We start from the raw sequence: 253829 nt of genomic DNA on the forward strand, positions 1-253829 counted from the left end.
GGGGTGGGAGGGGCAGATATATTTTCTTTAAAAAGTCTGCCTAAACTCTATTTAAGGGTAGTAAAGGCTGAAGTAAAATTTCTCATAAAGAAAGGAATTAAGAAACGAAAGTTATTATTTCTTAGTGACATCAGTGTATGGGAGCGCCAAAGAGAGAACATAGATGGGTTACAAAAAAATAAAAGCCACCAATCTGAGATCTGGTTGTAATATTTAAATGGTATAAAGAATAGGTCTTCACATCTATTTTTATGAAATTTATTCCCAGTTTGAAGTGGCAGTGAATACAAAGATGACAGAGCTTGTGATGTTTTACAGAAATGTTTACTACAACATGCACATTATGAAGTGTTTCAAACATACACATATTAAGTTTCATGCTGAATAAATAATCCCCCCAAATTAATTTTTATTTTTACATAAAAATATAATATTGCACTCTTAACAAGACCAGTTATTTTGCATATTTTCTTTTTAAATAAATGATGAAATTCAGCCTTGAAGAAGACCGAGTAGCAACCCTATTCTAATAGGGGACTAACTTAAAGTTCTTGGTAGAAAAAATGAAAGCCAGACAATAGCTGCAATTTTTTTTTTTTTTTTTTTTTTAAACAAAGCAAGATCACTTCAACGTGAATAGGAATAATCTCGTCTCTGCACCTTCTGGACCTCAGAATGCAGACCTGGTCTGTGCAAACCGTGATCTAAATGCAGTCTGTGAGCGTGTCCGGTGAATAACAAGCATACGTGGCCGCTTGTCTCCTGCATCTATGGTGACAGCAGAGACGTTTGAATTGTATTTTATACAGTTTTTAAGCAGAATGTTTTAGAAAGTCTGGAAGTTACAAAAGTAGTTCTGTAAACACCATATGAATTAGATTTCCATAACAAACACGCAAGTTATTCTTAGGCAGGAACACATATTTTTATCCCGTGGTGACATATTACTGAGCTTATTGTACAGTGTTTTCAAAGCCAATAAAGCAGCACCCCAAGTAAAAATAGAGCCGGAATATCTGGTAGAGCTAGACCATCCCGAGATTTGTAGGAATTCTGGTTTATGGTGTGCCAGTTTTCTGAGGTGTATACCTAGATTTTTCTACTGCTTCTAGAATTCTCAGGTAGCGTTGGTTAGTAGAAACAGTGGAAACCGTTTCCTGTAAGAATTACTCTCTGTCCTGTTGGAAACAAAGTAAGCAGTCTCCTTTTCTTTTGAAATTGTTTTGTGGAAGAAGACACTCCCTGCACATTAAATGTCTTACCTAGAATATATTATTGATATCTGTGCCATCTTTTTGCATAGTGAAGGCTTTCTATTGCAAATTGTTAGGTATTCAGTGCTCGGTAAATGGCAGATATTAAGATAATTATCATTGTGTTTAAATCTTAGTGACTCACCAGTATCTAGTGTTCTGGATTTTAAGGAGTTTTACGAAGAAACAGAATGTGTCTGAAATCAAAGATACTTGTGTTCTTGTTTGTGGCCATCAAAAAATTCTGGTTCTACTTTGAGCTAAGAAGGCAACTGGAAAAAAAGTGCTTAACATTGAGATTCATTAGTGGTTTGTTTTAGTATTCACATGTTCCACAGAGTGTTCGCTGCCCAGACACCGACCGAGTGATTTACTTCTCAAAGAAAGCACTTATCAAGTTCACGATTCTTATCCCTTTCATTAATTTTCATTTTTCCTTCCTTCCTTCCTTCCTTCCTTCCTTCCTTCCTTCCTTCCTTCCCTCCCCTCCCTCCCTCCCTCCCTCCCTTCCTTCCTTCCTTCCTTTTCTCAGGGGGAGGGTGGATTATCTTGGCATAAAACTTTTTAAATATAATTTTTAGAGTATTTTATATAAACAATTAGGCTAACCACTTGACATTCTACTGGCCCTTTTGGAATAACAGAAAAAGCAGAGACCCTAATCCTTTCTTTAGATTATGCTTATGGGTAAAAACTTTAAAGATATGATTTTAATTTATCGTGTAAGACTTGAATCTTGTTGCTTGGGACATACTGACACAGCCCTCTGGATTATCACTAAATTAGAACAAAACTGTTCTCTTAGGACCTTGGGAGGCTGCAGAATATTGTGCAGGTGAAGAGGGCTGATCGTTATTTGGATGATTTGTTTCGTCATCCGTTTCTTCAAGTTCAACCTCCCCAAAACCGGGAAGGTCTACAAATCGAGTTTGGAGCTAAAGTGCTTTGGAGGAGCGAGGTTCTCTCTCATTCAGCCAGCTGCGTAGCTGCTGAGGAAGGAATAGAACATGGGCTGTTTGAAGCGCTGCTGGTCCTTCCGGCACCAGGCGATCACGGTCCCGTCACTGTTCGCGGTGTACAGATGGTGGCCGTCACAGGAAAACGTGAGGCTGTCAGAAAGAAATCCCGTCTGTATGTTATGTCTTAAAATTGCATTTGCAGACTGGTGATCACACAGGAATCAGTGTAAAGAAGCTAAGATATCTTTACCGGAGCAGAGAGCCCAACGAAATGCCTGCTTACAACCCACCGGTTTCCAGTGTAATCCTAATACAGTTTAATTGCCCTGCTGACAACTTTGTGAAGCTCATCCTGATGAGGTGATACGGAAGAAAATCAGGATCAAGGAGGGCAGTGCATTCTGTTCCTTCTTTGCATATTTTCTCTTATCGCCTTGTTTATGCTTTATTACTTAAACAACAAATACTTGAGTATAGGAAAGTTTACAAAAGATAACAGTGCCACATGTTCTCTTTATAGAAACAAGTGGTGATTATTTTAGGGAGATATTTTACTTCCCTGAAAAAGGAAAAGGTAAATGTAGTGCACTGAAAATAAACTAACGTAATAACGTAGAATTTGAATGACTGATTTCCAGTTGATTTTTTAAGGTAAAGTGTGTTCGTACAACAAAGGGTAACTGGTTGTTTATCAATATTACCAAGTATCCTCCTGCAGCTATCAGTCATCCTTACGGTATTTTCAATAAGAAAGGGAAAGGATATCATTTCTACAATTCAAAAGCTTCCCTGGGCACTCTCCCAGCATGTCTGCTGTCAGACTGGAGCTCCCAACTCAGATTTGAAGCCCTACGAAGATGTGGACTGTGTCTCCTCTTGTAAAAGGTCTTGGTCAGCTTGGTGTTTGATAAATGGTCAGCTGTTTATGACTGTCATCACATATTTCACATCAGTGTGCTTTAACAACTCTCTAACAAAAATACAGTCACAAAGTATATCATGAAGAATGGTGGGGGGGGGGCGGTTACCTTACAATCGGCTTATTTGATTTAGGAAATGTGATTTCTCGCACAGGCTTTAGGTCCCATGTACTCCATAACCTAGAGAGGGAAGAAGTCATCATCTAATTATGCAAACTAAAATTTCCTTCACTAAAAAGTCCTAAATATTTGTTTATTTGTTAAAAATCATCTGGAAGGAAACACAATAAACAATTAACTGTAGTTCCTTCTGGGAAGTTTGCAGGGGGTGTATGTGGGAGTAAGAAAACTTGGTAAATTTTCACAGATAATACACAATTTCAAAACTACATTACAGCTAAGTTTGTTATTTAAAAATAAAACAGGAATATGGGGCACCTGGGTGGCTCAGTCGGTTGAGTGTCCGACTCTTGGTTTTGGCTCAGGTCATAATCTCACGGTTTGTGAGTTCGAGCCCTGCATTCGGCTCTGCTGACAGCTCAGAGCCTGGAGCCTGCTTTGGATTCTGTGTCTCCCTCTCTCTCTGCCCCTCCCCCACTCATGCTCTGTCTCTCAAAAATAAACAAACAGTAAGAAAATGTACAAATAAATAAAATAGGAATAAGCAAAGAACCTATATCTGAAGGTGATTTTAAATCTCTAAATATTAAATATTAACATGCCTAGATATGATCTCACAGTTTGTGGGTTCGAGCCCCGCATTGAGCTCTGTGCTGACAGCTCAGAGCCTGGAGCCTGCTTCGGATTCTGTGTCTCCCCTTCTCTCTGCCCCTCCCCTGCTCACACACACTCTCTCTCTGTCTCTGTCTCTCTCTTAAAAGTAAACATTAAAAATTTAAAAAAACCAAAAACCTAATTTTTGAAACTGATGTGTCCTTATGAACAAGAGCAAACAAAGAGAACGAAAACTCCTCTTACCTTACAATTCCGTTTTCTAATCCCCCGGCAATCACATTGATAGATACTCCCTCTGGCTGGTTAGAGAAAGCAACAGAACAAATGATCTCTCTGCAGTGGACATGTCCAACGAGGTCCCCATTCACTGTCCAGAGTCTGAGGTCACTGCCTCCACCAGCTAGAACACCAAAATCGTTCGGCAGGTCACCAGAGTGTGGGTGTGTCCAGGACCCCGCACCCTGGGTCCCAGAGGGCTGACTACCCCTACCCCCCCCACCCCCACTGTGCAACAGGCTTGTTTGTTTCAGTGATAAAATTTACAGGGAAGTCATGACTGAAGTCTGTATAAATAAAATTACTACATTATAAGTCACACAGAGCTCTGTGTATTTACCTAGTGACAATGACCGGTGGGAAAATAAAAATATTAATGTATAATAGAGAGCAACAGGTAAGTTAATCATGTATCTGTGTGTAATTGTAATATTTTAGTATACGAACTGCCAAGTCTGAATTTGACAGTACCTAGAGAGTTAAACAATCTCCAAAAACAAATGAAAATATTCTGTGGAACCATCTATAAGAAGTGACTTATGTGAATTTGAAGAGAAAAAAAAGTTACAATAAAACTTAGCTGAGTCAAAAACTACTTCTTAAAGAAAAAAAAAAGAAATCTAATTCTCACAATGAATCTTGTAAATCAATGACTTATTAAACTAATTCTCCCTGTTCAAAGACCATGAGTAACAAAACTTTCTGTAGTTTTCGAGAGGGGATCAGTGCTCCCCACCCTCTAGAAAAATGGGGCTGCAGGTTTGGGGCCTCAGGATGATGAGCCCAGCCTTCTTGGGAGAAATATTCTCAAGCTGATCAAGACAGAGGTTAAGAGGCTTGATAAAGTTTGGATGCCATAGGGTTACTACACTTGATTTTATCTCTCCATTAGAACTAGCAAAAAAAGTACAGAATTTAACTTTCTCCTTTATTAAGGCAATGACAAGATTTCATAGACTTCATATTTTACAGCAAAGAAACAAACTGTGCAAATACTTCTTTATGTAAAGATACGCTGAAGACCTTCAAATACCACAAACCCAACGCCTTCCGTGCCACGGCACTGTTCACAACCGCCGAGCAGTGGACACAGCCCAACTCCCGCGCACAGATGAACGGACACACCGAATGTGGTAGGTGCACACACAGCAACATTGCTTGGCCATGAAAGTGATGAGGTTCTGATACATGTTACAACATGGATGAGCCTCAACATCAGGCTAAGTGAAATAAAGGACATAAACAAGACGAAGAAGGACAAATGGCGTATGATTCCACTTACATAAAGTGTCTAGAATGGACAAATTCCTAGTGATAGAAAGGAGGGTGGTCACCAGAAGCTGTGGGGCAAGGAGGAACACTTATGGTTACAGAGTTTCTGTTTGGGGTGACGAAAAGGTTTTTGAAGTAGACAGTGGTGACAGCTGCTCTACACTGTGGATGCGATAATGCCACCAAATTATATATTTTTAAATGACTTAAATAGCAGTTATCATGTTAAATATACTTATCACATATGTAGAGAAAAAAGATGAACAAATGGCCGGGTTTTACTTAAGACTTCCCATTGATTAGGGGAGATTACAGATTCAGTATACGAAAGAAATAAAATTGTAGACGATAAACTCATTTTTTCCTTGAGTAGACATTTATTTCACTCTTTGTTTTGAATTTAGTATTTGATAAAAGATTTGAAAAATAAAACAACCAGACTTCTACTAGTCAGGTTAGAAGATTTATTGAAGGTACTGATGTAGGCGTTGATTGTTCCATGTAATCCATAGCCTCTGCACAGCTTAGTCCCTCAGAACAAAAAATCTAAATGTGGTCCTGGACTCTATGAAATATGGTACAGAACTTAATAGGCAAAGAATTACCCTAGAGGATTACCCAGCACGTTGGGCTACCACAAAACCAAGTAACTACTCATCTGCCGAAGACAGTACACAGCCAAGCTGAGGCCTTTACTCACTACCAGATGCTGTCACATAGAATTGAATTCAGCACATCAGCTAATAGAAAGTTGGGCATTCCTGAAAAAAAAAATATTCCTCCTATACATCTTCCCCGAGATTAAAATAAATTGGAGAGTCACTGAATACCCTGAATTTCATAATATTGACTCTCTAACGCCATTGGCACCACATGACCAGGCTATGAACCCCAGTTAAAAGGCACATATGTTGATCCAGTGGCAGAATGATTTAAAAAAATGCAGAAACCATCTGTTATAACATTTACATAGTTTAATAAATTTCACTTCTCATCACTGTAAAAACCACATCCCATAATAAGGACTGAGGAATTATGATCAAGGGTAAAGAGCTTGCATGTGGAACTTCAGCCCCGATACAGAAATTTTATATATGTATGTGTAACGTGTACACACAGAAACGTACACACACACACACGTAACATCTATACACACACACACATATATTTATTAAATTTTGATTTTTAAAGTTACTTGGATGGTACTCACTAAAGGCTGAAGATCTTTGGTAGGCTACATCTGATGACTTTTTTCCCTTCTTGGAATTAAGAATAGAAGCCCAGTTTGGGTTACTAAACATAAATTTGGCCTGTCTTTTAAAAATCATTATTTTCATCATGTTCTCTTTATACCAAATTCTTATTATGACTTCTCTTATATATGTACCAAGAGACTTAAAAAAAGTAGAGAAGGCCTTTTTGTTCAAAGTGGGGGGAAAAAAAAGTTCTAGCCATTACTCTGTTATGCTGTGTGCTACCTAGGGACACCTGAATAGCCTTCCAGTGAGTTAGTAATTGCAGCAAAAGTAATTTTGTTTCTTGTTCCCATATGACTAGCTGATATAATATCACAGATATAAATCACTACTGGCAGCCGGAAAGTAATTAACTTTACAAAATTCAGCTCCCTAAGGTCAGTCCTAACTTCCAAATGTTGCCAAAACAAGAAAGTAGAGAACTCTATATAAATAATCATTATATTATTCCCCCAGATTCCTTCTTGATATGACATACTAAAAGCTGCTAATGTACAAATCAAGGAAGAACAATTATCGAAGTCATCAATCATCTGCCCACACTTGGATTATCAACGTCAACTGTTTAAAATCTTTCCCCTCAGTTATGATGATTAGGAAATAAAAATGTTTCCATGACATTATTTTATAACTGGATGCTAACACTGGCAAATGCTTTCATCTGATACCTTTAAAGCATGACTGAAGATATTACTTTTCTTGAATACAAGAATTAACGAATGTTTTGTAAAGTCAACAATAAAACCCCAAGAGATATCTGTAGCATAATAAAAAAATAAGTATCTGGTCATCGTTCCAGGTTCCTGGCACAGAGCTCCTGAAACCCTTGTAGTTTACCATCTTTTGTATGCTAATGAGCTGACTCCTAGGGGGCAGGCCCTACACAGCTTCCGGATGGGGGCTGGTCGCCAAAAAAACCAAGGTGGGGGGAGGGGTTAGGAGGTTAGAATTAACAGTACTTCTCCACCTCCAGGGCAGGGAGAGAGGCTGAAGGTTGGGCTCAATTACCTACTGATGGCCAATGATTTGATCAACTGTGCCTCCATAACAAAACCTCGGAGAAACCCCTCAACAGCAGGGTTCGGAGAGTTCCCCGTGTTGGGGAGCACATTCCTGTGCCAGCAGCGGGGGTGCACCCTGACTCCACAAGGACAGACCCTCTGGATCTCACCCTATATCCTTCATCTGGCTGTTCATTTCTATCCTTTATAATAAACTACAGTAGTTAGGTATAGTGTTTTACTAAGTTCTGTAAGTTGTTTTAGATATTTATTGAACCTGGTGGGGGGGTCTTGGGAATTCCCAAATTTGCTAAAGAACTTCAAGTACTTTGTGTCAGAACTAAATTGCACTGTTGGGGCACCCAGGTGATGGCACAGGATTAGAGAGCTGTTTGGTGTCTGCAAAGACAGCATACATTTGGTTTCGGGAAAAAAACAAACGGGCGCCTGGGTGGCTCAGTCGGTTAAGTGTCTGACTCTTGATTTTGGCTCAGGTTATGATCTCACGGTTCCTGGGATCGAGCCCTACATTGGGCTCCACACTGACAGTGCAGAGCCTGCTTGGGATTCTCTCCCTCTCTCTCTGCCCCTCCTCCTCTCAGACACTCCCTTTCTCTCCAAATAAATAAAATAAAGAAAAGAGAAACAAACAATATAAAACATGCAAGCAAAGGATAGAGGATCACCCACTACAGATATGTCAAAGATCCTCTACACTGAGTGGGCAGAAAAAGACAGTTTGTCAAAGGATCCTTTCAATGTTAAGATCTGCAAACAGAAAATTTATGAATTTTCCAACTGTTCTTTCCTCAAGTTTTACAACATGTATACTTGAAAAAAACCAAAACTAAAACTAAGACCTCTGATGAGGAGATCTAACTCTGTCATGCAAATTTTAAGGCAAATTATGCCTCCGTTTGTTATTCTATAATACTGTTCTCAGGAACTGGAAGAAATATATTCAAAACTGATCACTGGCTGATGCTTTGCACTTAGGAGGAAGGTAGTGAAGTTATTAGTAGTTAAAAAGCAGAAGCCAAAAAAGGATAGGAAAACAAAAGCGAAGAAAATTCAGATTAATTTACGTAATAATAATTTGCTTAACACATGTGCTCAAATGCAATCTTACATAGATCAGAAACAGACTTAAACTATGATAATACTAACTTTTGCATAAATTGGTGCCTAAACTGATGAGCTCACTCTTGGACCTCACTGTATTTTAATACACAAATATGCTATTACCAAAGTATTTGGATCTGGCAGGGACCTGAGAGATGTAATCCAACAGTTTCACCTACGATGGAAGGAACTAGCTGAATGCTGTTAGCACAACGACCTCTGGGCTCTGGTTTCAGGGCTCACTCACCTGAGTCACATACAGTGGCAATGTCACCTGTGGTTTCACTGGCAGAGACGGCTGTGACAGGGCTTTTGTGTCCTGCCAGGCTTTGTACATAGCACAACCTGAAAGACAAAGATGTAAATTTGCATATGATCATTAAATATAATTATATTCTCTTACTTGTATAATTCCTTTCCTCAGTATAAGGACCTTTTACTCAGAAGGCATTCCTAACTTTGTTCTTAACTGATTGTTTGATTTCAATTAGATTATAAAGTAAAGGTTGTATTTCGTGTTTAAAATTATTATAATGTAAAAGAGGTTAGAGTGGGAGACAGCCAAAGCATAAGAGACTCTTAAAAACTGAGAGCAAACTGAGGGTTGATGGGGGGTGGGAGGGAGGGGAAGGTGGGTGATGGGCATTGAGGAGGGCATCTTTTGGGATGAGCACTGGGTATTGTATGGAAACCAATTTGACAATAAATTTCATATATTAAAAAAATTATTATAATGTAAAGATATTATTAAATTTTTTTAAAGTTTATTTATTTTTGAGAGACAGAGACAGAGAGCAAGTGGGGGAGGGGCAGAGAGAGAGGGAGACAGAATCCGAAGCAGGCTCCAGGCTCCCAGCTGTCAGCACAGAGCCCGATGCAGGGCTCAAGCCCACAAACTGTGAGATCATGACCTGAGCCAAAGTTGGAGGCTTAACCGACTGAGCCACCCAGGCACTCTGGTAAAGACATTATTATAGTGCATCTGTTTCACACAGTAAGAACTGAAACATTAAAAACAGCTGCGTTGGAGTTACAGCCCTCCTTCTGTACCTGTTTAAATCCCATATGATGCAGGTGCCATCTCTGCTCACACTTATCATTATACTGTAGGGTTTGCAAACAAATAAGCTGGTTATCTCTTCTGTGTGCCCATAGAGATGTATCTGGGACTCCATTTCTATCTCTGAAGGCTGAAATTTAAGAAATTCAGTAAAGTATAAGATAAAAACCATGACAAAAGTTTCCCTAGTACTGTATCTCAAAAATAAAAAACTGAAGTGACTCAAACTTTCAAGCATATCATTTTTCTTTTTTTTAATGTTTATTTATTTTGAGAGAGCGAGAGAGAAAATGCACAGGGAAGGGGTAGAGAGAGAGAGAGAGAGAGAGAGAGAGAGAGAAAATGCACAGGGAAGGGGGAGAGAGAGAGAGAGACAGAGAGACAGAAAGAGAATCCCAAGCAGGCTCCATGCTGCCAGTGCAGAGCCTGACACAGGGCTCGATTCCTTGAACTGTGAGATCATGACCTGAGCTCAAATCAAGAGACAGATGCTTAACTGACTGAGCCACCCAGGCGCCCCTCAAGCATATCATTTTTCAATCCATTTCAGTTCAACTTTGTCCTAAAGAGTAAAACTAATTAAACATTATCAAAGTTTTAATTGCCCATAATTTCATGAATATGCTTTTCATTTTTTGTCTTCTTGTCTGGTCTTTGTCCAAATACTCATGTATTTTTGTAGGTACGATTATTGCTGTACAAATAATTTTAAAGTTTGTAGTTTAAATTCTCCTGTAAGCATTTTGCATTTTTGATTGTCTTCGAAATGACTTTTAATGGTGTTATAATATTTTATACAGTTAGAATGTCTTAATTTACTTGAGCATTTTTAGTTTTTGACAGTGTACTTTCCAAAAGCATTGTACCAATTCACGAGGTCACCAGCGGTGATGTGCTCCCATACCATTACTTGTCCGTAGTTACAGACTGGTCTTCTACTTGAAAGACTGCAAACTGATGTTCCAAGGTCTGTGTTGGCTCACAGATGCCAGATGTCTTTGCTAGGTTTGACTCTTGCTTTCATTAGACTAAGCTGTTTATTGTCATAAATTATTTCAATATTTTACTTCAAAGGATATAGAAAAGTAGAAAGATAAGTGTAATAGAAAGCTATTTAACTGGCCACTCAGGTAAGCTAATCTTAATATTTTATCTGATCAGTTTATTTTTTAAACAGGGAAAAAAATGAAACATTGCATAGTTTGTATACTGTTCTGTCTTATTTTCTCTCTCATCAGAAGTTACCAGCGTCCTGAATTTTGTATTTATGTTTCCCACATTTCCCATATGTTCTACCATATGTTACCATAACCGTAAACAACATGGTGTTTGGTTTTCATGTTGATAAACTTTAAGTATGTGTTATTATTCTTTAGGTATCTTTTGCATCTTGCCTTTTTGTTCACCATTGTTTTTGAAACATATCTGTGTTGATATATTAGCTGTTGCTCATCTATTGTAAGTGCTATGTAGTCCAGTGTTTTATGCACATAAAATACATATTTTACTCTTAAAGAATCAAGTGCCCAGGCAATACTAGGCCCACATTCTTTCTTGGAATGACCCACTTCAACTGTGTGGCAGGGGCTTCTGCTCAGCTGGGACACGTGACCTTCAACCGAACACAATCACAGACAGTCACAGAGACGAGATGTGATTTCCACAAGGGCCAAAGTCCTGGGTCTGAGCTCCCCCGTCTCTCTCTAACTGGGACCCTTCCCACAGCGCCAGGAGTCTGCAGGGCCAAAGGGATGTACCCAGAGCCCTTCCAGACCATGCTTCAGGCTAGTTGGGCCCGAGGGATGCCCTGTCCGGAAAGGCCTGGGCCCCTTCTTGTTCTGCCTGGGCTCTGCAGCACGAGTCTGTGACTCACTGCTCATTCCAGGTCTCTGAACATTTCCCAACCTTTATAACAATCAAGGTTGCTTTGAATTGCATTTCTCTTATTATAACCAACTTTAACTTTTTCACGTATTCATGTTCTTACTTGTAAATTTGTGTTCCTGGTTTTATGTATCTGTGACTACATTTAAAAAAATCATTTGGAGGAGCTCCTCTACCTGTGGAAGAGAATGAACGACCTGGACCATCCTACCAGTCTACAGACACCTTAGCCAAAGTCAAGTCTTGAGATCTGGACACCCCAGGGAATTGTGACCCAGGCTGTAATGCCACACGAAAGGTGGTCCCATGGGACTCATCCTCACTCTTTGGGGGCAGCCCTTCAGGGACCAGCCTTTGGAGAAGGGCCTCTGTGGGACTCCCCAGCTTGCTCAGTCCCTGGGTATTGTTATTGATTCCTCTCACAAAAGCGTCCCACAACAGGGTCAATACTCCAGAATTGACAATGCCCTCACGGCCAGAGCTCCCCCCTGCTTATTTACATCTCTGGCTTGGGAGTTTTATGATAATGTGTTAGCTCTTGGATGGTTTCATCGCACACACATGCGTGTGTGTGTGTGTGTGTGTGTGTGTGTGTGTGTTTACCCCATGATCATGAATAATATTTATGGGGTAAACACAGCATAGGACCCCTATAGTGGTTTTTGATAATTTTACAGATTTTACACTTTAAAATGACTGTAAGAGTTAGTGTTACTAGATGATTCCCTAACAGGTCAGAAAATAATTTCCATGAGCAGAACAGGAATCATGGCCTACTTCATTTAAAAATTTCTCTTGAATGGCATAATACTATCTCGGATAAACCTCATATTTATTCTCCTGCCACCACTGATTTAGAGAACAGAAATACAGGTGTTCACTTACATGATGATCATGTGGCCATACTAGTTAATTAGTGAAAAAACGGACTCAAGAGCAATTATTTTAAAATCAGTTATCACTTTTAGCATTCTTCTCTAATCTATAAACAGCTTATAGATAATTCCTTCTAACAAGTCAACTCATGCACCCTTACGTGGAATACATTTTAGAAGACTATCTTGGGAGAATCAACAGAAACTTACAAGGCTTATGTGGTTCGGTTAGATATGCTTCACTAGGTAAGGAATGTATTTCATAAGGCCCTCTTGAAAATATTTCCTAACAACTATTTTGGTCACACCCTGCATGGCCCTCGGGGAGCCTGTCTTTTGTCGGTGTTAAAGCTACCTCCCATGAGAACATAAATACTTGTAGAACCCCGGCAGTCAGTGGGTTGGGAGAACAGAAACTGGAGACACAAGGCGTCTCCTGCTAACCACACAGGCACCTGGTCACGATGCAGCTTTCGGGGGTGCCAAAATGGTGAGGGGGTCCCTGAGGAAAAGCAGCAACAACATCAACAAAAACCCATGTTACCTCCCCTCAAAGCAAACAGTGCTAACAGCACATAGCTAACATGCATTTTTGGACATGGTTTAAATAGTAAGTGTTAATCTCATGACTTGATTACTTAATACTAGTATCCTTGGGAGAAAAAGAAAACCCTTATAAATAAAGCTGAAAAATCTACTTACAGGTAAATATATAACTATGGAAGTGTAAGCAACGTAAGATTTCCCAAGCTTCTAGTGACTTCAAAAGCAAAAGAAGCACGTCTTTCTGTATTCACACTGTGACAGCGAGGACTCCCATCTGCTACATTCAAAGCTATGCTGTGCACAATTACTCCTGTACTGACAATTTCATCTTTTAATCTGCACTACACGTTGTGTTAGTATACAATTAAGATTTTAAAGGATAGTGGGGCGCCTGGGTGGCTCAGTCGGTTAAGCGTCCAACTTCAACTCAGGTCACAATCTCCCAATTCGTGAGTTCGAGCCCCGCGTCGGGCTCTGTGCCGGCAGCTCAGAGCCTGGAGCCTGCTTCGGATTCTGTGTCTCCCTCTCTCTCTGCCCCTCCTCTGCTCATGCGTGCGTGTGTGCTCTCTCTTTCTCTCTCAAGAATAAACATTAAAAAAAAAAAAAAAGACCTTAAAGCATAGTAAGAATGGAAGGAAGAACCAAGCACAGGCTGTTCAAAGGGTTGGCAAAAACAAAAGGAAAAGTAAAAAGAGAAGAGGAAGCTAGTTTCTAAACAGGAGTCATGGTGCAAAGTCATCTGAGTGTGCAAGCACGCAACTGCTGTAGCGGCGGGGCTCCGAATATGTTTGGAGAAGGAAACCGAAGGGTGAGCTTTGAAGACACACGTGCTGTCAGCAGTCAATATTAGAGATGATATAAATTGACATCCACTGTAGGCCTTTGGGAGCGAACAGGAGACATTCCCAGAGCTCAGATGCTTCTCTGCTTGCTTCCTCATCATTCTTTCTGTTCTGGTATAAAAGAACTGACCCCAGGCCCCTTCTCCCCGGCTCTGACTTCTCCTCCCAGACTTTCAGACCCTAAACTACACATACAAGTATTTTCCACCCCCCAAGTCACCATTCTTTTCTTGCCATGTTGCTGGTTTCCTGTGCCTGAAACACTCTTTCCTCTTTTCTCTACTTAGGAAACTGATCCTTTCCGATCCAGCTCAAGTGTAACTTGTCAGGTTTTCTGACATCCGGCCCCTCTCTGGTGTCCTTCCAGCCTGGGTGCAAACTGTTCTCGGGGCACATACCTCACTCTCCTGTGAGAACCCGCACATGCCCATCTCTTGTGAAGAGCCACTCCCATGGCCCATCTGCACCACGACAGCGGCCTCTGGGCTGGACACACCCGCCTCAGGCTCATACGCCCCAGTGTTGCTCCTGGCAGGTGCACAGTGGGCTTCCTACAATGCTGGTTAGATCAAATTATACCTGCTTCAAGCATTTTAATGGTCCCTTAGGCTAAAAGACAGAAACACTATTATGGTCATATTTATACCCCAAGAATCATGGCAAAAAACCTTAATAAGAGTTTAAAAGGGAATAAACTTGGACAGAGAAGTAAGAGGAACCTAGCGTCACCCCATGCTAGCAAGACCAGTTTACCCAGTAAAACATATTTAATAATCTAAGAAAGAAAACTGCAATGGGGTGGGAGTGGGGCGGAAAGCTCAAGAAACAGGAAAGTTCTAGAATAAAATAATTACTGAGTTATTACCCTAAACTTGCTACTTACCCTCAACAGCACCACAGAGAGTTGATTCAAGAAAGAACAACAGTAAATTAAAAATAAGTATTGCGTAATATGTCTTTTCTTCACTTGACTGCTTTATAATTTAATTTTCAAATCCCGGAAATCCAGCAAATGGCTAAAATAAATTTCTTTCAGAAAGTGTTAGAAATCAAAATGGGCTATTTGGATTTTGCTGCAGTCCAGAGGCTGTAGGTAGGTTAAATATTAGACGTTCTAGGCTTCCAAATTTTACAGAATCCTGTGGTATACTCCTAGACGTTCAGGTCGACACCGAGAATACACGCAAAGGAGCATCACAATGTCATGAAGAAGTATCATCACAAAAGAGATCATGACTCAAAATGCCATCTGTCTGTGACACCACAAATAAGATCTTTATAATCATTTTCAGAAATTTTCGTGATCCTAATAAACCTGAAGAGTCAGATACATGACCTTTTATATTTTAAGAGCTTGTGTGAAGAAAAGACTAAAGAACAAAAGATTAGAGTGCAAACATTTCCAGTTAATCTTCTACAAACGAATTATACTTCATAAGCATTTTTTTCCCCTCACGAACAGGAAAATCCCAAACTAGCCGCGACGTGAGCCCCAGGCCTACCGTGCTGCTGGTGAGCCTGTTTGCGTAGGCCGTGATGACACCGCATTTGCTCCCAGTAAACAGCTGGCAGCTGTCAGGTACCCAGGCACAACTAGTCACCTTTGAAAGGGGACAAACCAAGGATCAGCGTGTTTAAAAGGCAGGAGAAATGTTTCTACTTCTCTGACAATTATTTAAAATATATATAACCACAACATTTAATGAACATTTTACTTGAAGTGATTAAAAAAGGGCAAGATATAATAACAGAGTATTCTGTAACTTTAAGCCAGATGTCTAAAGGCTATTTCTGAGTATTACAGTATATCATCATCTATGATTTTACATTTTTCTGCACGTGCGCGCGCGCGCGCACACACACACACACACACACACACACACACACATACACACAGTCGTCTGTTCCTCAGAAGTTTAAATAAAATGATCCAGGCTGAATGTGTGTGTGATGTGTGCCTGTGTGCGGTTTTACACATTTACCTGATTTTTACTTTTTTTTTCTTTTTCTGCTTCTAGTGGGGAAATGGGGTACATTCAGATAGAGGTATTGCTTCTCACAGTTCTAAAGACTCTTAAATAGGAGGAGAAGGAAAGATAGAGGTGGAGAAGAAAATCTCGGATTATTCCTTTGGGGCTGTAAACCCTTCAGTCCTAACCAGGGAGGCCCTGTTCAAGGCCACTCAACTCTCTGCCTACTGAGTCTTCCTCTGGCTCCAGGCACCAGCTGACCCCCCCCCCCCCGTCCCCAGTGGCTCTGCTCCCCTGCGTCCCTTCTGTAGTCCCACCTGCCCCACAGCCCACGTCCCCTCACATTGCACTGTGCTGAGAAGACAGAGGTCATCAGCCACAGATCTCATCCTCTCCCCTCCTTCGCGCCTCAAGTGTCTCGGGGCTTCTCCTGATTTAGAGGAGAAAGCCCCTCGCTTTTAAGGCCAGCCCCACCCCCACCCAGTGTTCCGCAGAACCTTTGTCTGTACTCTCTCTGAATTTCAAGCTGTCTTTTGCTGGCTTCTTCCCCTGGACCTGTACATGTGCTCAAATGTTCACTACTTTCTTCACCCTGGCTCTCCTTAACCTTCCAGACATCAGCATCCAGTGGATCCAAGTTTATTTCTTTAATTTCTTTCTTAAATAGTTCTAACTATTTGTAAGGGTTAATATTTCATGACTTCTTTCTTAGAAGTCTTCCATAAGAACAAAGAGAAAATGTATTTATTTTTTATATATCGAATAAAACTCACTGTCTTGCAATTACCATATGGGTCTGCTGAACTCTTTTATAAACCTAAGTTACAATTACAGGGTTTTAGTAATTTCATCTTCCCTCTGGCTCAAAACACTTTGCTGTTTCATCACTGTGGGAGTTATTTCATCAATTATTCCCAACGATGCTAACACAAAACAAGCAAGAAAATGAAGAATGATGGATCTCCTGGAAGGATAATGTAGGATATGAAATGAATTGTCATCCTTTGGTCTTCTCACTGCATTGTCCAAAGAGTGTTGTCATCTTTCAAGAAAACATAAAGGAAGGCCGGAGACACCATTTCTGTAGTCTGCTTTTAGCTTTCATTGAACACAGTTGGGAATTCAGAATTTTTCATGTTCTACTGATAATAGAAAAGAGAAGAAAACTGACAGGGGGCTATGTTTCACGATTCCGAGATCAGTCAGAAGGTGAAGGCAAGGGGATGGCAGGACTCCCATCTCTGATGATGAGGACGCTGATCGCTGATCATGGAGGTGAGATCGGAGCGTGAGTCCTCAGACGGGAACATCCGGGACGAATTTTCTCAAGCTAAGGAACTGCTGAGGGAACGATATGTGTCTAAGGATGAAGATAAAATATGGCGCTCTCATCCAGGTAGCCATTTGACCGGAGGTTCTTCATCACACAGTATTTTTCTAAAAGATTCTGGACGATCCTGCTTTGCTAAAAGGGTTTACAACAGTACTCTTTTGTCTTTAATGATATGCTTGTGTGCCAAACTTTACGTGATAGAAATTAATTTTGTGATGCTCAAGTGCTTACTAAAATTTCTAATAAGGTTGTTTTTCATTGTCCTTTCGCTTCCTTTTGTTACTTTACTGGTAACCAGAAACAAAAGGTTATGACCTTTTCTTCAGGTATTCTGAGGGTTAAGCAAAGGAGTCACTGCTCTCCTTTCTTTCACTGCCAAAAATCCCCACAAAACAGCTTACTCCATTCTCACGTGCCCAGGGAATGAGAAAATGTTAGGACACATGAATAGGCACCAGGTGTTATGTAGATAATGGAAGTCAGAAAATGGCAAAAGAATTTCCCACGGAAAGAAAGTCACAGAAAGAGGGTTTAACGTACAATTTTCTATGGGAAAAAGTTGTGGCAGTATTGTGTGCCTGTTTGTGTGTGTGCGTATGTGTGTGTACATATGCAGTATATATACTATATATATACAATTGGACACATTTTTACAACAGCTTTATGAGAGAGCAGTGGGGAGTCCCATTACCCCAGTTTCAAAGAGGAGGAAAGAACCTCAAGTTTGGAAAGGTGAGGGTACTTGCCGAAGGCCACACAGGAAATAGCCAAGCTGGGACACTAACACGGATCAGAGGGCTTTCGCTGGGCCCAGTGCTCCTTCTACCCCATCGCGATGCCTAAACGCCCAGTCTATTTTGCAAAAACCAGGGAGAGAAGATGGCACTCTGGCTACAGAAAATGACACAGTGACAAAAGACAGCGAACACTGAGAAGGAAGCAATGCTGATTTTGTTCCAACAGCTGACGCTGACTCGGTGATTATAACACTGTCTCTGTGAGGTACTGGGGAGAAGACAGAAGCTGGGGACAGAGTCAGGACAGCAATGGTTGGGAAACCGGAGCGCTGGAAACAAGGCAAAGTCCAGCATCGTCAGCTTCTGGGCTGGGTTAACTGCAGAATATTAAAGACCAGCTGCTACCGGTCTGACTCCTTTTTAAAGCTTTGTGTTTAATCAGTATTATAAAGTACTTCATAAAAAAGTTTACCTGATACTGTTGAGAACTTTGTATAAAGTTTATTGGAGGCTCACTTTGTTTGCTCTTCAACCTTAAAATGTTATCAGCATATCCCCAGCTCAGGATGGCTGACCACTGAATGTCGGTACTGTTCATGCTTCTCACACCTGGAGAAGGAGAAATGAAAAGTACCCGGTTGCCACCCCTCCACTGTTACCGGCAGCCCCCCAGAATGGCGGGTTAAAAGCTGAAGTTTACATAGCAGAACATAGTATCTTTCCAGTGCAAATCACCCTTATATTCATAAGATGGACCGATTTAAATTAGTTTTATTCCTTTAATGCTAATGGGATTCTAAGAGCAGAACTCTATTTTTTTTTCACTTGTGATGCTTTGGCTGGGATTTGATTTAGTACTAAAATATCTGTTAAGGAATTTTTATAAACGACAATGATAGTCAGGCTTACTCTATTCATGTTTTTAAGTCACTTGGACTTAAAAAAAAAAAAAAAAACAAAAAAACCTAGGGACGCCTGGGTGGCTCAGTTGGTTAAGGTCATGGCTCAGGTCATGATTTCACAGTTGGTGAGTTTGAGCCCCGCCTCGTGCTCTGTGCTGACAGCTCAGAGCCTGGAGCCTGCTTTGGATTCTGTGTCTCCCTCTCTCTCAAAAATAAATAAACATTAAAAAAAAAAACTTAAAAAATAAATAAATATAAACTAGATACTACTTAAATAACTTTGTAGATACCACCTGCTGAAGAATCAGTATAGACAACTATCAATATTAGAAAGAGAACATGGCTACCTTAGAAGCAATACCTGTCCTAGGAAGGGTTCATTCTCTCCTGTCAAGTGCAAGGACTTTGCATAGCAGACTTTGATTTAAAAAGGTTCTGTTTTCTCTTTTTTACAACATAGTTTTATGTCTTTGGGGGATAAAGATTTGGACATTCTGACATCCCTTTTCAGTACTATTCAAAGTCTATTCTTGTTGGTGGGCTGAATATAGGTAATACAGCATAAATGCCATACCCGGTACTGGCCTGAAATTTGCTCAAGCCCCTTTCGGAGAGACAATGTGCTTTATTTATTGCAGCACCTATATAATGAGCCCACATATAGAAGAATAAAACAAATAAATATTTGTTGAAAGAATCAATAGCACAGTGAAAATGTAATTCACAGATTGGTTTTGTTTTGTCGACTATAATACCAAATGCTGACATCAGTTTTGCAGTAAAGGAACTGGAATATACTCACTTAATATAAGCTGCTCTAAATATAAGCTGCTGGGGAAAGGAACCACATTTTGGGAGTCTCAGGGCCTCTCAAATTCCACCATAATGCCTGGCATGCAGTGGGTACTCAGTAAACCAAGTGTTCAGTGAATGAAATACGTAATATGACCGTTCCCAGTTTCTCATTCCAGCACTTACAAGAGGCACCACCTTTTTTTTTTTTTTAAAGAAAAATAAACTTCTCCTTTACCGATTAGAATAGTGAAATTTATTTATTTATTTTTCAACGTTTATTTATTTTTGGGACAGAGAGAGACAGAGCATGAACGGGGGAGGGGCAGAGAGAGAGGGAGACACAGAATCAGAAACAGGCTCCAGGCTCTGAGCCATCAGCCCAGAGCCCGACGCGGGGCTCGAACTCACGGACCGCGAGATCGTGACCTGGCTGAAGTCGGACGCTTAACCGACTGCGCCACCCAGGCGCCCCTAGAATAGTGAAATTTAAATCGCAGTTTGTAAGAAAATGGCTTTTTCAGCATGCACAGGCTTGGACTCAAGCCCCAGAGGCTGATAACAGTTGGCTCAAATGGGACCCAGGCAAGTATGTTTTGAAAAAAAGCATCTCAGGCACTTCTGAGGCACAGTTTACAAGTAATTGGCCTATGCTGGGTTTAAGATCATCAAAAGGATCTCAGTTTAGTTGTTACATTGTGTTATGCATGTAGAGCTTAGCAGAACCACACAGTTATTTGATGCAAGGGTGCGCCACACCACACAGCTGTTAGCACATGACCGAACTCTCATCTGCAAGCTGAGCCCTCACTCCCGCAAGGCCGCTGTGGAGCACTGGGCTGTTGCGTGCCGGGTGCAGCGGTGAGTGCACACGGTCCCTGGGCCCAGGGCGCTTACAGCCTGATGGACATTTACTAAGCACTTAGAAGGAGTCAGGCACTGTGCTCATCATTACCCGCATTATCTCATTTAATCTTACAGCAAATTACCTGTGAGGTAAATCTTTCTGTCATTCCCATTTTATGGCTCAAAAGCCAGGATTCAGAAGGTTTAGGTAATTTTGCCAAGGTCAGACAGCTGCTAAGTAGCAGAGCTGGGACACAAACTCAAGGCGCTGTGCCTCCTGAGGCTGTGGCCAGGTCTGTGGCGTTCCCTGCATGCACCTAGATGCCAGCAAATCCCAGACATGTTTCACAAGGAAACAAAGCGTAATCTGAATGAACACAGCTATTAAGGGCACACTCACTAAGGGCTCTGGTTGAAATGGCACAAATAAGGTAGACTGACGACCATATTTGACATATTTTAGTTCACCGTGCTAAGCGGTAACACTAGCCCTTTCTCTTCTGCTCAACGGAGACAAACTTCAATCCACTCTAATTAATTTTTCAAGGGAAATTATTCACACACTTTGGTACTTTAAGTATTATTAGCAGCAAATTAACTTGTAACACACCTCACAACTAATTGTAACATACTCGTGAAAATAAACTGCTGATATTACAGTAGGTATGATTAAACAGATTTGCCTTACCCTACTAATTCACTAAACTGAGATAAAATGATATGCAGCCTCTTATTACAAACAAGCATAAAGGCAGTCACTGATTCCATGATACAGACAAGAGTAAGTCTAAAAGAACTGTGGCCCAGCCAGCAGACTTAATTTCCTTAAGTGACCTCTGTCGTAACGCAGTGCTGCACGTGCTGGAAGCCAGCTGCACGGACCCCCAGGAGCATGGTGTATCAAAAATAATGTTAAACACAAACATTGTGACTGTCAACAGGCGTCTATCTAGGCCACACGCTGGCTTTTAGGTAAATCTGCACACGCCTGATACGAACAGATGAGCGCCCCAGGCATTCATTCTAGTGCCCAAAGCCCGTGCCTAGTAAGTAGGGAGAGTTCATGCCTAGTAAGTAGGGAGAGTTCTTTTATAGTGAACGAAATGGTTAATTACGTTAACCATGACGTAATTACAGCCCTTTTCCATGTGTTGCTGTTAGCGAGTTAGAGCACAGAGGCTGAGACAAGAATTTCTTTCCAGGCATACCTGTTTTTAAGACCTATTTTCAAGGCTATCATGACTTCCTTGTTTTGTTTTGTTTGTTTGTTTGAATCTCATGACTATACCTTCCGAGGTACTAATTTGCTAGTCTCTTCTGGGATTCAAGGGCCTCAAAAGATATATTTCTATAACGGATGCTTTCATCTTGTGAGCATAACCACAAGATACTTGTTCTTGGCTTTGACTCCTCCTCTTATTTCAAATGGCACTGCATTTAATCCCTCCCCCCCACACCCCACCCCCGCCAGGTGGTATGTTTAATTCCTACTTTGCACTAAATAACCACACATTTGAAAGATTTTCACTATGGACTCAAGACTGAGAAATAAAATAGTAGCACAGATGAGCTGGAAACAGTCAAATCTCATGAGAGGTACCGAGAATGTTTTCTTTTACCTTGTTCTTTGCTGTATGTCATCAGCAGACAGAAATTTTGGGACAATCCACAGATGGCTCTGGTGGGCAGAGCCTGGAGAGAACCAAATCTTTCTCCGTGGGGCTGGCTGAAGCAGACCACAGGTACCGGAGCACTTGGAGAACCTACATACTCCCCCCATTTCAAGCCTTTTATCCACGACAGAGGGCTCTAAGAAGAAAGGAAAAAGTCAAAGGTAGTAAATACAGAATGACTTCTAACTGAAATTCTAAACAAAGAGTAAGCAACCTGATTATAAGCCCTTTGTAGGCAAGAATTATATTCTACTTTTTACTGCTCTATGCTTAGCATACGGAAATCTGTGTTCCTTGTTGCTACATGCAGGGATGAAAGTACAGATGGGGCCCCAGTCCGCATGCAGCTGGGTTCTAGCTGGGCCAAGGGGCAGACGAGAAACAGACAGACGCACAGACAATATGGCAGGTGGTGAAGCTCTAGGAAGAACAACGGAGAAAGGGAAGAGAGCAGGGAACAAGGGGGTTACTGTCATAGATACGGAATGAGGGAACTGAGGAGGGGACATCTGAGCAACACCTCAAAGAACTGGGAGAGCAGAGTGGGGCTGTTGTCCGGGGACAGGCCGTCCCAGCTGAAGAGAATGGTGGACACGTGGGTCCTCAGTGGGAACGAGGTGGGTGGGTGCCACGTTCCCACTGCAAGCGGATATACGGCTCAGATCTATGTACCAACTGCAAACAGCTGATTAACACTAAGTATTAGTAGATGAAATCGCATTTATTACTTTTCAGGGATGTACTATTAAATTATTTTGACATGGTACAATAATGGATTCCACTGAAAGACACAGACCCTGATAATGATAATTACAGTGATTTGTGAGGCTTCAAAGTCTTAAGGGTTACGTTGACAAATACACATGAAACAAAAAACACAGCTTTCAACTATGAAACACAACTTTGGTGATCTGGTTTTGGCAAAACATCATACTGATGTTTTCAATTTGAATTTTACTGGTTGTATCACTTTTGTTTGTGTTCAACACACACCTGTGATATATGTGAGCTATGCGTATAAAGAATTTCCAGGTGTTCTTTTTTTTTTTTAATGTTTGTTTATATTTGAGAGAGAGAGCGCGTGTGCACACGTGCGTGCAAGCCAGGGAGGGGCAGAGAGAGAGGGAGACACAGAATGTGAAGCAGGTTCCAGGCTCCGAGCTGTCAGCACAGAGCCCGAAGTGGGGTCTGAACTCATGAACCATGAGATCATGACCTGAGCCGAAGTTGGACGCTTAACCGACTGAGCTGCCCGGGAGCCCCTAGAATTTCCATGCGTTCTATTTGTGTTCTACATTTAGTGATTTAAGCAACCTTATTTTAAGACGTGACTGTCAAAACAAGGTCTGTGAAGACCATCCTTACACTGGGTCACGGTTTATTGTAGCTGGAGACACGCCGCTTTACGTCACGTCCAGGACCCTCACAACCTCCTTCCCTCGCCTCTTTGCTTTCTGCTGCAAACCTTTACAACGTTTGACAGTTCACAGCCTCCCAGCTTATGCTGCTGTGATAATGAGGAATTTAGCTGAGGGTTAGAATCCATTTTTCTCTTCAGGCTTGTTTGCTCTACTTCTGTATTTCAGAGGAAAAATTATGCCTATTTTCCACTTTAAGAGGCAACACTTCGTCATCACAGTCTGGTGGGGCCAAAGATACACGTAAGGTTCTGCTTTAATTGTGAACCAAACGTTCATGCTTCTGGTCGGTACTTTTGGTGGAAGATGATAACCAAGACCCTGCCACGCCCACGCTCAGACTATTCTCCAGTCCTGGACGGTTCCCCTCTTCTGGTGTGCGGGTGCCTGTGATGCCCCTGCCTTGTGAGGCTTTCCCTGGGAATAGCCCTCTGGGAGCCGGCCGTCTGAGCGGAGCTCCCCAAAGCACTCTCTCGTGTCACTGACACAGCATTCACTCCGAACACAGCGGCGCTATTAATGGTGTGCACCTGTGCTCACTGGCTGGCTGGCTCACAGGCTGAGGCCCTGTTCACTGGGGTGTCCGTGGAGTTGGGGAGAGGGCCTGATATCTCTGGAGTCAGACCAGTTTTTGCCAAATACTATTAAAATTCAAATGACATACCGGGTAGGTAATTTCTTTGACCTGTTCTCGGGTGTCCCTGAAAGCAAACTGTACTAACAACCCCACGGCAGCAGGGAGCTCTCCTTCGATGTTGAGCTTGGATCCGGGTCTGCTCGCGTGGGCCGACTGGAACAACTGACGAGGGGTCTGGCCGTAGGTTTTTATCATGGTTTCTAGGGCCCGCCTCTGAACAGGGTCTTCAACTGCAGACACATCCATTCCGAAATACGTCTGAAGAGTAAAAGGGAACGAGAGGTGGTATATACAGAGTGAGATTGGCAACGACACCAATGGGGAAACAACTTGTTTTATTCTCCAGGTAGTAGTTTACTCTTCTCTATTTCAATGGAAATGGCTTTTAATTGTGTTTGATCAGTTAGTAATTATTAATGGTCTTGATGAGATAAGAAGAGAAGTAATCAGTGTTCCTGAATGAGTGAATAAAATTACGTATCTGGATTGATGGGTTCTAATTGTGTATGTTTATAAAATTGATTTTTAATTTAAGATCAAAGAATGTAAGACTTCATTTATATGCATAGCAGAGGATATCATCAACAAAATGAAAAGGCAGCCTACTGAATAGGAGCAAATATTTGCAAATCATATCTCTAATAAGGGATTGATATCCAAAATATACAAAGAACTCCTACAACTCAACAGCAAAAAACAAAACAAAGAACAACCTGATTTAAAAATGGGCAGAAAATCTGAATAGATATTTTTCCAAAGAAGATGTCCAGATGGCCAACAGACACATGAAAAGGTGCTCAACGTCACTCATCGTCAGGGAAATGCAAGTCAAAACCACAATGATATATCACCTTGCACCTGTCGCTAGTATGAAACAGATAGGAAACAAATGTGGGTGAGGATGTGCAGAAAAGGGACCCTTGTGTATTGCTGATGGGAATGTAAATTGGTGTAGCCATTATGGAAAACAGTATGGAGGTTCCTCAAAAAATTAAAAATAGAAGTACCATGTGATCTAGAAATTCCACTTCTGGGTATTTACCTGAAGAAAACAAAAACACTAATTTGAAGAGCTAGCTGCACCCCCATGTTCAATGTGGCATTATTTATAACAGCCAAGCCATGGAAACAAGTTGTGTCCATTGATGGATAAGTGGATGAAGAAAATGTGATACACACACACACATACACACACACACGGGAATATTATTCAGCCATACAAAAGAATGAAATCTTATGACAACATGGATAGACCTTGAGGGCATTATGCTAAGTGAAATAAGCCAGAGAAAGCCAAATACATAGGATTCCGATTATATGTGAAATCTAAACAAGCAAATGAACAAGCAAAAAACAAAAAAACTGAGCTCATAGATACACAGAACTGATCGGTGGTTGTCAGAGGTGAAGGGGAGGAGGTGGGGGTGAAATGAGTTAAGGTGGTCAAAAGACACAAACTTCTAATTATGAAATAAATAAGTCCTGGGGATGTCATGCACGGCACGGTGACTATAGTCAATAACGCTGTATTGCATATCTGAAAGCTGCTAAGAGAGTAAATCTTAAAAGTCTTCATCACAAGAAAAAAAATTCTGTAACTATGCGTGGCGATGGTTGTTCATGAGACTGTGGTGCTCATTCCACAATATATATAAATATCGGATCATTATGTTGTACATCAGAAACTAAGATAATGTTACATGTCAGTTATGCCCCAATTAAAAAAAAAAAGAAAACCAAATGAGGTTTTTCTTTGGACTTGTCTCTCAGTGAGGACTCATGAAAATATAACCAGGATGTTCAATTAAGCTGATCCAAAATAACAGCTTCTACAGGCAGATTAGCAAGTGGACGTATTTTTTCTGTGACCACCTGTCAGATATTGGTCAGAAAACTAGAGTCAAGAGGTCAGCCAAAATCATTTCAGGGAGACAACGTAACTTTCAGCTTATGGCAATACAGGGGCAGAAGAAAAGTGGAGGACCCCGCCCTGCCCCAATTTTCTCAATTTGTAGAAATGAGGACTAGAAGTTCAAAGCCATTTGTATCAGCCTGAAATTATGTGATATCCAATACTCTTTTGTTCTTCGACATTAATATGCTCAAAGAAAGGTTTTGATTCCTCTTCTCCTAAGACACAATGGATGGTTTCACAGGATGGTTTTCTGTTGCTAACTCAGGTAGGGGCCAAGGGCAGGCTGCCCCAAGATGGGCTGCTTTGGCATACTGATTATTTTAAATAAAAGTTATTTAAGAGACCGGCTATGCAAGGAGACCCAGACCCTCCTCTGTCCCCCTGAGAGCTTCCTCCAGTAGCAGGAAGTAAAGAGACATCCTTATCACCAGAGATGGGAAATTTAGAGTGGAGAAGGTTGCATAAACAACTCTTGTTACTTTTTACTAACCTACTACCCCAGCCCAAATTCTGTTTAGAAATCCTTACTAATTGAAGCTCCCAAAGTTAGGTTTTCTTTGTTTTGTTAATCCCTCACAGATTTATTGTCCCTTTGTCTAAAAAGTGTAAAAACTGCCTGCCTGGGTCTTAATTTCATTTTTGAGCCTCTGTGTGCACATAAGTAAACTTTGGATTTTTTTTTTTTTTCCTGTTAAGCTGTCTCATGTATATTTAGTTCCTACTCCAGCAGGAAGCACCTTGAAGGGTGGAGAAAGAATTTTTCATTCCCTTTACTCACATATGCCATCTTGGAGATGTCTATGGATCTCAGCTATTGAGGCATATTTTCTCTTAGTAAGGAGCCTGGATTTTTGAGGTCTATATGCCTCCTGTTTTCCTGGACTGAAGAATCAGGACTTTGAACACTAGTATCATTGAAACCCAAGCAAAGTCTTTTTGATTTCCGTCCTGTAAGTTCAAGAGCAACACATCTATGCCTTATGCATCCTTGGAGAGGATCAATTTAATCCTGATTTCCTGTCCCTGTGTCTGCTTTGGAGGCTTTCACACACACTGAAACTGACTAGAAGTTGGCGGAGAGAAGGCTGTGATGAGCCGCCATGTCCCTTCGGCCTCCCTGGGCCATCTTGGTGAGGCTGTCAGTGGAGGCCAGAGCACCGCTCACTCTCCTCTGCAGGAGGCAGAAGACCGGACGAGAAACAAAGCCAAAGTATCCCATTTTGACTAAAACATGGTAGAGAGGGTGGTGTCCTCCATGCTGTCACCCTTTTTAGGACATGAAGCTGGAGAGAAAGGGGGGTTAGGGCAATAATCAGACTGGAAGCGGGGTAAAAATTCAGGATTTGTCACAGTCCTGATTCTTTCTTCCTCAGTGTTGGGGAAAAAAAGACTGTGTATAATGTTAAATTATGGAAAAAAATCATTCGTTAAAGTGATATCGAGGAAAAGGCAAAAATGAAGTTAAGTACGATGTTGGCAGGTAGTTCAAGTGTGGTGAAAATTCCAGGCTCTTTACTGTAAAGAATGCTACACTTTTCTCCTTCCTGCTGTTGTCTCTGAGAGTCGGATGGGGAGCAACATGCACGTCCTTCTTAGCGGTCAGTAGTTGGGTACAGACCTGTCATGTTTTGTGCAGGCCCACGTGTACAGTGTAGCTTTTAGCATTTAATCATGCATAGCCAATTTCATTACATATCTAGACATAACGTTTCTATAAATGCCAAAATAAAATTTCAAAGATTCTTCAGAAACTAAATAATCTTCAACACTCACCACCACTGCCACCACAAGGGATTAAATACTTGTTATAAGTGCCTATCTAAGCATGGTCATTCTTTTTATTATTATTATTTTTAATGTTTATGAGAGAGAGAGAGAGAGAGAGAGAGAGAGAATCTGAAGCAGGCTCTAGGCTCTGAGCTGTCAGCACAGAGCCTGACGTGGGGCTCGAATTCACTAACTGTGAGATCATGACCTGAGCTGAAGTTGGACACTTAACTGACTGAGCCACCCAGGGGCCTCTCAGGATTATTATTTCTAATAGCAAACAGATACTAATTAAATATCTAACAATAGGGGATGGTTAAATAAATTATTGTTATATGGCCATCCTATGGAACAGTGGTATAATATAAATGGAATGATATATATGTATAAAAAAAGTCTGGAAGGTGGTTTTGATATTTATCTCTGGATAGCGATTTCAGAGTTGATTTTTAAACATCTTCCTTTTGCAGTCTGTATTTTATACATTTTTCTAACGAGGCACAAATATTGTTTCTGTATTAAGGAAAAATGATGCCATTTCAAAAGAGAATGCACATGTAGGATAGTGTGCAGGAAAGAGTTAACGTGGCAGGCCTGAGCTGCTCTCCTTGCAAAGACCCGCGGTAAGGCTGGCCCTTGGCTGCTAAAAGGGAACACAGGTTTCAGGAGAGTTCCTGCCGTTTCCTAACTCATAGGAGGGGCTCACTGTGCCTCAACTGTTTGCACAAACGATGTGCTTATACTGAACACCTGCCTTCCTCCCGGGAGTCTGGGATTTCAGTACGTGTGAGAGAGAGTACTTACATAACCAGCCCTCAATATAAACACTGGGCTCTGAGTCGCTAATGAGCTTCCCCGGCAGACAACAGCACACGTGTTGCTGGAGGAGGTCAGTGTGTTCTTTGTGATCTTCTGGGAGAAGACTCTTGGGAACCTGTGCCTGGTCTTCTCCAGCTTTGCCCTATACATCTTTTCCTTTTGCTGATTTTGTTTTGTATCTATCACTGTAATAACTGTTAGTATGACCATACACTGAGTCTTTAAGTCCTCATTTAACCTGGGGATGGTCGGTCCTGAGGAACCCGCAATAGATAGCGTCTTTTTTTTTCTTAGTTATTTTTAAAGAGGCGAAATATAAAACCTGAAAAGTGTAGTGCTATTGCTAATTCTCTTTGATTTTAAAGAAACAGCCTAACAGCTAACCCTTCATTCAGGTTCTGCCTTACATAAATGCATATTTTTAAAAAAGCCACTTACAGCAGGATGAAAAACATTGATGGCTTGAACGGAAGCCTTCCCTTTTTGCTTATACCCGAATACCAAGTCAATCCATTGACAGATGTTCTGGGACACGTAGTCAGACTCTAGAGCCTGTCGATGAATGAGGATAAAAAGACGGGGATCGTTACGTGCCCAAGGAGGGAGGTTGACGTGATTAACCCGTTCACCGTTCTGACGCACACCAAAATCAAAACCTAGAAGAGAAGATTAATATTAATGCTTATCTCCCTAAAGCATGCTTCGTTTGGCCTGAGCAGGGTCTTAAGAGTTTCCAGAAACAGACATTACGTCCTATCACCAGGAAAAGCAGAGGCAACGAGAATAGTAACATCATTGTTCATTTACTTACTTACCTACTGATAGAGCCACGTGGGTGAATGCTATCCTAATTAAATTTCAGATTTCCAACTTTATCCTTCTACCACTTTATATCATATTGAAAAAAACAGCAGAAAATCACTGCCCACTAATTTCAATATTCCACTTATCAAAACTTCTAATGTATTACGTGCTTAAATATCTATTCAATTATAAACTTGATTAAAATCAAATTGAGGCTTTGTATAAGCATTTCTTAAGTATTGATGTTAACATCATAGTAAATTTAAGACTTTATTTAGTAAATGTTAGCATTCTGTCATTTAAAAAAAATGCAACTCATACAAAGTATGCACATTCCTAAATGAACTGTCTATTAACTTTATGGTAAGACTAGAGGTCTGTCCAGATATGATTTCTACTAAGCATTCCTATGGACACCAAAATTATGCCTACACACTGAATAAGAGCATTCTTCTATGATGTAGATAAGCTGTTTTCTAATTGTTTGGAAGGGTAAACAAAAATCTTAGAAGTGTTTATTTTAAAAAACTGTCCTGAAAGAAATGTTAAAGAAATGTTTTTGTGCTACATTTTATGGACAGAAAATGTGGACACCATAACAGAATAAAAATGAAAAAGGATCTCTTCAAAGCTGATTACGCTCCATATAAAATTAAGTTGCTGTCTGCCTCCTTCTAGATCTTGTGAAACCAGATAGAAGGATAGTTGCTAAGTTTGGAAGTATTTTGAAATGATCTGGTGTGCAATATAAACCAAGGGCTTATATAAATTGACATGGAGTGCGGGTGGGAGCCCTCTCCAAAAGCTCAGCTCATCCTACAGACAGCTGCAGTGATTTAAGACAACTGGCCAAGAAACTGCAGAATCTGTGTGAGCAGCTTTCGGGAGAAGTAGCAGGGATTTACTGATTTCACAGCAGTGAAAGAGGCACCCGAGGGCTGAGCTGGGGAGGGGCTGAGCAGCAGGGGGTCTGCATAAACCCAAATCATTCCCAACTGTCAAATGCTCTGGGGACACATCACACGGAGCAGATGACTGAAAGTACGATGAAAGGCTGATGGGAGTGCTGATAGGAAATGACATGACGTACATTACAGCAAACTATATTTTCCAAAAATAGCTATACCAGCACTTGCTGTGTTGCATGCTTTTCCCGGATCTTGCTACTCCCCCATCAAGTGGCACAGTCTGAGCCCCTTCCCTCCGAATGTGGGCGGGCACTTGTGACTGCAGTAGGAGTGCCACTACGTGACCACCAATTCAAGGTTGGAAGAGGCCGTGAAGCTCCCGCTCGTCTCTCTTGGGACACTCGCCTTTGGAACCCTGAGTTGCCAGGTAGAATGTCCAAGCCCACCATGCTGTGAGGAAGCCCAAACTAGTGCACGTGGAGAGACCACATGGAAAGGCATGGGGATTACATAAAGAGAGATGTCCTCCAGCCCCCAGCTGTTCTGATCCCCTGGCTGGTCCAGCTCCAGTTAATCTGAAGGCAGACACCCAGCCAAAACCACTAAAAGCACTGGGCTGAGCTGTTCCTGAATTTCTGACCTCCAAAACCTGTAATGATAATAAAATTATTGTTGTTTTGAGGCACTAGGTGTTGGAGTTATTTGTTATGGGGCCATAGATAACTGAAACATACACAGACAGAGGAAACAAGCATGGATTTAAGGGAGTCCCAAACTGCAGGTGCTGACCATTCTTGGAGGCTTCTCATCTGGGCAACATTATGAAACGTGCTCCAGATACCTAGCAGCGTGGGTTTATTAATGATTCTCCAACCAGCTCCAGAGAGGCTAGTTAGTATAGAATAAAATTCCCAAGTAATTTTCCTAACATGAACTTCTCTAAAGCTATGACCATCAATTTCATATATTCCTAAAGGTCACAGAAAAATGTGGAATTAAGTAATGCACGAAAATGACCCACCAACATCTCTTAAATGGTTACCTGATCTTCTATTAAAAAACAGGTATGGTTGGGCAAGATTGTTGGGTCCCTGGCATCACAGAAAATTTGATTTTATCCTCTACTATCCCTTTTTGGTATTAGATGATTTTGGTTAGGGTGTTTTATTTCTAACTTGGTCACTCCTCATAAAATTGTTGAGATTTTAGGCAACTTACACTGTGCTTTCAATAAATTCATAACTTTAAAAAAACTTTTTTTATGTTTTTATTTTTGAGAGAGCGAGAGAGAGACAGAGCACGAGCAGGGAGGAGGCAGAGAGAGAGGGAGACACAGAGTCTCAAGCAGGCTCCAGGCTCTGAGCTGTCGGCACAGAGACATGTGGAACTCGAACTCTCGGACGGTGAAATCATGGCCTGAGCCGAGGTTGGATGCTCAACCAACTGAACCACCCATATGCCCCAATAAATTCATAACTTTAAAAAATAATGAGCATATTATAACCTTTGCAGTCCGAAAAAAGAATAAAGCAATTTCTATAACAAAATAAAAATACACGTTTACAAATACCCTTAACAGTTAAAAGTTACCCATTTTCCACACATATTTAGTCCTTTAAAATACTTAAAATTTTTGAGCTCACTTGGAAATAAAATCATATACTTGATAAATAAAAGTATTTCTCTTATTTGGGGATTCAAATTGTAGGACTTTAAAAAGCAATTTTTATTTTTAGAAAATTATAAAATAGGCACAGAAATATAAATTAGAAATGATTTACATACCTTCACGGTTGACTAAGAATTCTGGAAGATAAAAAAACTCTGGGATAAGTTCTTTGACATCAGTCATGGACTCAAAAGATGAGAGGCGCCAAGTTGTATTTGTAGAATGAAAAGTTCTGTCTGGAATGTCAAAACTTTGATCTGCAAAGAAATACAAGTGATGCAGTTAAGACACAAAGACCTTTTTCCATTTGAAGCTTGTTACAATTAATTTACTTCTGCTACTTCAAAAAGATGAAAGTGATGGTCGTTTTGTTTTTCCACAGTTTAAAGGAGGTTATTCATGTTCTTGAAAGGAAATATTTCTATACATGAGACCATATTATTTTAAATCTGTATTATGTTTTCTTAGTACATATAACTGGATGAATTTATATCATTTATTTGTTTAACTGATTATTATCTGTCTACCCAAGCAGAATTAAAGTCCCATAATAGCAGGGGCCTGGGGTATCACCCACAACTAGCGCATATAGGTGCCTGAAAATGATTTAATTATTGAATGAATGAATAAACAAGGAAAATTAAAGTTCAAGTAGGTAAGATAGTTTTTTCCCCATCAGAAAGCAAAATTATTCCTCTACCTTTAATCATGAGGACTACTTCTATTTTTTTAATTTTTAAAAAATTATTTATTATTATTTTTTTAATGTTTAATTATTTTTGAGACAGAGAGAGAGAGAGACAGAGACAGAGAGAGAGAGAGAGAGAGAGAGAGAGAGAGAGACAGAATGGGAGTAGAGGAGAGGCAGAGAGGGGGAGACACAGAATCTGAGGCAGGCTCCAGGCTCCTGAGCTGTCAGCACAGAACCTGACACGGGGCTCGAACTCAACTACTGTGAGATCGTGACATGAGCTGAAGTCAGACACTCAACTGACTGAGCCACCCGGGTGCCCCTGGACTACTGTATTACTTTTTTTCTTTTTTTTTGGAGGGCGGCATTGCTTTTTAGTAATGTTCCAGCTCTAAGCTAAAGAATGAAGTACAGTTTCCTATAAATCCAAATGAAACTAAGCACAGTCACTCCTTTGTTAAGCTTTCCTGGTGCAGACTACTAACAGTCAAGAACTGAGTTTGATTTTGCCTCTTTACTGTCAACAGTTGTCAGACTTTGTAGCCACAGGGCAGGCCTAGAACATTAAATGACGGCCAAAGGCCAGCCCCTGAAAACACCGGCTGTGTAGTGCTTCTTAGGAACCATGTTGTACCATCTAAAATGTCCTTGAAGTTGCTGAAATTCTGAACAGATCTTTTCATGGAGAGAAGGTCACAGACTGACCTCAGCATCAAGCAGGCACAATTTTAAGAAGATATGTGGAATTTCTTCCCCAAGTCTGAGCTGCCCTGCCCTGAGACATTTCCTACTGCTTTTATTACTTTCTCATCTATTCTGTTGTCAGTTGGCTTAGGAGAAAAAAGAAGCAATCTAAATGGAATCTAGAAAAACTAAAGGCAATCCCGTAAGGCTACGGAGGAGTCACAGGATCCAGACGAGACACAGCATCTAGACAGAACCGTGGGACAAGAGGAGCACACTGAGGGTTCTGTTCAGATGTTCACTTTCTCTGCTGTTTCTTAACTTAAAGCAACACTACAAATCCCTATAATCTAGAATGTGCACGTACTAACCTAGTGGTTCTTAACCTAGCACTTCTGTCCCCAGGGGACTTTTAGCAACGTCTAGAGACATTTTTGGTTCTCACAACTGGCTGGGAGAGTGCCACTGGCATCAAGGGTGTAGAGGCCAGGAACGGTACAAAATATCCTGTAACCCAGGGCAGCCCTCACAACAAAGAATTATGCAGCTCAGAATGACTACAGTACCACGGTGAAAAACCCTGGACTAAACCAAGAGTCTAGAAATAAATTCAAATGCCAACATAAATCATTTGAAGCTAAAGAGATGAAATTTATTGGGACTGCAGTAGCCTGTCCTTTTCCCAATCATCCTTAAATACAATGAGGAAAACCTAGCATAATAGCAGTGTATCTTTAAGAATCAAGAAATTTTAGTTGATTGGGTGTTTACATTAATAGATTCTTGGGCTACGTGAAAAAAAAATGGAGGGAAGTAATAGTTCTATTACACACATCAGTGGTCCCAAACTACATCAGAAACATTCTTTTTTGTTCTGACTGCCGCGTTTTAATAATGGGATTCACAAATCAGAACATGTCCAGAAGGATTGTCAGAATAGTAACAGGTTTGGAAACTAGAGCGAAAAAGATGGTTTACACATTAGTTTTTAAAACTCTTCCGTAAGTACAGAAAGTAAGCAAGTTTTATTTATTTTTTGTATTCCTTGCAGCAGCTGGGATAAGACCCTGCATACAGGAGGCTCTCAGCCTGATGTCAAATTAACTAAGGGTAATTAGCCTCGGGATAAACAGGACTGAAAGGGAGAGAGGGGACGGGGTAATAATCTTCAAATATTTGAACAGCTGTCGTGTGGAACATTTGTTCTGTGTCCTTACACAGGGAGAAATATAGGAAAGCCCCTTCTATAGGCCAGGTAGAGACAATACAAAAATGCATTCCTCCAAGAGGTTGCATATGAATAAAAATATCTAAAGAAGTTCGAGAAGGGTTGAGTAAGTGAGCGGATGACGATTCCACAAAGGATTGTGGGTGCCATGAGGAACTACAGAGCTCATACCATAGTTCTCATTAGAAACCGAGAGGCGAGTATGTCCCTATTTGCACACAAGTCAGTAAATGCGTCTCTAAGTGATCTTCCGGCCTGCAGGCCGCCACTTAAAACACTGAGGTAGATTATTAACTAGAAAGTTACTAAGGTGAAGGTGGCGGTGTGGCTCTCCTCTTAACTGGTTACTTGCAAGAAATTACAGTAACATATTCCCCCAATGCGATAACTTATGTGACCTGAAATAACTGTTAAATTGAACATCTTTAAAAAGTGAATTTCATACCCATGGACAGGGTAGATTTTATGGTATATGAATCATATCCTAATTTTTAGAAAATGAATGGCATTTTTATAAGCTTGGACATGTCTAATTTGCAGCTAAAATTTGACACATTAGCAAGAGAATTTGGCCTACTACAAACTTTTGGAAGAGAATTTTACTGAAGGAATAAATAGAATTCTTTTTCCTGTGGTTTTATTAGTCTCAATACATTCTCAGCAGTTTTTTTTTTTTTCCTAATGACCCAACAAGATATTTTAGGTAGTTATAAGATGATCCTTACCTTAAAAATAAGACAGAAACAGAGAGGATGGGGAGGGTGGATGGGGGATGGGCTAGATGGGTGATGGGCACTAAGGAGGGCACTTGTTGGGATGAGTGCCAAGTGCGACATGTAAGTGATGAATCACTAAATTCTACTCCTGAAACCAATACCACACTGTATGCTAACTACCTTGAATGTAAAGTAAAAAAATGCGTTACAAAAATCCTTACCTTGATAGGCTAAAAACATTTTCGTGAACGGAGGCATCCTGACCAGGAAGTGGAGCACCGTGCCACTATTGGAGTAGTGGGAGCCGTAGTGGTAGGGCTGCACGGGAGGCATGGGGTCGTCCTCCCTGGCTCCTTTGCGGTACTCCTCCTCCAGGTACTGAAGGAAATGGGGAACCAAGAGAGTGTTGGTGGCAAAGCGCTCCAGGAAACGCCGGAAAAGCCTCACTGGTGTTCTTTCCCATCCTCCGCCAGCACCCCTTTGACACCATTCTCCATGGCTGCCCTCCCACCTGTGTTCGGACCGTGTCCCCCTCGGTGCCCTGCTGAGAGGCCTGGCCACTCGAGAAGCAGATCTCAGTCTGCACCTTCACTCTCACTCTGTCACAGGAAACTCACCTGTTCTGCACCCTGCCTCCCAACTAATGGCTTCTAATGTCTCAGTTGACCAAGCGGTCAATAAATGAGACCAACTACTGTCACTAGAAACTCTGCATTTTAATGGATGAATTTCAAGCCATAATGCTATGTTCTTTAGAGAAATTCTCCAGCAGTGGAAAAGCAACGGCAATGGAAAAGCTGTATCGCATTATTGAAATTCGTAGGCACTGATGTTTAACATTTTATGGCTGTCCTGCAATGTAGTTACACTGAGATAATAAAGAATACAGTGATTTTTCACTACTCCTATCTTCCCATCATGAAGTAGGAAGCTCAACCAAATATTTAATATCTGTCACTATTCTCATCTCCCATAGCTTCTGTCTGGCTCTGATAACAAGTCAGGCGATAGTGAAATTTGGAGTCACTTCTCCTGGATTCCGTAGCACCGCCCCCTCTCCAACTGCTGGAGAATCAAGGAGTGGCAGTTATAAGATGCCTGGAGAGATCTTTCTGGAAATGTGACATAAAGCAATGTGAATATTAGAAAACTGGTCCAGCTGCTCCTACCTTGATGCTGCTTAAGAGAGCAGCCTGTGGGCTAATAGGTTTTTAAAAGGGTTTCCAGCAGAATTCCATTAATGTTAATTTTACAGAACTAGATAATTTATACTCTTTGAAAAATTTTTACATTTATTTTGAGAAAGAGCACGAGCAGGGGAGGGGCAGAGAGGGAGAGAGAGAATCCCAAGCGGGCTCCATGCTGCCAGCACAGAGCCTGATGCAGGGCTCGATCCCATGAACAGTGAGATCAGGACCTGCGCTGCAATCAAGAGTCAGACATTTAGCTGACTGAGCTACCCAGGTGCCCTGATAATTTATACTTTTAAACCTTTAAAGTCTGGTAAATTTCTGCTAATAAACCAATGCATGATTTGCTGAATGTGAATAATAAGGAATTATGGTACATTATAAACAGACTGATATCATTATATAAATAAAACTAGGGAATACAAATAGCAGGCACCTGAAAATCTCTGTGATTAAAATTTTTTAAAAATGTTTATTTTTGAGAGAGAGCGAGCACACGTGCGTGAGTGGGGGAGGGGCAGAGAGCAAGGGAGACGCAGAATCTGAAGCAGGCTCCAGGCTGTCAGCACAGAGCCCGATGCGGGGCTTGAACCCACGAACTGTGAGATCATGACCCGAGCTGAAGTCAGACGCTTAACCTACTGAGCCACCCAGGCGCGCCTCTCTGATTTTCTTTTAAAAGGAATGTATTTAACGTTTAAAATCATATAATGATTTCCAGTTGTCTGCCGATCAAAGCACTTTAAGAAGGGGAAAAGAGAAAAATCAATACTATAAATTTAAAATTAGGTAAAACACCAGTCTATAGGATAAAACTTGAGTTTTCATTTACCAAAATATGAGGGAAAACTAAACCTACCTTGTAGGTGTCCACATAACGATCTTCTTTTTCTTTATATTGCACAGCTATAGGCTTAGAGAGATTTCTACAAATGAAGAGACGATAGAAAAACATGAAATGTTTTGATACTGGCAAGATTGAGCTGCCTACACATCCATATCCTGTAAGTAAATCAGTGACCAGCAAATACTGAGCTCTTAATTTACTGCTCACACATATTGCTTTGCAACTAACAGCCATCTTTGAAAATCATGATTTAGTCAGTTGATTTAATCATGATTTAAGAGGTAGAATTTTTCTAAACAGATCCATACCAATATTAGGAATTCTTAAATTTTTCTTTTAATGTTTATTTATTTTTGAGAGAGAGAGACAGAGACAGAATGCAAGTGGGTTATGGGCAGAGAGAGAGAGACACAGAATCCGAAGCAGGCTCCAGGCTCTGAGCTGTCAGCACAGAGCCCGACACAGGGCTCGAACTCAGGAGCTGTGAGATCATGATCTGAGCCGAAGTTGGACGCTCAACCGACTGAGCCACCCAGGCGCCCCAGGAATTCTTGACTAATGAATAATCTAGACAAGAAGAGCTGTCCCTCCTCCTCTCCCCACTTCCTCTACTTCCTTCCGAATCACAGCTGATGCTGCCCAGAGCAGCGGATTCCTGCCAAGCCCTGAAGTTCCTGTGCCCGTTTCCCAGACCTACACCTATTAGGCAGTGAAGACAAAAGGGCAGTTTGGACGGGAAATATGATCATGAGGAGATGTTTTATGATTATTAGACTAGTTACTGAAAACTGAAGAAATGACACTTAAAAAATTTTTTTGATTTTATTTTAAGTGGGCTCCATGCCCAATGTGGGGCTTGAACTCATGACCCCAAGATTAAGAGTCACATGCTCTACTGAGCCAGTCAGGCACCCCAAAATGACACATGTGTAAAATGATCGAGTGGAGATTTGGAGTGTGAGCAGTGAAGTAAGTATTTTGCTATCTAATTCATAGCTAGGGACCGACACGAAGTTTCACAGCGTAGAGCATGTCTGCACGCATGTAGGCGTGTCTGTGCTGGTGTTCACGCAGCATCAGGGAGGCGAGAGAACTCTACGATGAATCCTCACTCTAACAAGCCACACAGTCAAGTAGCATCCCTGGGCGGCATTTGAAAGAGCAAGAGGAAAACATCCAACGAAGAGCGGCCTCGCTGGCCAAGGAGCCATCTGGTGTGGCAGCGGGTGCAGCCACCTGGAGTTTCAACATCTGGCTCCCTAACGAGATCAACATCAGGATGTGCCCAAGTTTCAGTAAGTCAAACCAGGTCTGCTTAGCTTAATATATCTATTGGGGGGGGGGTAATTATTTCCCAGGGATATTGAAATTTGTGATACTAAACACTAACTTTATTTTTGAGAACTTTCTCATCCTAAAAAAAATTGTTAAAAAATAAAAGTTTTATAGAATTGATGCAGATTCACATCGCAAAATAGGAGAAATCATATTTAAGATACAGGCCTGCAGTTTTTTTTCTAAGTAGTGTAAATAGGTTTTTTTGAACACATGTAACACTTATTGTTGTGGTTGAAAAATGAGAAATTACTGATGAGCAGAGTAACCCCAAAATCGGCTATAAAACTATTACTCACAGGTAAAACATTTTGGTATATACTTTTCCAGGAGTTTTCTGGGTTATCTGCACATGTATACTCATATTTAGAATAAAAATAACACTTTTCCCCACCTGTATCATATATTTCTAAAATACCATTTTTAATGGCAGCAACATGAAACAGTTTACTCAAACCTAGTGTGGGGCATTTAAGTTGTTTCTAAATTCTGGCTACTTAAAAAAAATGATGTAACGACTATCCACATGGATAAATGTTTGCATGCAGGGCCAGGCATCACCAGCAACAAACTGCACCGAGTTCTTGCCCTCGTGAAACTTACTGCCAGTGGGAACCTTTCTGGTAAAGTACACGTTCTTAAGTATTCCTAAGAAAAAAGCCCCAGAAGTTAAATTGATAAAACAGAGTATGCACACTTGAAGAGTTCTTTGGCTACACACTCAAATTGCCTTCCAGAAAGATTGAATCTATTTATACCAGCAGTGTATAAAATGTCTACATGTCCGTCAGGAATGTACAAAAATGTCTGGAAGGTAAGTAACAGGCCACTCGCAGTTGCTTAAACTGACAAAGATATAAAACTGAATCTTATTTCTGGAAAACTATCTGAAGTAGGCCTACTTTTCAATAGTTATGATTAAAATACTCTAATATATCAAGTATAATTTGGAGCCAATTTCTCTTTAAATTACATACAAGAATTTTTTTTTTAAACTAAATCACCAGAATATTTCCTTATCAACAAAGACTATTTGGTTACTCTAAGATGTAGATCATTCAGGAAAGGCAGGATACATGCTTAATTCTTTTGCTTTACTTATTTGAAAATTTTTTTTTGAAGTTTATTTCCTTAGTAATCTCTACCTGCAACGTGAGGCTCGAACTCACGACCCCGAGATCAAGAGTCACATGCTCCTCTGACTAAGCCAGCCAGGTGCTCCTTAATTCTTTTGCTTCGTTTGACAAATTTCAAAAGTAAGGAATTGGTGCCCATAACTAGGTCCAACGGTGACCAGCAAACTTGTCTGGGGGGGGGGGGCCCTTTAAAAAAGTATCATTATTAACTTAAGTGTTCTTTTTATTTAAATGTGTTTTAATCGATTGTAGTCATTATTCTTTCCGATGCTCAGATTGTGCTATCTTTGGCAGTGAGATCCACTTATGGTTGGCTCCTGATTCCTTTACTTCTTTTGATTGTGGTAAAAAACACGCAATGCAAAATTTACAATCCTAACATTCCCCAAGTATACAGCTCAATAGTGTTGATCATATTTACATTGTTGTTTAACAGATGTCTAAAACTTTTTCATCTTGCAAACCTCTATACCCACTGAGCAACTACCCCCCTCCCCATCCCCTGTTCATCCCTGACCCCAGCAACCACCATTCCACTATCTGCTTCTCAGTCTGTCGACCTTAGACAACTCACATAAGTGGAATCACACAGTATTTGTCACTTAGCACAATGTCCCCAAGGCTTATCCATGTTGTAGCAGGTGACACTCTCTCCTTCTTAAGGCAAAACAGCATTCCACTGCACGTGTATACCGCATTTCCCCCAGCCAGCCAGCCAGCCAGCCAGCCAGCCAGCCATCCATCCATCCATCCATCCATCCATCCATCCACAGACAGACACTTGGGTTGCCTCCCCTACATGGCTGTGGTGAATTATGTTGCAGTGAACTTGGGTATGCAAATATGGCCCCCAAATCCTTCTGACAAGACTGCGTTAGTTTCCTTGCTTTCTGACACAACAAATATCCCACATTCATCTTATATGTCTTCTTTTAAAAAATGTGGAGGAAATGAGAGAATAGGAAATCACCATTTTGTAACTCCTAGTGAAATAAATGACTCCAGAAATAATCAGCAATGACAGAAACAAGTTCAGTGGAAGCCTGAACCTCTGGATCAATCTGAGCATCACTCCAGTGGGATATCATATGTCTCCTGATACAGGGCAATGTGAAGTTCACACCATCACCTATAAAGGATTCTTGCCAAAAAAGCTGAACCTTAATCTAAGCAAGCCTTTAGAGCTAACTTCCAGTCTCTAGGAAATACAGAGGCTAAAGGAAGAAGCTAAATACTAACGCGGGAAACGGGGATATCCTACAAGATAAAAGACCTGTTTTGTTTTGGTTTTTTCAACAAATCAATGTTAGGAAAAAAGAGAAAAACACATACAAAAAAACAAAGGCTTATTCTAGACATATGTCTTTAGAGACAGAGCAACGAAAGGTGTTTTTGAGCCTGATATAAACAAATCAACTATAAAAAGACATGTTTAATATACTGGGGGACATAGGAAAATGGACTGGGTATTGGATGACGTCATGAAATGATTGTAAATTTTCTTAGATATGGTAATGGCACTGTAACGTAGCAAGTAACAGAACATTCTCTTTTTTCTTAAGGAGAGGTGTACTGAAGAACACAGGAGTAACATGACAAGATGTCTGTGATTTGTCTTAAAAAGGGAAAAAAAAGATGATACAAGTTTGGCAAAAATCTTCGTAACTGTCGACTTGTGATGGACAGATGGAGCTCATTGTATATTCATTCTATATTGGTGCATGGTTGAAAATTCCAGTAGGACTTCAATGAAACAAGGATAGCATATAAACAAAGGTAAAGGTGATGATGTGTTTAGTTACCTGTAGACTGAGGGATCACTGAGGTCAAGGGTCTCACTAACGTAGTCAGCAAGTATAAATGGGAACACTGGATACTGCATGAGATCGTTGAAGGATCGGCCGGCATGTTTGTTTAAGTGAGTCAAATATTCAAAATTCGTAATTTGTCCAGTATACCATAAATTTGTCAGAGCGTTGATGTTGCCATATTCCAGGAGATTAGGGAGGTTATTTGTTAGTATACTGTGGTACACGTCATCACGAACCTGCAAAGGAAGGGGAAAACAAGCCAGGTTTTGTTTTAGGCTATTGAACCTTTTCTCCAAAGATTATGCACGTTACTAATCCCAAGTCCACAAAGAAAGTACTTGTTGCCCAATTAACACCAACTGCCGGGGAACTGAGATTCATCTCTGGATCTTCCCCCAAAGGCTGGGCTCCTAACCATTATGTTTTGCTGCCGAAGAAATTAGTTAATAAGAAGGTAAGAAAAAGCCTGTATAGAAAAATCACTCATATACAGATCCTAAAAAAAAAAAATCAATAAACGACGAAGAAGAACCTTCATCTAAATAAATGCAACATGATATCATAGAAAGGGCACGGTCTTCTTTTTCTTTTTTTAATGTTTATTTATTTTTGAAAGGGGGGCCGAGAGAGAGGGTCAGAGAGAGGGAGATACAGAATCCAAAGCAGGCTCCGGGTTCTGAGCCGGCTCAGAGCACAGAGCCTGATGCGGGGCAAACCCACAAACTATGAGATCATGACCTGGGCTGAAGTCAGACGCTTAACCAACTGAGCCACCCAGGTGCCCCAAAGAGCATGGTCTTCTTAATTAGACAGACGTGGCCCGATTCCTAGCCTAAAACCTTTGTGCTACAGTTACCACATCTATAATATGGGAATGATAATATTTATTTCATGAGAACGAAATAAAACATCCTACGTGAAACAAGATATTTGATTTTCACTACTGATTGAAAACTAATATATAAACTTTTTTCTTTTTTTTAGAAATTCACAAAACTTGTCACAGAAAAAGGTAATCTGATTTTTTTCTAAGGCAATTAAATGATGATTGGTAATAAATGGAAAAAAAAATAGACAATCCAGGCCTTTACTAAAAACAAATTTGAAATATCCATCTTAAATGTGTATATACTTCAGGCAGAGGAATGAGAGCCACAGATGTGGCTAACCAGAGACAGGACCGGAAGCTAACGAGGAGAATGAGAAAATGTAGCTACGGTCTGGGACAGGCAAGACTGCAGCGTGTTGAAGAATGTACACTTCGAATCTCTTTCACAACAATGTGAATGTACTGAACACTTCAAATGGTTAACATGGTCATTTTATTTTACATATTTTTTTTAATCACAATTAAAAAAAAAGAAAAAAAGAATAGGCTCAAGGGAAGACAAACAAAACCCCAAAACCTGTGGTTTAAATCCGAAGGCTGCCAACTTCTAAAGCTAAGGTTGACAGAAGGGAATTTAGGACAGATTGCAAACCAAACTCTGCAAGAAAAGGGAAGCATTCATTCATACGGCAAATATTTATCAAGCACCTACATAGCACTGTGTTCAAGCTGCTGCAGTCACAACACTTAACAAAGCACTTACATTTTTTTGGAGACAATGTTGAATGTTATTAAGTCCAACAGAGAAAAACAGAGCAAAGAAAAGGAGACTTGGGGGTAAGAGTGACAGAGGGGTTGCTATTTTATTGAGAGAGCAGTCAGAGAAGGTCTCTTTGATAAGGAGACATTTGATCATGGAACCTGAAAAAGCAAGCAACTGAATCATGTGGATTTCAAAAAGGAAAAACATTCCAGGGACCAGTAAGTGCAAAGGCCCTGAGGCATCAGTGTGCCTGGTCAAGGAAGATAAAGTTATTGTGGATAGAATAATAGAAAAGGTGAGTTAGATAACAAGATACCAGATTACTCAGCGCCTCATTCATCTACTACAAGGACCTTGGCATTAACCAAGTGGCACAGGAAGTGATCGGAGGGTTTTGACAGGAGGATGGCATGAGCCCCCATACCTTAGCCATTGTGCTGAGAATAGCTTGAAAGAAGGGGGAGTGTGGAAGCAGGGAGGACAGTTAGAGGCCACGGTAATGATTTAGGCAAAAGATGATGGTGGCTCAGACCAGGATGGTAGGCAGCTGTGTTAAGTGGTCAGATTCTGGATGGATTTTGAGGGAAGAGTCAGCAGGACTGACAGAGTAGGTACGGGGCATGAAAGAATGAGAGGAGTCTAGGATAATCCAAAAAGTTTGGGCCTGGGCAATCAGAAAGATTAGAGTTGTCATCTGTTGAAATGACGAAAACTGCAGAGAGATTTTGGGGCATGGAGATTAGAAGTTCGGTTTTGTATACGTTTAATTTGGGTGTGTTCAGGGTGGTATGGCCGTAGACTGTATATGTTAAATTTGAGATGCCAGTTTGACCTCTAGACGGAGATACCAAGTACAGAGCATTCCTGGGAGACGTTCGGGTAGTGATACAAATTTGAAAGTTGTTACAATACAGGTAGGATTTAAAGTCACAAGAGTGGATGGGAAGAGGTCCGCAGCATGAGCCCTGAGACCCTCGGAGAAGCATCAGCAAAGAAGACTGAGAAGGAATGGCCTTGAGCCAGAAGAAGAGCTGAGGGAAAGTCGTGGCCCAGAAACCTAGTGGGGAGGGTTATTTTTTTTAAGAGACAGAAAACAATCATCGGTGTGAAATGCTTGGTCAAGCTCTGTGCTGACAGCTGGGAGCCAGGAGCCTGCCTTGGATTCTGGGTCTCCTTCTCTCTGCCCTTCCCCCCGTTTGTGCGCTCTCTCTCTCTCTCTCTCTCTCTCTCAAAAATAAATATTGAAATAAAATTTTTAAAAAATGCTGCTGATCGATCAAGTAAAATGCGGACTAAGAAATATGACCGTAGGGTATAGTGACATGGAGGTCACTAGTAACCCCGACCAGAGAAGTTATAGGTGAGGTAGTGAGAAGAAAATCTGACTGGAGCATTTCAAAAGAGAACTCGAAGCAACGAGTCCACACAACTTTTTCCAAAAGCTTTTCTAAGTGGCAGCTGAAAGGATGTGGGGGTTCAGAAAGGGTTTGGAAACAACAGAACCTACTCTCAAGTTTAAATTCCTCTTCTCAGGTCATTACGCATTCATTTACTTTTTACAGTCACTTTGGAGAATCTGAATTTAATACAGTTTTGAAGGACAAAAATAATTCTAATATAGCCAAGGGGTCGCTGTCATTGGGACTAAGAAATAAGGCAATTTTTATTTGCTGTTAGAAACAGGGAATCAAAGTTTAAATAGATTAAACCTTCATAAAATCAGTATGAGTCCAGTTACACCGTCCCATGATAATTTCAAAACTATGTATCTGTTCATAAAGCTGAATTTACCTTGGTGTTATCAAATGCTAACAGGAGTGTCCTGCCATTTGTTAAAAAGATTTCTACAGCATTGTCTCTCAACTGCCACCAACGCTTGTGAACTTCTTTAATTTCTTCATATGTCCAGGAAAATGATGCTGGTTCCAACTCTCCCTGAAGGCTCTGAGACAAAGGAAAGAAATGAAACTGTTTGCTTTACATGAAATATAAATGATCACTGCAATTTTAGATTTTTAAAAATCTGAAAATGAAAATGCCTTCCTTTTGTGGCAAGACGGCAGATAAGATTCCCTGAGCCACCCCCGACCCCTCCCTCCCCAACCACGAAACACTTCAGAATACTGGATAAACGTTAAGGAATTAAAGAAATATGGGCTTTATTTTGTAGGGCAGTTTTAGGTTTGCAGAAAACTGAGCAGAGAGTGTAGAGAGCCCCCATGTATTACTGGCCCAAACTCAGAATTTCCCTGTGATTAACATCTCCCATTAGTGTGATTAGCCTGGTGCCTTTGTAATAACTGTAGAGCCAATACTGAATACGTTATTCTTAACCGAAGTCCACAGTTTGCATTAGGGTTCAGTCTTGGTGTTATGGTCCCATGGGTTTTGACTAATGTTTACTGAAATGCGTCCACCCTTACAGGATCGTACAGATTTCCCTTGTGCCCCACCTACTCACCCGCCCCTCCCCCTCAGGCTCCTGGCAGTCACTGATCTTTTTACCATCTCATAGCTTTCCCTTCGCAGAATGTCACGTGGTTAGAATCACACAACATGTAATCTTTTCAGACAGACTTCTTTTAAAGCTGAGCTTGTGGGACGTAAGGGAAAGTGAAATCCCCAGGAGCCAAAAATAACAAGGAATTTGAAAAACAGCAGTGAGGTAGAAGGGATACTGGGGTAGGCTGGCTGTGTGTCCACATGCACACGCACGGTATGCACACACCCCAGCTTTAGAAACTTAGTGACTTAGGTTAACATCCACTTGAAGAAAGCAGATGAGGCCTTGGAGTTCTCTGGATCAGAGTATGGAAGTGAACGTACTTCATTCAAATATCTAAAACCATTAAGGGACATTTTCCTGATGACAGACAAACACACGTGTCCATCAGTAAAGAGGAATAAGCAGGAGCCTGTCTCTTCTGGCCCGGGGACTGGGTGAAGAATAGAAAACAAGCCTCTCCCTGAAAATTCACATGTGGGTCTGCCCTCCCTCACATGGGTCTGGGTTAAAATGAGCCTAAGGGCATGGCCTGGGAGCTCCCCAGCGATGACACATAGTCCCCATGCCTCTGAACCTTCCCGGAAAGGCAAAGCACTCTCCTGCAAATTCAGCCCCATTGACTAAGCTCACAGATCAGCGCGCACCAAGTAGCTATGTTCCTCTCCTATGTGGTCAGCAGAAGGAAGGAAAAGATAAGTGGCCACCAGAAGGCTGGATCTCCCTGACAGCATTGATCCTAGCCTCCCTCAACAGATCTCTACATTTTAGAATGAGGGGTTAGGGGCCATAGGTCCCATACTTTTTTTTTTTTTTTTTTAATGTTTGTTTATTTTTGAGAGAGAAAGACAGAATGTGAGTGGGGGAGGGGCAGAGAGAGAGGGAGACACAGAATCCGAAGCAGGCTCCAGGCTCCGAGCTGTCAGCACAGAGCCGACGTGGGAATGGAACTCACGAACTGTGAGATCGTGACCTGAGCTGAAGTCGGCCACCCAACCAACTGAGCCACCTAGGCACCTCCATAGGTCCCATATTTTTTTTACCATCACTGGGCCCTTCTCAAAGTACAAAATGAAGAAAACTTTTAAAACAATTTGTCTAAATCTTTTGTAAATTGCAGCTGAATATGTGAATTATGTTACTGAATGCTTTTAATAGAAAAATCATGGTAAAAGCTCCTACCAAAGTTTAAAACTAGTTAGGATTTATCACATCAAATTAACCTGCATCCGAGGTTGGTTTGTTTTCATCAATTTTCCCTTTTGGGAAACTGCATTGACTTTCTCTGTTGTGTTGGAACAGGGGCTCAGAGCTAAATTTAGAAAGCAATTGCAATGACTACCTTATCCCAGGCTCTTCATCTTTCTAAAATCTTATTTGAAATTTTTAAAATTTGAATTGCTCTGTTGTATGTGTGCTATGCTATTGTGCTAGATCCCAACTGACTTTTAGAAGTAGGGGTAGTAGATAATTACAAATGAAATTAAACTCTTTAATGAAAATGTAATATTCTCATATATAAAACTGAATTCCTTCTTATTGTGCTTCCATATCCGTTCATTCATTCAGTTCAGCAGATGTTAATTAAGCGTCTACAAGCAAGGTGCTCTGCTAAGTGCTCTGCATGAAATACATCTGTGTAAGATGAAAAGGGGGCACAAGATACTTGTACAAACATTTAAAAGGCAAGACAGCAGGGGCGCCTGGGTGGCTCAGTCGGTTAAGTGTCCGACTTTGGCTCAGGTCATGATCTCAATGTTCTTGAGTTTGAGCCCCGTGTCGAATTCTGTGCGGACAGCTCAGAGCCTGGAGCCTGCTTGGGATTCTGTTCTCCCTCTCTCTCTGCCCCTCCCCTGCCTGTGCTCTTTCTCTGTCTCAAAAATGAATACACATTAAAAATATACATTAAAAAAATAAAATAAAATGCAAGACAGCAAATGTCACATAGAAAGTAGAAACAAATATTATAAAAGCAGAGGAAAGAAGGATCTTTCAAACTATTAAAAAACAAGAGTATTTTTAGGAGAGTTTTAAAAGGGGGAAATGTCATCTTTTGGATCCAGAAAAGTGTTGGCTCGTGTATCAACTATTAAGTTCCCTGCTTGCTAAAAAGAGACATCTTGAAAAATAATGTGACCATACTTTTACTAGCTGGGATATATGCTGTGGCAATTGCTACATAAATCACACTAAAGAATGCCTACTCAATTTTGGGGGCTATATTAAATATTTTCATGACTTTTTTCATATTATTTATTTTACAGCAAAATTTTATGTTTTAGCTCATTATTTTTTGAAATAAAATATATATTCACTATTAAACCACATGTATTCTTATTTAGTATATCTTTAGGAATTCCTGGTCTTAGAAATTTTCTGAAACAAAAAGCCTATTTCTCTTACTACGGGGATCTCTAAACAATATTTTAATAGTCTACAAACTGATTCTGATGGATAAAAATATGTGAATATATATATTTATATATATACACACACACACACACACACACACACACAAAATATGTGAGCTAAGAGTCATTTCTGTAATTTTCTGATTAATATCAGTACTTCCAGTAGAATAAAAATTATGATACCAAGACATGTGACTATCAGGATTAGTTAAGTTATTCAATTATGCAACATTTTCCTTTCTTTGTGAAGGTAAATATATTTGATAGTGAATTGGGATGGCAGGGAGGAGTTTTTTGTTGCTACTGAGAACAGTGATAGAAGGAATAAATTAAATTAATTAAAATAGGAGCACTTTATTGTTTTCATTTTCATTTTATTTTTTAAAATAGTTTTTAAAGTTTTTCTTTTAATTCCAGTTCATTGCCATACAATGTTATAATTAGGTCCAGGTGTACAATATACTAATTCAACTGTCCCCTACAGCCCCTGTGCCCATCTCAAGTGCCCTCCTTAATCCCCATCCCCTGTTTCCCCCATCCCCCCCACCCTCCACCTCCCCTCTGGTACCATCAGTTTGTTCTCCATAGTTAAGAGTCTGTTTCTTGGTTTGTCTCTCTCTCTCTCTCTCTCTCTCTCTCTCTCTTTTTCCCCTTTGCTCGCTGTTTTAACAGGAGCACATTAGAATCTAAATCATAATACTAACTGCTATGAGGTCAGACTGTAAGCCAGAAGAGATGGTATGGTCTTTTTAAAAATATCTTTAAAAGAAAAAAGTTTGGAATTAAGACCAATCTGCACACCAGAGTGACAATATATGAACTCTCCTAGTTCTACCTGTTTGCCAGTTATAACAAATTTATACATTTTGGGAATTTGTCTAGGTTTATATAGGTGCAAACTTAAGCCTCTACTCACCGAACTTTCAACTGTATCAGAAGCATTATCTTCCACAAAATACATTCCACATTTACCTATAGAAAGTAATGGGATATGAGTTTAAAACTGTATGTGCACTATTATCATTTTTGATTACAAATATGACCTCTGGAGTCAATTGGCCTGAATTAAAATCCCAACACCCAGAAACAGTTCCTGTCACTCAATAAATATATATTTTTTAATGTTTATTTTTGAGAGACAGAGAGAGACAGAGCATGAGCGAGGGAGGGGCAGAGAGAGAGGGAGACACAGAATCTGAAGCAGGCTCCAGTTTCTGCGCTGTCAGCACACAGAGCCTGATGTGGGGCTCAAACTCATGAACTGGGAGATCATGATCTGAGCTGAAGTCAGATGCTTAACTGACTGAGCCACCCAGGCGCCCCTCAATAAATATTTTTTAATGGTATCCATGAGATTTTGGGCAAGTTGTTTAACTTCTTTGTGTCTTTACTTAATAAAAAAAAAGGGGGGCGTGGGGTCCTTGGGTGGCTCAGTTAAGCGTCTGACTCTTGATTTTGGCTCAGGACATGATCTCATGGTGGGGAGATCAAGCCCCGTGTCAGGTTCTGTGCTGACGGTGTGGAGCCTGCTTAGGATTCTTTCTCTCCCTCTTGCTCTGCACCTTCCCTGCCCGCACTCACACACACACGTATGTTCTCTCTCTCAAATCAAAACAAAACAAAAACCCCTAAAATAATTTTTTAAAAGAGGGGTGGAGGAAGAGGACTTTATTTCACAGGGTTAATGTGGGAATTAAATTAGAATGTATGTAAAATGCTTATAACGGTGTTTGGCACTCAGTGTTAAAAAAATGTTGGCCATTTATTACTGCTACTCTTCTTATATGACTAATACATTAATTTTATTTTCTCACACATTAACTGAAGTCAACTTGTAAACAAATTTTCTAGTCTAAGAGGAAGACTTAATTTTTATTTAAACACTCAATAGGGCAGCACAGACCTTAGAAGACAGCCCCCAGTTTTCTCTGCTTTATAGGCTCGCTGTGTTAGCACATGTCCCTACACCACGTATCCAAATGGTGACAATTTCTCTGGGGCTCCGCCCTGTGTGCCGGTCACCCGTGAGCACTGAGCACTGTTGGCTCAGAGAAGGGAATCACTTGCATCCCTGTGACCACAGTGCTTAGTCCTGGCCAGCCTGAAGCTCTGCATGTTGAGCCTTGGAGGCTGTAGCTTCAGTCTACGACTCTCAAATTGGAGGGTACATCAGAACTGCTGGAGGGCTCATGAAATGCAGATTTCTGGGCGCGCCAGAGAGTTTCTGACTCGATAGGTGTGGGCCGGGGCCCAAGAATGAGCATTTCTAAGAAGTTCCCATGTGATGCTGATGTTCCTGGCCTGGAGACCAGGCTTTAAGAAAACAACTGGCCTGTAGTATACAAATTAGTTCTTTAAGGGAACAGAGATCTAGTGGTACAACTTTATTCCTTCATATCTTGAGGAAAAGATTTCTCACTGAATGTAATCATACAGATATCCAAGGACTGACAACCTTGGCCTTTCTCTCAGAAGCACAATAGGGAGTATAAATTATGAACTATCTCAAGGTGGATATATTTCTTATGCACAGGTGTATCTTTTAAAACAGTAGGCATGTGAGTATATCAATAATTCCTCACTTTAAAAATCAAAATTGATATATAATAAAAGGAATGTTTAAATACAAAAATGTGTACTTATGAAAAAAGTCAACTTTATAAAAATTAAAAGGCTATTCATGTGCTTTTTAGAAAATAAGACTGCCACTTCCTGACATTTGTAAGTCATATAATGTTAAGGCAAAATTACTGATGTGATGTTAGAGAGAGTTTATTTAATTCAATGGCATTCTGCCAAACAATGCTTCAAATTGTCTAAGAATAAAATAAGGCAGGGTGAATATGTGTAAAACTCTTCAAAATGTGACTTACCTAGTAACAACTCACCAGCTGTCTCTCTAGACGGTGCAACACTGATACATCTTCGGTTCACTCTGTCAAAACACATATAAAATTACTATGATTAAATGTTTTGACCAATTTTAGAAAGTATATAGTATAAGCTTTATTTATCTAGTTAAAGATTTCAGCCCAGCACACTAGAGTTTCAAAAGCATGAGACGTCTTGCCTAAACCCACATGAAAATATTATCTTGCATTTTAACATTCTGGTAGAGGAGAAAATGAAATTTTTAGAGAAGGCTCAGAATTCCTGTGCCATGTATACAGGATATAGGCATTCAGTTTTTTAGGAGAAACTTTAATATTTTGTATTTTCTAGTAATTATGCAAACATTGGGTCATGCCTCTGGTATTTCAAACACATAAAAGCTTCCTAGTATTCTAGGAAAAACAGGATTTAGACTCAGAAAAGTTCTTCTCCTCTTTAGACAAGGAACTCACCTCCTTCGAATCTCAGGTTTTCATCTAATAAACGGGCAGGGCAATTATCATTAGTGTCATAATGATAACCTGTCGTTAACATACAAGGACCCATTTAATACTCAACAATACTCCGGTACTTTGGGCATTATTCCCTTCCTCATGTAACAGATACGGACATGGACACAGGAAGGCTAAGTAACTTGCCCAAGATCAGACATCTAGTAAGACGAGGAACTAAAATTTGGACCTTCAGTCACCGTTAGATGGCGTCATGCGGAAACCATACCCATTTCACAGAGACCTTAGGACCAGTCAACTACCAAGATACACACGTGCAGACAAGGGCCAGAGCACGGTGACTGAAGCCCAGTGAGTCCTCGCCATCGAGGATGTCTTTTCCTTTTGGATTTTAGCCATTCGACTGTGTCCTCTCTTGAGCCATATTTAGGGCCTTTCCTAAAACCCCAGCAATTATCTAAAACAAATATTACACAAACACTACAATAAACTATTTAAAAAAAAATTTTTTTTAATGTTTTATTTATTTTTGAGAGAGAGAGAGAAAGAGAGACAGAGCGTGAGCAGGGGAGGGCCAGAGAGAGAGGGAGACACAGAATCCGAAGCAGGCTCCAGGCTCTGAGCTGTCAGCACAGAGCCCAATGTGGGGCTCGAACCCATGAACCGTGAGATCATGACCTGAGCTGAAATCAGAGCTTAACTGACTGAGCCACCCAGGCGCCTCTACAATAAACGATTCAAGTCTTTCTGACTCCTTCAACAAAAGAGAGTACATCTTATGGATTCACACTTACCTTATAGACTCACTTGCAGCTTTGTCTTTTACGGTCGAGGAGAAAGAAGAGTGAGTTTTATCTTCAAACAGGAAAGAGAGTGGTGGTTTGACCACATCTGCTAAGGAAAAAAGTAGGTATTATCTTTATCTGATAACTACAGTTATCTGCTACATTTGGATGCTGAGTCAAGAAGTCATTATTACCTTCTGATTTCTGTCTATCCCGCAGGAGATACTTATTTGGAATAGTTAAGTAACATCTCTGTAAACGTCTCCTCTCTCGATTTGGTCCTTCTGTTGGATCCAGTTGCCAGGAAGTTGGATAGTACAGGGGATCATACCAGGCCACTCTGCAAGGGGAAATAAAAGAATGTTTTAAGTGGCAATCTATAGTACTTGGAGCTGTAAATAAAATCATTACAGAAATTAAATAATCAAAAATTAAATAGATCAAAAGTGATCTATTCCGTTAAAGCCCTCAACTGCTCACATAATTAGACTAGGAAGTGCATAAACATAGACAATAGAATAAGACAGAAAGCATAGACAATAGAATAATATAAAAAGTAAATGTCCTTCTGCTCCTGAACCCTGGCCTTCTAGTCCCCGCCTGGAGGCACACTCTGCCACTAGTTTCTTGTTCCTCATAAATTTTTAAAAAGATATATCATGACTACTCTGCTTTAGCAACATGTATGCTTTAGCAATACACTGGACTTAATATGGCTAAAGAAAAAATCCATTTCCAAGTTAAGTTTCTATATTTCCCATTTTGCCTACTATCTAACAAATAAATTGGTTCATTTTTGTCGTACAAGCCATATTTCTTAAGATGTTTAAAAAAAGTTAATATTTTATTTTAATTTTTAATAAAAAATGTTTAATTATTTTGAGAGAGAGAGTGCACTTGGGTGCATATGCGAGTGGGGAGGGGCAGAGAGAGAGAGAGAGAGACAGAGACAGAGACAGAGAGAGAGGGAATCCTAAGCAGGCTTCGCACTGTCAGTGCAGACCCAACGTGGGGCATGAGCTTGCAAACTGTGAGATCATGACCTGACCCCAAATCATGAGTTGGACACTTAACCAACTGAGCTACCCAGTCGCCCTCAAAATAAGTTAATATTTTAAATGAAAAAATAGAGAACCGTATTGAATATATTTTCAGAAATAGATAAGAGGAAAAAAAAATCACCCTTAATCCTACTACCCTAAACATACCACTTTCTGGTAGAAATTATTTTTTTTCATTTTTAAAAATTGCAGTTATAATTATTACATTATACCTTTCTATACCCTTTCTTCTTTCACAGGACATACTTTAATCTTTATTGTCACCACTGAAAACGGCTGACTAATGCATGGAGGGGGTGCATCATAATGTATTTAGCAATTTTGCCATTATTATATACTTGTTTCCAGTTCATTCACTAGCATAAACAATGCAGAGATGAAAACCTTTACATTTACTGCCTTTATATATTTTGAATATTTTCCTTAGGACAGAATCACCAAAATAGGATAACTGGAGCTAGAAATAAAATGGTTACAGGATTCCTGATACATGCTGTCAAAGTGTGCAAAGCCACCGGACCTCTGACCATGGGCTACGATATACATTTCTTCCTGCTCTGGGTATTAGCACCTAAAAAACTTTATAACAGAAAAGGTAAAATATGGCTTGTACCATATTTTATGGTAAGATGGTAATATTTCAAGGTTTTAAAAAATCAAATTAGTCTCTGGCCACATGGAATATTTTCCTGTTTAGTAATTCTATTTGTCTTATGTAGAAAAGTGTAATCACATCTTTTGCTCAAACTTTTCAGATCTTACAATTTACTTTTAAGCTGGCATGAGTTTTTAAAACCATAAAAATATTAACTCCGTGGGGGTACCTGGATGGCTCTGTAAGTTAAACATCCGACTTCAGCTCAGGTCACGATCTCATGGCTCGTGTGTTTCGAGCCCCACATCAGGCTCTGCGCTAACAGTGTGGAGCATGCTTGGGATTCTCTCTCTCTCCCTCTCTCTCTGCCCCTTCTGTGCTCTCTCTCTCCTTAAAATAAGTAAACTTACAAAAAAGTAAAAAAAAAAGTTAATTCTGATTTGCTGAAAATAAATTTTCATTTTGTCGCTGTTGTTATAGTTATTAAATACACTGGAAAAAATTAAAGCTCAAATCTATTTCTTTTTTTTTTTTTTTAACATTTATTTATTTTTGAGAGACAGAGTGAAATAGAGCATGAGCAGGGGAGGGGGAGAGAGAGAAGGGGGACACAGAATCCAAAGCAGGCTCCAGGCTCTGAGCTGTCAGCATAGAGCCCGATGCGGGGCTCAAACTCACGGACCTTGAGATCATGACCTGAGCTGAAGTTGGTCATTTAACTGACTCAGCCGCCCAGGTGCCCCTCAAATCTATTTGTTTCTTCTTGGTAGTTTGTTCTATTGTGTTTGAGCTTAAAAAGTTATCCATCTATCGGAGTTGATAAATGCCCTATTTTCTTCCACTTTATAAACTTAATGAATTTAATTCTTTTGCTCACCTGGAATTTTCTTTAATGTATAATGTTTAGTCCATTTTAGCACCCCAGGTCATTCTAACCAGTTATCTTAACCAAATTTAGAGAATACCTTAATTTTCCTCTTTTCGTGATCTGTGATGCATCGTCTAAGTTTTATTATTAAAGTCTTACCTAGAAAAAGATCTATTTCCCAACTATCCCGTTTCAGTGATTTCTCTATTCTCCTGCAAAGGTTATATTTTAAAATTAAAGTCAACATGTAGATTTTATTATCTGGAAGAGCTAATGCCTCGCTTTCTCAGTATCCCTGCCCACCCGCCCCCGCCTTGTCCCTAAGAATTAAAAAAAAAAAAAAAAAGATTCTTACAGGATTATATATAGATTTCATTATTTCATGATGAAAGAAATCACAAGTGATTAAACAGAAAATATTTCAACTAATGAAATAATGCTGTGAACGTTTATTCTGAAATGGAAACAGCGTCTGCCATCACCATAGAAAACAACAAAGGCCCACTCTGCTTACCTATCATGCGTCAGCTGTTGGATAAGCTCCTGCCAGTGTCTGCTGGCACTCAGATCTACCTTGTACATGCCTCTGATATGCTGGATCACCTTTTTCCTCTCAATTCCCTGGGACAGAGATACTGCCTGGGTGATATCTGCAGCGATCTTAGATATATCCTTTGATTTTGAATCCAGACGCTGAAAGAGACTAAATAAACAAGCGAGGCTGCTCGTAAGTGAAGCCTAAGTGGGACGTTAAGGAGCTATGGAAGCAGGATACTTGAAAACTAAAAGTACGTGTGAAGTCTAGTGGATTCAGAAAGGCATGACTTTTAGAACACATAAAATCCTACCTTTGTTGGTTATTGTTAACTGTTTTCTGCCAGGTGTCTTTATTCGTACCTTCTTCAGTTTCATATTTCTTTTGTTCCTAAAAGATTTGGATAATAATATGCAATATAAAACTAATTGTTTACCATTTAACAATGGCACAAAGGCCAACAAACTAATTTCATTTTTTATTTTTTTTAATGTTTATTTATTTTTGAGAGAGCATGAGCAGGGGAGGGGCGGGAGGGGGGGCGGAGAGAGAGAGAGGGAGACACAGAATCCAAAGTAGGTTCCAGGCTCTGTCAGCACAGAGCCTGACGTGGGGCTCGAACCCACGAACTGCGAGATTATGACCTGAGCTGAAGTCGGATGCCCAACCGACGGAGCCATCCAGGTGCCCCCCAACAAACTAATTTTAAAACCAAGTTAATAAAGGAAAAAAATAATGTCCCCAGGAGACCAGAATATTAAAATACAATAGCCACAAAAATAATTTGATAATTTCCCTTTGCTTCTACACAATCTGGGGCACAGATATTGGGGTGGGAGAATTAAATGGGCTGCCAGACCTAACGCCCAGGTGCTTGCTTCCTTATTTGTTTCGAGGCGGATGCTTCAACTTGCTCGTCACTATAAAAATCTTTCCTTCACCGAAAGCTACCGAAAAGGGATGAGGATGACAACAGAGGATAAAACACTCCTTGCAATAGCCTATTTATTCTCTCATAATAAAAAACATCATTTCAATAAAATTCATCATAAATGATGTTCCACAATAAAAAAATCTTTCACTCTTTCACTACATTCAATGGGATCTCCTTAGAAAACCGGGTCTTATGATTTCACTGACTCACCTCTTTGATCATTTTGATAAGGTCTGCTTTTGTTGTTGCACTGGGAGGGAGATACTTATGACCACACAGTTTTAGAGCATTCATAAGCAATTCCGCTGAGCCTAGTTCTTCTTCAGTCAATTCATCTTGGTGATTATGTATCAACTCTGACAAATACAAAACTAACTTGGCTCCATGCTTTAAGAAAAAGAAACACTTTTTTAAGTCATACAGTATTTTTATTTCTTACATTTAAATTGTTTCATAGTGGTTAAGTTAAACTATATACTAGATTTATTTGGTGGCATTGGGTTTGAATAAAGAAGCTGCAAGAGACATGTTGGGGACAATTGAAAAAATTTGGTTATGCATTGAAAATATGATGACACGAGGGTGTAAGCTAATTTTGTTAGGTACGATGATGTTATGGTTATGTAAGAAAATGTCTCTTGAAAAAGATTTCTGTAATTTAAAATACTTCAAAACAGAAATGATGTCAATATGATAAAAATACTACCAATTGTTAAATCTAAGTGATGGCTATATATTAATACTCATTATACTATTCTCCATTTTTCTTATGATATTTGAAAATTTTCATTGTAAAAGGTAAAAGAAAAAAGAAAGAGAAAGAAAAGAAGTAAGAAAAGAAGGAAAAGAAAAACAAGCAAATGAGCTTTGGGGGAAAATTTTTTGGAGGGGATTTGCTAAAGAAATATAGGAAATAATCTTGGGATAAAGGAAAATATTTCTTAGTTTTCAGAGAAAAAAAATGAACTGGAAGGGAAACTCTCCTCTGAACCTTCAGGTAAGAGAATTATGCTTATTTATTCTTTCTGCTTTGATTTCTGGTTGGTAGACTAGAAGTTGGTGAAACTTCCAGAACAAAACCTGTTTTTGGATTAGCTTCTAAGTACTCATTACTCCCTAAGGGACACAAAGGTGAAAAACTCTAAAACCAGTGAGACCTCAGCACTCAGTGGTCTGTGCATGTCCAGAGAAGGGTTGATCTAGGCCAGTCTTTTATGAACTGCCCTATAACCGAAATGAGAATGTTACTCAAGGTAATGACAACTGTCTTTCGTAAACCTACACCTATTTTAAGTGGCCTTCCATGCTATAGATCTTACACCTAACTGTTATGTGTACACTATGTGTTATTTCAACATTAATTATGCCAACAAGTGAAACATGCAGAATTTTACTTTTTACAAATTTACACTGATACAAATACCACTACATTTGGCTTTATGACATTTTAAACTGTGAACAGTATTAAATGTCAACAAATGAACTTGAGAACTCTTACATTGTGGGTGATATTTAAATTAACACACTGAATCGCATCGTGTCATTTCCCAAAAAACATAAGATGAACATATGCGATGATGGAAATAGCAAAGCTCATTTTAATGCAACATTTTAGTCAGGAGACAGCTGCTACCTGACCAAAAGAGAAAAAAGAACAGACACTCTACGAGTAAAAGGCCAGAAGAGTTGGCAAATAAAGAGAAATAGTAAATGGCTAGACTATTATCATATGTGTGTCTTAAAGGTAATGCTCTTGATGTAATCTAAAAATAGTGTAGTTCGGGGCACCCGGGTGGCTCGGTCGGTTAAGCGTCCGACTTCGGCTCAGGTCATGATCTCACGGTCCGTGAGTTCGAGCCCTGCGTCGGGCTCTGTGCTGATAGCTCAGAGCCTGGAGCCTGTTTCAGATTCTGTGTTTCCCTCTCTCTCTGCCCCTCCCCTGTTCATGCTCTGTCTCTCTCTGTCTCAAAAATAAACATTAAAAAAAAAAATTAGGGGAGCCTGGGTGGCTCAGTCGGTTAAGCGTCCGACTTCGGCTCAGGTCATGATCTCACTGTCCATGAGTTTGAGCCCTGCGTCAGGCTCTGTGCTGACCACTCAGAGCCTGGAGCCTGTTTCAGATTCTGTGTCTCCCTCTCTCTCTGCCCCTGTTCATGCTCTGTCTCTCTCTGTCTCAAAAATAAATGAATGTTAAAAAAAAAACCTTTTTTTTAAATAAAAAAAAAAATTTAAAAAATAAAAATAGTTTAGTTCAGTATTCAGTGACATTCTCAAATCACCTTGAAAAACTACAAAAAATGTTTTTATTCATCCTGAATATCCAAAAAAACCACATAATTTTCTTAGACACTTAAGGTGTTTCTAGAATCTCATGCTAACACCTGATCAATAATTTATTGATTGTAGTTCCTGGGTCTAGAAAAGGTGTTATTAGGGATGGATGCAAAAAAGGAAAAGTCTTGTTTTCAGCCCTCAAAATACTGATTTAAGGAAATGAATCTATTAAACACAAATCCTTAGAAAATAATAAAACACTAAAATGTGTGAAAATAAAAATTTCAGGGATGTGTCTAAGAAGGAAGAGCTCTGAATGGACTGAAGAAAGGGGGGAACGTTTTGAAGGTGGGGCAAGGGCGACGGGCATATGGAGAAATTGACAGATGGGTATACAGACGGACAAGGAGAGGAGGGAAGGTCCTTCGTGCTGAGCGGACAGCACGAATAGAGCAGCATGTCAGTAAGGATACATAGGATGGGCAGAGGTTACAAGAGACAAAGATGAGCCGATCTTAAAAGAGGAGGAGCTACAGACTAAGGAATTAATCAGACTCAAGTAATAACGACAGGAGAGAGGCGTTGGGCTTTAAAAATCAAGTAAATTCCAAATGGAGCTTGTAGGCAGCTCTAAAAGGCACAAGAAGGTCCCTAAACACTGTTATGAAATGATCTCTGTGAGGTACTGTTTAAAGGGCAGAAGAGTGTGCATAGTTCGCTATCTTTCTTTGTGTTGAGAAGGGGGGATGATATATACACTGTGTCTGTGTGTACACCCTCTCTGAATGTGCCATGTTTCAGCTTTGATTTTGGAACCAGATAGACATTTCACATAATTAAAAACGAAGTTGAACAAATAAAACCCAATGGAATCCCTAAAAATAGAAAACCAATGGGAAAAAAAAGAACATCACTAGTTAGGTGAAGTTGGTGGCATAATCGAATAGAGAAAATTATTTGAAGTGCTTTTACAATACCATATTTTCATGGTACACTAAGGACAAGAGAATCATGAAGAATTCTTAATCTGCATTCACTGGGCTTGTTATTAGTGATAATGTTGGTCATCTTATTTTGAAAACGTTATATATACAGAGCAAAAAAGATAGAGCAAGTAAGTATCCTGATAGCCTCAGGAATCAAGATTATCCACATTAATAAAAGGAAATACAAATACGAAATTCAAGAAAATGTGAAAATATCAGTATGAACTCATGATTCATTTTTCTTTCTAAAAAGATATGTATCTCCTAGCTTTGTCCTAGCTGAGAAGAAATGACAACCAAGCAGAAATGAAGGTACTTAGTCCCCAGATTTGTAATTTCTAAAACATTTTTAATGCTATTCTTTTTTTTTTTTTCCTTAATGTTTATTTATTTCTGAGACAGAGAGAGACAGAACATGAGCGGGGAAGGGGTAGAGAGAGAGGGAGACACATAATCAGAAGCAGGCTCCCGGCTCTGAGCTGTCAGCACAGAGCACGACATGGGGCTTCAACTCATGAACAGTGAGATCATGACTTGAGCAGAAGCCAGATACTTAACTGACTGAGCCACCCAGGTACCCCTAGATTTGTTATTTCTAAATACCATTATCTCATGAAAAGGAAACAGAGGCTTCTTGGGGAGAAGTCTGCTTCCAGATCTGGGAAGATTTGTGCAAGATGAGTCAGGACATTCTTGTGTTCCAGAAAGCAAAGAAGTTAATCACATTGACTTGATAAAAATTGAAAAGGCTATGTTAAAAAAAACACAACAACTTGAATCTACAGAGGTGTTAATTTGAATATCAAATGGAATAATAACTGGAAAGGTTTGAAACTACTCATAACATGTATGAAAAATACCTGATTCCATAATGACACCTCAAAAATAAAAACAAAGACAAAAACTGGAGGTTGTTAGGGCACCAACTCATTATTCTAAAAATTAATAAACAGGGAAAAGAAACAAGCTTTTACCTGGCCCTTCGGACAGACTACATTTTGGGGTCGCCAAATAGATGATAAGAGAATATCCCTCCCTACGGAAGAATTAGTGCTAAGAGATGCTGGTGGAATGAGAAACCCTGAGAGATCACGATTTTACAACTCCTAACGGAAAAGTGGATCTTGGCAACGATCATCAGTGGCAGCTAAAACTATTAGGTTAAAGATTGAGGGTGAACTTTATAATGAATGGATCAGGCTGACAACGTCTGGAAAACCAGGGCAACTAGACATTCTCTGTCTCCTGCTATGCTGGAATGGAAAATGCAAAGTACTCTTAATAAAGTAGTCTTTCAAAAAAACAAACACAAAACCAAACATGAAATCAAGAGCAGGAATCTAGTCAAGCATCTAAACCGGCATCCTAAAGGATACAATCAGCTAAATCCAGAATATGGGAAATTCTACAAAAATGACCCAGTTTCATTAACATAAATGACATTTTAAAAAATGGTTGGGGAGGGTAATCACCATGGATTAAAAAGATTTAACATACTTCAAACAAATACTTTATGTGGGCTGGCCTTGTCTGGATCCATAATCCAGCAAACTATTACAAAAATTCTAAGAAAATTGGGAAAATTTAATCACTGAGTATTAGATTATTCGATTAGATTACTGTTAGAATGGATTATTGGATGTGATAAATTAAAAAAAATTTTTTTTAATGTTTTTTTTATTTTGGGAGGGGGGTAGGGGCAGAGAGAGAGACACACAGAATCCGAAGCAGGCTCCAGGCTCTGAGCTGTCAGCACCAAGCCCGAAGTGGGGCTCGAACTCACGAACCGCAAGATCATGGCCTGAGCAGAAGTCGGACACTTAACCAACTGACCCACCCAGGCGCCCCTTGAGTGTGACAAATTTTTTAAAAGTCCTTATCAATCAGAGATGTAAAGGTAAAGGTATTCACAGGTGAGATGATTTGATACCTGAAATTTATTTCAAAGCACTACAATGAAAAATTAAAGCTTGGTAATGGTCATGTGGGTCTCTGATTTCTCCCAACTTTTAGGTATGTTTGAAAGTTTCTATAATAATCTTAAAAACCAGGTAAAATAATGTGGTCTTGAGGTGGACAGGAGGTTATTGTAAGGATCTGAGCACAAGAGGTGGAAGTTTGAATTAGGATGAGGTGGGAAGAAAATAGTTAAAGACACAACTAAATAAATGACTGGTCTTGGTGATGAAATGGATTCAAGGGAGAGGAAAAACTCAACCGTGGTTCCAAGCTGAACTTCATGAAGACACCACTGACAGAGATGATGCAACAGAAAAGGGGAACAGGGGTGGGGGAAGGAGGACTGTCAACTCCCGGGCTGTGTTTTGACGGATGGTAACTCTGTGGAGTATAGAGGCTTGAAGGAACATCACTGCGAATTCTCCACTGAAGGAGACTGTGGGCTGGATGAGCTTTTGCCTTGGGAGAGGGAAGACAATGCCCTGAGGGCATGTGAGAGAATCTTAGCATGGGAAAGAACAGGTAAAAGCACCACTTCAAAACTATAACCTTTTGGTTCTTGATATATGAGTTTCCCAGGTAGTAAAAGGGATACCTGTCTGTATGTAGCATCGATTACTGTATTTATAGGTGTACAATTTAATACAGTAAAGCATACAGATATTAAGTGTTCATTTCCGAGTTTTGACAACGGCATACATCCATTTAACCACCACCCCAAATAAGATATAGTACATTTTTATTGCCCCAGAAAGTCTCCTAATGCCTCCTTCCAATCAACTCATTCTCCCTCCCCCTTCCTGACAGACACAACCACTGTCCCGAATTCTGTCACATTATCTTCATTTTGCCTGTTCTTGGACTTCATATGAACAGAATCACAGAAATGTGGGCTTTTTTGTATTTGGCTGCCCTCTTAGTCCATACAATGTCTTTGAGCTTCACTCATAATGGTAGGTGTATCCGTAGTTGGTTTCTTCTTATTGCTGTATAAAGTCTTTTATATAAATATATCACAATTTGGTTATACATTCTCTTGTTGATTGACAAGTTTGCGGCTTTTAGTAAAAAGGCTGACATGAATATTCTTATACAAGTCTTTTTATGGACATATGTTTTAATTTCTCTTAGGTAAATATCTAAAAATGAAATTTTAGGGTCACAGGTTAAATGTATGTTTAATTTTATAAGAAACTGCTGAACAGCTCTTTAAAATGGTTGTACCATTTAAACTCTCCATCTATCACTCTTTAAGTGTTAGAATTTATAGACTGAAATTCTTTTAATTATGTCAATTTTGATCATTCCAAATGATCAACACATTTTTAAAAATTTTAACTTACTGCAAGTATTTTTGGAAATATACCATATATACTATTGTTTGAGCTACTCCATTTAGATGTTTCATGGATAATATAATGCTTTTAAAAAGAGAACACAAAGAAAACATTTGAAGATTTAGTAACAAACCACAAAGCATCTTTTAAGAGCTTAGATACAGAATTTCTTAATTTAAGCACTGAAATAAGGAATGGGAAAGAAACAGGGAGGTCAGTCTAAGTTTGGCATAGAGTAGCTGAAGAAAGATCTCAGGTGATACTTGTTTGGTAAGAAAACCATATTTAGGCATGAAAATAGTTTAATGTCAGTTCTTGTTTTGAACAATTTTATATTTCACTACTACGGTTTTTTTTTTAATGTTTATTTATTTTTTGAGAGACAGAGAGAGACAGAAAGAGAGACAGACAGACAGAACATGAGCAGGGGAGGGGAAGAGAGAGGGAGACACAGAATCCTAAGCAGGCTCCAGGCTCTGGGCTGTCAGCACAGAGCCCGACGCGGGGCTCAAACCCACCAACCATGAGATCATGACCTGAGCAGAAGTCGGACGCTCAACTGACTGAGCTACCCAGGCGCCCCTATTTCACCGCTAGTTTTTACTTACGAAGTACTGAGATAACTTACTTGCAGGGATGGACTAAGACAGTCTCGCAGTATTTCCTGATGATTTGGTTCACGAACTATTTCGAAAATTTGCTTTCTCTCTTGAGAAGAGTGGGCTGGTGACACAATATGGACCAGGAGTCGGCCAAGCTGCATTCTGAAGGTTTCCTTACAAGACCATAAGATTTTAGTCCACTGCTGCTTGGAACCACTGGTTTTACCTGAACCCTTCAAGCAAAACAAGAATGCATTAGGATCAGACTTCCTAAGCAATAATAAACTGACCTCTCAGAGCCCTAAAGAAGATCATGGGACATGTTTTTTTGTAGATGTTTTTTTTAGTAGTCAAAATTAGAATGACACATACATCCCTACAAACGGGTGGTTATACTAACATTTATAACAGCAGTGCTCAAAACAGCCAAGAGGTGGAAACAATCCAAATGCCCACCGATGGATGAATGGATAAACAAAACGTAATACAGACATAGAATGAATATTATTAAGCCTTAAAAAGGAATGAAATTCTGACACATGCTTCAACATGAGCTTGAAAATACCACGCTAAATGAAATAGCCACACACAAAAGGACAAATATTGTCTGAAATATTGTAACTTATATGAGGTGTCTAGAAAGTTAAATTCATAGAAACAGAAAGTTTAACAGTCGTTATCAGGGGCTGGGGGAGGGGTTATGAGGAGCTGTTGTTTAATGGGTACAGAGCAGTTTGGGATAATAAAAAAGTTTCGGAGATGGACAGTGGTAATAATTGCACAACAATGTGAATGCACTTACCACTAATGAATTGTACCTTTAAGAATGGTTAAAATAGGAAACTGTATATCACTTGTATTTTTTTTAAAAAGAGAGAGACAGATTAAGAAGCTAAAGTCATTTAAATTACCTAGGGCTTAGAAGTTAAAAAAAAAAAAAAGAACCATCAAAAGAACAATAGATTGACTGATTTTACAATATGAAAGAGAAAGATTCATTATAAAGAATATTAAAATACTGAGTAAAACGGTCGCAAACTGACAACTACATATAAACTGACCATCAATATGACCATCAGTGTTCCTTGACAAATAACCAGACAAGCTGCTTCAACTGTGGCCCATTGGAGGCTAACCTGATCCTGATCAAATCTCCTCTATCTGGTTTAAAACTGGAATCAGGGGGCGCCTGGGTGGCTCAGTCGGTTGAGCGTCCGACTTCAGCTGGGGTCATGATCTCACAGCCTGTGAGTTCGAGCCCCGCGTCAGGCCCTGTGCTGACAGCTCAGAGCCTGGAGCCTGTTTCAGATTCTGTGTCTCCCTCTCTCTCTGACCCTCCCCCGTTCATGCTCTGTCCCTCTCTGTCTCAAAAATAAACGCTAAAAAAAAAAAAAAACCAAAAAAAAAAAAAAAAAACAACTGGAATCAGTACATTTCAGAATTTATTCTGAGTTTTGGAGCTGGCTCTCCAATTACCCCCAGTCCTGAGGGCCCCGGGTAAATCATTTGGCTCTAAATAAAACCTGCAGACACCCCAATCTAGTTTAGATTTAGAGACTGGCAGAATCATGATTTATGAGTTCCGCTAGAATAAGATTGGCTTTCGGTATCTCTAAAGTGTACAGACTGATTTTTCCCCTGGGGTCGAGCGTATGTAGCCCACAGAAACCTAAGCGTGTCAGTGATGAATGGAGCCTGATACTTGTTAGCATCCTCTATACAATTGTGAAGGTGTCAGATATGTGTAAGCCAAGACATAACCTTCCTAGTAATTCATAATAATAATAATAATAATAATAATAATTCAAGAGTAAGCAGACACATAAAACACCTACTCCTTTTGTGTAAATGAACACGTCCCATGCAATTAATTTACTTACAATAGATATTTTGAATCCTTCTACCAGATATGTGAATATCTCCTTCTGAAATGGATTGAAAATGGAAGGCTGTTCCTGATGAACATTTTCTTCAGAAATTTCAGTCTGGGAAACTGAGGTCTTGCTTTGAGTCGCATTTTCTGGAGTACTCAAAATGTCAATAATGTCTGGATTAAACTCTTTGAATTAAAGGAAAAATAAAAAATTAGATAACTAGCCATTACAAACGGTAAAAATATTCTATGGAATCACCAATTCCATTGTCACTATATAAATGTGCAGCGAGTGTATTAGACGTAGAAGATACAATATTCTAGAGAAAGTAAATTCATCAAAAACAATGTAGAAATTTAAACCTACGTAAGTCATACAATTCTGAACTAAATATTTACTTTACTAATGAAGATGATTTAAACTGTGAAATTATTAAAGCTCCGAGCTTGTACAAACCAAACATAATGACCACGTGATATTTACATTAGTTGGATGTGCAGAGCCATTTCAGTGCATGTGCTGTACCATTAAATCTGAGCATGTGATAAAAATGGTACAATTTCAGAGTTTAGCCTGGGATCCGGTTGCCCCAAGTACAAATTAGAAAAGTTAAGAAGAAGAGCCTTATTTGTATGTATTATGCTTTTCTAGTGATGAACAATTACTGTGTTCTTCTTCCTGTTTTCTTGGGGTTACTTGAACATTTTTTTTGAATTCCATTTTGACGTATCGATAGTGCTTTTGAGGGTATCTCTCTGCATGGCTTTTTAGTGGTTACTGTAGGTATTCTGTTTTATAAATAAATACATAAATCAGTAGCCCCTAGAGAAAAATGCAAATTGAAACCACAATGTGGTATCACTAGACATCTATCAGAATAGCGAAAATTAAAAATTGTGACAATTCCAAATACTGGTTAAGGGTGTGAAGAAAAATGCATCACTCATACATTGCCGGTGGGAATGTAAAATTTGACAGTCATTCTGAAACATTTGGCAGCTTCTTAACAAAAACACAGCACACAACCTCCTTTATTGCAGGAGAACGGAGACTTACACTCACACAAGAACCTGCATGTAACTGTTTCTAGCAGCTGGCTTTATTTGTGGTAACTAAAAACTGGAAAGCAGCCCTGATGGTCTTTCAAAAGGTGAATGGCTAGGCAAACTCCAGTATGTCTGTACTGTGGAAAACTACTCAGCAAAACAAAGAAGCAACAAACTGCTGACATGTGCAGAAGCCGGGATGGCTCTCCAGAGAATCACCCTAAGTGAAAATAGCCAGTCCTAAAAGGCCACATACTGGATGATTCTATTTATGTAAAATTCTTGAAATGATAAAAAATAAATGGAGAAGAAATTAGAGGTTGCCAGGGACTAAGGAAGGGGTAGAGGTGGGAGCAAAGCGGGTGTGGCTATTAAAAAAGCGACACGGGTGCTGGGTGGCTCAGTAGGTTAAGCATTGAATTCTTGGTTTCTGCTCAGGTCATGATCTTGTGGTTCTTGCTCTTCTCATGGGTTTCAGCTCCACATCGGGCTCTGTGCTAGCAGCACAGAGCCTGCTTGAGATTCTCTCTCTCTTCTCTCTCTCTCTCTGCCCCTCCCCTGCTCATACTCTCCCTCCCTCCCTCTCTAAATAAATAAATAAACTTCAAAAAACCGCCACAAAACAAAAGGCAACAGAAGCACTTGCATGTGACAGAAATGTTCACCTTCTTGACTGTATCAATGTCTGTATCCTGGTCATGACCCTCAACTCTAATTTGGCAGAACCCACTGGGGGAACTGGATAAAGGGGATATGGGATCTCTCTGCAATATTTTTAATAATGGTATGTGAATCTACCATTATCTCAAAGAAAAGTTACGAAAATATATTGGAGGTGCTGTCCTGTTTTAAACTCAATGGTCACTCTAGGCCTGCATTTAACACATTAAGAAGTAGACTTGTATTCAAGACTATTAGTTCCAAATAAATTCTTTAAAAAAATTTGTTTAAAGTTTATTTATTTTTGAGAGAGAGAGAGAGAGAGAGAGAGAGAGAGAGAGACAGACACTGAGCATGAGTAGGGGAGGGGCAGAGAGGGAGACACCGAATCCAAAACAGGCTCCAGGCTCTGAGCTGTCAGCACAGAGCCTGATGCAGGTCTTGAACCCATGAACTGCAAGATCATGACCTGAGCTGAAGTCGGATGCTTAACCAACTGAGCCACCCAGGCACCCTGCAAATGCATTCTTTTAATGGTGTAAATGTTACGAATGAAAAAATGAATGCTGTTGAGAATTTTGAGACCTCATCAGTTTCCTCTTAAATTATTTCCCTTTTAAGTGCATATGTGAGCAAGCACATATTCATCCTCTAGTCCCACCTTGATAAATAATCCTGTTAACTGCTAAAATGGTGAGCCTCTGTAGTCTCTGAGCAAGCTCTGTCTCAGATGCCTGCACGGGGTTCTCCTGGCTCATTCTCCGTTGCATCATCACATGCAGTTCATCACTTGCCACTGAGCGCATTTTCATCAGGAGAGAGTCGGTCTGAGCAAGGGGAAATTTTCGAGCACCTTCAAGTATATAAATTAAAAACATCACATGCCAGAGTTAACAGGGATCAAGGAAATTATTTTTGCTGCAACGTTTTGATTAGTGGACCATGAAATAAATCTTCACTAATACAAAGGAAAGAGCATGATTCAGAGAAAGTGACGTTTCTCCCTCGTTAAAGAAATGCAACAGTACTTCTGATTTCAAAGTCCGAATCAGAATATTGAAGCTAGGGACATAGCTTAGTGGGATGGACATCGTTTGGCAAAGTTTGAGTTTTCTGAAAAACACAAAAGAGTTAGAAGGGTATATGTAGGTAGTTCAGAATGTTCCGACAAAACATTTTCAAATACTGTTGCACTTCCTTGTGTTCCAAAATAATCAATAGGTTTTTAAAGCACATCGTGTTTCAGTAAGAACATTACTATTTCCAGATAATTCCCATTGTTGAATTTTATAAAGTAGTTTTGAAAAGCATATATAAGTGAGATAGTGGAAAGCAGTCCAATGAAAGTGAAGAGACCGGAAAGGTGAGTGTAATTCCAGTGCTTTGCTATTGAAATGATTTGGTGCGTATGCATCATTTGGAATTCAATCCTACAAAAGCATTCCCTGAGCAATATCTCCTCAGATTGAGCAGTTAGGAATGTCATTCCTGCATCATCACTGCACCTGCTCCGAAAGGTACCACACAGGTAGTGGATCCAGGAGGATATGGGGAGAACGAATCTTGATTTAATGGACTGCAGGAGAAAGGCATCGGAAGTTGGCCATAGGAACCAAAATGACGTCTTGGTCGGTGAGGAATAATGGAACCCCTCATTGGAATTGAACCTTTGTTTTAAATGATAAAAACATGTATCAATTTCCATAAATAGCTTCCATACACATTACTTACATATGACTAAATTATGATAGGTTTTAACGACTCCTCCTGTAAGATATTTAAATATTTTAATAGCACTTTAGATTGTCCAGTATCTCAGGTACTCAGTATTTTTCAGTTAATACATGTTGGTGGGTGGGGTTGCGTTTGAGACAAAAACAAAGCAAATAAAAAATATTCATATCCAGGATATATTCAAGAATAATACTGTCAGACTACGTCTTCAGTTTAAGTAGATTCTTCCTGATGTCTACATCTCTCGCAGCTTTCATGCTGTCTAAGCAGCAGATAATCCTAATTCAGAGGCAGAGCAATATACTGAGTAAGAAAATGTGAGGTCTTCACAACTACACATTTGAAAAAGAGGGAGGGCATTTCAGCACCGAGCTGGGGTAGCCTCAGATACACTTCTTTCAAAGCCTCAGTTCCCTCATATGTTAAGATGTAGATTAGAAAGTAAAATAGAGCTCATCTCAAAGGTAGGTATTTGTCACTATCTGATATTTTATTAAATGTATTTGTTTACAGGTTTATTGACCATTTTCTACAGTAAAATGGAAGTTCCATGAAAGCAGATAAAATAATACCTGACATGTGGATGGTGCCCAATAAATATTTGATGGTTGAATGAATGGATAAAGAAGGTTGTTCTATGGATTAAATAGTAAATAAAATAGTGGATGTAAAACACAATGCCGATCTCATACAAAGCATCAAAAGTTGTTAATGGTTGGTATTGTTACTGATGGCTGAAATATAAAGGAAATTCATTTGTATGTGGATCATAATAACACAATGTATATATTTATATTTATTTCTGACAGTTTATTTGTATGTATAGCACTTTAAATAATACCCTAATGCTTATTTCTACCTTCACGAAATAAGGTGATGCATAAAGTTTCTCATAGTGATATGCAGACAAGTGGGAAAAAAACATATAAAAGAACGTACATTGCTACGCTGTTTATAATAGCAAAAACAAGTAAAAAGTCAAGTAAAGGGATCAAGGGATTAAACAGTAAAGTAACACAAAGTTGTTTAATAAACACAAAGTTATTTAAACACAAAGTTGTTTAATAAAAAGTAAAGGGATCAAAGGGATTACTGTAAGACAAGTAAAAAAAAGAGAAACTTTTGGTTTATTGATAAAGATTAGGAAACAACTGATGGCAAATCAATATAATAGATTATTATGTGTTCATTAAACATAAAGAGTATTTTTATTATGTGGGAAGATGTCTATAAACACATTAATTAGAAACAGAAGGTAGAGTCCGATACCATTTAGTGACATCTCTCTCTCTCATCTATACCCAAAAAAGATACAAAGGCTAAGGAATTTGAGATCTGTTAACTGGGTAGTTGGAACCATTGAGGCTGTTGAGCAAGATAATGGCACACGAGCCAGGCTGTAAAAAGATTAATCTGGCAATCAAAGAGTATCTAAGAGTATGAGAACTTAAAATCTACATATGATGAAATGCTGCGGAAGAAGCTTCGGTCCCAAGCCGTGGATATCCTGGCGCTGACAGTCTGAGGAGACCTGTCGATGACCAGCGCAGGGGGTGTGTGGCCAGAACAAGCTGCAGCTGCCGGCTGTCCCCGCGAGCCCTGCTGGAGGTGGGGGGTGGCCGTGGGGCTGGGGTGTCACATGTCTCAGCAGTGTGCAGTAAATGCTAAGTGAGTCTATTTAGGAAAAAACCATCTCCCCAAAACATTGACCACTAATGAGAACAGCTTGCTTCAAATCTTGGAAGGAACAGCTTATTATATCTCAATGATGGACATGACGGCAGTATAAATCCTTCTTAGTAACTTAGCATCGTGAGCGGATAGACCTAAATGGGCTGTTATAACCATGCTGCTCCAAGGCACAGGAGCTCTGGTATCTTGCAGCTTTTGCACCTACGGCGTACAAAGCCGATACCCTTTTGACTGAGAATGAAGAAATAAAACACAGTCTTTCCCAAATATCTGTGTAGAATAGTGCGGAAGGAATTACAAAGCAACAGCATAACACATATAAAGTGGTATTTCTCAACTGGATTCAGAGACAGGATTTAAATAAGAGCCGTAGTCAAACCAGGAAGAATCGGTGGGAGAAACCCACAAGAGGTGGTCCTAGAAACACGACAGGGCTGGAACGAACAGATGTGCTGTAGGACACGGAGGGAGGAGTGTGGGTGCTCCTGTTCCAGCAGGAACTTACTCCAGTGCTTCTATAAAATGCAGGAACTGGTCTGGTGCACTTTTAAGGACTTTTTTTTTTTTTTCTTTTTAATCAAGCTTGAACTCTGTAGGGCTCTACAAACCTCATGCGGCTTACAGCAACTGCATTTACTCAGATACAGTGACAAATTTAAGCTCAGGATAAGAGACCAGAGGAGTCAGGAAAAAAAGGAGAGTAAGGTTTAAAGAAAGGACTACAAGTCCGTCATGCCCTTTAACAGGACTCACGCAAACAAAAAATAAACAAGGACAGGCTTGGAGTTCCGCAGGGCTCTGAGGCTCAAGGTGATAAAAATTCTGGTATCAAAAGAGAGAGATGACAGACTGTTAGAGAAATCACAGAACAAAGAGAAAACAGCAAGAGCGCTGCTGTGGCAGCCCTGGCGTGAGCGGATCAAAAACGAAACCACAGGTCTAGGTACAAAAGCGCAGAAGAAATGGACATGGGAATGAGAAATGTCGGCAGGAAAGAAACGGCTCCTGTGACTCACGATACTGGCAACAGAGCATTTTCCTGTATCAAAGGGGGGTGAATTCCATCTAAGCAGTCACTGACTATCTAAGGAACCCTGCAACGGAAAGGTGGTTCGAAAGCCATCTTCTGGCATGTGGTCAGCTGAGCATGACTGCTAGACTTGGTGAAAGGCAGAATGCTACCTCGACAAGAGAGGAGGTCAGTTCAAGAGGAGAGGCTGAGTTCAGATGTCACATTAAAGAAGGATGTACAGGGGCGCCTGGGTGGCTCGGTCAGTTAAGCGTCCGACTTCAGTTCAGGTCATGATCTCACAGTTCGTGAGTTCGAGCCCCGCGTCGGGCTCTGTGCTAACAGCTCAGAGCCTGGAGCCTGTTTCAGATTCTGTGTCTCCCTCTCTCTCTCTGCCCCTCCCCTGTTCATGCTCTGTCTCTGTCTCAAAAATAAATAAACGTAAAAAAAAATAAAAAATAAAAAATAAAGAAGGATGTACAGGGGCAATAAAGTTGTGTGGCTGTCTTAGAAGTTTTATTTACATAGCTTATATTTAACATAATCTAAACATACTACTGCAAAAAAATGTATATTTAATAGCTTTTCTCTACAAATGAGTTTTTCACATGGTTGTAAAATTTCGCATAGCACTGAACAAAACAAAGTTGTTTAATACAGGTAGAAGAAAGATTTGGATTTAATTTAAAAAAATTTTAATGTTTACTTTTGAGAGGGGGGGGGGAGGGGAAGAGAGAGAGGGAGACACAGAATCCGAAGCAGTATCCAGGCTCTGAGCTGTCAGCACAGAGCCTGACGTGGGGCTCAAACCCACAAACTGTGAGATTATGACCTGAACCAAAGTCAGACACTCAACCTACTGAGCCACCCAGGCTCCCCTGATTTGGATTTAATTTAAAGGCCCTTAAGATTGTAAGGGTGATTAAACTTCAAACAAATTACCAACTACTCTGTTTGGGGATACGCATGTGCATTTGTGTGTATATATATGCTGTATATCCGTATCCATCCATATATATGTATGTGTATACGTGCATGTGTGTATAGATCCTATGTGTGCATGGGGAGGTGTTTATACTGTCTTTCCGGATTGTGTGCATAAATGTCACAGAAGATTTTGTGGGAAAAATAAGGAAGGCTAACGATATTGACACTTGCCGATATGTGCTAAATCACAGCAAGTCCTGATGTCACATGCACTCTACCCACACCCGAGCCACCGTCTTTTCCCGTCTGGACCGCTGCAGTAGCCCCCTACCGGGACCCCTACATTTCTTGCTCTCCGCTAACCCACTCTCTACACATTATGTTAGAACTCGCCCTTAGGATAAGATCGTTAACTCGGCCTATATGATTATGCACTGGCCCGTGCCCCATCTGGCATCGCTCTCCTAAATCTCTCCAGAGTATTCCACTCTGGCTAAATGACTTTATTTCAATTCCCTGAAGCTTAGCCTTTTCCTGTTGTGCAACATTCCTTCTGCCTGGAAAACTCTTTCTCTGACTCTCTACCTTGCTAGCTCCTTTCTCTCACCCTTTACATCTACACTGAAATCTCACTTCCTCAGATACTTCCCTAACTCCTGATGTAAACCACGTTGCCTATTAGAGTCTCTACTCTGATCCTCTACATTTCTCTACTATTTTGTAATCTCTACAAGTGCAGAATCTGTGTCTGCTTCTAATCATCACTGTATCTTCAACATTTACACAGTGCTTGGCACACAGTAGTTGCTCAAGAGATAACTGAACAAGAACAGCACTGAAAGAAATCAGTAGAATGGTTTTCCCAGGGAGGAAACCTTTCTCAAATTTTGTAGTTTAACTTTTTAAACTAAAAGATATTTTAAAAGTGTGAATGGCATGAGTACAGGAGTACAGAGTACAGGAAAGTCATGCCACCCTCAATTTATAATTATTAAAATATTATTTCAGTACTCACCAGCGATGCTCTTCCGCGGTTGAAATATTGCATGATGAGGAGGAGAGGGTAACCGGAATGTATCTGCAAGGTTTTCAGAGTCATGATTTGCTGTGGTCCTTATAAATTCCATAGCAGCTTGGAGAACTCTAAACTGCAGAGCAACAGCCATACCTGAAAACAGAAGACACTAGAATGTTTTCAAGCTATGTGGATGTTAATTTTTTACACGGAGTTGCTTTTTATTTTCATGCAACATCTAAACTGCCAGTAATGTTTTATTAGACATAGATTTTAAAATTTTGATCAATATGGGTTCCTGATAGTAGTAAACATTTTTAAACTGCCTTTAAAAGAAATTTTAAAGCAAATTTCCAAATGATCACTATAAAAAAAAAATTCAATGGGAAAAAACTAGCTCACAAATTTATTTCCTCTTATATCATTGTCTTAAAAAACGGGCTTTTAAATATATAAGGCAAAACTGAACCAGAAATTGTCACATTTCATACTCATTTAATATTTGCCATTAAAGAAAACTAAAGAGGATTTTTATTCAACATAAACCTTTTAGTTCTACTTGGTAAAAAAAAAAATCAAACTTTTTTTAATGATGTATTGCCAGCTACTGATCATATGAACGTATCGTTTGTTTAATTTTTGCCACCTAAAAGACTTCTTTTTAAAGCTGATAGATATTATCATAAAATGAAGGATGAACCTTCAGTAAAATAGCTTCCACAAGAAAGAGATTTGGTTCAAAAGACATTTTTGGCTCCTCTATAATCCCAACCCCGGAAATCCATAAAAACAAAATCTTACTTTGCGTCCTCTTGTTTTTGCTATTTTGAAGATAGCCAAGCAGTACGATGAGGTCTTCGATGACTCTAAAATACTGGGGGCCTGAGGAACTGCAGGCATGAATGGTCACTGCTACGAAAAGCTGTTGTATATCACAAGCAAGCAATTTGTATTCATTCAGAGGAACGCTAAAGAAAAAGAACAGAAAATTTAAGGCAAAGAGAACTGGTTTAAATTCTTGTTCTTCCAGCATTTGCTCACCCATTCAGTATTTATTCGTGCCTACTGGATGGTGGGGAGTTTGAATTGCACGCTAGAAACAGAAATGAGAAAACATGCTTTGACCCCTGTCAAAAAGTCTACTGTCTTTTCTTTTTAAATGTTTGTTTATTTATTTTTGTGTGTGACAGAGAGAGAGAGAGAGCGTGAACGAGAGGCAGGCACTGAGAGAGAGAGGGAGACACAGAATCCGAAGCAGACTCCAGGCTCCGAGCCGTCAGCAGAGAGCCCGACGCAGGGCTCGAACCCACGAACTGTGAGATCGTGACCTGAGCCGAAGTCAGATGCTCAACCGACTGAGCCACCTAGGTGCCCTGGAAAAAGTCTACTGTCTTGAAGAAGACCAGACAAGGAAAGAGAGAACTATGAACAGTAAATGGTGGTAAGTGTAAAAACAGGGATTGACACACTATACACCATGGGAACACATAGATCCCTCATAGACCCCAGGAAAGGTGAAGATTTAGTAGGTGTGAACAGGGACGTTCTGAGATGGCTCCTCAGAGAAGGTGAATTTGAATGCATTACTTAATCTCTCTGAATCTCACACCAAGTTATAGTTATTTTAAGGATTAAAGGAGATAATAGATTTGAACATCTGTTAATCAGTTATAAATAATAAATATGAATTAGTTACTTCTGTCCCTCAATTAAAAAAAAAAATTTTTTAATGTTTATTTTTGAAGGAGAGACAGAGTGTGAGTGGGGGAGGGGCACAGAGAGAGGGAGACACAGAATCCGAAGCAGGCTCCAGGCTCTGAGCTGTCAGCTCAGAGCCAGATGTGGGGCTCGAACTCACGAACTGTGAGATCACGACCTGAGCCGAAGTTGGAGGCTTAACCGACTGAGCCACCCAGGCGCCCCTGTGCCTCAATTTTTAACCTTGATAACCTTAATATATGATAGTAAGCCTGAATACTTCTCACCATTTATTTTTTCCAAATCAAGCCAAGAGTTAGAAATGGTAACTGTTTGGGGTCAATTAATAGGGTAGCATGTAACGACATTAAGTGCAAGTTATTAAAACAAAACAACAAACAACAACACACTACTTTCAGAAGCCCGTAGGCAACTCTTCCCAAGTGTTGTGTTATAACACATGCATTGTGTTATAATCAAGACTACGTATTTTGAGGAAATAAAATACTTTGTATTTCTTATATGCCCAGCACACAAATCCTGAACTTAATAGGTACCCCCCCAAAATTGAACGGAACTCAGTACAAGGAGTCTCTCTTGTACTCAGAGAGCCTCCCTGGCTTCTGCCTTCTCTTAAAGGTTATTGTCTGCCTTCTCTTAAAAATTATAGATAATATTTAATGCCTTAATGTACAGTAATGTGCTTCTAGAGATTTATATTTTAACATTACGCTAATAAAAATGGTATGCTGTACATCATAAATGCAGAAACCAAAGGCACAAAATCCAAGTAGAAATATAATCTCCTCACATATTTTTTAAGGCCGTTAATCAATTTGGTAGGCAGCCATTTGCCAATGTACTTCTGGAAATGAGAAATTAATTTATGGTGGTAGAAAGTAGGAGCATCATAGTTCAAAACCTAAGTGTTTGAAGGGAGACAGGTTCCGTTTTAAACCCTGTCTATCCACTAGCTACGTGATGTTCAACAAGGCTCTCTCTCTTTCTCTCTCTCTCCAGTCCTCAATTTCCTATTCCTTCTGGGGATAATAACTTTTATAAGACCATTGTGGAAGCGTGGTAAATCTATTTAAAGACAGTTAAATTTATTCAACTTGCCTTCAGGTTCTAAACACCTAAAAGTAGGCCATATACACATCTTCCTTTTCAGTAAACTTGTTGAAAATGATAGAAAATATGCCCCCTCCAAATACAATTGAATTAATCCAATCTAATTAGTTTGGTAGGAAGGATATTCTTTGAAAGTGTTTTGAAAAATCGGATGCTTTAATGTAACCTATTACTAAAGTCTTTCCTTTCTAAAGTATTTGTCAGATGACACAGTTTTGTTTTTATTTTTGTTTTAGTTTTTTGAGAGAGAGACTGAGCGCAAATGGGGGAAGGGCAGGGTGGCAGGAAGACAGAGAATCTTAAGAGGCTCCACGCCCAGTGGGGAGTCAACACAGGGCTTGATTCCATGACCCTGGGATTATGACCCGAGCCCATATCACGAGTCGGATGCTTAGTTGACAGGGCCACCCAGGCGCCCCTCAGATGATAAAGTTTTAAATAATGATTTTAAACTTACTTTTCTTCTAATCCATTCAGGGCTGCTACTGTATTACATAACACGTACAGTAGACCATTATCCAATAACATATCTGCTACCTTAGAACAAGAATTTAATATTTGGAGAAGAAGTAGGAGAGCACTATGCAAGAGCATGTTGTCATATAGAGAGGTCTCTATTAGTCCCAGAACAGGAATGACAGACCACTTCTGAAACAGTCCCATGTTTTTCACATCTTCCAGATCAAATCTGCGATAAATAACACACAATTAAGAGCACGTTACAAGCAATTAACCACTAAACAAGGAAAAAGGATTGCAGTGTGGGTCATTTTGTTAACTTGATTTTGAAGCTATAAAAAATAAATGTGGAGAGAAAGGAATCTCAACCTGTAAGATCACTGACCTCTCCAATAAAATACAAGTATTGCTAGAAGTCTGTCCCAAGTTTGTAAATATACAACATTCAAATGAAATATGATACAATTTCATGGTTTTTAAAATTTTTAAGCTTATTTATTTTGAGAGAGCGAGCGAGAGCGAGCGAGTGCGTGTGTAAGTGGAGGAGGGGGAGAGAAATAGGGAGAGGGAAAATCCCAAGCAGGCTCCGAGCCGTCAGCGCAGAGCCCGGTGTGGGGCTTGATCCCACGAACCGTGAGATCGTGACCTGAGCCGAAATCAAGAGCTAGATGCCTCACAATTTCATGGTTTTTAATTGACTTGCTTTAATTTGTCCATAGGCCCCTTATGTGTCCAAAAGAACCCTACTTCAGGGGCCTATATAACAAGTGCACAGGAAGTTATTGTTAATTGATTATTAATAAAACTATTAACAATAAACTAGCATACAATTACTAGCATAATCATAACATACAACATACATAATTTATATAATAATTATATACTATTACATTAACATACAATAATAATGATGATGGTGATAGTATCCGAGAGACAGTGAACTAGTAAAAAGAGTTCTGGTGAAAGGAACGAATCCTGAGTTCCTGTCCCGAGACTATTTGCCTCTGTGATGGAAGGAAATGTAAGCATTTTGTACCTTATTTTCCTTAACTGTCAAATACGTGTGGTGACATCTGCCCTACTTTCTTCTCAAAGCTCTTGTGACAATCAAATGAAATACTGCAGAATTGCTTTGACAGAGCTAAAAGCTGTATGCAGATGAAAGTACTGTTGTCATTACTGCAACCAGTAAATTCCTCAAGGTCTGAGTCAGTCTACTTAATAAGCAGAAGACACCTAATAACGAGGAGACACACATTTCTCACTGCTTGAACACAGACGGGGATAACAGTTGCACTTCGTGGCCCAACCAGGAATTCCAGGTGAGGGATGACTCTTCTCCCAGATGACCCGGAGGCTGAGGGATGGGGGGAAGCCTCTCTAAGGACCAGTCGTGTGATCTACTGCTGGGACAATCAGTCGTGTGATCTACTGCTGGGACAATGGGAGCCACCTTCTTTTCAGTTACCCTCCTCGTGTTAACACTACATGTCAAATCCTAAACGATCACCTTCTTTCCTTTGATGAAGCACTGGTTTCTAGTTTGTAACTAGTGAATGAAATACAAAGGCAGAAGTTAGAAACAATACCACATGGAAAATAATAAATTGATTCACCTGGAAATACTTTTAGAGGATTTTTTCTAAAAATGACCAAATAACTTTGTTAAGAGTCCGCTTAACAAATTTTATTTTTAAGACAAAAGATCCCCAATGACGGTGGAGGGAAGAAGCCACTTACTCTTCATCAAGGCCAATACGTCGACCAAAGAACATTTCAATGAAGCATTCTAACAATTCCTGAGTCCCCCGGTGAAGATACAACTGGTTGGCTAGCAAGGAGAAGCCACGGTTCTTTAGGAATTTATCTTTTTGTTCCTTAGAAGCTCTATTAAAATATGCATCTAATAGCTAAGAAAAAAAAATATTAAGACAATTTACATAATGCACTAAAATTTTATATAATGTACACAAATCAGACAATACTTGTAAGTTGTTATTTAATTTCATATGTATAGAGCACAGAAAGCTAAAAAACAATGCCACCTCCATAGCAAACCAAAAATAATCTTTGTTTCTGACTAGTTTGGAGTGCTCACGCTGACTTTATCTTGGAGACCTTAATACTTTCGTTATGGGGAAACTAACTTTTTAGTTGAGCATTGACACCTGGTAGATTGGTAACCTTAGTCGAGTGTAAGTACAAAAGCTGTGCTTTATTCTGAAGGAAAAAAATCGGCGAGCACTGTACTATCCTCTCTCTCCACACGTGTGTGTGTGCGTGCACATATGTATCTCTCCTAGACTTCTACTTCCAGACTTCCGGATGGATTCCATCCTGAGCACAGAGCCCTATCTCCACCCTTCCCTAGCGTCTTAAATGCAACATGTGTAAAACTCAATTACTTATTTTCTTTCCACACTCATGTCTTTCGTGGTTCCCATCTGAGAGCACACAGCAGTGCCACGCTCCTAGACTTCACGGCTAATTTTATTGGTGGCTCCTCCAGTCCTGATTCCTTACGTGTGATTACTCATTCCAGCGAATGTCTCTCAAATCTGAGTGTGCTCTGACTTGCCACTTGCCCGAATCAGGAACTCATCATTCTCCCCTGGACTACGGTGCAAGCCTGCTAAACAGAATACTTCCACGTCTCTCTCCCCTGCAATCACTCCCTCACAGTGGTGACAGACTGACTGTTCTTCCCCAAACACACATCTGTTTGCTGCCCTACTTAAAAAGCTTTCTGAGTTTATAGCACAATACAAGATACACTTTTTGTATGAATCCTTCTCTGGTTCCCCCCATCACAATTAATTGCTTTTCCCACGCTCCCATTCTTCTGTATTAATATTCTGTTGAAGCACTCATCACAAGAAGTCCTTACGTTTTACTTAGTGGGGTCTATGTCTCTCTCCCTCACTGGACTATAAGCTCGTTGAATGCGGGGCTTCTATAATTCCACCTTGTATCCACATAGCAACTAGCCCAGTGTTTTGTACCTGGGATGGAAGCTCAAAAAATACTGGGTTGAATTGCAAGTGATTAAAAAACATCCTACATCAGACGAACTAAAGAAAATGAGAATCGTTACAAGACCCTTACAATATTGGGCTGTTTTCTAACGGAAAGCATTCATATGAAACGCTTATTCATTCGACACTACGCTTAGTCCCTAGTATATACTAGACACAAGCTGCATGCCCTCGTGGAGCAGAGACTCCAGTGTGGGAGACTGAAAGATCAAGCACACAGGTCAACTAAAAAGATAATTACAAGACAAAACGAGGATGCTATGATAGGATAAATGAGGAGTAGGGTGCTAGAGGGAAGCTGTTTGGAAAGGTGATCAGGTCTCTGTAAAGGTGACACCTGAGCTAAAACCTGAAGTAGATATTTAAGATTTGATACTACGCTGCAGGGAAGGTTTCCAATGAACTATGTGTTCCTTATAATTGGTAGACTTAAAAAACGTATTGATATGAATCAATATATGGAGGAGAGCTTAAAATTGCATAATTCGTATAAAAATATGAGAAAGAAGGAACCAACTACGGTTGACCCTTGAACAACATGAGGGTTAGAGGTGCCAGCCCCAACCCCCACAGTTGGAAATCTGCATATTACTTGATTCCCCCAAAACTTAACTACGAGTAGCTTACTGGTAACCCGAAGCCTTCCTGACAACAGAGACAGTTGAGTAACACACATCCTGTATGTTATATGTATTCTATACTGTATTCTTACAATAAACGAAGCTGAAGAAAAGAAAGTGTTATTAAGAAAATCATAAGGAAGAAAAAATATATTTACAGTACCGTATTGTACTTATAAAAAAAAAAGTCCGCATTAAGTGGACCCACGCAATTCAAAGCTGTGTTGTTCAAGGGTCAGCTGTGTATCAGTTCATTCTTCCTTAGACTAAAGTTTTAGGTCTACTTTAACAGATACATTCAAGTTTTAAATCAAACGTACATTTATTTTTCTGAATTAAAACAACACATCTAGAATTGGCCCTTACTTTAACAACTCCTTGTTGTATAGCAGGTGATGGGTGGTTCACGAGGACTAAAAGCGTGTCTGCCTGGATGAGCTTGTCCATCACATCTGGAAGCATAACATCAGGCAGGATGAGAAGGACTCCACTGAGGAGCTCGTATAATCCACAGCAGATAGGTACCAGACAGTCTTCCGTTACGCTAAAACAGAGACCCCAGAAGTCTTGTGAACACAGTATCAGGAAGAAAAGCGCACGGTGATTTCCTTAAGAACTGTGAGGAGCTGGGGCGCCTGGGTGGCGCAGTCGGTTAAGCATCCGACTGCAGCCAGGTCACGATCTCGCGGTATCTCGCGATCTCGCGGTCCGTGAGTTCGAGCCCCGCGTCGGGCTCTGGGCTGATGGCTCGGAGCCTGGAGCCTGTTTCGGATTCTGTGTCTCCCTCTCTCTCGGCCCCTCCCCCGTTCATGCTCTGTCTCTCTCTGTCCCAAAAATAAATAAACGTTGAAAAAAAAAAATTAAAAAAAAAAAAGAACTGTGAGGAGCAGCAGTAATTTCAACATGTGAAACAAAAGGTCACACAAGTAAAAAAAAAAATGTTGACCTGTGACTAACAACCTTGCCATCACTTGTTACCATTTTATTTCTCACCGATCTACTTTAGGCACAGGGCCCACTAAACACCATTCTATTCCACAGCTATGACGTGCAAAAGGGTGGTGGTCAGCAGCCGCTTGCGCAAGGGAAACTATCTAGAATGACATAAACAATTTGGCCCTTTGGTCACACTAGCCACGTTTCGAGGGCTCGACAGGCACATGTGGCTGGTGGCCCCTGTACTGCACAGCACAGGAGAAACATCCCCACCACCGGGGAAACTCTTACCGGGTGTTGCCACTGGCTACTATAAATCTTATAGTTTCCCTGAGGAGTTTTTCTCTAAATGTAAACCACAAGGCACTTTTTCTTTAGGAGCCATTTATGGTTTAGCCTTTGGTAAAACATGGAATTCAATATTATTTAGTATTAGACTAAAGAGAAAGGTACCTTTCTGTTTGCTATGAATATATATATGTTGTATATGAGAAGTGATGTAAGACATTTCCAGAAGGGTAGACATCCTTCAAAGAAGAGTGAAAGAAAAAGTGGGGGCGGGGGGAGCATGCGAAAGCAGTGAGTACCTGTGAGTACTTGCAGTGCGGCTGGAGTTCGGCTGGTAACTGAGGGAAAAGGCAAAGTTTTCCCAGTCATCCGGGTTCCTGTCAAGGAGACTCGGCCAGCGTCCAACGGCTGCGGATCCGTTGTGTGAAGGAAAAGCCAGCCCCAGGCTGGCGATAGTGCTGTGGCTCTGCTGGAATGAGGCCAGTCCCTTCAGGTGATCAGGGCGGCGTGGGTAGGACTCGTCATCTTCTGATTTGGGTTCTGCTCCCAACTCTTTGTGATCTACTCTGACCCCCAGAAATTCCAAGGTTCCTTTTGGGACACCATTGACAGAGGCGCGGGCGGAAACGGCAGGTTCCGTTTCACACACGGTTTTTGCGGACTCGCAGCTACTGATGAATGCATCCTCTTTGTCTTTCTTCAGTGTCCCGGAACTCACCAGAGAATTCAGTTTCTCTGCTTGGGAAGCAATGTAATCATCTGCAATATTTTGTAACTCGTCAATACTACAACCCAAACTTCCAGTCAGTTTTTGTGGTTGCATTTGAGGTGAAGCGGTAGGAAATGCTGGTAGGCTTCTAGAACGCAGAATGTTGGCGATCGTCCGTTGTGGGATAATCCTGGAGGAATTGTTTCCTGGAGAGAGTAGACAGAAAAACACTCGTTAAAAATCTACTAAGTGGGACCACTTGTGTCCTGCACTGTCCATCACAACCACAGCAGTAACCCATTTATCTAGCGATGCTAAAGAATCCACACAGGTTAATGTTAACTACTGCTTAACATTCTTTTTAAAAAAAAAATGTTTACTTATTTTTGAGAGAGAGAGAGAGCGTAGGCATGTGAGCAGGGGAGGGGCAGAAAGACAGGAGATAGAGGATCCGAAGCGGGCTCTGCATAGAGAGCAGAAAGTCTGACGAGGGGCTTGAACTCACAAACTGTGAGATCAGGACCTGAGCTGAAGTCAGATGCTTAACCAACTGAGCCCCATTACTGCTTAAAATTCTTAAGTGCCCCAACTATTTTTTCTTTTAACTACTTTTTATTAAAATCTCCCAAAAATGTATGTCTTTTCCTGTCTCCTTAACAAAATACAGTGTTGACTGAATGATTCAAAGTCATTAGGATTAATGGCTCTACTGTCGTGAAATTAAGTGAAACTTAATTTGCCTCAGGCTAGCAGTCACTGGGATGCAGTTTGATATGGTGTGAAAGTGTGGGCTTTGCAACAAGATAGAACTGGATTCAAGTGATGGTTCTGTGAGTTAGGTGGCCTTTTAAGTAAATCATTTAATTATCTGGGTATTAGTTTTTACAAATGTAAAAGGAGGGTTCAGAATATCTTCTTTGCAAGGCTGCTTTAAGGATTAAGTGAGATCATATTTGTGATGCTCCCAGCATAGTGTCTGGCATATAGCAGGTGCTCAATAAAGGGAGTAATACCCATTCTTGCTGTTATTACTACTAGACCAAATGGCCCTAGACCGTTTTGTCTCTCATCCATTTCCGTAGTCACTTCTTCATGAGAAGCAATGGCGCTTTGTCTTCCTGTGATAGCTGTCCAGTTTGCTGCTTCTAGTACTCCATGTACAGGGAGACCAGAAAAATCACTGCCATTCTCAGTGCACGGTGGTAAAGCGAGTGCTGTTCAAGGTGTGGTTTGTGGGCTAGCAGCACGGAGATCAGCACTACCTGTGCGATTGTTAGAAATGCATACTCTTTAGGCTCACCCTAGATCTACTGAATCAGAATGCATGAAGGAGGGCCCAAAGATCTGTGTTTGAACAACTTCTCTGGTCATTTTTTTTTTTTTTCATGCTAAAACTTGAGAAGCACTGATATAGAGTAAACAGGCACTGCGTGAACTGTTTTAGAGCACAGGCCTTTTGGTAGTAATAGTTCTATAGCTCAGAAGTTTCTCCTAATTATTTCTACATTTTGGCTGGAGGGCTAAGGCTGCTAAAAGATTCTGTTCAAAGGATGTGGAAAAAATGGGGGCATGATTGTATTTGAAAATGTACATTCCCTATAAAATTCCAAATAAAACTACTTAAAACACAGCCTTCAAATACTATAATAAAAGGGCATAAAATGTGCTAGCAAATAACTGAAACACTTTGGGAGAGAAACAAAACTGGAAATTAATAGCTATATATATATATCCCGTCCTATCTATTCTTATCTCTACCTAACTTGCACTACTGATTAATTTATGCTAGAGCCAAATATAAGACAGGTTGGGCAGACAATAAGGGCAATGTCTCAGGCTAGAAGAGACCAGCTGTCAGAAAAGGAAAAGATATACAGCCGGTTGGCAACTAGGAAACACGTACCTACCTACTGTTCTCTCTATTAGAGATGAGGTAGTCTGTTAAGAGTGAATTAGGAAGACAGAAAAGTACTGTCTTCAAGATTTAAGCTTAAAGACTTGAATAGACTTGCTATGGAAAGAGAAGAGGGAATTGATTTTGAACTTACTGAAGAACTACAGGGCAGCATTAAAAGGCCGGCTACAGTTGGAGACCCTTGTAAAGACAGGGATTCTCTCTAGCAGCTTTCAGCAGTATGGGGATGGTTAGATGGAAGCCAGGTTGGGGTTTTCAGGTCAAGAATGCCAAAAGGCCAAGGGGACGAGGGAGTTGAAGACTGTGTCCAGGAAATGACTGGCTAATGAGATGTAGGCTGGACAGGGAAAACAGGCAGAAGGGAACACGGGATGGTGATAAAGAAACCAGAGAGGAGGTTATTGTCAGAGAGTGGGATCCTGGAGTTCAGAGGTGAGAAGTGTTCTTGATGAAGTCCAAGACAGAGGCATGCATACTGGTGGATAAAGGAGAAGGAAAGGTACCCAGGGTCAAGGGGCGAGAGGTTGGCCCCGGATGGCCGGATGGCCATTACGTGGCGAGTGAAATTGTCTAAAACGATGTTTAGGTAGAAGGGAGAGAGTAAGGCAAACAGTTGTTGAAGAAAATGGGAAAATAAATCAGAAGCTTAATGAAAGACAAATGACTATGATAAAAGGAAACAGAGAATTCCAGAACAAGACAGCACGAGCTTCATCTGTTTCCTAAGTTTTCTGCAGTATCTCTGGTTATACTGAGTGTGAGCCCTGATCCCAGAGAGTAGTGAAATGGATTCCTTACATATATTCTACAATTTTTAAGTCTAACCTTCCATTTATTTGGTCTGAATGTCAGTATATCATACTGTTACACATGTAAAATCTATTTATCTACAAATACTCAGAGCTAAATCAGGAAGGGTTACACTTTCATTATTGTTATAGTTACCTTCAGGGGGCGAAGCAGTAAAACCAGATGGGCTTATTACCATAAATCCAGGACTAGTAACAGACTTTCCTCCACTGCTAGAATGTCTCAGGTACATGATTGACTGTACTTTCTCCTGAAAGATCTTGCCATCTGGAATCAAAACAAATTTTTGAAAACAGTAAAATTTTTTTAAAGGATGAAACAAAAATACAACTTTAAAAGCAAATCACTCAATATACATTTTTACAAAAAGATGTTCAAAGTGAAAAATATGGCATAGCTTATACTAACGCACATTTGATATGTAAGTACATGCTATAGTTCTTACTACGTGTAGATTTTTTGACTATTATTTGCCACATTAACTTTTATTTTCTTTGAATTCCAACTACACTTACAGTTACTTTTATATTTTAATAGCTAACTTTACTCCTTGAGGAAAGTGCTATGTCCTGCAGTTTTAAATATCCCCTTCAATGTCCAATATGAGTCAAAATTGATACCTCCAGCTTAATCTTCCTTTCTGAGCTTCATACGCATAAATTCAACTGCTCGATTTATTGAATGCACCACAAATGCAACAAATCTAAATCTGAATGCTCTTTCTGTCCTAAATTCAGTCCTCCTGTTTTGTTCTCTGGTTCATTTGGCAGAAGTACCCATTTCTCAAGTATAAGCCTGGAGCCCCCCTTGACCACTACCTTTTCTTTATCCACAGCAATTCAGTCCCCAGGTTCTACTTGATTCTGTTCTTGAACTCTCCTCGTCCCTATCATAATGTTATAATTCAGGCACTTAAGCCTCTCACCTGGAGTCCTGCTGTAGACTTCTAACTGGTATTCATGATGGACATCTGGTCACCCTCAAATCCTCATAGCAATCAGAATTCTGTCAGATGTCAACTCCTGCCTAGAACCTTCCAGTGGCTCTCTGTTGCCTCCTTACCACTCTACATAAAGTCCAAGCTTCTCGTCTATGAGAATCTTCACAATCTGTCTCCAGACCCCTTACTCTAGACCCCCTGCCAGCCTTGTTTCTCCCATTACACTTCGGCAGCACCGATTTCTCACAGCTCCCAATCAAGCCTTTGCTTCATCTGGAAGTCCCTTCCCTTCAACTCCTACTCAACCTTTAAGACTCAGAGAAGACATCATCTCCTTCAGGAACCATCTCCTCACTATGCCCTACACTATGAGAAAACGAAATATTTATATCAATTTCCACACAATGTAACTAACTACTTGGTTATGGCTCTTTCCCCTCAACTAGCCTGGAAGCTTCCTATGGGACTGGACCATATCTTACTCATCTTTGCAACTACCCTGTTTCCAGAATCTTGACAGTGCTTCATTCACTAAATTGTGTGCTGAACCTAACACAAAGTCACGTCGTTTAATTTCATTTGGATTTTTACTGCTGTTGAATCATTTTATTCACTTATTACATTCCTAAATGCCTGTTTTACCACCAGTTTCCATGCTAAACGTCGTATCTAGTTTTCTCATAGGTACGTTCTCGCTTGCTTTCTTGCTGCATTACATTTTCCTGGTTCTTTTAAAAGTCTGATTATTCCATCCTTCTCTTCTACTAATTACTCTTTTTTATCGTTCTGTCCTTAGCTTCCTTCTTCCTTCTCTGTGTCTACACTTTCATTCAGTGGTGTCGTCTATTCTCAGGGCTTCAAACTCACTTCTATGTCGGTAGTTTATCTTTCCTGGATCTTATTGTAGTAATTTACTTACAACATATTTCTTTGCTCAAAACAAATAAACACAACAAAACAAAACCCTTCAGTCACCCCTAAATAGAATATAAGTTCAAATTCTTTGGCATTTCATTCAAGGACCCTTTTAATATGGCCTCACAGGGCAAAATAAATAAATGGTGGTCCCAAACTATATATATATATATATATATATATATATATATATATATATATATATGTACACACACACACACACACACACTATATTTATTTATTTTTGAGAGAGAGAGAGAAAGAGAAAGAGTGTGAGTGGGGGAGGAGGAGAGAGAAGGAGACACAGAATCTGAAGCAAGCTCCAGGCTTTGAGCTGTCAGCACAGAGCCTGATACGGGGCTCAAACCCACGAACTATGAGATCATAACATGAGCCGAAGTCAGACACTTAACCGACTGAGGCACCTAGGCGCCCCCTGCCTTTTTTTCCCCCAAGCTATATTTATGGTATTATTTCTCACTAATCCTTTATAGATCCTGCATATTTAGGTAAAATTCATTATTCTTTATTTTCTCTATTTTTTCTCCCTTTAAGTCATTCTCTTCACCTGGAATGCTAATTCTCCAATACACCTGTCAAACTGTACCTAAATTTGTCAGTGTCCATGTCAGATATAGAATCTATTAAATCTTCTCTCTCCACAGCTGCCTGATGAAACCCTCACTCCTTTAAAATTGAATTAGTCCTTCTTTTGTATCTATTGGGTACTTACCATATATTGTTTCTTACTATAGTTATTTGAGTTATTTGTCTCCTCTCTCTTCTTGGCATTGAAGCTCTCTGAAGGCAGAGACCATGTCTGGTTCATTCCATGGCCTATGCCCTGTCCCAATCCCAGTGTGTAATTAGGGCAGTTCTAGCACATAGGAGCCATTTAATGAATATCAAACAAATGTGAATTGAGTGGGAATTAAAAGAACAAAAACGAAGATAGCCAAAATCTAATAAAAATGATTATACCTACCTATGTGTAAAGAAAAGTAGAAGTTTGTGGGGTTGTGACAAACGTAAGTATTAGTAGGAGGGTGAACTGCTAAAAGGAAATTGAAGATAATTGTCAATAATTCCAAATCTGGAGGAGATCCAAGGACTTCTGCTATAATTTTCACAAATGATCTACAAACCTCTCGGGGCATGGATGTAAGCTGCCCCTCTTTGTGTTCCTGAAAAAATAAAAATCAAACTGTCTTTAGATTAAAGAGAACTGTTAACTAACATTTTTCATTTAAGCAAGACACTCCTTTTAAGACAGAATTGTGTTGTCTACTACTCTAATCTGACCATATTTACCATTAAACTGAGTTGCTACTTCCCAATTCAAGCAATCCTGTCGTTAAAAATTCATTAAAATTGACGGCAACTTAATTCTAGCTCATTTATCTTAACCCACAAGACAAAGTTACATCAGGGCACTCACGAGCATGGCTCAGGAGCCAAACCGCCTCGCTTTGCACTCTGGCTTCTCCACTCACTAGCTATGTGATTTGGGGCATATTTAATATCTCCATGCCCCAGTTTCTTTCTCTATAATACGGGAAGGATTGTGTTACTTCACAGGGTTGTCATCAGGGCTAAGTGACACAAAATTCTGAAGAGTGCCTCACATATAGTAAGCCCCATATATAAATGTTAGCTACTATTCGTTCTATTATGACAACTACTGGCACCCCTCGGTACTCCCACGATGGGATCAGAAGGGGAAATTCACAATAGACAAATCTGGTTACATTCCTGCACCGTGAGCCAGTCTGCAAAGCTCTTTCTCACAACAGCTCTGAGAGGTTGCATCCTTCCTTTCTAGAATGTGAAGCTCAAAGTGATTGTAGGACTAACTTTGACCACACAGAAAACATGTAAGTAATGCCACTACAACTCACACCCAGACCTCTGAGCCGTCTCTACTGCGTCATCGATTGCCTGGTAGAGGGAGACCTGGTAGGGTGCCAAGTAATTACTAAACATAAAGACGGGTATAAATAAATAACTTATATCTTCCAACCCCACCAGGAGGGAGCAGTTGGCCTCTAGATCAAGGCCGAGGGAGTTAAACTTCCCCATCTTCCCTCTCCCTATACATGTGATACATCCGAATATATGAAACATCTCCACACTCACTCTTCTTCATTTGCTCTTATGTATTCCTGAATCAGAAAACTTAAAACCTAGATGTTCACTCTGAAACCTCAGATTTGAGAAGAGAACACGGAGTCTACAGAAGAAAGCCCAAACTCCTCTGCCAAGATCTCACAAGTGCCAAGTGGCCTAGCCAAGGCAAGCCAAGCACACAGGTCTCTTGCCTTCCAACTCAGGGCTACCTCTGCCACAGCCAAATAGTGCCCCTTGTGCCTTCCACCTCCTGGTCACCACCTCAGCCCTTCGTTCCCAAGTCTATCCCGGCCCATGTTTCTTCAATCTTGTCCTCTCCACTGACTCCTTAACAAATAGTCACTGCTATCTTACATCATTAAAAAAAAAAAAATCCCATAACTTGAACTTTGGGAAACTTTTGTTAACTTTCTGTTTCTCTTTTCTTTCCCTGCTGAACTTTTTAATCATAATTTATTCTCACTGTCTCCAATGAGTCTACCACACATGCTGCTGAAAGTCTCCGAAACCTGGTCATTAAGAATTTCTATCAGTGGCCCCTTATCTGTCTACATTTTCTTTGAACCTTCCACATTATTTGGCTCGAGAGACCACCTTTTCCTTCCCCCCTCTGCCCACCCTTGGCTTTCACTTTGTTGTTTCCTGGTTCTTCTCTGAGCTCTTCGACTACTCTTTCTACATCTTTCGACAGCTCCTTTTTCCTGTTTCATACGTGGAAATGGATATTTCTGGAGGTGACCGCCACAGGCCTTTCTATGATCCTTTTACTACACTGTTTATCTTATAGAGCTCATCTGTCCATCTCCATTGCTTCACTGTGACATCCATGCACACAATTCCCCATCTGTCCTCCTCATCCCCCTCCCCAGTTCGAATCTTGCACATCTACGTGCCCAGTGGTCACGACCACCGAACGTCCGACCATAATCTCAAATGCAGAATGCGTAAGCTGCAGAACTTGTGTGTTCAATTCCTTCTTTGATGATGCTATCATCCTTCCAGATTCCCAGCTTGAAATTGTGCATTATATATTTCACTTCTCCTGCAGCTATTTAGACAGAATCAAGCCCTCTTAGTTCTCTTTACAATCTCTTTCATATTTGCCCCCTACTTTTACACTCCTGTTTTCATCACCTGAGTTCAAGTTCTTTGCACTGTACTCATGAACTAATGAAATCGCCCCACATCCAATAAACTACCAATTTTACCTATCTTCCTTAAATACTCTGAGATGTATTAAAGGCAACAATTAAGTTCATTTCTTTACATACTTCCCACAATACCTAATATAAAACTATTCTTAATTAGTAACTGTTAATTGGATAATGGGCTCTCTCAATGAAGAAGGGTGAAGAAGTATATTTTTCAGGAAATGGAACGGGTACCTAGATTTTTCTAGCATTTTTATAAATATATGAAAATGAGAATATATACATAGAAATCTCCAAGTTTACAAGTGTTACTTTTCTGACATGGAAAGACTGAATAAGATCTTCACACTGTCTTGTGTGTTCTTTGAAAATTAGTCAGCAAGTTTCAAAGTGGATATACAAAGAAACTGATTTAGAGAAAAACTGCTGTGTAAATGTTACATAAAATATTCAGCAAGCAAGGGGCCTCAGAGATCACTGTATTATATTCCTGAAGACAATAATTTACCACAGGGCCCAAGAAAGGCAATAAAATGTTTTTGTTTTTTAGAATTGATTCATTCAATGAATATTTATTGGATGCCTATTATGTGCCAAGCACTGGGGTTACAATGAGATCAAGAAAAAACATTATCCCTGCCCTCAGCAGGTTTACAGAGGGAAATAAACCATAGTTTCATAAATGACGATGTGACACTAACAAATGCATGTGTGTGGAGAGAGAGAGAGCGAGTGGAGGGAGGGGAAAGGGTTACACTAGATGGAAAGAGAAGGGAGGGCTTCTCTCAGGAAGTAAATTTATTTATTTATTTATTTATTTATTTATTTATTTATTTTTAATATATGAAATTTATTGTCAAATTGGTTTCCATACAACACCCAGTGCTCATCCCAAAAGGTACCCTCCTCAATACCCATCACCCACCCTCTCCTTCTCAGGAAGTAAATTTAAAGTGGAGGCATGAAGGATTAGCTGGGCGGCCAGATGGAAAGAATGGGATCAAAAACTTCTCAACCAGAAAAACTATGTGCCCTGAGAGCGAAAAAGGTTCAGGAACCTTTTAGGGAAGGTTTTAAGGAAGAGAAAAAAAAAAACCAGGGGGGCTGCCCTGGCATGAGATGAGGCTGGAGTGGTCGCCGGAGCATACATGCTTTCTTTAAATATTGCCATAGGTTCCGGATTTTATCCCAAGTGCAATGGAAAGCCACTGGTGTCACCGAAACAAAGGCATTAAAAACATAGTATTACTGCTCCCAGGGAACATCTGTACTTATCTGACCTGATCAAGTTCTACTCGAGGCCTCACTGGAGAAACAAATGAACTTGAAAAATATTCTCATACATCAACCAAACTGATAAAAGGACAGCTGTGAAAGCAGAGCCAAAACATCAAATCAGAAGCCAGGCCACAGCACAGACACTACTGGTGAGGTCGGTGCCACTTTTTCACTTAATATTTTGGATACATTTTCAATATGCGAATTCTAGAGATCTTCGGCAAGCTCACACTTAGTCAAACAAAACACACTTGCACTTGTTATTTAAGGAGTGTGGAGTAAGTTTCAGTCAGCAATAATCAAGCCTCAGACGGGCCTCACTGGCTACCGGACCGCCACTGTGCCAAGCTTGCGACAAGTAACCATTTTGCTATGGTTGATACTCAAATGCCCCAGCATAAAGAAACAAGGCAGAAATAGAGCTGTTCTTCTGAGATTGAGTTAGGAATGACGACAGTGTGAAGACTGAGCAGTAGGAGGCCAGGGGTTGAGAAAGTCCTCTGCCGTTTGCTGAAAGAAGGGATCCAGGAGATCAGGGAAGGCGGAGAAGAGAAAGAAATTCCACTGAAATCCCACAAAAATTTGAGTTCATAACCTTGAGCGAGTAAATAAGTGATTACAGAAAATCTCCCCGAAGTAGAGTTACGAAAGTACCTGCAAAACCTGACAAGTCAGTAGAAAGTGATGGACCACGCGAGCCTTCAGTAACTGCTTTATATTGAAGACGTGCTGCTGGTGATCTGCTCTGATGAGGACCTCCAGAGCCGCCAGCAGGGCTTCCCAGGCTCCGCGCTGAGAAAATAAACACACACCAGTCAGCACGTGATTACTGAAAGCCGTGCCACACGCGTTTTAGAAGAAGACACGTAACAGCTCAGTCTACCCGTTGCGTACATACTCAGGGTCAAGGATTAAATGTGTCTGAAAAAGCGCATCTTAACATTTACTCCAGACTATTATTATTGTTACTATTTTTTGTCAGGAGGTCATTTCTAAATACGTTGAATTCCATGTGGCATTAGATGCTTCACTACATTAACCTTTCTGTGATGTTATATAATATATAGTATTTTCAAAAGATGAATTATCTTGAGGGATTTATTCGATACGGAGAAAACACACACATGATCAATATAATTGTTTACTAATAATGCGTTTTCAAAGAGCATTATTGCAAATGCATAAACTTCAATGCTTCTTTGTGTATACAGCATTTAAGTAAATAATTTTGGAACAAATTGTACTAAGTTGAGAAAACTCACCGATAATGTGAAAATTCTGCATTTTAGGCTGATTTACTTTTAAGTCCAAATAACAGAATTCTCTGCATAATTACTGTATATCTTCAAACATCCTTGTAAAGTCCCTTAAAAATCATTCTCCCATGTGGAATCAATCTTAAATTACACTCAATAATGTAGAAAGAGGAATCTTATACAGACAACCAATATTGAAAGATAATCTTCACCTCATTTTGTTATTCCAAATGACCTTTTAACAAAGCGGCTAACAAAAGACTAAATTAACTGGCTTGGGCCACAGGTCTTGCTATTTCTCCTGCTGTTATTTGATAGTAACAAACAATGAAAAGGCCAAGGAACTGAACGACTTAATCATATTATTATAACCCAGGCCTCTCTCCTCATAAGATAGGGCCACGAGGCCCTAAAAGAAAAAGGCATATGAGAACTTGGAACACAAGGCAGGCCAGGTATGAAAACTTGCCTCCGGTCTGAAAAAACAGTACCAAACAGAATGGTGGCAAAGTAAACAACCAACCAAAAACAAAAGACAAACTCAGTTAAAAATTATTAATTAGGACAGAAAATCTTATTTCAACGTTTATTTATTTTTGGGACAGAGAGAGACAGAGCATGAACGGGGGAGGGGCAGAGAGAGAGGGAGACACAGAATCCGAAGCAGGCTCCAGGCTCTGAGCTGTCAGCACAGAGCCCGACACGGGGCTAGAGCTCACAAATCGCAAGATCATGACCTGAGCCGAAGTCGGACGCTTAACCGACTGCGCCATCCAGGAGCCCCAGAAAATCTTATTTCAAATTCACAGAAGTATTTGTATCACTTTTGAATTCAATAAGAAATGTTTTGTTTTTTGATCAACAACCTCAAATTAGCATCCTCTTTTGAAATACTAACCAAAACAACTGTCTACCATTTAGTTAGGTTCCATCTTCCGTCTACAACTGAGCTGATTCTTTCCTATGCGTTCGTATTTATGCTGCCTTTGTTTATATCTGCTATCACTGTACATTTGCTTTTTCCTCATGCAACGTTACACATATTTTTATGCATGCATATATATATATATATATATATGGTTATTATTTAGTCTGAAAGTGAGAATTTATTCAGAACGAGAAAAGAAATCACGACAAATTACAAAGTTTTAAAAATTGTAAGTACCATAAAATCTAGAAAAAGCAATGGTTCAATTAGCTGCTTAACACAACACTATGAGATTTCCCCATGTATGGCTGCATATTCTTTGATGTCTTTTTTTTTTCCTTTTGAAGAATAATTGACATACAATATCATATTCATTTCTGGTATATAACACAGTGAATCAATATTTATATATGTTATGAAATGGTTACCATGAGACATACAGTTACCATCTGTCACTATACAAAGTTGTTATCATATTATTGATATGGCTTGGCCCACAATATATATATCATATTATATCCTTATACTGTATATAGACATCCCCATGTCTTATTTATTTTATAAGTGGAAAATTATATCTTCATATGAGAATACTTTTGTAATATAATTTCCTATAGGAATATTTAGAAAAATAATTCTGTCCTCTAGGATGCTTGGTCAAAATTTATCTTTATTAATAATAGATTACAAAGGTTTCTTTCAGCTTTCCAACAGATTACTGATAATGAATAAATTTGGGCAGACTACTGCCAAATTTAGGAATACCTGATTTTTAAAAAAAATCTAAAGGTGTATGCTGAATACCTGTATAATAAATTGGTCTTTAATCATGTTTGACGGTAATGTTGTTATGCTCTAAATAACTCTAGAAAATCTATAGTCTACACTACAACTAAGGAGCTTATAAGAGCTTATACCAAAAAGATCGTTAAAAACTAGGGCAGAAAGGAAATAGTCCTATATTCATTCCCTGGCTGGATCCCTGTGAAGATCATCCAGTGGTTGAGATGCTGTGCCTAGACCTAAGATCACACCATGTTCCTTAACTTATGCCTATAATGAAGTCAAGACTTTATAGCCTTCCCTATATATTCTGATTCAGCTTTATGACTCCTGGGCAACTTGGCTCCCCTACTTAGAAGCGTGTCCATTTCCCTCACCTTGACCTGACTCTCTAGACTCTTAGCATGATTCCCTTTCAGAGTTTATGATAGATGTAAGTTCCCAGTTGATTCAAATGAGCTCCATGTTTTCCAGCCTGCATACTGCTCTTAGCTAATCCCAGTTAGCTCAAGTTCTCATGCTGACCTTCCAGCTCAGCATTACCCATGGCTGCTCAAAACCTTGCACAGGAAATAATCGCCACACTTCCATTAATTAACATTACACTGAAGTAGTAAGTCTGTTCTGTTCTTTAGAAGAATGATTAGATGAATATTTAATTTAATTTAGATGAGTATTTAATTTTATTTATTTATTTTTTTTAGAGAGAGGGTACACACATGAGTGGGAGAGGAGCAGAGGGAGAGAAAGAATCCCAAGCAGGCCCCCCACTCAGCATGGAACCCAATGTGGGGCTTGATCCCATGACCCTGGGATTGTGACCTGAGCCAAAACCAAGAGTTGGACGCTTAACCAACTGAGCCACCCAGGTACCCCAAGAGACATGTACTTTTAAATATTCATCTAGGGGTGCCTGGGTGGCTCAGTTGGTTATGTATCTGCCTCTTGATTTCAGCTCAGATCATGATCCCAGAGTCATGGGATTGAGCTTTGTGTCGGCCTCTTTGCTGACAGTGCGGAGCCTGCTTGGTATTCTCTCTCCCTCTCTCTGACCCTCTCCCACTTGTGTGTGCATGCTCTCTCTCCCTCAAAATAAATAAACAGTTTTTAAAAAGTGCACATCTCTCTGTGCACAAAGGAAACAATCAATAAAGTGAAAGAAAACCCTACAGAATGGGCGAAAATATTTGCAAACCATGTATCAGATGAAGGATTAATATCTAGAGTACATAGAGGACTCTTAAAACTCAATAACAAAAAATCAAATAGTCTATTTGAAAAATGGGCAAAGAACTTGAAAAGACATTTCTCCAAAGAAAATATACAAATGGCCAACAAGTATATGAAAAGATGCTTGTCACTAAATATCAGGGAAATGCAAACCAAAACCACAATAAAATATCGTCTCATACCCAATAGGATGGGCACTATCAAAAAAAACCAGAAGATAACAATTGTTGGCAAAGATGTGGAGAAATTGCAATCCTTGTACCTTGGTGATGGGATTGTAAAATGGTGCAGGTCTTATGGAAAACAGTGCAGGGGATCCTTAAAAAATTAAAAACAGAGGAGCACCTGGGTGGCTCAGTTGGTTAAGCACGGGACTCTTGATCTTGGTTCAGATCATGATCTCACAGTTTGTGGGATCGAGCCCTGTATCAGGCTCTGTGCCATCAGCACAGAGCCTGCTTGGGGCTCTCTCCCTCCCTCTCTCTCTCTTTAAAAAAAAAAAAAAATTAAAAATAGAATTAATATATGATTCAGCAATCCCACTTCTGGGTATATATCCAAAAGAATTGAAAATAGGATCTCAAAGAAACATTCACACACCCAAGTCCATTGCAACATCATTCACAAAATCCAACATATGGAAGCAACCTAAATGTCTATTAATAGAAAGAATGGATAAAGGAAATGAGGCATATACATACAATGGGATATTATTCAGTCTTACAAAAGAAAGGAATCTGGTCACGTGCTACAGCACAGATGAACCTTAAAGACATATCCTAAGTGAAACAGCCAATCACAAAAAGACAAATACTGAATGGTTCCGCTTCTACGACATATCTAAAGTAATCAAGCCCTTAGAAACAGAAAGCGGTATGGTGGCTGCCAGGGAGAGGGGCAGAGGGCAGGAGAGATGGGGGGGTGTGCGACGGGGGCAGTTGCAGCCAAGCAAGACGGAAAAGTCTTAGATACCTGCTGTTCGACACAGTGTATGTAGTTAATACCGTATAGTATGCTTACAAATTGTGACGAGGGTAAATTCATGTCATATGTTTTTTACCATTAAAAATAAAAGCACATGCCTTGGCTTTATTCCATATCTTCCAGTCAAGCAGGAGCTCCTCTAGCAGTTTAACATCTTGGATTATAGCATTAGACTCTACATCCAACTTAAACTCTCCACTCTCGTTGACATGAATGATATCTTCACCACAGCAACCTTCAAAAAGAGTCTGTGGAAAATCAGCGTTAATACAAGATGCATTAATAACTGATTAATCTAAAAATTCAACAGAAACATTATTCTTTCCATCTTTGCAGTCATAACATTAAATTCACAGGAAGACTAGTGAAGAATTCAACCTTCACAGAGTGTCTTTAATTTGTTTTGCAAAACAGTTCAAATAATTAGAAAAACACAAACTTTGAAATATTTATAAATGATTATTCAGTTTCAAACATGGGTAAAACAAACATTCCATTTTATTTATTTATTTTTCTATTTTTCTTTTTTAAATTCAATGAATCTGTTAGGCTTTGAAACCTTTTCCAAAAAGTACTAAGGATTCATGCCATAAATGTATGGATCTTGAGGGCATGGGTGAAAGCAGTCTTTTGCCTTAGTACTAGTACCCTCAGACAACTATTTTCACAATGTTACCAAGTGCTTTTAGCTAGAAAGGTATTTAAGTATCTGATGATAGCTGGATCAAAATAAAAACTAATATAACCTTAGAAAACTAACTATCAGCACTGCCTACTGGAAATGGCACAGTACTAGTTGTCCAGAGAACTAGGTTCTCTTCCGTGACTGGGAGCTGAAGCAAACAACAGTGTCTCTGTGGGTCTTAATTTCAGCGTTCTACAGAAGCAGGGGCCAGCCCCTAAGGGATAGCAACACTTCATCCAGATCTCAAATTCTAGGAGTTAATTTTTTTCTCTCACTCTTCTCAAATGTTTGAAAGAAGACAAAAATGCAATTATGTCAATGATGAAGAAAGCCAGAAGAGCATCTTAGTTTGGTTAAATATACACTGTTGAGTTTCCTTCATTTTCTTCAGGAATAACCGAAACATGAAACTCTATTGTCGGAAGACTATCATGAAGAGAAGTCTCATTGCATATGAAACTATGAGAATAAATTTTATGAGGACATACCTTCAAAACATGAAAACCAACAATGCATTTTTGTTTAATCAACACCTGATGAATCATGGAAAGTCCATTACAATTTTCTAATTCATGTATTCTCTGTTGGTTGTATTTAATTAATGAGAGTATAACTCTCAGTGCTAATGCTTGAGTTTCTTCACAGTTGCTGAGTTCCACAACCTAAAAAATAATTTATTGAGAGAAAAATTTAACATGTGGGATTATATATTATTATATAACATCAAACCATCAGTTTTATTTGAAAGCTATTTTTTTTTGCTCACACTCTGTCATCATTTAAGAATTATAAACAAAACTGAAAGACATAAATCCTACAATTTTAGTCTCTTGAATATAGTATAAATGAACTAAAATAACACTTACAACTGTATAAGTCAGTAGCATTTTATTAGTGATTTGAAATGTCAGCAAATGTCATTTCAGTGAATCGACAGATAGGCTGTGCGTTATATGCTGTGGGAGATAACAAAGAAGTAAAGGCATGATACGTGCCCCCAGTGGGGCCTACTATCTAGTCAAAAGACAAGATGTATGTATGAAAACCAGAGATTTGCCTTGTACTTCAATTAAACCAGTGATTTCTGACAACTACTATGTATAAGAAAGACACATCTTACTATCACGATTAAAGGCAAAGAAGAAGGAGACAGTATGAACGCACAAGGGCATAGAAACTACTCCTGACTCTACTCTGCTTGGGTTAGGGAAGTCTAAATGGAGAGAAGATGGCCTGAAAAGACAGTAAAATCCTAGAAAGTAGGAACAGCAGGTGGCTGGGAGCGAGAGACAAGAGACAGGTGAGGGTCTAAAACTCGAAGTTCCTGGTACAGCTTGGAGGCTGCAGTTTGCTTTTTTGGCTGGATGGCAGAGATCTGTTTCAAAAGGCAGGCTATGCATGGAAGGTTTTTTTGTTTTTTGGTTTTTTTTTTAACGTTTATTTATTTTTGAGAAAGAGAGAGAGAGGGGCAGCGAGAGACGGGGCCAGAGGATCCCAAGCAGGCTCTGTGCTGACAGCAGGGAGCCTAGAACTCACAAAGTGTGAGATCATGACTTGAGCTGAAGTCAGACACTTAAACTGGCTGAGCGACCCAGGCGCCCCAACACATGTAAGGTTTTTAAGGAGACTGAATTTTCTTTTTGTAGCAGAGAAGGAAAAATACTAAAGAAAGTTTCTAAGTTTTAAGTGTTACAATGTACTTTAGAAGTCTTATTGGCAAGATCCTGAATGTGTGTAAAAGATGAGCCATTTTCTCTAGGATCTAGTCATTGTGTGAGAGTAATCATAACAAAATTATGTGTAATAACTTGATGAAAGAACAAAAACCAAGGATATACATTTTGAAACTATAAGTTATAAAATTTGATCACAGAATGTTGATGAGTTAAAGAGCTTTTCATTTTAAAACACGAAGGGAAAATCTACTCAACTAGATACTGGATGAAAAAAAGAGTTTGAAAAAGGAAGAAGAAAAAACAGGTTAGAGTATGGTGAGTCAATGCTGACAAAATATTTATAAGAATGGTAATGATAATAACACACACTGATATGCCCATTATTGCAAAATTAATCAAAGGTGGTCCCACTGAAGGAAAAAAATCCAGTTGGGGAGGCTGTGGAAATTTGCAAATGTTGCAGAAGTTACACTTAGGAGTCAAATTCTGAGGAAAGAAGATCAAGCCTGCTTTATTAAAATTTTTTTTTTTTCAACGTTTATTTATTTTTGGGACAGAGAGAGACAGAGCATGCATGAACGGGGGAGGGGCAGAGAGAGAGGGAGACACAGAATCGGAAACAGGCTCCAGGCTCCGAGCCATCAGCCCAGAGCCTGACGCGGGGCTCGAACTCACGGACCGCGAGATCGTGACCTGGCTGAAGTCGGACGCTTAACCGACTGCGCCACCCAGGCGCCCCAAGCCTGCTTTATTTAAACAAGGATATGGGCCTTGAGGAAGGAGATGATTAGTACCATTTGTACTCCTGATTTTGGATTTCAGCGATCCCTGTAAACAGTCAGTATATATTTATTGATTGTCTACTCTATGTCAGGAAAGATATTGTCCCCACCCTGAGACGACTAAGTAGAACAGATAATTTAAACAATTTATTCTAATATAGTACTCATGACACAAGTCAAACTTTTTACATTTCTCCTTGCCTTTAAGAAAGCTGAACAAACTCAAATTATTTTTGGGGGAGTTACTTGCTGACCCTTGGGTTTTTTTTTCCCCCAAGCAGCTGGAAGCTTGGGAAAAACAGGCTTCACAAACCTTATTTTAAAGAATACATTCCTTGTCTACGGCCATGCCGCCTTGAATGCACCCAATCTTGTCCAAAGAACATCTTTCTTCTTTTTGTTACTATAATATGTATTCCTCCTCTCATTGACAATTTAAATCTTATTTATTTATTTACTTATTTTATTAATGTAATCTCTATGCCTGATGTGGGGCTTGAACTCATGACCCCGACAGAGATCAAGAGTCGCCTGCTCTACCGACGGAGCCAACCAGATGCCCCATTAAATCTTGTATATTTCACATTTAATTGTCTTAATTACATTTCTGGATAATAGAAAACTTCTAAAATCTCCATAAGTTAAGAGAAATTTTCACCACGTGTGGCAAAAAGCTTGATGACATCATAAACAACATGATTTCTTTATCTTAAAAGTTTAATACGGTTGATGTATAACTGTTTCTGTAATTAAAAAAAAACACTGAAATTTGACAGTATTAAAGACGTAGTTTGGTTTCAGATAAAACCATAATCAGTGATTCTTACCCTAGCAAAGAGAAAGACAAATATACCAGTTCCACCGATCTCGTGCAGGACGCCTTGAATAGTTTTACATTCCGTAGGCTGGAGATTCTTTAGATAATGAGGTTCTAACAAGATGCTCTGAACTTCTTTTGAGCTGAAGGGCCTTTGAGAAAGTTGGGTTTTCATCTGGACTTTAAGTCTAATAACTGGCTCATAGATGGTATACTGAGCAGGACAGTTAGTTGTGTAAACAACGGAAAGACTTTCCTGAAACACAAATATATTCCTTTAGCAACTAAACAAAATTGACAAAAGTAAGTTATCAACCAGCAAACAAGCATTTCAAAGTGAAAAGTTACCCAACAAATTGTTCTCTTTGATAGACGGTACACGAAACAAAGATGAATGTGGGAAGCAAGATGGCTCCTCACAAAGGAGAAGATCAGTTTCAATAGCAGCGAACAATTGTATAAACCTTGTCAAGGCTGAGAAGATTCCAGGTTTAACCATTTTAGAATAAACACGAAATTACACTGTTACTACTAAGAACAGCTGAGTCTTACACACCACACTCATTACATACCAGGCACTGTTCTTTGCACTTACAAATATTAACCGATCTTGACAACCTTTTGAGATGGGAACTCTGTATCAATGTGTTCAAATTTTTTGCTTTGGGGAATGTGTTTGTTCACCGGCTGGCTACTCATTTACAAGTGACTCTAAGTCAGATCTTTCTACCAGAATAAAATTCCAGACTATCAGCATTCCTACTAAAACTGAATAGAATTTTCAATATTTCTCCCATGCAGAGGGCAGTTTCGATCAGGTTCTGACTCCGGTGGGGCACTCAGGCTTAGGGAAATCATGTACCCTGGTTCAGTGTTTTCTCCCAGAAGCCGTGGGGGCCTTAGGCTGTGATCATTTTCAACCATGGCGATTTAAACTTAAACACAATTTCATCCAGACATCATCTAGCATATTTGCATACCAACTAAAGTGACAACACGGTCTCATTGTATATGATATGCTGGGTAAAACAAAATCTTAAACCTGCAGTAGTTTTCAACAGAAAGCTGACAAACGTTCATCTACGTGAAACAACTCCCACCTGGCACCAGCGGCTTGCCAGACTTTTCGCTCATGAACTCATAATCCCCAAATTACTAAATCAGGCTTAAAAATTTGCTTTCTAAAAAGAGTTGTCGCATCAAATCCTTAGAATTTTCATTTGTGATAATTTATGTTAAATCTTATGACTTCAATATATTCTTTTTAAGCAAAATAAAAGGATTAAGGAAATGTGTGTGTGTGTGTGTGTGTGTGTGTGTGTGTGTGTGAAAACAAATGGATTAACCAAAAACTAGAGAGTTAAAATTATTATTCGAACAAACACTGGTTGCGTAACTCCTTGGTCTGCCTAAAGCATAGATTCTCAACGTGTGGTCCTGAACCAGCAAGCAGCAGCCAACAGCATTGTCTGGGATTTGTTAAAAATGCAAATTGCTTGGGCTACACTTCAGACCCCTGAATCCAAAAGTCTGGCCCAGCAACTTGTGTTTTAATAAATCCTGTGGGTGACTCTGCTGTACGCTTAGGTTTGAGAAACATTTCCCTAAAGCATGTTTTCTTTTTCTTTTTTTTTTTTCAACGTTTATTTATTTTTTGGGGGACAGAGAGAGACAGAGCATGAACGGGGGAGGGGCAGAGAGAGAGGGAGACACAGAATCGGAAACAGGCTCCAGGCTCTGAGCCATCAGCCCAGAGCCTGACGCGGGGCTCGAACTCGAACTCACAGACCGCGAGATCGTGACCTGGCTGAAGTCGGACGCTTAACCGACTGCGCCACCCAGGCGCCCCCTAAAGCATGTTTTCTTAATGGTGACACATTTGGGGTAGGATAATTCTGTGCTCTATATAATACTGCCCTTGCATTGCAGAACATGTAGCATCCCTGGTCATCACCCAATCATAATGGACAGCCCAAATGCTCCCAACCCCCCTTTTTGGATACTCCTTAGGGAGAAAACTATTGTATACACAATATCAGATCATAAGTCAAATTCCATACGTATCTACTCTCTATCCGCTTTACCACAGTTACATATTTAACACCACTTAAGACTTAACATGTATTTTACAAAATATCTATGCTAGAACTTCTCCGTTCCTTTAGTCAAATGTTACAGCTTTAAAATACAATTTATTTTGATTGCGCAATACACATCTCATTAACAACAGCAACAACAACAACAACAACAAAATACATTCCAAACTAGTAGTCTCCTTCAAGTAAAATCTCTGACCTATAACTGTACCTCTCATAAGAAGCAAGAGAAGGAACCCAGTTTCATGGCCAGATCTACCAGTTTTTAGTAGATCTTCTAAGACTACGAAGGCTCAGCTTTCTAGCTGCTATAATGAAAAATATCTACCACAAACTCCTGAACTATACACTTGGACAAAAAATTACAATAGTGTATAAAAAAACAACATGAGAGTCTCATATAACCAGAGTCAGCAATATTTTGCAAGCAAAATTCCTGGTTGTTACTGATATCAAAGAATAAATATTTTAAAATCGGAATATTTATAAATAAAAATAATACTATAAACAAAAATTACTACTTATTTATAAGTATGGAAATGAAATGTAATGAGCAATTTTTTTTACGCTAACAGATGTTATATTTTCACCATATCATAAACATTTTTCTTGAATGATTAGTACGTATAAACTAAACTAATGCTTCGTATGGAAATATAGTTCTAAGGAAGAGGGAATAAACATTTGAAACCCGAAAACAAATTCTGAGTATTTCAGGTTGCCTTTTTTTTTTTTTTTTTTTTTTTTAAGAAAGAAACATGTTCTTAAGGAAAGAAAATGTTGAGTAAGAAAGAAGAGAAACTTTAGAAATCTAATTCATAGCTAATTACACATTTTATAACCATGAATTATCAGTTACTAAAAAGTTTAAACTTATGAAATGAAAACTTACAATTAAGAGACCAATGTCCACTTCCTTCTTGGTCATAAAAAGTTCTCTGATTTTTTCACATCGCAAAATGTCCTTATTAATATATTTGGAGAAGTCATTCGCAGGCTTGCCATATTTACATGGCATTATAGATGTATGGTTGGGTCCACAAGCATATAGATAAAAGGCCTCCTGTGAATCAATCTTAGCTCCTGAACAAGAAAATAAAGTTCTTTATTTATCATACTCCAACCAGAATTTTTCATAAAAAGCAAGAAATCAAGAGTTAGTTATTTTTGTCAGATTCTTTTATCTCTATAAAATTGATAAAGTCTCACATTCCAAATTGGTGTCATGAGCAAATAACCTATGCCAAGTATGGACGGGAAATGAATTAATACACATGAAGTTAACTGTGAAGCTTGTGATAAAATAAAATGATAAAATTTCTATTTTTTCCTTCAGATAGAAAACAGTTACTTTGGTTTTGTTTTGCCTTTTTTAAATAAATGGAAACCATACTTCAGTAAATTCTTTTTTGAAATAAATATGAATCGATACCTCATTCCTCCATTCTTCTATCTATTCAATAAACGCTGCCTGAATGCTATTATGTGCCAGGTTTAGTGATATACATTTTTATTTTTATTTTTAAGTTTTTTAGTGATATATATTTTTAAATCCTATATTTCTTTTTTTCCCTAAAATTTGATATTCTTACAGAATCTACTAAAATTGGGCTGCCTGGGTGGCTCAGTTGGTTAAGCATCTGCCTTTGGCTCGGGTCATGATCTCATGGTCCATGGGTTCGAGCCCTGTATCGGGCTCTGTGCTGACTACTCAGAGCCTGGAGCCTGCTTTGGATTCTGTGTCTCCTTTGCTCTCTGCCCCTCCCCCACTCGTACTCTGTCTCTCTCTCTCTCTCGCAAAAATAAACATTAAGAAAATTAAAAAAAAGAATATACTAAAATTATAAGTGAGAGAGATAATCATTCTAAGTTTACTTGTCAATACTGTATTTTCCTAGATTATAAAACAAAATTGATTTGATATGCGCTTCCCTTTTGGGGGAGGCTGGTAGGAGGTATGACGTACACCCCTGCATTAAACATATATATCAATTCTAAGAAACATCTATATTATAAAAATGTTGAAATATTTTAGAAGTGCATCTTGGTATCCAGGAAATGTAATACTTACTAAGTACAAGTGAAGGAATAGGGATTAATATCCTGGATTATTATCCAGGATAATTTGCTAGTTTAATACTTGTTAACTGAAAGAAGAAACTGGAAACGCTTTGAAGGAAAAAAGTATACCGTTGAAGAGGAGTAAATTTCCCAGGTCCCATTTTCCAGCCAATTGCAAAAACTCTTCTTGGGATGATGAACAGTGGCCAATCATGCAAAATGTTTTATTGCTATCAGATGACAAGCTTGTTCTTCTCGGAAGCATAAAGTCCAAAGTAACATCAGGTTTCCTGTGTTAAAAACAAAGTTAAATCAATTACTTCAGTGAGGACTTGAATAGTTTAAAAGTATAAATGTTTAATAATGGGAAGTTCTTGAACAATGTTCTCGGTTCAGTATCAAACAGTTGGTGATGGGGAGAAAGAGAGTGGATTCTGCTGTCTCCTGGTCCCCAGTGCTAGCAGTACACAAATTCCAGAAAGAGGGGAGTAAAATAGACATGCCTGATGGCCCTGCAGCAGGCCATGGGAGGAGGGACCGGACACCCGAGGCAAGTTTTCTTTGCCATTCGACCTCAGCACATGCGCCTTCCTGGTTTACAAATACAAACCAACCACCTCCCCCTAATTTTACCAAGAAGTCTCCCACCTTGGTAAACCATTCCTAAAACATCACCTTCTATGAAGCCATCAAAGACTACTCAGAAAAGGAGTATCATTTCTCAAGGTTTCGTTCTGACTAGCCACTGAAATGCAATGCTTTTCTACATTTTCTATCTTTTTCAATGCTCAGTCATAGAGTTTGGGTTAGTCTGTTGTATTTATAGGAATCCTTACAAAAGACAGAGTAGGAAAAAGTAAACTGACACTTCCTCAAAGAGAGACACACATGACGAGAGGATTTCATCATCCAGTTGGAAGTCCGGAGTGCCAAGTTCTACCCCTTTTGGGGGAATATTTTAAGCTGCATATAAAGATAATGAAGGTAACTTATAAAGGCAAAGTTTGTGAATAAGATAAAGACTTAGAATATGCTAATGTTCATAGAATTTACCAAGAAATTCTATGTTGGTATGTCAATTTATTTAAATTTAAAAACTTTTCCCTAAGGCTTTCTGTTTTATATTTAACATAAAAATGTAACTATTTTAATAGAAATATTTTCTGATAAAAATGTGAGATAACTTTTTTTTATTGAGGTATAACAGACATACAGCAATACAGTGAGATCATTTCCAGATTGCATGCATCTTTCTTGAACCAAATACATGGCCGTGACCGAAACACTATTGCCACCTATTGGCAGTATGACTTAATACAGTTTTTAAGGGTAAAGAACACTTTGCAAGATGAATTCAACAAATGTTAAGTACCTACTATGTGCCATATATTCCTACCACATTTGTGTGCTGTTCATTAAATAAGAATATAAACTATTAATAATTTGTTTTCGGTGTTACATGCTATTGAAAATGTTCTCCTGAAATATATTATTTATAGAAATTATTCTACTAATTCAGAAAGTGCCAAGTTTAAATCAACAGAATAATATATTCGACCTTGGTCACTTGCTCGTTGCTCTCTTAACAGATGAAATCATCACTTTGTACCAATGGCAAAAAAAAATTCCTTCAAAGTAATGTAGAAATATATGAATTGCTATGCTCACCAACCATCCACAATGAACATCTAAACCCTCATTCTGAACATGCTAGTTAGTTTATGACTCCTATACCTGTCAGGTGGTCTGATTCAGAAAAAGGCTGTTGGGGTGGCAAAACACAGGGTTCTAAGGCATGGGCTGTATCTGGGTTCAGGTTTCAGCTGTACCCCATACTTGTGGCATGACTTTACCCGCTCTGGGTCTCTCTCAATTGCCTCATATGTAACATAGAGAAAACAATATACTTTCTTCCTAGTGTTGTCAGGAGGACCAAATGAGGTCATCCGTGTGAAGCGTTTCATACAGTTCCTGCCACATGTTGAGAGCTCGTGAAATGAGGAGAGGGTCCATGAGAAAGAGGCTCGCTAGGCACAGCCCTGTCCCCAACTCCAACTGACCTAACTCAAGGTTCTGAAAAAAAATTTTACTAATTGCTTGAAGTCTGAGAACTCCTCAGAAAATATTTTATTTAGAATATGGAAGCTTCAATGACATATTTTCATGGATTTTTTGAAATGAATAAACAAAAACTGAAGCCTTGGTTTTGTTCCCAAAGCCTGTTCTTTCCTGTGGTGGACCCTGGGGAGGGACTCCCCTAAAGCCACTCACAAGCCCCCTGTCCTCTCCCTTCCTCTGGCATTGAGGCTGGACAGCTCTAAGTAGTCAACTTGACAGCCTCCCTTCCAGCAATGAGCCAGCACACAGCTTTCCCTTGGCTTCCACGGGCCTTCCCCTCTGCCTGGAAGGCTCTGCCTCTCCCCTGCTCAGAGCACGTCCCGTCTCCCCTCGAGGTCTCAGCTTAAATAATCCTTTCCCAAAGACGCCTTCCCTGATCTACCTTTTAAGTAGCAAACCTGATATTTTCTCTCTGGGGACCTCCACAGTATCTGTCATGATTTGGATATAATCATTTCATTGTGTTTGCTCCTTGTCTGCTTCCCCATTAGACTGTGAGTTCCAAGAAGGCATGGAACCCAAGTCTTTTTTTTTTTTTTTATATGAAATTTATTGTCAAATTGGTTTCCATACAACACCCAGTGCTCATCCCAGCAGGTGCCCTCCTCAATGCCCATCACCCACTTTCCCCTCCTTCCCACTCCCCCCCCGCCCCATCAACCCTCAGTTTATTCTCAGTGCCAAGTCTTGTTTACCATTGCCCTCAGGCCTGATACAAGCACGCTGGGCACACGGCAATTCCTCAATAAATATTTAATGGATGAACAAATGAGTGAGTAAGAATCGGCTCATTTATGCTAAGGGCATATGTTATTTCTGTGGTCTTATCTACTTTGAGGGATTTTTAAGAGAATTGGGAGATAATGCATGTAAGGCACCTAGCAAAAGGTGTGCAACATAACAGGTATGAAATATTTTATAGTCCATGCGATTAAATCTAGCCTCCTCATCTTGACATGCATAACTTGCCTATCAGGTAGCATGACCACACCCATTGCTTTTCTTTCTCATTACTGAACTCAGACTCTTCCTTCCAGCCAGCTTGATCCTGTCCCATGCTGCGCCACTATCCAATTCTGTATCCCCTTTCATGGTTACTTCATTCATAAAATACTTCGCAACTCTTACAAATCCAAGATACTTTATAGTTCTCTCTGGCTTATTTTACATTAAGATATTCCAGAACACAACTCTTATTAACTTGACCCACAATTCTCCTGGTCGGTAAAAATCACACAGTATACCTGAATCTATCACATGGCATGTTCTAGGACCCCATTTTAATCTATTACGTGATACACACTAGCTTAAATTTTGCTCCGGTCATTCTAATTTCTTTTGAAACCCTGACTTAATTTAGGTCTTAGCATTATTATCCACTTAATTGAAATAATTCCTTGTGGATTCATTTTATAAATTTGTAGGCATGAAAGACCAAACTATAGGTTCTGTTCCTTGATCTATCATATATTCTATATAAACATCTAAATGTCAGTTTTCTGCATGTTCCCTCAAACCCAAGTATTAACTTGCATGAGAGATTAATTTTGTATTAAAGTGATACACAGGAAAAAGTATCCGACTCTGACATAGACTCCTGCATTAACATACAGCACATCGTATCTATAGTTTCCTGTGATCTGCTTCAGAAGCTATGACAAACTAAACTTAAAATTTTAATGGAAGTTAGTAAGTATTTACTAAAAACGTTTCCTACCTCTGCCCAGAGATCCATATGGAGATTTTCCCATGGTTATTCTTCTTCCCTTGGGGCTGCTGTAGGTAGGTGAGGACCAAGTGTTGCCATTTGCTGGGGACGAAAATATTCTCCTGTGATTCAACCTGTGCCAGTAAAATAGCTTTCATGTCATCGTTTGAATCCATGCACATACTACAAAAAAGAGAAAAAGTATAGGCTGAAAACATGAAATTTCTGATCTCAATATTTAATAAATGTCTAATAGCTATAATTCCAGGTATTTGAATTAGATTAAAAATCAGTTCTATTTTTTCTAAAGTTTATTTATTTTGAGAGAGAGAGAGAGCGAGAGCGAGCGCACAGCAGGGGAGAGGCAGAGAAAGAGGGAGAGAGAGAATCCCAAGCAGGCTCTGCACTGTCATTGCAGAGCCCAATGTGAGCTTAGTCTCACAAACCATGAGATCATGACCTGGGCTGACATCAAGAGTCAGACACTCATCTGACTGAGCCACCCAGGTGCCCCCAAAAATCAGTTCTGTTTTTTTTTTTTTTTAATGTTTATTTTTGAGAGACAGAGAGAGACTGAGCACGAGCCAGGGAGGGACAGAGAGGGAGGCACAGAATCCCAAGCAGGCTCCAGGCTCTGGGCTGTCAGCACAGAGCCCAATGCCAAGGTTCGAACCCACGAACCATGAGCTCAGGACCTGAGTTGAAGTTGGAGGCTTAACTGACTAGGCCACCGAGGTGCCCCGGTTCTATTTTTAAACTAATTTGAAAAGTCAGTAGGTCTTTGTTTTACACCATAAAATCTGCTTAGTTATTTTATTATATTATTACCTCAATTCACGAACTAAAATAGATGAAGCTCATTTGCCGGTGTGAATAATTTAGGCATTGATTTTCAAAATTCAATTTGAAAAAAAAAATGTATTGTTACTATTTATTAAATGTTTTACTTTATTTATTTTTGAGAGAGACAGAGCAAGCGGGAGAGGGGCAAAGAGAGAGGGAGAGAGAGAGAATCCCAAGCAGGCTCCGCACTGTCAGCACGGAGCCTGATGTGGGGCTCGAACTCACAAACCGTGAGATCATGCCCTGAGCCGAAACCAAGAGTGGGACACTTAACTGACTGAGCCACCCAGGTGCCCCTGAATTGTTACTATTTATACAGTCATTGCCCTTTTAGAAATTACAGTGTAATTTTTGGTTCATACAAAAATTAATACATGTTGTACATAAATGTCTAAATGCCAAGATGTACTAGGGGGTCTATCCTACTTGGAGGGATTGCTGAGAGAATTAGGATATAATGCATACAAAATACCAAGTAACCTTTATAACAAAAAGCATATACCCTCTAAATACCAATTTTTGTTTAATGTTTTATAAAAATTGTATCATACTCATTCAATCCAACGAAAAGATTTGTATACCAGTTAACAAAAGAGGTAGGAAAAAAAGACAAGACTGCAAGAAGAATTGAAGTTTATCAGGTAATGGCTATTAAACATATAATCTGCACGGAAACCAGCTGTCTGATAATAACATCTTAAGGCGATTGCAATCTGATAGAATATTTCCATAGATAAGACTTCAGTGAGCATGGGTCTAAAATCTAATTGAGAATTAACATAATCTACTTTCAGAGTTTAGTTATAGATTTTTGGAGAGAATAATATATTGTTACAGAGGTGGTATTAATACTTGTTAGAATGTATCTTTTTAAAAACAGTTTTCTGATTTGCTGTAATTATCTTTATTAGCTTTCACATCAATGTCTCATCTAAATTATTTAAATACGCGATCTATTCGCAGGGGGTTGAGGATAATCGATACCGGAAGATAAAAGTGCCATTGCGGGCATCAGCCCACACTTGCATCATCAGAGCTTTGGATCCCAAGGAAATCATATGAATACATCCTTCTTCTATGAGCTTTTCACCAGGATTTATGTACTCGGCACCTTCCAGTCTGTTGTTCTCTATGATAAAAAGACGTTAGAATAATCAGTAAAGCAGTTGATAAAATGAGGGGAAACGTGAATTTAAAAGAATACAGAGCATGGTTGTTCATTTGCAGTAAATTATTTACCTGGATGTTCCAAACAATATTGCCAAATTTGAGATGTTAATTCCAAAAAAGCACCAGGAGCGAAGACAGTAACTGGGTACACTGGAAGTTATTAAAGTCTTCAAAATATACGATAATTAAGGGCTAATTGTGGGAATGAACAGATCATTGTGATGTCACTGTGGTGACCTATGACAAACCGTGCCACATTTCTCTTATTGATTGGATTCGGTCACTCTGACATTACAGACCCTGGCCCACAGAGCACACGCCACTGTCACATGCACGACCAAAAATCATCCTATAATTATTACAATAGCATGATTTAAAAAAAAATTGATTGTTGAAAAATCGTGCTGTTTGAATAGATTCTTTGTTTAGACTCCCTGATGAATCATCTTTGCATATAATTGCTAAGTGATTCTGAAACTCTAAAATGTTATTCCAAGGCAAGCTAAGGTAATGCCATATGCTTTGGGCTATCTGGTTATTCATCTTGACTTCAAGTGGTTTCTCACCACACTGAATCCTCAAGCCATCTACGCTGTTACTACACTGCCTGACTTCACATAGAGCTATGTTAATGAAGATGCACCAAAACACAAAACGCGTGTCCAAGGGCTCAGACTTTCAGAAAAGATGAACACTACCAGCTGTTAGACTGCTTACATATTTGTTGCCATTTTCCGACAAGTATAAACACCACCAATTTTTAAGAATATTCCCCCTAAATTCATTATTTTGAGGACTATTGCCCAAGATACGAGATGTATAGAGAATTCATATCTGATGTGCTACTAATGTTTCCATATCAAATCTGATGTTGCATAAATAAAAGACCAGAACAGAAACCAGTGTGCACCCAGCTACTGTAAAGTAGAAATATAACAAATAGTTAATACAACAATCTTCTGAGGTAAATTTTATTGTCCCCATTTAGAGGGTGACAGAATTGAGGTGCTGAGAGATTAAGTAATTTGCTCAAGGTCACAAAGTTGGTTTAGGGCAAAGGATGTGTCATCACTATAATGTCTTCTTCATCTCTCCCTTCAAAATTTTGGTATATATACTATTTTTAAATGTTCTTTTTTAATGTTTATGCAGAATTGTCATTCTAAAATACGTGTCTTCTAATATATTTCTACAATAAAAAAATTTTTTTAATTGCCCACTACTCCACTTTTTCTCAGGTCGTTGTGTACACTTATTTCATTTTATCAGAGACTGTCTGCATTGTGATTGCCCCCACTTAAATCTGAGAAAGAGATCTGCACAGTTTACAGTACCGGAGTGGCGCTCAAGCTCTGAATTAAATATAGGTGAGTCTAAATCCCTCCCCATCACTTACCAGCTATATAAACTGGTCATGCTGTTTCGTATCATCTGTGAATATGGACAGTGCGAGCACTTACCTTACTGAACTGTTGTGAAGATTAGATTGAAAACGTAAGTAGAAAGAGTGGGGCAAAGTAATGCACATACAGAAAGCACTCAATGTACATGGGGCAGCGGCAGAGCTATCAATCCTTAGTGGCAAAGTTCAACTCACAAAAGGAGATGCCAGAACTATTTGTTTTTGTTTTGTTTTGTTTTAAGTTTGGCTTCCTAGGCTAACCCGCAAAAGTGCACAAGTACACTATGCTAACAACACGGAAATGTGTCTGGAGAAGTGGATTCCGAGTTCCAGCTGCGGACATCAGGTGACACTTCTCACTCTCCCATCTTGACAACGTCATTAAGGATTTCTTTTCTATCAGTGTCAGTGGCGGAGGACCTTGCCCGAAGGCCTAGTGTTCCGAAGCAGGGAGCCAGTGGGATGCGTCAGCTTTGCCCCGGGAAGAGCCCCTGCGGCCAGGACCTCCATGTGACCCCTAACCAGCTGTCTCATCCAGTCATTTCATCCACCCCATGCACCCTAACAATTAGCCGACCTGCTTGGCTTCTCACCACCATAAACTGCTTTTTAACGAACAGGTCCTTCCTGCCCTCGTCATATGAGGAACCAGACCCAGTTTCGTGGCGGCAGAACAGAGATTGGATCGGTTATAGAAAGTACTGGAATGGAAATGATTCTAACCGTGGAGAAAGGCTGGCTCACTCAAACGCAATGTGACAGGAACTAGGAGAGGGGCACTGCGGAACGATGTGGCGCGAGGAGGAGAGCTGAGGTAAGAGAGAGAAAGGAGATGAGATGGGGGCTCCTGGGGCCTGGGGGGAAGGGGACAGAAGGACAGAAGAGTGGCTCTCGGGCTTCTTCCTTTACTTCTCTCACACCAGGAATCACCCTAATCCAGTGATGGGACCAGGAAAGAGGCAGGAAATGGGGCTGGTGATCCCCCACGGCAGTTGTACACGTGGGGGTCCCTCCGCCGCAGCCCCCACCTCCAGCCCCAAGGCCAAAGTACAAAAGAAAGTAGGGTTTTTGAAGCCATCTCACCAGCCAGGCTTTGGGGAGGCAGGGCCTGCCATCACTAAGGCACCTAGCACGAAGAACATGTCTAGAGCCAGTGAGGAATCCCCATGTCCTTACAGCTCAACCCAAATGCCCACGTGAAAAAGCTCAGTGAAACAGACAACAGATAACAGCGGGAACATCATACCTGCGCCATCCAAACTACTGTCCCGCGACATTAAGGACTTGTTTCTTTTCTTTATCTTCTTTCCTTTCTCCATGGCACTCTCCGCTGCGTGGATGCGCTCCACGCTAAACCACAGTGAGACGCTGAACCCTTCTGACAGGTGTGGCCAGCAGTTCTGCCCCAGCAACGGCAAGTGCACTGGGGCTACGTGCCAGGAGGAGAGCAGCCGCTGGGGGAAACTTTCACTGTCGGCCTCTTTCCTGCTCTGCGAACTCTGTGCTCTCCGTAATAATCCCAGGGCCTTACTGTTCAGAATCCCAGGACTCCTCTGTGACGAAGCGCCATTGCTGAAGTTTGGCGTATGCAGTAAAGGGAAGGTTAGATACTGTGAAGGGCTCATAGCAATGTCGCCTTCGATAATTTTCAGAATACCCAAAAGAAGAACTTCCTAGAGAAAAAGCAAAACAAAACGTCAGGATCATGTTAAGGTACATAATAATTTTGAAATTCTGGTTATAAAGGACAGTCTGTGCTGCCAGATTCTCTGTCTCCCTCTCCCTCTGCTCCTTCCTTGCTCTCTCTCTCTCTCTCTCTCAAAAAATAAACGAAAAAAACTTTTTAATAAAAACAAAAGAAATTAACTACAGTAATTATATCTGGAATCATTTCTACCAAAGAAAGATGTTTATTTCTAAGTAGACTATAGTTGTTTCTCTCAATTTTACTTTTTATTTTACTTTATTTTATTTATTTATTTTTTTAGAGAGAGAGAGAGCATGGGTAGGGGAGAGGGGCAGAGGAAGAGCAAGAGAGAATCCCAAGCAGGCTCCACATTAAACGTAGAGCCTGATGTGGGGCTTGATGTCATGATTTCTTGGATCGTGACCCAAGCCAAAATCAAAAGTCAGACACTCAACTGACTGAGCCACCTGGGTGCCCGTCTCTCAATTATTTTTAAGTGAAGCACAGAACCAGACACCTGACAAATTCTCCAGATTTCTGGATGATATTTCTAACATGACTGACTTCATAAAATTGAGTGGCTCAATTACTTTCCAACTTACTTTACATGAGTTTTCCCTAATCAAATTAATTTTCTTTCATCTGCTCTTGGTAAAACAAAATGAGTGTTTTTAGGTTTTCTTTATAAATTACAAATTTTTTGTTAAACTGAAGTGTAGAACTGTAGAAGAGACAAGAGAGGAAACGAGCATCTAATTAAAGAGAAAAGTAATGACTAAGGAGACAAGTAAAAAAGTAGAAAAGAGTAACCTAGTACAATGCCCTACCAATTATATGCCCTATGCATAAAATAACAGCTAACATTGATGATGATGATGATGATGATGATGATGACGATGACGACGACGACGATGATGAGAAATGCACTCAGGGAAAGTAACAGAAACATTTCAGGGTGCCTGGGTGGCTCAGTGGGTTAAGTGTCCGATTTTGATTCAGGTCATGATCTCAAGGTTTGTGGGCTCGAGCCCCATGTCAGGCTCTGTGCTGACAGCTCAGAGCCTGGAGCCTGCTTCGGATTCTGTGTCTCCCTCTCTCTCTGCCACTCCCCTACTTACATGCTCTGCCTCTCTGTCTCTCTCTCTCTCTCTCAAAAATGAATAAACATTTAAAAATGTTTCAAAAAAGAAACACTCCAAACTACAGTCACCAAATGTCTACATCAGTGGTTTTTAACCTTGTGCTCCATAGAGTCCTCTCAGGGTCCACAAGCGGGAGTAAGGTGGGGAAATGGGCAGGGCTCAGTGACATTTAATCTTGCATCACAGAAAGTAGCTCCCAGGTTTTCTGTTTGATTTGCATATGCTTCCAGTCAAGGTCTCATTATAAAAATGAGTTTCTCGGCAAAGAACAGTCTAAAAGTCACTAAGTTACACCAATGGAAAGAAGTGATACAAGATACCTCAAGAGTAGATACTAATTTTCTAAAAAAAAAAAAGGATAATCCTTAAAATGGTAACAACTACTCATAATTAAGTTCTCTTTAGTAATTAAAATTACTTGGCATTTCTTAAGCACAACAACTGGGGGTGGGATGAGGTAATGGGACCATGATCCCAACGATAGGCTGGTTAGCCAAAACTGAAGTGAAACAGTTAAAATGTGGGCAAATAATAAAATGATTGAGAATCTCACACATAATAACATGGAGTTGACTGTATAATAATTACCACAACAAAAGAGAGAGCTTAGTGATTTCCAAATAGGTTTTAAAATATAATATTAGGTATCTGTGAAAAAAAATTAAATTATAGCATATTTACTGTACAAGGAGATTTCTCCAGAAATATTCTCAAAAGAAGGGTTAGCTCTTCCGAACACGTTCTTGAGCTCATCAAAGATACCAAAAGATCCACCAATACTCTTTGGCATGCTAAATTAAAGAAAGATAGGGGGGGGGGAAATTAAAGCCAATACAAAATTAAAGACACAGAACAAACAATTTCACTGAAAGGGATCAAATACTAGTTTCACATCTTCAGTGGATTATAAACAATCTAATAATCCAAAAATGTGCTGAAAAAATAGCAATATGATTAAATGCAAACCAACCACCCAGTGACAACCCCCCCACCCCCACTTTTCTTAAAGATTGGTTAGTTCCCAGTAAAGGCATTATTTAAAGAAGCATAAATTAATACAATATTTGTTAAGTAAGTTGACACTGTTAAATACCATAAAATAGTCTGCTACCTTCTCATCTTGAAACTTTAAATTATAAGTATTACTTTCTAATTAGATGACATAGATAAAAGTGTAAATATTAAAGATTATGAAGATAATTAAATATCACAAACTATTTTGAACGCTTTCTTTATTCCATTGTGGGGTTTAGAATAAAATATAATTGGTAGTACATAAATTCACAGAACTTTTTAGAATAAAGTGATTAATTTTTGTAGCACGCATTTTAGCATTCAAAGTACGTTTACATGCATTATCTCAGCTAATCCTCAGCAAAAAAATTCCTACAAATGAAATATTATCTCCATTTTAGACATGCCAGAAATAATCCTGATGTGCAACCTGAGAACAGAAGCCACGTGTAAGCATCATGTTTTGTAGGAGCAGTGAACTGACACAACAAGACTAAAATAGCACTGACTTTACCCTGTAACACAAACCCATGAAAGGTTGTAGAGTAAGAACTATGAAAACTAGTCAATAAAGGAAAATAATTAAGTATTTCTCCTGCCTTTCCTTTATGAACTCTATCTCAGGGTAACCAAATAGTTGATGACAGCAAGTTTTCTTTAAGTATTCCCGTTTATCAAAGAAGATGAAATAACAGCATGTTACCATTTTGCAGTCCCTAGGCTATGAGCATCCATGGCTCCTAGCACCTCCCCAAAAGAGACGACCAGACATTATGTGCCTCAGGTTGGAGGCACGGACTCCTGCCTGTAAAATATTCTGGTCAAAAAATGGAACCTAGTAGGGTCACCTGGGTGACTCACTTGGTTAAGTGACCGACTTCAGCTCAGGTCACGATCTCACAGTTTGTGAGTTTGAGCCCCGCGTTGGGCTCTGGGCTGACAGCTCGGAGCCTGGAGCCTGCTTTGGATCTGTGCCTCCCTCTCTCTCTGCCCCTCCCCTGCTCATGTTCTGTCTCTGTCTCTTCAAAAACAAATAAACATTAAAACACTTTGTTAAAAAAAAAAAAAAATGGAACCTAAATCTGATTAGGTTTCTAGGTCTTACTACCAGTGAAAGGAAATATAAGGGAGAAAGGATCATGTTAAACAACCTCCCGGGGACATAATCACCAAAACTCAGAATGCAGGAGACGCCTCATGATAAAAGACCTGGCTTCTTTAACACGACAGCAACAAAATTCAAGGACTGAGAGTAGACATCCACAGAATAAAAGAGTTGAGACATATCTACTTACTGTAACGTATGAACCTAACTAGGATTCTGATTTTAAAAAACACTATCAAATAAAGTGTTAGATAATCATGGGGGGTGGAAGGGGAGAAGTAATATGATCAAAATAAAGTATACATAGGTGCTTAGACTTTTTTTTAAGTTCAACACAGATAGGTACCAGTTCAAAATGAGGGGATAGAGATATATATTTATATTTCTTTGTCCACTACTGAAAACTTGCTGAACTAAAAGTACAGAATTACAAGAAGAAAAGAGATCCATAACAGCAATAAAAGGGGGGAGTCAGTGGGCATTGGGAGCACATCAGACTTAAAAACATTTCTTGAAGATGGAAGAGCAGAGAGATAAGAGAAGCTGCAGCCTAGAATCTCTCTAAATTACAAAGGGGCTCAGAGGAGGAGGAGGAGGAGCCAATCTGTCTGTCTACATTCTGGAGAGGAAGTAAGAATGAGGCCACAAATGCAGGGATTAATACAAGGTTTGTCTGGAAGCACCTACCTCTCTCCTTGATCCTGAATATAGGGCACGGGTAGCTCAGCTTTGACTTCTATGCCCACACCTTGATAACTCTTGAAAGAAACTCAACGGATTGCAGGGCAAAAGCTGAGCTGGAGAGTGGAACATTAGCACCAGGGCTACCAGTTATACAAGTACAGTCTGCAGACAAGTCAAGCAGCTTAACCAAGGGAGAAAATAGGGACTAAAATAAAACCCGAAAGCTATTCACCAAGCCATGCATCCTGGCATTGGGCTGTGTGGCCTGGATGAAGGGATGACTTTTTCTTAGCACAAACACTATTCACAAGCCGTATGTGTCGAGGAAATACTTTTCTAATGTACACAGAATGTCTTATGGGGTAATGGTGGCCCTAATGGCCCCCCAAAGTAAAGATTTCCCTATTATGGTATTTGGGGAACTTCAGTCATCAGGGATTGTCAACAGATTGCCTATTCAGGGAAGATGCCAAATAGGAAAACAAATTTACTTTTACATCATTAGCTCCAAAGGCTTTCTTAAATAGAAATGGGCAATAAAAGGTTCAAAAAATATTTGAGAATCAGCAACATAAAAGAGAAAAAACAAGATATAAAAGACAAATTGATAAACTGACCCCAGAGAGAACATAAATAATTTAGGGTAGGAAAGATATCTTTCTAAGATGTTAATTACTAGATCCAGATATATATCCAGATATGTGGGTGTTCAACCAACTGAGCCATCCAGGTGCCCCTACATCCAGATATATTTAAGAAGACATTTTATCCTTATGTGAAAATGGAATAACCAAAAAATCAAATGAACAAAAAGAAGCTCTTAAATATTAAAAGATAATTGCCAAAATTAAAAATTGGACAAAAGGTTGGAATAGAATTGAAGAAATCTCCCAAAACACAGCACAAAAAGAGAGAAGTAGATAATGTGAGAGGAAAGCTAAGACAATGCAAAGTCAATCCAAGAAGGCCTAAGATTACAATTAGGATGTAAAAAAGATGAGAGCATAAAACACAGAGAAGAGAAAATTATTTTTAAAAATACTAAGTCTCAGGGTGCCTGGATTTTGGCTCAGGTCATGATCCCAGGGTTGTGGGATCGAGCCCCACATTGGGCTCTGCGCTGAGCATGGGGTCTGCTTAGACGTCTGTCTATCTGTCTGTCTCTCTCTCTCTCTCCCCCACCTCTGCCTTGCTCCCCATCTTGTGCACTCTCAGTCTCTCTCTCTCAAATAAAAATTTAAAAATTTTTTAAATTAAAAAAAATACTAAATTTCTGTGACTGTTAGACCTTTCTAGATATGACACCAAAAGCATTGTGACAAATGCAAAAATAGATGAATTGGACTTCATCAAAATAAAAAATTTGTGTTTCAAAGTATACCATCAAGAACATGAAAAGATAAAGCCAAAGACTGGGAGAAAATACGTGCAAATCGTACTTCTGATAAGGGGTTTTTACCTAGAATACATGAAATCTCTTACAATTCGATGATTAAAACCACAAATTATCCAAAATAAAAATGGGTAAAGGACTGAATAGAAATCTCTCCAAAGATATCCCAGGAAGATACACAGATGGCCAATAAACACAAGAAAATAGGACTAACGACATTAGCCATCAGAAACATGCAAATCAAAACCACAATGAGATATCATGTCACACCCACTAGGATGGATGTAACCAAAAACATAGGTAATGACAAGTGTTGGCAAGGATGTGAAGAGACAAGAATCCTCATATTCTACTGGTGGGAATGTAAAATAAGTCAGCCACTTTGGAAAACAGTCTGGCTGTTCCTCATCTAGTTATACATAGAGTTACCCCTGGACCCAAAAGAAATGAAAACATATGACCATGTGAAAACTAGTACATGAGTGCTCATGGCGTTATTCAGAATAGGAAAAAAGTGGTGATGGTTGCCTAACTGTGAATATACTAAAAGACACTAAACTGCATATTTTAAATGGGTGAACTGCGTAGTATATGAATTATATCTCAATAAAGCTGTTATCAAAAGGTAATATAATAGAATTTCTCAGAGCTAAGCTAGAAATAAGTCTTCAGCTCAAAAGGATCCACAATAAAGTGTCTACCACAACAAATATAAACATACCCATACACTAAACAAGTAAATGGAAGAAGAGGAAAAACTTTTCTTTACAGTACAATCCCAATTAATAAATACAGAAGCAATAATGGGAATAGAAAATAGCTATTTGGCAAATACCACAGTAAACAGCAACTTTACAATGGAGAAACTCAACAAGACACCACTTTAACCAAGCGATCAAAGTCAACATCACAGTAATAAGATACAGATACACAAACCACAATACGACACACGCAAAAGGCACGTAACTTATGAATTTAATCATGAGGAAACATCCGACAAACCTGAATTAACGTTTCATGCGTGTTATGCTTCTCCAGCTAAAATCTAGATTTCTCCAACTAAAAGCTAGGTTTCTATCTATTATATATGATATAGCCAATTTATATACTCATTACGAATTCCTCAAACGTCTGTGAAAGTACTGAGTGGAGAGTGGCACTCAGTATCTGATGAAGCAGCAACACAGTGTTTAGACTACAGTTGCTGTGATGCCACTTCTACGTACATGACCCTGAACAACTCACTCAGTCCCTTGGAATCCAGAGCTTGCTCTCTGTAAAATCAAGATGCTTATAACACGTCTATTCTATTGGGTGTTTCTGGGGAACAAGAGAGATGATGCATATAAAGCTACTTTTGGAACCACAGAGCACTATGCCAGCGAAAGCCATTATTATCAACTCTTCATTTCACATAACAACAGAATAATTTTAAAGCTATTGTGTAAAACTAACGGTTTCAACGCACCTTGAAAATCAGAATCAGCCTGTGTTAAAATACTCAAGAACCCTCCTAAAAGATTTTTCACAGTTCCCTGAAGATTAAAAAAACAAAACATAAGAAATTAAATTTCTTACCTCATGAAAGCATGAAGCAACGGTAATGTCACAATAAATTGATAGTTTACTGTATATACATATATAAATACTTTAAAATAACTGGAAAGAATGCTATGTATATAATTACATACTTTTCATTATCTTTTTTTTTAGGTGGTGTATACATTTATTTTTTTATACTGTTTTTGTTTTCTGATTTTTCAAAAACAATGACCATATTAAAATTCAATGTAATTTTAAAACTATCACCCATTCTCAGAAATATACTAGGATTAGTTAGCCAATGACATTAATTTTTTTATGCTCCTTTAGAGGACCATGGAGTTAAAATATTTTCAGATTTTACCACTCATAGGTAAAAACATACCTGAGGCATTATAAAAGATTAAGTAGTCATCTCAAATAATTTTCAGGCAAGTTGGGTTCAAAATAAAGAGATGAGTAACTGGGGCATGAATAGGATAAATACTGATCACATTTAACTAAATGCATCTTTTACCTGTTGCATGAGGAGAGATATATTCTTTTCTTTCTGCCTGATGATTTTCAAAAAACTCTCAAATACATGGACAAGTACATCAAGTTTGGCTTTACCAGCAGAAAGCAAATTTAATTCCAGCATAAAAATCTCAGGATATATTATTTCCCCGTCTGTGAGGTTTTCAAGTAAGTCCTTCGGATTGCCTGATGCGCTGAAAACTTCTACTTCAGGCTTTACGTCTACACCTGACAGGGGAAAAGAAAAGATTGTTTTTATTCCCTAAACACGGAATAAATATTTCAAATCTCATTTAACATTTAGGAGATCTTGTGGTATAGTGCTATTTATAAGAAGATTCTCATGATGCCCTTTCCTACAAGGTGCCTTTTGATTACAGTAAGTATCCTGAATAATCAAGGCTTGTGGATATTTGAAGATAAGTGAGTGGCTTAAAAGTAGTTCTGGTCTTCAACAGAATTACAAATATCAACAGTAAATTTTATAGACAAGTGATACAGATTTAACACATTCCTCTGGCACAAGTGGAAAAAACCACTATCCCAAACTTTCTGCTGCCAAAATACCTAAATCACAGGGGGGTTCATTTGCCTGCCCATATCTCTGTGAAAATAATAGGCTTGGCTAGTGGTTGGGTGAATCCTTTACTTTGACTTCTTCATAAGTAGGAAAGATAGACACTGTCACCAAATATTACATTTTGGCGAATTTAACTGATGTGCTCTTAAAAGTGACTGCTTGGGATCTTTTAAAAAAATGCTCATGTAGTCAAGAAATGTATAAATGTCTATGTGGACTGGAGTTCTTTAAATTAAGATCTAGTTGAGGGGCGCCTGGGTGGCTCAGTCGGTTGAGTATCAGACTTTGGCTCAGGTCATGATCTCCTGGTTGACAAGTTCGAGCCCTGCGTCGGGTTCTGTGCTGACAGCTCGGAGCCTGGGGCCTGCTTTGGATTCTCTATCTCTCCCCCTCTCTCTGCCCCTGCCCCACTCATGCTCTGTCTCAAAAACAAATATAAACATTAAAACAAATATTTTAAAAGAGCTAGTTGACAAACCTATAAAAAGGGGGAAGTCTGTCATAAAACGTTAGTACTCTGGTAAAGCCAACCCCATTAAAGCATTATTTTTTTCTTTTCTTTTTTTTTTTAAAGTGTTTTTTTTTTTTTTAACGTTTATTTATTTTTGAGACAGAGAGAGACAGAGCATGAATAGGGGAGGGTCAGAGTGAGAGGGAGACACAGAATCCGAAGCAGGCTCCAGTCTCTGAGCTATCAGCACAGAGCCTGACGCGGGGCTCGAAACCACGAGCTGTGAGATCATGACCTGAGCCGAAGTCGGACGCTTAACCGACTGAGCCACCCACGCGCCCCAAGCAATATTTTTTCAAAAGCACTGCCTCAGAAGGTGGGGGGAGGGGGAAATGGAAAAAAAAATTCAAAAGGTATAAATTTGCAGTTATAAGATAAATAAGTACTAGGGATGTAATGGACAACATGATGGCCATAGTTAACGCTGCTATATGATATAAACATTTTTTGTTAATGTTTATTTATTTTTGAGAGACAGGGCGTGAGTGGGGGAGAGGCAGAGAGGGAGGGAGACACAGAATCTGAAGCGGGCTCCAGGCTCCGAGCTGTCGGAACAGAACAGAGTACAACGTGGGACTCAAACCCACAAACCATGAGATCATGACCTGAGCTGAAGTCAGACACTTAACCGACTGAGCCACCCAGGCGCCCCTACACTGCTGTATGATATAGAAGAAAGTTGTCAGCAGAACAGAACCTAAGAGTTCTCATCACAAGGAGAAATTTCTTCTTCTTTCCTTTTGATTGTACCTATATAAGATGATGGATGTTAACTGATACTATGGTGGTAATCATTTCACAATAGATGTAAATGAAACCATCATGCTGTGTAACTTAAACTTACACAGTGATGTATGCCAATTATTTCTTAATAAAACTGGAAACAAGAATAGTTTAATAAATCAAGTAAGCTATATGAATATGTGTGTGTGTATATACATATACACATATGTATATTCTTTCAATTAGTGGCTGTGCTTTTCTTGTTTTCACTCTATGGTACACAAATGAATGAACGAATACTTGCTATGCGCCTATCAAGCCCTTTTATTTCTTGATACTCTTCATTTCTGACACCTATTGCTTGTTTTTTCTACTGGAATATATATGAAAGCAGGGACTTTCTATACCCTGTATTCTCAGGCATTCAGTTAATGTTTGTAATACCAAAATATATCTGTTTTAAGTCCCATATACAAGTGCCAGAATTTACTGTTGAGATCAAATAAAACGGAGCAATGCCTCTTTTAAATTGCAAGGCAATACAAAATTCCAAGGTGGTATTATTATAACCATTTTTCTAAGTAATAATCTGACTTGCAAATCCAACCACAAGTACTTCAGTGATATTTTACCATCATCTCGGGTTTCACTGTCCTCAGGGTTGCTTTCACTATCTGCTTCATAACCTTCTTCTTCAGCCAAAAGTTTAAGACTACAACACTGAGAATCCTCAGCTTCTTCCGAAAAATCACCAGGTTGGGATGACAATCCTTCTTCAGACTGATGACTCTATAAGATTGGTGCGGTTAGAAGGCAAAAGTGGTAACAGTTGCTCATTTTTAATAATAGAATATTTATTACTCAAAAATGATTTTGAGGATAGCTTCAGTGTTTTCTTTATGAAAAAAATCTCAGGAATCAATATTAAGCACTATAAATTATGAATTTCATGCAGCAAGATTTTCCAGAATCTCTTGACTTTATTAACACCTCCAAAATGGGGGTCTGTAACAGAGTAAGCTATAGGTCATTTCAGTTTTACTGAAAAAGAGGTCTGTGAAATTTCACACTAGTTGTACAATAGCAAATGACCAAAAACCACAATGAGGTGGAATTATACTTCTTACAACTTAATGCTAGTAAATAAATACCATTTTTCCACATTTGTTCATGGAAAAAGATTTTTCCATAGGATTTTTATAAATGAAATGTTTCATAAATTAGATAACCAGAGTAGACAGGAAAATTGTTCAAAGGGATTAGTTTTAAGATTTCAGAATGAGACTATCTACATATATTCTTGATTCTCAGAAATCAAGAATCCAGCATTAACTTCCTGTGTAGTATCGTGCAGCCTGAAATCTTGCTTTTCTCATAAAAATGCTACTAAGATATTCACTTTAGAAAACATTTTCACTTACAGAATCTCATAGTGCTTTATCACTGCAACATTAATAGAAGGTAGATTAAAGGAGGTATTGTAACATTTTCCAGTTAACCAACTGATCCAGGAGCATGATGAAGGCATTAGTAGCTACTTCAGTAAGTTTTTAAAGTTCTGACAAACAGCAACATAAAATATTACGGCAGAAGATTATAAAATGTCATGTACATGGCTAGACTGAGAAATTAAGAGAGAAGTTACATAAAGGACAGGTGACAATTAATTGAAGGTAAAAGAAACAGGAAAGGAGAGGGAAGTAAACTAAATATGCATCACGGTTTCAGGAAAAATATTAAAATAGTTCTTTTAGAAAAAAAATGCCAACATGAATGACTGAAAAACTGTGCTAATTTCTATGCAAGTACTAGTCATTTTTATGTTGAGTGATTTAAAGTTAAAGTGAATAGAGAGTTCTAGAAATATTAACTGTGCCAATATAGGAGCAGAAAAGAGAGCTGAGTCATCACCACGCCTGAATGATCATTTAATAAACTATCGGTTATACGCGAGACTTAGCAAATCAAATAGTACATTTCTGTCTCACTGAGAGCAATTTGTCAGTAAAGTGCCAGATTAGATGAAAACAAGCACGTCACATTGCTCTCCTGCTTTTCATGAAATGGGGCACTGAGTGAATACTGTCCATCCCACGTGATGGAGATATGACTCACAGAAGGAGATATGACCAGATCCTGGCCCATGTTCTAACCACATTCATCAGTGGCTGGTCCCATCCCATGCCCGTCTGCCTCTGCTAGTCATACCTAAAAAACACAACTGAATGTTATCCATACCTTCTCAGTCATGGCATCATGGTGGTCAAAATCTACTGAGTGATTCCCCAGTGCGACTCGAAGCAGGGCATCAAATAAAGGCTTTGCTAATTCTGTTTCAATCACCTTTGACTGGGAGAGATGGTCCCTCATTTCAAACAGTATGTTTTCCACAGACAAATTCTAAGGTAAAATAAAGGATACTAAGAATATTAATAACGTGCTTAAAACATTAAACAATGACAAAATAAATATTTACTTAAGATGTACAAAGTTATGAGTACATTTATTTGCAGCAGATACGAAAGTATAATGACTATAAATACCCAGCCCTATACAAATATCCTGTTATAATTAATAACACTTATTTATCAAATGCTTTACTCATCTTATTTCATTCTGAATTTCAATGTATCATAAATTGACTATATCACATACAAAAAAAAATAGTTGAAACTTCAGAGTTTTGATTAACCACCTCTACATTTTACAAATGCCTTATTCTTAGAGATTCCACAGCAGTCAAAGAAGCACTTATATTCTAATCCCTCCCTCCCTCTCCCTTCTTTACTCCCTCCCTTCTGTCTTTGAAGGAAACTCTTGCTGCTTATCTATGTACCTATATTAGGCAATGAAGCCATAAAGATGGAAACGAAACTGACTTCTCCCTTAAGGAATTGCCTCCGTCCAGCGAAAGGAACAGATACACATTGGCAAGATATCATGATGACCATACTAGAGCTATAAACAAAGTTCTCTGAGAGACAAAAAGGGAGAAGCTGCCTGAGAGACCTGTCAAAAGTGTCCCAGGGGACACCCAGGGGAGGGGATGTGTGAGATGGACCATAAAGAACAGAGGTGGGCAGCACACATACAGAGGGAGAGAGTATACTAGGCAGAAAAATAGGCACAGAAGTACAGAAGTACTACTAAAGAGTGGCATCTTGAGAAGCTATTAGCTAGCTCCATATGGCTGATGGCAGCATGATGAAGGATGGCTGGCAATGAAGCCAGGCAAGGAAGTGGAAACAAGACACTGAAGGGCTTTGTGTGCTATCCTAAGGAGTTTGGGTTTTAACTGTGAGCAATGTGGAAACATCGCGAGTTTTTAGACAGGAGGAAATAGGGAGACAGGGACTGTAGTAGGGAGAGACTGTTGGCTGACAGAACAGTTAGGGATGAGTTATGAACAGGCGATCTGCCATATTTGAAGTTTCCTTAGAAGCAGGGCCTGAAACTGAGGATTCCTTTTTTAGTTGAGAGGTGCTCCCAGGAGAAATCTGTAAGGTCATGAGGGAGGCAGGCTATGTTGCGGGGAAAATCCACGCCAAGAGGTCATTTCAGAATAAATGCAGAGCCCCAGCCCAATTCCATCGGAAGCTCTGGAGGCTGAACTACACCACAAAGATTGTCCCCACTCTGCACAGCTACATCCATCCATCACTGGCTATGGGCACCCTTCCCAGGCATCTATAGAAGGAGCATTTCCATGAGCCAAGGGCAGTCCTTGGGAGATGAGTGCAGATGTGAGCCCTTGTAGCAGATGGCAGACGGGTGCATCAGCGGGGTAAAGGGGATCTGAGCAGGGCACCAGACAGCATGACACCGAGACTGCAAAGTTTGAACTTTGAAACACAAAGTCCACGATCACTCATGACATTTAATGCATATCTAATGCCTTTCAGGGTTGGTAACTTTGACATACGAGGATTTTGCATTCCAAACTAAACTGTAAGCTTCCTGAGGGCAAGAACTGGGTCATGTACTCCTCTGTCCTCCCCAATTCCTGGTACTGTGTTAACCATACAGGAGCTTCTCAAAACACAATCTTTGGAAAAACAAAATGACCTTTAAAACAAAGAAACTTAAAAACAAAGAACTTTAAAAAAAAAAAAAGGAAAAAAACCCCCAAAACAGGGCACCTGGGTGGCTCAGTCGGTTAAGTGTCCGACTTTGGCTCGGGTCATGATCTCACAGTTGGTGAGTTCGGGCCCCATGTCGGGCTCTGTGCTGACAGCTTGGAGCCTGGATGAAGCCTGCTTCGGATTCTGTGTCTCCCTCTCTCTCTGTCCCTCCCCCATTCGCACTCTGTCTCTCTCTCAAAAATAAATAAACATTAAAAAATAAGAAAAAACAAAAAAAAGAAAAAAATATTTCTATACACATACGTATATATTACATAATAGCTGAACAAAGGACCAAGTTATTACCTGATTAGGTAACTCTAATTCCATCTTTTGCTGACTAGCTCTGGTACTATGAAGACAAATGGCCAAAAGGGCTTCCAGAAGTCGTATGCTCTGAAGTGAGGTCTCACTTTCTTGACTCATAAATACCTTTGCTTCCTCAGGAGCAGCTTCAGTAGCTGAAACATGGCCCGTATTTTTGGAAGAGATATGCTGTGACTCTAATTTACCTAAACTGTCAGCACTCTGTTTTGGACTACCCATTCCTGATGGCATGGAGTCTCTTTTTATAGTCAAAGATGATAGATCTTCCTTCACAGTGATCTCAGATTGAGAAGTTCTATTTAAATCTTGGTTTTCATATACATGTAGGTCTCCTTCCTTTCTTCCTTGCTCTTCTTCATGACTTCTGAACAGTTTCTGTATGATCATAAATATTAATTTATGGCACGCTTGGAAACCACCAAGCCTATAAAACTGTTTCTGGAAAACTGGACTCAACATGTAGATCCAACGACACATGGACCAAATGTCTGCCGCTTGGTGCATGTGTTTGGGAGAAGGCAAGACAAGGCTCTCAGGAGATAAACATGGCGGCATATGATGGAAGGGCTCGCTCGCTGTACTGTCATAGCCCGAAGTATCTTCGGAATCATTGGCCGACTCTCTATCAGATTCTGCTTCTTTACTTACACATAAGAATGCCACACAGAGGAACAGGTTTATCATGTTGGTATGAACATCCTGATGAACAAACTTCCGTTTCCTTGGATAAGTGTCTTTGAGGCTGGCATAAAATTTGCTAAGACTCTGAGGAGAATCTGAATAAGCTTGCTGGTTACGAAAGGAAGTACCTGCATTTAAAGACGACAATTCCTTCTGTTCGCCGTCTAGCCCATCAATACCTGGAATTGAAGAATCCTTTTGTTGTTCCCCTAGGCTGATTATCAGAGTTTCAAATGCTTTTAGGGAATGACTTCGAACATCATCTAAGTAATTTAATTCAATTATTTGACTTACTCCATTACGACTTAAAAACAAATCTCTTATTACCCTGTGAGGGAAAAAAAAAATACACGAGATTTTACAAACAAAACGTCATTTATACAGAGGCAAATATACCATTTAAATACGTCATTGTTGCACGTGGTATATACTACTCATCCAATTCATCAATTATTTAGCCAACATTCTTCATTAGATGAGGATCTCCAATTACTTTCTACTTGCTTTCACATCCTTCTTTAAACACTGCAATGACTCAAGCATCATTTAGAAAGACTGGATCACATGCATCCCAAGTTAAATGAAACAATTCAGGGAAAAATACTTTTCCCCAAATGGCAGATTCTATACAAGTTCTAAATGCCACAACCACCTCCACACTTCAGATGGACGAATGCTGCAAGCAGGGAGGCATTTGTGTGTCCATTTGTTTGTCTGCCCAATGGTCTATCAAGACTTTTTGTTTTACACCTGCCCCTCACAAAGGGAAGGAACCAAACTACCAAGCTGAAGATTTTCAGCCCTGTCTCAGGTGAGATTCTCGGGACTGGATCACTGGAATCCTAGTAATAACTAATATAAATCAGCTCAGCAAAGATCCAGGGTGTCCACAAATATACCAGAGTTACAAAACTTTTGAATAAAGTCAGTTCTTTTTAAACAATGTCAGAATGTCAGAAATTTAAAAAAAAAAAAAAGACTGTAAAGATAATGATAGGTTATATTTTATTATGTTTTTAAAATGATATATGCATTAATTTGAAAGGCCAGACTATCAGAGGCTAGCTTTATTCATAAAATTATTTTTTAAGTACTTGACAATCACAAAATCTAAAACACTCATTGGTAGAATTCTAAGTAATTTTATTTTTCTTCTTTTTGCTTATCTGTATTTTCTATATTTTTCTGTATGCATTGTATACATAATAAAGGTGGCTATGGTATTTGAGAAATAACAATTCCCTTAAATCTACTGTCCTGACAAATAATTAGCATTTTAGGTATGTGCATAGTTTACAAAGTTGTAAATAAGTGGGTGATATTTTTAATTTTGTATGTTTTATAAAACATTATAAGCTCTTTGTAAACATTCTTTTTAATGACTAATAAATATTCTATCAAGTAAATATAAATTAATTAATTTAACCCCACCCCTGCTGTTGGGTATCTATGTTGTGTCCATTTTTTTCCCCTCAGCGATATATTTAAACTTCACTTTTTTTCCCCACTGAGAAATTACAATCAGTGGCTCTATGCTCTGCCCTATAACCCCTCCAGTAAAATGAAATAAATAGATCAATCAATCAATCAAGGTAAAAAAAACAAAAAAATCTGACCTGAGATGGGAACATTCATTCTTTGTTGTTAAACTAAACTTAAATCCTAGGAAAGAATAAAAGGTCAAGACATTCAAAAGCATACAAGAAAAAAATATCTGCACCCACGCGCACATACAAACCTTGATTTAAGCAGAGCAGGCAGAGTTTTTAAGTAAATCTGAAGCACTTCTGGAGGCAAACACTGGTTATGATGGCTGCACACATGGGCCTGAGCTGAAGTAATGCTAAGGTGTTGACAGTGACGTGCTAACTCGACGCCTCTTTGGAGCACGGGATTAAATATGCAATTATACAGCTTCCACCGAACAATTACATTGCCCTTCTGGATTAAAGTGCAAATGTGATTTGCAATCTGCACACTACGGAACCTGTCTTCTTCAAAAACAAAATTCTGATAAGCCTCTAAGGCGCCCCATCTCCACAACAAGTCTTCGGACCCGCTGCTGGGCAGGATCCCTTGAGATCTGTGAGAGGGACTGGACGGGCTTGGGGAAGGTTCAGCCTCCCATGGGCTTCCCTGCAGTGCTTCCTCTAATTTGGCTAGCTGGTCAGGGTCAACGGTACAAATGTTGCAAGCTGCTTTTTTCATTTTCTGTGGGACCTCGGCTCCTCCTAACTGATCCAGAATAAGTTTGTTAAGGATATTCAGTATGTGCGGCTGAAAATTTTTCAGCGCCGGTGATTTGAACGCGTGGAGCAAAGGAATGATTACGGATTTGGGATCCATGCAACAGCATATTCCGACGGTGTGCACACCAGACAGAACCTGGACACAAGTGCTGCTCAGGGAAGCCTGCTGCAGCAAGCGCAGGCACTGGTGGGCGCACACCGCGATACAACAGCACCGCTCGGGATAATAAACATCTCCGTCTGCGGTCTCCTCGAATGGGTTTTTGGAAACCTGGTTTTTAAAAGCCGACACCAGGAGACCTGAGAGATCCCTGTGGTGGTGCATGAAGTGCGAGTATTCGCACCGTCTGTGCCTTTTTCTTGTGCACATTGAGTGATGAAGTTGCTCCGATTTCACTTTCTTGACAGTGCTCATTATTTTCATCACGCTGTTTATTAGGGCCTTCAGATGCTCTGCGGCCTCCGTAGGAGCTCCCTCTCTTAAAACCAGCCATTCCATTTGAAGAACTGTGGTTTCGAACAAGTTGAATCCATGGTGCTGGATGAATTCTTGGACCAAATCCATGGCTTGACTGAAGAAGAAGGGATTAGAAGCTGCGCTTTGAAGACAACAGATCAGGATCTGCAGAACTCCTTCCAGAAGCTCAGGTAAGAGAAGGGCCCTGTGACGGTACTTTGAAAACACAAAGCCTTCTCGAACCTCCTGTAGTGTTCTCTTTTGTCTTGGTGCAAAAGGGTCAGGCTGCTTTTCTAGGCAAGTTCTAATTTTTAAAGCTGCTCTAAGCAATTCAGTTAAGTTTTTTCTAAGATTTTCTGGCATCACCTCTGCAGCACTAATATCCACTGACATAAGATGCAACACTGTTCGGAAGAGCATCCGTTGAACCAAAGCCACCGGTTCCTCAGTCCAGCCTGCAGAAACCATCTGACTCTCCAAATTGTCCCTTAGATTACAGCAGTCCCCAAAGCCCGCTAGGAATTCAGTCAGCGTGGGCACTACAGTGGCTGCTAGAGCAGAATTATGATTCAAGGTAATGTCGAACTTACAAACTTTCTCTAATAAAGATAACAAAACATGACATAAGTCAAATGGGGAATTGTTCATGTGACTGAGAATCGACAAGGCAGCTGGCTCACTCAAAATGTCGGTGTTTGACTCCTGTCTTGGAAGGATCTCCTTGGAATTTTCCAAAGCCATGGTGTCGGGAGGAGTCCGTTCTTTGGTTGCTAAGTGGTCAAGTTTAGCTGTAAGGTGGTCTTCTTTAGGAGACTGTGTTGTGAAATGCTGTAGCAGACGGGGCCTTCTGTGCTTATTCATTGCCATGCTCTTGTCATCTGAATTGGCTTCTGAATCTGAGGTGGAGAGCTGTGTCTTTCTTGCATCTCTTACAGAATAGCGGTGGGTGATTTTACGCTGTCGTCTGCTTTTTCGAAAAACATTTACTTTTGCAGAAACCTGACCGGATGGGGCACTTCCTTCTAAATATAATTTTTCCTGAGTAGATCTTTGTGAACTAGAGTTCTTTTCTTTGGCCAGGATTATATCAGCTGAGGACGGTAGATTAAAATCTAATAAAATGAAGAAAGAAAATTTAGAATACCTTAATATGTTTTCAAACTCAATTTGTGTAGGTGATTATTCTCTTATTTATCTTCCACTTCAGGAGCTTTTCCTCTGTTAATTTTTACTGGGGCTGATTTCCCTTAGCAATGTGTTATGTCTCCAGATCACTTTCCCCCCATAATTATTTTTCTCATGCTCAGTCCCAGGTAGCACTGGTTCAGGGGATACAAATTGATTTGGAACACAACAAAGGAGAACAAAATTAGGGAAGAAAATCTAATTTAAAAACCATACTTTACACTCTGACATCAACAGACGAGACTCTAGATTATCTAGGATTTGGCACTACTCTTCATACTATATTACAAATCTCCTTCAACAGTCCCATTAATTAAGAAACAAAGGCATATTATAGTCTCAAAAATAGTACTTAGTCTATATTATTGATACAACTTAAGAACTTTAAGATTTCCCAAAATTATTTTAAAAGCATATAATAGATTATTCACAAAGATTGAGGTTAAAAGAGTTCTTCAAAATATTACTGAATGTGCCTCACAGTGAGCTAGGAATAGTCATCCCCGTTTTGTCCTCAGTGCCTCGAACTGGGGGCCCCGGCACATGGCCCACGCACAATACCTCCCTCTGGGGGAAATGCATAAATCTTCCTTACTAATTAAAAAGTTCAGAAAATCCGTCTTTCCCTTTGCACTGCTATGTAGAAAGATCTGTGTGAAAAATATAGTTGCAATTTAGAACAAATAAATAACAATCTCTAAATAAAAGATATTGGCCTTAATTAAGAGAGGAAGGGGAGAAATTAAAAGGAGTTGGACAAATTCTACCGATGCAAAAGATGCAGGCAAGGAAGACAGCTTTCCCAAAAGAATACCAGATATCTTAAGCGCCAGACAATTTGTGAATTCTACAAAATCAGAAGTAAGTAAGAGCAGAGAGTTAGTGAATCAACCAATAAGCAGGATGGCAATCTTACAAGACCTTAATCCCCTGAAGAGAGCTTCATATCAGAAATTAAAATGCATACGTGGCATCAAAATACAATATATAAAGATTTATTTTTATCCTGAGAGATCACTAAACATCTCACAATTCACATATCCCACATATCACGTAATGGTCAAGAGGAAAACTGTTAAGTCCTCTACTGAAACATTTGAACGAAGTTTCATACACTTAATATGATATATGTGTGTGTGTAAGTTTTTTCAAAATCAGAAACTAACAACAATTGACCTTAGTGAAAGAATTCTACCCAGCCTTGAAACAAAGTATTCCTTCCAATTAACCCTTTCAAAGAAATGTTAAAACAGAACCAAACCAAACCCTAAACTAAACAGCAAAAGTCACTGGTAGAGCACTGGTCATAGAAAGCAGTCTTTAAAATAAGCGAAGCAAATTTCATTTCTTTTTTTTGAACGTTTCACTATCCATTTCTCAGACAGGGTTGCATACCCACATTCACTCCTTCTGCTGAGTGATCTCCTTCCTCATATGTTTTCTAATCGTCATTACGTTTGAGTAGTCCCCTAAGAAGCACCACGGTTTTTGTATTAGCAGGAATAAAAATGTGTTTGCGTAAAGAACTTCTCATGTCAAGTCTCGCACTAACAGACACTGTTCTGAATTTGGGCTGTATCGACCATCAAGGCAGAAGGAGCTTTTCAACGAACTGCTTTTCCCCAGTGGAATTTTGGTAGCGCAAGTGGTATGATAAAAGAAACATACCTGCTGCCTTCTCTTCTTGGACAGGTATCGTCCATACCAGGGGAAGGAGTGACAGGAGTAGAGTGAGGAGTTCTTCTCTACACGTCAATGCCTGTGTTAGAGACAGGACAATCCTTCATGTTCTGAGGTCATGAGACGCGGAAGTCCTAGTGCTTTGTCTTAAGTTGAACCACGAGTTCCTTCTTTCTTAAAAGGTTGCATTTGAGAAGCCAAGAATCAAATTAACTGATCTCAACTCCCATTAAAGTTGTGATACTTTTCAATTTATAAACCTTTCCAATGACAGGAGAATGTAGGAGTATTGGACGGTATTTAGCACGCTCTTGCTGATTTTTCCCCAAATAGCTGTTATTACCACCATGCACATTGCAAGAATTCCTCACCTATGAAAAAAAAATGTGCTAGGTGAAAATGAAAAGTTCAGCCCTATGAATTAGCAAACCGATAATGTAAAGCTACTGAACAAAAAGTCTTCATGCGGCTACATGTAAAACTCAGAGAACACAATTTTAAAAGGAGAAACTGACATGATTAATGAAGAACATCTATAAAGAAAGACTTACTAGTGAAGGTAATCTAATGAATATGTATCAACTGCACACCATGTCCACAGCACTGACTGTCTTACCCTTTCTGGAGGATATGGTCCAAGCCCTGGAGAAGGTCCCTTCATTTGGTCCATAAAATACATACACACAAACAGTTAAAGGACAATACAAGGCACGTGGTATAAGTAAGTACCTGGGTGTGGTACGCATACTCGGTGTCAGAGATCAGAAAAAGGAGCGGTCATTGCCAGAAGTATGGAAGTGGGACTGGAAGCAGAGAGCCAGTCTGGACACTGACGTCATGGGCAGTAAAGGAATTGACAAATGAAGTTCAGATTCCTCACTTTAGTCAGTGGGCAGGGAGTCACAGTAATATAATCGGATTTGCTTCTTAGAAAGACCACTCTAGCCACTGTATAGAGGACAGAATTGGGGCGGGAGGGAGAGGGATTGATTGATCAGTGTTTAGAAGCAAGGAAAACAATAATCTGGATAAGAGATACTGATAAACAGAAGTGCTAACAATAAATCTGAAAAGGAGACAGAATTGAGAAATTGCAAAGAAGAACTGAAATAACTTACAGTTGATTATCTATGAGGTGGAAGGGGGGAGAAAAGAAAAATCTGAAAGAACTTGGAGAATTCTGGTTTAGGCAACAAGGTGACTGGATAGATAACCGGAGCTTCAGAAAAAGATGTGAAGTACACAACTCCCAAGTCTTTTGGGAGTCCCTGCAGCAGAAGTCAAGGGCACAGGAGATTTCCTAAGGAGAGCATGAAGAATGACAAGAGTGGACGGATGGCTTTGGAACACTCACCGTTTCAAGAATGAAGAAGGTGCTGGAGAGAAAGAAGTCTGTAAAGGAGACTGAGAAGTAGCACCCCCAAAGAAATGTAGAACAAGAGAAATCAAGGGAAGAGAGCAGTTCAGGAGAGAAGAGAGGAAACCAGGTCAAGAGCTGTTGTTCTTTAGTTGTATAAATTGATGGCAGAAAAGCATTTATCAAGTAGAGGGTCACCAGGGACCTCGGCAAAGGCGGCATTAATGCAGTGATAAGGGTGCAAGTTAGATGCCACAGGCTGAGAGTTGAAAGGAATGAGAAGAGCAGAGGCGCAGCATTCAGACTGTTCCTTATAGTGCCCTGGTTATGGAAAGGCTCAGAAATACTTCAAAGGGAAAATCCGAATTTCTTTTCAGGCTGAGAAGACCCTTCGTGACATGATTCCTACTGACTTGTCCGGTGTCAGCTCCTGCCACCACACCTGACCCAACCCCACATGTCCAGCTACGAAGGGTTTCCTGAACACTACTGGTCTGTACTCCCCAATACGCCTGCCTCACACGCATTGCTTTTTTTGCAGCTGTCCACTACCGTCCTCCCGTCGGCCAAACGCTAACTCATCCTTCAGGCAGGTCTTTAGTCCCTCTGTGGAAAGCCTTCTCTAATCCCCTCCCCAGGAAAGCTACATTTCAGGTTCCTGATTTACTTCTCATACAGCAGTCAACTTGCTGAACTGTTCATGTCTAAATGTCTCTATTATTCAATCAGGAAATATTTACTGAGCCCCTACCATGGGCCAGACGCTTTGGATGGAGTGGTGAACAAAGAAGACAATATTCACTTTCTCACGAAGCTGATGCTCGTGCAGAGGAGATGGAAAATAACGGGCACAAATAAGAAAACTCCAGACAGAACGCAGTGCTAGGAAGAAAATTAACAGGACAGGGATTACAGAGTGACGGGCCACTTGAGTAGATACTTAAATGAACAGAAGAAGGAATCCACGCAAAGATTTGGAGGAAAAGGGCTCTTGGAAGTATACAAAGGGTAGGGAATGAGCTCGGCTATTTCATAGCACAGCAAGCGGGCCAGGATGGCTGGAGGGCACAGGTTGGCAAGGTGGAGAGTGCCAGATCCAATGTGGCCTGTGGGCCATGTGAAGGAGTTTGGAGTTATCGATGTGTAATATGGTCTTTACAAAAACGTAAACCAATTTTGGGCACATCGTTCCTGTAGAGTCCTCCTAATCTGAGTCTTTCTCTTGAGCAGATGAACTAGTAACATTCTAATAGAGCTTGCAGAAACCTCAGGAGTGTGTGAATTGCCACAGCCCTTGCTCCAGGACAGGACAGGACACTGGCAAATCCTCATCGCTACGTGAACAGGCATTCCTGCCTCCCGACCTCGGTATGACACATTGTCTGGAACTTCTGTCACTCCCTCCCACTTGGCTAAGGGGTCCCTCACTACCTTCAAGGCCCAGCCCCAGCTAAACCTCTTTTGTGATGCTTTTTGTTCCGCACCAACCCAAGTTTACTGTTCCCCCTCTGGACTGCATGCCTGTATCCCCATTTCACCGAGTGGATTAGTTCTTGGAAACCATGGGCCCTTCAAAAGAATGGGGTTGTGGCAAGTGCAGGTTTTTGGTTTTTGCCATCTCTGCTGGAAGTGCATTCTGAGGAGAACACCCCTCGCCTCGCCGTGACCCAATAAATAGAACAGTGACTGAACAATTCTTGACTTCATTCAATCACAATAGTTTCTAACACAATTCATCACTGGGGAAGCTCTTGGTAATCCTCTGGACCTCTTACTTTCCTAGGTATTGCATATTTCCAGATTTACTTACCCTTTCGAATTCCAAAGATACCACACATCTAATTCCATCCTTTTGCAAGTCATAAAATCATTTTCTCTTATTTTGCAAGCATCCTGGCAAACTAGGGCAAACCAAGCTCTGGTTTTCTCTCCCAAGGTCCTAATTAGTCACAGTGTCCAGAAGAATGCGGTGTTACCTCACGTCAACCAAGTGGAGAGTTCTCAACATGGCCTATTAGGCAATTTAGGCAATACATGCTATAAACAGATCCATTGCCTGGCTATTCTTGGACTGTCCGATCTATAGAAATCACACCCCTTCTCATTTAATACTTACATTTTTATGTTTCTCCTTCTGCGGGGAAAATGACTGCAACATGTCTTTTTAAAGTGTATACCAATAATAAGCAGGAAAAGCACTCTCATGCAGGTGGTACATTTTTAGTTCAATTCAAGAAATATATTTTAAGTACCTACCAGCTGTCAGGCTGTTCCTTTTACAATTCAAGGGTTTAGACTGGAATATTAATTGCCTACCCTAGTCGTCTAGAAGAAATGGTGGCAGGATGGGAGAGAAAGGGCAAATGAGCCAGGGGAAGGGCTGAGATGGGAAGCCAGATGGATGTCCAGCAAGTCGCAAAGGCAGGTGGGTACCAGATCATGGGGTTCGAGGACCCCAGGATGACAGGCTAAGCTTAGAGCTTGAATTGCATTCAGAACGTGATGGAAGACTACTGGAATCATTTTAATTGGTATTAATGGTATTACTTTAAATCAGCACTTCGACATGCTAATTAAATTGAATATTCCAGACATAAGCAGAAATATATGTTAAGTCCTTTATTCCTTCTGCCAGAGTGTTATAATTATTTCCAATATATATGTGTACTCATACGTATATAAGAACATGACTCTATTAGTACTGTAAACAGCATCTTTTTTCTTTTATTTTCTAGCTGTATAGCTATAGCTAAAGGAAAGAGTGATCTTCCGGAGTTTTCTGTGCGTATCGCTTTTAAGAATGGCATTTTTGTTACTCCATCTTTCTCACATTGAGTTGTCATTACTTTCATATTCCACTTCACCACTGCCTGTTTTTTAATTTTTTTTTTACATTTATTTATTTTTGAGAGACAGAGAGAGACAGAGCACAAGTGGGGGAGTGGCAGAGAGAGAGGGAGACACAGAATCCAAAGCAGGCTCCAGGCTCCGAGCTGTCAGCACAGAGCCCAGAGCGGGGCTCAAACCCACAAACCGTGAGATCATGACCTGAGCCGAAGTTGGACGCTTAACCGACTGAGCCACCCAGGCGCCCCAGTTTTGCATGTTTTTAAAACATGATATCAAACAGAAATAACCATAAAGAATTATTCTTCTACTGATTCTATTGTGGAGCTTTTTCCTAAAAATATTACTGGTTTTTCTACCCTTTGCATATGGCACCCTCTGAATCTATTTTTTGAGTTTTTGTTAAGAAAAATGGATTAATTTTGCCAAATGCTTTTGATGTCTCAGGAAGCTAAACACGCTGCTTTTTCTCATGGATGTCAAACATTATGGTGGTAGTTTTTCTTGAATTATAATGGGTGCCACGCTCTTTTTTTTTTAAAGGACCAGATGGTAAACATCTTAGGCTTTTTGAGTCCTAAATGGTCTCTATTGCATATTCTTCTGTTTCCTTTAATAACTCTTTAAAAATTCACAACTATTCTTAGCTTGTGGGCTGTCCAAAAACAGATCACTGGTGGCAGGATTTTGGACTGCAGGCCACAGTTTGCCCAGCCAGTGCCTGGTGTCGCTCCTCTTTCCCTGACAGCAAAGGATGGTGATAAAATGGCTGTATTACTCTTTGCCAAGACTCCAGAAAGACTTTGGGTGGTACCTCGTAAATGTCATCAGCTAGACAAAAGTCCTACTCGGAATCTTGCGAGGATTATTCCATATAAGCTTTATGTGCCCAAAGTAGAGAGGTCTGTCTCAAAAACAGTTATAGATGTGGCTTTTGGGGAATGTAGTGAACACCATTAAAATTCAGAGGAGACCCGTTAACATTTTTCAAGAAAGCATGTATTATTGAAAAATACCAACAGCCACTTTTCTCCATGCATGAAGCAGGGTAAGAAAGCTGCACATGATAAGCTATGTCTTACGGGAAAGAGAAGAAACCCCAGAGGAGGGAGCCAAGGGTCCTGGAGAATCATGGAGTAGGGCAGAACCATTTCCTGTCCCAAGAATAGGGGGCATTGACAACACACGCCTGACAGGAGTTCAGGGGGGCAGTGACCGCTACGTGCCTCTGGTCACTCTCCTTTTCGAATGCAAGCATCTAGTGTGGTTAACTTGTCCCTCATCATCATTGTGGATGGCTGAGCGTGGCTCTTATGTTCACAGGTAACTAAAGTGCTGCACCTGGAAGCCTCATCTGCATCCAGAACTGACCTGTATCATGAGATCATGAACTTCAAGCCTGATGCCACGATGGGACGAAACTTTGAGAGTCCTGCGAGAGATGGAATGTGGGAGGAATGCTAACAAATGTGGCCAGAGAAGGGGCTATGGTAGATAAAGTGTGGCCACAGACAATCTTCTGAAATGACGGAGTCTATGTTCCCATCCCTTAATTCTGGGCTGGCCCTGGGACTTGCTTCAACCAAGAGAACGTGGCAGAAGTGATGTTATGTGACGTCCCACAGCTTCTCTTCTCACCCTCTTGGAATGCCGGCACAACCATGTCAAGAAGCTGAGTCTCTCCTACTGAAACGTGAGAAGCCGTGTGAATGAGAACTGAGGCAGCCGGGCCAGCAGCCCCATCCAAAAACCCTTAGTCTTCTGCCGACAGACCGCACCTTCAGAGATGAGCCCAGACGACACCGCAAGAAGCCAAGGCGGTGGTCCCAGTTGAGCCTACCTGAACTTCCAACTCACAGAAACACAAGCAAATCAATGGTGTTTTATGCCACTAAGTCTTTGGAATGTGGTTTGTTACACAGCAATCAATTGACACAGTCATTGCTCCTATGTATTAGCCTGGGTGTAAAGGGAGATAACTCAACGGATTACCTACTCTCTGTGGCTAGCACCACTGTCTGGTGGCTAAGCTGATACTTTCACTACTCCAAGAAGCAGGCATATCAGCACCCCACTATGCCCTCATTAATGCTGGACTAATGATGCATGGATAAATCTTGACATGTGTGTAAACAGAATCTGTAGACCTAGATGCAGCAAACTGAAGTTGACTTACTATTATCACCTTTACTAACTTTAAAAGTTCGCCTTATTTTCCTACTGAAATAACTCTTGCTAATAAATATTACCAAAGACTTACTTGTCAACCTTGAAGAATAATTTTCATTGCCTATTTTCTTGTTGAAAAACCTCCCCAGTATTTTCAGAATAAACTAAAGTCTCCTTGATGTGGTACACAAGGCTTGCCATCACGTGGCCCCTGCCTTCCAGTGTCTTCAGTAGCCAACACCACACACACAGCCTTTGTTCTAACTCCTCTAAACGACTGCTAGGTCACTGAATTGGTTCTTTCTCCTCTAGCCACCAGGGTCTACATGTGCGGTTTCTCTGGCCTCATGCTTCCTCCCTCTTTAAATGGCCAACCCCTACTTTGAGGTACCAATTTCTAAGAAGCATTTCCTCGCGACCCGCTCCTCTGCACTCCCCAAATATTTCCACACTGTTTTGTCATCACTGCTTTTTTTTCAACTTGTCCATCTCTTCAAAGGCTAAGAGGTCCTGGTGGGGCACCTGGGTGGCTCAGTCGGTTGGGTGTCTGACTTCAGGTCAGGTCATGACCTCGCAGTGAGTTTGAGCCCCGCGTTGGGCTCTGTGCTGATGGCTCGGAGCCCGGAGCCTGCTTCGGATTGTCTGCCCCTCCCCCGCTTGTGCTCTGTGTCTCTCTATCAAAAATAAATAAATGTAAAAAAAATCAAAACTAAAATAAAATAAAACAGCCTCTTCAGTTAAAAAAAAAAAAAAAGCTAAAAGGTGCTGGTACAGACCATCTCTCTTCTTTTATCTCTACATCTAGCAGAGGTGCTGGCATTTGCTAGGTACTTAATGGTCTGCTGAATAAACCAGTGAACAAATTATGTAGCCATATTTCTAAAGGTCTGATGTGTCTTTATAATACTTATTTTATATATTCCAATGATAAACCATGTATGTAGTACTATGTATTAAAGTGATAATACTACAAAAAAATTAGGAAGAAAAAAGTACTCTCTTACAAAGAAAACAGCTGAAGATTAAAGAAACCTATTAAATTCTTTTTGGGTTTATTTTTTTTAATATTTTTTAAAATATTTATTCAAATATGTGCTGTCTGCACAGAGCCCGACACAGGCCTCGAACTCACGAACGGTGAGATCATGACCTCAGTCACTTAACCAACTAAACCACCGAGGCACCCCTTTTATAGGTTTATTTATTTTGAGAAAGAGAGTACACGCGTGCAAGTGGAAGAGAGGCAGAAAGAGAGGGAGAGAAAGAAAGAGAAGGAGATAGAGAGAATCCCAAGAAGGCTCTGCTCCATCAGTGCAGAGCCCCACATGGGGCTTGATCTCATGAACTGTGAGCTCATGACCTGAGCCCAAACCAAAAGTCAGACGCTTAACCGACTGAGCCACCCAGGCACTCCAAACCTATTATAATTTTTAAATAGTGCTTTATTCATAAATGTATAACCTCCTCCAATAAAACTTCATATCTTACTCAGCAAAATAAGTAAAAACTTTATAGAACATTCATAAAGTGTGAACATATATGGAAATTATGTATTTATATATTGGAGTTTTAAAAAGTAGTATTTATACACTTGTGTTGGTAATAAGTCATTGTAACTTTCTATTCATTACATCAGAATTAAGCTACTTATATTTATAACCAGGGTATAGAAGAAATCAGAAACCATTATTATCAATGCTATATGAAAACACGTAGCAATTTTGTTGGAAGGGATCTTTTAAGTCACCCAACTTGAAGTATTTATGTTACTGATAAGGGTATGGAGATCTGAAGAGGCCACCCATCTCATTAACACTGGTGCCAAGGTTAAAAATCTATGATAACCCTTCCTTTTTGGGCTGGACAAATTTTCTGTCAAAAAACTTATAAATATCTGCATATAAACTTCAACTGTGCCATCTTTAACCATTGAGAAGAATATATTTTTGCTACGTACGCAGACTATGCTTTCCCCCAAAGAATAAACAGATTAACGTGTCTGTGTATAACAGATCACGACCAAATGGGGTTTATCCCAGGAATGCAAATGATGGTTTCAACATTTAGAAACCATCAGTGTAATTCACCCACATTAATGGAATTAAAAGAAAATAATATGATGGTCTCAACAGATTCAGAAAAGGCATTGACAAAACCCAATATCCATTCAGGATAAAAGCTCTAACAGACTGGGAATAGACGAGAACTCCCTCTTTCTGATAAAAGGCATCTAAGAAAAACCTAGAGCTAATATCATGTTTAGTGGAAATACTGAATGTTTTCTCTCTAAGGTCAGACATAAGGCAGGATGTCCACTCTCATCACTGCCACCTACCTTTGTACTAGAAGCCAGTGCAAGAGACAAGAAAATGAAATAAAAGGTATACAAATTGGAAAATAAGTGAAATTACTATCATTTACAGATGATATGATTGTGCACATAGAAAACCCTAGGGACTCTACAGAAAACTTTGAACATAAATAAGTGAATTTAGCAAAGGCACAGGGCACAAGGTCAATGTACAAAAATCAATTACATTTCTGTGAGCAACAAATGACAGAAAATAAAAAAAATTAAACGCAAACTACAATAACATCAAAAAATAATATTCAGAAAAATTTACCAAAAAAATATGCAAGACTTCCATACCAAAAACCAAAAAATATTGCAGGGCAATTAGAAAGACTCAAATAAACAGATATTTACACCATGCTGATAGACTGAGAAACTCAACATTGTCGATTCTCTCCAAACTGGTTTCTCGATTCAATGCAATCACAGCTGAAATCCTACCAAGCATTTCTGCAGAATAAGCCGCTTCTAAAATGTATATGGAAATGCAAAGGACCTAGAAGAGTCAAACATTCTTGAAAATGAAGACCACATTGAAGAACTTGTACAACCTAATTTCTAGACATACTGTAATGGCCACAGTAACCCAAACAGTACAGTATCAGTGAAAGAACAGATGACAGATAAATGGAACAGAAGAGTCTAGAAATAAACTCCACATAAATGGTTAACTGATTTTTCACATAGGTACCAAGGCCACTGGGGGAAAGAGCAGACTCTTAAGAAGAAATGTTGCTGGAATAACTGGGTAACTAACATTAACTCAACGTGGATCACAGACCTCAAAATAAAAATACTAATTAAAAAGATTCTAGGGAAAAAAAAAAAAACCACTATCTTTGTGACTTTGGGATGCAAGATAAGGATTTCTTAGAATACAAAACATGCTATTCACACAAAAACCCCTGCTGTTCTAAAGGCATTGTTAAGAAATGAAAAGGCAAGCCACAAAGAACATATTTGTAATCCAACAAAGACTTGTATCCATAATACATTAAACAAACAAACAAACAAAACCCCCTGCAACTGGATACCAAACAAATAACCTGACTTTTAATATGGGCACAAAACTTAAACAGACATTTGACGGAAGTCATACAAACAGCCAGTGAACACATAAAATAGCACTCAGCATCATTAGTTTTCACAGAAATGCAAATTAAAATCACAGTGAGATACTAGTTCATGTTCACATAGGATGACTAGTATTAAACAGATTGGCAATGCCAAATATCAGAGAAGATACGGAACTGGAATTCGCATACCTTGCTGGTGAGAATGAAAAGTGGTACAAACACTTGGAAAAAACAGTCTGACACTTTCTTATGACGTTAAACACCTACCCTTCGACACAGCAATTGTATGCCTAGATATTTACCCTGGAAAAATGAAAATATATTCACACAAGGGCTTTTTTAAGGATGTTCATAGCGGCTTTATTTGTATTAGCCAAATGGAAACGAAAGCCAAATGGTTAAACAACAGGCAGATGGTCGAATGGTGGTATATCCACACAACAGAACACCAATGAGAAACAAAACAGTGGATTACTGATTCACGCACAACAGGTGAAGATCCGAGACGTGAGAGTACATGCTGCATGATTCCATTTATGTGAAATTCTAGAACAGCAAAACTACACTGAGATGTTAGAAACTACAACTGTGGTTACATTGGAGTGGGAGAAGGGGAAGGGCTGCCTGAAAAGGGCATGAAAAGCTTTTTCTAGAGTGGTGGAAACGTTCTAGACTTTGACCCAGGCCGTGGTTACACAGGTATCACCCAACTGTATACACTTTACATCTGTATGTTCTTAACATGTAAATTATACGGTAATAAAAAGTCGGTTTAATTCTTTATACTAAATATCTATTAATAAAGTCCTGGCACAAAGGTGAAAGGTAAGGGCTTAAATTGTCTCTCCCCAGAGCACCCAGGAAGTGCTCCTTCGTGAGAAGCACACACAGAAAAGCTGAAGTTCCTCTTGAAATGCACAGCTTTGAATCTAGTGTTTTGATTCCATGTGAAATGATTAAACTTGTACAATTAAATTCCCCTTAAAGATTCAAATGATCATTCTCCATTTCCTGGTTTAAATAATTAAGTGTTAATAAGCCCTATTTTTTATTTATCTTTATTTTTAAATTAAAACAAATTTTTAATGTTTATTTATTATTTATTTATTTTTAAATGTTTTTATTTATTTTTGTCGAAGAGAGAGAGACAGAGCCATGAACGGGGGAGGAGCAGAGAGAGAGGAAGACATAGAATCCAAAGCAAGCTCCAGGCTCCAAGCTGTCAGCACAGAGCCCGATGTGGGGCTAGAACCCATGAACTGTGAGATCATGACCTGAGCTGATGGCAGACACTTAACCGACTGAGCCACCTAGGTGCCCCAATGTTTATTTTCGAGAGAAAGAGACAGAGTGCAAGCGGGGGACAGGGAGAGAGAGGGAGACACAGAATCTGAAACAGGCTCCAGGCTCTAAGCTGTCAGCACAGAGCCTGACATGGGGCTTGAACTCATGGACCATGAGATCATGACCTGAGCTGAAGTCAGATTCTTAACCAACTGAGCCACCCAGATGCCCTTTTTAATTATTTTTTTTTTAATGTTTATTTGTTTTTGCGAGACAGAGAGACAGAGTGTGAGTGGGGGATGGTCAGAGAGTGACGGAGACACAGAATCCAAAGCAGGCTCCAGGCTCTGAGCTGTCAGCACAGAGCCTGACTTGGGGTTTGAATCCACCAACTGTGAGATCATGACCTGAGCCGAAGTTGGATGCTTAACCGACTGGGCCACTCAGGTGCCCTAAAAAGCCCTATTTTTTAAATGGCTATTTATTTGCTCCCTACTTCTACTTCTACTGTTCCTACTTCCATTGCTCTAAATAATTCCAAAAGTGAATGACTGGGGAAAAGGGAACATAAGATATTACCCTAGGAAAAAATATTGTTGAAATTATGACTTGAATGATTTCAGTCATTTAATAATAATACATTAAAAGGTATTTCATGACTTAAAAGAGAAAGCATATAACTATAGAAAAGAAAGTAGATTAGTGTTTGCTTAGGGCTGAGGGGGATGGGAAGGATAAGGGAGTGACAGCTAAAAGGAACTAGGTCCCTGTTCGAGGTGATGAAATGTTCTAAAATTGACTATGGTGACGGTTGCATGTATCTGTGATTATGCTAAAAACCACTGAGTTGTACACATGAAATGGGTGAATTCTAGGATATATGGATTATATCTTAATACAGCTTTCATTAAAAACCTTCTGAAATTTTGATTGGGATTACATTGTGGAATCTATACATCAGTTTGGAAATAAAAAGTATCCTTACACTATTGACTTTTCCAATACGTGAAAATTACACAGTCCTACATTTATTTGGGTCTTCTTTAGTTTCCCTCAATAATGTTTTATAGAATTCTGTGTAGAAATCTGTGCATATTTTATTAGATTTATTCCTGAGTATTTGATATTTCTGATGCTATTTATGTATCTTAAAAAAAAAGAGAAAGCACTGAATTGTTCTAATGTGGGGTAAGAAAATGAACAGAGCATGATATGCTTATTATATCACCAAAATTTTGAAATAAAAATCATTACACATGATCTAACAAATAATTTTTTCTAACTTTAAGTTTTATTTTTGAAAAAAATCATACAAAATACGAAAATTAAATTATATGTAGTTACATAATTAATAAATAAAATTCATGAAAAGGAATAAAAATATATAAACCTGAAAATACTCTGGAAAATTTCATGACAGGTGGACACCACAGTGAACAAATACTTCCTGATATATATGTTAGGCTCCTTAGCTTATTGTGAGAACAGAGGCATTGTTTAATTTTAGTCTCTGTCTTTACCCAATATATGTATTAGCAAAATGCCTTCATAGCAAAGAAATTTTAACAATGGTTAAGTTTATATCTGAAACCAGTAACATATATCAGTGTTTAAAAATGTCTGTCATGGGGCGCCTGGGTGGCTCAGTCGGTTAAGCGTCCGACTTCGGCTCAGGTCATGATCTCACGGTCCATGGGTTCGAGCCCTGCGTCGGGCTCTGTGCTGACAGCTCAGAGCCTGGAGCCTGTTTCGGATTCTGTGTCTCCCTCTTTCTCTGACCCTCCCCTGTTCATGCTCTCTGTCTCAAAAATAAATAAATGTTAAAAAAAAATTAAAAAAAATAAAAATGTCTGTCATATTGGTGCTATAGGGGCCTTTTCAAGTTAACTGAAATATTATTTAACCACATAAATTAGTCTCCTGAAAGCAGATAGTGAAATTTTTCTTTCATAAAATACATATTTATTTTCTACTAAAACAAAGCAAAGATATAAATCACATTTGGGCTTCAAGTTAACCCTGTCTGAGTTACTTAATGTTTCTGCACCTGAGTTTTTCATCTATAAAAGAAGATTGGGGTGTCAGTCGGCTAAGTGTCTGACTTCAGCTCAGGTCATGATCTCATGATTTGTGGGTTTGAGTCCCGCGTCCGGCTCTGTGCTGACAGCTCAGAGCCTGGAGCCTGCTTCCGATTCTGTGTCTCCCTCTCTCCTGCCCCTCCCCCCTCACGCTCTGTCTCTGTCTCTGAAAAATGAATAAACCTCAAAAAAAAAAAAAAAGATTGGATGACATCTCCATCTCCCAACTAGCTTTAAAGTTCCACTAATTCTATAATAAGGAAACAATAAAATGCTTTATGTTCAGACCATACTTTAAGCAAACACAATAAGGTACAAAAAACTAGACGTACACAAAGCATTCTCTACTTTTACCCCAGAATTACTAAGCTCCCTAAATATAATTTACACCAAATTTTTCAAAAAATATATCTGACATTTATTGAAAGTGCGAATTCATAATGTTTCTGAATCGTACTCTTATATCCTTAGTAATAATCATAGTTATCTCACACTGGTATTAGGACAAAAAGCATAATACGGATGAGGCCATCTTAGAATCCTAAGGCCATTTATAACCTAAGACATTTCTGACATTTTGGAAAGTATCCAAATAAATAGTATGTTCATAAATGAGGCTGCTTTTCTTTGTTGGGAGTGATGTGAGAGATAGGACTTTATCTCCAAGAGACTCTCACAAACTATGTAACTCAGAAATCATGTATCTGTAATTAACTATGATATACTGAGGAAAAAAATGATTTGATACGAAATGTTACCTGATCAATGATAGAGTTTAGCTTGGTGAGTAACAGAAATCCTCGGCCATGGACAAGGTAATGTCCAAGGGTTGCCATGTGTGTCTCCTCTTCCTCTTCCTCCCTGGCCTCCACCCTCTGGACCACTGCATTGCAAAGCCGGTTGACATCCGTCAGAAATTCACGTGCCAGTGAGTTACTGTCGGTGCTCATGACCGAGCTATAAGATAAATATTGCAAAAAAGAAGATTAGAGAAATAAAAATTTACGTTTAAAACCAGGTGTTTTTAAGGCTGTTTTTAACTAAAGCCTGACTTTAAATTATTGGGCATTGGTACTTAACCCTATAATATTTTCAGACACAGATCTAGCCAGGGCTCCTTAAATATTCTTGCATGGCGGAAATTAGTCCCAGGTATGGAAATGGCTGAGCACAACCAAGAACGGGAAGTGAAAGCACCACGGAAGATGCACTAGTGACTGGTGGCAGTTAAGGTAGATCCCCACCTTCTTCAAGAGCCGCATCGTAGAATAAAAATACACTCATAAAACATGCTTGCTTTACATGGTTTAAAAATATGAATGGACCTTTTAAAAAATATGAACTATTTTTCACGTGACGGAGCTGACAATCAGTGATGCCCCCTGCTGCAAACACCAGAGTTCAGTTAATGGAAAGAAAAAGGATTTACTACCAGGTAAATAAAAATTGAACAATAAAAATTGAACAATTGGCAGCTTAAGTTATGCCACTTTGCTTCCTACTACACATTTAAATCAAATAAAGGGCAACGTGACATTTTAAGATGAAGGAAAATAAGGTAAAGCAGACAAAAGAGAGGAGAAACACCAATATAAAGAAAAACGTATAACTATTTAAAATATTTTTTTAAATCTTTATTTATTTTTGAGAGAGAAAGAGCAAGTGGGGGAGGGACAGAGAGAAACAAAGACACAGATTCCAAAGCAGGCTCCAGGCTTTGAGCTGTCGGCCCAGAGCCCGACGTGGGTCTCAAACACACAAACCATGAGATCGTGACCTGAGCTGATGTCAGTCGCTTAACCAACTGAGCCACCCAGGCGCCCCAAAATGTGCAACTGTTTAGAAAGGAAAAATCATGAACAATAAATTCTCCAAAGAACTTCAGAACAGTTTCATCTTAGGGCTAAAGGTACTTTTGAAACAGCCAGTAACCTTTAAAAACTTTTTAACCTGAAGAGGTTAAATTAAATAAGATGCATATTGTGGAGTCTTCCTTCACCCATGGGCGTTGACAGGAACCTGCCTCAGAGCCCCTGCTGAGAAGGCAGTGGACCATATGACCATGCCTACTGCCAAAGGACAAGGCTGGCATCTGAGCACTAATCAACCGAAGCACACCTGATTCATGGGGCAGCCGATGAACATCTGGCTGCAAGATGTGACTTGTTCAATGCAGCTTGCAAAGAGGCATTGAGCTAATCAGGCTTTCTTTCTTTCTCATGGGAATTTGAATTAAAGGGCATAGCTGATGTGCTGAAAAGTCACATAAATATGGGCCCCTGGTGGTTATCAGGAGGTGGTTGAGGCTCAGAAGAAGCCAACTGGGTGAAAATGAACCACCATGGTGCAAAGAGAAGCAGATAAACACAAAAGAGAGAAAACAAAGAAATTCCTAATACTACTTTGGTTCCTGTTCAGTCTTGGGCCTGATGGATTTAATTCCTGGATTCCTATCAGGATCCTAGGTATTATTACAGAGCAATCCTTTCTTTAGTGTAACAAAGATCATTGCTTTTAATATTATTGATCACTAGGAAAAAGAAAAGTATAAAAAAAATGTATATTACTCTTTATCCAAAATTGCAGCAATAATTTCTCTTACATAAATGCTGGTTCTCTATAAGCTTTCATAATGTAAAATTATTCCATACATCAAATAGTTTATAATAATTTATAATAACACATACTAATTATATATATGTATATAATAATATAAACTAGTTCATATTCAGTCCATAGTTATCCAATTTTATTAACTTATTTTACCTAATCTGTCACTGATTTTAAGGTAGATAATTACTTACATCAGAGAAATAATTTTAGTGTTCCACTAAAACAGAAATAAGACTGCCAGTTAAAGCGTAACACACTGCCTTCTTATCACTTAGAATTTTCCATACAATATCCCCTTCTCGGCCATCTAGACCACCCACCCTATGAGATGCACCATCTCCTATGAGACGCACCATCTCCCACTGCTCCTGGGATTTTCTTCCAAAGATGCTGACGTCATTCTGTGAGTTCTGATGCAGGTGTTTTCTTGATCTTACCAGATGGGATCAGCAAAAAGTGTCCGAAAACAACCCGGAAACATTTAAAACTCATCAGATATCGTACCGATGGTGCATGTAACTCAGCTGCAGTACTGATTATGAACAGCTGTGACCAAGTTCACTCGTGAGCAGGCACGAACAACCCCTTCGTGAGGGCAGCCTGCCGACAGGGCTCCCTAGACACCACGAAGTGCAAGGCACGCTGCAACTTGAGCAATATTAAAAATGTGAAAGATCTAAAAATTGTGGTAATAATTAGGGTCTATTTTCCAGAAATTAAGATAACACGAATATTTAGTAGTGAAGAAATAATTTCAACCCCACTTCCTAAAAGCACAAGATGCCAGGTCAGCCAAAAGCATTATAATCCATGAGGAAATGTAGGCTATTCCTGATTTTTAAATGTACATAAAATAAACACACAGTTACATACACAGGATCTTATACATAAATGACCTACTATCTGTTTTGGTTCACTTTGGACATCTGTTCACCTGCGCGCTCTCTCACTCTTCTTTACGGCCCGGCATCCTGCTGCAGGTGCACATTACCTGTGTTTCATTATACAGATGTACTATTAACTATGCAGCAATCTCTTATTGAAGATTTAGGTTATTTCTCATTTTTACTACCATAAACAGAGCTGCAATGAACATCCTTGCACTACTTGCACATTTATTCTCTATGTCCTTGTGGTGGAAACTTGTCGGAAACATGTATTAGGTTTTATACCTGACTTGTTAGGTCTGCTCCTAGATGTTTTGCAGTTTTCGCTGCTATGCTAAATGGGATTTTGTTTCCATTATACATTCTAAGTAGGATAGAAAACTGGTTTATAGGAGGCAAATAGGAAGTAGATTTATTTTGATATAGTAATCATATACCCAAACTTCTTACTTTTTTTTTTTAGAAATTTCCAGATAAAAAACCTTCTCATTTACAAATAACAAAAATTCTGAATCTTTCTATCCAACATTCACATGCTTTCCACTCTTCTATCTAACAGCTTTAGTTAGCACTGACACAACAACATTGGTAGGGGTGACAGGGGACACTTTTGCTCTGCACATTAAGAAATATTCATTTCTTCCGACTCATCTCCTAGGAATGTTGAATTTCATTGAATGCCTTTCAGCCACTCTGAATGCCAACTGAAAAGATGATTGCATGGTATTTTAAAAAGATTTTTTAAATACTTTGAATACCCAGTAAAGTATAAAGGATACATAACATGAGGTTATAGCCAATACTCAGACTTGGCATGTATTAAACATTATGCTATGTTCAGATCAGTGTGTGTGTGTGTGTGTGTGTGTGTGTGTGTGTGTGCGCGCGCGCGCACGTGTGCGCATGCTCAAAGAAATCAAACCTTACAGTACAGGAAAGCGACACCCCACCCAACTTCTTCCTCTCTTCAGTTGGTGTTCATCATTTCTATACATGTTTTTATAGCCATAAAATATTCAATATTGTTTTAGCTATTTTTAAAATGTATATAAATAGTATGCTATATGTATCCTTTATAACTTTGCATTTCCCTCTTAACGTCACATTTGTTCCTTTAAACCATTGTGCAATAATGCTATTGTATGAATACACCACAATTTGTATATCCGTCTCTCCTACAGGAAAAGAAAGTTTAGTTGTTTGTACTTTGGGGTTTAATTAATGTCACATAACTATGTAGTTTCAAAGGGTTAGACTGAAACAAGTATTTTGACTGTTAATATCTATTACATTAAATACTTACCAATCTCTCAACACTTCTGTAACATTTAGAGTCCTTATAATTTGAGCTCATGAACTAGATGAAACAAATATTCCTAGAATAAAGTTTCACCTATTAAAAAAAAAGACATCCATATTAATGGTAATAGTAAGACACAAATAATTTTAATAAAGCTCTGACACAAAAATCAATGGCCAGTCTTCATATTTGAGGTAAAGGAAGCCAACAAACTTTGTGAACCTCAAGAACACACTAAAAATTTCTGTAGCTCCAAGAACAGAATCTTGAGACAGGGAGTGTTAGCACGTGATCTGAACAAGGTGACTTGACCACAGCTCCTTACTCCTCCTCTGCTCCCAGCTTCTTCCAACCTCCAGAGGAATCACCAGTTAACTACAGAGGAAGGAGAATCAGGCCAGGGTCGATCTCGATTGGAATCAGGGAGGCAGTGGCATACCACCTGCATGCCATGGGGAGCCAAGTCGCTACTCTCCTGTGACAGTGAGAGGCATTTGAGGATCTATGAAAACTCAGAAAAATACTAAAACCAAATAATGAATAAACTACCACTAAACCTCATATCCGTGTTGAATTTTTAAAAATGAATTAATCTTTTGTGTACAATACCATGAAGGCTATTTCTAGAATACTAACGGATAAATTTCTACTCCTGGTGTAGCCGCAAGATGCTTCTGTTTGGTTACCAGTTTTCGCTCTATAGTTTTGACTAGACAGAGGCATAACAAATATTTCCTTAACACAGGTACAAGGCAACCATGAACATTTATTTTGAATCACAAGTTTTAAAATCAGAATGATCTTTAACTCTCTCTAGATGCTCAAAGCTAGAGAACTTTCTTAAATTCCCTTCAGCTTGGCAAACACTGCTTGTACCACATTGTTCTAGGCACCTGAGGATAAAGTCTGCAGCAATGGGATTGGCTGTTCAACTACACAGGGCTTTATGTGATGTAGGAAAAGACACCCTTTCCCAGGCTGCGGCAGCCCCACAGCTAGCAAAGTACAGGCTAGATTTCGGTCCCCCTCCTCCACTCTGAGCACCAGACATCAGTCCATCAACTGCCGGACCAACTGAAACAGTCCTGGAAAGAAGCCTCACCTACACCGTCCGTACCTGCTCCTGCTGCATCCTGAACTACTAAAAATCATCTCGATATTTTGAACTCTAAAATTACAGAAGGGGAAGTTACTGATCAAGTTGTGAGCATAAATATGGTATTTTATTAATTGCTTTGACTCTTACAAGGTGGAGCCATCAGAGATGTTATGCGTGATGTTATGGTGATTCCAGGTAACTCAGCATGGCCGTTAGAAGTGGAAGCTGACAGGGGCGCCTGGGTGGCCTCGTTGGTTAAGCGTCCGACTTCAGCTAAGGTCATGATCTCACAGTTCGTGGGTTCGAGCCCCACATCGGGCTCTGTGCTGACAGCTCGGAGCCTGAAGCCTGCTTTGGATTCTGTGTCTCCCTCTCTCTCTCTGCCCCTCCCCTGCTCATGCTCTGTCTCCCTCTCTCTCAAAAATAAATAAGCATTAAAAATTAAAAAAAAAAAAAAAAAAACAGCGGAAGCTGACAGACAACTGGATCCGTCTGTTTTTCCCTGTTATCAGGGAACACTTCTAGGCCATGCTGAGGGACTTCTCTAATACTTGAAACTGGGATGGCTTCTTTATCTATATTTTACGCAGCCCAGCTTGGATATCCATGGAGTTTCATTCTATCCAAGATTGTCACTCTATCAGCGGGCAGAGTCAGTTGTGCCCCCCACCTTCCTCTGCCCCCACGATCACACACACAGCTGCGCTCCGACCTTTATCATCCTGTATTATACCGGAGGGCCATAAAGTCTGCAAATACAGCCTTGGAAACTAGATTGATGCCTTAGGGCATTATATGTATTTGCCTCTGTTTCCAAACTACATAAACACCCTGTAGTTACTTATGACTGTCTTACCCACTAGGTCATGAGTTCCTTAAGGCCAGGAACCCTGCCTTACTACTTTTTGTACTTTATAGCTAAAATATCAAATTTAAAAATCATTATTAGTATCATATTCAACTTTTTTTAAACTTTAAGTTCATTTATTTATTTTGAGAGACAGAGAACAAGTGAGTGAGTGAGCAGGGGTGGGGCAGAGAGAGAGAGGAGAGAGAGAATTCCAAGCAGGCTCCATGCTGTCAGCACAGAGCCCGATGTGGGGCTTGAACTCATGAGCCATGAGATCATAACCTGAGCTGAAATTAAGAGTTGGATGCTCACCTGACTTAGCCACCCAGGCACCCTATCATATTCAACTTCTAATGCAACAATTCTTATAATGCCTAAATAAATAAAACTTTCTCCTAACAATATTATAAGAACTTTTATATTCTTAAAATAAATGAAAAGCATAGCAAAATACCTGTAATCACACAAATGACCTCAGGAAAATAATGTTTCACTTCTTCTTTTCTTTTTTTTTTTTCTTTTTTTAATGTTTATTTTTGAGGAGAAGGGAGAGGGAGGGGCATAGAGAGAGGGAGACAGAGGATCCAAAGTGGGCTCTGAGCTGACAGCAGACAGCCCGATGTGGGGCTTGAACTCACGAGCCATGAGAACATGACTTGAGCCGAAGTCGGACTCTTAACCAACTGAGCCACCTAGACGCCCATAAGTTTCACTTTTTCTAATACAGTGACTGGTAAAGTGTAAAACATGAATGGCCGAATCAAAAAGCAAAAACCTGACAATGTATTAGCTATACCTCTTAGTTTTATTTCATCAGAAATTTCATTAATATGGCATTTACTTCAACAAATATTTATGGAACATTTACAACCTGCTGGCTCCTATTTTTGGCACTAGGAACAGTGCAAAAACAAAGTCCCTGCCCTCATGGATTCCAGTGAGATACAGACAGATGGAAAACAAACATATCGTAATGTCAGGCAGTGCTAAGTGTTACAAAAAAGTAAAGGAGTAAGGGTACAGAGCAACAGGAATGCTACTGTCATAGAGATTCCATAGCGATAAGGCTAAAGAGGTAATATCTGAGCTGAAGCCTGAATGAAGGAAGACAATGGGTCATGTGAGCATCTGGGGAAAGCAGTCCAGGACTCCAAGATTAGTATGTTTGATGCACTGGGTACTGAGTGCAAGAGAAGAAGTTAAAAATTATTACAAAGAGGGAGAAAAGCTACTCATTCCCACTTGCCAGGGACTGAAGTAAGGTGTGGAAAGGTGAAAAAGAAGTGTTCCCCTAGAACTGTTTCTCCTTAAGAATGGAAGTCTCCTTCCTGCCTGCCCCCCACCCCACAAAGTCCACAAGACTTTTTAAGGCTGTGTGAAGAGCAGCACTGTTTAGTGATCGACAAGACAAACAGGACAGGAGGGTGGGAGGGAACATAAAGTTCTATTTTCGCTATGCTAAATCTGACAGGTGGCTTGAAAACCAAGTAGAGGGGCGCCTGGGTGGCGCAGTCGGTTAAGCGTCCGACTTCAGCCAGGTCACGATCTCGCAGTCCGTGAGTTCGAGCCCCGCGTCAGGCTCTGGGCTGATGGCTCAGAGCCTGGAGCCTGTTTCCGATTCTGTGTCTCCCTCTCTCTCTGCCCCTCTCCCGTTCATGCTCTGTCTCTCTCTGTCCCAAAAATAAATAAACGTTGAAAAAAAAAATTAAAAAAAAAAAGAAAACCAAGTAGATATTTGGATACACCAAACTGGACTCCAGGTGGGGAGGCTGGAACTGGTGAATCAATTTGGGAGTTATCAGCATACGGAAGGATTTTAACAGGACGAGAAGGATGAAATAACCCAGAGCAGTGCTGTCCAACAGAACTTTCTGCAATGACAGGACTGTGGCTAGTGGCCACACTATTGATCAGTGGGGAACAGAAAGTGAGAATAAATGAAGCAGAGAAGAGATTCTAAGGCCCAGCCCACGGGTTAGCATCCCCAAGTCGGGAAGCAGAGCAGGATCCAGCACAGGACACTGAGAAGGAGCAGCAGGTAGGGCAGGAGAAAAATAAGGAGAGCGGTGCCTCCCAGAAACCAGGTAAAGAAAGCTCCAAACAGGAAAGATTGATCAACTGTGTCAAATATTGCTGACAGGTTGAGTAAGATGAAGACTGGGTAATGACCACAGGATTTAGCAACGTGGAAGTTACTGAAACCTGTCAAAGAGTAGTCTCAGTGGAGTGGCAGAGGGTGGTGAGGAAACGGAGGCAAGGGGGTTAAGACAGCTGTTTTGGGAAGTTCTGCCATTGGGTGGCAAGGAAATGGGTGGTAGCTTGAAGGGAACATGGGGTGGGGAGGTGGTGCTTTTTATTTGTTTTTTAATGAATGACATTATGGCACGTTTGTAAGCTGAGATACTATTATAGCATGTTTGCATAGCATGTTTCTCCAACAGGGGAAGGAAAATAGGTGAAAAGCTAGAACGAGAGGAGGTAATTGCTGCAGCAGTGAGTAGGCAATATGAAGAGTATCTAGCACACAAGTGACAGGAACAGGGACGGTTCATGTAATGGAACAAAAAGGATGACAGTACGTGAGTACACGCAGGAAGATTAGCAGCTCTGGCAGGGAACAGACCAAGATTTGGGCGCTTTTGTTTCCTTGGTGAAACAAACTGCAAGGTTCCCGGCTGAGAGTGAGAAGTAGGAGGAGGTGTTAACCAATGAGTGGAACAGGGTCAAAACAGCAACCCCTAAGAGACTTCCCCCTAGGCTGCCATTAGTAACTAAGACTAGTTCGGGTGTTCAATCCCTGGCCTGTATTATGGTGCAAGTCTCCAACACGTTCCCATGCACAGAATGATAGAATGGATGATGTCAAATACCGTTTGGGAGCCTAGATATATCACAGCCTCAGCATCTCCTAACCTGTGCATGTGGCATCCCTGCCAAAAGCGGAAACTGGGCTACCTGGAATGAATTATTCTTACAAAATCCCTGTAACCCTGACTGCTCATCTTCACCTTTTGTAAATATTGGAGAATCTTTTAAAACGATCTCTAGAATCTTCTGCAGGAGTAGCATCAAGCTCATCGAAATTTATGTTCATATATATATACACATGTATTTATGTTCATATATATACGTATGTACATATACATATATATGCATGTATACACACGTATATACATATATGTATATGTACACACATATATATACACAAATACATACATACATAATTTTGGAACTTTAGTCCTCCACAGTCTTCTAACAGTTTTCAAATTCACCACAATGACTCAAAGATTACCAGTTTGCCAATGACATTAACACATTTTCTCAGAATCTGAACCTGAGATGTGAACTCATTTAGAGCAGCCAATGGTTCTGGTACAATCTCCTCTCTAATCCTGGGCTTAAACTTTCTCCTATTATTATTCTTACATCCAGTCTCACTAGTCTATGTATAGATCATTCTTCATCATCAAAGAAGTCAGAAACACAACAGAAGCTGAGAATTTTCATTTACTCTCTGTATCCAATTATAGGGTCAGGGTTTTTGTGTATTTTTTTAAATCTTTTTAAAACATTGTGTGTATAGCTGACACAAAATATTACATTAGTTTCAGGTATACAACATAGTGATTCAACATCTCTACACTTTATGCTGTGCTCACCACAAGTGTAGCTACTCTCTGGGGGTCAGTCTGTTTAAAAGAAAAAAAATCTATTATTTGCTTGCTGTTTTCATCTTCTACATATAAAATGTAAAAGGTCACCCTTAACCTCTTTCAAAACCTCAGCTCATTATTCTCTTAGTGTTGTACTCCATCGACCACCGCCCCTTTTTCTGAGAGAGAGAGAAAGCGTGCACGTGTCCGTGATCGGGGGGGAAAGGGGTGGGAGGTGCAGGGGGGCAGAGAGAGAGAATCCTAAGCAGGCTCCATGCCCAGTAAGAAGCCCAATGCAGGGCTCAATCTCACGACCCTGAGATCATGACCTGAGCTGAAATCAAGAGTCAGACACTTAACTGACTGAGCCACCTCGGCATCCCTGTATTCTCTTGTTATATGTGAGATCTGTACCTACATCTACATATTTTTGTTTCGTATCCTTCTTTCCCTCTTCTACACGTATTATTTTAAAATATGAGTTCATCTGGCCACTTTACCTCTCTTTTCTTCACATTATCTCCAGTGGTTCAGTAAAAACTCTGCCTATGGCCACCTTACAACCACCTTCCCTTCTGGAGACTATATCCATGGCATCTTATCTATCTTTTCTTTGAAAAAAGATATGTACTTCTAATTCTCTAAATTCCAGCTTTGACCCATATTCCTCTTCCTGTTTTTTTTACTGATCCATTTAGCTACCATTTACTAAAACACCCACTCTGTGCTAGGCACTAAGAATGCAAAATGTGAAAGTAATTCCGTCTCTGCGCCCAAGAAGGTCCCATTATGGTGGCAAAGGCGAACCAATACACAGGTACTGTATACCGATGAGGGGACACTGAGCCCAATTTGAGTAGTCAGGGAAGCTTCATGATGGACACAATCTTTCAGTAAAAGTTGAGCATGTAAAGGGAGAAAGAAAAGGGGGGCAGAAAGGCATTACAGACAGAAAGAGCAGCTCAAGTCAAGTCCCTGAGAGAATTACGGTTAAGTGTGGTAATAAAATACAAAATGAGAAGCAGGAAAACAAGGATGGAGAGAGCAGTGACCAAGGATGAATAAAAGGACCTCCTGGTGGGCTCAGAGCTCAGCAGAAGTTGAAAACCATGAACGCTGGGTAGTGTCACTTTTCTCAGATGTTTGTGATTCTCCCGCAGGGCTTAGCTGCTTGGATCTAACAGTAGATAACACAGATTGTGTCGCTGACATAGAGATGGGAGTTTGGGTGGGTGAGGCGGCAGAAGTGAAAGGGAAAGGGAATCAAGAGTACAAGTGAGACAACAATCCATACAGTCAAAACTGGGCTGTAGACCAGGTAGGAAAGAGAAAGAGGCCAGGTAGATGCTGACATACAAGCTGAAATACAGGCAACCCACGTCTATGAGATTAAAGAATAAAAAATGAGGGAATTAAGGATATATGAATTTTGGAATTTTTAGATTTCTGAAACAAGCAGTTCCAGATCATAACATCAGCCAGAGTGTGACCCTGCACGTAGGTGTCTGAAATGCAAGTTAAGGTCACTGCAGTTAAGTAACCATGAGGCTGGATCATGGTTAGCTCTTAAATGAAAGTTCCTTGGTGACAGGGATTTTGTCTGCTGCATTTACTGCAAAATCGACAGCATCTAGCACAGTATGTGGCACAACCTTTTGTTGAATTTCTTAAATGAACATCATGGATTTCTCCCAGGATTCCCATTATTTTCACCTGTCTAAGGAGCCCTCATTGTGGGTCAAAATTAGGCTCGGAGTTATCAGCTCCCCTGACTATTTCCTTAACCTTCTGGAAATGAAACGGTCAATAAAGTAAGTCAATAGCAGCCCTGCTTTTACTGAGTGAGACTTCCCACAGACATTTGGACAGCCGACTATGATATCTCAGCTCTGTTCTGGTTCTGTGATTAATTTCCACAACCTATTATCCAAAAGATCACAGAATTAAGCCATCACCGTCAGTCTTGTGGATTCTGACATAGTCATTTCCTTGACATACAGTATAAAACTACTACACCTCCCCCCTACACCAAGTCGTTACCACAGATATTCTTCAGTTTTAGGCATTTTTTAATACCTTGTCATTTCTGTTTTAGTCAGTGCTACCAATAACATTACATTTACCACTGAAAATAAAATCTCACGCTCAACAATAGGACAAGAAAGGCTCTCTAGGTCACCAAGTTGCCTCCCTAAGAACCATCAAACCTATCACTAATTCATTCATTCATTCATTCATTCATTATTCAACCAAAATTTATTTCTTATTCAATAAATACTTACTAATCTGCTGACTCGTTATATTTCCCTAGTTCTAAATCTGTTCTGAATAGTCAAACAGTCAGCATTGTGACAGTGCTGAAAATAAAGGCAGGACATTGGGAATCTAGCAAGTACTAGCCGCAACACAGAGCTGTGTCAAGTTTGGCTTCCTTTTCCATAAAATGTCTGTCCCACAGAATCACTGTGTGGATCTTCAAAGATTATATAACATCAGGAAACTTGGTAAACGCCACAGCTCTTTAAATGCTCAGTGCTAGGTGAACAGCAGAGAGTGCCATCTGCAGGAAGAAAAAGATCATCGCCACCTGTCCTCAGAACTGTGTATGGAAATGCTGATGTTCTGCTCTATGAGCATATAGTTTCCAAGGAAGCACTGACAATAAAAGTAGGGAGTACCTGTCTTGTGACTTTTGTAGAAAAGGAAAAGAGGGAAAAGACAAGAAAAAAGTTTATAATAATGAACTTCATTCTTATAGCCTCATTAGAAATCACACATTTTCCTTGGGAAATGGTAACATTTGAAGGACCCAATTCCTAACTTTAACCAAATGCCAAAATCCTGGTAAATTCATCTTTATTTTTTTTATTATTAAAAAATTTTTTTATGTTTATTCATTTTTGAAAGACAGAGAGAGATAGAGCACAAGCAGGGGTGGGGTGGAGAGAGAGGAGGACACAGAATCGGAAGCAGGCTCCAGGCTCTGAGCTGTCAGCACAGAGCCCGACGTGGGGCTCGAACTCACGAACCATGAGATCATGACCTGAGCTGAAGTCAGACGCTCAACTGACTGAGCCACCCAGGCGCCCCTGGCAAATTCATTTTTAAAATAATATTAAGTGCTTGCCTAAATTCCCTAATTATGATAGTATTAGGGAAATTGCCATTGGAAAGAATATCTTAAAAAATTTCTTTTAAACTGTTTATTTATTTTTCAGAGAGAGAGACAGAGACAGAGACAGAGCAGGAGCACAGGAGGTCAGAGAGAGAGGGAGACACAGAGTCTGAAGCAGGCTCCAGGTTCTGAACTGTCAGCACAGAGCCCGACGTGGGGCTCGAACCCACAAACCACGAGATCATGACCTGAGCTGAAGTCGGATGCTTAACCAACTGAGCCACCCAGGCGCCCCGGAAAGAATACTTTTAGAAATGTATTATGTACCAAGAAGGAGGAGACTGCTATCAATCACAGGATTATTGTAAGGATTGACTACAATACTATACAGAATAATAAATATTCAGTGAATTCTTTTGAATCAGAACTTGCCACTATTTGAAGCAGACTTTTGAAAATAAAGGCTGGTTGTTATGGACTATTAATCATGCTAAATCCCATCTCTCCAGAGTTCAATATATATTGACTAGAGACTGATCAGTGACTTTCTCAAAGATCTCACATATTCTTTGTAACAAATCACTAAATCTAAAAACCCTTAGGAGAAAAATTTGATAACACTATACTATTTCATAAGTGACATAAATAAAGGTATGAATATGAATATGTTAGAATCATACATGTTCACAATGGCAGAAAAGTTTAGACATCATATTATCCAACCACATTCCACAGTTAACAAAAACTGAGGCTCACAGGTCCACAGTCCCATGGTTAGGTCCCATGACAGTTGTCTTGGGAGTTACATGATATGTTTAGAGCTAATTAAGCAGAACGAAAATAACCAAGTTTATTAACCAAGACGTGACCTTTCTCCTTCTGTCAGGTCAATTAAAAATTAGACAATGGGCAAAGAAGTTTCCTTAACACTAAATACTATCTCTGAATGTTATCCGGAACTTTTACTCAAGTCTGCTAGGTTTCAATCTACACACCTGGAAACATGCTTCAAGAACCTCTCTACAAACTTCTGTTTGTTGCACTAAGTGCAAATGCAACTAGACAGTAATCCTGCCTCTGTGTCCCATGCTGTTTCCTTCCACCAGTCAAATATCCTGCCACCCCAAACTTCTCAAGGTATTCTATAGCTTCATGTTATCTTTTTGCATACGTTTCCACATTTCTCTTTTACATCAAGAAGTAAATGAACTGGAGAAAAAAAACCCCACAAAACTCTGCTCCTCCTAGAAAAAAGTATTCACATTTTAACAAGAAGTAACACCTTCAGCTCTAACTGGAGTTACAAAGTACGAGACGCATTAGTCACAGAAGTCCGCTCTGATGTAGATGTTCCATATTAAAAACATAGGACTACACTAATCCTTAACCAATAAATGTGTGTGGGGGGGGGAGGGGGAAGAACAGTTGTACTGTTCCTACTTTTATTCTGTATTATGCATTTATGTATTTGTATTATAGAATGCAAAAATGTGCTGAAATAATTTCAATTTATGTACAATTGCTTAGCCTGATTTTAAAAAACTCAATAAAATGAAAATGGCAGTGGTGTGGGGGCAACAGGTGGAAATCTAAGCAGTGGCCCCAGAAAAATGAACATACTTTTTTTTTTTTCACATTTCAGGAGTCGACAAACACCCACCTATTCCCCTCCCCCTCTCTAGGCCCATGAAGTCTTGGTTAACACTCTCCATCGTGGCTGCCTGGACACCTATAACTGGCCCAGAGAGAAGTCATCATGGCCCCTCATTCGACAAAGCTGGCCTGGGTACAACACAGCAAGGCAGAAGTTTGAAGTAAATTGAGAGGAAGCCACACCAAAATGTACCGAAGTTAAGCCCTTCCATAAGCAGTTCATTTTCCCTACAACAAACAAATGGGGAACCAGATATCTCAGAAGAACCTGGGCTTGATCCTGAGCACCATAAAAGAATGGAGATTGAGACACTGTAGTTATAGTGAGGTGGCAATAAGAAGAACTTCAAAGACTCATCAGGGTAAATCATCTGCTGCTTCAAACCCTCCTAGGAGGAATGTGCTAGAAGTTTTACACCAAATGGCTCATACATCTTGAAATCACATCTCTGGATTCTTATAGAATAATGAGAATGATGGTGATGATACAGCTAACATCTAAAACAACTACGAGACATGAGGCACTACTGTAAGCACACTACTATAGTAGCTGGTTTATTCCTCATAAGGATGTTGTAAGTACAATTCTCTCCCCACTTGTCACATGTCACAAACTGAAGCACTGTGAGGTTAAGCAACTGCTTCAGGCCACACAGCTACTAAGCGTCAGAGGCAGGATACAGACTCAGGCACTCTCTGGATTCTGCATACAAATTTCTATTCGCCCGAGCAAACATCAACTCCTCCCTCCAACAAACCAGCTCTTCCTTTCTCACTCCTATTTCAGTTGATGGGCTCTACCCAGTTACTCAGGGAGAAACCAGAATAGCATTTCATCTGGGGCCCAGTCAGTTCTTCCGTTTGACAGCTTTGCTGGTTTACCTCTGCATCTGCTACTTGCTAACTCTATGACCCTGGCTTACTTGGCTTCCTCTAAGTCTCAGTCTTATCTAAGAGCATGTAAAATTGTTGCGAATGTTCATTCACTCACTCATTCATTCATTCATTCAAGCTTGTGCATGCAAATGGGAGAGGGGTAGAGGAGAAGGAGAGGGAGAATCCCAAGCAGACCCCACACTCAGCGCAGAGCCCAAGGCGGGGCTTGAGCTCACAACTGTGAGATCATGACCTGAGCTGAAATAAAGAGTCAGATGTTCAACTAACTGAGCCACCCAGCCACCCCTGCTGTGAATATTTTTTATTAATTTAAATTCAAGGTCGCTGACACACAGCGTAGTATTGGTTTCAGGAGTATCCTGTTGTGAATATTTAAATTACATGGGATAACTCACATAAGATGCGTTGCATGGGGAGGGGCAGACTGTAGGAAGATCAATAATTATTAGTGATTATGATCATTACCTTGAATGCCTGGATGCCGGAGCATCCACCGGCCCTCATCCCCTCTCTCACTTGTAATACTGACAACCTCTTAATTGGTTACTCTGCCTGGTCTACTTTCCATCCAATCCAAATTCTACAACTGCTAAAAATGTCATTCACGTTTCCTAAAATAATAAATGACACTCCAATTCCTAGGGAATAATTTCCCAACTCCTTATTATCGTGCTATGTCATTCCCTCCACCATCTAACCTTTTTAATCTCTCGGCACATCTCAGAACACGTTCCAGCACCCCATAACTCCTCCTAAGGGTGCTCACTGTCTCAACACTATTTCACTAATGTTTCTTGTCATGTTGTTGCTGCTGCAGAAATTCCTATTCATTCCCAGTTCATTACTTTCAACATGCCTCTTAAGACTCACCGCCTTGTGTTAACGGTATTGTATTGTTTCTTTCCAAACAAGATTATACTCCCCTTAAGAAGGAAAATCAGGTCTCATTTGTTTAGAAAAAAAATTTTTTTGCCTAATACAGTGCCACAGATAGTAAGAGCTCAACAAACAAACACCAATTCATTTGATACTAGCTTTGACAGAAAACATTTTAACATTCAAATTCCTTTAGGAAATTTTCCCACAACTTAAACTCTGAGAAATAAATAGCCACATTTACAAAAGCCTTTTTCTGTTCGATAGCAGGCATTTAAGGTACTGAGGAAAGTGCTACAGAAACACGTCAAAAACGTTACCAAAATTTTTTTAGATTAAAACCAAAAAACTTTAGCAATAAAATCTTGGATGTTTATTCTTCCTATTTTAAAGATTATAATGCAGAGGACACGGTTTAAAAGTTCTTTAAAATCAATTTTAGAAATAACGGTTTTCCATATCTCCTAAAGAAACAATAAAAACCCAGATTGGGATCTTATCCTAAATGTGAAATGAAAATACTAAAAATATTTTATATAGCAGCACCATAATCATCACTTTTTAATATTTGTCTTGTATAAGGTAAAAGATTCTGCAAATTGTTTCAGAAATACTGAACACAGATATACAGAGGCTGTAAAGACACCACGTAAGTGTGCATGGCAATAGTTTCCTCTTATTCTTTCATAATTCTTATAGACACAGTGAAAATTAGCGTCCCTTCTAAAAACAATTTGGTTGAGGCAGTCAATTACAGACAAATGTGTTCACTGTTATAAAACGTGGCACATCAAGAAAGATTAGCAGTGAGATCAAGTTGAGGCCCAGCTGCTTACTCTGCCACTCTCTAACCATCCATGAAGATGGACAGACAGATAGGAGGAGAGAAGGTACTGAGAGTGATAGAGAACAGAAATAAAAAAGGAGTATATATTAAGCAAATGCATTTCAACTTCAAACTATGCTTAATATTTTTTTCTACTACATTGAGTATCATCACAATTTAGTTTCTACCACTGTGGTAAACATGTAGACACATGTAAAGAAGAGGGGTTAAAGTGATAAATGAATTACATACTGAAAACCAAATGCTATCACTTTTTATAGTATATCAGACATCTTTTGGTTAGGAGATTACTTTCATAAAGTGCATTAAAATGTTCAAGGGGTTGGCAGTATAGTCTAAAGAATACTACACTAAAAACCAAGAGACTTTAGGTTTTCTGGTTTTGCCTCAAACACTCTTTAGAATCTTAGGCAAATGTTTAACCCTTCTGATCCCCATTTTTCTCATACATATTAAAACAAAAACAGGGGCACCTGGGTGGCTCAGTTGGTTAAGTGTCTGTCTCTTGATCTCGGCTCAGATCATGACCTCACAGTTCATGAGATCTGCCCTCACTTCAGGCTCTGCACTGACAGCACAGAGCCTGCTTGGGATTCTCTCTCTCCCTTTCTCTCGGCCCCTCCCCCACTCATGTGCACACACATGAGCATACATGCTCTCTCAAAATAAATAAAAATAAAATAAATAAAAAAAAACCCAAAACAGATGATTTCTAATTATCTTTTGGGCTGTGAACTTCCATGACAGTATAGTATGCAGAAAACAGAAATATAGTAATAGTAATATAGTAACAGTAAGCATCAAAGTTAATTTAAAATCAAAATTACACATTCTAAATGTTTCCTTAAATTGTGCATAATCAAGTTTTATCAAAACTACATTACTGGGATTCTATTTTTAAAAATAAAGTGTAGAGAAAATGAATATGTTTCAGTTGTATGGAACATATGACTTCAGAAATATTCTCCGGGGGTGCTTGGGTGGCTCAGTCAGTTAAGCACCTGACTCTTGATTTCAGCTCAGATCATGATCTGGCAGTTCATGAGGTCGAGCCCTGCAATGGGCTCTGTGCTAACAACACGGAACCTGCTTGAGATTCTCTCTCTGCCCCTCCCCAAGTTCTGTCTGTCTCTCAAAATAAATAAATAAACTTAAAAAAGAAAAAAAGAAATTTTCTCCAAAATATTTAAATAAGGCTAACAGAAAAAACTTAAAGAACAGTTACCATCTTTGGAAGCATTATTAAAGAGGAAATCCAGAAGACAGTAAAGGATTTTAATCTTTAATAAACTCTAAGTTACAGTGCATTTAAGATCCAGTAAAGTCTAGACAAGTAAGTATTAAAAAGTAGTATAAACGCAAGCTGATAGAAAGACACAGCTGTTCTGCAAGTTACACCAGTAAAACCTCCCTTTACCATCGACCAGGATGCACTGAACTGTATACTTCAATGAATCAATACCCAGAAGCAGTAACAATGAGTGATTTTATGAACAGATAAATGTTTTGTTGCCCTTTCAAATAAGCCACATTAATATAATAAAAGAGGAAATCATTCTTACCATTGTTTTAATTTCACACCCATCCAAACTCAGTATAATAATTACACTGTTGAAATAATACGTATGCAATTACAATTATTATTATTCCATCTAAGGAACTCAGACAAATGAATCTACAGAACTAATTAAAATTCTATTGTACCAAATCACATTTTGATCAGAGCAATCTTAAAGATCGAAGAGAAAGAAGAAAGGAAAAAATTAATATACTATTATTGCTCTTTAAAGGTTCATAATACTCAAATGAGCATATAGAATTGATTTCACTTATGATAAATAAATTACTAAAAACAACACACTCAGCCAAAACCCAAATGCTACCACAGATAATTTAAATATATTTAACTAAAATATATTTCCACTAAGCAAAGACACAGTTAACTTTGAAACAGTTAAACATAAGAACAAATTCCTAAAAAAATAGCAAATCCATCCCAACAACTATCTTGGGGATTGGACATGGTTAAACCATGCCCAAAAAAGCAGGCGTAAAAATAGAGAAAAAACAGAAGCACCTGGGTGGCTCAGTCGGTTAAGTGTCCGACTTTGGCTCAGGTCATGATCTTGCTGTTTCATGGGTTAGAGCCCCGTGTCGTGCTCTGTGCTGGCAGCTCAGAGCCTGGAGCCTGCTTCAGATTCTGTATCTCCCTCTCTCTCTGCCCCTCTCCCATTTAAACTCCATCTCTCTCTCTCAAAAATAAACATTAAAAAAAATTTTTTTTTAAGTAGAGAAAAAATAGGGGCGCCTGGGTGGCTTAGTTGGTAAAGCATCTGACTTCGGCTTAGGTCATGATCTCACAGTTCATGGGTTTGAGCCCTGCGTCGGACTCTGGGCTGACAGCTCAGAGCCTGGAGCCTGCTTCAGATTCTGTGTGTGTGTGTGTCTCCCTCTCTGCCCCCTCTCCAGCTTGTGCTCTTCCTCTCTCTCAAAAATAAATAAATAGGGGCACCTGGGTGGCTCAGTTGGTTAAGCATCCGCCTTTGGCTTGGGTCATGTTCTCGCGGTTCGTGAGTTTGAGCCCCACCATCGGGCTCTGGTGCAGAACCTGCTTGGGATCCTCTCTCCCCCCTCTCTCTCTGCCTCTACCCTGTTTGCACTCTCTCTCTCAAAATAAATAAACTTAAAAAATTAAAAAGTAAACATTTAAAAAAAGTAGAGAAAAAATAACCAACAACATTTTTCACAAAACTAAAACAAATAATACTAAAATTTATATAGAACCACAAAATACCCTGAAAAGCCAAAGCAATCTATTTTTTTAGTGTTTTTAAAAATGTTAATTCCAATACAGGGGGTACGACAAAGGGGTACATGAATCCCTTTAAATTAGTTAGGCAAAGCAATCTTGAGAAAGAACATAGCTGGAGGTATCACAATCTCACATTTCAGCATATACTACAAAGCTATAGTAATCAAAACAGTATGGCACTGGCACAAAAAGAGACACATCAGTAGAAGAGAATAGAGAGCCCAGAATAAACCCATGCCTACACAGTCAATTAATCTATGACAAAAGAGGCAAGAAAATACAATGGGAAAAAGACAGTCTTACCAGACGAGTTTCTTACACTATATGTGGAAATAAGTTCAAAATGGATTAAAGACCTAAATGAAACCATAATACCTAAAACCATAAAAATCCAAGAAAAGAGCTCAGGCAGGAATGTCTCTGACACCAGTCACAGAAACATTTTTCTAGATATATCTCCTGAGGAAAAAAAAAAAAAAGGCAAAATTAAAACTATTGGGGACTACACCAAAAAAAAAAGTTTCTGCCCAGTGAGGGAAACCATCCAAAAAACAAAAAAGCAACCAAATAAATGGCAGAGATACTTGCAATGATATATCTGAAAAGGGGTTAACAGTTAAAATAAAGAACTTATATGAATCAACACCAAAAAAGAAATAATCTGATTAAAAATGGCTAGAGGGCCTGAATACACATTTTTCCAAAGACATACAAACAGCCAACAGACACATGAAAAGATGCTCAACATTGTTAGTCATCAGAAAAATGCAAATCTGGGGCACCTGTGTGGCTCAGGTAGTTAAGTGTCCAGCTCTTGGCTTCTGCCCAGGTCATGATCTTGCGGTTTCATGAGTTCGAGTCCTGCGATGGGGCTCTACGTTGGCAGTGCAGAGCCTGCTTGGGATTCTCTGTCTCCCTCTCTCTGACTCTCCCCACCCCCCGCCCCCACCTCCCTCTCCCTCTCTCTCTCTCTCTCTCTCTCTCTCAAAATAAATAAATAAACTTAAAAAAAAAGATGCAAATCAAAACCACGATACAGTATCATCTTACAACTGTCAGAATGACTAGAATCAAAATAGCAAGGAATAACAAGTGTTGGTGAGGATGTAGAGAGAAAGGAATCCTTGTGCACTGCTGGTGAGAATGTAAACTTGTATGGCTGCTATGGAAAAGAGTAAGGAGGTTCCTCAACATATTAAAAACAGAACTACCATATTATCCAGTAATTCCTTTACTAGGTATTTACCCAAAGAAAATGAAAACACTAATCAAAAAGATACATGCACCCCTATGTTTACTGCTGTATTATTTACAAGAGGCAAGATGTGGAAACAACCCAGGGGTTCATCATTAGATGAACGGATAAACAAGATGTGATATGCATATACAATGGAATATTATTCAACCATAAAAAAGAACGGAATCTTGCCATTTGCAACAACAGGATGGAGCTAGAGTATAATGCTAAGTGAAAACACTCAGAGAAAAACAAATACCATATGATTTCACTCATATGTGGAATTTAAGAAACAAAACAAATGAGCAATGGGGGAAAAAGAGAAAGAGACAAACCAAGAAACAGACTCTTTTTTAAAAAATGTTTATTTATTTATTTTTGAGAGAGAGAGAGAGAGAGGGGATGAGAATATGAGTGGGGGAGGGGCAGAGAGAGAGAGACAGACAGACAAAGAACACCAACCAGTCTCCTCACTGTCACTGCAGAGCCCAGAGTGTGTCTCAAACTCATGAACTGTGAAATCATGACCTGAACTGAAATCAAGAGTCAGACACTTAACTGACTGAGCCACTCAGGCGGCTCAAGAAACAGATTGAACTATAGAGAACAAACTGATGGTTACCAGACGTGGGTGGGTGGGTGGGGGGTTGGGTGAAATAGGTAATGAGGATTACGCATGCACTTCTCATGATGAACACTAGAGTAACGTATAGAATTGTTGAATCATTTTATTGTACGCCTGAAACTAATATAACACTATGTTAATTGTATTTCAAAAATAAGGAAAGAGAGAAAGACAAAGAAAAACCAAAAAGGAAGAGGAAAGAACATTGATATTTCTCAGTATTTATCAAATGACTTCAAAAATTGTCCCAAATATATATAATGTACAGTATATGTAAATGATATATATACATATATAATATTATGTTAAATATAATTTTATATACCTTAATATTCTCAAGTACCATAAAAGAGAAATATTACTGTTATGATTTTAGACAGTTGAAACATCCAGAGATAGTCAAGAATGATAGCCAGGAAATTGGATGAGCTATTCCTAGAAACCACATTTTTATGGTCTGGCAGTCTATATTCTTTTTGGCTTCTTAAAGAGAAGAGACTTCTTAAAAAGAGACTTTGCAAAAGAGATATCTTTTTTTTTTTTTTTCAACATTTATTTATTTTTGGGACAGAGAGAGACAGAGCATGAACGGGGGAGGGGCAGAGAGAGAGGGAGACACAGAATCGGAAACAGGCTCCAGGCTCCAGGCTCTGAGCCATCAGCCCAGAGCCCGACGCGGGGCTCGAACTCACGGACCGTGAGATCGTGACCTGGCTGAAGTCGGACGCTTAAGCGACTGCGCCACCCAGGTGCCCCATCAAAAGAGATATCTTAAAAGAAAGTTCAACTTTCCAAGAAGGGCTTGGAATAATTTAATAAAAATAATAAAATAATAAAAATAATATTACAACATGTTGTGATTTTCCAGTAAGATGCGAAGAGCATTTTGTTCATCTATCACAATAAATCCATATATTAAGACCTCTATTTTACTTATTTAAAAAGTTAGTCTTCTACAATCTGTCAAGTCAAAGAATGAAAGGAGAAGATGCCTCAGCAACAAGAAAGTAGCCTGAATAAAAATCTAGCAGGTTGTAGGAGATACAGTTCTGGACTAAGAGTCAGACTGAGGCTCGGTGCCTCCATCTGTGTGCCAGCATCCCTAGATCTTTGATTCCCCGTGTATAAAATGAGAAGGTGGAATGAGATTATCTCTTGTTACTTTTCAAGCTCTAAAATGTTGCGTTGACGGTGTTTGCGAGATGGGTTAATGTTGTATCTGGCAAAAGAAACTTTGGTCCAAGAACTTGATAAAAATTAATCGATGAAAATTATAAAAATCATTAGTGTTATGGGATCAGGAATCCTAAACGAATAAACGTTATGCTCATGCTTCCCGCTCCCCCCAAAAACTGTAGAGAAAAAACAGAATCCTAGAGTTAGTCCACAACCTAGATGCCACTTTTCACTATTTCACCAAATTAGGAATTCTCTCTCTTCTTCCTACCTATTCCAGGTTCTGATAAATTGTAGTTATTACAAAGTGTGTCTTACTTGATTTACAATGTAGCTTCCTCTTACTTTCACTCTTCTCATTACAACAAAATTACTGACCTTACTAGGAGGCATTGGTTGGAAATCCAGCTCTCTCCTAGTTTTCAACCCCTCGTCTCCACTGACTTCTTCACTGTCTAAAATAAATAAATATAAGTACAAGTACAAGTACAAGTACAAGTGTCCGGATATATCCTGTTGATACCCTTGACTTTAATCTATACTTGAAGCAGTCCTCCTGCCTCGCCTCAGCTCACCTCTCTGTGCACTGCAGTCTGACTTGTGCTCACACTTCTCTACCAAAACTACTCAGGCCAAGATCAACAATAACCTTCTAATTGCCAAATCCAACCCAATGGACACATTCCAGTCCTTATTTTCTTTGACCTCTGAGGAACATAAAGCAAATGAGACTATTAATCATCCACTCTTAAATCTCTCTTCTTTCTGGACTTGTGAGATGACAAATGTCTTCTGGTTTTCCTTGTACCCTTCTGACCACTCCTCCTCCGTCTCCTTAGCTGGATTCTTCTTTGCCAGCTCCTTCATGTTGGGGAGCCTCTGGATCCTGTCCTCTTCCTCACTTCCCATTCTTTGTGTTCTCTTTTGATGATCTCATCCACTTCTAAGGTTTCTAGTACCACCTATACGCTAATGGATTCCAACCCTTCATAGAGAGATGAACCCAGAACTTCCTTCACATCTCCTGAGTCTTCTAGAACAAGACATACCCAGAACATGTCCGGGCAGTATTATAGGGCTGGAGAGAATAATCTCAGGCTAGTAAGCCCCATTCATGTCCCTCTAACTTAGGGCTCAATTTGTTCATTCTCAACATCCACAGCCCTTTTCCAAGATGATAGCTCCTCTTGTTACATATCACAGATATGACTACACATCTTGATTTGCCTAGGACAGCCCTAGTTTCTGCCTGCTGTCCCAGGGTAACTATTAATGACACTCTTTTCATTTTCAAAATAACACGTATTTGGTCAATAAATTACATGATGACCCTACCTGCCCACCTATCCTTTCTGATTTTTCATACGCAACTAGATGAGTGCTTCTTCCTCCCTGGACACTTCACTCCCTAGCTTTAGGAACCCTAGTTCTGTTGTGAAGAAATGTCCCTGTATCCTCTACCTTTACACAAGAGGAGCATTTAATCTTCTCCTCTTAATAAATCACTATATACACCCAGATCCCAGGCCAGGAAGACAAGTCGGTATTATTCTGGTTATCATCTGGTTCTCAAAGTGACTTGTGCATCATTATTACCCATTTTATCTACTCCTAAGGCTAAATTATAGCTATATTTATAGTTGTCAACTACTGACGTTGAGTCTTTCATCTCCATTTATTGAGAACTTTGTTACAAAAGTCCTGTCTTCCTCTCCACACAAGATCTGCTGTTTCTGAGGGCTTCATTATCCATAAGAAAAAATAATCCCAACACACTAGGATTTAGAGCTCTTTGATTTCCTCTTCTTCAATGACCCCTACTTTGGAGAAGAACAGCATAGTGTATTAAGTGGGCATAAGGGCTTTGGGGCTAGAAAGAATCAGGTACTTCCTAGTTGTGTACCTTTGGGAAAGTTACTTTACTTCACCAAGCACCCATTTCTTCATTTGTAAAATAGAGTCCCTAATATGTGCCTCAAGGGATAGTTGTGAAAAATAAGTATGATAAACTATGCAAAGCACTTAGTATAGTGACGAGTATACAGCAGTACTTGATAAATTGTAGTTTTATTAATATTATGATTGCTGCACAAGCACTATTAATCTTGGCTACCCATCATCACTGGCCATACTTTGACCCTTATCATCACTTGCAACTGTTCTGACTCTAGAATCTTAAAGTTAGGACCTCACATCACATGCCTATTTTTCCATCTCTAGTACTCCTTTGCTTCCATTAATCCTACCCCTTACTCGTTGAAATTCTTCACCCTCTTTGTTCTCCGCATTTATCAGCTCCATCTTGGCTTGGCTGTCTTCTTCAATCAAGCAGGATACCTACCTATGGCTCAGCTCTTCAGTTAGCAACTTCATTGGCACCCTCAGTTCCTTGACTCTGGACCACCCCCTTCCAGGTTCTACATCACAACCCCCCTTCCACTCCCCATCCAGATTTAGTCTAAGCAAACATTTTCTGCACTGTTATGGAAAAGTGCTGGAGAAATCTGCTTAACCATTCTGATTGGCTGCTCTACTCACTTGTGATTTCAAGGCTGTTTACCGCGATTCAGTAATTAGGTTAGTGGTCCTTGGCCAAGTCCCTTTTCCCATCACAACAGTAACTCTTCCCATGAAATATACCCCAATCCATGCTCTTCCTCCTCAATTTCAGCACATAACCTGCTGCCCACAGAGACAAGAGATGCTATATTATATTATGTATCTAGTCTCTATTTCCTTTTTTTTTTTTTAAATACTAGGAAGATACATCACTGCTCTTCTACAGGGTAGCCCTTTCACCTGTGCTCTTGTTCCCAACCCCTCCCTTTCTGCTGAGGTTATGTCTGATTATCTTCTTTCTCTTGTGACTTCAATTTTTTTGTGACTTCAATTTCCTTTCCTCTTCAATGGACTCTTTCTATCAGTCCACTAAAGTTCCTTGGCTCTTTCATCTTTAAAGAAAAACAAACCTCCCCCAATGCCATCTCCCAGCTCAAGCTTCCCCACTGTCCTCCCTTCCTTACCAAAAGTATTTGAAAGGATATGTCTACTGAATGAATGAAGCCTTTTTTATTTGGGTTAGACTTTTCTTCTGAGCTCCAGACCTATATATTTTGAAAATTCTAATTATACCTGACTCTGTTCCAACAAAGAAAACAACTAGTCTCACCAAACTGATGTGAACTGATGAATTTCACATCTCCAAATCTGTTCCACCACCTATATTTTCAAAATTAAGATCAATTACCAGCATTACCATCCACCCAGTCAGACAGTCTAGAATCCCCAAAGCCCACTTTGATTCCTCCCTTTCTTTTACTCTGTATCTAGGCAAGTCCTTTCTAACATCTCCCACATCTGTCCCCTTTGTGTCTTCCCAGGGCTCCTACCATTGAGGACTCCCCATCTGACACTACTTGACAAGGATGTTGTGAGAGTTAAATAAAATAATAAATGGGAACGCAATTTGTAAGATGTGAGGTGCTTAAAAAGATTATTTAATACTATCATATCTTTGATAAAGTGAGCAAGAGGTTAATATGACTTGTTCTTAAAAAACTAACTCTGGTCTTAATAATCAGTGCTGTGTTTTCTAATCACAGATTACAAAGCATCTGCTTGGCGATCTGGTCTATAATTTTTCTAGGAATCATCTAGTGTCAAAATGTTCAATGTATAGTTTCTAAGCTTCACTTTCCCCTACCTCATTTTTCAATTTGAAATATGTGATTCTTCAGGTTTCTGGCAAAAATCTTCTATCCTCTTTACCTTTTAAAGATGAATTGTATCAACATTTCTAAGTATGCACAGTAGTCTTATCATTCATCCATTTCTTCCACTCATTTAAAGTGGCTAGAAGTTCTCTTATTTCCTCACACATTTTGAGTTTCAATTTCAAGGAATCACATTTGAATGGAACAATGACGAGCCTTTAGGAAAACCGTTTGATTCCTTTCTTGATTAATTAAGATGATCATACTTTAAGCACTACTTTTTCATATTGTTAAAAAAGATTTTTCTTTTTTTTTTTTCTTCCCCACAATTAGACCTGAAAACCATTCAAAGTTTCAAAATGTATCAGGTCTCTCTCACTTACTATAAATCAAGGCCAGAAGAATTAAGAGAAAGAAAGACAAATACCGGTGAGAAACAATAGCAAAAGAAAGCAGTATCAAAGAACAGATGGTGTTCCCATGCACTGTTTACAATTAGTTATTAATATGACGTCTTTTTATGTACTTTCAGAATATATTTAGGTTGAAAATCCATTTAAATATATTAGTTTATAGCCTGGGTTCTTTTTTCGGAGGAGGGGGTACCAAATTACTTTATTCGAAGGAACGATACGAATAAAAGAAGTAGATGTCTTGGTACAACTTAGAGAAAAGGGAAAGGTAACCTGAACAGTCATGTACTTGTAGCCTGGTTCTTAAGGGAAGGCACAGACCTTAAACTCTAGAATCCTGATATATTTTTGATACAAGTTTTACAGGCCAAATGCTATGGCTCCAAATACTGCATAATTTGATGAAAAGATCTCCGTTTAACATGTGATGGCCCATTTATTTCAAGCCATCTTTAATGAAACAAAAGAATTAGGATAATCCCTGTATATTACTGACTTATTAATAAAGTATTAAAAATACAGGTCATTTCCATTGTAATTTCACAAATGGCCAAGTGAAGCCACGTTTGATAACAAGATTTCTGAGACTTAAAAAAATTCTTGAACGTAAGCCAGGCATCTAAACATAATTTGGGAAAAGCTTAGTCATTTGAGGTGTTCAAGTTAAACACAGCAACAAACTAAAAAGGTACTCTGAAATTCTAGATTATATGGCTTTCTCTACAAATGACACTAACAAACAGATGCTCTGAGTGCAAGCAAATAAAAGCAAAGCTACATTTCTTGAAAAGAATGAATAAGTTGGTCCAAAAGAGCTAAAAAGAAAAGGAGTCTGAAAAAGGTTGGCAGTTCATGGGTGAAATACTAAACCCCTGTTAAAGTCAAGATAATGTGAAAAGTCTCTTCAACACAAAGTTACCAGAATCTACTACCAATAATCTCTACTTGGATGTCTCATTTTGTGGTCTTCTAACCAACTCCTAACCCACTGCGCATCTCATAAACCTCATCTCAGTACATGTCTACTGCATCTTTGCACTCGCTTAGGATAAAAACTGTAGTTGTCTTTAAGTCTCCTGTTGAGTCTATCCTCAATTCAGCCAGAAATCAACCACTCCACCGATTCTACTCTGGTCCAAATGATAACCATCCATGGCCTGAATTATGGCAGGAGTCCCTGAGCTGATATCTCTGCTTCTACCCTCTCCTTCATCCAAAGTCTATTCTTCATCCAGCCACCAGAGTGACCCTTGTAAAAGTCTCATTATATCTCTTCTTTATTCAGAGGGATGAGTCCTTTTCTCACTCAGAGTGTAAGACCAAGCCCGTGCAAAGGCCTACAAGACCTCACCCAATCTGATTTCCCATTCCCACTCACCTGATTTCATCTCTTACTAGAGATGATCTCTTACTTTGCTCACTCCACCAGAGCCAAATCTGACTTTGAGCTGTCCACAAACATGCCCAGTACACGCCTGCCTCAAAGCTTTTGCAAGTGCCTTTCCGTCTACTTGAACACGCTTCCCCTAGAGAGGGGTACGGATTACCGTCTCCTTTCTGGTCTTGGGCTCAGACGCCACGTTCTCTAGGCAGTCTTCCCTGACTACCCCTAGTTAAAACCCTTTTCCAGTTCCTGATCTCTCCCTCTTCCCTGCTTTTTCTCTCTAGTCCTTGACACCGAATGACATAGCACATATTTTATTATCTGAGATCCCCCACTAGAATGTAAGCTCCATGAAGGAGGGGATATTTATGTGTTCAGAAAACTCTGACACACAGTCCATGCTCAATAAATATATACTAAATTTATAGATCATGTTATGGCTTACACACTGCTTTCATGTAAATTAAATTATATAGTAACTCATTTTCTCCTAATTCTTGTCTCCAAATTCTCAATCTTTAGGCAGTAACAATATGAAGGACAGCAAAGAGTTATTAAAAAAAAAAAGTTGCTGACTACTTGTAAAGCTCTTTAAAACAGATACCCCGTATTAATAACTACATCTATAAAATGAAAGCTCATTGTCAACATCTTTATTAGCATAAGGTTTCTGGGTGTGGAAGTTTAAAGTAACAGCAGATCAGCCAAGAATCATCAGGAAGGAAAGCCCAATTCAGTTTGTCCTATCAATTTGTTAAACAAACCCTAGGAAAAATGCGGGTTGAATTCAATGTTCAAGGAAACGTTGGTCCCTATTAACACCCACGTACTCAACACAAGATGCAACTCCCTTAAAATTTTCTATCTGCTTAAAACAAACCTCATCAACTGCCAAGTGCTGTCACTGGGTGTGTATGGTCCGTTGAGCATCTAGGGAATGTTTTGTTTTGTTTTGTTTTGTTTCGCACGATAAGAATTAAGGCTACAGGGACGGTTCTTAAAGCCTCTGGCCTTATCCCCGCCACTACTAAACAACTCGTTGACCTCCACGCTGTGGTGCCGGGGTCTTCATGGGTTATTTCCCGAACAGTTTAATCCTGCCAGAGAACCAAGAGGCATCTCAGCCAAGGCTCCAATGATGCCAGAGACGGACAGCAGATGTCTCAGAGGATCCTCTGGAGAGTCTCTCGCCCCGGCAAAGGGTGTCACAGGCATAAGAAAAGCAGCAGACCAAGGCACACGGGGGAGATGACAGATGGGTGAGGACCGCGGGACAGGAGCTCAAGGAGCGACTGCAAGGGTGGTGGCGCGGAAACTGTCAACTCCCGTCCCCGACCTGCCAGTCTGGGCCCGGTCGGGGTGGAGGCAGTGCCACCGCACAGGACAATAAATACAATCAAGCTAGCAGCAAATCGCCGCCAGCCTACTCGACCTCCGCCCCTCCGTGCGCCGGGAAATAAAGTTGGTGGCGGGTGGCCGCTTGCAAGGGTCCAGGGGGGCCGGGAGGAGCTCCCGCCCGCCGCTCAGCTGCTGTCAGAGGCTGCCCGGGCGCGGGGGGCGGGGGGAGACATCTCGGAGACCCGGAGCCAGAGAGGACGTCTGAGGACGGGCTTGGGGCCGGGTCCCCAGCGCCCTCAGTCGGGTGGCGGCGACCCCCAGACCCCCGCGACCGCCGCCACCCCAAACCGCCTTCCCTCCAGGCCACGGATGGTGTCCGGGACCCCAAGCCCTCTGCCGGCGTCGTCGGCGCCCAGCGGCCGCCTTTACCTGCTCTCTGGCTGCAGCCGCCGCCGCGGCGCCCTTCCACTCACCGGGAGAATCCCGAGTCGTCGTCGCTGTCGCTGCCGCTGCCGCCGCCGCCGCCGCTGCCACTGCCGCCGCCGCGAACTCTCCACCCCCGCCCCCTCAGGTAACCCAGGAAACCGGGAACACCACCCCCTCCCTTCCCCTGTCCGGACCCAGACCCGCTGTCCTGCGCGTGCGCGCTTGCCCCTCCAGGCGCGCCCCGAGCCCCGCCCCTCGCTGGTAGGGCACAGTCGGCGTCGCAGGCGTGACGCGTAGAGCCACCGAGCCAATAGGGAAGGGAGGAGGGCGGGCCGAGCCTCACGGCGGGAGGAACGGGGGGGTGGGGCTTGGGGTTTCTCCCAGTGCTGGGGAGGTTTGCCTCCGTTCTCACCCTGCTGGTGCGTCGCCAGGCTGGCTTTGTCAGACCCAGGGGAGAGCGACCATCGTTTGAAAAGAGTCTAGCACTTGCGCAGCGTCCGCTTCCTCCATTCAACAGAGACACTCGTTCTGTCCTCCTTGTGTGGGTTCAGAGGATGGGGGCTGCAAGAAGAAATATGGGAAGGGGTTGAGAGAGGGAGGAAAGGTTACCCGAGAAGAAGCCTAGCCTTCCTTTAGGGCCTGGAAAAAGCCATTTTGCAAAGGTAACTGTACGCTTCTTTCAAAAAACGAAGCCACTGTTGAAGTAATTCAGCACAAATGTGTATTTTTCAATTTAGCTCTCTTCAAACACATTTGTGTAGTGTGTGCATACTGTCTACATTCTATACCTTAAAATAGCAGTGCCTCCAGCAGGTGGGAGCTGTAGGGTTAACACAGCATGTTTTGGCTGTATCACTGAGTGCCTGGGCCAGCACATGGCTGGTAGGCTGCTGCCGCCAGCAGTTTGGCGTTTTAGAGGACATCCCTGCTCACCACCCAGTCACCGCGACAGCCTTTGTGCGGAATGTTAGAGGTACTGGGGAAGATGGTGAACCGGATTCAAGTCTTACCTAATACAAATTACAAGCAAATAGTCTACAAATTGGCAGTGATTGCTTTAGAATCAACAACTCCTGTGATTTTTGCACAGGAATCAAGAACTGGAAATATTCAGGATGTTATGTCTTAGGGAAGTAACTAGTTGGTCAGTGATGTGGTTGGAAGTAGCTGTTGGGGAAAATTCTGCACTTTAAAAGATCTCCCCACTGAAGTTCAACCTTTAACAGTTCGTACCTTTGGGCAGAGGTTGCCCACTTCCTCTGGCAATCTTTTAGACTGCAAATACTCCAAGGATGGACAACATACGAAGTCACTAACAAATTAGTGAAAGATATGTCTTAGCGAAATCACCACTCATTTAACAAATAATGAGCACCTACTATGTGCTAGGTACCGTGCTAGGTGCTGGAGATACTTTGGTGAGTTTCCCTGAACTAAAAGAGGAAGAGGAAGCCAAACTTGACCTGTTTCACAGTTTTACCTAACGGTGAACCCACTCTTATTTTCACACCTACTTTTACCCGCTCATCTTAAAAACACCTCTTTTTTTTTTAATGGACAAAGAAGTCATAGAAATAATAAGTAACAATCCAGTTTCTGTTTCTCTTGAATGTAAGATAATAGGCGATCATGATTTTATTAAAGCCAAACAGAACGAAACACTTTGTGTTACAACGGTACCCAGTTGGCCCTCAAAGTATTATTTATTTGTAAAAGGCACAAGGTAATGTCATCTGTGTCTACTCTTTTCTCTGTGTATCTGTGTACTAACTTTGTTCAAAAGTATCTAAGAACCTAAGGATGCCTGGATGGCTCAGTGGGTTAAGCATCTGACTCGTGGTTTCAGTTCTGGTCATGATATTATGGTTTTGTGAGTTCAAACCCCAGGTTATTGGGATTCTCTGTCTCCTTTCTCTCTGACTCTGACCCTCCCCTATTCACGCTGTCTCTGTCTCTCTCAAAAATAAACTTAAAAAAATTAAAAATAAAGAGTATCTTAGAATCTAGATATTAAGCATACATAATTAGATAAACTTAGTTCAAAAGATTTCAAATGAACACAAAAAATGTGTAATCAAGTACATTCATAGAAGAAAGATAAAAGAAATTAATAAATATATACAAGGAAGCCTTACTTATGTATGTGTATCACATGTTGAAAAACTTTGTAAGTGGGAAGTCTAGATAATTTGACTCTAAAATTAGATTGTAAAATCAAGGTTTTAAAAGATGCAGTTAACGTACAGTTGACCCTTGAACAACGCAGGGGTTGGGGGTGTTGACCCCTGCGTAGACGAAAATCCACATACAACTTTTGGCTTCCCCAAAACTTAACTATTAATAGCTTACTGTTGACCGAAAGCTTTATTGAAAACATAAACAGTTAAGGAACACATATTTTGTAAATTTATTACATACTGTATTCTTTTTAAAACATGTTTATTTTGACAGAGAGAGAGAGCGTTCATGTGTGCACACGTGCACGAGCAGGGGAGCGGCAGAAAGTGAGGGAGATAGAGAATCCGAGCAGGCTCCACGCTGTCAGTGCAGAGCCTGATGCGGGACTTGATCCCACGAACCTTGAGATCATGACCTGAGCCGAAATCAAGAGCTGAACACTTAACTGACAGCTTCATGGATATCTACAAATCAGACCATGTCACACCTGTGCTAAAAACCCATTTCACCCGTGCGAACCCCAAATCCCTTACAGTGGCCCACAGAGCTCTACACCACCCAGATCCGCACATTCTCTTCTCTTCCTGCTCTTCCGTCCCTGAAGACCTACTGTTTATGGAACCTTCCAGACACATTCCTGCCTTAAGGTCTGTGCACTGGCTGTTCCCTCAAACTGAAATGCTTTTTTCTCCCGACAGCCACAGATATAACTCTCTTACCTCCTATATCTTTGCTCAGATTTCACCTTCTCAGTGAAGTCTATCTCAACATTGTCCTGAAACCTTGACAAGAGGAGTCTCTGTCCTGGGTCCCTCACTTGAGTGTTTGAAATTGTTCGGGCCCACCCCCGCCCCTCCCCAATGCATACGTTAAAGTCATAAGCCACAATGTGACTCTGTTTAGATGTTTAGAGGAAGAGCCTTTAAAGAGGTAGTTAAGGTTAAATAAGGTCACAAGGGTGGGGCCCTCATCCAATAGGACTGGTATCCTTATAATAAGGGGAAGAAACGCCAGAGCTTTGTGTGCATGCGCATGCAAACACACACACACACACACACACACACACACACACACACACACACACACAGGAAAGGCCATGTGAGGATATGATAAGAAGGCAGCTATCTGCAAACCAGGGGAAGAGATCAACCCTGCTGGCACTTTGATCCTGGACTTCCAGCCTCCAGAATGTGAGAGAATATTTCTGTTGTTTAAGCCACCAGGTCTGTAGTATTTTGTTACGGCAGCCCTAGCAGAATACTACATCCCCCAAAATAATTTCAATAAGAGCATACTACATAACTTACACATCTATTACGCTTATCTTTATTGTCTCCCGCATACAGACTTCATGAAGGCAGCACCCTTTGTTCTGTTTATGATGTATGTGGAGTGCCAGAACACTACCTGGCACATAGTAAGCATTCAGCAAATATTATTGAATGAACAATGTAATGAAGACAAGGTTGTTTACATTCAAATAAATGTCCAAATGGCTCATTATAATTTTAGCGGAAGTTTGAAACTTTAATGCCCCCTGCACTGTACTGGAGCAGAACTAGATTTCTGAAGAAGTGGTAAAGCAATTGCGGGGCTTTCATTTCTGTAAGAGTAACATGGTCAAAATCATGCAGATTTCCACATTTGACTACAGATGGAACAATGGCTATATTAAAAAATTATATCTAAATGTAGTTTTGGAGTGCTTGATGTTATTAGGATGTATTTGAATCTTAAAAAAAATGCTCTTTTTAGTAGGCACCCTAAAACATTATTGAAGAACTCAATTTTTTTAAGATTTTATTTTTAAATAATCTCTACACCCAACGTGGGGCTCAAACCCACAACCCCGAGATCAAGAGTCGCACAGTCTACTGACCGAGCCAGCCACGGCCCCAAAGAAGTCAATTCTTAACTTAGGTCTCTATTAAGTTGTTTAACAATATTCACTCTTTCTTTTTGCAAAAATTATCAAATTAAGTTTTAATAAAATTCTTAAGGTAATTTTCTCTAAGTCACTGATAACATTTTAAAACCCTCAAAGTATGTGTGTTTTACTTTAAAAACTTATGTCATTACAAGATTTGTGAACATCAAAAATATCCTAAGAGGTGCTCTTTTCAGCCAGTTAAAAGTGTTAAAACAACCCAAATCTCTCTTCTCTGTTGTGGAAACTTCATGCTGAGTTTCTTAATGTCCCACTTTCATGTGTAGGTATTTGTGGGCAGCAGTGTCATTAATTCTCATAAAAGCATTTTTTTTCTTTTTAAATTCTGAATTGTCTTTCTGCTTAAAACAGAAAACATTTGTATAGTAATAAATTCAAATGTTAGGACAAATATACAATATAGAAAATGAAAGTCTTCTGTGATCTCCTCCCAGAAATACTCACTAGTAAGTGATGTATTTGTCCACAGATACACACACACACACACACACACACACACAAACACACACACAGCCATAAAGTTGTCACCATCATTGAAAAATGAGGAATTTGAGTCCCCTATTGAGCATAATTCTTATCCAAGTGATTTACTTGCCATTTCTTATTTTAATAGTTGATATTTGTCTGTCTTAATTCCCAATATGTACCTGTGCTCAACAAGTTTATGATGAGCATTGAGTTGTAACCTGCCTGAGCTGTTTCTTTTGGAAGAGTCAACCCAGTCTGTCCTACACAATAGGCTATTAAGAAACGTTAATAAGAAATGCGTCTTTGCTAGCCATTCCTGTTTATAAAACCAAGGGATCGTAGCAAATTTAAAATCACAAGAACCCTCTAAATCTCACAGCATCTCATTTAGAAGACCAGAAAAACAGAGATAGTTCAAGTTATCCACAGGTTCACAGAGCAGAATATCACTTGACCAGTTCAAAGCAAGAGTTGGAAAGGGCTGGTCAGATTCAAGGTAAGGAACAGGTAAAGATATATATGTGTTTCACTACCTACTCAAAAAAAAAAAAAAAAAAAAAACTCAAAAAAAGATTCTTAATATGTACACTTTCTCTGTAATTTCATGTGCACCACGATTTTGGACCACTTCAAAAAATGTCTTACTCCACCTAAAACCAGACAACAGAATCCACTAGTAATATTGTTAGAGTGATCCATTATTTCAGGCTTTCATTCAGTCACTGGGTATTTTCCATGTACTTGCAATGTTCAAGGTTTTGGGATACAAAGGTAGAGGAAGGTCTAGACTGTTGGGGACTCCAGGCAGGTAGACAAGCAATAACAGTAGAGGGTGATGAGGGTTAGGACAGCGTCATGCACTGGGATTTCTCGGGCACTGTGGAGGGACATCCAACCTCATGTCTGGGATCAGAAAAGCCTTTTGGATTTCAGGCAGGCTAATTTTTCCTATATAGGCCTTTAGTGCCCCCAGTCTAGGACCAAATTTTAAAAATGAGACTAGGGTAGCGAGTTTTTCATAAAGTTAAACTTCTTCAATTCTGAAGACTGTCTTCTATTCTGAAGCTATGGCCTTCCTCCTTTTTATAGAATTTAAATGTTTTTTGTGTGTTTTATTTTAGATTTGAAAGAGACAGAGAGAGACAGAGAGAGAGCACAAGCAGGGGAGGGGCAGAGAGAGACGGAGACAGAATGGAAAGCAGGCTCCAGGCTCTGAGCTGTCAGCACAGAGCCCGCTGTGGGGCTCCATCTCACAAGCGGTGAGATCACAACCTGAGCTGAAGTTGGACACTTAACCAACTGAACCACTCAGGCGCCCCTTTTAAAAAAATTTGTGTGTGTGTGTGTGTTTTATTTTATATCTGAGAGAGAGACAAAGACAGAGTAGAATTTAAATAGCCTTCCTTTAGGATATGGCAATATTAGCCACGCATATGTTCAATGTCCTTTCTTGACAAATTGATTGGCAATAAAAAGTTGGCAAACTAGTCCCTGAAAGGGTTTGTTGCTTTGTTCTTTTCATTGATGTGGTTGCCGTTGTTATTATTATTATTATTGTAGCAGTCTACAGAATCCATGTGTCCAGAAACCACTGACAGCTAGGCCGGGTGAGGCTAGGTGGGGTGCTCTAAGGCCATGTTCCTTCTCAGTCCAGCAGCATCAGCGTTACCTGTGAGAGATCCGGGATCTCAGGCCACAACCCCAGACTTACTGAGTCATACTTGGCATTTCAGCAAGACCCTCAGATGATCTAAACACACGTTAAAGCTTAAGAAGCACCATTCTAGGAGAGGGCAAAGCATTATATAAAAACTGGTGGGAGAGATCATGGTGGCTGGAAGATCCTTTCCAAAGTAGAAAGAGTAAAGACCATATTTCACAGAGGGTGAGGGTGATGTTAGCAGGGCAGGCAGGAGGGTGGGTGATGATTAATATTTTCCCTCTGCACCAACTATAGCCAGATAGATAACTGCTCTATATTTCATCCTGGTCATTTTATTTTTTTTTTAATTTACTTTTTAAAAATGTTTGTTTTTCAGAGACAGAGAGAAACAGAGCATGAATGGGGGAGTGGGGAGGGAGGGTGCAGAGAGAAAGAGAGAGACACAGAATCTGAAGCAGGTTCCAGGCTCTGAGCTGTCAGCACAGAGCCCAACGTGGGGCTCGAACCCAGGAACTGTGAGACCTGAGCCGAAGTCAGGCACTTAACCGACCGAGTCACCCAGGCGCTCCTCATCCTGGTCATTTTAAACTAAGCCATGTTCCCTATTGCCTACAATGCTCAATCACTTCTTGCAGAACCTCAAAACATAGGTTAAACTCTTGTGGGGCAAATAAATATCTTGGGCCTAATGTGTGGCAGTTAGTGGGATGTTATCATAACGATAATAACAGGTCATGCCGACTCTCCATGGTGGCTGGTGAAGAGTCTGCTTTAATGAGGACCAGACACCAAAGGAGAAAGGCTTACCCTACGCCAGGGTGTTGCTACATCATGCAGATGGAAGGAGCCATGCCCCACCCGACTGCTTTGGTATCCAAATGAGTCTTCGTCCTATGCTAACATAAGGCTGCACTGAATGTACAAGAGGCACTTGGTAATTATAAATTAAGATAAATTAAAGTATATATTTTTTCTCTTTTATCTGCTGAAAAGGGAAGTATAACGCAAGAGAGTGTGACAGACAAGCCAGACCAGTCTCAGATAGTTTTCCTTAACTTCTCTACCTCCCCTTAACTATTGTTATTTTTGTTATCTGTTTGTCTTTTCAAATATACTTTGAATTACGTTACGTTGTGACGACTGCATTCTATCTTTTGTGTTCACTGTGAGCAGATAGAAGCTGCTCAATAAAATTTTTGAATAAATAAGGGAAAGATACAGAAGGATACAAGTAGCTGGGAAAATTTTCTGTGACCTATAGTCAAGTCACATGGTCAACAGTTGTGAGAAGTTATGTGTCTTTTTTAAAAAATTTTTTAATATTTATTTTTGAGAGAGAGAGTGAGAAAGGCAGGGAGAGAGGGAGACATAGAATCCAAAGCAAGCTCCAAGCTCTGAGATGTCAGCACAGAACCTGACGAGGGGCTTAAACCCACAAACCGGGAGATCATGGCCTGAGCTGAAGTCAGACTCCTAAGCGACTGAGTCACCCAGGTGCCCCAGTTATGTGTCTTTTATACTTTAGGAGATTGAATTCAAATCCTGATTTTCGTGCCTGGAATCTCAGAGTATTTTATATCTGTGTGCATTCTGACGTGGACTCTTGTTTGTTAGTACAGCTCTGTTTTACACAAAGAGAAATCACATTTGTAAAAGTTACATGCTCATTTCCCCCGTTCATCATGTAAACCAACCCGAGAGGTGTAGCACTGTCACATATTTGGAATCAGAACTGAATGTCAATGTAGTGTGGACTCACCTTAAGCCTAAGCTATGTTTACCTACGGGATTCAGACAGTGGCAGACGCGGGGGTCCCGGTGGGACCCTCCAGGAATAGATTTGCTTGAGTGAGGGAAGGGTATTCTGGGTGAGTGGGCACACAAGCTCCTCTAATAACAAAACCTGGGTTGCAGAAGGGAAGGGATGATGGTAGGTACAGCATAGTGTCTGATACTCGAATTTGTTCCCCACCGGCATCCTCGACATTTCTATAGTCCTGAAATTTCAAAGATGTTTTAAAGGCACCTGCGATTAAAACTGGAAGAGCCTGGGGCGCCTGGGTGGCGCAGTCGGTTAAGCGTCCAACTTCAGCCAGGTCACGATCTCGCAGTCCGTGAGTTTGAGCCCCGCATCGGGCTCTGGGCTGATGGAGCCTGTTTCCGATTCTGTGTCTCCCTCTCTCTCTGCTCCTCCCCCGTTCATGCTCTGTCTCTCTCTGTCCCAAAAATACATAAAAACGTTGAAAAATAAATAAATTAATTAATTAACAACAACAACAAAAACTGGAAGAGCCTGTTTGCGTAGAATCCCTGGTCCCGGGCAGCACTATTTTCATATCCATGCAACCACATAGTTGCATCAGAGAAAACAGAGTGGCCCCATGAATATTTGCGTCATGCGGTGGGGCCTGCCGGGGCCTGGAAACCGTTTGTCAGGTAAGACACATTAAAGCATCTTTGTGTGTCAGCGGGGGCATAGTGAGACCACGTCATCAAACGTTTGCCTGGAGTCTTGAAGGGAAGCAAAAACCCTTCTCCCTGACCAGCTTGGGCTGACATCAGAGCCATGCGGGGACCGTAGGGCCCCGTGGGAACGTAGAATCCATTTCGGAAACCCTTAACTTGTGGTCAGGTCTTGTGTTTTTAACGCAACCATTCCAAGAGCAAAGTTCTGAGAAAGCGGTTTCACTCAGCAGTATAGATGCAGCCCACGTGTGCCATATTATTGAAAAGGAAACGTATGGGGGGCGCCCGGGTGGCTCAGTCTATTGAGCGTCGGACTTCGGCTCCGGTCATGATCTCACGGTTGGTGGGTTCGAGCCCCACGTTGGGCTCTGTGCTGACAGCTCAGAGCCTGGAGCCTTTTTCGGATTCTGTGTCTCCCTCTCTCCCTGCTCTCCCTTCCCCCCATTTGCGCACGCTCTCTCTTTCTCTCTCTCTCTCAAAAATAAATAAGCATTTTTAAAAATTTTTTTAGAAAGAAAAGAAAATGTATGATCTGTTTGGAAGTATAACATCTGATACAGAAGAGGGGTCCAAAACACAGAATGACATTGGGGGGAAACTGCAGACATTATGTTGGAAAATCAAGCCCTGAAATAGAAAATGCAGGCAAGGTATTTGTAGAGTCTAGGAATCTGAGAAACCCGTTTGTCAGGTAAGACATATGAAAGCATCTTTGCGAACTGCAAAAGACCTTAAATAAGCAAGTACTTAAAAATATCTGGGCCCATTGAATGACCCAATCGTCTGGATTTTTATCCATGATTTAAAAAATATCATCGCATCACTTCACATGTGTTGGCATGGTAGAACAGTTTAGTTGGAAAACCCCTGAGGCAACACCCCAGGAGCAGGAAAACTCAGCCTTCGGCTAGATGAGGACTCCTAGTCAGCAGAGGGTCTCACCAAAACGCATTGCCTCCCCGGGCGAGGGGCAAGTGACTTTATGGCAAGTGACTCTGCCCCAATGTGGCCACCGTGCAAGCTGCTACTTGACTCAGATTCTCCTGGATTCTGTGATCTCTGAAAGATTCCCCCCTTTCCGTCTTACCCCCCTCCCCCAACACTAGACACACTCTCTCAAAGAACCAGGCACCAGGAACCAACAATAAAAATCGGGATCACAGCCCTGCTTCTGTTATCGTTGTTCATGCAGTACGGGTTTCTTCTGCCGACATTAAAAGCAGCGGCCAAGGATGCAAGGTCAACCAAATCAGAATAACAGATGACCAGGAAGTGGAGCATAAAGCATCATCTTAGGGTCGCTCACCCCTTAGGATAACCTCTCCTGACTGGTTTCCTGCCCAGCCTATAGTACCATTTCTGGAACTCCGCTGCTGACTGATAATTGGGTCTAATGCAGAGCAAGGGTTTCCTGATGGGATACAGACCACAGCGTCCTTACTGGCAGGTGTACCTCCGCTCATGGTTGGAAACCTGGTTTTGAGCCCTGCACCTGCCATCTATCATGCCCAGCTTAGCCAATCTAGTGGCCCGAGTTCCTCACACACGGATGCAGCCACCGGGTGAGCAGCTATCCCACCCACCTCGGCTGTCTCTCCACAAAGACAAAGAGAACATTCGCCACTGGGGAGAATGCCCTTGCGGGTATGTGGGGATTTCCTGAAATCTGATAAATTCCACTCAGGTACAATAGAGCTGTCTTTGACAATAAGAAGAATCCTTGGCCCCCGGGGACTGGTTTCGCCAAGGGGGTGGGAAATACTTGTGTGCCAGCGATATTCACCTCAAGTGCCGCTGAAAGTCACCCTATGTGCGCGGCCTCTGGTTACTGGCTCCCTAACCAGGTGCCTGAGAATTAGTGCAAAAGATGCCATTTAAAGGGAAAGAGAACGGGAACAAAACATTTGCCTCCGAATGGATAGTCTCTTGCTTTATTTTCTTTAAGTTTACTTATTATTTTTGAGAGGGAGAGAGAGCACGGGGGAGGGGCAAAGGAAGAGGGGGACAGAGGATCCAAAGTGGGCTCTACCCTGATAGCAGAGGGCCCGATGCAGGGCTCAAACTCACAAACCACAAGATCATAACCAGAGCCAAAGGCAGACGCTTAACCGACTGAGCCACCCAGGCGCCCTGATGATTTCTTGTTTCAACACCAGGCATTGCCCTCATCTTTTCCCCTCTAATTAGAAATGTGACCCTTATTTCATACTAAATTCCTTTCTATTTTCCAGGCCCTTTCTGAGCTCTCTAGAATAGAGAAATACAGACCCTAAAAGCCCTGAAAAGGGATCTTAATTGTCAGCAGAAATGCTTCAGAAGAACTACCATCTCAGCTTTTCCCCTTTGATTTAACTGCTATGAGTTAAATCACACAGCAGTGTGCCTTCTATCTTGTATACACAAGTGATTGATTGCATCACCCGAATCCTGTAATCGTTCCAAACAGGTAATCTTTGAACTGGCCACGGCTTCAATTCCAGGGAATGAAGTAGGAGGAACGGAGGAAGGAGACTACATCCCACTCAATGTTCATTTATCCGTCTACGTGGGAAAAAAAATCAGGAGTCTTGCCTTATGGTCCCTTCCTTTCCGGAGAAGTCTTTCTGAAAACACGGAAGAGAGGAATATAGTTGGTAAGATCTGAAAGTAACTTCAGTGGCCAGCTCTTTGAAGGCAAGAACTGTGTTGATTTATGACGCAGTCGACGTGTCATAATTTGGCACCCGCATCTTAACAGTGGCTCTAAACATGTCTTTGGCAACTGCTATTACAGGCCAGAAATAGCTATGTAAAGTAGGGTAAAGTATTCTACCTGCCGGTTTTCATGAATACTCCTGCCAATTCTGCCCCGATGGAACGCACACACGCTATATAGGCCTTCCCATCTAATTTTACCGAGAGTATTTTTTAAAGAATTTTTTATAATCTTGGCTCAGGGCTTTCTTTATCGGTGCCTATTCTGTAATGACACAAAAAATTTTCTCTTCAACTGCCACATTTTAAAATCCTGCCAGCCACTTTCCTATCAGATACCCCTCAAACGTCCCTGTAATTCTGCTTTCTACTCAAAGATTCTTTTTTTAATCTGAGTAGGAATGATCACGTCTCGCTGTGCTCTACCCTTTAAAGGATTCCACGTAGCTTCCTTTGAGAGATGAATATGAATCCAACTGACCATTTAGGCCTGCTAAAAATGCCCCAGGATGCATGGGGTGCCAATGGCTATGATAATTCAGATGATCTTTGTTGGTTTGTTCGTTGGTTTGAGGTTACCAGCACGCTTTCATTTGAATTGCTCTTTTCTCATGAATGGGCAGGGACATTTGCTATTCTACTGATGGTAAAATTAGAGCCTAAAGAGCTAGTCACTCACCGAAGGGGGCGGGGCAGGGCTGGAACACAGGATTCTGGCCTCTAAATTCCCAAGCAGGTCACAACCAAGTAATAACGACAAAACATACTAACTGGATTTCTTGAAAGCATTTTCTTTCAAGAAGCAGCTCGCCAGAGTCTAATTTTAGAGTTCACATGTTATTAGCACTTTCACATTTCGAGGGGTTTGTAACTTCTCTACGTGGGAAACATTTTACTGCAGGGCAGAGTCAAATATTCTTTTCGGTGCCTTTGCTGTGCTTTAATCAGCTAACATTACTCCAAGGGAATGTATATGTGGCTACACGGCCATATTGAAGGTGAACACCTGCCACGCACAATTACCTTTGAGGAAGAAGGAGTACGTGTTAGAATCATCATATGTTCCAGCAATTCCACCTCTAGGTGTATATTCCGAGAACTGAAAGCAGGGACTCGAATAGATATTTGTTACACTGATGTTCATACCAGCAATAGTCATAGTAATTGATAAGCAGAGCAACCCAAGTATCCTGGATGAATGAAGGGATAAGCAAAATGTAGTGTATCCACACAATGGAATAGTATGCAGCCTTAAAAAGGAAGTTCTGACCCAGGCTACAACATGGATGAACCTTGAGGACATCTTGCCAAGTGAAATAAGCCAGTCATAAAGGGAAATATTTTGTATGATTCCACTTCTATGAGACACCTAGCATAGTTAAGTTCATAGAGACGGAAAGCAGAGTTCCCCCTGCCAGAGGCTGAGGGGATAACGGAGAGTCAGTGTTTCATGGGGACAGAGTTTTAGTTGGGGATGACAAAAATTTCGGGAGATGGATGGGATGACGGCTGCACAACCATGTGCATGTACTTAATGCCACAGAACTCCACCCTTAAAATGGTAAAAATGGTAAATTTTGTGTTGTATATAGTTTATCTCACACTCGCACACATGTGCACATACCGGGAGACAGAACAATTAACCCTGATCTGGAGGGAGAGGGATGGAAACGGCTTCTCAGAGCACATGGCTTTGTCTTGAAAGACGAGGAGAGGTGCGCTAGGTAGGACAGAAGAAAAATGTACTCCGGGCTGAGGGAATAACGCCAGGAAGTAATAAAGCCATTACAAGGTCATATTCAAGGAACAGCAAATAATCCAGGTGCTGGGTACTTGCAGGTAAGTTACAGCAGATGAAGCCTCGATGGCAGAGTGTGGGGGCAGAATCTTAAACACTCCTGCGTGCCCTGCAAGATGTTTGGGCTTTATTCTGCAGGCAGTGGGAAACCACTGGACTCCTCTGTTTAAGCTTGCAGACATGACCGAGCTTACATTGTAGAAAGATAATGTTTGGCAGTAGTGTGAGGAATGGATTGGAGGGGGGAGAGATTAGAAGCAGGGACTCTGGTGGGGAAACTTCCGAGAGCCCAAGGGAGAGATCAGGAGGGCCCAGCTGGGAGGATGTGTGGGGGCGGGGGGGGGGGGGAAGGGGCATTTGGAGAGGACATGGGAACCACAGAGAGGTGGGGAGAGAGGAGGCTTATGGAGTGGAGGGTAGCTCCCAGGCTCCACGCATGGCTTCATCCATACCCCCAGTCAGGCTGACCCACCCACACGCACTCCAGGTCCCCTGGCCCAGAACAGTTGCTCAAGACCCTGCCAATCGTGATGGTAACCGGGGCTTGTTCTTACCTCCCAATCTCTAAAATCCGGACTTCCACACTGTCCTCAGCCCCTTCCCAGTTGGGTGGGCGCTGGGGCTCCTCTTGGCTTTCCTTCGAGTCCCATCCAGCCTTCCCCTCCCCCCACACTCCAGCCGTGGGATTTCTTACTTGTCCCTTCATGATACCCCACTCCGATCCTCAGCTCTGTGCACACTCCTTCCTCACAGACCAGTCTCTGGCCTCCAAGATGGGGTGGGGGGGGGCAGGGAGGGACTTGAAATCTCCCTAGCATAGATTAGGAATACGATAGAGGCTGAAGGTTGGACAGCAGTGAGGGAGAGAATGAGTGCACTCAGGGAATGCTGCATTTGACACACCTGAAAATCCACCAGCACCCATTTCTTAAAGGAGTCTTTGTAACTACTCCATGCCCCAAACAATCTCAGTTTGCTGGCCTCCAAGAATCAGAGCTGCAGTCTTTCTAGTGAGGGTCTTTGGCTCACCCCACCGCAGAGGAGTATCTTCATTGGCCTTCCTTTCCGCACAGTCTCCAGCCTCTCTGAGCAAGCAGCCCGTAGGAACCAGCTCCTGAGAGCACAAGCACTGCCAGCAGCCATCTGCTAATCACCTTCCCCAGTGGCTCTAAAGTTCTCCGCCTGTCCCCAGCCGGCCCACCAAAGCAGCTCACACTCTTAGCTGGCCCTGGGAAGCCTCAGAAACGTGTTAACCTACCTGCACAGTGATTCCCTTCTTCGGGTGAGCAGGGAACCCTTCCCTTTGGTAGTCACACTGCAGGCTAATTAGCAACCATCTACTCTGTTAGCTGCAGTGAAACTGGTCTCCTCCATGCTGTTAGGCGAGCTGAGTCGCTTGTTTGCCGTGAACTTCTGGCTTCCGTTCAGCTGACTTAGGGGAGGATCATTCTCCTGGCATTATAAGAATGCGCACGCACAGTTGAGTCAAACAGCCTGATAGACGGCGAAGGCAAACCCTGCCGCACTGTCTGATGTCACCGGGAGGAAGATACAGGAGCAGATGGTGAAGGCAATAACTTCATGTACCACAAGAACCTCAGAACACAACCTTCCCACGGAAGAACGGATGAGCTGCCGAAACAGGCAATGCACCGAACACTCTGGCACTATAGCTACTCTGATCAAAGCCGAATCGTCATTGGGAATGGCTGCCTGTTTGCCCTACGCCGCTCTTGCCTTGGGTGATGGAGCTGGGCAATCTCTGTGTTGCCAGGAAAGCGAGTGGCCCTCTCTCCCTCTGGCTCTTTGGCAGGTGGCCACCCTTGCATCACATGGGGAATCTGGCAAATCAAGTCCAATTCCTTTGCAGTATAGCTGCAGCAAGGATTTCCAGTTAGTGATTTCGTGGTGACTCCAATGAGTCACAGCGCCCTGATTGTCCTGCAGAGGGGGAGGGCCTAAGTTTGTCCCCGTGAGGATCGTCATTACTCTTGGTTCGAGAATTCTGCAGTCTTTGGAGCTCAACCTGAGAATGAGAGTCCTGCGTCCAGCCACTGCCACTAACCCTCTGGTTGCAAACTTTCACCAAATTGGTGGTGTAGATTTCTGCCCTTCCTTTGTGCTGACATCTGTCTCTCTCCTTTTTAAATCTGCTATCATTTCTTGTTTAAAGTTTTTATTAAAAACTGCTGTCATTTCAGGTGCCTGGATCGCTCAGCCAGTGAAGCATTGATTTTGGCTCAGGTCACAGTCTCATGATTCATGATCAACTGTATGGGGCACTGTGCTGACATCTTGGAGCTTGCTTGGGATTCTCTCCCTCCCTCTCCCTCTGCCCCTCCCCTACTCATGCTCCCATACTCTCTCTCTCTCTCAAAATAAATAAATAAACATTTTTTAAATGCTGTCATCTTTTATTTTCGTATTTTTGTATTTTTTTAAATCTACATCCAAATTAGTTAGCATATAGTGTAACAATGATTTCAGGAGTAGAGTCCTTAATGCCCCTTATCCATTTAGCCCATCCCCCCTCCCACAACCCCTCCAGTAACCTTCTGTTTGTTCTCCATGTTTAGGTCTCTTATGTTTTATCCCCTTCCCTGTTTTTATATGATTTTTGCTTCCCTTCCCTTATGTTCATCTGTTTAGTACCTTAAAGTCCTCATATGAGTGAAGTCATATGATAGTTGTCTTTCTCTGACTAATTTCGCTTAGCGTAATACCCTCTAGTTCCATCCGCGTAGTTGCAAATGGCAAGATTTCATTCTTTTTGATTGCCGAGTAATACTCCTTTGTGTATGTGGTATATATATACCACATCTATATCCATTCATCCATCAGAGGACATTTGGGCTCTTTCCATACTTTGGCTATTGCTGATAGTGCTGCTATAAACATGGGGATGCCTGTGTCCCTTTGAAACAGCACACCTGTATCCCTTGGATAAATACCTAGTAGTGCAATTGCTGGGTCATAGGGTAGTTCTATTTTTAGTTTTTCGAGGAACCTCCATACTGTTTTCCAGAGTGGCTTCATCAGCTTGCATTCCCACCAACAGTGCAAAAGAGATCCCCTTTCTCCGCATCCTCGCCAACATCCGTTGTTGCCTGAGTTGTTCATGTTGGCCATTCTGACAGGTGTAAGGTGATATCTCATTGCAGTTTTGATTTGTATTTCCCCGATGATGAGTGATGTTGAGTATTTTTTCATGTGTCGGTTGGCCATCTGGATGTCTTCTTAGGAGAAGTGTCTATTCATGTCTTTTACCCATTTCTTCACTGGATTATTTGTTTTTTGGGTGTTGAGTTTGATAAGTTCTTGATAGATTTTGGATACTAACCCTTCATCTGATATGTCGTTTGCAAATATCTTCTCCCATTCTGTTGGCTGCCTTTTAGTTTTGCTGATTGTTTCCTTCGCTGTGAAGAGGATTCTTATTTTGATGAGGTCCCAGTAGTTCATTTTTGCTTTTGTTTCCCTTGCCTCCGGAGACGTGTTGAGTAAGAAGGTACCGTAGTCAAGATCAAAGGGGGTTTTGCCTGCTTTCTCTTCTAGGATTTTGATGGCTTCCTGTCTTACATTTAGGTCTTCCATCCATTTTGAGTTAATTTTTGTGTATGGTGTAAGAAAGTGGTCCAGGTTCATTTTTCTGCACGTTGCTGTCCAGTTTTCCCAGCACCACTTGCTGAAGAGACTGTCTTTATTCCATTGGATATTCTTTCCTGCTTTGTCAAAGATTAGTTGGCCATACATTTGTGGGTCCATTTCTGGGTTCTCTGTTCTGTTCCATTGATCTGAGTGTCTGTTCTTGTGCCCGTACCAAATTGTCTTGATGATTACAGCTTTGTAGTATAGCTTGAAGTCTGGGATTGTGATGCCTCCTGCTTTGGTTTTCTTTTTCAAGATTGCTTTGGCTTATTCGGGATCTTTTCTGGTTCCATAAAAATTTTAGGATTATTTGTTCTAGCTCTGTGAAAAATGCTGGTGCTATTTTGATAGGGATTGCATTGAATATGTAGATTGCTAAGTTTCAGGATATAAAATCAATGCACAGAAATCGGTTGCATTCCTATTCACCAACAATGAAACAACAGAAAAAGGGATCAAGGAGTTGATCCCATTTACAATTACACCAAAAAACCATAAAATACCTAGGAATAAATCTAACCAAAGAGGTGAAAAATCTATACACTGAAAACTATAGAAAGCTCATGAAAGACATTGAAGAAGACACAAACAAATGGAAAAAGATTCCATGCTCCTGGATAGGATGAACAAATATTGTTAAATGCTGTCATCTTTTAAATCTCATATATATTATGGATTTCTGAGTTAATACTGTTATTACCAAACTCATGTGTATGTATCTATAAAGATGATAAATCACTACCTTTTATTGAGCATTTAAGCCAGATCCTGGGCTAGCACTGCTTTTAAATGGTGACACCAGCACTTGAATTCAGGCCTGTCTTACTTCCAATTCCATGCTTCTAACTACAGGCTAGACTGCTGATGGTGTGTGTGTGTGTGTGTGTGTGTGTGCGCGCGTGCAATATACGTGTGTTTATATAGTCATCATAGAAGATGTGCATCATAGAAGATGTGATATGTTACGTGCCATGTATGTGTTAAGCCCTTGATAAACATCTTTTCAATGAAGAGTGATTGCATTTCCACCCTGTAATGTCTATTACTGTTGGGTCATGTGACTCTCCCAGCCACTCAGAGTGAAATGAGTGTAGATGCCTGTATTTTCCATCCTTGCATCAGGTCTAGTGTAACTCCGGGACACACACCCAATGGAGCTCTAAGGGCCAAAGGGCCTGAAAGAAAGTTCTTTATCGTTCCAACATGAAAGCCGTCTGAATGCTACAGATAATCAAGGCTCCAGGAAAATTCTTCTTAACTTTGAAAGGTTTGTTAGCTTGTTTCACATTGTGAAACACAAAAAAAGTCCCAAAGTATTCTGATACTTTAAAGATATCCCTCTCCAACTGTGACCTGTGTTTATCGTGATGTCCGCAGCCTTATTCAATTCTACCACTGTGTGATCATCTCACACAACTGGATGGACGAATTAGTGTTTTCCTCCTGAAAGCTTTCTGGAGAAAAACATATCTGGGCCCTGTTACGAACTTAGAGACCCTTAAGGATGCAAATGATTTCTTTGGAAGACAGAGTACCTTTATGGGCTGCCACCATTTAGCTAAATGTTCTTCTGACGCACAGAGTCATATCAATGGCTTGGAGAAGTTGATGCAGGGGCCAAAATGCCTGGTTCACATTTTCAGTAGCAGCGATCCTCTCTTAGAAGTCCTGATTTTGCCAGATAAACAGGTCAGTTAAGTCAACACACACAGAGGCTAGATTTACCCCAAGATGCTTCCACCTTGAAAAGCCTGTGCAGTTCTACTGTTCTATGACGATACTGCACTTGGTGGGACTCCGGTAGCATGAAAGAGTTAACTTCCTGAAGGTGTGGTATTAATTTCATGTATTTAGGATTTCTATCCTGCCTAATTCTGAAAGGGCACCGGATAGTTTTCAAACATAAACATAATAAAATGTAGGGTAATTTAAGATTGAAACTACAATAGAGGCTCTGTAAGTGGGTGACTATAGCCAGTTACTTGAGATGAGCTGATCGTGATATTTAGGCTCTGAATTTGGCCCAGATTCCTGGTAACCAATGCAAAAAGGGAAATAGGACGGATATAATAGGTCAGACCAAAAAAAAAAAAAAAAAAAGAGAGAGAGAGAGAGGAAAGAAAAAAACCCACAATGGCTTTTTATCTTTTATCTGATATAAATGATATTAAACTGGCATTAAATTAATTGGCATTAGATTCCAGGAGGAATAAGCTATTTATCCCTAAAGAGTTTTCTGTAAGCCAGGCACAAAGGGACAAATACTGTATGATTCCACTTATATGAGGTACTAGAAAAGACAATTTCATACAGATAGAAAGGAAAATGGTGGTTCCTAGGAGCTGGGGTTGGGGAGAATGGGGGCATTATAATTGAATAGGTACAGAGTTCCTGTTGGGGAAGATGAGGAAGTTCTGGAGTTGGATGGTGGTGGTGGCCATACAACATCGTGAATGTACTGAGTACACTTAAATGAGTAAATTAAAAAAAGAAAGAAGGGAAGCCTCAATGTCGGAGAATGAAAGCTGACCACAGACGTGGCCCAAGCTGTGTTCCAGTTAGTTAGTGTACTGGAATTTCCAGTTCAGCCCCGGGGAAGCAAAGTTCTTCAGGTCTCTACACTATAGGTACTCCCAGAATGAATTGTACGGAGTGCCCTTTCTCTGCATCTTGATCCACGCATTCATTCTCCTCCGTCTTGTGCTGGGATCCTCCACACTGTCACAGTGTTGTCCCATCACTGCGAACCCTTGGGGCACTGCGAGCCCTGCGTCAGCCTCTGTGCTGACAGCCCAGATGAGACTGCTTTGGATTCTGTGTCTCCTTCACTCTCTGCCCCTCCCCGACTCACACTCAAAAATATATAAACATTAAAAAATTTAAAAAACTTATTTGCCGTAGTTTCTGCAGACGTCTAAAAGATACAAAATGTACGACTGTGCTAAATGCAATGTGGTATCCCAGATCGGACCCAACAACAAAGACATTAATGGAAAACTGATGAAATCTGAATGAATAAACCATAATGCTTGGTTGTACCAATGTTAATTTCTCAGTTTTGATAAACGTACCCTGGTTAGATATGATGCTGACGTCAAGAGAAACTGGGTGAAGCATGGATGGGAACTCTCTGGACTATCTTTGCGATTTTTCTGTGAGTTCAAAACTACTCCAAAACAAAACATTTACTAAAACAACCACCACGTTTTGGACATGAAATCTCAATGACACCTTTCTCCTGTGGCCCCTCCACAGAGGTAATCATTATCTGGAGTATGGTGTGTATCATTCAAACAGCCTAACGCAACTGTTGGTATAACTAATGGGTTGGCCAGAAGAAACACCTTTTTTTTTTTTAATGTAACATTTTAACTTTAGTTTATTTAAGTGTAATTACCATACAGTTTATGTTGGTTTCAGGTGGACAAAACAATGATTCAACAATTCTGTGCATTTCTCAGGGCTCATCAAGATAATTCCCTTCATCTATTTCACCCATCCCCCAAACACCTCCCTTTGGTAACCACCAGTTTGTTCCCTGCATCTAAGAGTCTGTCTCTTCTTTTTTCTTTATTTGTTCATTTGTTTTGTTTCTTAAATTCCACATATGAATGGAATCATATAGTATTTATCTTTTTATGACCGACTGATCTCACCTAGCATTATACCCTCTAGGTTCATCTATGTTGTTGCAAATGGCAAGATTTCATTCTTTTTTTTTTAAGGTTGAGTAACATTCCACACACACACACGCACGCATCACATCTTTATCTATTCATCTATCAATGGACATTTGGGTTGCTTCCATATCTTGTCTATTGTAAATGATGCTGTGACAAACATAGGAGTGCATGCATCTTTTCAAATTAATGTTTTCATTTTCTTTGGGTAAATACCCAGTAGTGGAATAGTTGGATCATAGAGTAGTTCTATTTTTAGTTTTTTGAGGCACCTCCATACTGGTTTCCACAGTGGCTGTACCAATTTGCATTCCCGCCAACAGTGCATAAGGGTTCCTTTCTCTCTTCATCCTTGCCAACACTTGTTATTTCTTGTCCTTTTGATTTTAGTAATTCTGACAGGTGTAAAGTGGTATCTCCTTGTGGTTTTAATTTGCATTTCCCTGATGATTAACGATGTTGAGCATCTTTTCATGTGTCTGTTGGCCATCTGGATGTCTTCTTTGGAAAAAATGTTTGTTCAGATCCTTTGCCTGTTTTTTAATTGGGTTATTTGGGGGGGGCGGGGTTGGTGTTAAGTTATGTAAGTTCTTTATATATTTTGGATATTAGCCCCTTATCAGATACATCATTTGCAAATATCTTCTCCCATTCAGGAGGCTGCCTTTTTGTTTTGTTAATGGTTTCCGTCATTGAACAAAAGCTTTTTATTTTGGTGTAGTCCCAGTAGTTAAGTTTGCTTTTATTTCCCTTCCCAGAAGAGATATAGCTAGAAAAAATGTTCCTGTGGCCAATGTCAAAGAAATTACAGCCTATGTTTTCTTCTAAGGTATTTGTGGTGTCAGGTCTCACATTTAGGTCTTCAATCCATTTTGACTTCATTTTTGTGTATGGTGTAAGAAAGTGGTCCAATTTCATTCTTTTGCGTGTAGTTGTCTTGTTTTCCCACAGTATTTGCTGAAGAGACTGTCTTTTCCCAGTCGCATAGTCTCACCTCGTTTGTTATAGATTAATTCACCATAAAAGCATGGGTTTATTTCTGCACTCTGTATAAAGAGCAACACCTTAAAAAAAAAAAAAAAAAGGAGGAAGAATTCTAAAGCCTTTGGACTCCAGCGGGATGCCAGGAGTGAGGTTCTTCCTAGACTGCCCCTCCTTCAGGTACCAGCACTCCCAGGAACCCCTGTCCTTAATGAACCCCCTTTCTCCCTAACCAGCCACCCAGCCCACTATTGGTCTTACTATTGGCCTTGTCAAGGAGGTCACCTGTAGGTCACCGCTACTCCCTCCCTGTAGCCCCTTTCACTCAACCCTCGTTTGAACACTGTGCACTGAATTTCCCCGGGCTTGAGGATAAATGAGTAGCCACTTTCCACCACAGTCTAGGTCAGCAGGCAAGAGTTCTGGGGCTCCACCATTTTCTGTAGTAGACTCAGTATTCATGCCACGTGCCCGGAAGTCTCTGTATTTATTCAGCACCTGAGCTGTGCCCCTAGTCCACCACCCTACCCCACAGTCCCTGCACTGAGACGGGGACCGCCCCAGATCTCTGAGGGCCCGCTTCTTGGCTTCTGAGGCTGAGGTATTTCCCTCACGTCTAAAGGTCATTAGAAGGGGTGACAGCTCCGGGACCTTATTCATCTGTTTATTTAAAGATATCCCCACTGCCCCATGTCTATTTACAAAATGGTAACTGTGAAGGTAGAGATTCACAGAGGCTCTCAAAGAGGAGGCAGAGAAAACCCGCCAGGGAGGACAGGCGGGAAGGCCCGGGGGTTGGCAAGGCTGTGTAAGGCTGACTGGGAAAATTTAAGACGGCAAGCACCAGCCAAAGTCTCTGGGAAGATAAATAGGCTTATCAATTGTTCTTTGACCTGCAGATACTGGTCTTGTGTCAGGAAAAACAGTCCCTGCAGATTTTAGATTCCCAGAAGGCATCCAGGGGAATGAAGAATTCACTTCCTAAGGAAATAGTGTCCTAAATTCTTCCATGTGCATTGTATCCAATGCTCGACTCAGAGGTAGAAAGGCTGCAGATGTGAAATGTTTGCTTTTTTTTTTTTTTTTAATCAAATTAACACAAAAAAACCATGATATCCACGGGAAGGGAAGTAGGGATGGGAACTAAATCTTTCTTTTAGTGCATTTCAGCTCTTAATAGCTGACAGCGCTAACCTATAAAGCAAGGACACCTGTGTGAGTGCGTAAGTCAATATTTGAGGTGATGTGTTCTTGTTTTCTCTGCTAATTCACCTAATTTCTTTTGAACTCTCTGGGCAGTGTACTGGATTGTGAAATGTGTTATGTAATACGGACACCTAGAAGCACAGTGTTGAATGGGGGAATCACCCTAGATCTTATAGTGAAATAGGATTTTGTGATACATAAAGCTAAGTCATGTGGTTCTACTCTGTTGGGGGCAAAAAGTAACAACACCCACAGTTTTATTAATAACCACGACCGTGACTGCTTATGTTTCCCGGTAGGAAAAAAAAAGTTTCACGTCTTATGCAGTGACGTGTGGGCAAGATTGCTGTGAACCGCAAGCCAGAGTCCTGAGGCCCGCCCCAGTCCTGCTAGACCAGCTATTTGACGGTGGGCCTCAGTTTTCTCATCTGTGAATGAGAAGTAAAACTCTTGCCTATGATCACTGAGAGGCTGCAATCGATATTATTCATAATGTCAGAGAGAAAAGTGGACATACACAAATATGAAACCCACAGGACAAGTTTACAGAGGCACATTACGTATCGAGAAGTGTGGCCATCACAGATTTTTAGCCAAAGAAAGTTCTCGCCAAAGATGACCAATGTTGAAACTGGTTGAATATTTATGGGACGTTCGTCTTCTGAATGAGAAGGGTCTGCGTCTTCTATTCTAAATGGTTTTCAGAAAAGGAGTTTAAACAGCTTTGCCTGGTAACCGTCTGATGTTTAAAGAGCCTAATGGTGAGCAAGATAGGCCTTTCGTTGAATTCCCTGGGACCTTGGCTCTCAATCTCATGAGGTGGGGCCAAAAGGGCATGGATTTAGATCTGAAGCTGCCTTGGTTTGGCCACCTACTAGCTTTGTGTGTGAACTTGAGCAGGGCTGAATTACCCTCTGCCCCCCTCACCTTTTGCCCATCAAGTGAGGATGATAATGTGTAGAGCTGGTGTCCGTGGAAAGTGCTTTATAAGCTGACAAACACAGGAATGATGATCATTCTAAAGATTCAAATTTATAACAGACAAGGTGTTAACATTCTAACTTTTTAAACAATTAATGTCATTAATTTGCTACAACTCCGCACAACCATATGGAAGAATTGTGCAAGATCATGTTGAGTGAGAGAAGCCAGACACAATAGGGTAGGTTGTATATGGTTTTACAGAGCAGCTTCCAGGAAGCGGAGACTGTTTTTCTCTTGTTCTGTGTGTTGTTTACATGCGTGTGTTCAGTTTGCGAAATTTTGCATCACATTGTGAGCATAGGATGTGTGCCCTGTTCTGTACATACGCTCTACGTTAATAAAGAGTTAAAAGTTTTGATTTAGAAAAATTAGATACTGCAGGTTAAAAAAAAAAAAGCAACTAACAAAAATCTGCAGATTCTCTATCTTCCAGAGTTAGTGAAGGGGTTCAGAAAAAACATGCTTCAAGATGTACCACGTTGGCATGTGGATTATTTTGAACTGATGGCAATGAAGAGCCAGTGGACTCAAGAAAAACTCTTACCTCTCTCTAAACTACCCAAAGGAATTTAGATAGGTGGTCTGGCCCAGAAAGAGAGCTGTTAACAGTGACAACTTTTTATCTGAAAGACCTGTCTATAGAGCAGGGCAAACATCTGATTACCAAACATCTATCTTTAAAAAAAAAATGTTTTTAATGTTTATTTTTGAGAGAGAGACAGAGTGTGAGTGGGGGAGGGGCAGAGAGAGAGGGAGAATCCGAAGCAGGCTCCAGGCTCTGAGCTGTCAGCACAGAGCCCGATGTGGGGGCTCGAACTCACGAACCATGAGATCATGACCTGAGCTATAGTCGGACGCTCAACGGACTGAGCCACCCAGGTGCCCCTCGAACGTCTATCTTTATTGTCCTGTGAGCTACCCCCCCCACTCCCAGCGTTCCAGGCCGCTACCCCATTCCTTGGCTCAGGATGTTATTTAAGCCTCAATTGCCTGACTTGCCCATGATTTTTATTGCCTTGGTGGGGTTCTCGTAAATACATAATTAAACGTGTTTTTCTCTAGTTATCTGCTTTGTATCATTTTTATAGTTAGACCAGCCACAGAACCTAAAAGAGTAGAAGGAAAAACTTTTCCTCCCTGACAGTACCCACTTTCAATATTTGGATGTAGATCCTTCCGGAATTTTTTTCTCTATATACTAACATATGCTACAAAAAACAGAATCATCCTTTGGTGACCCAATTTTCTCAATGGGCAATATATTGTAGTCTTTCTGAGTCAGTAAATTATCGGTTATTAACTGCATCATACCGGAGTTTGTTTTATCAATGCCCTGTTTTGCTGTCACAAATACTGATAAACACGACTTGTTCAGACATCTCCGTTCGGTAGCTGGTTTGTCTTTTAAGGATTCCTAAAACCGAAATGGGGGACCCTAGGAGCACACACATCTTTAAGGCACAGATTTTCTTCTAGAAAGACGGCACCAGTTTCCATTCCCATCTGCAGTGGGTGTGAACTCCCCTTTTCTCCGACGCTTTGCTAAAAGCGGATGCTATCACTCTTTTTAATCTTCACCAGTCAGGAAGTTAGGTGTAACCAAGCACAAGGGTCCACAGTAGGGGGTCTAAGCTCTGACTCTGGGATAGAACAGACTTGGGTCTGTCTTCCAGCTCCAAGCTCTTCCCAAGTTCTAAAATAGGGTTAATGATAACATTTCCTAAAGAGAACCGTTAAATGGCTTAACCTCTGACTGTACTCCCTTCTTTTCCCCAAACTCCTGTCTGGTCTCATCTCCACCCAGCAGCCTGGATGTTCTCCTGTGAATGTGAACCCCATTCCACCACTGCATTACCCACTGTCTTCCAACTTTTCCTTGAGCACCGTACATGGAACCCAGTCTCAACTCCTTCATCCATCCCAGCTGAGCACCTCTTCTGTGTCCGCCTGCCTCCTCAGCACATGTTGTCAGGCCTCGCTTTCCCTCGCCCACCTTTTCGAGGCTGCTCTGTTCTCTTTCAGCGCCTTGTACAGGTCAGTCCCCAGGGCCTGTTTGCTCCTGCTCCTTCCTGTCTTTGCCGACTTCAGCTCGAAAACCACATCCTTAGAGAGCCCTTCCCTCCCTCCTTGCTATTTTCTCTCACGGCATCCTGTTTCTTCCTCCGCAGTTCTTATTACTATATGTAATTATAGATTTCTTTGTTCACGTTGGTATTTTCTGTCTCTCCACCCCTCGGTAAGCTCAGCGAGAACAGAGACAAGGCCTTTTTATTCCACTGCTGTGTGTTCTGAGGGCTGGCCTCACTAGTAGATACTCAATAAACACTGGGTGAATGAGACAGTCATTCATTCAGCATGTATTTATTAAGTGCCAAGCATTGTGGTAAGCACTCAGGATACAAAGATGCGTAAGGTACAGCATTTCCTAACTTCAAGGAGCTCATAGTCTAGGGAGGGAAGCACATAATCGTACTATGTAGCAAATGCAGTGACTTGTTTCCAAGACAAAGACAGTATTATAGGGACAGGATGTCTAACCTCGTCTGGGAGAAAGGAAGATCCAAGAGGGTTTCCTGGAGGACATGTCATCTGATCTGAGCCACATAAAGCGGAGGAAAACATTATAAGCACAGGAACCGCCTGAGCCCAGATATGGAACTGAAAAGCAACATTTTGCGGGCAGGGAAACAGTCAGCAGTTTAGAAAATAAAGTGCAAGTCAGAAGATGCTGACAAAATATGTCCGAGAGATGGGCAGAGGCTGACCAAGGAGGGCATTGGAAGCTTGGATTTTTTTTTTTTTAATGTTTATTTATTTTTGAGACAGAGAGAGACAGAGCATGAACAGGGGAGGGGCAGAGAGAGAGGGAGACACAGAATCTGAAACAGGCTCCAGGCTCTGAGCTGTCAGCACAGAGCCCGACGCGGGGCTCGAACTCACGGACCGTGAGATCATGACCTGAGCCGAAGTCAGACGCTCAACCGACCAAGCCACCCAGGCGCCCCAAGAAGCTTGGATTTTTAAGTCAGAAGAGATCACTGGGAGTTTTAATGGGGGCGGGTGGGGGGGGGAGTGGCAGATTTTTTGAGAAGGACACATTTGGAGGTGGGGAGACCAGATAAAATACGATAAGGACCTGACCAGGGGCAGAGGTAACAGTGAGAGAGAAAGAGAGTCGGAGACAGTTTGAGAACCTTTCAGACGCAGAACCAGTAAGACTTGGTTACTGATTAAATGTGGGACAGTTTGGCCGGGAGGTTGCTGAGAAAAGAGGAGAGTCCATAGCTTGGCAGATGAGGTTATGACAGAATTCCATCAACCAAGAGAACACCTGGGAAGCAGGTTTGGCGAGTGGAGGGAGTGAGGTGACACGTGAGGTCTGGGATACGCTGAATCCGAGGTGCTTGCGGGAACCCAGGAGGCATGGGCCCAGTGATCAGGGCTGGAGCTCCAGGTTTGGGAGTTATCACCCCCACCCCCGAGGCTGTGTGGAATGCAGTGGGCAACAGGGCCCAATGTGGATCCCAGGGAAACCCTCACATTGGCTCTCAGCTGGAATGAGAGAAAAATAAATGCAGTTAACACCCCCCCCCCCCCGCTAGTTATTTACTCTTTCATGCTTGTTAATCTCATTCCCATTGCGTCCCCCAGGCTTGGGTGGCCAATCTCTAATAGCTAATAATAGCTGTGACTTACTGAGCCCTTGCTCTGTGCTGTGTATATTCCAAGCGCTCTGCTTGTATTGATAGCTTTACTCCTCACAAAAGCACTCACTGAGCCACCCAGGCGCCCCTCCAGTTAGCTTTATAAAGAAAATCTGTTTTGGGGCGCCTGGGTGGCTCAGGGGTTACGCGTCCGACTTCAGCTGAGGTCATGATCTCACAGTTCATGGGTTCGAGCCCCGCATCGGGCTCTGTGCTGACAGCTCGGAGCCTGGAGCCTGTTTCGGATTCTGTGTCTCTCTCTCTCTCTCTGCCCCTCCCCCGCTTGCTCTCTCTCTCTCTCTCTCTCTCTCTCTCAAAAATAAATAAACATTAAAAAGATTTTTTTAAGAAAATTTGTTTTTTCTGTTAAATACGTTAAATAACGTTCAAAACCGAATAAATGTTGCTGAGTACGGCAGGGTGCCACCATTTTGATGTGCACACAATTTCCATAAATATCTCTTGTTTTAGAATAAGCATAGTAGGGAGGAGAGTGCAAATCATGCGAATAACAGTGGCACTCCCACGTGTTGTAAACACTCCATGATTGAATCCAGCATCTATGGGACAAGGAAAGCCGTGAGGGTCTTACTTCCCTTTGCAATTCCTAAGGTGAATAATATATTATAAAACACTTCTCTGCTAAAAGAATGTTATTATATAGCTTTATTTTATGTCGCTTCCTTATGTAACTTTAGAGAATAGATCCAAGATTCGCTTTATCCGTTAGTCATCTTAGGGAAGGCTTTTTCTGTAAATTTGGTATAATGTCACATTTTCTGAATTTCTTTCCAAAGCTGGAGAATGATGACCTGAATGGGGCATTCAAAGAAAAAAATATATAATCCTAGGAACATGAACATCTTATTGGTGTATCAGTGAAGTAATGGAAATATTCTAGAACTCTTTTATAGGCTTGCTGTTATAAGAGTGTAACCAAGAATTCCACTTAAAATTGGAAGTTAAAACTTTATGTACAAACAAACAAACAAACAAACAAACAGGTGGCTGCCTATTGGCCATAGTTTGTCGATTCGAGTTTTTGAAAATATTGCATGAAAATATAATTTATCTGAAGCTTTACTCTAAGATCAGGCATGGGACAAGGATGACCACTCTTGACCCTTTAATTCAACATAGTATTGGAAGTCCTAGCCAGAGCAATTAAGCAAGAAAAACAAAAAAAGGCATCCGAAGCAGAGAGGAAGAAGTGAAACTGTCTCTATTTGCAGATGACATCATATCATATATTTTTAAAAAACGCTAAAGATGCCACCAAAAAAAACCCCCAACACCTGTTAGAACTAAAAACAAATTCAGTAAAGTTGCAGGATACAAAATCAATATACAAAAATAAGTTGTGTTTCTTACACTAATAATGAAGCATCAGAAAGAGGAATTAAGAAAACAATCCCGTTTACAATTGCACCAAAAAGAATAAAACACCTAGGAATAAATTTAACCAAGGAGGCGAAAGACCTGTACCCTGAAAGCCAAGTCACTGACAAAAGAAATTGAAGAAGACGCAAATAAATGAAAAGGTGTTTCGTGCTCAAGGATTGGAAGAATTTATATCGTTAAAATGTCCATACTACCCAAAGCAAGCCCTATCACAATTCCAATAGCATTTTTTTCATAGAAATAGAACAAAAAAAGTCCATGAAACCACAAAAGACCCCAAACAGTCAAAGCAATCTTGAGAAAGAAGAACCAAGCTGGAGCCATCACAGTCATGAGTTCAAACTATATTATAAAGCTACAGTAATCCAAACAGTGTAATATTACACATACAAACAGACACACAGATCGATGGAATGGAATAGACCCAACACATAAACCCACACATATATGATCAATTAATTTATGACACAGGAGGCAAGATTATACACTGTGGAGAGGACGGTCTCTTCAATACATTGTGCTGGCAAAACTGCACAGCCACGCGCAAAAGAATGAAACTGAACCACTGTCTTACTCCCACACACAAAATTAACTTAAAATGGAGTAAAGACTTAACTGTAAGATCGGAAACCATAACACTTGTAGAAAAAAAACATAGGCAGTAAGTTCCGTGACATCAGTTTGGAGATGAGTTTTTGGATATGACTTTGAAAGCAAAGGCAAAAAAACCAAACGTAAACAAGGGGGACCACATCAAACTAAACACACAGCAAAGGGACCGTCAACAAAATGAAGACATAACCTACAGAATGGGAGAAGATACCTGCAAATCGTATATCTGATAAGGGGTTAAATATCTCATATATATAAAGAACTCATACAATTCAATTTAAAAAATCTGATTAAAAATGGGCAGAAGAACTGAGTAGACAGTTTCCCAAAGAAGACATACAGATGGCCAATAGGTTTAATTTTCAGGGAAATGCAAGTCAAAACCACAACGAGACATCACCTCACACCTGTTAGAATGTCTGTTATCAAGAAGACGAGAAATCACAAGGGTTGGCAAGGATGTGGAGAAAGCAAACCCCTGTGCCCTGTTGGTGGGAGATAAATTGGTGCAGCCACTATGGCAAACAATATGGAGGCTCCTCCAAAAATTAAAAATAGAATTACCATATGATCCAGCAATCCCACTTCTGGATACTTATCTCAATAAAATGAAACCACCAGCTCAAAAACAACATTTGCACCCTTATGTTTACTGCAGCATTATTTACAATAACTAAGACATGTAAACAACCTACATGTCTATCTATCATATCATATATCATATATATCATAATGGAATATATATTGTTACATATATTACACACAATGAAGTATTATTCAGCCGTTAAAAAGAAGGAAATCCTGCTCTTTCCTGCATATATGATCCTTGAGGGCATCATGCTAAGTGAAACAAGTCAGATGGAGAAAGGCAAATTCAATACGATCTTACTTGCATGTAGAATCTGAAAAATAAAAAACCTGACAAAACAAAAAACAAATTCTTTGATATAGAGACAGATCGGTGGTTGCCAAAGGCCAGGGGTGGGGAACAGATAAAGTGGGTGAAGGTGGTCTAAAGGTACAAATTCCCAGGGGCGCCTGGGTGGCTCAGTTGGTTAAGTGAGGGACTTTGGCTCAGGTCATGATCTCACTGTTCATGAGTTTGAGCCCCACACCCACCTCTGTGCTGTCAGCACGGAGCCTGCTTGGGATCCTCTGTCCCCCTTCTCTCTGCCCCTCCTCTGCTCGCACCCTCCCGTGCATGCTCTCTCTCTCTCTCAAAATTAAAGACATTAAGAAAATAAAGGTACAAATGTCCAGTTATGAAATAAATAAGTCATGGGGATATAATGTATCACATGGTAGCTATAGTTAATAAGAGCACATTGTACATTTGAAAGTTGCTAAGAGAACAGATCTGAGGAGTTCTCATCACAAGAAAACAGAATTTGTAACTGTGTGAGGATAGATGCTGACTACACCTATTGCGGTGATCATTTTGTAATATATTCAAATATTGCACCATTGTGTTATACACCTGAAACTAATATAATATTACATGTCAAGTATATATTCTCAAGAAAAATAAACACAAAATTTCTTACTCTCTTTTGACAGTAATGGAGAGCTATGGAAACTTAGATACTCTCTCCAAATAAGTCTCACAATAAGGCAAAAAAAAAAAAAAAGAGAGAGAGAGAGAGAGAGAGAGAAAACATTTCACCCATTAGTAATAAACTAAAATACCAAAAATCCCTCTTAAAAATGTTGTAGGACATACCCAAAGAATGCCCCCAATTCTACATCTGCCCCAACCCACTCCTGGGACTCCAAACCCGTTCTTCTCATAGTGTAGGCCCCAACCAGGGGCATCAACATCATCTGGGAACATGTTAAAAAGGCATATTTTCAGGCCTCCCACCTCACCGGTTGAATCAGAAATTCTGGGAGGTGGGGCCCAGCAATCTGTTTTTAACAAGCTTTTCAGAAACATCTGGTGCAGGCTGGTTTCCAGAACCACGACTCCAGAATCACATACTCCTGTTGAAGATTCAACTCAGCGGTTAGTAGTGTCCCCCAGAGTAGATGCTAGCCATGCCTTGCCCAGGCTTCCCCGGGGCTCTGTCACCCTCACCATGCTGTCTGGCCTGAGACGCAAAGGTTCAGCCCCATCGCACCAAGGGGGACTCACTCTATGGTGCCAGAGCTGCCTGGAGGGGTGAGCTTGGAGCTAGCCTCCAGTCAAGACCCATCCCTGGTTGGGTTTCCGCTTGTCCTATCTTTCTCCCCCCACTGCCCTTCTCCTAAGAATGCTTCCGCGACGAATCACTTGCTCAAGAAGCCCCCTGCTTCTTGGGAACCCTACCTGTGATAGAAGGGGCGACACGGGAGCGCTTGGGCAATTGGGAGGGAGCTGGTTGGCTACGGTTTCAGGAATACACAAGAGTAAATAAAGGAGGCACTGAAGAAGAATTCTATTCCTCTGCGCAGAGGCTATGGTGATAATGATGACAGCAAGACTGCCTTTCTCCAGAGTAACAAAATGCCTTTGTTATGATTATTAATTTTGTCCTAAATCTCTGAATCTGAACCTTCCATCAAACTTCCTGCCTGGTGACTATCGAGGTCCTCAAGGCCTCGGGCAAATTCCTTTTCCAGAATACTGTGCTGCCCCACCCCCCTCCTCTGCTCTTCATATTTGAAACTATTGTGACTAAACGCAGGTGTTCTTTGGTGGTTGAAATTGACCCTTTGTCACCTCCAGGCTGCGTGAGTGTCCTCCTCGGTCTCTGTGGTCTCCTTTGCTTCCCTAAAGCAACACTTGCCATACCCAATGTCCACATCATTGTCCATTTATTGCTTCATAAGCCCGAGAAGACTCAAGAACTCTGAACATAATTCAGGCTAACATGGCCTGCTCCCTTGTTGTCTCATAGAAGGAAGGTACTTACAAAATGTTTGTCGGGAGATAAAAATGAGAGAGTAAATGGATGATTCATGTTACCAGAGTGCATAAGTTTTATGTGGATGCAAATTTGTTTTCACTCGTACAATGTCCCTTTGCTTTTTTAATTTGTTTGCTCTCTTGCCTCCACGGATGGCAAAGACTATGTCTTCTAGTCCCCTTTCATCCCTGCAAAGACAATAGAACTAGTGTTTGATTGAATACTCAATTTTGAATACTTAATTAATCAGTCAACATGTATTCAAGGCCAAACTATTTTAAGGATACTTTAAAGACGGAGATTTAAAAATAAATGAAACACAGCAGTCTTCAAGAAGCTCATGGCAGCCTGATTATTTGTTCTTAAAGAGAGTCTTGTTGAATGCAAAACTAAGTTTGGTTTAATATTTGTTCTGTTTAATATTTGTTTTGGGTGGCTCAGTTGGTTAAGCATCCCACTCTTGATTTCAGCTTAAGTCATGATGTCACGGTTCATGAGTTCCAGCCCCACGTGGGACTCTTCACTGACAGCATTGAGCCTGCTTGGGATTCTCTCTCTCCTTCTCTCTCTCTCTCTCTCTCTCTCTCTGCCCCTCCCCCGCTTTCTCTCTCTCTTTCTCTCCCTCTCTCTCAAAATAAGTAAATAAACTTGAAAAAATATATATATTTGTTTTGTTATACTTTGTTATCCTTTTCATGGAAATACATTCGCAAATCATCAAAAAGTTTCTTCTCCACACCACGTGACCCCATTTTGTCAGCAAAATGGTCGGTGTACCAATCCCGCTCTGGCTGTCAGCACGATCAGCATATGCTACCGCTTGGCTCAATCGTGGGGATTGAGAGGCAAGGTTGCAGGTTCAAGTCCTACAGAATGTACTTGTAGGGGAGTCAGGGTCCCTATGGCAGGACATGTTCGAGTCTGAATCCAAGTCATAGAGGTGGGCAGCCTCACTTTAAAGCATGTACCTTTAAAGTTCTGGCACTAGGTCCCCCGCTCCGTGCTTTGAAATGAAATCAAAGCTTGCTTTGGTCTTGACTTTAGCTTTGGTCTAATAATGGTCTGACAGGTATGTCTATGGCAGCCTTTTTGATTTAACTTTTCCCCTTTAATGACAAGAACACAAAGTCTTTGAGTTTCTTGGCCTCTGTGAGGTGAGTCATGTGTTTTTACAGATACAGAAATTGACGGAGGAATGACTTACATAAGGCAGAGGAGCAACTCCAAGAATACAGTGAATCCTGTGCCACGAGACTGCCCAGAACTACTGGGCCCGCTGCCCGCCTTCTTGCCCCTACACTGTACCAGGCATAAACATTAGCAGAGGAAAACAACGGTGGCCCATTGAGGGGGGAAGAGATAGGCCCCGGTTGCATTTCTGTTGTCCCCACTGGGGGTGAAGAACTACAGTTAATGGGGCTCTTCCTTTTTGCCTGCTCATGTCCCAGTTGGCCTCTGGAAGTCAGCCAGCACTCGTTCTACAGCAAATGTGTGGTGGGTTCTGGGCAAAAGAAAATTATAATAAAAACAGAAAAGGCGAACCATGACATTGGCTCTAATTGCCCCCCAGGGTCTTTTTCTTTAAGCTACAAGGTATGCAATCTTATATTTTCCTACTAGGAATGGAGACATTTTACTTGTCAGCCATAGAAATTCTCCCACTTTCTTGGGTATAACGGGTGTTAACAAAAGCATCCATCATAATCTGAACATCAACTTGAAGCAGATACCACTGGGTCTTTTGTATGGTCTCATTTAATCCTCATGACAACAAATATTTATTGAGCAACCCCCAGGTGCCAGACACTGCGTTGAAGACAAAAGATACAAAAAATAAATTGGGCCCAGTCCGGCTGTCCAGAATTGTATAGTCTAGGGTGGAAGATATAATCAAGATCTATATTATAATACAGTATTATAAGAGCAAAGTGGTGAGCCTAGGTTGCTCTGGGAACACATAGGAGGAGACCCTAAACCAGTGTTGGATGTCTTCTTGGAAAAAGTGATTTCTAAGCACTATTTGATGGAAATTATTATCTCCAGGGATGCCTGGAGTCAGTCGTGGAGTGTCCTATTCTTGGTTTTGGCTCAATCATGATCTCAATGTTCATGGGTCCGAGCCCAGTGTTGGGCTCTGTGCTGATGACATGGGGCTCCTTGGGATTCTTTCTTCCTCTCTCTCTGCCCCTCCCCGGCTTCTGTTCTCTCTCTTTCACTCTCAAGAAAAAAAAGAACAGAAAACAAAAAATTATATATAAAAAAAGAAAAATTATTATTTCCATAATTATCTTTTAGCCTAATAGAGTTTAGGGAAGACAGAATACTGGCCCCCAAAGATGCCCACATCCTAATCCCCAGAACCTGTGAATATGTTACCTTATATTGCAGAAGAGCCTTTGCTGATGTGATTAAGCAAAAAATCTTGAGATGGGGAGATTATCTTGAGCTATCTGGGTGGGCCCAATGAAATCACATGTAATCCCCTCTGAGAGGAAGCAAGAAGGTCAAAGCCAATAGTGGGAGATGTAGAAGCCGGAGGTTGGAGCGGTAGCAGGAAGGGGCCATGGAATGTGGGCAGCTTCTAGAAGCTGGAAAAAAACCAAACAAACAATAAAATGGGCTCCCCTCCAGAGTTGCCTGAAGGAACCACCTGCCAACACTTGTTTTTAATCTGCAAGACTCATTTTGGACTTGTTCTTGGGGTTCCTGGGTGACTTGTGAGTTGAGCTTCTGATTCTTGATTCCCGCTCAGGTCATGATCTCACAGTTGTGAGATGGAGTCCCACGTTGGCCTCCAAGCTGGGCATGGAGCTTGCTGAGGATTCTCTTTCTCCCTCCCCTTCTGCCCCTCCCCGCTACTTGTACTGTCTCTTTCAAAAGGAAGGAAGGAAGGAAGGAAGGAAGGGAGGAAGGAAGGAAGGAAGGAAGAGAAAGAAATGGACTTTTCTAAAACTGTAATAGAATAAATCTGTGTTATTTTAAGCCGCTAGGTTTGTGGCAATTTATTACAGCAGCAATAGGAAATTTGCCCAATGTCACAAACTAGATAGGATGAAGCCATTTTTAAAACCGAGAGTGGTATCCATTATATCTCAATAAAACTGGGGGGAGGTAGGAACCCCCCAAAACCCAAGAGTGAATACTCCAAAGTATGGGCAGTCCTTCCAGAAAGCTTATGTCACCTTTTAAGAAATTCCTTGGCTATTTGCTCAACATGTTTTGAGGAGCTAGTCTACCAGGCTCCTTCCCTGCTCTCTTGCCTAAGGCACAACGTACACTTCTAGAGACAGCAAAAGTTATCAGATGCTAGCATGCTAGAATGCTAGATCATCCATGGGCATTTCTTGAGTTGTTTCTTGAGGAGCGTGGTGGAAAGAGAGCTGGATTTAAAGCTAAGAGACTAAATCTCCAGTCTTGGTACCCTTAATCACTAGCTCCAAGGCTTGAACAAACCTTTCACATTTCTGGGCCACATATGCAAAACAAGGGCTTGAGCAGATGGTTTTTGATGTTCCTTTAGTCTTAACATTCCTACAATGCCTCAAGGCCACCGATATGCCCTACCCATCGTCTCCTGCACACACGCCCTGAAGCCATTAAGCCCCTAATGGGAGTTCAGTCATAGTAACTTGGATGTCAGTTCATTTATTATTTAACCAAGGAAAAGGAAAGAAACTTCTCCTCTTCCAAAGGGGCCAGTGTTAGCAGAGATCGTCTTAAATTCCCTGAGTTTCAAAACTCTGCAGAGCAAGCTGAAAGATTACTTAGCAGCTAGCAAAGTTGAAGGGAATGATCTTAGTGTGTAAGTTCTGTCAACGTGTATAAAGTATTACTTGAATAGTTCCAGATGAACAATAGTTGTAGCTAATTCTGGAAATGGCCGTATTCCATGCCATCCAGTGACGGAGCCTGAAAGAAGAGCTTGAAATAAGATCTGGATCTTTGGCAAGTGATCTTAGAGGCCCCAGGAACACTGGAGTCAAGGCCGTCTCAGATTATGTGTTCAACCTAAACACCAATTTGCTGACACAGAGTGATCCTGAGGCTTTATCTATGCTGGAGAGATACCCTGTGGGTTTCAAGCAACTTAATGATAATACCTGCCATGCCACAGCTTTGCATCTTCGAAGCATGGAAGCCACCGCACAAATTTCCCTCTACCTTTCTGGGCTGGTCCTACGTACAATTCTGAGCATGCTGTTCCTTGACATTTCTCTGCTTTCTGCACTGTGGATGCCCTGAAACACTCAGGAAAACATACCGATTATTCACCCGACCAACCAACAATTAATAAACCATCTCGTGGCCTTAAAGTACTTTCCTTTCTTGACCTCCCTATCCAGCACTTGGCACCATCGTCATTCTCTTCTAGAACATGTTTCCACCTGATTCTGTGGTGCTTTCTTCTATCCAGTCCTCTCCTCGGTGGCTCCTGCTTAGTCTCTACCTCTGGCCCCTCTTCTTCCTTCTGCCTGTCCACTCTCAGTCTCCCATGTCCATTCTCGGTTCTCAACCCTTCCCTCTGAAGGTCATCTCCCTGGATAACCTCGTCCCATCCCAGTGTATGATCAGCATCCTGATGTGTAGCACCCTGAGGTCTCAGAGAGGTCACAGCCCTCTCTCAGACCTCAGTTGCCACGTACTGGATTCACACCAGGATGAATCCCACCCCTGCCCCGCAGAACAGCTGTGTGAATGTGGACTAGTGACTTGAGCTTCAGCTTCCTTATCTATACAATGGGGAGAATTGAATGCACCTCATGGTGTTGTAAAAAGCATTAAAGAAGTTGGTTTTGCAAAGTGATTGGCACATGGTAATCACGTGATCTGTGTTCTCTGTAACTTTTATTCGAATGATTGAGCGTTTTAACTTGCATACTCTATTAGCACACTTCTCCTGTTTTTGCAACAACAGCACAACCCCTCTAATGATTCCTATTTCTCTTAGTGATCACCTGCCTTCCCATGTTCTAGACTCCAGACTCTGAGGTCAACTTTGAGCCTCTTTTCTCTTTTGCCCCTCTATCTAATGAACCACCAAGCCCCACCCCTCAGTTCAAATCTGGCCCTTCCTCTCCATATCTATCCCTAATAGCCTGATTTGCATTGATTATTGTCTGGTTCCCTAACCAATCTTTCTCGCTCTCGTGTTTTTCTTACTGCCAACCCATCCCAGACCTGTGGAAATGTTCATCTTGGCACCTAGCTGTAATTACACACTTCACTGGTCCCAAACAAACTTCCACTGACTCACGCTTCTTGCTCAACACAAGGCAATTCCTCAAAGTAACATTCAGGTTCCTACACGGTAGGGTTGAGGCTTGGCTCAGACGGTGTGAGGGGGCGGGGAGAGGGCGGCCCTCTGGATGGCATGATAACGCGTCAGCTCAGGGTGGGAGAAAATGTGAGTCACCTGCTTGTTCTCAGTAAGCAGCAGAGAGTATATAAAGAGAATGGGTAACTCCTGCTAAATAGCAAAAAATGCCAAAAGTCACACGGGCATGAATAACATTCAATCACAATTTATCAAGCATTTTCTAAAGTGCCAGATCCTATGGCTGGGTGTTGGGGATGTGGTGAACGTAAGTAATACAGTCTTTGCTCTCAAGGATTTAAGATCAGAGAGACAGACGGGTAAGTCGATGGCCATTGGAACACAGTGTGAACCCCACTGAGCTCTTTGGTGGGAATACAGAAGGATGTCACCCGTGCATGTGGGGGTTGGCGGGGTGGGGGAACCGTCTTAGGAGGAAATGACATCTTAGCTGAGACAGAAGCATGAAGACTCAGTCAGCCAGGTGAGGGTAAAGGGGCAGGGCGGGGAGGGGGTGTTTCACGGTGAGGGGATCCCCTGGGCCCACCGAGACACAGACAGACCCTGCTGCTGTAGGGCTGAGGCTTCGCTGGGGCAGAGGTAAGGGGTGTTGAGAGATAAGGGGTAAGCAGGGGGTGGACTAGGAAGAACTGTCTTCACCATCATAAAAGGGTTGGAGTTTATCCTGGCGGTGAAGGGGAGCTTCTGATCAGGGAAGCGTCTCATCAGATTTTCTTTATTCTCAGAAGCTGAGAAAAGAGCCAGGAGTTTAGTTGGGAAGAGGCTCCGTACATCAATAATTAGAACTCAAAGAATTTCAGATTAATTTCAGTGGTTCTGTTTCAGCAATGATTTCAATTTCAAGACGTTTCATTGGACTCGGTTCTTTACCTCTGACCCTTGCGGTTCATAAGTAACAAAAGTAGTCATCAACTGATTTATGTGCTGTTGTCTAAATAAATGTTTATTAGGGTCATAATTATGGGCTGTCAGGGTCAGAAAGGACCTGCTTGAAAACAAAAGCACGGGTGGACAGAATGGTGGATCCTTCTTTTTTTTTTTTTTCTGGGTGACTGCCTTAATTTAGCTCTGCCTGGCCTCTGTGGCTAACCCCGAGGCGGAGGCATAATGCCTAGAGGGGGACATTGAGGAGGCCTGTAGGCCTGGCCCAGCCTGACACCCCCCTTCTCAGGGAAATGAGGCTATGGTGAGCTCTCCACAATGAACCCAAAGCAGCTTCATTTGGCAAGAGTTGGGAATGAGAGGGAGGGGTCAGGCGTCCCCAAAGAAGGGAACCCAGGCCCCATTATGTAAATAGATACCACCCCCTTTAGCCCAATTTTGAAAGATAGAGACACAATCATCCCTCCAGGTCCAGACTCAAAGGCTGCCTTAATAGAATCTGGCCCTATGCTGTATATGTCATTAGGAAAAAAAATCTATCTTGATGGCTTAGTCATTACAGAAGCGACAGTAGCATAATGCAACAGCCCTTGGAAAGGTTATTAGTCACAGAGTGGAGATGACTTAGATTTGATTACTTCCCACGGGGAAGGTTGAAGAAATGGCTCCCTCAAACCCCAAGTATTTTTTTTTAGGGTTAATGGAAATTTCAATGTCACCATTATCCTACAATAACTGGTGTTACCTGTTATTTGTATAACACTGAGATTTTATATATTATAGCTATGATTATCCCCATTTTAGATATGAGGAGCCAGAGACCCCTCAACAGAGAGGTTAAGTAGCTTGCTCAGTGTTGCACAGCAGATAAGTGATGGTTCCAGAGTGAACCCAGCAAATTTCTGACAAGAGCTTGCACTATAAAATATTACTTGCCCATGAAATATCACTGTTGTATGGATGAAATTTTAGAAAGAGAGATAGTTTATTCACTTATTAGATTGGCAAAGACTGGGAGGCTGAACGATGTCCAAGGTGAGGAGGGCTTGGGGAAAAGTGTGCTCAGCTACCCCATGTAGACAAAGTGTTGGATATCCATTCTTCCTTTCCAAGCAGGAGTCAGAAGTGTTCAGGTAGCCACCCGTCTCCAGCTCTAGAATGGAATCTGAGTATGTAAAGCCACTGCTTTCACACTATAACATGAACTTTGTTTGGCCAGTCATAGCCCGTGTCTTTCCAAAACATGAAATCGAGTAAAAATAGTATTATACTTTTCATCTGGAGTACTGGTTTATGCGAGAAAAAGAAATGTCTTTATTATTTAAGCTAATCTGTGTTGGGATTGTTGTTCCTTCACAGCTGAAAGCTCCTGGGTGACTCACTAAAAGTGTGAACTTTTAAAAGTGTGCAATACTTCTGGAGGGCAATCTGACTATATGTGTCAAAATCCAACTAAACATACTCAGTAATATCACTTCTAGGAATATATCTCAAAGAAGGAAATGGCTGTATGGGCAGGGTAAAAGGATGTTCATGCAATCAATATTTTTAAGAGTAAAAAAGAAAGAAACGACCTAAATAATCATCAAGAAAGATTATATATAAACTATGTTGTATTCCAGAGTCTATGCAACAAAACACTATGCAATCAGCAACATGATGGGATTTAGAAAGCAGTGAATTGTTCACATCCTGTCTCAGCATAAAAGACATGAACAGGAAATTAGTCAAGCCATTGAGTTTCAATGAAAAGTTAAGATGTGTGTGTTTTTCGCAACCACTGATGCATAATTGATAGAGTCAAAGATCATCACTAGATGCTAAAACCATTGGGTAAAAGGTTGTAGGAGGAGGTTGTCACTTGGTCTCCAAGGATCTCCCTTGAGGTTATTTATTGATTACAACGGAGGAAGTCACCACTATATTGAAGAGATCTGGCAGATGCTACTTAACCAAGTGATGAGACTTTGTAATCCCAACAGAGACAACGGACCCCACGATGTGATGCGCTGTAAAGTACCGACCCCACTTAGGTCATATTCTTGTCAGAAAGATTTAACCAGAATCTAGTCAATCTACGCAAGTTCAGATTATAGGCCATTCTACAAGACAATGGGCTTTAATTCTGAAAAAACTCTGTCACAAAAGAAAAAAATAAGGCAGGAAAGAATATTCTGGAACACCACCGTCCAATAGAAATACAAGAGCCATATATGCAATTTAAAAAATTTACATTGCCACATTAAAAATAAAAGAAACAGGTAAAATTAATCTTAGTCATTTAAAATGGTAATTATTAATTAATAAGTTCAACAAATAATTTTAATTTTATATTTTTAGTCCAATATATTCAATGTATTAACACTTCAGTATGCAATCAGTATACAGGATTACCAGTGAGATAGCTTGCGTTAGTTTGTGTGTGTGTTGAGTTTTCAGTACAATGTACATTTCAAGCCACATGTCAAGCACTCAATAGCCACATGGCCAGGGGCTTCCATATTGGATGGCTCAGTTCTAGATTACAGAGGATTAAAGAGATGTAATAACCAGATGAAACGTGGGAACCTGTTTTGGAACAACAACAAAAATAGCTCTAAGGGAGATTGTGGGGGTAACCGGGGCAATTTATAGACTGCATGTGGTATAGACTGTGTATTTTTAATATTAGTATATATACATTAAAGTCCTTGAGTAATAACTACACTCAGTTGTGTAGGAGAATAGTGTCATGCTTAGGAGGTATATGCTAAATTGCTTGGGTGTAAGGTCTGATGTCTGTAACTTACTTTCAAATGGCTTGACAAATCACAGATCGTAAATAGACAGAGAGCAAGCAGATAGAGACACAGAGAGTGAGCAAGTGTTAATAACTGGTGAATCCGAGGGGCACCTGGGTGGCGCAGTCGGTTAAGCGTCCGACTTCAGCCAGGTCACGATCTGGTGGTCCGTGGGTTCGAGCCCCGCATCAGGCTCTGGGCTGATGGCTCGGAGCCTGGAGCCTGTTTCCAATTTTGTGTCTCCCTCTCTCTCTGCCCCTCCCCCGTTCATGCTCTGTCTCTCTCTGTCCCAAAAATAAAAAAAATAAAAAAAAAAAAAACGTTGAAAAAAAAAATAATTGGTGAATCCGGGGAAAGGACGGTCAGATGTTTGTTGTAATGCTTTGTTTCAACTTTTTGAAGGTTTGAAAGGTCTGAGAGAAAACACAGATTCTAATCATGATGATGATGATCCTACTGGGCTTTATAGTCTACAGTGTATTTTCACGTATATTGTTAATTGGATCCTTTCAGAAGTCTGTGCAGGTAGATACAGATGGTATATTTTATCTTTGTTTTATAGTCAATGAAAACATTTCTTCACGTGCCAGGCACAGTACATACATTTGCTCTCCTAATTTCTGCAGGAGCTCCCAGAGACAGGCTGAGTCTCTCCCCTTCACCAGAGCTCACCCCTGAGGCTCTGGGAGGACAGAGGACAGTCAAGATCGCCAAACAAGAAAGTCCCAGCCTGACCTGACCTCCTTTCTCTCTTCGCTTCCTGTTTGTAAGCCCTCTTGGACGGATGCAGAAATGGAAGCCCAGAGACGTTAACTAACTTGTACAAAGTCACACAGCTACTAAGGGGCAAAGCCAGAATTCAAGCCAGACTTCAGTCTCCCATTCCAGGGCTCTTTTTTCACAGCACCCAAGCCACCTGTGGATCGGCCCTCCCGCCTGAACCTACGCTCTGAAGTAGGTTCAGGCTCTGACGGTGACTCACATGAGAAGAGGTCTTGGCTCAAGGGCCCTCGGCACAGGAAGTTAATCGAGCTATTGAAGTTGAGCCAAGGAAAGGCCCATAAGCTCAGAGATCGCCTCGCCAGAGAGAAGCTTTGTCAAAACAAAAGCACAGCCACATCAACTAAATCATCTGATGCTCTGATTAAGAAGCATGAGTGGCCACCCCATGTGATCTGTGATGTGATCTGTGCGCTCCAGCCCCGGGGACAAGATCAGGCACAGATTTCTGCCTTTGGGGTAGGAGGATGGCATTCAGGCAGGATTACATTGGTGGGGCTGGGGAAGGGCGAGGTGATGTGGGAGGGACGGATGGGGCCTTTCAGGCCTCCAGTCTCACAGCTATGCTGCATCTTTTTTTAAAGCAAATATAATTCGGTTTTCAGTGAACTTTAAATGAAATCTAAATTTTTAATGGAAATTAAAATTTGTCATTTAGTTTTAATTATTTGATTAAAAAACCGTGTGCGTTACTGAAAGTCTTAGGCTGGAGAACAACGAAGGCATGTGTCAAAATACTCAAATAAGGAGAAAATAGCAACCGTAACAGGAATCTAAGGGAACGGTGAGTTTTGCATCAGAACAGACTCAGTGCAGTGAGGACTTCCAAAGAGGGCTTGATAGACTCCTTCCTTCAAGGACCACCCCCTTCTCTCCCTTTGATGAGGGGATTCCAGCAGGGATCCACCAGGTAGCTGTAAAGCAAAGAAGGTCATCTATGGAGGGTTGACCTTGAACCCCAAAGCACTTCTTGAACGGCTAGAAGGGGCTGCCCGGCTGTTCTGGAGATCGCAGGGTCCCGGTATACTGGGGGCAGCCAACCGCTCAGCTCTGGGGGGAAAACGTGCACACAGGAGCAGCTGGGCACGCGCCCCAAGCCCCTCCCTCTGACTGTGGCAAGACCTGTGTTTAGGGGTTACACCTGCCTCTTTTCAAATAGCTTCTCAGTTGGAGATGCTGCAGCGACTGTCAATCTAGACCCTGAATCCGGGAATGTTCATAGTTAGTGCGGAGCACGCATGACGGGACAGAGATTTAATCAGAGACCCGGTTTAGGGTGATGTTGGCGGTGGCGGTGAAGCCTGACGGTAGACACCAAACCCTTAGCAGAGTGGTCCTGGAGGAGCGAGTCCGGGTAAGCAGCCAAGATCCACCATTCAGACAGCCCGTGTGGGCCTGACTGGTGAGTGAATTCTGCAGAACTCTGTCTGCATCCTGAACTGGTCAGGCCTGCCTGTGACCTTCATCCAGACCTGTCTGGAAGGGACCGGGACAGAAGAGTGGCAAAGCAAGCAGTGAAGGACTGTCCGGAAGCTCTCCCACGTGCTCTCTCTGGACTGGTCAACCAGCACGTCTTCTCCGTCGTTCAGCTCGAATCCCCCCCAGGCTTTTGGTGGTGGTGTTTAATCTGAGTCTTTACCTTGCTGAACACTAGGACACATAGGACTTATGCAGCCAAGAGCTGACAAAAAGGGGGTCCCTACATGGGGGCTTGGTGATCCTGTAGCCCAGAAGGGCTCGCTCTCCCCCTGAGACCCCATACCCCCCGAGTCCCGAGGTGCTCAATCAGCTCCCAGGGCTGGGAGAACCTTGTGTGCCTGTCTCAGAGCCGAGTCCTCGGAGCTGGAGGTATTGAGTGCGAGGAAAGCCAGAGGGGCCTCAGCCTCAACCCGTAGACTTGATGTTGGCCAGCGCATCTTGTGACTTCCGGTATCAAAGATTTCTCCCGCTGAAAGGAAGGGCTGGAGCTTCCACGGCTCAGAGGCACTCAGTGGAATGCTCTGTTCTATTTTAGTGACACAATGGTCACATTATCCTTAAAACGAAGAAAATGCACTTAGGGCGTAATAATACTGCTTCCCTCGCGTTCTGTCCCATTCTTCCTTCCTGCCCTTCACCGCACCCTCCCCTACTCTTTGCTCTATTTTTATTGATGTGAAATTTATAGAACAATGAACCGTTTTTAAAGCATATGACTCAGTGGCATTTCGTGCCACACAGTGTTGTGCAACCATCACCTCCGTCTAGTTTCAAAACTTTTTCATCACCCCAGAACATCCCTGAAGGCATGAAGTGGCCTCTGTGGCTTCCCCTCCCAGTCCAGGCATGGCAGGAACCACTCATCTGCTTTCTGTCTCTGGGGATGTGCCTCCTCTGGACATTTCATATAAACGGAAACGTGCAATATGTAACTTCTTGTGTCTCGTATCTGTCACTTCATGTTATGCTTTTGAAGATCATCCAAGTTGTAGCAAATAATAGTACTTCATTGTTTTTAAAAAATATTTATTTATTTTGAGAGGGGGAGGGGCAGAGACAGAGGGAGAGAGAGAATCTCAAACAGGCTCCGTGCTCAGCGTGGAGCCCGACGCGGGGCTTGATCCCACAACCGTGAGGTCGTGAGCTCAGCTGAAATCAAGAGTCGGACGCTTAGCCCACTGAGCCATCCAGACAGCCCCAGTACTTCATTCTTTATGACCAAAGAGTATTCCACTTTGTGGGTGTAGCAGAACTCAGGCAGTCATCCGTTGATGGGCATTTGGGTCGTTTCCACCTTTTGGCTACTGTGATTAATGCTGCTACAAACATTCATGCACACGTTTCTGGGTAGATGTATGCTCGCATTGCTCTAGGGCCATATGGTAACTCTGTGTTTAGCATTTTAATCGATTGCAAAACTGTTTCCCAAAGCTGCTGCATCATTGGGCACGTCCACCAGTACAGTCGGAGGGTCCCTCGTCCTCTTATCCAGTGAAACAAAACCAAACCAGCAAAACAATCTGCTCATCCTAAAGCACGGCGGCTGCCAAGGGCCTCTCCAGAACCAAGTGCGTTTCCTAACAATGATTCACAAAGCAGCTCTGGTAAAAGGTGAGCCTAAAACAAACACACCCAGCTGGTCCACAAGCTGCCCGCAAAGGCGGAAGAAGCTGGTCTGTCCGCCGCTTCAGGGGAAGAGGCTCTACTAAAGTTGTTCTGCTCCTGTGCACCCCCCACCCCCCACCACGGTCAGCTGCTCTTTGCCCCCATTCAAACGGGTCCATCAGCAGGTCAGCTTGGCCAGCCCCCCACTGAGCATGGACCGTGTGCCTCCCCAGCTGGTGGGAAGACGCGTGGAAGAGGAAAGAGGTCAGGTGCAATTCAAGGAGCATGCTGCGATGTGGACAAGCCTGGAGCAGCACGAAAAGGGGTGGCATTTTAGAGCTGGAAAGGACTTTGTGATCTCAACTCCAAGTCAGGCACGAGGTCAAAGTTGAAGAAACGAAGGTCACTCCGGTTCGGGGAAGCCGAGGCGAGAAATCGGGTCCTGCTACGTCTGTGTTCCCAGACCTATAAGGTCCTATAAGGCTCACCTGGGGAGCTGGTAAAATGCAGATCCCCTGGCCAGGCCAACCAGACCCGACTATCGGGGGACAGAGGCTGTGCTTTTAGTGGGTCTGATCAGGAAACTTGGGGAAGATGCCACTCATTGTGAAGAAAATGATAAAGCTGATTTAGCAGCAGCAAAGTTGCCTAGTTCTTGATTTCATTGCTGATATCCCCTTGCATTGGAGTGAAAATGTGAAGTCATCATGTTTGTACGCTATGTGGTTTCTGTTAGTCTGCCTTAGGTTCTGATGGTCCCATGATTTAGATAGTCCCAGCCTATGGGACGCACACCTGCGTGCACGCACACGCACGCACAGAATGGATGGCGAGTTGCCCATCTCCTTTAAGCCAGATTATAGCAACTAACCTCACTGTTCTGCACCTCGCTTTTAAAAAGGAAAAAAAAAAAAAAGAGGGTGCCTGGGTGGCTCAGTTGGTCAAGTGTCTGACTTTGGCTCAGGTCATGATCTTACAGTTCACGACTTCAAGCCCCGTGTTGGGCTCTGTGCTGACAGCTCAGAACCTGGAGACTACTTCTGCCCCTCCCCCATGTGCACGTTGTCTCTCTCAAAAATAAATAAATACTAAACAGATAAATAGAAAAGAAAAGAATATTTTCTTTAAAGATTTCTTTTCTTGTTTATTTTTTGAGAGAGGGACAGAGTGAAAGTGAGGGAGGGGCAGAGAGAGAGGAAGACACAGAATGTGAAGCAGGCTCCAGGCTCTGAGCTGTCAGCACAGAGCCCGACGCGGTAATTGAAGTCGCGAACCGTGAGATCATGATCTGAGCCAAAGTCGGACGCTTACCCGACGGAGCCACCCAGGTGCCCCAAAAGAAAAAAAAAATTAAGTGTGGTGTCTAATCTGATGAAAATTAAGAAAAAAAAAAAGCCCGTAGGGGTGCCTGGGTGGCTCCGTCAGGTAAGCACCCAACTTCGGTTCAGGTCATGATCTCACAGCTAATGAGTTCAAGCCCCACATTGGGCTCTGTGCTGACAACTCGGAGCCTGGAGCCTCCCTCTCTCTCTGCCCCTCTCCAACTTGCACTCAGTCTGTATCTCAAAAATAAATAAAACATCAAAAAATATTTTAAAGCCTCTGTAGTAGATATTTTTAAAATCCTGATTTCACAGATAAAGAAACTGAGATTCTGTGAGTCTCAGATACTTGCTCAAAGTCATGAGTCTAGTCCCTCACTGGCTGTTATGGGTTGAACTGTGTCCCCCTCAAAAGATTATAATGGTGTCCTAACCCCCCAGTACCACACAGTGTGACCTTATTTGGAGACAGGCTTTTTCCAGAAGCAGTCGAGTTGAAATGAAATCATTAGGGTGGGCCCTAATCTAACATGACTGGTGGCCCTTATAAAAAAGAGAAATTGGGATCCAGACATACATACGGGAAGACCACCAGGCGAAGACGGAGGCAGAAACTGGGAAGATGCTTCTACAAGCCAAGGATTGCCAAAGACGGCTGGCAAACAACAAGAAGCTACAGGAGAGACATAGAACAGACTCTCTCCCGCCAGCCCTCCTAAGGGACCACCCTGCCAACAATCAATTTCAGACTTCGGAGCCTCAGAGCTGCGACACAGTACATTTCTGTGGTTTAAAGCCACACAGTGTGGGACTTAGCACGGCAGCCCTACACTGGCTGAACTGAGAGGCAAACCTGGGCCTGTCCACACCTAATTAAAGTGCACCCGTCACTGCACTGCGACCACTTCAAAGAGCCCAGAGTGTAATGGGGGAAAGATGTGAGCAGGTGAGCACCTGACTGTTCCACACAGTTCTACGCAAAGATCATGAGAGCACAGAGTAGGGAGTGGCTGGGAGGGTTAGAGGTGGTTTCAAGCAGGGTGCCTGGAAGTGGCCTGTGTGCTCAAATTGGTTCCAAGGTCATGGTCTAGACACAGTACAGCAAGCATAGATCTCAAGACGCACACCCGTGCGCGCGCGCGCGCGCGCACACACACACACACACACACACACACACACACTAATACACACATGAACAGTACCATGGACAGCGGAAAGAGAAGCCCCAAAAGGCAAATACACTGAGTCCAAGCCCCATTCTAGCTCTTGGACAAGTCACATAGTCTCCCAGGTCCTTAGTTACTCCTGTAAAATGGGGTTAATAAATAGTAAACCTACCAACCCCAGAGCGTGGTAATGGACCAGACGCCCATTTATGGTCCATTTATATGGTTTATATGTGGGAAAGGGTGGCTTGCCTTTAGGTAGCGGTTTCCAAACTTGGCTCAGTCTGGTGAGTTGTTGAAATCTACAGATTCCAGGTTGCCTCTCCCAGAGCCTCTGATTCAGTGGCCTGAGGTGCTGCCACGGAGTGCATGGGAAAACACACTCTCCAAGGGACTGTCACGGGCTGCCAGGGAGAAGGTTCTAGATAATTGCCGAACACCCAGGCAAACGTGCTGTTGTGGGTCGTGGGTTCAGGGAGCTCACGTGTGCTGGCACAACCAGACACATACTTTGTCAGGCCCAGGGCAAAAATGAAAATTCAGGGGCTCCTTGCTCAAAAATTGAGGATTGTAAGACAGCAACACCAGAGCATTCAACTCAGCCCAGATTCTTCTGAGTGCAGTTCCTGTACTGAGTTAGATCAGAAGCTGCCGGAGGCCTCAGTGGTGATGCCCGCATTGGGGGAAAAACAGCTCAGAGGATGCCCGCTAAAGCCAGTCTGATGCGGAGTCTTTCGTTTTATTGGCTAAAAGCACCTTGGGATTTTGGAGATGGTGTAGCATGGTCCAGACAAGTCAGCCTAAAAGACAAAGCCAAGGACCCTCAAGGCTCATGTCCAACGATCCAATTACAGGGCCTTCCCCCATGTCAAATTCTGCAGCCAGTCCCACGGGTTTCCATTCTGCTATAATTCAGACAGACACACAAGTACAGTAGCAATTGTGCAAATAGTCCCGAGCGGGCAGGGTGCTGCTCACCACATTCATTACTTTTGTCATGTTTCCAACATACTCTTGGTGCCAGAGATCACGGGCCCCTGACTATTCCGAAGGGTCTATTTCCTTTCTGTCGCGTGCAGCAACGCTGACAGGTGAGCACAAGAATGGCAACTCGGTAATTGGATTCACACTCTGATGTTGTAACAACTCCTGCCTGAGAACAGGTCATGGGGAAAACACATTCTTCCACTGAACTCAAATAACCTAAGCAATTTGTTGTCCCTTCTCCTTCCGGAGGGGGGGAAAAAAGATGATATAAATGTTGAATGCATATGTGCAAGTATGTATGAATGTATGTATGTATGAAAAGGTGTATGAATGCATGTGCATGTATGTATACATGTGTGTGCATGTGTGTAGGTATATGTGTATGTGCAGTATATGTATATGTGTGTATATATAAATATATACGCATATGTGTATATGTATTTAGGTACATTGTATCCATAAAACTAACAAGATTTATGGTGACTATGAAGGCAACTTTAGTCAGTCAATATTTATTTGGGGGGAAAATAATGTATTAGAGAGGCTATCAACTCAGTTCGGAGAAAACTATCACCTTGTATGGGGAAAACTGGTTTCCTCCATGTCTGCTTATGATGTGGGACTTAAATCACGTCTGTACGGACCTCAACCTCCCTTTCCCTCCCCTGCCTCCCCCCCTGCATATTTGCCAAGTCACAAGGTTCATAAAGCATATTTCTCCCTCATGCAAAGAAACAGGAACGGGCGTCCGGGTGGCTCTGTGGGTTAAGCATCTGACTTCGGCTCAGCTATGATCTCACGGTCAGCAAGTTCGAGCCCTGCATCTGGGTCTGTGCTGACAGCTCAGCACCTGGAGCCTGCTTCGGATTCTGTGTCTCCTTCTGTCTCTGCCCCTTCCCAGCTCATTCTCTGTCTACTTTCTGCATGAGGCTGATGATGCCTGATTCAGAGGAACCAGATATTGAGACAAATAGCTCAAGAGCGTGAAAGACACCTGTAGGTCTTTCCTTGTGTTAAATAGAGGGTTGCCTGACATATAGCCACACCAAGGCCTCACACAGATATAGAGTCAGTAGTATCTCAGGCTGTTTACTATTTTACTTTAACAACATGTCAAAGATGCATCCTGAAAAAGTATGAGGAAACCGTATGCCCATTTATTTTACTTCACGTCAACCGGCCATCATTGGGTTTGGTCCTTGTGTCGTCTAGGAGTACCAACTCTTTAGCAAGAAAGAGAGACTGAAGTTCTGGCCATTTTGGGAGAAAATAACTCATTGTTTGGAGAATCGTCTAGGGGTACCAGCTCTTCAGCAAGAAAGAGAGACTGAAGTTCTGGCCATTTTAGGAGAAAATAACTCATGTTTTGGAGAAGCCTCGAAAACCAACACCTACAAAATCATGGTCAGTATCACTGCATGTCTAACATGAAAATAGAATAAGAGAGAAAGCAAGACAAAATATTAAGATCCATTAAATGCAACTGCTGGTTTTCTTCCTGCAAATCAGACTGGCTGTTTTAATTTCCCTCTCTGACTCTGAACTCAACAAAGGCAGGGCTGTTCCCATGTTTCTGAAGTACAGGCTGTTGCTTGCCAAGATGGACCCTGACGTCTCCAAGCTTGCATCCGACACAGGTAACGTTCAGAGGGTGGAAGAATGAATTAACAGTGGCATGAAGAGAAAGCTTGGGGACTGGGGAGAGTGGTGATCGCCCGACACTGCGAACATCCGTCGTGCCACCGAGGTGCGTACTTTACGATGGTTACAATGGTAGTTTTTACCTTTCATGTATTTTATCATAATAAAACAATTAATTAATGGGTGCCTACCAGGCACTGATTCAGAAATGGAAATGGAGAATAAAAAGCTCGAGGCTTAAAAAAAAAATTAATAAAAAAAAAGGGGGGGCGCCTGGGTGGTTCAGTCGGTGAAGCGTCTGACTTCGGCTCAGGTCACGATCTCGCGGTCCGTGAGTTCGAGCCCCGTGTCGGGCTCTGTGCTGACAGCTCAGAGCCTGGAGCCTGTTTCAGATTCTGTGTCTCCCTCTCTCTCTGCCCCTCCCCCAATCATGCTCTGTCTCTGTCTCAAAAATAAATAAACGTTAAAAAAAAATTAATAAAAAAAATCTCGAGGCTTCCCAAGTCCATTTTCATAGGAGCCCCATACCATAGTTCATAGATACCCAAATGTTATACTCAAAAGCACGTCCACTCAAGGGGCACCTGGGTGGCCCAGTCAGTTAAGCATCCAACTCTTGGCTTCTGCTCAGGTCATGATCTCATGGTTTGTGAGTTCAAGCCCTGAACTGGGTCTCTGTGCTGATGGCTCAGGGCCTGCTTGGGATTCTCTCTCCCTCTCTCTCTTCCCCTCCTCCACTCAAGCTCTATCTTTCTGTCTCAAATAAGTAAATAAAAAAATTGTTTTAAAAGGCACGTCCACCCAAGAACATATCCCACATACATTGTGGCAAGCCTATAAGGCTAGTGTCACATTAGAAGAAAAAAATAAATAACGGTGACTAGACATTATCCAAAGGAAATACTCTAAACCAGAAAAGGGGTTCGCAGAGATCGGCAAACTAGGGCCCTCTTGTCAAGTTCAGCCCCGTGCCTGTTTTTGTGCGGTCTGTGAACTAAGAATGGTCTGCATATTTACAAATAGTTGAGAAAAAACCAAGAGAAGAAAACCATTTCGTGACTGGTGGAAATGAAATGAAATTGAAATTTCAGTTTTACCAAATAAACTTTTACTGGAAGATGTCCATTCGTTTAGGTATAGTCCCTGGTGCTTTAGAACTATAATGGCAGAATCTAATAGCTGTGATGTAGATCATATGGTCTACAAGGCAGAAAATATTTCTTATGTGGCTCTTTAAGAAGAAGGTTGCCAACCCTTGCTCTGGAGGATGGACAGGACTTTCAGATGAGGGTAGACCGTCCTGGAGCCTTGATAAAGTCAGCGTGCAGAGAGAGGTTCATCAAAGAGAGAGAGAGTCCAGTCCAGCGCCTCAGAGGGTCCCGCTCTGCTGAGCTGCAAGGCCGGAGGCACAGCAATGCCAGAGAGCACGGGGGATGTCCTGGGATCTAGGCTGCTGTGGGTAACAACACTCCCACCTTCCATGTGCTTTAACACACCCTCACCCCAGAATCTACGTCCTGCTTTTTCTCCTTTCAAAGCTTCTGCGTGTGCTCATGATATGTAAATATTTTAGGTGTACCAATGTTAGTAGGGGAGGGATGGGGGTGGGGCACCTGGGTGGCTCAGTTGGTTAAGCATCCGACTGAGGTCATGATCTCACTGTTCCTGGGATCGAGCTCCGCGTCAGGCTCTGAGCTGACCGCATGGAGCCTGCTTGGGATTCTCTCTCTCACTCTCTCTCTGCCCCTACCCTGCTTGTGCTCGCTCTCTCTCTCTCTCTCTCTCTCAATAAACTTAAAAAAAAGACAGAAGGAGAGGGATGGAAGCATTGCTGAAGGACCTAACGGATGCCTGATATTTAAATGTTGGCTCTTCGATTCTTCTCTAAAACTCTCCCATAAGGTAGGCATTATTAACCCCATTTTATAAATGTTACTAGCTACATTTCCTTTCTTTTTCTGAGTGATTGCCATAGTCCCTGGCCTTCTTCCATAACCTTTACACACATTAAATCATTTAATCCTCAGGACAACTCTATAAGTAGGTACAATTATTACTCTCATTTTACAATTGAGATCGTTGAGGCCGAGGTATATTTAGTAAGTTGCTCAAAAACAAAACACAGAGCCAGGATTTGAACCCAGGTGCTCAGCTAGACTGTCTTCCACCGCAAGCAGCAGAGAAGTTCTGGATCTTGCTCAAGGAAACACAGGTGGTAACGGCAGAGAGGCATTTCAGACCAAACTTACCCTACTTCAACTTGTGTGTTCCCTACCCTGTTCCTTACCTGATCTTCCTCGTAGGCTCTGGTTCTGGGACATGGGCCACCAGAAAATGTCCATTAGTCAAGAAACCACTAGATCTCTCAATGTCTTCTGATACCCAGCATCGAGGACAGCTGTCTTTGTCTCCTTCTCTACGAAGAATTTGATTGGCGGTAAAGTGAAAAGCTGTCCTCTTTGTGATGAAACTGACCTTCGGGATCCGAGTTGGAAAAGTGGTTTTTCGGCTCGCTCTTTTCAGAACTGAGATGGATTTGCTGGAGGAGAAAAAGGAGAATATCAACTCAGCTACCATTGTATATAAGGCAATGACTAAGAAGACGAACTTCTTTCCTGATAGATTTAGTTGATCTAGAGAGAGAGAGAGAGAACTTCTTTTGGCTCTACACTGGCTAGGGAGGCTGGGGAATCTCTGAGGGAAATTTTCCATGTGTAATAATATATTCGTAATAATCTGTGATTCAGGTAGCTCGTTTTAAAAAAAAAGGTGTTCACAGTAAACGGCGTAAGGGAGTCAGCAACGAACTCAGAGTGTGCCAGGGACACGAGCTCAGCACTCCGTGTTCATGCGACTCCTCTCTGCCTAAAATGGATTGCAGCTTGTCAGCAGCTACTTGGAAGAACAAAATACTTTGAGACGATTTGGAAGGCCAGATTCAGAACACCAAAGAGCAAAAGGAACCTTTGTTTCTTGTTTCTTTAAGCGTAAGCGTTCTGACTCAGCAGGTTTAAGGAAAGACTGGACCCCAGGTGGCAGGAAAGAGACCAACCCCTCTCTCTCCTCCTTCACCGACTGTGCTTGCTCCCCACAGCTTTGCTCCCAGCGGGAGCCTGCAGTGTAGACTGGAGATGCCCCAGTGACCTTGCTTTGGAGAGTGAGGGAAAGGATGAATCAGAGGCATTTTGCAGGTGCATGAACTCTACTACAGCAATGCAAACAGGAATGTACTATCACGCTGGCGAGAATGTTCCTGCGAACAGCATCCTGGGAGACCCTGCAGTTTGCATTTCTAAAGGAAAAAAAAAAAATCTCAGAAGCCAATAGGTGGTGGGTGTGTGCCCTTCTGTCCGTAAGAGTTGGCGTTCATTTTAGCTGGCCGCACGGCAAAAAGATGTGACAGCCACTTTTGGTTTTAAACTTTAATCAATTTCCCTCAACGCTTGGTTCTATTTTGCAAACACTTAGAGAGCAGCTGCTTTGAGCCCGGCCCTGTGCCAGCCTCTGGGAGAACAAGATCAATTAGGCACAGCCCCCCACCACAAGGAGTGCAAAGTCTAGCACCTTCTGCAGACCTCTGAGAAGTCAATCCCAAGGGCCGCGCTTGGGATTGTTGACTTGTGCTTTTGAGGGCAGAAACGCATCTGGTGGGGGCTCACAGATGCATGTCCCCACTCCTCCCAGGGGGCCCTCCTGTCCTCCTGTCCACCACACATGAACGGAGGAGGGTGGAGCAGATCTGAGGGTTCTGTAGTCCCACCCACAAAGAGCTGCTTCACTTTCGTCCCAGTGAAACTCTGGGCCCTCCTGTCATTATTGCCACACTGCCTCTGAGAAGTACAGATTTCAAAAGAGGGCTCATAATTCCTGCCAAAGCTATCGTGCCGACGTCAGGCATCTACACTGGCCTGGGCTGAGGTTGAGTGCCCTGCCGTTAAAAGGAAAATCAGAGGTGGGAACTCAGCCACCACCTAGAAGGAGGGGACACACGCCTGCTCGCGGTCCCGGGTGCCCACACGTGCCTCCTTCCCGCTGCTTGGACCCAATCACTCATGTGACCCCATCCCAAATGTCCAGAAAGAAGAATCTGTCCTGAGCACCGTGTGTTGAAAACTAAACACGAGCAGTTCAGTAGCTTCCCGGAAAGAACGTCAGCAGGGCAGTGCGGGCTTTCCTCCGGTTCAGTCATGGGAACACGCCCAGGCCGAGTGTGTGTACTGGAATGATCTTCAGCCCCTGATGCTGGAGGAGGGTCCAGTCTGCCATGTTTAGAAAGTGAAAGCCGCAGGCGTCATTTGGCAAAAGTCACCAGTCCCCTGCCCAGAGCCTATCAGCCGTGTTCCAAGCGTTCCGAGAGCTGTTCTGGAGCTAGTTTGGCAATCTTCTTATGACAGCAAAAGATAAGAGTGCTAAAAACTAAGGATTTCCAAGAATGCGCTGTGGTCCAGGTCTGGCAGTGAGGGATTTAAGGGCATTGGGCCACGGAGTCCTCACCACCATCCCCTGAAAGGATTATTATCATTCTCAGTTCACAGATGGGAAAAGTTAAGCAATCTGCCCAAAGATCGCGTGTCCAGTAAGTGATGGAGCTGGAACATGAACCGGGCCTGTGTGACAAAGTGACAGGAGTCACAGCCTGGGAGGGCTCCCTGCCTCGTAGTCCCCCACCTTCCTCCTGTTACCGGCTCGCCCCTGCCGCTCGGCTCTGGGGGCTGTGGGGGGAAGGTACAGAGGGGAGAAGTGGAGAGAGTCCAGACGGCCCTAGTCCCAGAATGTAGGGAGGAAGGAAAGTCATTCATTTCTTTGTCCTCGGCAGCAAAGTCCCCCTTCCCCTCTCTTTTTGGACCTCAGGTACATTCAATTGAGACACCTTGGCTCCTGGCCTCCTCTCATCCATTCAGGCGAAGCTTATCTGCTTCATTTTACATTGTCCCCCCTTTATTCCCTCGCCAACATCCATTCTCACTGCCATCTGGGTTACACGCTAACCCGTGTAAATACATGTCTCTAGCTATACATGGACACCTGAATGCACACATCTACATCCACGTCCTTAGATATAGGCGTATACCCGAATGTGTACACAGATATACACGTATATGTGTACATGCATAGGCACATACAGCATCACTTTGCGTATACGTCCTTAAACCCTACAGATGGCCCCGTGCCATCGATTTTACTCTATGTCTTCTTCCCAGTGACCATGTTTTTAAGTTTTATTTACATTAGCGTTTGTAAACCTAGTTCGTTACTTCCGGTGATGCAAAGTATTCTCTCCCTGCCCTTCTCCCTGTAGCCCTGATATGCATTTGCGAGCGTGTGAGTGTGTGCACGTGTGTGCGCGCGTGCATGTGGGTAACGGCTGTCTGTTGTTTGTTAGCATTGAGAGCAGGGACTTTTTTTTTTTTCAATGCTTATTTGTTTTTGAGACAGAGAGAGACAGAGCATGAACGGAGGAGGGCAGAGAGAGAGAGAGAGAGGGAGACACAGAATCTGAAACAGGCTCCAGGCTCCGAGCTGTCAGCCCAGAGCCCGACGAGGGGCTCGAACTCACCAGCTGTGAGATCATGACCTGAGCTGAAGTCGGATGCCCAACCGACTGAGCCACCCAGGTGCCCCAGGGACTTGGTTTTAATCACAGCTACGTCCTCAGCAAATAGAACAGTGCCAGGCACGACAGATTCTCAGTTAATATTTGTTGAGGAAATGAATGAATGCAACTCCACCACAATTTCTTTTCTCCCTAGTGAGGAATACCTAGCGGGTCTCTTACTCTTTTTTACCACAAACACGGAATGGAGGAGAGTCACTGGGTTAGGAGGTGTATTCATGTTGAACCCTCCCTTCCCCCCTCATGCCCTCTTCCCCTGCCCCATCTCTCCTTCTCTCCTTTTTCATATATATATATATATATATATATATATATATATATATACACCACTCAAAGTTCTTTGTCTGAGTCCCCTGGAGGCAGATGAAAAGAAGAATATTTGTGTTCTTGGAGGTCTCACTTCAATTAGCTATAAATGAAATCTTTCTAAAAGTATCTGCTATTCCTGAGCAGATACACAGGACCTCAGATCACATATTTTAAAAATTGCATTTGGATTTGACAAGTATATATGGAATCCCTCCTCTGTGCAAACCTCTGTGACAGGCAGGGAGGGGCATGAGGAGCAGATCCCCAAAGTAGGGGAGAAGGGGGGCATGCTGGGAGGAACACATAGCATGAGGGAGGGCGTGGGCGGCCAGGTGCAGACTGAGTGCCTGTGTCATAGAGTGTGGGGCCTTCTGGTCTATTCTAGAAACCACGGGGTACAAGTTTGAGAGGAACAGGATATTTATAGTCTCCTGGTATCTCCCCCACAAATTAAAAGTAACATCATGTGCCTCTTGGCACGATACAGTAAGAAGATAACATTTTTGTAGCATTTCTGCCAAAAGTTCATAATCTGAACCTAATCACAAGGAACAAATCAGATAGGCCCAAACGAGAGGCATTCTAAGAACTGTGTGGTTCCACATGAGCGACAAAACAAGGCTGAAGAGCGAGCCATCCCAGATTAAAGGAGACGAGTGCGCCATGGTAACTGAAAGCAACATGTGATTCTGGGTTGGTTCCCGGAACAGGGAAAAGCAGTTTCTCTAAAGGACGTTATTGGGTCGATTGGTGAAATTTGAATACGGGCTGCATGTTAGATCATATATTGTATCAGTGCTAAACTTCCTGAAGATGACAATTGTGTAGCGGTTTTCGTGTTTCTTTTTTTTAAAGTGGAGAGAGAGAGAGAGAGAGAGAGAGAGAGAGAGAGAGAGAGTGTGAGCAGGGGAGAGGGGGGAAAGGAGAGAAAGAGAGAGAGGAGAGAGAATCTTCAGCAGGCTCCACACGCAGCACAGAGCCTGACGCAGGACTCGATCCCACCACCCTGGGATCGTGACCTGAGCCCAAATCAGGAGTCGGACACTTGATCGACTGAGCCACCCAGGCTCCCTGTATGGTAGTTTATTAGTAATCAGTGGACCTGAACATTTCATTGTACGTTTCTTGCAAATTTTTGGTAAAGGTGATATTTTTTATTTTTATTTTTTAATTTTTTCGTTCAGTTGATATTTTTAAAAAATGAAACGTTTAAAAAGCTGTCCTAGTGTTAAAGGCAGGGGTTGAAACATGGAGGCAGGTATAGCGTAAGAAAAATAGAGATGAGCCCGTACAATCCTTGCGATGTGCCAGGCACGTTTTACCTCTCAGTGATCTAATCATCTCAACCACCTGCAGGAGGTGTTATTATTACTGCCCCATTTTACAGGTGGGGACACTCACTCAAGATCTCACAGATAGTATGTTGAAGAGCTGGGTTCTGAGCCTGGGAAGGTTGGCTCCAAGAATGTGCTCTTTACTGCTGCTGTGTCGGAATTAAAGCCGAGGTATGGGGGCACCTGGGTGGCTCAGTCAGTTAAGCCTCTGACTCTTGGTTTCAACTCAATTCACAATCTCATGGTTTTGTGAGTTCAAGCCCCATGCCAGGCTCTGCGCTGACAATCAGGAGCCTGCTTGGGATTCTCTGTCTCCCTTTCTTTTTTCTCTCTCTCTCTCTCTGCCCCTCCCCTCCTCAAAAAAAATAAACATGAAAAAAACCTGAGATCAGAGACAAACATATCTTACGATTTCACTCATATGTGGAATTTGAGAAACTCCACAGAGTTTCAAACATAAGGGAAGACAAGGAAAAATAAGATAAAAACAAAGATGGGAGACAAACCATAAGAGACTCTTAAATGCAGAGAACAAGCTGAGGGTTGCTGGAGAGGCGTTGGGTGGGGGGATGGGCTAAATGGGTGACAGGCATTAAGGGGGGCACCTTTCGGGATGAGCACTGGGTGTTAAATGTAAGTGATGAATCACTGGGTTCTACTCCTGAAGCCAAGACTACACTGTATGTGAACTAACGTGATGGAAAAAAAAAAAAAGTTGAGATGCCAATCAGACTACCTGGCTTTCAAATCCCACATTCATCATGTTCCTGACTGGGGGTCCATGAATAAGCTACTAGCCTCAGTTGCCTAAAATATTTTTTTTTAAATGAGGGTTATATAGGGTGCCTGGCTGGCTCAGTTGGTAGAGTGTGCAACTCCTGATCTTGGAGTCATGAGTTTAAGCCCCACACTGGGTGTAGAGTTTTCCTTTAAAAAATGAGGGCTATAAAAGCACTTACCTTATAGCATTGTTCTGGCGTTACCTGAGGTAGAGCATTGTTAAGGGCTCAAAAAAAGTGCTGGGTGCATAATAAATGTATCATTACGCGTAACCTTCTGGAACCTGGGGCCCGTAGAGCGGTGGCTCCTAAATCCCACCAAGTGTATGGGTGACTGGGAGTAATTAGACACGAAAGGAGTGACCACAGAGGTGAAGGCAGGTTTGAGTCAGGGAAGTTGTTATGTGCAAAATTCACATTTAGCAGGGTGGATGTTCCACGGGACGACTAGAAAACCACTGCAGACAACTGTGGAGATTGGAATTTCGACCCTGTCACTTCCTAGGTCCTTCCTGGATTGTGCAAGTAAATATCCATGGCCAGAACCGTCATCTACACGGACTCCCAAAGGGAGAGAATATTTTGTCTACGTGATAAAACAAACAGCTCATTCACTTTTGGGTCCTGTCTATACTGACAGAAGCCCCTTGGTAAGAGTTCTTGACTCGGTCTCTCTCCCCTGACACGCACCATCACACCACCCAGGGTACTTTTGGTCGGAATCCCCATGGATTCATGTCTAGTAGCCCAACACTCAGCCTGACCACACTGACGGCCACTACTCTGCAGAGCATTTCTGTTGGGGATGATACAGGTCCCAGGAGTCCCCACGACAATCACCCCAGAGAACTCTGCTATTTAAAGACAGATAGGTTTGGGGCGCCTGGGTGGCTCGGTCGGTTAAGCGTTCGACTTTGGTTCAGGTCATGATCTCATGATTCATGAGTTCAAGCCCCATATCGGGTCTCTGTGCTCACAGCTCAGAGCCTGGAGCCTGTGTCAGATTCTGTGTCTCTGCCCCTCCCCCGCTTGCACTCTGTCTCTCTCTCTCTCTCAAAAATAAATAAACATTCAAAAAAGTTTTTTAAGTAAAGACGGCTACGTTCAATGGGCTATTTTTGACTACAGTTGTTCCTTTAGGGATAGAAAAAGTTAAAGTTAGAAGTTATTTGTGGAGACTGTATATATAGAGAGAGACAAAGACAGGGAGACAGAGAGAGAGAGACGGAGAATGAATTAGCAACCTGGAGGTCAAGGTTTGGCAAAAATGATAACCAACAGGTAGCGGTGGTTGGGAAATTTAGACCAAAGTATCCACAGAAAGGGAAAAGACTTGGAAAACCTGAAAATGGTTCGTGTCGCCCATCAACGAAAACCAGTCCAAACAGAGCTAGGAACAGGTCAGAAGAAAGCGAACCCAGGAATACGAGCCTTTTTGAGGCAACCACTGTAGTTAAGTGTTTCCTGTTCTTCTCAGGGCCAGGCTAGGCTGGTTGAGTGCCGAGCCCAGTGTGCTGGGGGCAGGGTGGGGGGCTAGTGGATGGGCTGGGCTGGGGGGTACCAGGGGCTCAGGTATCCCGCAAAGGAGACACAACTTTGAGAAGAAGCCTATAGGTAATGAAAGCCTCGGACCGCTTTAGTGTGGGTTTAAATTATTTGTAGGTGGCCGCAGTGAAATGTGAAATGTCCTCTGGGGCTCGATGTAACACCCGTTAGTTTAAACCAACATTGTATCTTTCACCGTCCCTTGCCTCCACATTGCCCATGAACTATGACCTCAACCTAGCCCACGTTCTTAAGATTTTTAAGGTGAGCAATCAAACTTAGGTAAACATCCCCACCAGAGAGAGAGAGAGTAACCATGGGCCCAGCTTCCTCCTGAAAGTGCGTGTATATATTTATGTCAAACGTACAATCACAACCCTTGTGTGTTACCGGACTCGCCTATGTTGAAAGAGAATGCTTTGTTGAGGAGGCTGAGTGCCCTGGAAGGAAGTTGCTCAATGTAAGTGGAAACCAAACCCTAGCTTTGGTTTCCTCGGGAAATTTTGCAGTAACTGCTTCTCTATAATTAGTTAGCATGGGCTTGACCACGGCCTTCAGCCTAGACCCAGCCATCGGATGATAGACACTAGCCACGCACAGACCTCGGAGCCGTCCCACCAGTCGTCTGTTCCGTCCTGGAGCCTGGACGCCTTGGAGTCTTGCGAGTTTGCCTTTGAAGGAACCACCCAGTCTGGGGGTTTGCAGTTGTTTTTCTGAGTCTGCTGCGGATCCAAGAGAAGGAGTGAGGGGAGGAGAGGGGAGGAGGGGCAACGAGGGCTTGGTGCAAAGCAGACTCACTTCCATCTATCCCCCATCTATCACAGGCACACATGTGAAAGGCGGTTCCCTTGTCAATAAAAGGGGGAAAGGAGTTAACAATGTCAGATCTGTTTTTGCTTTTTCACTGATGAGGAAATAAATCCAGAGAGGTTAAGTGGCCCAAGGTTGTGAGTTTACGGTAAGTGGCCGAGACTTCTGGCTTCCCGCCCAGGGCCTGTTCTCACTACCGACCCGCTTCCCACCCCCAATATAACACTGAGGACGGCAGAGTGACAGGTGCTGCTGATAAACCTCCTGATGGCTGATTGACCATCCATCACTCATCAATCAGCTATCGATGTCTTATCAGGCCGCCAGATGGTGCCTGGAAGGTGCAGAAAGGCTTCAACTCATGCCATCTTTCCCACAAAGAGGTTGATCTGTACTTTGAGACGTGACACATATTCAAAACATGTGAAAGACAGTGCAAAACCAGGGCGGGGGACTGTGGAGATCAATGTCACGGCAATGAGAGGAGGGAGAACCCTCTTCAAGGAACCTCCCTGGTGGGCTTTGCAGAGGTGAGCCCAGCGCTGAGCCTGGAGGATGCATTCCAGACACAAGGGCAGGAGGGCAGCCCAGGCCCCTGCAGGGACAGTGTCAGCAGCAGAAACAGAGGGGTCTGTGAGGACCTAAGGGGGTCTCCTGGCACGGGGGTATGGTCACACTAGGAGAGATGGCCGCTCCCGATCGCCTGGACCTACCGGCTGCCCCCCCCTTCCTCTCCCGCCTGACTGATGGGCAAATCACGGTGATGCAGTTGCTTGCCAACACCCACTGCTGGGTCCTTAGATCAGACCTTCATTACCCCTCCCTCACCGGCCTCCTCCTTGCTCTTCTAGCCCTTGATCTGGCTTCCCTACCCTTCTCACGGCCACCAGAATTCTCTTGCTAAAGAGCCAATGTTGCTATGTCCTCGCTCTGCTTTTAGATCCAACCAACCCACTGCCTGTAGGATAAGTCCCTGCTCCTTTGCAGGGCAGACCAGGCCCTTCAAAGGCTGACCACACCTACTTTCTCTCCCCCCCCCCCGCCCCCCCACCCCTGCATCCTTGGACCCAGGCTCATGTCCTCATAGCCCCTTCCTACAAACAACATGTATTACTCTTCATGAGGGTAATGAGAGCTGAATCTTCCATGACTTTCTGGCATAGTTCCTTCATCCAAGAAAGTCTCTATGACTATTTGCCTCCTGACTTTTCTATTGAGGCTCACCTCGAACGTATCACCTCCTCCATGGAGCCTCCCTTTCTTGCTGCTCAGGTTCCTGGCCCTGAGCTCTGATATCACATTGTTGTTCCTGTTCCCATATTTGTTTAAATATCTACCTCTTCTGTAAGCTGGGCACCCAGGGCCTGATTCTCATTCTGTTACTCCCAGGGCTTGCTATAGCTTATTGTTCATAGAGTGTTCTTTTTTTTTTTTTTAACTTTTTTAATGTTTATGTATTTTTGAGAGACAGAGCGCAAGCAGGGAAGGGCCAGAAAGAGAGGGAGACACGGAATCTGGAGCAGGCTCCAGGCTCTGAGCTGCCAGCACAGAGCCGGACGCAGGGCTCTAACCCATGAACCGTGAGATCATGACCTGAGCTGAAGTTGGACGCTCAACCGACTGAGCCACCCAGGTGCACCCATAGAGTGTTCTTAATAAAGATCTGCTGAATGAAGGAGTGAATGAAGGAGTGGAAAAGTATGATAGAGAGGAATAAAAAACGAAGCCAGATTTTCAGGTCACTGGGGCAAAATCAGGAGAGGACACTGTGCAGATGTGGCCCCATGGAGAGGCCAACTCTGCCTCAAGAAAGGTTGGGGTTTGCCCCTCCTGCAGTCGTCCCCCTCTGTTACTGAGCACTCCACCCTCCAAGACTGAGATTAGGGCTGCAGAGTGACTGCAGAGGTCACAACAGCAGAACTTTCACACATTTTTAAAAACCTATTTTGATGGTAAAAGCCAAAAAATAACACAGGAAGTCAGGACGAAAAAAGAAAGTTAGCGACGATCCCATGACCTCAATACGATCAATTACTATTGTTTTTTGATGTCCAGTCCAGTCTTTTTCCTTAGGTCTTGTGATGGTTAATTTTGTGTTAGCCTTAGAGGCTAAGGGATGAACAGAGGGCTGGTGAAACATCGTTCTAGGGGTGCCTCTGAGGGTGTTTCCAAAAGAGATTAGCATGTAAATCAGAAGACTGAGTAAAGATTGCCTCACCAAGGCATGTGGGCATCATTCAGTCTTGATGTAGAGCACAAAGGCAGAGGACGGATGAATGGTCTCTCTCCTCTCGAGCTGGGGTGCTCATCTTCTCCTGACCTTGGCCATCAGTTCTCCTGGTTCTTAGGTCTTCACACTTGGACCGGTACTTACACCATTGGCTCCCCTGTTTCTCAGGCCTTTGGGTTTGGACTGGGATGGCACCATGGGCTTTTCTGGACCTCTCCAGCTTGCAGACAGCAGACTGTAGGGCTTCTCAGCCTCCACAATTCCGAGCCAGTCCCTCATAATGAATCTCCTTCTGAAATCAACACGCTGTACACTTTAAACTTACAGTGTTATATGTCCTTTGGGATGTGAAATGTTGGGGTCGGGGAGTGAACGTTCAAGAAAGGATTCTTGAGACGTCTTCGGTGCAAAAAAGGATGGTTTTATTAAAGCATGGGGATAGGACGTGTGGGCAGAACGAGCTGCCTTGGGGTTGTGAGGGGTGGCTGATTCTACACTTTCAAGTCGGGAGGGGGTTAGCGGTAGTGGAGTCTCCAAGGCATTTGGAAGCAAGGCTTCTAGAACCTTAGGAGCTATTTACTACCGTCTAGTAAACCATTAGTCATGAGACCCTTTCGATGTATATCAGTGGAGCCACCTGTTTGGAAGATGACTGCTAACATTTATCTTCAGGGGAAGTAGACATAAAGGAAGTTTCCAAAGGGATTTTTATATGTTAAAGAGGACCTACAGGATCCTGGAGAGGTCAGGCTAATGTCAAGCTATGGTTGCCTTTTGCCTCTAGCAAAGTATTCACATCAAGGCAGTTGAGCTCCTGGAGGAAGGTCACTCTGCCTCTCTCAAGTACTTGTCAATGGCTGCAAAGGAAATGAAATCTTTTTCTATATTTCTTTTGCCTTTGTTCTCCACATCAAAATGTCTATCAGCAAAGCTGTAAAAAAAAAAAAAAAAAAAAAAACAATCTCTTTCTATGTACCCATAAATCTCCTACTGGCTCTCTTTCTCTGGAGAACCCTGCCTCATGTCTATAGTTGCAATTATGTTTTTTAAGTAGAGCAGATAAGCAGGAAATCAAAATTCTTGAGAACATGTCTTTTAGATGCCTTCCAGTGTTCTGCATACAATGGGTGCTCAATAGGTAATTTTAGGCAGACTGGCCTGTATCCTGACCAAAAGCTTTTGTGAAAGGTGATGTCACCACCCTAGCAACCCTTCCAGAAGGAAGCCTGTGATAACATCTCTCCAGTACCTCCAGCCTTCTCTTTCCTGCCTGGAACACAACTTTCCTCCCTTCGTGTTGTATTTTTCATTACTCAACCAGCCATTCGGGCAACAAACATTTAGCGAGTGCCGGTTGTAGAGTGGGTCCTGGGCTATAGTCCCCATGCTTCCTGCCCTGTGGCTTTGCTGACCTGCAAGCCTGTGCCTCCACCCTCGTGACCATCCTGCCCAGAGCCTCCTCGAGACCCTTTATTGGTGGCTCACCGCGCAGCACTTATCCAGTTAAACCAAAAGTCCACGTGTACTCAAGTTCCTTCTTTTGTCTGTGCTGCATCCAGAAGCAAAATAATTGTCCAGCTGTCCTGAGAACAGCCAACAGTTGGGATTGTGTCAGCGAGTCTTTGTTCAGTTCCTATAAAGGACTGTCTATTAGGTAATAATCCGTTCCAAATGGAAAAGACGCCTTTCGTAAGGCCTGAAATTAACGATTGCCACATCCCCCTTCAGGCCCACAAACAGTTCTTTCACTACGAAAGAACAAGCTTGACTAATTAGAAAGAGTCTTGAAAACGTCTTTTCTAGCTCTAAAAATCATGGGATCTGGCCGCAGAGACAAGCAGAGGATGACAGTGCATGAGGGGAGCTCCTGCGAAGAGAGGCGAGCCAGGGGTGGCTGGCGTGGGCCGAGCTGCCACGCTGCTGCCCGCACTGCTTTTCTTTCGTACAGGGAGCATCAGCAAGGGTGGGCTTGCGAAGGGCGACGCCGTCACAGGACGGCGCTTGGACGATGGCATCACTTCCACGCAGGCGAAACACCACGTGAGCTTGGGGGGGGAGCTCGTCCCACATCCTGACAAGAACCGCGCTCACCCGTGGCGGCTCAGCACTCTTCAGCCTCCCCGTAAACTCACGAGGATGAGGCAGGAAAGAAAGTCAGATTTCGGACACGCCGGCGCTCTTGCCGGACAGGCAGCTGGAACTTTCCGTAAGGCGCACGTGTGTGTGTGTGTGTGTGTGTGTGCACTCACACGTTGTCACGGGCTGAACTTTATCCCCCTGATATTCATACGTTGAAGTCTTAACTCCCGGGAGCTCAGCATGTGACTGTGGTTGGACACAGGGCCTTTCGAGAGGTACTTAAGGTTCAATGAGGTCATCAGAGTGGGCATTAATCCCTATGACTGGCATCCTTATGATAAAGGGAGGTTGGGACACAGACACACAGTGGGACAACCACGTGGAGACACAGCGGGAACACAGCCACCGTTAAGCCACGGAGATTGGCCTCGGGAGACGCCAAACTTGCCGAAGGGGACCAGAATATGCCACCCCAGATGTGCCACTTTTTGATTATGTTGAGCTGAAGGCAATGAAGACCTAGCACATTCGGAGAAAAAATTTTCTCTCTCCCTGAACTGCCTGGAAGAAGTGAAAAAGGGCCTGAGCTAGAACAAAAACAACGGCCGGAGATAACTTTCTTATCTGAAAGTCTTACCTGTGTGGCAGGACAAACGTCTGACTGCCAAACATCCGCTCTTTCTCATGGTCCTGTGCTGTGAATCGCCCCCTCCCCTTTGAAGCCCCATAGGATGGCACGTAAGCCTCAGTTGCCCGACTGCCTTTGGGTCCCATGTTTTTATGGGGCTCCTGCATGTACAAAATTAAAATAGATTTTCCCCCTGTCGATCTATCTTATGTCAATTTAATTATCGGAACTAAGAACCTAGAAGGGTAGAAGGAAACTATTTCCTCCCCTACATGGCCAACACCTTGGTCTCTGACCTGTAGCCTCCAGATCCGTGAGAAAATTAACTCGTATTGTGTAAGCTGCCCAGTCTGCGGTACTTTGCGGAAGCTCAGGCAGACTAACGCACCCACTCCCACACATTCACACCCTCTCACACTCATGTAGGAACACTTTCACACACTCAGCCTCGCGCACACACACACACACACTCATATACTCATACACCATCTACACAGACACACATCAAACACGCTCACTCACACATATATCCTTATACACTCCCCCCCACACACATAGACACGTGCACACACAAATCACACTCTCACATACTCACCCATGCAGACATGCTCACACTTATCTCAAACACAAACACTCGTACCTGTTCTTGCACAGACTCGCACTCAAACGCACACTCACCCACACAGATACATACTCTCACACACCCACACACGCCACACTTCACCCTCACACACACTTCCTGAGCCCCGAGACTTGGGCCGTTGCGGCTCGGGCCTGCACCGGGGCCAGTTCCCTTCCTTTGGTCTCTCTCAACCTCATTCCTCTTGCTAGAACCTTCGATCCACCGGGGGCCTTCTGCCTGGAGTCTGACTTCTGGCATTCCAGCACTCCCTGTGTGCCTGGCACTTTGCTTTGCTGTCTCCAACTTTGGCCCGGACGGGAGCAGAGTGGCCGAGATGCTATTGACCGCAGGCAGGCCGCACGCACTGAGTCTCAAGATTCTTATCCCTAAAATCAGTAATCTAAACTAGCACAGTGGTTCTCAAAGTGGGTCCCCAGACCAATAGCATCAAGGTCACCTGGGACTCATTAGAAATGCACATTCTCAGGGCACCCGGATCGTTCCGTTGGTTGAGCGTCGGACTCTTGATTTCGGGTCAGGTCGTGATCCCAGGGTCATGGGATCAGACCCCGTGTTGGGCTCTGCATTTAGCATGGCACCTGCTTAAGATTCTCTCTCTCTCTCCCCCCACTCACGCTCGCTCTCTCTCTCTCTCTCTAAAAAAGTAAAAAAAAGACGTGCACATTATCAGGCTCCACCCACATATACTGAATCAGAACCTCTGAGGGGGTAGAGCCCAGAAATCTGTGTTTTAACATGTCCTTTGGGAAGTTCTGATCCAGGCTAAAGTTTGAGAATCACTGAACTGGAATATCTCTAAAATTTCTGTTCGGTAATAAACCTCCCAGACTTGCTGTGTGTACTGGGTTATTTATGAAATGCCTTCAATGTGCCCATTCCCTTCCAAACATCATCTCTACAATCCCCTAAAGTAGGTGTCATGAAACAGTGTTTTCTGGAGTCGCCTGGTGGCATCCAACTTCAGCTCAGGTCATGATCTCACTGTTCGTGAGTTCGAGCCCTGCATCAGGCGCTCGGCGGTCAGCACAGAGCCTGCTTCTGATCCTCTGTCCTGCTCTCTCTGTCTCTCTCTGCCCCTCCCAGCTCATTCTCGCTCTCTTTCTCTCTCTCTCTCTCTCAAAATAAATAAATAAATAAACTTTAAAAAACGATTTTTAAAAAGTGTTTTCCGGATGAGTGACATGAGGCGCAGAGAGGCTAAGTAACTCACGAGGGGACACACAGCTGGAGATGAGCAGGAGGAGGATTTGAACTGGGGCTGCCCCACCACGCTCTCTCCTCCCACAGTGACGAGGGCCTGACCCCCTATCAGCACTCAGGGAATGTCATTTTCTGGTGGTCCTATGACCCTCAGGTACCTGCCCTTCACACCTTGACCAGCATTTCTAGTGTCTACCACTGCCTACGTGAAGTGCCTTCCAGCTCCCCTCCATCCCCTCCCCCAGTTCCGCCTTCCTTTGGTTTTCACAGTGGCGAGTGCCGAGGCACCCCAGCACTCCCCGGATCCCACAACCCTTGGAGTCAGCTTGGCTACTGGAGGGAAGCCACTGTCCTAAGTTCCGGACCGTGATGGCCTGGAAAAATGCACCCTCTCTCGTCACCATCTCTCCTTACGAAGAGAACCTCCTCCTGCGGGTGGCTGTTGAGACCATCAAAGATCTGATCCTCACAAAACCCCAATACCTGTGGGGGAAAACGATGCTTGCGTAACATTCCCATGGACGAAGCCTGAGGCATGTGGGCATTGAGCAGGAGGTGAGCCCTCTCCCAGTACAGGTATTTGGGGGCGGCTGGACCACCCTGAGGCATACTTTGCTTCTTTCCCATTTCAGAGAGGCTCACCCCGCCCCACCTGGTTCTCTCCCAGCAACAAACATCCTGCTATTCTCAGTAGTGCCTGCTTAGCGGTGCGTCCCCTACCGGGAAGACAGGGATTTTGTCTTTTCCCTGCTGTAGCCCTAGTCCACACACATAGAAGTGTCTAATCAATATCTGTTGATTGAACGAATGACTGCTGTCCCGTCTACCGGTTTCTACCTCACGGGAGAGCTTCACACACATGCATGCACATGCCTCAGGGCCGGTGGAGGAGAGGCCAAGTTAGGGCAAGGAGGTAGGACACGAGAGCCCTAACAGAGGGAGGGTGATGATGGGGCAAGAGCAAAGCCCAAGGGGCCGAGGGGGAGCCGAGAACGGGTCTTTGCACAGTTGGGACTGAAAATGAAGCCAAGCTGAGGGTGAAGGAAAAGTATCATAAACCGGAAATCAGTCCCAAGACCTGATAAGGATGTTTTTCAGATTATGGAGGAGGTCTGCTCACAGACAAATTATTATTTGTTGTGCCGAGTGCACAACGGTCACTGATGTGGGTAAGGATGGTCGCCAGCCTGTGAACCTCCCGGTCAGTCTGAGTTCAGACCAGCTCGCGGGGATGCCTCGTGGGCAGGGCTAATTTGGTAACATGCAGAGGTGCACCACGGGGGTTTTTGTGGGCTGGACTTTCACCCTAAGTGATGCTAGGTTTAGTTCTGTTTTCTGTCTGCAGAGAATTCCTGCACCACTTGTCCTTTGGGGGAAGCACTGTGCATAATGCGGTACACAGGGTGCCCTGCGCCAGATTTCATGGCAGCGTGACCAGGCTGGAGACTCCAAGCCGTCTGTGACCAGGTTAAAATTCAGTCCTCCCACCTCAAGCCCCTCCTCTTCCCCGGGGCTCGGCCCCTCCGTTTTAATGGGTCCTCTGGTCATTCCCGGTAATTCCGCGACCCGGGCCGCAGCCGTCAGCAGAAGGGCGTGGCTCACCTTCGGTTTCTACGCCGCCCGCGGTGTACTTCTGGGCCCCGCTCCGTCTGGAACTGGGCTGTCGCTACTGCCCTCTAGGCGCAGGCAGTGGTTACAGAGATCAGCTCCGGAACCGAGGGGTGTGGTGAACAAAACTCCAGGCAAGGGAGGCGGCGGAAAACAGCAGCGATCTGTCTGCTCCTTTGCAGCGATAACCTGGTGTGTGAGGTTAAGTTCGCACTCGTTGCGGGCGCGCCCTGCCAGCTGCCTTCCCGTGGGAAGGGCCGTCGGTTGTAAGTGAAGACACATGGTTGCTAGACAAACTGCCTCACCAGAAGTCAATCAGGGAGGAGTGGAATTATCCCAGTGATGGATTTACTCAGTCCTGGCGAAGCCGCGTGACCAGGATGATCCAGCTTCGTGAACAGCCTTTCTATTCAGTTGTCCTCCGGCTTAGGGGGTGTGTTCGATGTCAACTGAGGCTCTCCACTACGTGCACCGGGGACACCTATGGGGAGGAAAGTTGTAGGCCTTACGTTCCTCCTGCTCAGCGCAGCCAGGCGTGTGATGCCTTCTGATGTTCCTGTAAAAGTCATTTTATTAGGAATTAATAACTGAAGGCGGCAGGGGCGGGGGAGGGGAGCTAGGTGGCTCAGTCAGTTAAGGGTCCGTCCAGCTCTTGATTTCGGCTCAGGTCATGATCTCACAGTTTGCGGGATTGAGCCCCGTGTAGGGCTCCACAGCCAGTGGGAAGCCTGCTTAGGATTCCTTCTCTCCCTCTCTCTCTGCCCCTACCTCCCCTGCAATAAACAGACAAAAATAACTGTGAAGCGATGAAGAGGGTCAAAGGCACAAACTTCCACTTATAAAATAAATAAGTGTGGGCCTTGTAATGCACAGCAATGTGACTGCATAGTTAACAATACTGTATTGCATGTTTGAAAGTTGCTAAGAGAATAGATCTCAAAAGTTCTCATCACAAGGGAAAAAGTGTGTAACTGTATGTCGTCTATATGTGGTGATGGATGTTTTCTAGACTTTATTGTGGTGATCATTTTGCAATACATACATACAGATATCAAATCATTATGTTGTACACCTGTAACTAATATAATGCTGTATGTCAATTATATCTCAATATAAAGCAATTTTAAATTTTTATTTGAAAAAAATTTTTAGTGTTTATTTTTGAGGGAGAGACAGAGTGCAAGGAGGGGAGGGGCAACGAGAGCGGGAGACAGAGAATCTGAAGTGGACTCCAGGCTCCAGGCTGTCAGCACTGAGCCCAACACAGGGCTTGAACCCATGAACCGTGAGATCATGACTTGAGCCAAAGTTGAACGCTTAACCGACTGAACCACCCAGGTGCCCCTCAATAAAAAGAATTCTTAAAAATAGCCGTGAAGTTTTGTCAGCCATCTCTAGGCACAGAGTGGATCTTTGACTAGTAAACGAATAATATGAAAATAATACAGCCAAAGGAATCTAATCACTAACTAAACCCAGGCTAAAATTCCTGATTCTTCTATATATTCAAAGAACTTGTGAATAATGAGCTAATGAGAGGCAACTGGGTGGCTCAGTCAGTTCAGCATCTGACTCTTGATTTAGGCTCAGGTCATGATCTCACAGTTTCATGGGTTCCAGCCCGGCATCAGGCTCTGCTCTGACAGCACGGAGCCTGCTTGGGATTCTCTCTCTCTCTCTTTCTCTCTCTGCTTCTCCCCAGCTTGCACACACTCTCTCAAAATATATAAATAAACCTTAAGAAAAATAAAACAGACCTCTAAAAACTGAGCTTATGACACACTGCCCCAGGGAAAGGAGGTTTTATCTTTGCTTGAACTCCAGATGTGCAAGTAAATACTATAAAAAGCAAATGGGTGACCAACAAATTCTAACTTCTTGAAATAGAGGAATTATTCCTCAATTATATCGCCAGGGTATGTCAATGGCAGGAAGAGGTAAGGAAATAAAAATAGGAAAGGAGTAATTAAGCTCCTAGCTGGGATGATCATAAAACCCAGGTGAAAATGTGGCCATAGAAGATGGACTCTCCACAGGGTGGCCGGCTTCTGGGCTCTGAAGGGGACAGTTCAGTGATCTGACCTTCCCCCAGGACGGGGGTGGGGGGTCCGAGGAGAGCCCATAGCAGCCCTTTCTTCCCCAACCCTCAGGCACCTCAGGCTTTCCTGAGACAGTCTGCTTCGCCTAAGGCTATTCTGTTTCATTTCCCACTTTCCCTTTCAGGCCGGGGTCAAGGGAACCTAATATGCAAATGGTTACAAAACTTCCGGAACACAGAGCTCCCTAACATACAAAACCCAATTTCCCTTAAGAAATGGGCAGCTGTCTCCATTTCTTTTTGGAAAGAGGTGACGTATAAAATATTTATATTCATTAAATAGAATCATTTGTCCTAAAATAACATGTCAGCTTACCTCTGGGCAGGAAGTCTCATCTGCCCACGAGCACGCCCATCTGCTTATACTTAGGGCCATGGTGCCTGCCTGCTGGCGAAAGTCATCAAAAAGATGTGACCGCCAGTTGACCCAAGAGCTGGCCCCAGGCCATCAGAGGCTTCTCGCCCTCTCCTGTCCTTGGAATGTGGGTCTGGCTCGCCTTTCCTGCTCCTACAGTCTCCTCCAAGGATACAGCCTTGAGATAATGATGTGTCGTTGAGAACACCTGCAAGGTATACTTAACCCAGTTACGGCCTCTCTATAGATAAACTTAAGATGTGGCGGCAAGGGTGGGGATCCATTTGTCTTGCAGCCACCCAAGATGAGCCTCGTATGCAAGTTCCCTTTGCTTATTAAAGCTGCCTCCTAGGGACGCCTGGGTGGCTCCGTCGGTTAAGCGCCCAACTCTTGGTTTCAGCTCAGGTCATGATCTCACGGGTCATGGGTTTGAGTCCCACATCGGGCTCTACACTGACAGCGCGGAGCCTGCTTGGGATTCTCTCTCCCTCTGTCTCTGCCCCTTCCCTGCTCACTTTCTCTGTGTCTCAAAATAAATAAATAAGCTTAAAAAAAAGAGAGAGAGAGACAGAGTTCTTGTCTTCACAAAACTCGGCCAGTCTTGGAAGTGGATTCAGAAATGGGTCATTTCTAGTGCCTGGTGAGAAATGCCCCGGTGAGGGAAAGTTGGGGACAGTGGCGGTGGGGAAGGCTGTTGGCTGGGGGCGATGACAGAAGGGAGAGGGAGAGGCAGAGTGCCGGGCTCACCTACCCCGGGTCTGCAGGGACCCTGAGGGCAGCACTAGAGTGCATCCCCTGTCCTGGCCAGACTTTTGCAGGAGCACTTCCTCCCCAGAGGGCAGAGCAGGTGGCCCTGCCCAGACCCCTTCTCTCGCTGTCACAGCCGCCTCTTCCTCTTTGTCACTTTCACGTGCTACCTTCAACTGTAGACAGGAACTATTGCAAGACCCACATCAGCCATGGGTGAAGTGGCTCCGGAGATCGGGGACGTGGCTCGTGTGTGCCTCAGAGGCCACCCGCAGACTAAAGGGTACGGCCCATTCCCTGGGGTGTGCACCTTCCCCACCCCCACCCCCGCCGGGCACAGCACGTACCAGTGACCCCAGGAGGATGGACTCACGGGCACTAAGCTGTGAAGCAGAACCAAGGAGCTTCCCATTTTCAAGGTTCTGCAATTGGCAACATGGGGAAAATCTTTCCCCGTCTCTCTCAGCTAGAAATTCTTTTCCTTGTAAAGACAATGCTTGCTTACAATAAAGCACTTTTTGGAAAATGTTTATTTATTTATGAGAGAGAGAGAGACAAAGAGAGAGGGCACAGGGGAGGGGCAGAGAGAAAGGGAGATAGAGATCGCAAGCAGGATTCTTGCTGTCGGCACAGAGCCCAATGCAGGGCTTGAACCCACAAACCATGAGATCATGACCTGAGCGGAAACCAAGAGCTGGACGCTTAACCGAATATGCCACCCAGGAGCCCCATACAGTAAAGCATTCTAGAGACAGTAGAGGACATAGGCTGCCTGAGTGGCTCAGTCGGTTAAGTGTCTGACTTCAGCTCAGGTCATGATCTCACGGTTTGTGAGTTCAAGCCCCGCGTCGGGCTCTGTGCTGACAGCTGAGAGTCTGGAGCCTGTTTTGGATTCTGTCTCTCTCTCTCTCTCTGCCCCTCCCCTGCTCACTCGCTCATGTGCTCTTTCTCAAACATAAATAAACATTAAAAAAAATTTTAACACAGTAGAGGATAATCTACAACGGTGAAAAATTTGTGTCTCCTTCCAGGCCTTCCCCAAGTGTAAATACACATCCTTGACTGTGGAAGAATAGGTTGTAGGTAGGAGACACAGTGTTCTGTGACTTCCTTATTCACTTAATCTCTGCATTTTGAACATATTTCCACGATACTACAGATCACCTGATCTCCCTTTTGTTTTCATCAATACTTCATCTCTTTTTAAAGGCAGCTGATTATACCAATGAAATGCCCTAAACCAGAACTGGCTGGGGCCTGTCAGCCTCTTTAGTAGAGGGAAAAGGCAACAGATCGAAGCGGAAATAGCCTGAGACATATCAAGCTCAGAATTCTGACATGCTGGCTTGTGTGGCCTTGATGGTGTCTTAACCTCTCTGGGCCCAGATGACATATCAGTAAAATACAGATTATATACATGATTTAGTCTAAGGACCAGAGTGTAAAAGTTGCTCCAGAATTGTAGCTCTTCTTAAACGAATGGAGAGACAATCCATGTTGCTGGACTGGAAGCTTTGATGTTATTTAGATGGTCGTTCTCTCCAAATTGACCTATGAATGCAACTAGATCCCTATCAGAATTTCCTCAGGTTCTTCTTCTCCCCCAGAAACTCCTTCAATGATTCTCACCTTGCTGCACATCGGAATCACTTATGAAGAGCCATAAGAGAACACTGATGCCTAGGCGCCTGGGTGGCTCGTTCAGTTAAGCATCCGACTTCAGCTCAGGTCATGATCTCATGGTTTGTGGGTTTGAGCCCCGCACCAGGCTCTGTGCTGACAGCTCGGAGCCTGGAGCCTGCTTTGGGTTCTGTGTCTCCCTCTTTCTCTGCTCCTCCCCATTCATGCTCTATCTCTCTCTGTCTCTCAAAAGTAAATAAACATTAAAAAAGAGAGAGAGAATACTGTTGCCTGATCCCAGACTCAGAGGCTCTGACTTAAAACGGGCTGACACTGCGAACAGAGGGTTGACTAGGACCACCGGGCTCTGCCATGGGGTTGCTGTTAGACAATGGCTCGGGCTGGAGTCACCTGGGAGGTCTCCTCACCTGAATATCTGGTGGCTGATGCTTGCTGTAGGCTGGGGCCTCAGCAGGGGCTACCAGGCCAGACACGTATACATGACCTCCCCATATGGCCTGGCCTTCCTCACATCATGGATGCTGGGCTCCTAGAGGCAGAGTCCAATGGGACCAGGAGAAGCTGTTTTACTTTGCTAGATTACCGTCAGATTTCACACGGCAGGCCCTCATAGTCACGGGCTTCCTTTGATTCAGATAGAGGGAGCATAGGCCCTACTTCTCGGGAGGAACGCCAACATCACATCAACACAAAATCGTAAGAATACGTGGGATGGGAGACAGTGTCACAGCCGTCTTGAAAAATACCATCTGCCACAGGGCGGAGTTTGGACACATTCTGCTCGTGACTTGTAGGCCAGTGCTTTTATTCTAGTTCACATGCACATGGTGCAGTAGAACAGGCAGGAATTGACTACATATAGATTAAAATCTTCTTTTAACAGTATTTGTCATATATATGACAAAAGGCTAGTTAGCTTTATTTTTTTTTTAATGTTTATTTATTTTTGATAGAAACTCAGAGTGTGAGTTGGGGAGGGGTGGAGAGAGAGGGAGACACAGAATCCGAAGCAGGCTCCAGGCTCTGAGCTGTCAGCACAGAGCCTGACATGGGGCTCGAACCCACGGACCATGAGATCATGACCCGAGCTGAAGTTAGACGCTTAATGGACTGAGCCTCCCAGGTGCACCTTAACATTTTAATAATAGCAAGTCTTATTCTAGAGAAATAAGTAAGGACACTTTAGGTACAAGAGTGTTGTTATTTACCACAGGAAGGAAGGAAGGGAGGAAGGGAGGAAGGGAAGAAGGGAGGAAGGGAGGAAGGGAGGAAGGAAAAATGGAAGGGAAAGAAAGAAAGAAAGGAAGGAAGGAAGGAAGGAAGGAAGGAAGGAAGGAAGGAAGGAAGAAAGGAAGGAAGGAAGAAAGAAAAAAACAATGAGGGGCGCCTGGGTGGCACAGTCGGTTAAGCGTCCGACTTCAGCCAGGTCACGATCTCGCGGTCTGTGAGTTCGAGCCCCGCGTCAGGCTCTGGGCTGATGGCTCGGAACCTGGAGCCTGTTTCCGATTCTGTGTCTCCCTCTCTCTCTGCCCCTCCCCCGTTCATGCTCTGTCTCTCTCTGTCCCAAAAATAAATAAACATTGAAAAAAAAATTAAAAAAAAAAAAAACATCCTAAATGTTTTTCAGTAAGAGGGTTTGTGAGAGTTGATGGTCCTTTCACAGAATATAATACTATGCGGACATTAAAAGTGATGTTCATATGCACATTTATTTAAATAGAAAACAAAAATCCCAAAAAGTATATTTAGCAGGGTCTCATTTTTTATTACACACATTTTACAAAATACATACAACCCGGTTTTGTGTGTGTGAGTGAGTTTTCATTTCTGGGATAAGAGATCAATGTAAGAATGGGGTGATTGCTAAATGGTGAGCTTTCTGGTGATTTCTTTTTCTTGTGCCTTACCTTGACTTTCTAATTTTCTAAATGTAAAATGTGTTGAACACAAAGACATAAAAGTAAGATACAGTAAAAATAAGTTTGTTTAAAGTATTATGTAAAAAGGCTGGTGGGAAGGATGTGTACAGTGTGGCCTATAGAGCAAACTAGACCCGGACGTGGGTTCTGCTGTGATATTTGGTGGCTGACTGACCTTTGCCAAGTTACCTCACTTTGG

The 253829-nt window shown here is 41.5% G+C and overlaps 1 protein-coding gene across 9 annotated transcripts; it reads right to left on the reverse strand.

Moving 5' to 3' along the window:
* Positions 1-1759: 1759 nt before the first annotated feature.
* Positions 1760-192776, reverse strand: LYST (lysosomal trafficking regulator). 9 transcript variants are annotated; one of them, XM_053207470.1, is made up of 55 exons: positions 192272-192776; positions 178211-178359; positions 151688-151777; positions 147643-147841; positions 133709-133799; positions 129888-131967; positions 127448-128477; positions 125259-125420; positions 123653-123809; positions 121208-121434; positions 120617-120683; positions 115634-115743; positions 113370-113796; positions 110536-110680; positions 108718-108891; positions 105012-105172; positions 103714-103904; positions 100736-100981; positions 97939-98112; positions 96864-97013; positions 92239-92376; positions 88014-88212; positions 85309-85440; positions 82039-82654; positions 80882-81059; positions 78601-78770; positions 76859-77089; positions 74374-74540; positions 73573-73725; positions 68701-68862; positions 67857-68048; positions 65496-65674; positions 63642-63848; positions 56668-56844; positions 55837-55913; positions 55503-55691; positions 52659-52804; positions 52474-52573; positions 51209-51270; positions 49252-49307; positions 45213-45365; positions 41821-42065; positions 37560-37626; positions 35732-35888; positions 32308-32448; positions 29249-29466; positions 24337-24567; positions 22201-22390; positions 18514-18650; positions 15504-15602; positions 9845-9984; positions 9042-9139; positions 4111-4267; positions 3241-3312; positions 1760-2362 (listed from the first exon to the last, which is right to left on the reverse strand). In XM_053207470.1, the coding sequence occupies exons 4-55, from the start codon at positions 147832-147834 to the stop codon at positions 2224-2226; spliced, it is 11559 nt and encodes a 3852-aa protein (XP_053063445.1). In that variant the 5' UTR covers positions 147835-147841; positions 151688-151777; positions 178211-178359; positions 192272-192776; the 3' UTR covers positions 1760-2223. The 9 variants fall into 9 exon arrangements, with proteins under 9 accessions (XP_053063445.1, XP_053063449.1, XP_053063443.1 ...); XM_053207474.1 differs by lacking the exons at positions 178211-178359; positions 192272-192776 and adding an exon at positions 177846-177960 and having other exon boundaries at positions 52474-52570; XM_053207468.1 differs by lacking the exons at positions 178211-178359; positions 192272-192776 and adding an exon at positions 177846-177960.
* Between the last annotated feature and the right edge of the window lie 61053 nt (positions 192777-253829).

This window comes from Acinonyx jubatus, chromosome D2, assembly GCF_027475565.1.
Source record: "Acinonyx jubatus isolate Ajub_Pintada_27869175 chromosome D2, VMU_Ajub_asm_v1.0, whole genome shotgun sequence".
Classification (NCBI taxonomy): domain Eukaryota; kingdom Metazoa; phylum Chordata; class Mammalia; order Carnivora; family Felidae; genus Acinonyx; species Acinonyx jubatus.

Bases quoted from the DNA above. Each gene is read 5' to 3' on its own strand.
- LYST (XM_053207470.1), bottom strand. From the start codon at position 147,834: ATGAGCACCGACAGTAACTCACTGGCACGTGAATTTCTGACGGATGTC. The intron at 128,478-129,887 runs GTTTGTATGTGC...TTTCCCTCACAG, and splicing joins CCTGCTCTGCTTAAATCAAG to GGTAATAAGAGATTTGTTTT. The intron at 4,268-9,041 runs GTGAGTGAGCCC...TTGGTGTTCTAG, and splicing joins TGCCACTGTATGTGACTCAG to CTGGTGGAGGCAGTGACCTC.